The sequence below is a fragment of the Dendropsophus ebraccatus genome, chromosome 3 (assembly GCF_027789765.1).
Source record: "Dendropsophus ebraccatus isolate aDenEbr1 chromosome 3, aDenEbr1.pat, whole genome shotgun sequence".
Classification (NCBI taxonomy): Eukaryota; Metazoa; Chordata; class Amphibia; order Anura; family Hylidae; genus Dendropsophus; species Dendropsophus ebraccatus.
This window is the reverse complement of record NC_091456.1, coordinates 46,857,721-47,146,078: the sequence shown is the minus strand read 5'-3', so window position 1 is coordinate 47,146,078 and position 288,358 is coordinate 46,857,721. Positions and strand designations below refer to the sequence as shown.

The 288,358-nt window shown below is 42.1% G+C and overlaps 1 protein-coding gene and 1 pseudogene across 2 annotated transcripts; one reads left to right on the top strand and one right to left on the bottom strand.

The window, feature by feature from the left end:
• Positions 1 to 107,469: 107,469 nt before the first annotated feature.
• ROR2 (receptor tyrosine kinase like orphan receptor 2) lies at positions 107,470 to 226,715 on the bottom strand. Of its 2 annotated transcripts, XM_069961677.1 has the most exons (9): positions 226,234 to 226,715; positions 144,996 to 145,076; positions 131,739 to 132,026; positions 131,496 to 131,526; positions 114,587 to 114,714; positions 112,397 to 112,711; positions 110,993 to 111,238; positions 110,383 to 110,588; positions 107,470 to 109,937 (listed from the first exon to the last, which is right to left on the bottom strand). In XM_069961677.1, the coding sequence occupies exons 1-9, from the start codon at positions 226,319 to 226,321 to the stop codon at positions 108,519 to 108,521; spliced, it is 2,802 nt and encodes a 933-aa protein (XP_069817778.1). In that variant the 5' UTR covers positions 226,322 to 226,715; the 3' UTR covers positions 107,470 to 108,518. The 2 variants fall into 2 exon arrangements, with proteins under 2 accessions (XP_069817778.1, XP_069817779.1); XM_069961678.1 differs by lacking the exons at positions 144,996 to 145,076; positions 226,234 to 226,715 and adding an exon at positions 137,376 to 137,471.
• Positions 226,716 to 263,141: 36,426 nt separating this feature from the next.
• On the top strand, positions 263,142 to 263,343 carry LOC138787692 (U2 spliceosomal RNA; annotated as a pseudogene).
• Positions 263,344 to 288,358: the final 25,015 nt, after the last annotated feature.

Below are 288,358 nucleotides of genomic sequence, written 5' to 3'. Positions count from 1 at the left end.
GATTATCGTTCAGATTATCGTTAAATCGTTCGAATCTAAACGATAATCGTTCGGTTGAAATGCAGTAACGATTAACGACCGAACGAGAAATCGTTGATCGCTTTATAAGACCTGGACCTATTTTTATCGTTGCTCGTTCGCAAAACGTTCGCAAATCGTTCGCATTGAATAAGACATCGTTCGGTCGTTCGCAATAGATACGAACGCAATAGCGAATAAATACGGAAGAAGAAACGATCGCAATTACGATCATAAGTAACGATTATCGTTCCATGGAAATGAGTGAACGTTTTCAGGTCTTTCGCAATAGCGGTCGTTTGAGATCGTTAATCGTTAACGATTATGCTAACGATAATCGTCCGGTGGAATAGGGCCCTTAGGCTTCAAACGAATTCTGCAATTGGGGGGGAGGTACTGAATGAAGCTTAAAGGGGTTATCCAAGGCTACAAAAACATGGCCACTTTCCCCCTACTGTTGTCTCCAGTTTGGGTGTGGTTTTGAAGCTCAGTTCCATTGAAGTAAATGGAGCTTAATTGCAAACCGCACCTGAACTGGAGACAACAGTAGGGGGAAAAGTGGCCATGTTTTTGTAGCGCTGGATAACCCCTTTAAGAGTGAACCTAAAGGAGGGAATTTATCTATATATTTAGTGGTTGATCATGTTTTTCTGTATGTTAAAATTAAATGTACTGAAATGGATAGAAAACCCAGTGTGAGCCCAGCCTGATAGAGAGGTGTGCGCTTTCCGTAAAGGCATCGATCACGGTAGATAAGACGCACGGGGCGGCTATGCCCCCTCCACACCAGCTGTTTTACACAATTTGATTAACTCCTATTGACTTTCATGGCAGTTGTGTATATAGCATAGCATCACGAGTTACGCTGTTTACATAAGTACGCTGTATACATACTGATATATTACTACTCGTCATATGATGTATTTTCCCAAGAGGAATATAAATGTAACAGCACAACACGGAGTTCTATAAAAAGATGCTGCAGAATCATTGTTTTATGGAGAACAAGAAGGATTTAGTAAAGCAGACATGTCAGGTGAGCTGGCACATCCTCCTATGTATACAGTCTGCAACAGGGCTACAGCCAAGAGAAAGGAGATATACATACAACTACCCAGCTGTAGCGTCACTTCTGTGCAGAAAGAAGCTTTTCTGTTACTGAGATCTTACAGGATGATACAGATAATACCCTAGTAATAGCCTGGGAATCCTATATCCACCTGTCTACCCTTAACCTTGCCAAACACATCTCATAAATGTCAGCCAAACGCAATTTTTTTTTTACTTTCACATCAACTGGTTTCAGAAAGTTATACAGATTTGTAATTTACTTCTATTTAAAAATCTCAAGTCTTCCAGTACTTATCAGCTGCTGTATGTCCTGCAGGAGGTGGTGTGTTCTTTTCAGTCTGACACAGTGCTCTCTGCTGCCATCTCTGGCTGAGACAGGAACTGTCCAGAGCAGAAGAGGTTTTCTATGAGGATTTTCTACTGCTCTGGGCAGTTCCTGTCTTGGACAGAGGTGGCAGCAGAGAGGACTGAGTCAGACTGAAAAGAATACACCACTTCCTGCAGGACATACAGCAGCTGATAAGTGTGAAAAGAGTTGAGATTTTTAACTAGAAGTAACTTACAAATCAATATAACTTTCTGAAACCAGTTGATTTTCGCTGGATAACCCTTTAAACAAATTGATAACCAACATGGCAGAAAGCCTCAGGTGGCTGGTGAGAGTATATGGAAGGTCCTTAGCAAGTCCCTATCTATATTTAAAGGGCCACCGGTTTAGTCGTCCCTTTGGCCAGATGGGACCTACCCAGCAAACATTAGGACAGTCGTGTACAGGTGTGCTATTGTTAAATGTTACTCTGGAATCCTGTGTGTTGTGTCCTGTCGGGAATGTTCGAGGGGTGACATAGCTAAAAGTCCTTGCAGGCAATGTCGGGAGTGCTAGCCGTTCCATACATGCAGAGGTCAGGTGGACAATAAGTGAGGGAGTAGGAGGGTCTTGATTTGATTCTCTTCTGGAGTGGTTCCTTAGGGCTCAGAGAGGCAACGTTCAGCGATAGGGGTCAGTCACGTTATCCAAACCAGAATGGTCAATGCAGTGTCGGACTGGGGTACCTTGGGCTCACCAGGGAATTTAATTCTAGGGGCCCACACTACTTACACCAGATATAACCAGCGTCATACCTTTCACATTACTATAGCGACTTTGCACAGCACTGTGTATGTGACCAGTGTTGGACTGGGATACCTGGGGCCTGCCAGAGGAAATTATCCTGGGGCCCACTGATAAAGAACCAGTGAGAAATGACATGTCAGTCAGTGTTACTGCAAGTTCTGACCTGGGGGCCCACCCGAGGATCCTCTGGTCCTCTGGTGGGCCAGTCCGACACTGTATGTGACCAGCGATGCTAGCTCACTGCTAGTAACTTGTCACTCACTCTATGCAAACAGCATAATGTGCCACATAAGTATCTTGAAAGGAGAAGTCCCATGAAACTAACAAATCTCAGGCAGGCAGGGGGGTGTGGGAATATAACAACGAAAGTATACATACCCGTCCTCGTGCCCTCGTAGTGCTTCCTTAACCCCTTAAGGACCAAGCCCTCCTCATGTTTAAAAGGCCATAGCTCTTGCATTTTGTCACCTACATTTTTTCACCTATTTTTTACATAAAATATGCTGTGAAATCCGTCTGCGCCCGCATCCCAATTCACCATAGCACACAATGCAGAGTGTGGCCGGAGCTGCACTTTCCATTGTGTATCCTGTGGATTTTGCAGGGGGGGAGCTACCTAGGCCACACCTGGATGTATGGGTGTGCAGGTGCAATACTTTACCTTGCCCCTGATGCTGCCCACACACACAAGAGCCACTGGGTTGTGTATATACCCTATGATGTATATTTATGGTGGTGTCCATGTTGCAATAATGTGCTACCTTTTGACCTTGTAGCCTTGCAGACATAGGTATAAACCTTGCAATGCATGTTTTTTCTTCAAGATTTGAGTGCCCCTTTAATCCAGGGATACGCACATACATGCTCCATCCTACTTGCGCTTATTGTGCAGGTGATAGATCTGTGTAGCAGGCAGATGTCCAGCTCTATCACTTTGCAATATGTGACGGGTCCCCAACTCCCAAGAATAAGAAGTTCAACCAAAAACACAAAATAAAGACACACCACATTGTAATCAGGTGTCAAAGGGTGCCAATTTTATTTAAAATTACATGACACTGAAAATGGCAGACCCCCAACTCACGAAGAGTCACTCTCCAGCACTGAGGCGAGGAAAAACCCCCTGTGGGGGAAACCTCGAGGGAGCCATGGCTGGAGAGTTGCCCCTCCTCTGGGCTTAGAGGGTAATATCATACTATAAATATAATAAACTGGATGATCTCCTTATGTCACCTTATTGATGGCTAGGCTGGCGGATGTATCTCTTCTAGGTGTAGACTCGATGAAGGGGTAGTCTTAAGCAGACCACCCCTTTTCCCTCTTCTAGAACCTCCAAATTACATCAAGGGTAGGGGGCAGTAAAGTATACAAGCTCAAGGTCCTCTGGCGCATCCAAGATGGCACTGATCAGGGCGCGGTGCATTGCTTTATGGAACCTTCTTTATGACATAAGCGCTTGTCATCACAGTGCATGGTTGCCATGGTTACTGCAGGTAAACACATCTGAAGCATTAACCCATTAATGACTGGCAATGCACTTTACTGCAGAGGTCACTAAACACACTTGTGACCAAGCAAACAGCTTATGGTTAGGCCACACTAAGAACACTAAATAATATGGTTTGATGTGGCCCATAGCAACCAATCACAGCTCAGCTGTCGTTTCTCAAATTACTCTGGCAAAATAAAAGCTGAACTGTAATTGGTTGCCACGCGCAACTTAGACAGTCTGACTTACCCATAGCAACCAATCAAAGCTCGGCTTTAATTTTATAAGAGCTTGTTGAGATATGAAAGGTGAGCTGTGATTGGTTGCTATAGGCGAATCAGACTGTGTTTTTTCTCTGGCAGATTAATAAAGCTGCTCCATTACTGTAAAGCTTATGGTGATGATGATGATGAGGACTGAAAACACATGACATTAAGCTTCCCCATAATGCTCTGCAGTCAGCCCTTCCTCCATATCTCCCATCTTTTTGGAGGGATACTTGTGGTTCACAGAAATGTCTATACACTACAATTCCCAGCATTTCCTGTCACTTAGTTTAGAATCCACTGGTATACGGTTATATACGGCGGATTTGTTTACATGAAGCAGACTGCTGACAATCTGATGTAATTCTATGTGGGAAGGGCCGCCAAAGAGTATTATACATCAAGCTGCTGAAAAGAATAGAGAAGGAGGGGATCCCTACCTGGAAATCCTCCAGAGTAAAGACAGTATGGGTGCCATGTAAAAGTATATTATCCAGGCTTTCATAGGAAATCAGTGATCACCCGATTAGTTGATTACTGGAAAACTGAATTGATTGTACGAAAGGGATTGTCAAGTTGTTTAAAAGTAAAATAGTCCACAGTATTAATGGGTTACTCCACAAAAAAATTATTTAAAAAAAACCTGGTGCCAGAAATTTGTAATTTGAAGTGGTTTATTCTTTCCAGTCTGACACAGTGCTCTCTGCTGCCACCTCTGTCCATGTCAGGAACTGTTCAAAGTAAGTTCCTGACATAGACAAAGGTAGCAGCATAGAGCAATGTGTCACACTGGAAAGAATACACCACTTTCTGCAGGACATACAGCAGCTGATAAGTACTTTAAGGCTTGAGGGTTTTTAATAGAAGTAAATTACAAATCTATATAACTTTCTGACACCAGTTGATTTTAAAGACTTTTTTTTAGCTTGTTATCCCCTATCCTATGGATTTTAGGGGGAGCACCGGCCCAGCCAGTGTCAGACTGGGGTACCTTGGGCCCACCTGGGAATTAGATTTTTGGGCCCACCTTACTTACACCAGATATAACAAGCACCAAACCTTTCACATTACTATAGTGACTTTGCACAGAGCTGTGTATGTGACCAGCGATGCTCGCTCACTACTAGTAACTTGTCAGTCACTCTATTCAAACAGCATAATGTGCCACTTAGGTTTCTTGAAAGGAGAAGTCCCATGAAACTAACAAATCTCAGGCAGACAGGGCGGTGCAGGAACATAATAAAGAAAATATAGTTACCTGTCCCTGTGCCCCTCCCTTAATGATATCCAATAGCCACCGGCCTCCTGCAGTTCCTCCAGCTGCAATATCACATACTCGGCTGATGGATCCCTCGCTCAGCCAATCACTAACTGAATCTGGTTGAAAATTACTGAAAATGACTTTCAGCGGCTGTGGGAGAGAGAGCAGTGCAGGGGCACAGGGACTGGTGAGTATAGTTTCTTTATTATCTTCCCGCACTCCACTGCCTGCCTGTTATTTGTTACGAGATTTCTGTCAGCTGTAATGCGTGTTCCAAACTGCTGACACTGTTAGATGCTGTTAGGTCAAGAAGGCACATGGTACCTTAAATGTATTTGTCTGTGCTTGTATAGCATATAATATGTTCTTATTCTCTAGTGGAAAGAGTCAGACAGGGAGTCCCACCTCCTGCCAGGGGCCCACCAAGGGGTAGGGCCCACCGGGGGATTCCCCTGCTCCCCTGTGGGCCAGTACGAGCCTTGGTCAATGTTTCATTCTTTGCGGCTGTAGACAATGGATGCCTCCCTAGAGCTGCAAGGAAAACATGGATACAGCTTTTGGCTATTTTCCAGGACATCCAACTTCTGCAGCCGAGGGGAATCAGACGCCCAGTGTTTGTGTTAGGTTACCGTTGCCGAACCTGAACATTCGCTCAAGAATCAGGCTGTAGGATTTTATAAGCCGGATTCTTGTGTTCCCTAGAAGATACTCCTTTTTTCACAGTGTCTCTCCCATCTACCTGTCCACACCATATGCAGGCTCAGCCCAGTGTATGTGTATTGTGGCCATCAAGTAGGACACCTGTCTGTACCGCAAGCTACATAAAGTGTATGGCCAGGTTACATGAAGGTGCAGTAATATTCCATCAGAATTCCTGATGTAAGGGCAGATCCTCTATCCTAATAAGCTATGGTTGGAATAGTCCTGATATTTCAGGCCCTGATCTGATAAGGAAAAGTAAGAACATCAAACTTCTACTTTAGTCTTTATCTCAGTAAAAAGTGCCCCAGCCAGCTTCATTCCTGTATGGGGGGAAGGAAGGTCACAACCAAAGAACTTTTGTGAACACACGTCATGGTCATGTTAGCATTGTGCGGTGAGACAAGTTAGTGAAACCACAGGAGGTCAAGATGGAACATGGACCCTAAATTGTGCCTCCATTATGGATCTACAAGTGACTTTATGCAGTAAAATGTATTTAATCTGCCAACAACAGGGTCCGATATGTAATGGCTCACCCGGCCATCGCTCTGGCCCCCGCCACCTCCAAGAATTATTGACAGCAATTTTAAGATGAGCCAGCTGTCAGTCATTGTCGGAGAAGGTGGGGCAATGGCTGGAGAGTGGGGCAGGTGCAGACAGTGTTAGGGTCCTATTACACGGAGTAATTTTTAACGACTAACGATCGCAAATGAGATTGTTTATCGTTAACCTGAAAACATTCACCATATTACACAGAACTATGGTTGTTAGTTACGATCATTACTACGATCGTTATTGTGATCGTTACTATGATCGTTTATTCTTTCTGATCCCAGCAATACAATGGACAATGTGCAATTACACTGAAAGATTAGTAAAAAAAATGGCAAACTTGAGCGAACGAATGTGGAATTACAGCGAACGATTCACAATAATTTTAGGTTCAGATCTAAATCAACGATCAACGACACACGAATGATTTTTCAATCGTTGCCTGCAATTACACAGAACGATTATCGGTTAAATTCGAATGATATAACGATTTTTTCACACGATAATCGTCCCATGTAATAGGGCCCTTACAGACCTGCCTCTGTGACACTGTCATCCCAAAATGAAGATAATTTTTTTCTGAAAATGGCAAATCACATAGAGAACAGGAAGCTACCTATGGGATGCCTGCTTAGTAGGTAAATGGAAACTAGCAGCATGGATATATACATATATATGTTTCCCTAAATGTAATCTGTTTTTACTATTACACCATATCATTTACGCAGTATCTAAGTTTATAGTGTGTGCAGCAAACATATGGGCTGTAACCTGTATCACTGTCCAGAACTTAAGGAGATCTGTCAGTCCTCTGTGGTGTCGCTAAAAGGAGAGGAGAGCGTAGAGTAGAGACACGCGGACTACATTCCTACGTGGCTCAAAGGCCTCTTTCCCACATAAGGAAACAGCAGTATAACTAAGGTAAAGTGCAGAGTTCAGCTGGTGTTTAAGCCTATGGAAGTAGCAATGTAAGGCTATGTTCTCATGACGTACATGTTTAGTACATTGTGGGAGCATAGCCTAATAATGGTAGTAGTATACATATCTATTACCCATTGAACAATTACACCATATTCTAAGAGCTTTAGGTGGCAGCTACCTTGCCTGTATAGGTCCAGCCTACATGTTGCTAACCTTTACTTATGTTTAAAGGACAACTCCGGCTGGACCTTAAAAAAACCCAGAGACACACTTCATACTCACCATCCCTTTGGTGATGATCGCTACTTGAAACTCCCGCCGGCCGCGACTCTGTCACCTCCGGCCGGCGTCTTCTGAACTTCCTCACTTCTGGGTTCATGTGAAGTGAATGGGAGAGAAAAGGCTGCCGATGCGCATGGCTTCCAGCCAGCTCAGCCAATCAGGGCTGAGCAAGCTGGAAGCCATGTGATGCGCTCCAGCCAATGAAAAGGATACTGGTGCGCAAGTGCCCACCCACTGCTGTGACCTCATCACAAAATGGCGCCCAAGAGAAGAGAATGGGGTCGACTGAAATTGGGTATGTATGCTTTAGTTAACTTCCGGGGGGATGGGGACACGCAGCTTATTTATACACATTACAAAGTTATATAACTTTGTGTTAAATAAGCTAAAAAAGAAAATCGCTGGAGTTGTCCTTTAAAAGGAATGTGTCATAATATACTTGTTTTTATGTTAAAGGAATTTCTATACTATAAAATTATTCTAAAATTTTCACTACCAGGTCTAAAACTAAGCGGAGACTTCCTATTCTCTCTGAGGTGATAAGAGGAGGCTTCTATAAAGTGATCTGTACAGTATTACATAGTGACAGATTACCCCAGTTAACAACAGCAGCTCCCTGTGGAATGACATCTTCAAAGGTCACAGACTATGCTCAGAAAGGTTTCACATCTCAAGGGGTTGCAGGTGATTTATTTATTTTTTAATCAACTGGTTATAAAGTTATACACATTTGTAAATTACTTCTATTTAAAAAGAACACAAGTCTTCTAGTACTTATCAGCTGCTGTATGTCCTGCAGGAAGTGCTCTCTGCTGCCACCTCTGTTCATGTCAGGAACTGTCCAGAGCAGGAGAGGTTTTCTATAGGGATTTGCTGCTGCTCTAAACAGTTGAGGCTTGCCGTAAAGCAAAAACATGTCACTAAATACTGTAAAAAAAACAGCTTAGGCAAGATGGATTCCTCCATAACAATGTACAAAAAATGAAATTTAAACAACTCTGTACCCACAATCTGACCCCCCCCCCCCCCAAACTAGTTGTACCTTCGGATAGCGGCTTTTATTTCAAGATCTGTCCTGCGGTCCGTTCGGCAGGTGATGCAGTTATTGTCTTAAAAAAAATATTTTTAAACTTGAAGCCCTGTGCCAAACGGGAGTATCTGTGCCCTAACTTTGCACCACCCCTCCGTCCCTCCTCCCAACCCTCTTCATCATTAGGAATGCTCCAGGCAGATTGCCTCCTATTCCCCACCTGTGGCAGCCCAGCACATGGGCTGGATCGTTAAGGACCTGTGCAATGTTCAGCATGGAGAAAATGTTTCATTTGATAATAATGATGAAGAGGGTGGGGAGGAGGGACGGAGGGGTGGTGCAAAGTTAGGGCACAAATACTCCCGTTTGGCACTGGCTTCAAATTTAAATGTATTTTTTTAGGACAATAACTGCATCACCTGCCGAACGGACCCTAGGACAGATCTTGGATTAAAAGCAGCTATGCAAAGGTACAAGCGATTTGGGGGGGTCAGATTGTGGGTACAGAGTCACTTTAAAAAAACAAACAAACATAGGTGACACCCCTTTTTGTATCCTTTTTTACTAAATTAGTGTGTGGGATATATATATATATTTTATTATTTTTTTTACGCCACGTGTAAAGCTTCCCTTAGGTTGCGTTTACACACAGGGATTTATCTGACAGATTTTTGAAGCCAAACGCAGGAATGGATTTGAAAAAAAGATCCTAGTTTTTCCTTCATGACCTGTTCCCTGTTTAAAGTCTGTTCCTGGCTTTGGCTTCAAAGATCTGTCAGATAAATCTTTCTGTGTAAACGCACCATTACACTTTCCTAGAACATAGCAGCTGGAATGGCATCGCTGTACTTGCTTGCAAAACTCTTGTAGCATCCTGGCTACATACATTGTAATGTCAAGGGTGAACAGTAATGAGTCAATAAAAACAGGAAAGCAAAGTTTTGGGATGAGCGTGCCATCCTCTGTGTGGGGAGGTGGACGGCTTTTTGAAGTGTAGTAGATATTACTTAGTGTGGTCCCTCTTGTGGCTGATGGCAGAGCTGACATCCCAGCACATGAGAGCTTTCCGTCTGTTATCACAGATACAGTATACGCACTGTATTCTCAGTTCTAGTGACATCCTTACATATATTTACAGAGAACAATTAACAACGATTACAATCATTTCCATATGATATCATTCAAACTTTGTTTTCTAAGTACTATATATAGCACTGTATATGTTTACTATATATAGCACTTGTGAATGTGTTTTCCTATATATTTATCTGAGATCGTAGATAACCTAAATACCACGCAGAAGACTTTTATACATGTACAGTACCATATGAGAAGTTTAAAGGTGAAGCTGGCTTATCCTAAGTAATTATACATATAGCCTGCAGGAAGACTAATTTTATACTTGGTTAACTTTTTTAGATTACTTTTTATTGCGGTACTGTCTCTTTTAGGTTGACAGAAACAATTCTTAAAGGGGTTCTCTGGAGGAAAAAAATATGGCATCAGAAAGTTAAACAGATTTGTAAATGACATCTGTTTAAAAATCTTAAACCTTCTGGTACTTATCAGCTGCTGTATGTCCTGCAGGAATTGGTGTATTCTTTCCAGTCTGACACAGTGCTCTCTGCTGCCACCTCTGTCTGTGACAGTAATAGTTTAAAGCGGTAGCAAATCAGTGGCAAATCTTTACTACTCCTACAGGGCAGTTTCTAACACGGGCAGGGGTGGCAGCAGAGAGAACTGTGTCAGACTGGAAAGAATACTTCACTTATTTTGGGCATCTTGTCTGGGGTCTCAGGTTATTTTTTGATCTATGCTGGGTTCTTGATTTATCTTAGAGTCTGGACTGGGTCTTACTTGACTACGAGGTCTTGTCTGGGTCTGAATTAATTTTAGACTATAGATTAGTTTGGAGTCTAGATGGATTTAGGTGTCTGTGGGGTCTTTAGTTTTGCAAAAATCATGACCAAAAGGGCTAATTTTGGAACAATGGCAGAACTTCCTTGGTAATTTTAAAGGGGTACTCTGAATCATGAAAAAAATAGAAAAGCTACAGAAGCTAAAGGCATTTCTTACCTGTCTGCCCAGTTCCGAAACCACCAAAAGTCTATTAATTTATTTTGTGTGTGTATGGGGGGGGGGGTTAGTTGTCTATTTCGTGGTTGCACTTCCTGGTTTAGTGGTTGCTCAGTATTACAATTCCCAGAATGCATTGTTTTACCTCAGTGCTTCTTACTACCTTCCCCAACAGTCCTTTCAGTTCACCGCCCAAAGCTGTTGCAGAAAATATAATTTCACAATTAGTGAAGTTGCAGCACCTGCTGCATTATTCAGCACAAGGCGGCATGCTGTAATCACAACTCACACTCCCTAACTATCCCATGTGTGTGTGTCTATGACAGTGAGATGGTGATGTAGGCTGGAGGCACTGGTCAGAGTTGGTATAGAGTGGGAATAGAGCTCAAGATCCAGCCAAGCCTTCTGTTAAATCTGAGGATGATGCATTGTCTTAGGAGAAAGGGAGGAGAGGGAGAGCTGTAGACAATATACATTTTGTATTTCTATTTCCTCTCAGGGGTGAATCATGCAAAAACACACTGAAGCCAGCACTAACACTATGAGTTATACTGGTAAACCCCTTTAAATCTCTGGTACATAAGGTATTATATGACAGGGCTATCTCCCCTCTATAATATGGCAAGCAATAAATCTGCCATAACTTTTTATTAACATTTATATAGAATCCATCTGAAACAACTTTGTATGCCTACAATAGTACATAAAGTAATAGCTATATTTGAAGATTTTTTTTTATTATGAATAGTAAATAAACAAAATCCCCAAAATAATAATACAGTGGTATCTTGGTTTAAGAGTAACTTGGATTGAGAGCGTTTGCAAGAAGAGTTCACAGTTTTTCAAAATAGTAACTTGGTTTAAGAGCATTGCTTTGGTTTAAGGGCCAGTTCACACTGAGCAAATACCGCCTGCCTCAGTGTCATACAGCATGTCTACGGGAGGACTCGCATGCCTCTGCTCTCCGCGGCCCCCTGCTCAAAAAATCGACATGTCAATTCTTTGAGCAGTGTGAACTGGCCCTTAGGGTACTATTACACCAACAGATCTGACGACAGATTATCTGCCAAAGATTTGAAGCCAATCCCAGGAACAGACTATAATCAGAGAACAGGTCATAAAGGAAAGACTGGATTTCTTCTCTTTTCAGATCCACTCCTGGGTTTGGCTTCAAATCTTTGGCAGATAATCTGTCGTCAGATCTGTTGGTGTAATAGTACCCTAAGAGCTAACAGTACTGTCTGTCACTGTCCTCCTGCACAGCTCTGTAATCACTTCCTGATTGGTCCATGCTGAACACCCCCCCCCTTCCCTATTGCTGTCATGTGACCACACAGACCTCTGACAGCAGCCCTGCTTCTCTATTCTAGCCTGTTGTACTACACTACTGTATTATAGGGATCTGCAGTTCCGTCCTGTATCTACAAACTGCTGCTGTTTTTTCAGGTTTATGCAATTACTATACATTATACTCCACATGCTGCTTGCTATACTGTACAGTAACTTATAATATCACATATTCAGCTGTTTCTATATCTTTTTTTCATTTGTTTTACATGTTATTTAGAATATAAAATCATTATTTTTGGGGTGTGGAAATAATTGTATATCAATGATTTCTTATGGGAAAATTTGCTTTGGTGTAAGGATGATTTGGATTACAAGTACGGTCCTGAAACGAGTTATGCTTATAATCTAAGGCACCATTGTATATCTTCAGAATAAAAACCTGCTGTAAATAATACTGTATGTCATTTTCTGGTTATATATTCACTTTAAAAGGGGTTTAGGATTCCCACCAATCAGACTGTTAGGACATTTCAGATCTCATGGGAAATCCGAGTGGAAAAAAAAGCATTTCTAGGAAATGTTCCTAGAAATGTTTCTAGTACAAACATTTTCTATACCATGAAAAGCCTCCCTTAATCCCAATAGGGCATAAGGCATCCTTTGGTTTGAAAAAAAGAGAATGTGATTTTGAAACTTCCAGTTCCCTGATTTTAGTAATTCTATCTGTGAAATGCGTTTTTCCACATAAAACAACATTTTAACTTTTTTAATTTTTTTAAATTACAAAATCTAAAACTTTTGTTTTAGATTTCTGTATCAGTCTATCCACTGGATAAGAATTTGTCCTGTCATGTGATGAGCACTGGTGAAGGACTGATTATAGCTATGGTATATGTGTCAGATCTGAGAGCCCTATTAAACAGCCAGAGCCGCACTGTAAATAATCGCTGATCCCGCAGATCGGCATTTGTTTGTACAGCCTGTTTGCTGCGATTAACCAACAGCAGCACATCTCCAATTACATAGGAATGTACAGCTGATGTAGCAATGTTCTTAGCAATGTCCATGCAGCCCTTGCTGTGTATAGACAGTATAAAAAAAAGTATATACTTACCTCTTTTTGCTCCTTGGTGTTCTGCTGCCTTTCTTCACTCACTGCAGCTGTTGTTGAAGTTTCTGAACCTGTCTGTAAAGTGACACAATCACTGGCTGAGACGAGACAGCGCTGCAGCCAGTGCTTGGTTGAGCAGGCTGTCACTTCACAGACAGCTTCAGAGGCGGCTGTGATAAGCAGGAAAAAGCCAGGACATTGGGTAGCCTAGACAGGTAAGTTTAACGCTTACTATTTTACTTTTACTCAGTCACTTTGTCAGACTGTCAAGACTTTCAGGTCCTGGGTGCACAGCAGCAGCCAAGCCTGGACTGGCAAACTGCGGGGTCGGACAGATTACAGGTGGACCTTTTCTTAGTGCTCAGCCTCTTCTCTCCCTACACAATGAACTCTGCACGTAACACAGAGCATGCCTAGAAATTTCTCCTGTATTAGTGAATATGGTCCAATACAGATTATTGTCCCCATATCCACGGGGCTTGCTGTATAGTACAGTGGTGCCTTGAATTACAAGTATAATTCGTTCTGGGACCGTGCTTGTAATCCAAATCACTGTTAAACCAAAGCAAATGTTCCAATAAGAACCCCAAAAATAATGATTTTTTTATTCTGAATAACATGTAAAACTAATGAAACAAACATTTAGAAACATCCCGCATCCAAATTCAGCGGCGGTAAAGATACTCTTTTCTGACACCGGCCGTTCACGGAACGAAACGGCCTGTGTCATTCAGAGTGGGAACATGGCCTATATCTGTAAATACTTTAAAAAACGGCATAGGTGAGATGACTATGACTATAAGGCTTTGTTCCCACAATGTCTTAATAATTATAATCATTATTTCCAGCCACCAATAATTAAAAAACAACAACCTTTTTCTCACTTAAAAATGACGTCGTGGGAACATAAACAGCCTAATAAAATACTAAAATATACTTTAAAAAAATCCAATCAGAAAATAGAGACAAATATTTTTTTAAAAAGAATGTCTGTATACATTATGTAGGTACGAGCTTTGTAATGCCACATAAAAAATTTTAATGTCAGTATCGCTGAAGTATTATTACTATCTCATAACCTATAATCTGATTATTACAATACCCTGGTCTATGCATTATTTTCTTTTTATGCCCTGCACTTTTCTTTTTGCTTTTAAGGCACATTGGGTTTTTTAGATGAAGAAATGCAGTACCACATCCTTTGTTCATTATCATATAAATTGACTTTCCAGCAGTATTTTGTGGGAGCAGCCATGTGGAAGCCACTAAGCAAGTCTACATCATTGGCAGCAAGTCATACTGTAGTGAGTGCTAGCTGCTATGAATAAGCAGTACTCCAGAGTGCACTATTAAAAAGTTCTGGGAATTTAAAACAAATACACTAAATGGATGGCTAGGCTTTAAAGCCTACAGTATGTATGTGGTGTTGTTTTGGGAAACTGCTAAAACTTAATTTAGGGTCGATGAACAGACATTCATGTTATTGACACAGATGGTCAGTGAGATGTCGTATTCCCTTTGCACCATCTACGTGCCAGTGACGACATCTTTTACATCTCACGAGTAGTACATGAGCCATGAACAGCATCTTTTTCTATGTATGAATGTGGGTATAGTAAAATCAAAGGTAATGTAAAACACATCATTTTTCTACCTGTGGCATGTGCGCAAGGAGAAGTTCGGCAAATTTTTTTATTAAAGTATTGTATTGCCCCCCAAAAGTTATACAAATCCCCAATATACACTTATTATGGGATATGCTTATAAAGTGTTTTTTTCCCTGCACTTACTACTGCATCAAGGCTTCACTTCCCGGATAAAATGGTGATGTCACTTCCTGGATAACATGGTGATGTCACGACCCGGAGCTGTGCGGGCTGTGGCTGCTGGAGAGGATGATGGCAGGGGGACACTGAGGGACACAGAGCACTGGAGGGACACTAAGCATCCCTCTGTCATCATCCTCTCCAGCAGCCACAGCCCGCACAGCTCTGGGAGTCGGGTCATGACATCACCATTTTATCCAGGAAGTGACATCACCATGTTATCCAGGAAGTGAAGCCTTGATGCAATAGTAAGTGCGGGGAAAAAAACACTTTATATTTTATTTGTATAACTTTTGGGGGGCAATACAATACTTTAATAAAAATTTTCGCCGGATTTCTCCTTTAAGGTCATGCTTCTGTTAATAAAGTCTATTGCCTTAAAGGTGGCCATATACCTTTAATAACTGACAGCCAAACAATCATCAGTTATGTCTCCTGCCCACCGCCTGTCCTTCCCATACACAGAAACCTTTGGCACAGCTGGGCATTCCTGTACTCTCTATGGGGCATTTTATGCTTACCTGTCCACACTCCCCTAGTGTCCAGTTGCGGTGTCGTCAGTTCCCTATTGTGCAGGTGGCGCAGAGGATACAGGTATGTCTCTTACCTTCCTCCTCAGCGCCGTTCCCTTGCAGTTAGTAGTTTACTACTCAGTCCGGTAAGACCTTTTGGAGTACTGGGCCACGTTAGGAGCCGTGGCCCACCCCCATTACCTCAATCCACCGGTGGCCAGCCCATCCCTTCTAATGGTAATCAATTGAGTACGTTGGCCCGGGGTGGACCGGATTGGTGCTATGGGGGCAGGGCAGTGCTCCAAACGGTCTTACTTGCTGGGGAGTAAGCAGCTAACGGCATGGGAACTGGGCACCCCCCTATCAGCAGGGGCTGATAGTTCCTCTTTAACACTGGACAACCCCTTTAGGCTTTCATCTCTTATCAAGCTGATTGATATGTTACTTTTATAGGGTTTTGCCACTTTGTAGTAAATTTCACTCCATGCTCGGCCAACATTTGACCTGGATCGCTGTGCATAATACAGAGCAGGATAGCACAGCCTGGAGGCAGGCGGCTGATATCAGCACTATGGGCACACAGGGAGCCATAATTATACTGGAAGATGTGCAAGGACTACTGGTGACTTTAATGCCCACACAAAAAGATGCAGTCTGCCGACAAACTAGAGATCTCTCATTTGTCGGCTGATCACTGACCCTTTTATTGATTATGGGCCTGTGTGAAAGAACCCTAACCACTAGAAACTGAATAATTTTAATATAACTTGACCAACCATTTAAAAGATAGGCAAAGTTTATTAGTAATTCTTATTTGTAGAAAGTTCAAGTGGGTACACTCCTACCTAGAAGCCAAGATGAAGCATTGGCGCCAAGCAATTTTGTCAGGTCAAACTGTGCTACTTATTGACGTATGCCTAAATATTGGTATCAAATAGAACAATGATTATAGTTTTTAATTTTTTGCTAACAGCAGCATTACCCACTCAGCCCTATGACTCCTCCTTTAAATTGCTGCAATGCCTAATTCAGCCATGTCTCAGCTATGGTGATCCCAGTCTTGTTCAGTAGGATGGGCAGGTGTAATATGGATAGATGCAAAAACAATTAAAAGAGAAGTGTTTTAATAAGAAATGAAACACAAGAACAAGGGGTTCTCAGCTGGTGAAAGATAAGGAGCAACATTAAATTTTTTTTTACTGAAAGAGTAGTAGATGCTTGGTACAGACTTTCAACACATATGGTTGTTAAGTCCACAGTAAGAAAATGTGAGCATATACAGACATATATCTATACTATTATTATACATTCTGTGGACAATTTCCTATGCTTCTTTGTCTCTTCGTACACTTTTGATAATGTATTGAGATGGATCAATTTCTTAATAGTACAATATTTATTCTAAGAATATTGAAGAATACGGCGATTTACTGGTAATACTTATAAAAAACCTGTTAGTCCTAGGACCCCACATGTGAAAAACAAGGGATTGGGTAAATTCATCCATCTAAATTTGTCTAAGCATGTATATTAGTTCCGTCATGGTCCATTCCCTGTGTACGGATAGAGGTATTGCTAATGGAATGACACAACAACTACTTTCAACTTAAAGCTTTCACAGCCAAATGAGTATCAAAGGTCTGTGAGAAGCCCCCAGGCGAGTAGAAAATATAAAAAATCCTAAGAGTAGCATTATCCATGGCACGCTGTTATCTATTAGAGCCGTCTGATCATTAGCTGACCTCCAGAAACATGTCCTGATCCAATCACCATTAATGCAATGATCGTTCTGTGTATACAGCAGACCAGAAACCTCATTATGGAGAATAGAGACTTCTAGTGAAACTCCATTTGTGATTAACATTGGTAATGTTGTAAGCAAATGTAAAATCATGGGTTATTATTTATTTATCTTTATTTATTTTATAATTTATTTATTATATAATATATTTATTTATTTTACAATTTATTCATTATAGTATATATATAGGTAGAGGTTAAAAAAATGAAACTTCTGCAAAAGAGTATAGCATTACTTACCTGTCTATCCCAGTTTTGAAACTACCAAAAATCCATTTGTTTGGGGGTTTTTTGTTCTGTATTGTGTTTCTGTCCTTCCTGGTTGAGCAGTTCCCAGAATGCAATGTTTTCCCTCAGCTGATCATCACAGTCCCCCGCCCATCACAATCAGTAAAATTAGTGCTGCACCTGCTTCTGGGCATTCAGAGATGGTGGATCACTCCTGGGATTGGGGGATCCAGCCAAGCCTCCTGTGACATCACGCCCTGCCCCCTGTCTGCATCATCAGCCTGTCCTCAGCAAACACACACAATGTGAGACAGAGGCATGGAATATTTGTCTCCTAAGGGGGGATAGCATCGGGAGCAGGAGACAATGTGATTTGGCACAGGGGCCATTTTTTTTTCACTTCCTTGATTTCTATCCGCTACCAGTGTGGCAGAACCATATAGATACGGTAATACATTGTATAGACACATCTATATAACTTTTAATGTACTTTTAATAGAAAAAAAGTTTTTCTTATCCGGAGTTCCCCTTTAACGTTTTTAATTTTTTTTTTTCAGTTTGTACCTGTGGCACCTGTGTGGTGTCAGTATGATGTGGCAGACTTCATATGTAAACCAAGTGTAAAGAGCAATGACATCTTTTCCCTTTATGAGTACAAAAGGTAAAGCCATTGTTTGCCTTCTAGTTATCTTTTATGGTCTTGGTTGCTTACTTTGCATATCATGAGTTGTAATGTTTAACATCTCCTGTCATTTCCTGCCACATCCAAGTATTAGGTAAGAAGTTGGATTAATATTGTAGCCTAGTGACTCACTTTTTGTAACTGCACTTACAGAAGAGGAACACCTTTGATATACATGAGTTTATGGAGCGCTCATTGAAGGTCAGTAAGATGTCACATTGGGTAAGACAAACGGAGACATCAGATTGAGAGTTGTTCACTTTTTCCTATATACATCTATGTATTGGTGACATTACTTCAGCATAAGGGTCCTATTCCACAGGCCGAGGAAGGCCCGATCAACGATGTAAACGAGCGGCGTTCTGCTAGATCGCCGCTCGTTTACTGGGCCTATTCCACGGCCTGATGATCGTTGAGCGAGGGCTGAAAGGACATCGTTACTGATGTCCTTGCAGCCTTTGCAGCATCATACATTACCTGTCAGGTCTTCTCCATGCTGTCTTCATCCCCGGGTCCCGCGCGCTTTATCTCCAGAATGGCCGGTCAGCTGACCGGCCACACTCAGCCAATCACAGGCCGCGGCGGTCCCGGCCAGTGATTGGCTGAGCGCTCCGTCAGCTCACCGGCCATTCTGAAGATAGAGCGCGCAGGACCCCGGGGATGAAGACAGCGCGGAGAAGACCTGACAGGTAATGTATGCTGCTGCAGCCTGTCAAATCGTCGGTCGCACCGCTATTCAACCGTAGCGATGCGCAGTGGGGGAACGATGATTTTAGGTCTGGCCCTAAATGAACGATCAGCCGATGACACGATCATCGGCTGATCGTTCTCTCTATTTCACCAAACAATAATCGGTCGAATCGGGCCAAATGGGGCCGATCCGGCCGATTATCGTCACTGTGGAATAGGGCCCTAAGACTTGACTGAGAACTGACAATCTGTTATCTGCCGTGCTGTTTTTTTAGTATCTGGTCGTAATGTGAAGTATATAATACAAAGGCTGGAATGTTAAAGGGATTGTCCAGCAAAAACCTTTTCTTTCAAATCAACTGATTTCAGAAAGTTATATACATTTGTAATTTACTTCTATTTAAAAATCTTAAAGGGGAACTCCAGGTAGAGGTTAAAAAAATTAAACTTCTGCAGAAGCATAAACCATTACTTACCTATCTATTCCATTCTTGAAACTACCAAAAATGTATTTGTTTTGGGGGGTTTTGTTCTGTTTTGTGTTTCTGCACTTCCTGGTTTATCAGTTGTACACAGTACTACAGGTTCCAGAATGCAATGCTTTCCCTCAGCTGTTCATCACAGTCCCCCACCCTTCCCATTCCCCACCCAAATCTGTTGCAGAACATCATTCACACATTTCAGTTTCATTGTGTTACTGAATTATTTGCAGTAATTTATGATTAAATTGTGGTCCCACCCCCACAGCACGCTGTATTTTCTACCTGTAACACCACACAGCACACTGAATTCTTTACCTGTAACCCCACACAGCATGCTGCATTCTCTACCTGTAACACCACACAGCACACTGTATTCTCTACCTGTAACACCACACAGCACACTGTATTCTCTACCTGTAACACCACACAGCACGCTGTATTCTCTACCTGTAACACCACACAGCACACTGTATTCTCTACCTGTAACACCACACAGAACACTGTATTCTCTACCTGTAACACCACACAGCACGCTGTATTCTCTACCTGTAAGACCACACAGCACATTGTATTCTTTACCTGTAACATCACACAGCACACTGTATTCTCTACCTGTAACACCACACAGCACACTGTATTCTCTACCTGTAACATCACACAGCACGCTGTATTCTCTACCTGTAACACCACACAGCACACTGTATTCTCTACCTGTAACATCACACAGCACGCTGTATTCTCTACCTGTAACACCACACAGCACACTGTATTCTCTGCCTGTAACACCACACAGCACACTGTATTCTCTACCTGTAACACCACACAGCACCCTGTATTCTCTACCTGTAACACCACACCACACTGTATACTCTACCTGTAACACCACACCACACTGTATACTCTACCTGTAACACCACACAGCACATCAGCTGATGTATGTCCTGCAACATTGGGAATGGGAGGGGCTAGGGGGTAAATATGGGAGCTCTATTGGGGGGCCAAGTGGGTTCCACCCCGGGTGCGGGGCGACATGTTCCCTTTAATTTAAGGCCAGGTTTACACTCAATAAAAAAAAAAGAAGCTAACTACGGCTATAATTTTAATTGAAAATAAAACAATGTGCAGGCAGATATAAAAAATGGCCATATGCAAAAGCAGGCAAATAATGAGCATGTTTATTATTTAGATGATTGTTGATTGATGATTGTTGATTGATTATTACATGTGATTCTATATGGTGTGATGGCCAATTTCCCATTGACTTCAATGGAATACATTATTATATTGAAAATATGGCTATATCTTACTTTTATTTTATGGTGTGTGAACATAGCCTAATAGGGCAGTACCTGAACAATTGTTTTTACACAGGAAGTTAAATCTATGGCCTCTGCTCATATCTAAACCAGGAAATCAGAGGACTAATGCAGCTATCACACATCAAGCAAAGTGCAGAATTATTATTATTATTATTATTATTATTATTATTATTATTATTATTAATAACCTAAGGGCAAGTTGTCCGAAACATGTTGGCATTTTAAACAAGCACAAAAAGCATTAAAGTTTTAATTGAGCTGGAGAACATTGGGTTTTTTTTTCCTTGTAAAATAAATTGTATTTTATTAAATGGTCTGGCCACTTTATAGTAAAATAGATCAGTGTACAGTATTAGTGAGTGTATTGACAGCAGTTCCCTGTGTACCTCATAGAGCTCAAATAAGACTCCCCTCCTCCAGTTTGTGAATCCTGCTCTGTGGTGAGTCTTTCCACAAGATGGCCAAAATGAAGGAGCATGTGACCATGCCTTGCCTCTAGTGTCCTCCAATGAGCCTGTATATGCCAATAGGGGACACAAGGGGGGGCGTGTTCTGTCTATGGTCACATATCTCTCTTTGCTCAGCCATATTGTGGACAGACTTACTACAGAGCAGGACAGCTTAGCCTGGAGGAGGGGTCTAGCTCTATGAGGGAGCTCACAGGGAGCTGCTGTAAGTATATACAGTGAGTACAGTTACTAATACTGTACATTGAACTATTTTACTATAAAGTGGCCAACCCCTTTAAAATAAATTAGACAAAATTCACTGCTACAGTCTTATTATTCTGTAGTGATATTATAAAATCTCTTTTCAGGCATTACCAGATTAGCACAGGTTTATCACAACACTACTCACTTCTGTATGCACTAGAATACGAAAATTACAACATTTCGGGCTATACTTTTTAAAGAAGCCATTTTTAAAGCTTTTTTAAGCATTTTTTATCACTGGTGCATAGATTGAAGACAGTAGTTTAGAGTGTCATCGCCTTTTTTTTGGAAAGGGTCCAATCAATGGCATAAATATATAGGGCCCCATAGTAAAGTCATATAAGATCCTGAACACCTAGTCAAGAAACTGACTAGCATAGCAGTAGCATAAGTAGTAACAAATAAAGACTTGGATAGTAGGGTAATCTATCAGAGTGTCTTTATAGTAGTGGTAGAGAGCACAATGTGACAAGCTTGAACAATGGTTTTACATGCAATCACTGACTAATTCCAAGTAATAAAGTAAAATACAATTAAACTAAAAGCCAAAGTAGCCAATAAATAATGTCATATATGACTATGCACCACGCTTTTAAAAGCAAAATCACTGACTTAATGCCAGTAGTTAGACCTTCACCACTGACCATCGTCTCAGAACGTTTCCCCCTGATAATATGACACTCATCAGGAGACTGATACTGGGTTGACATATACAAGGCAAAAGTGCAACAGCAAAGGGATAAAAAAGCACATGGCTGCCATTCCCTTGCTAACCATTCACAGCAAAGATGTATAAACTATTATTTAGTACAATAACCTGGCTCCTGGTAAAGCCACTCACTTTTCCATGTGCCAGGGTAGAAAGGAGCCATGTTACCACACTGGGGCCGTATATTAAAGATGAATAAGCCTGCCAAACCCAAATTGTTGCATTTGCATACTTATCTCCAACACCAGGCGTGCACTTCCGGTTCAGGAAAGGAAGAACATAAGCAAGAACAATGGAACCCTTAACCTAGGCCTTTACCTTTTCCCCCTTCCTTCCCCCCTCCCTGCCCCTTCCCCAACCTTTTATCTCTCTATCTTCCTTCATTCTCTTCTTTCTTTCTATCTTTTTTTCCCAGGCCCCCTTGGTATGCCTTCATAACATGGCTGTAAGACCCATACTGGTTTCCTACACCACGTTCCACCCTATTTTGGCTGGGTCTTGTAGCCTCCCATGTGACATTTTATCATAACAACCTGCCACAGTTAGGGACCAATTTCCTGTATTGCTGTATTCCTATTATGATGTTTGTCACATGACCTTGTTATATGTTTGGCCCTGTGTGACCGCCTGTTTTTTGTTTCTTATTTTACATATTTGCATAACTGTTTTTTCTTCTCACCAAATCACCACTAACCTGCTTTTTGGAATAGTATAATCCACAATTTTTCTACCATATTTACTTCAGAAATTACTGGTCATGTGCCATGAGATGTTAATTTTGTCACAAAGGTAGGAGCATCCAGATGACATTTCTCAATTTCTATATTCAAAATTTACGGTCAATACTAGATCCAAGGCACCGGAAAAAGGCCCATATGGTCTTTGTGCTATGTGTGGTGGTACCTCTGAGCAAGCAGCCCTGAATCATGGCCTTCCTAATCATACAGACAACTATGTGGTCATTCACTTGCAATTGCAGAGTCCTCTCTATTTCCTCTAGGTCACAGGTGTCAAATTCAGACCCTTCAGCTGTTACAAAACTACAATGCCCATCATGCCTGGACAGCCAAAGCTAAAGCTTTGGCTGTCCGGGCATGATGGGAATTGTAGTTTTGCAACAGCTGGAGGGCCTGAGTTTGACACCCCTGCTCTATGTCCACATCTCTAAAATCAGGGCAAATGGGAGACAAAGCTGAACCATCAGTGTTCAGCCTCCTGTTACAGCCAGAGCTAGACAGGTGAGTAACCTGGACCCTAGGTATGCAGCATTAACCCTTTAACTAAGCATCTGACTGCCATTGATGATCTAGAAATCTTACACAAACTCTTTCACTCATCCATATTACTTCAGGGATGCTGGAATAAACTCTGTCATTGCTCTAAACCACTGGGGATATTGGTATTAACTCACTGTCTTAGGGCACCTGGCATACATTTACCTTCTCACTTTTATTATCCAATATACTGCTCAAGACCATAATTACTTATCATTTATGCTAAATAAGTGGCAGTCTATAGGATAGTCAATGTCAATGGTGGAATAACCAAATATATGCAGAATCTTAGTTGTCACCCAGTGTGTTTTTGGATTGCTACTATGCAATGGCCCAAGCACAATCTGCTTACTTTTTTAGCATTTAGAAACCCATATAGACAGCACTGGCATCATAAGTACAAATAAGACTTTACATGGGAAACTGCACTGTATTTTTATTTGGTAAAGTTCCCTGTAAAGTTTCTATCCATTTAATCATAATATAATGCATAGTGGGGGAGATTTATCAAACATGGTGTAAAGTGAAACTGGCTCAGTTGCCCCTAGCAACCAATCAGATTCCACCTTTCATTTCCTCACAGTCTCTTTGGAAAATGAACGGTGGAATCTGATTGGTTGCTAGGGGCAACTGGGCCAGTTTCACTTTACACCATGTTTGATTAATCTCCCCAAATATCTTTAAAATTTGTACTTAAGGCAGTAACATAACTGATTTGGAATAACTGTATAACACATTTGAATGTAATAATATAAGGGATCGTTTCACCAATAGGATAATGCTAGGTGTGACTGTTGTGATGAATTATCCTTTCACAATGACTCATAAACCCAGAAACACCCTAGGTGTGCCAAGTTCCCATGCACCAGAAGAAAGAGAGCCTGGTTCATGAGGTTACCAGGTTAAGAACATTACAGACATGTTTCTATATAAACACCCGTGCTCCGAGGAGGATGATAATGAACTATTGCTTAATTACATGGTAGAGGTATAGAACAATCAGCACGTTGTAATTATAGGCGTTTTATTGACAGGCTGCCAGATATCAAAGCTTGTTTGAGTTAAGTAACAATGTTTGTATTAAGTTTAAAGGATTTTGTCTTTTTGAGGATTCGCTAAGCTAAACCTAAACAATAAAAGGACATGAAGAACAGTGTGTGAGGATGATGTGTGACATGGTGGGTGCAGTCTATCCAGTCTAGGCAATTCTTCATTACCAAATGGTTGCGTTTGACCCTATTGTGGTTCAAGTCCAGTTCTGTAGAAGCACAGGAGGGCATTTAGCAAATTCTGAAAATGGATACTACATTCACACATCTGCAATTTTTGTCCGTAATTGCAGATTCGCAATGAAGCTATGTAAACAAAACAACATCTGTTTTGTGTGAATGACCGTGGTTTATTGATATCTAACGCCAGAATTTATGAGCATGTAATTTTGGCCATAGGTAGCATTTAACAACAGCCGTACATGCGGAGCGGCCATTGTTTTTACAGTGTGTGAACATAGCCTAATGGACAGACTACAGTCCTATTGTTTTCTATAGAGCCGTAATTTTAGATTCAGATTCAGATTCAGGATTTGGCTATGCTAGTAATGTACATAAGGTCCACAAATTATGGATTCGTTCCCCTTTTTTTTCAATCTACTTTACTTTTTGCAATTGGATGGATGGGTGAGTGGTATTACGGTCTATGATTACTTGTGTGGGTCCTTAGCCATACGATTGCTGGAATAGCAGGTTTACTTTAAGGGAGGACACACTAGTGTGGTTTATCATCTTTTATTTTTGATCACCCATCTATCCTATGTTGTTGTCTATTTTACATATATGGTACCTGGTTGTTTTTTAAATACTTTTTAATGATATTTTATATGAAATCTCTATCATGTTATTATTATAATTATGATAAATAAATTTTGCAGTGATTCAGAATCTATGCCCATGGTTGTTTTTGTATTCATCTTTATGGTGGGTTTTTCTGGTATTTGAGTAGAGTGACACCCATAGCTATAATTAATTAGTAAGCTATACTGTGAATTAGGGTGATTAAGTCCCTCTGCCGTGAACCTTTGTGTATATATTTACTTTTTGCAATTGTGCCTGATTATACGGTCTGCAAAAAAATTTTGGACATGTGACTGTGGCCTTAGTCATTTTTCTTTTATTTGTAGACGCGAGTCAAAATGGGAAAGCGAAGTGTGTAAAACACAATATGGCTATGTTCCCACAATGTAAAAATAAGTGCAAATAACGGCTGTTGTTGCAAAAAAACATCCAATATTAATAAACATGAAGATTAATAACGTCCCTTATTTGCACTTATTTTTACATTGTAGGAACATAACTTAAAGGTTTGGAACAGAGCACAGAATGTACTTCACTTTTTTGGCACAGTTTTCTCCAGAACTCTGGCACATCTTGCTTCCCTATAGTATTTTTTTCTAGAATTATTGTTTGAAATAAAAAAAATAAAATAATAATTTATTTCAAGTTTAAACCATATGAACACATGAGGGTCATAGTGGTAAGCCATCTATATGTATACTGTTGTCGACTGTTATTATTCATCTTGGTACATAATATTTTATTATTAGTTATATTTTTTATTTTTTACTTTTTTTTATTACAAAATGGGTGTAAAAATGCACCCATATTATGCTCATTTGGGAAAATGTTAAACCATATTAGATGGTCATGTTGTAAACAATTTGAAACTGCTGGAAATGATTTACCAGATACCAAATAAATTATAGTGTGCAAACTTTTTCAAATATTGAGCTGCTGGAAACAGGAAAAAAAAAACACGAACAGACTGTACTGGACTTTTCATTTATTCCCCCCAATGTATAATTGATTATGACCATCAAATAATAAACATACTTAATATTTGCCACCTGTACATTTTATTTTTACTTAGAATTACAGCTGTATTTTGGAGTTTTTTTAGGCTATGTTCACACTACGTAAGTTTCCGGCCGTAGCGCGTTCCTTGAATAAGCGGCCGGAGGTTTACGTAGTTTGCGTACAATGGAAAGTATACGATCTACGGCCGCACAGTTCACACTACGTAAGAACTTACGCCCGGATCGTATGCGGCGCCCTAAAAAATGAACCAGACCATTGTTTCAGAACGGAAATGCTGTAACTGACGCCCGTAGCGTAACATGCGGTCCCATACGTAGTGGTGATTTCTTCATTTTTGCACTTTGATTTGCCGATCCAAAAGGTTCTGTGGGGTGTCCGGGGCTAGCCGAAGATTTCCAAGTAAAAGACCGCTGTCAGATCGCTACGTACGCCGCTCGGAAAGCGTAAGTAGACTACGGGCGTAAGTTCGCGGACCGTGCGTAGCCGGCCACAACTTGCGTAAATCCCCGGCCGGAGTTTCACATGTTTATGTCCGGCCGCGTAAAATATGCGGCCGGACATATACGTAGTGTGAACATAGCCTAAGAGTGTGAACATAACCTTACACTGCTTTTTAGGCTACAGGAAGTGCTTTCATTGCTTTAAAGGGAATCTGTCAGCACCCAGGCCCTACCCGAGGTGCTGCCAATGTAGTATAGGTGGCAGGCTCCTTGTGAGCATGATAGCTTTAGTTAATGCTTCTGTGAAGTAGATTCTATATAATCTAGGGTCCCGTACTGTATTGAAGAGTCAAAGAGGAGAAGTGGTTTACAGGGGCATAACTAGAAATGGCTGGGCTCCTTACCTTTTGATTGGGCACGTCCCCCTTCCCCACGACTGACCTCAAACTCTTTAAGTGTAGCCATAACCTTTAACACTTTACTGCAAGAGCGCTTGCAGTTAAAGGGACATTTGCAGCACCCTGAAGGCCCGCTCAGCTGTCGGGTGCTGCAAATGATGACACACTCAGGGGGTCCAGTGTATTGAAGGAGTGGGCAACACAGTCACAAAAGGTACCATGCTGACAAGGGGACTGCCACCTACACAACACTGTCGGCACCCCAGGTAGGTGCCGGGTGCGGACTAATTCCCTGTAACTAAACTGATGAAGTATAAATTGAATGTCCATTTATTCCACTCGTGAGAACTAAATGTGCTAATTACAAAATAATGATTCAATTATCAGAATTACATCATCTATGTATAGTATGCAGCAATCGTTCTACACCTCTGATATGTCGTAACAGAGAGTATTAGGAATACACAACAAGCTTGTTTCAATTCTGGATGTAATATTAGGAGATTATTTTAAACTTTGATGTAATCCCAGAAAATGAGGAGTATGCAGTAGCTTTAGCAAAGACTTCTGGTGCACAATAACAGATTTAGTGCTATTATTGTTAATATTAAATCTCATGTTCGAGGTGCCAGCTCAAAGTAGATTGAAAAAAGGGGAACAGATCCATAATTTGTGGACCTTATGGACAGTACCAGCATGGCCAAATCCTGGGTCTGTAAAATTGTGTGAACATGGCTTTACTGTATGATCCTCAGTTAGATCCCCCCATCAAGCTTGCTGGATCTCAAATCCAATAATAAAACATATTAGGGAACTGAAAATAATGTAAATATCTATAATTGTCACAAAATGACACTATGTTATTGTGATTTTCTGTAATTTCAGTAAAAATAAATAAATTAAGAATTTTTTGCTGTTTGCCAAAATCATTGCTGAGATTCTTATTTTGTAATGGTATTTAGAATGGCTGCCTTCATGTTACCTCCATAAATAGCAGTGATACTTGAAGCGTAACTGTCATGTTTTTTTTTATTGCAGAAATCAGTAGTATAAGCGATTTTAAGAAACTCTGTAATAGGTTTCATCAGCCAAAAAATCCTCCTTCTGTACTCAAGAAGCAATCTCCCAGCCTCCCCCCCTGACTTCTTATCTGTGCATTATCAGGCAAACACGTCTTCATTACAGAGAAGCCAGTGAAGACGGGTTCTGCTCTCTCCATTCTATCCTTATGGAGGGGGGAGGGGCTGGGGAGATGAGGGAGCAGGAAGAGGTGACATGAAGGTCAGCTGTTTGTAGACTCTCTGGGCACCTAAACCGCAGGATTCTGGGGTCATAAAGGTCAGTGCTTATCTATGAACTTACTGAGAGAAGATTGCAGGGTGTTGTGCTGTGCAGGACTGCTCCGTGCTCAGTCACTCCTAACAGCCCCTCCCCTCTCCATAGCCACATAATGGACAGAGAAATCCTGCTTCATTTGATGTGAGGGGGGAGGCTGGGAGATTGCTTTTTCTCTACAGAAGGAAACTCTTTTAGTACATAAAACCTATTACAGAGTTTCTTAAAATCGCTTGTACTGTTGATATTTAATGTTTTCAGAAAAATGACCCTGAAATGACAGTTACGCTTTAAGCTTGGCCAGTAATAATGATCTGACCTCATTTGCCTAATAATAACACTGTATTATCATATAGATTAAAACATGTTTTATTTGCTGTTTTGGTTCTATACAGGTAACACACCTTGGTTTCTTTGCCAAAAGCAAGATTACATCCACAATAGTAAACAAAAAGTATGAAAGAACTGGTGTATGTGAACCCAGGCCGAATCTCATGTTCTTGTCTGGGTAAACTAAGTACACATAGAAAAGATTTGGGGGCAGATTTGCCCCTTCTCTTTGGTTTACACCAGCCGTATCTCCCACTCCCCTGTATGCCAAGCATAAAACATGGCAGAAATCTAGGTGTAGATCACTGTGTCCGCTGTATGGCAGGGCAGGTCAGGTTGGTTTTACTAATGCTGCATTTACACGGAACGATAATTCGCCCGATCGTACGATTAACGATGTCGGAGTAACCTTTTTTTTTTTTTTTCATAACGACCAGCATTTAGACGGTACAATATATCGTACGGAAAATTCGTTTTACAATTGTTTTACAATCGCTTAAGCCTATCTCGCACATAGGAAAAATCGGTAAACGACTGTTTACACGGAAAGATATGCGAATTTTTTGCGAACGACGAACGATGATTTTAGAACATGTTGTAAGATCAAAATGAACAATTTCTCGTTCGTCGTTTGATCGTTCGCATCGTTTACACGTACGATTATCGTTCAAATTCGATCGTTATTGTGCGAATTCGCACAATAATTGTTCCGTGTAAACGCAGCATAAGAGGCGTGTGCCTCTTAGTGAACCCAGGAGGGCAATTAGGGGTGGGGCCTAATTTAAGACCACTGTATGTGAATGCCGGTTTTCATAAATGTCCCCTTTTGTCATTTCTTTGCAATTCCAAATCAAATAAAACATGTATCTATCCTGTTTCAAGTGACCCATTCATTATATGAAAAACATGTCTTTTATCTGTAACTACACTAACAATGCATGCAGTTTTCTCTTGTGTTTTTGTGGCACATCAGTAGTACACACTGACGGGTGAAATAAATCCTCAGGCTATGTTCATTAATGATAAAATAACACCAAACTATGGCCATAAATTAGGGGGGAAAAGAATATGTTAATTGTTTAAACATTTTTTTTTTGCAAAAGCAAGTCGTAAATAATGAGCATGCGCATTACTTTGACAGCCGTAACCAAAAATTTAGCAAAAATAAAAAATAGGAGGACATTAATTTAAGCTATAAGGCTTACAAAAGTTGCAAGTTATTGTACAGACCTAATTTGCATGAGAATATGTGATTTTTCTGCATTTTTAGGCTACGTTCACATATAGTATTTCTGTCAATCTTTTATCAACCAAAATCAGAAGAGGAACTGACAGGGCAAAACTATAACGGAACAATCTGCACAGTTTCTGGGTTTTAAGTCCAGTCCTGGTTTTGGTTAAAGAAAAAGACTGATGGGAATACTGTATGTGAACATAGACTAATTTTAATTTATGGCAGAAATGACAAGAGAAGTCTCTGCCAGTTTGCAGCTGGTATAGATTTCTGAACAGGTTCTACCATGTTTCACACATAGAAAGCATACATTTGCAAAATGGAGTCACAATTAAACAACGTTCAATCCATTAACGTCAATGGGTTCTAGGTTGTTCCTTTTTGACAGCTTGCAGCCATGAACGGAGCTGTACACTGTTGGCATGTGTTATTTTGTACTCTACTGTACCTGGCTTGAGCAGGAGTGGTGCAGTTAAATATATCAGGCTGCATTGTGTTCATTTCCCTAATCCACAGGCAGATTATTCAGGGTTTATACATATGTCATTCTATTACAAAAAGCCCACATCCTGCTACAAATGTAATCAAAGTTCTATTTTTTTTCTTTTATTATTAGCCAGATGTATTTGTAAATGTTGGCACTTCCATTGAAGAATCTCGGTTTTCAGACATAAAACGAATAATTGATTTATTCAACAAGACGGCAGCCTATGAATCAAGAACCAATTTGTGTTTATGCAATATGTCAGGAGCCAATAATAACAGCTGAGGTGCTTGATCAGCCCGGAGCAGAGGAATTGGAGCATGGCCACAATTAACAAATGTTACAAAGGCCCTGATCTCATTCATGGGCGAAGCCTCATCAGCTATTCACAATGTTCCTCAAAAAGATTTTTCCATAGCAATTAGTTTACATTCAAACATAAGACACTGCAGATTGCATGTTTTATGGTCATATATGTTTAGAGGCATTGTATTACATTATACGGTACTGGAGATGCAGATGCCGGCACTGTCTGAACACTGGCTCTACTGAAACCGCGCACAGGTGCTATACATAAGATGTCCTGACCACACGGATCAATAATAGTGGTGCTCTGACAGAACAGAGTGGGTACAATACGCTAGTAAAGAAAAAAGTCCAAGCACTCACCGATGGATGATCTTTGGTGGATTTATTCAGACATCACAGGAGGGAGGGAACGGTGGTAGGGGGTGCAGGAGTGTGTAGCAGACAACATTGCGCGAAACAGTTGTCTGCTGCACGCTCCCGCACCCCCAACCACCATTCCCTCCCTCCTGTGATGTCTGAATAAATCCACCAAAGATCATCCATCGGTGAGTGCTTGGACTTTATGCTTTACTACCGTATTATATTACATTATACTCTTTCATTGCCGCCATATTGTTCATAATGCATGTCGCTGTTTTTTTTCTGTGATATCTAGAAGAAGGGACAGATATTGAACGGCCCAAATATAGGCTATTTGTTCCCACGTCTTTATTTACAAAGATTACGGACGTGTTATGCAAAAAGGACGTGTTATGCCAAAATACAGCCAAGAAAGAAGTTGTGTGAACACAGCCTTAGGCTATGTTCACACAACATATTTTTTCGTATTTATACGGCCGTTGTTTCTGATTGCAACAACGGCCGTATAAATACGAAAAAATACGTTGTCCGGGTGTCTATGGGATCCCGGCCAGAGCATATACACATAGTTTACGCTGCGGCCAGGACCCCTAGCGGCGCCGCAAACAACTGACATGTCAGTTTTCTGTGGCCGCTATTCATTGAATAGCGGCCATAGGAAACCATGTCAGTGCACACTATGAAGCGAGCGGCTCTGGCTGCAAGCTTCATAGTGTGCTGTGGTGAGTTCTGATGCAGGCGTGAGCTGATGCGCCCGCATCAGAACTCTGCAGCGGGAAAGATCATCCGGTCGGTACTACAGTACTGGCCGGGATGATCTTTGCAGATACCAACCACTCTGTGACCCGGCCAGGTCACAGAATGGCCGGTCTCTTACGCCATGTGAACGAGTTTTCCATTTCATTTTTTTTTTCACCCCACTCTCTTGCTGTTCACTTTACCTCATTTGCTAATTTGATGCTGGTTCTTTAATTCATTTTTATAATTAAAGGAAAACTATCAGCAGGTTCAAGTATACCAATCACCTCCAATGTTCACACCTACTTTTGCTTATTTAAGAATACATAAGCAGGCAGACTGGAATATGCATTAGTAGGCTTGAGCATTTGAGGTGTCGGATGGGCGAACAGTGCACTGAGTGCCCCCTGAGCTCCAAAGGACCTAATTTACATATTTTTATAACATTTCATTTCTTCAAAATGGTGGGAGAAGGTAAACGGCTATCGCAAACCATCAGCAGGTTAATATACACAAACTTGCTGATAAATTTTCCTTTAATAAATAGAGATGAGCAAACTTTGAGCATGCTTGGGTTCATCCAAACCAGTGTGCGGCACTTGATTACCGATAGTTAAAGAAACTGGAAGCAGCCCTAAGGCTGCTTGGAAAACATGGATACATCCATCGGCCATAGGCCATATCCATGTTTTCCAGCACTACCTAGGGCTTCTCCAGCCACCGGAAATGAAATGCAGATTGTTGGAGTTTGGAGGAACCAAAGCGTGCTCGAGGTTCGATCTTCTCCACTTATAAATCTTCAATTATATTCCTTTCTTTTGGAAATGTTTTGTTTTATTTTAAATATATTTTTATTTGGTTTTAAGCAAAATTAAACAAAAACAGAAAGGGAGAAGAACTGGTTCGGTTTTCTCGGAACAATACAACCAGGACCACAACAACGGCCCCAACTTCAGTGAGAACATAACAGATAGTTTTTTGGGGTTTTTTTAAATATTTTTATTTTTATTTTCCAAAAATTAACAATAACCAATTTTTCACATATACATAACACAATAATTTAGAACCAACAACATAAATATCTTCCTACAAAAAGAAACCCCCACAACCCTGTCCCACCCCCCACCCCCCTCCCAAACCCTGCTCAGGAAGCGAAAAGAAGAAAAAAAAAAATAATAATCATATATGAACTTATTTAGCACAGTCATACCATTTAATACATCTCTCCCACTCCACAAGGGAGGGCTCAAGGGGAGATATCCATCTTCTCATTATTACCAGTTTAGCACAAAAAAAAAACATTTTTAACAAAACCTTCCTTTGTTTTACTGAAACATTATTAGGCAACCGAGAGGTATCCCCCAATATCACCAAAGCAAACTCTTCCTCTACTGACCATCCCATTACACAAAAAAAAACAAAACACAAAATGTATCTGCCTAGTCCAGACATCTGCCTCCATTGGCCGTCCATAATACATATCCCGCAACTATGAGCCGCAATAATCGCCCCCGTCTCGGAGATGCGTGAGATGTGGAGAAAGGACCCCCCAAGAAACATCATGAATGTTAGAAACACATAGGGGTCACCCCTCTTGTCTTACAGCTCTGCGTCCTACAGTAGGAAGACGAAGGGGTCCCAGAGTCTCTGCTAAGTCATTCTTACAATACCAGTCTGTGCAGCGAAATGGAAAAACAATGTCAACAATTTCCTGTGATTGGTAGTGAGAGGTCAAAAAAGATTTCCATCTACAAAAGAAGCGTTTCGTTCCTTGGGACTTTTGTCGTTCAGCATAGATTCTGTCAATCCCAAAGAGTAGTTTTAGTTGGGACACCACCATTCTGTTGGAAATGTTATGTGCACCATCATTTTGAGCCAAAGTTTAGTTTTGCAAGTAAGTAAATGTAATGAAAACTTCTCTTTGACCAAGAACATCCCAGCCTCCCATTCAGGTACAAAAAGGCAAATTGGTAAATCACATAAAAAGTTTATGCCACAATATTTGTTCATAAGGTGCACCAAAATTTATAATAGGGAATCTGGGCTGATGGCTATGTTGCTCTTTCCAAAACCTACATTTAAAGGGGTTATCCAATGTTTAAAAACATGGCCACTTTCTTCCAAAGAGAACACGACTCTCCAGTTCTGGTGTGGTTTGCAATTAAGCTCCCTTCACTTCAATGGAACTTAGTTGCAGAAACCCAGCCAAACTGGAGACAAGAGTGGTGCTGTCTCTAGAAGGAAATTCTCATGTTGTTTTTTTAACGCTGGATAACCCTTTAAAGTGAATGTACCATCAGGAACATCGCTTTGGGATTTTTACCTTAATGGATTGGCGCCTGTCCCCAGTGTGACGATCTCCTCTCCCCTCTGTGATGCAGCTCCATTAAAATCAATAGGGCCACGTCACATAAGAAAGGGGATATTGCCACACTGGGGGGCGGCATCTCCAGTGCTCCATTGTGTGCCAGGGCTCAGGAATAGCCAGCACCTTGCGTGAGAACTGGGGAGTGGTTCAAAAAAGGACCCTGCCACCGATATCTCTAATCCGTTAAGGTAAAAAAAAAAGACAAAACAATGTACTTAATGGTACATTTGCTTTAAAGTGTCACTGTCGATATAACTTTCAAAATCTAAATCAGCAGTAGATGTGATATAAAGCAAGTTTGCAATTTACTTTCACTATTTTTTGTTGTTATCATGCTGTAAAACAAAGCTATACTTACCAGAAATGCAGGTCCAGTCTCCTGAAGGCCGATTTTCTGACTTGTGCTGGTTTTAAAAAAGAGATTAAACACAGGAAATCCGGACAGTACAGAGAGTCACAGCTCAATGTGTCCATGAATCACATGACTGCCTTCTCTCAGATGGCCTGGGATACACAGGACTTCCTGTTTTCTGACTGTTTCCTGTTTTTGAGAAAATAAAGAGTCAGAAAACAAGAAGTGCCGTGTTTTCCATGATAACTAAAAAATAAATAATGAATGTAAATTGCAAACTTGCTCTATATCATGCTCTATATCCACTGTTGATCTATATTTTGAAAGTTATAACAACAGTGACACTTTAAGGCTAAGTTTACACACAGTACAATAAAAGCTAAATATGACCCTAGGCCTGTGTGGAAAACATGAATACAGCTATAGGAGATCTTTGGCTGTATCCATGTTTTCTAAGCTCTTTTAGGGCTTCCTCTAACTTTTTCAGACACCAGTAATCAGATGCAGAGCATTGAGTTTTGTGCAAACCTAAAGTTACTGGAAGTTTGCTTATCTCTGGTGCAATACCAGCCCCATGGGTGCTGTAAATAAACTAAGCGAGTATCATTTGGTTACATTAACCACTCGCCTATATAATAGGGATAAATATAAAATTTTACTGATTGCAAAACAGAAAACTTTACAAAATACAGATCATTAAAAAAATTTTACATTGTCTTTAAATCACTCTTGTCTGATTTGTAATCTTTTTTTTTTTTTATCTTTGGGTACCCATGTTACTGGGGCTGCATCCTAGTATGAAGACAGAGCAGCAGTAGGTAAATTTTGGTCATGGTAATGAGGTTACTTTATTACAAGAGTACGTACTTACCTAAATGGTAACTACAATAAACAGTAATTATTAACCAGTTCCAGGAAGCTGTTTGGAGAACAGGGCACTGATAGGCACACTGAATTATTTTCAGAAAGGGCAGCTGGCATCTGCATATTTACCACTCCTGGGTGATTATATTGTAACCAGAATAGTTATGTAAGTAGGTCAACTGCTCTTAATTGTTTTTATGTAATGCCAGAAATGCTTCCCGTTTTAAAGTCTATGTGCAGGTGGAAGCACCATTCAACTTTATGACAACACTCTTTTAAGACTGCACAGATGACTAACATATTAATCTATTGTAAGGCTATGTTCACACGACGTCAAAAATAGAGAAAAGCCATTCACTCTTTCTGTCTAAAAAGATATCTGTTATTGCCGCGATTTAAGCAATGCATAGAAGTCAATAGGATGAGGGCCATCCAATGCACACACTGTATAAAATGATGGACGTTATCTGCACGGACGTCAAAATAATTATCATGACAATTATTTTCGGACGTCTTTTGCAAACAGCAGACGTCATTTTTAGTTGTTCACACACAGGTTTTCTTTTTTTACTGTCCTGTCTCCGTTTTTACTATTAAATTCAATGGACTTTTCAATTAAAGACCCACCAAAGGCAAATTAGTAACCCAAACTAGATTAATGTACCAACAGCTGTTATTGCTCTGACGGGCGGCCTATCAATAAAAAAAAAGACATCATTATGGACTCAGAATGATGGATGTGATGTTAAAAATTATAAACTGCAATTTTTTCCACGTGACTTTTACCGTTTTTATGTTTTTATGTTCCACACAGTATTTTTTATGACAAGAATGGCTGTTGTTTGCAATTAAAACAATGTTCCTTGTCATAGAAAAATTTATTGCATTCAATCCAATGCAAACAATTGCCATTTTTTAGTACTACAGTGCAAATAATTGACGTGTCAGTTATTTCCGACTGTTGTGCATTGAAATCAATACAATTTTCAGTGCAACAACTCACTACTACGGTCGTGCTAAACAAGGGGCCACTGGTTGTACATTGTGTGAACATAGCCTAAGGCTACATTTACACGTTGAGTAGTTTTTCAGGACTGTATGTGATGTCTGCAAAAATTTGTTTGTAATGCATCTTTTTAGGGACAGTCCTAGTTAAACAAGTGGGAATGGTTTAAGATAATTACTCATCAGTATTTTTTTTTTACAGATTTGCGGACATTATAGACGTTTTTTTCCATAAAAAATTGCAGATCTGCAAAAATTACGGACGCTTTCATAGACTTTTATAGTACAATCTGTGCTGTAATTACAGTACTTACTAGAGCTTGTCTGCCATTTTTGCGTATTGCAAATCCGTAAAAGTAAGGACAGTGTAAACAGCCTAATTGAAATCAATGGGTGCAGAATTACGGAATGCGTGAATGTAGCCTAACAGTATCGGGTAACAGCTTTATAGAAGGGTTTTATTCATGTAAGATTTAAAAAGTTCATACAATGCAGCTGTAATGGAGAAACGGATGTGGACCTGCTGTGTTACCTAATTGGTTTAGCTTTGGGCCACATTCAAAATCTGAGTACCCTCAAAATGTTTTCTCTTTTGCCCAATAAAAAATGTGGAAGCTGAACTGAGCTGCCAGAAGGTACCTGGTCCCCTCTCAAGGTTCATGCCCCATTTGGTAAATCTGCCTCTTTCTGATCCCTGTCCCCGTTTGCCACCAGATGGCTCCTTCATCCATACATTGCATCTTATGGAGGAGCATGTGACCAATGCACACTACCCATCTCATGGAGGAGCATGTGACCAATGCACACTACCCATCTCATGGAGGAGCAAGTGACCAATGCACACTACCGTGCCTCCAAAATAGCAATACCCCACCCCATTTAAGAAAGGGGCTCAGGTTCATTGGAGGACACACAATGACGTGTAGACAAGGAGAGAAGGACTGAAGAGTTGCAGAGCTATTGAATAGAGCAACAGAGGAGAATAAAGTGACTTATTATTTAAATAAATAAGATAAAAGGTGGTCAACCCCTTTAGCTGCCAGGACGCTCAGCAAACATTATAACCTTGTATATTGGTCTTGAGTTAAACAAACCCAATGTAGCATCATAATCTCCAGCTGCTTAATTCCTGGTTATGTCAAGCAAAGCAGTTATAATATACAGGATTAACACCTTGCCTGAAGACTAGAACTAGGAAGCCAGCTGTCCAAAATGTGCCCGCGTTTTCTCTGCCTTTTAGTTGGAAGCACAAAAGCTAATGTGAATATTTTACGAACAATGTCATATGTTATGTAATTTCTGTCTGACACGATTCCCATGAAGTCTTTGGCAAACCTTCAAAAAAAATATTAATAAAAACATATGGCAGGCCAACACCACCCAATAAATAAAACTAATTTATTTAGACATGAAATATCATCTAGACTCAGTCTGTCAAATATTACCAACTGTTCCCATAGCAAAGAAATACAGCGGGACAGGAACATATGACAGTAAACTGTGCACGACTTAGAGCCTAATCATCTGCCGCTTTCCTTTTCTTTAGCGCGCAGCGTTTGTCATTTAGATAATTCTGTTTATAAAGAAGCATGGACGTTGAGCCGATTACCTGCAGTAGTAAGGGAAATTTTACGAGATAATGGTGAAGCATAACACATTAACATTTCTGCTTTACTTAAAGGTAACCAATCAGCCCAATTGGTGCGCAGCTCCGGCACGTACCGGCCGTGGCTGCAGCTGAAGCTTTATACCAGAGAAAATTAAGTTTTAATCTGGTAAAATACGTGTTCGGAGGGGATGATTGACAGGGAGAGGGGCCAGTAACGGGCCTCTCTGCCTGTCAATCATCCCCTCCGTGCACACTAGAAGGGAGAGAGCTGTGACTACACATGTGCAGAGAGCCGTCCAGGTGACTACCTGCCCACCTCTCCCTGCCAGGCGCCAGTGGATTAAAACTTTTTTTTTCTCTGGTATAAAGCTTCTGCTGAAGCTGCGCCCGGTAGGTGCCGCACAGGTGCTTTATACTGTGCACCAGGGAACCAAATCAGCCCACTTGGGCTGAATGGTTCCCTTTAAAGCAAGTGTACCACTATGTACATCGCCTGGTGTTTTTTACAGGAACAGACTGGCACCAGCGCAGGGATGCCAGTGCCATGGTCCTTTTTCTGAACCGGTGCATGATTTCTGCACACAGCACTGGTCTATCACCGAGCGCTGAAGCACTGGAGGCCGGTCCCACGGCTACCAGTGTGACGCTCTCCATTGATTCTAAAAGAGCTACGTCACAGAGGAGAAGTGGTTTTGTCACACTGGGGGCTGGCGGGCCTGCCCCCAGTTATTTAGTGCTTAGGAATAGGTGCTGGTCTGTTCATGTAAAAAACACTAAAGGATATACCTAGTGGTACATTCCCTTTAATATTTACTTCATTAGACTGGAAAGCTGCTTTGATTCCACTTAGAACGTTCTAACGTAATGAAACAGGAAATCGACTTCTAAAGACAAGTTTCGCTTTTCCCTTTAGGACGAAGTTAAAAGTTTTCTTCATCAGTGAGTGAGAAAGTAAAAGACAACATGTATATGCATTCATCTAATAGACCACAAAGCGGAGATCAAAGAGGCCTGATACTTGATATTTCTGTAAAAGCAGCCGCAGCTGGTGTCATTTGCAGCAAAATGATATATGCACAAGTATCACTTCTAATATGACGACTTACAGTGATGATTCAGGGCAGATTTCTAGGAACTGGATAAAGGAGGCAACTAGGATGTAGTAAGTGGTGACAGAAATGGTAATAAAGCTAGTGAAAGGAATAAAAGAAGAACTAACCTTCTCCCTATGTCTGCAAAGTATGGCTGAATCCCTGTCTTTTACATTTTCTTTAATGTTCTGTGGGATTTGAGGGGTGGCAACACTCCCCCCAGCCCCCCCCCCCCCACCCCACACACACATACACACATATACAGTTATGGCATTGGGTATTTTTTGTTTACGGGCGTTCACACAGCTTTTCTCTTGTTTCGATTAATCTCCTGTATGTTTTTAATTCTAGGTTGTAATCTATTGTAATGTTGTCACAACAGTCTGTGTAATGAATGTATTAATACGTCAGTCTGGTGCATCGAAAGCCAACCTTCTTTTACTTCTTTTAAATCTGACAGCCAGCAGGGGGGATATTGATTACAAGTACTAACTTACTTCTCTACACAACGTGAAATTGCCTGTCCTTGCTGATGGACTGGCTGATCTGCCAATCAGTGACTGGAGCAGTGTCCCGCCTTAGTCACTGACAGGCTGAGCGGCCTGTCCATCAGCTGGGTAGTGACATCTCAGCTCTGGAGATGCCGGAGCCTGGCAGGGGTCCCGTGGCTGGTCCCACCGAGGGCACAGGAAGAGGTAAGTTAGTACTTGTAATCAATTCCCCCCCCCCCTTCCCCCCTGCCAGATTTTATAATCTGTCAGACTTTTCCTTTAACCCTTTAAGGACAGAGCCAATTTCGATTTTTGCGTTTTCGGTTTTTCCTCCTTGTGCTTAAAGGTCATAGCAGTTGCATTTTTCCACCTAGCAACCCACATGAGCCCTTATTTTTTGCATCACTAATTGTACTTTGCAATGACAGGCTGAATTTTTGCATAAAGTACACTGCGAAACCAGAAAAAAATTCAAAGTGTGGGGAAATTGAAAAAAAAAACGCATTTTGTTTATTTGGGGGAAATGTGTTTTTACGCCATTCGCCCTGGGGTAAAACTGACTTGTTATATATGTTCCTCAAGTCGTTACGATTAAAACGATATGTAACATGTATAACTTTTATTGTATCGGATGGCCTGTAAAAAATTTAAACCATTGTCAACAAATATACGTCACTTAAAATCGCTCCATTCCCAGGCTTATAACGCTTTTATCCTTTGGTCTATGGGGCTGTGTGAGGTGTCATTTTTTGCGCCATGATGTTTACTTTCTATCGGTACCTTGATTGCGCATATACGACTTTTTGATCGCTTTTTATTACAATTTTTCTAGATTTGATGCGACCAAAAATGCGCAATTTTGCACTTTGGGATTTTTTTTGCGCTGACGCCGTTTACCGTGTGAGATCAGGAATGTGATTAATTAATAGTTCGGGCGATTACGCACGTGGCGATACTAAACATGTTTATTTATGTATTTATTTATTTACTTTTATTTATAACCTGGGAAAAGGGGGGTGATTCAGACTTTTATTAGGGGAGGGGATTTTTTACTATTAACAACACTTTTTTTTTTACTTTTACACTTATACTAGAAGCCCCCCTGGGGGACTTCTAATATAAGTGCTTTGATCTCTCATTGAGATCTCTGCAGCATAGATATGCTGCAGAGATCCAAGAGATCGGCACTCGTTTGCTTTCGGCTGCTGCAGCCGGAAACAAACGAGTGCCGAGCCGAGGACGGCGCCATCTTGGACGCGTCCCCGGCCGGCTTCAGTTACGGAGATCGCTCCTCCGGGATAACATCCCGAAGGAGCGATCTCCTCCACTAGACCCCAGGGAACGGCTGAATCCGGTAGTCGGATGCAGCTGTCATGTTTGACAGCTGCATCTGATTACTGTATTAGCGGGCACGGCGATCGGACCGTGCCCGCTAATACCTACGGTCCCGGGCTACTCGCGGCACCCGGGACCGGCGCGGTTCAGAGCGGGGTCACCGCGCGGCCCCGCTCTGAACTTCCTTACCGGCATCAGGGCGTAAATTTATGCCCGATGTCGTTAAGGGGTTAAAGGAGAGGTCCAGACAATTTAAAAATCTAGCACCCGGCAGGGGGGGAATTCGATTAGAAGTAGGAACTTATGTCTCTCTGTGCCTGCAGTGAGTGGCGGGACTGGCCTCGGAACCCTCGCCAGGCTCCGGGATCTCCTGCACAACCCGGCTGAGGACAGACGTCACCACAACTTGGGGAAAAATGATTTCCAGCAGGGATCCCGAGGCTGGTCGCGCCGCTCACTGCGAGCACGAGGAGAGGTAAGTTCCTACTCCTGATCAAAGTCCCCCCTGGTTGCTGCCAGATTTTAAAATTTGCCTGATTTCTCCTTTAGGCCATGTTTACACTATGTATAACACTGGCCATTCTGTGATCCGGCCTTCACAGATCAGCCAGTGTTACTGAAGATCATCCCAGCCGGAATTGCATCCTGGCCGGTACTTCTGCTGAATTCTCCGAATTCACCACTGCACACAATAGAGTGTGCGGCCGGAGCCGCACGCTCCATTGTGTGAACTGACAGGTTCTCTGTGTTTGCTGTTCAATGAATAGCAGCCACAGAAAACTAACATGTCAGTTTTTTGCGTGGCCGCTAGCGATCCCGGCCGGAGTCTATACTATGTGTATACAGTGTAAGTTTCATAATAATCATGGCCGTTGTTGCAAATCGGCAACAACTGCCGTGATTAATACGAAACTTACGTAGTGTGAACTTAGCCTTAAAGCATATCCGCTTCTGGATCAGCAGAGAGTTCCTCCATTGATCTATAAGTTAGGGTCTCTTTGGATACCAACACGCAATGAGACTATAATGTACACAACCCCCATTGGATCCTTTTTTGATGCCAGAAAACTCGCATACCATATTAATTAATTATCCTTTATGGGGAGAATTTATTAACCCCTTAGTCTTCAAATTTTTGTACACGCTCCCCTGATGTGCTTGATGTGAACAGGGCATGGTCTAAGCACGGCTGGATTTTCTAAAATACATGCTAGAGAGCTATTGTATATTGTAACTGAAATTTACACATATCAAAGTGGTGGGCAGGATAGACGCTGCAGTGGCTAATTCTTTCAGGGTGTACACCTCTTAAAGGGATTATCCAGTGAAAATCTTTTTCTTTCAAATAACTGGTGTCAGAAAGTTATATAGATTTATACTTTACTTCTATTAAAAAATCTCCAGTCTTCCGATACTTATTAGCTGCTGTATGCCCTGCAGGAAAGGTTGTTTTACCCAAACGCCCTATGACAGCACCCCTGGAGAGGACCTCCCACCGCATGACAGGAAACCTGAGAAGATAAAAGTTGACACACCTCTCCACACCTTCAGTTCAGGTTTCCTGTCCTGCAGCTAGGAGGCTTCAGAAGAGCCCATCCTGGGTGAAGATTGATACAACTCCATACCTTCGGCTGCAGGTCCCCCTGTCGCTGAGGCAGGTTGTGGGGCTCCCTGGAGGCAGAAGTCTGTCTGCGGACAGCAGCCTGGAAGTCTGGGATTGCAGTCCCTGGAGAGGTGCGGGAGCTCCTGCGGTTCCCGGGAGCCTCACCTATGTGGTGGGGGTTCCGGGGGCTGTGGTCTGGGTAGGCCGTGTTCATCCCACCAGCCATCTCACGAGTTGTGCGGCCGCCATGTTTCTGGGGCGCACGGCCGGCATGTTCCGGAACACTTCCGGGTCACGTGACAGCGTGCGTACGCACGCGGGATGACGTCAGACGCCGCGTCGCTCCGCTAGGCCAATGGGAGCGCGGCGTCGCTATGTGATGTCACACGCCGGGCCGCCGCATCCAACACCTGTGGAGGAGGCGGATCCAGGTGTTAAAAGGCCAGGAGCCTGCCAGCACCTCGTCCATGCTCCTAAGCGTCCAGGAGGAGGACTCACCCAGCCAGCCACTGTTATCCCTTGGTAACAGCCTGCCTTATCCGACACCATGTCTGACAGTTCGGGCAGGAGAGAGTGAGGACACAATGAGAGATCATCCAGATGTTCCAGGGAAAACCCGGACAGCCCAGTACCTGAGGGAAGAAGGGCCATGTTGGTGAGAGTATCCCCCCTTTTTTCCTCTTTACTAATTTTGCTGTATGAATTGTAACTTTGTAGGTGTCTGATAGATCCCATAGGAAAAGGCCATCTAAACGCCACCATAAAGAGTGTGGGGAATGTGGGAATATGCTACCAGACGATTACACTTGATCACTTTGCCAATATTGTGTGGATAAGTTAGTGGCTCAGGAAGCTTCTTCCCTGGCTGATAATTTGAAACAGGTGGTCAGGGATTAAGTGCAGCTCTCCTTAAGAAATCTAGGGTTGGATAAACCAGCTGCAGAGCCCCGACTCATTGCACCTGTGTTGTCACTATCCTCTGAACCTGTTATGGCACCGAATGAGGATCAGGAGGAAGGAGAAGTGCAGCTTATTTCTTCTAATGATGATGATCAGGAGCAACCTTCTACTTCTAAAGCCCTCTGTCCCACAGAAGACACTGAACAACTGATAAAAGCAATCAGATTCTCTATGAATATAGTAGAAGAGGAAGTGTCTGTGTCACCGGAGGATGCTTTATTTGAAGGGTTAGCACCCAAGAAGGTGTGTACTTTCTCAATACATAAAAGTATAAAGGCCTTAATTGACAATGAATGGCAAAACCCAGATCGCAAATTTTTCATCCCCCGCTATTATAAAGGAAAATATCCTTTTGAAGAAGGGGAATGTAGCTCGTGGAATAAGGCCCCAGCTATTGATGCACCCGTAGCTAAAATAGCAAAAAAGAATAGCCTTCCCTTCGACGATCTTGGAACCCTTTCTAATCCCATGGACAGAAGGTCTGACTACTTTTCAAAAAGAACCTGGGAGGCAGCTACAGGTGCATTAAGAACCAGTGTCGCAGCAACCTGCGTGGCAAGATCTCTGCGAATGTGGTTAACTAGTCTAAAAACTCAACTAATTAAAAAACAGGATACCACTAAAGTGTTTGAGGATTTGCCAGTCATGTCAAAAGCCGCGGACTTCCTAGCAGATGCTTCTACAGATGCCATTAAAATGTCAGCAAGAGCGGCAGCACTACCTAACTCTGCGAGAAGAGCTCTTTGGTTCAAGTCATGGAAGGGGGATGTAGCTGCAAAAGGGAAACTATGCGGTATTCCATGTAATGGTGAATTGTTGTTTGGTCCTGTCTTATGCCCCTATTCCACAGGTCGTTTAGAGGAGCAAACGAGCGCTCTCAGCGCTCGTTTGCTCCTCGTTCCCCGCTCGCTGCCGCCGCTATTCAGCGCGGCGTCAGCGAGCGGGTGAGTGCGGGAGGGGCGGCGGGGAGCTGCGGGGGGGCTGCCCGGGGGATCGCTGATCGTCCGGCCAGCCCATAGGATATAGCAGCGTCTGCTGCCGATGCTCCTATTCAACGGAGCGACGGCAGCAGATCGCTGCTATATCAGTCGCTTGTTTTTCAACATGTTGAAAAACAAGCGACTGCAACGATCAGCCGACATGAACGATGTCGGCTGATCGTTGCACTCTATTCCACCGGACGATTATCGTCCGTAGCGGCCAATATCGGCTGAATACGAACGATAATCGTTCCGTGGAATAGGGCCTTTAGACTCTCTCCTACAGAAGGCTTCAGACAAGAAGAAATTCCCAGCTCCCCCCAACCAACAGGAGTCCTTTCGTGGGAGAAGACAATTCAGAAGGTCCTTTCGTTCAAACCAAGACAACAGGAAGTTCAAGGTCCCAGGGAAAGGCAGAGGATTCCTGTTTAATTCAAAGGATGATAAGTCTAAACCCCCTCAACAATGACGAGATGCAGGTGGGGGGGCGCCTGTCTTTTTTTGCCCAGGCCTGGAGGGACATATCTCCCACTGCTTGGGTCCTCAATTCAATTTCCTCTGGTCTGCTTCTGGAGTTCAGGAGTATACCAGCAAACAGGTTCCTCCCCACCAGAATTTTGTCAGATCAGACAAAACAAGCAATTATAGAGAGGGAAGTTTTGTCTATGATCGGAAAGAACGTTCAAAACCCAGTCCCTCCATCACAACATCAACAGGGATTTTATTTACTCCCGTTGTTCCTAATAAGAAAACCAAACATCTCTTACAGAGTCACAATAAATCTGAAGGGTCTCAACAAATTCTTACTATTACAAAAGGTTCCGTATGGAGACCTTGAGGTCCACAATAAATCTGTTGTCTCCACATTGCGTCATGGCGTCCATAGACCTGGAGGACGCATATAATCACGTTCCCATCCATCCGATACATCAGAAATTCCTCAGAGTAGCAGTGTGTATAGCAGGAAAATGGCCTCATCTACAATACAGGGCCCTGCCCTTGGGAGTCTCTCAGGCGCCGAGAGCCTTCACCAAGATTGTGGCAGACATGGCATCTTACATCCGAAAACAGGACATCCTCTTGGTGCCATACCTGGACGACTTCCTGCTTACTCGTCTTCAATCACAGATCCAACTAGTGTCCGACATTGTCAGGAAGTTAGGGTGGAACATAAATCTAAAGACGTCAAACTTATGCCCCTCCAGGCAATGTGTGTTCTTGGGCACTCTGTTGGACTCGTAAAGACAACTATCCCTCCTGCCTCCCCCAAAGAGAGAAGTTGTTATCATAAGAGAAGAGGAGCTCTTTCTATGCCACAGACCGGTGTTAAGACAAGCAATGTCGGTGTTGGGTCTTCTTACTTCAAGTATCCAATCAGTTCTCTGGGCCCAGTCCAGAACCAGAGCCTTGCAGTGGGACATTCTTCAGACTTGGAACGGAAATCAGCAAACATTAAACCAGACCTTCCACTTATCTTCAAAAGCAAGGATAAGTCTTCTTTGGTGGATGGACCCCAAAAATCTAGAGAAGGGAGTAAGATGGTCTCCTACACAACAACTAAAGTTAACAACGGATGCCAGCCCTTTGGGGTGGGGAGCGCATCTGGACAATACCTTTACCTCCAGGGCAGTTGGCCTCCTCATCTCAGACACCAGACTTCCAATTACATAGACTTGTACGCAATTTTTCAAGCCCTACAAGACTTAGTCCATTTAGTGTCCTTAAGAGATGTATTAGTATACTCAGACAACACCACGGGCAGTCTCTTATATAAACAAACAGGGGGGGACACGCTGCTAGACCCTCCTGCAACTATCATCTCATTTTTCTTTTAAATCAACTGATTTCAGAAAGTTATATAGATTTGTCATTTACTTCTATTTAAAAGTCTCCAGATTTCCAATACTTATTAGCTTCTGTATGTCCTACAGGAAGTGGTGGATTCGTTCCAGTCTGACACAGTGCTCTCTGCTGCCACCTCTGTGTCAGGTACTGTCCAGAGCATCAGCTAATCCCTATAGAAAACCTCTCCTGCTCTGGACAGTTCTTGTTACAGACAGAGGTTTGTTTTCATGGCCTGCTTTTTTACTTGCTTCTTTCTTCTCCATCTGTAAATTTCTTGGGGGTATGTTGGTGAGATATAAAAAAGATCATGATTATGGATATGAATTACTATAAGGATGTAATTTCTATTTTGTATTATGCTGTCTTTTTTTTTTTTTTAGATGAACATTTTAGGTCAAAAATCAAAGCAAGGTCTCCTGGACTACTGGAGACTGAATATTGATCACAGCATTATCCTTGTAATTTGACTTTCAGAAATACAATATATGAGCCATAATAACACTGAAAACGTCAAACCTCCTGCCTTGTTGACATTATTGAACGGTATATATAGTAGGGTTAAAAATGGTCTGCTGTGGTTTGTCTGCATGATGTTTACCACAAGAACAGGAATGATAACATACCTCCCCTGGAAAGGCGCTGAGCCTATGATTCTTGTTCCGTCCCTGACCTGCTCATGAGTGTTTTCATACAAATAACATGAATCACGAATTGATTTTATTTTTCATTAGCTTCACAGACAGTTCTTTTCCCTCCCACAATGCTTTTAGAAGGAAACATTGAACATTCCTCTGGTGAAGGTGTGAATGTCAAAGTACTGTCAGTACTATATTATTTCCATTGTAAGGGGACAGTACTGCGGCTTGCTGCTAGAGAGGCACCCTCTGTACTAATTCATGGCTGTTCTCTAAAGAGACAAAACATTTCATTGAAAAGCTCAGGCGCTCTTATTATATTCTCTCTAAATATATCTCTACAGTGTGACTATAGAACCGACTTTATAGGCAATTTTTCATAACAGAGATGACTAGTACATGTGTGTATGCATTCACCAATTAGCAACAAAATAGTAAAAAACAAACAAACATAATAACCATAAAACCAATAATTGGTGAAGTGAATATCATTGATCGTCTATGGCCCCTGTCAAGGACTGGTATATAGATAGATAGATAGATAGATAGATAGATAGATAGATAGAGAGATATATATATAGATATAAAATGTTAGGCAGCATTTCTACAGCCAGCTATTATAACTGATGTGTACGTACAAAAACAGGAAAACTGAGCAACTTTGGCTCAGCTATATCTATAAACATATACATACTATGAATTTAGAGAGTATTCAGACCTTTCCCCCCATATTGCAATTTGTTATGTTGCTGCATTGTGGTAAAATTAAAGAAAATTCAAATTTTCCTCCACCATTCTGCACTTAATACCCTATAATGTAAATACAGAATGTTAGAAATGTTTGCTATTTTATTAAAATGGAAAAAAAAACTTATGATATGATACCACAGGGTTGGCACTCCTGGAGTGGGGAATTTTCTACCATTCTTCTTTATACATCCTCTCAAACTCTGTCAGGTTTGATGGGAACTGCTAGTGGAAGACTTTTTAAGGTCTCTTCAGAGATGTTCAATTAGGTTCAAGTCAGGGCTGTTGCTGTCCCCAAGTCACCCCTATATTGTCTTGGCTGTGTGCTAATGATAATTGTCTTCTTGGAAGGCAAATTCCTATACAGTCTGATGCCCAAACCACTCTGGATCAGGTTTTCAGTAAAAAAAAAAAATATCTCTGTACTTTGCTCCATTCAGACTTCCCTCGAACTTGACCGAAAAACAACCCCACAGCATGATGCTGCTGCCACCATGCCACCATTGGACAATTGAAGAGCATTAACTGGTTGCCTTCAGACATGAAGTTTAGAATTAAAGCTGAAAAGTTCACTCTTGGTTTTCTACGACTAGAGAATCTTGATTGTCCTTGAGAGTCCTTTAGGTGCTTTTCTGAAAACTCCAGGTGGCTTTCAGGTGTTTTTATTGAGGAGAGGCTTCTTTCTGGCCAATGAGCCATAAAGCCCAGATTGGTAGAGTGTTGCAGTCATGATTGACCTTTTGGAAGTTTCTCCCATCTGTACACAGGATCTTAGGAGCTCAGCCAGAGTGACCATTTGGTTTCTGGTCACCTCTCTTACCAAGACCTTTCTCTCCTGATTACTTAGTTGGATGGAGTGGCCAGCTCTAAGAAGAGTCCAGGTTGTTTCAAGCGTCTTCCATTTTAGAATTCTGAAGGCCATTGTGCTCTTGTGCAGCAGATATGTTTTATTTTTACCCTTCTCCAGATCTGTGCTGCCACCCAATCCTTTCTCTGATCTATACAGGCAGTTCTTTCCTCCTCATGGCTTGGGTTCTGCTCTGATACACATTGTCAGCTCTGAGACCTTATATAGACAGGACTGTGTCCCTTGTCCAATCATCTAAATTTACCACAGGTGACTACAATCAGAGTGTAGAAACATCTCAGAGATGATCAAGTTTCCTACTAAAGAGTCTGAATATTTATGTTCATGCAAACTTTTATTTTTTTCCTTTTTTAAAGTCTGAAGAATTTCTGAATGCATTGTGTTGGGATTGGGTAGCAGTTTGAAAGATGTTGGGCAGCCCCCCTAATCAAATAGTATGGGTGTTACTAATAGGCATCTATGGCTATGTTCACACAACGTCAAAAATAGAGAAAAGGCGGCCAATTTTGAAATTTAAAATAACGTCTGTTTTTGCCACAATTTAACTGACTGCAACGGCAATGCATTGAAGTCAATGGGTAGATGGACGTACAATGCACACAATGCATTGAATAAGGGACGTTTTTACCGCCAACGTCAAAATAATGAACATTATTATTTTTGGACGTCTTTTGCAAACAGCGGACGTTTTTTACAGTTTTTCTTTTGTCACCGTTCTTTCTCCATTTTTACTATAAAATTTTATGGACTTTTCAATTAAGCCAAAGGCCAATTAGTAATCCCAAACTAGAATAATGTACAGACACCAGTCATTGCACTAAGGTAAGGCCAGGCAACTAAATGACGTCCGCTATTTTAGACTGAAAATAACGGACGTCATTTTAAAGCTGAAAAAATATTGTGTGAACCAGGAGCGTAGCTAATGTCTCTTGGGCCCTGGTGCAAGAGGTCAACTTAGGCCCCCCTTACTCGACGCTATTGGTGTATATATATATATCTCAAGACCGATATTACCAATAATACCAGTATATAGGAAATATCACCATACATATTACCGCCATACTGTTACTAACCAAATCCTGTATACTGAGACCAATATTGCCAATAATACCAGTATACAAGGGGCAAATATTATATAGTCATATAGAGGTAGCCCCACCTCTACACTGGCTCTATACACCATATACATTACCGTGTAGTTATATCAAGTGACTCACAGGGGACGTCTTCTCTGATCGGAGTTCTTCCCTTTTCATCTTCTTCTTCATCTGCCCTGGGCCGTTATGAGAACTTCTCTGAGCCACGAATCCACAGAATCTGCCAGACAGACATATTAGGCTCCTCACTCTGGCACCATCCTCATCTCTATAGTAACTGCACATCTGTATTGGCCTCTTTACACCTTCATTTAGTGGGTAGGCTGACTCCATGTGACCCCCTTATAGTATATGCCCCCCTCTGTGTGGTCCACTATAGTACATGCCCTATTGTATATACCCCCCCTGTAATCCCCCTTATAGATGCCCCCCCCCCCCCCCCCTGTGTTTTACTACTACCCCTTTCATCCTCCTGCCCCTCATCATCATACTACAACCACCTTCATCATAATACTAATACCCCTTCATCCTCCTGCCCCTCCATCATCATACTACTACCCATTTCATCCTCCCACTCCTCCATTTTTATATTACTACCCCCTTCATCCTCCTCCAACATCATACTAATACCCCATCATCATACCACTACACTCTTCATCATCCTCTTGTTCCTTCATCATCATCATACCACTAAACCCCTCATCATCCTCTTGTTCCTTCATCATACCACTACACCCCTCATCATCCTCTTGTTCCTTCATCATCATACCACTACACACTTCACCATCCTCTTGTTCCATCATACCACTACACCCCTCATCATCCTTTTGTTCCTTCATCATACCACTACACCCCTCATCATCCTCTTGTCCTTTATCATACCACTACACCCCTCATCATCCTCTTGTTCCTTCATACAACTACCCCCCTCATCATCCTCTTGTTCCTTTATCATCATACCACTGCACCCATCATCTGTATTTAAAACAAAAACGCTATACTCACCTGTATGGTTTTCCAGCACTCTTGTCTCTGCTTGCATGAACAATGCCACCCGCACTGACGGGGGCGGGGCCTCCCCGGACATGGTTTTGCCGGGGCTGTCTCCTCAGAAGCAGGATAGTCATGGCAAAACTATGCAGCACACACATCAGTGAGACGCTCCCTGCTCCGGAAATACTTCCCCGATGCACACAGAGCTCACTGGTGTGTGTGCTGCCGGGGACAGAGCCAGGGAGCTGCAAGTCAGCCGGGGCCCGTCCCAGCCTCCCTCTTGTGATCGCAAGCAAAACATTGCTTGCGGTCACAAGAGGGAGTGGGAGGACGACAGTGCAGTGGCAAGGGGGGGCCTCGCGGGCCCCCCCTTGGTAGCGGCCGGGTCGCAGCGGCGACCGCGGTAGCTGCGCCACTGGTGTAAACATAGCCTATAACTGTGCATTCTCCCCATATAGCACTGTGATTTGTCTACATCCTGTTCAGGATTAGTTAACCCGCCCATGTGTTAGTATGTGTGGCCCCTTTTAAGCCAATGTTCCCCTATTCTATGTTATATGTGGATACGTAATAATTGCCTTAGATGGAGATAAATGAGTGTTCCTATCTCATCTAACATAGTTAAACTGGCAGCACAGTGGCACAGGGGTTAAAGGGGTTATCCAGTGCTACAGAAACATGGCCACTTTCTTTCTGAGACAACACAACTCTTGTCTCCAGTTCAGGTGCGGTTTGCAATTAAGCTCCATTCATTTCAATGGAACTGAGCAGCAAGCTGGAGACAAGAGTGGTGCTGTCTCTGGAAGAAAGTGGCCATGTTTTTGTAGCGCTTTAATTCTCCCTGTGTGTTGGCATGGGATTCCTCCAGGCAGTCTAGTTCCCGCTTTCATGCTCCACAAATTTACTGATGGGAGTGGTGACAATTTCTGTACAGCTCTATGGAGTATGCTGGTGCTATATAAGCAACAGAAAATAAGTGACAACATGCAAGATGCTTCAACATTCGCTGCTTGGAGGAGAAGGAAAAGAGACCATGCATTAAATGAAGTGCGAGCTAATCTGTTGATATGTAATTACAGCTCACATATTATATAATGCAGCTTCTTTATGGTCGGTGATTATGGATCTGACAAGATAATATTTTATGGTTCTTACTCCTACTTTGTGGTCTGTTTATTTCTGGATTAAACTTACAGAATGCATTAATGTTCCTAGTAGAGAGTCATATTTATAGTGTTCGAGCAAATATCTCCTCTATGCTGCTCTAATTTTCCAGACTTGTCTACATGTATACGGCGTTTAATAAATGCTCATTTCACAGGAAGCGGAGACAGCAGGAAGTAATCAGCATCCATTATGGCTCCAGTACAGCAAGGCATTCATCAAGTCCTCTCAGTCACACAATGAAGTTAGACCTGTCAAATTGGCAGTGTTGCAGTACAAATCCTTATATTTTTCCTGCTAATTGTTTTCCTCTGTATATCATTATAGCCCTGTAGGTTCTGTACTACTTTACGGTTGTGTGATGATTATTAGGGATGGTGCAAACCTGCCGAGGTTTGGGTTCGTACGAACCCGGACTCTTGGCAATGATTCCCGCTGTCTTAAACCTCCGTGGAGAGGGTGGATAAAGCGGGAAGACCGCCTGGAAAACTGGGATACAGCCTATGGCTATGTTCACACTGCATATATGTCTGGCCGCATATTTTCGCGGCCGGACATATACACGGAAAACTCCGGCCGTATATTTACGCTACTTGCGGCCGGCTACGTACGGACCGCGAACTTACGCCTGTAGCTTACTTACGCTTCCCGAGCGCCCTACGTAGCGATCTGACAGCGGTCTTTTAATGGGAAAGCTTCGCCTAGCCCCGGACACCCCACAGAACCTTTTGGATCGGCACAAAAAGCTGCAAAAATGAAGAAATCACCACTACGTACGGGACCGCATGTGACGCTACGGGCGTAAGTTACGGCATTTTCGTCCGCAAACAATGGTCTGGTTAATTTTTTACGCCGGCACGTACGATCTGGCCGTAAGTTCGTACGTAGTGTGAACTGTGCAGCCGTACTTTGTATACTTTCCATTGTACGCATACGCAAACTACGTAAGTCTCCGGCCGCTTATTCACGGAACGCGCTACGGCCGGAAACTTACGTAGTGTGAACATAGCCTATGGCTGGAGCTGTATCACGGTTTTCCAGGCGGTTCTCCCGCTGTATCCACCCTCTGCACGGAGGATTAAGACAGCGGGAATCATTGCCGAGAGTCCAGGTTCGTACAATCTAATCTAATGATTATATAAGGAGATTATAAATATGCCACATATAGTCATACGTGACCGAACTGGAGGTCCCCTTTTATATCTCTCGTATTGAAATGGGATGGGATGCCCCCTTTTCTTTGTTTTTGTTTTATTTTACACTAAAAATTTATATATAACTCTGAGGCTATGTTCACACAACGTACTATTTTTGAAAAGCACGGCCATTGTTTTCCATTAAAACAATGGCCGTTCTTTTCATCCTGCTACTGCAATGATATGCATTGAAGTTAATAGAACAATGATTGTTGTTTTCACACAATGTATTGAACAACGGCCGTTGTTTTATTGACTTCAATGTTTATCATTGCAGTATGAAAAAAATATCCATTGTTTTAATGGAAAACAGTGGCCATTTTTTTAAAAAATAGTAAGTCGTGACTTTAATGCATATTATTGCAGTGTGAATAAAACTGCCAAAAGAACATAGCCCAAGGCTATGATCACACATAGTATTTCTGTCAGTCTTTTGGTCTATATTTGTAGCCAAAATCAGGAGTGGAACTAACAGGGCAAAATCATAATGTATAGATTTGCCCAGTATCTGTGTTTTTAACCCACTCCTCATTTTTGTTGAAAAAAGACTGACCAAAAGACTGATAGAAATATTATGTGTGAACATAGCCTAATGTAGTACCAATTATTGAAAAGGGGTCAAAAACTCAAGAGTCAACCTTTTTTTTTTTTTTCTTACAAGGTTTTTAAAAGCATATGTAAATCTGGGTTCACTCTACTTTTTTTTTAACTTACAAAAAAAACGTGGTTGATGTTTTTGTGTATGCTAAAAAATGGAGGCGCTTTCATTTGTTTTTTTATCCTTTTGTTTTATAATGGAAGTCAATGAAAAAACGGATTCAATTTTTTTGTGGATGTAAAAAATTGTAGTCTGAACCCAGCCTAACTGGAACAGTGCCGCATAATATGATTGCTGTCTTGAAGATGATGTGTTACTTTACTCTGTAATGCGGTCACATCCCCAGTATGTTTCCACAGAATTAGGGACATTCCATATTCTGATCATGGGCAGCTTTTCCAACACGACCAGCTCTGGGAATAGAAAATGTCGCTGAAGCTGTGACCTTTCCTTGCAGCAGCCCATGTAAGCCCATGTATGCACAGCTTATAGTAGATGTGATGAATTCTCCCACCTTCCCTTTTATACAAACCTTTTCTATAGGTGCCACATTGCATATTTTACACAAACTGATTTGAATGGTATTTCTGGTGTTATCAATAATGGTGTTTAAAGGTGATATACCCTATATCTGTAATGGTCTTGTGCTGTAATGTGGTTATAGCTAAAGGGCCAGTGCAGGTTCTGTTCACTCCCAGCTATTACCATTGTGCAATGCTCTGCTCACTCTTTTAATAGCTTTAGTTTCTCAGTTTAATCCCATTCCAGTTCCATTGCTAGTCCATGTGACTGTCTGGGCCCTATTACACAGAGCTATCATTGGCTGATTCAGCAGATTATTGCTCTGTGTAATAAAGGCAACGATCAGCCGAAGAGCCGATCATTGGCTGATTGTTGTCTTTTAGCAAGTTTAAAAATCATTGGCTGCCAATCGCACATTGCTATGTGTAACAACGATGCGTGGCTGACGGCTGATGACACTACAAGGAAAACAATAAAGCATATATTTATGTGTCCAGGCTCTATGGGTATCCTGCAGCCTGTATCCCGTTTTACTGCCCCCTGCAGCCACCTCTGACACTTCTGGCCCCGTATCTGGACTGACAGGCCACTCTGCCAATCACTGGCTGTGGGTCTGTCCTTTTTAAGGGCCCTATTACACGGGACGATTATTGTGTAAAAAAATCATTAAATTTAAACGATAATCGTTCTGTGTAATTGCAGGCAACGATCGAAAAATCGTTCATATGTCGTCGATTTAGATCTGAAGCAAAAATTATCAATGATCTTTTGCTAATCGTTCGCTGTAATTCCACATTCGTTCGCTCAAGTTCCGCATTTGTTCATTTATCGTTTAGTGTAATTGCACATTGTCCATTGTTTTGCTGGGATAAGAAGGAGTAAACGATCATAGTAACGATCGCAACGATCATAGTAACGATTATCGCTCTGTGTAATATGGTAAACGATTTTAGGCTAACGATAAACAATCTTGTTTGCGATCATTTATCGTTAGTCGTTAATCATTAAAAAGCGCTCCGTGTTATAGGACCCTTAGGGCCCTATTCCACGGGACGATTATCGTTCAGATAATTGCTAAATTGTTTGAACGAAGCGATAATCGTTCGGTTCAATAGAAGTTAACAATTAAATGACGAACGAGAAATCTGACCTGGACCTATTTTTATCGTTGCTTATTCGCAAATCGTTCCCATGGAAAAAGACTTTGTTCGCAGTAGCGAGGAACGCAATAGTGTCGACAAGACGACCGCAAGAATGATCATAAATAACGATCATTGTTCCATGTAAATGGGTGAACGATTTCAGGTCGTTCACAATAGCAGTCAGTTGAGATCGTTTATTGTTAACGATTATGCGAACAATAATTGTCCTGTGAAATAGGGCCCTTAGTCAGTGATTGGCTGAGTAGCTTGTCACTGAAGAGACGGGGCCAGAAGTGTCAGAGGTGGCTGCAGGGAGCAGGAAACACAGGGAAAAGGCACCAGGACCCCAAAGAAACATGGATTAGTATAAACATTATTATTTTTTATGTGAAAGTAAGTGCTGCACGGCCATCGCTGCTGTTGTCTGCGCAGCCCTTGCTACACGATCATCGAGCCGTCTAATATGCTCAGAAAACAAGTGCTGATCTAGCAGATCGGCGTTCCCTTAGGCTGGGTTCACGCACTCCGTTTTTTTCATCCGTTTTATGCAAAAAACAAATGAAAAAAACTGATGTATTTGTGTGCATCCTTTTTCATACATTTTTCCTTGACTTCCATTATAAAACGGCTCATCGGCCCATGGAATATTGCCCTCAGAATCCCTCATTGACTGCTGTGTGGGGCGGAAGTCACTTTCTGTATGCTTCTCGAGGAGATTTGCACCTGTCTCATAGAGATACAAAGGGAATTTAAAGGAGAAGTCTGGAGACATTTTTATTGAAGTATTGTATTGCTCCCCAAAAGTTATACAAATCCCCAATATACACTTATTATGGGAAATGCTTATAAAGAGCTTTTTCCCTGCACTTACTACTGCATCAAGGCTTCACTTCCTGGATAACATGGTGATGTCACTTCCTGGATAAAATGGTGAGGTCACGCCCGACTCCCAGGGCTGTGCGGGCTGTGGCTGCTGGAGAGGATGATGGCAGAGGGATGCTCAGTGTCCCTTTAGTGCCCTGTGTCCCTCTGCCATCATCCTCTACAGCAGCCACAGCCCGCACAGCTCTGGGAGTCAGGTCGTGACATCACCATTTTATCCAGGAAGTGACATCACCATGTTATCAGGAAGTGACATCACCATGTTATCCAGAAAGTGAAGCCTTGATGCAGTAATAAGTGCAGGAAAAAAAAAAGCACTTTATAAGCATTTCCCATAATAAGTGTATATTGGTGATTTGTATAACTTTTGGGGGGCAATAAAATACTTTCATAAAAATTTTCGCCGGACTTCTCCTTTAACTTACAGTCCACACATTACACACATATTTGTGCAAAAAAGGCAGTCACACTGGTGAGCAGCGGGACTGGAATGGCTTAGTATTGTGGAATTAAAACTGTCTGGTAAGAGAAGGGATCAGGCAGCTGCTTAACTGCACAATGGTGATGTCAGGGAGTGAAAAGAGTCTTGTATTACTCTTGGAAGTTCAAGATGATTTACAGATTTTTATCTAATGTCTGTGGAAGTTTAGAAAATTAAAGGGGCTAACAAAAATAGGTACCTTAAAGTGATATTGTCAACCAGTTTTACATTCACAGAAGCAGCCGCAACAATGATTGCTGCACATTGTAGATTTACTTCTTGCACTCCCCTCTCCCCACCTCGGTCTGGTGCTTGTTTTACATGAATTGCCCCCCCCCATTGTGACGTCACAGGGGGTGTGTGGATTACAGCAGACTCATCAGCAGAGAAGCCCCGCCTCAGTGTCACTGTCATCCTTGGGGATGCCCCGGACCTCCCCAACAGAGGTAAATATACAGTGACAGTATCACTTTAAAAAGGTCGACAATTCAAAGTCAGTTCACTTCATAAGTATCATCTTTAGGCTGGGTTCACACTATGTATATTTCAGTCAGTATTGTGGTCCTCAATTCTGTCACAGAGCCCTAAATCCCCTGCATCTCACCCAGTTTTTTCAATTTTACATCATTAAACATTTGTAAAGGGTTAATTTTGGATTTTCCATACCTTATTTTATATATTGTGTAATGGTGCTACTTGAGGTAAAAAGTAATCTTTTATCTTGTCCTAACTGCGCCACCTGGGCGGGGCTTGTCCTCCCAAGCGACACTTATTTCCGCCCACTTTGCCATCGTAGTCTCCGCCCCCACGTGACGTCATATCTTGCTGCCGCATCGCGGGCTGTGCGAGCGCAAGGCACAGCCTTCCTGGGACAGCCCTCCATCATAGATCGGGTGCGCCTGCGCCAGCAATGAGGAGGACGCAGGCGCAGTATGCAGGGAGCAATGTGTCCGCTCTGAGGCCCGACTTGGCAAACGGCAGAGCGACAGCAAGATATGACGTCACGATGGGGGCGGGGTCTACGGCGGCAAAGTGGACGGAGATTAGTGGCGCTTGGGAGGACAAGCCCCGCCCAGGTGGCGCAGTTAGGACGAGATAAAAAATTACTTTTTACCTCAAGTAGCACCATTACACAATATATAAAATAAGGTATGGAAAATCCAAAACTAACCCTTTACAAATGTTTAATGATGTAAAATTGAAAAAACGGGGTGACAGCGTCACTTTAAAGAGGACCTGTGGTCAGTATAAAGCACATACCATTTTCTAGCCTTGGGTGTCCACCAAGTGAGCCTCTGAGTTTCAGATTCACTTGCCCTAAATTTCCTCCATTGCCATTACCCCCCCATTTAATTAACCATGGTTGTATTGTCTTAATTTAGTTGAAAATTAGAGATGAGCGAATTTACAGTAATAACAAATTGAATTGTTTTGTTAGATTGGCACTCGACTTATCAGCCAGCTGCCTTTTAACTAACTGCCGCTCCTCCCTGGGTGCCTGAAAAGCTGGATCCAGTCCTTGAAAACGTCCCCATTTTTCCAGGACTGAGTCCAGCTTTTCCCTGCACCCACAGAGGAGCAGCAGGGAGCCACACTGAGTTTAAAGGCAGCAGGCCGATAAGCCGACTGCTGATCTGACAAAACAATTCACTTTGTAATTATTGTAAATTCACTAATCTCTATTGAAAATGTATTGACAGTAACCATGAACCCAATTTATATAAAGAAAACTTTTTTAAATTTAACGTCTACTGCTTTTTCCTCTATAGATGACACAATAAGCAATGGAACAAACTTTTTTAAAAACAGCACAAAAAGTTTATATCTGAATTTGTTTTGCATACCCTGCTTTGCCTTTGCTGAAAGGATTGCTAGATCACCAGAAGCAGCATCTTCAAATCTACTCACTAGAGATGCTTGAATGCACTTAGCTACTCTTACAACACCTTCTGGCATTACTCCCACAACACCTACTGGCATTACTGCTGCAACACCTCCTGGCATTACTCCTGCAACACCTCCTGGCATTTCTCCCGCAACACCTACTGGCATTACTCCTGCAACACCTCCTGGCATTACTCCTGCAACACCTCCTGGCATTACTCCCGCAACACCTACTGGCATTACTGCTGCAACACCTCCTGGCATTACTCCTGCAACACCTCCTGGCATTACTCCTGCAACACCTCCTGGCATTACTCCTGCAACACCTCCTGGCATTACTCCTGCAACACCTCCTGGCATTACTCCTGCAACACCTCCTGGCATTACTCCCGCAACACCTACTGGCATTACTGCTGCAACACCTCCTGGCATTACTCCTGCAACACCTCCTGGCATTACTCCTGCAACACCTCCTGGCATTACTCCTGCAACACCTCCTGGCATTACTCCTGCAACAGCTACTGGCATTACTCCTGCAACAGCTACTGGCATTACCCTTACAACAACTCCTAGATTTATTTCTGCAACAGCTCCTGGTTGTACTCTTGCAACACCTCCTGGCGTTACTCCTGCCACTTATCCTGGCATTATTCCTGCAACACCTCCTGATATTACTTCTGCAACACATCCTGGCATTACTTCTGCAACACCCCCTGGCATTAATACTACAACACATCCTGGCATTAGTCCTACAATACCTCCTGGTTATACTACTGAACAGCTCCTGGTATTACTCCTGCAACACCCCCTGGTATTACTCCTACAACACCTCCTGGCATTACTCCTACAACACCTCCTGGCTTGGCTTCTGCTATACACTAAAGATATGGCACATACTATATGTTGGAATCTCTGTTTATACCACTGTTTTCCATAAATCCTAATAAAACGGGAGGGGGGGACTCTGATTTAGACCCTTGTTTATTAGCTCAGAAACATACATGCAGTATTTGAGCCAAGCACAGGAGAGGACTGCATGACTATAACTAGCTGTATACTAGTATCACTATTCTGTATAATAATGGTATATTGTATGAAATGTTTGCTTTTTTTGGTCACACTAACAGACTTCTAGTCCTGAAAAGGACTGTTGGTTATTGTTGTTGGGTATTTTTAAGCTGATCACCTATATAACTAACCACACTAAGCCCTACACGTGCACTGTCCCTGTCAGCTAACAGACAGCAAGTGAATCGAGCATCAGGAGATCTGGGTCCATATAGACCCAGGTCACCTGATGCAGCCGGCAAATCACTGCTATGCTTGCAGCCTGATTGCAGATTAGTCCTCTGTAGGCATGTTATATCTAAAAGAAACACTCAGATATAGTTGAATCTCTGACCTCTTTCATGTTTTGGTTCAAATCCCTGTTGAAATTGAGTGGATAGCCGACATTTAATGGCAAATAATTGCTGTTATTTTAAAACAATGGCCGCTGTTGTGAAATAATGGCCGTAATATGCCATTAAATGACAGCCATTCACTAAACTGCTTACCCCCTAGACCACAGCCCCAACACATTTGGGTTCAGAGATTCAACTATTTCTGAGTGTTTCTTTCAGACATAACCAGCCTACAGAGGACTGATCTGCAATCAGAGACACTGGCTGACAGCGGAGCGAGCAGGAGGCCGGGCAGCATTGATTATTCATGAAGAAGAGGGAGGAGGAAGGAGTGGTGAGGTTTGCCAGAGTGCGGCACAAACAACACTCTGATGAACCACGCATGCGCGTGAAATTGCTGTCATGTTTGCACTGTTGTAAGTATTGGCGTCTCTGCCCGTGAATACATGTCCTGCTGGATTTTCATGACATCCCACCATCTTTTGGAATGAACAATACTTATGAGTACTGGTGAGTACTGGTCAGCTTTTATCCTTATTTTCTGATGTTCATTATGTGGCTTTAATGAGGAGCACCTCCACTGCAGTTAAGATACAGTCCATCCGTATGGTGTGTCCCTATTTACCATATTCACTTTGCCTCTGAAAAGTCTCTACAGACTCTATCTCTACAGACTTTGTTACATGGTATTATATGCTTTTCTTCGATGAGTGAGTAATACTGCACCACATACTATAGCATTGGTACAAGCTGTTCCCAGCAATCAGGGACAGTCCCAGATTTTTAGCAATTCAAAAAATACAAGAGAGATCATTTATTAACTATGAACATATGACAAAGCATATGGGCTCGTAGTCAGTGATATGTGTTTGTCTTTCAAGTGATAACTACACAGAGTGTGGCAGGAATGGTCTATGTACTTTCATTCTATAAATTGGTGTGATTGTTCTTCAGAATAACAAGTAATGAGTCACCTTCCCCATGACTCACATACTGCAGCACAGACAACACAAAAATATGGTTCAGAGCTTTTACTGTTTAAAGCACAGGCGCTTTTATTAGACATGAGATTAGTAAATGTTAGTTGCTCTGGACACATAGCAGTATAGATAGCATGTATAGATTTCAACATTTTCACTTTTTCCTACAAATGGTATATATTTTGAACATGGTTTTATAAGGTACAAGGTAAACTGGACAGGGGGGGGGGCTATACAACTTCTCAGTTTATATTTTTAAAGGGGGGTTTCCAAGTACACCACTGTCCGTGATCGAGGCAGCAAAATTCCCCTCCCCCTCCTATGGTCTGTAGGAGTTAGTGATAATATTCCTGTGGGCTTAGTGGTTAATCTTTGATGGTGTGAGATAATGAAGGTGTTTGTACTGACCTGTTGGTCTATGATTTCATTGAGTTAAAGGGAATATATCGCTCTATATCATGCTCAGAGCTCAAATGTCAAAAAGGCTGTGCTGAGCCGCAGGGTGCAGCCTCCACACTCCTCCACCTTCCTGGCCTTGCTTGATTGACGTGCACAGCTCTGTGCTGGAATATGAGCTCCGTATGTCAATCAATCAAGGAAGGGGGGCTGCATCCTGTGGCTCAGCACAGCCTTTTTGACCCTTAAGCATCTAAACATAATATAGAGCTGACAGATTCCCTTTAATACCTATGGATGTCTACGGTGGGGAAGTGGCTCTACTTAGAAAATTGCAAAATATCTGCAGACTGGGATCGGCTGAGGTCAAAAGTAGAGGTTTGAAGCAAGGGACACAAGAGCACTGTCAAAGTGTAGCCAAAAACCACAAAACTATTGAGTTGAATAAAAGTTTTAGGGCATTCTGCTGCTAGAGCCGCATTAAGACTTAAAGGGGTACTAATAAAAAAAAAAGCTTTTAAATCAACTGGTGTTACCAAGTTATATGAAGTTGTAATTGACTTCTATTTAAAAGTCTCATGTCCTTCAATAGTTATCAGCTGCTGTATGTCCTGCAGGAAGTAGTGGCAGTGCTCTCTGCTGCCACTTCAGTCTTTAAAAATCTCATCCATCACTGAAGAAAATAATAATAGTCTGGATGGAATCTGAGCATAAACTGTGGTGCAAACTTTAAATGATATACTTCATTTGATTTTTTACATGATAAAGCGCATATATCAATTTGTTACCTAAATTATTTTTCTACACAATCTGGTCAGCGCAGGCATAGAGATCCCGGTGGCGTGGTCCATTTTGCAAATCCACCTATGGTTCCCAACATCTGTGTGGTTTTGTAACATATATATATACTAAAGATAGATCAATATCAGCCAGACCAGTGCTTTTAGAGCAGAGTGGTGGTTGGTAATCTAGACAAAGAGCTTTCAACAATGGGAGGGAAAGAGTAGCAGACGAGTTAATGTATATGCAAAAAAGTGTAACGACCATGCTTCAAGTTCAACTATTTTACATGAGATGGGAATACCCCTTTAATTCTGGTCAGACAATGTCCTTATTGCCCTGATATGTATTTCAGGCTTTTGTAACCGGCGCTATTGGTCAGTCACAAACTGTTTTCAGATTACCATGCCTTGATTATTATAATTTCTAAAATAGATTTCTTGGAATTGTTGATTTTCCTGATTTTAACAGCCAATCCTTGCTTATCTTACCGCTAGAGTGAATGTTAATGGAAAAAAAAAAAAGAACTAGATATTTCCATGGAAGATGACACTCAGTTCTAAGTATTGCTCATGATTTAGATTGGCTTTCCAAATGCAGTTTGTTGAAAATTTTGTGCTTGGCAACTAATCTAGCTCATATAATAAGCAGACTGTGTTGGTAAACAATGGCTTCTATCTGCCAAGAAGAAGCAGTAGCGCAGGATTTATTATAGTCAAACTGTTCTGGTATTAATGTACCAATCATTCTGACAAGCTATGACCAGGCAGGTACACAGACCTCTTCTTGGCTTCCCACCTAAACCAAGCACTCCCTGCTGTGCGGTAGAGAAGTATAATTCAAAGAGATCAGTCACAAGAGCGACACCTGCAGGTGATGAGTGTCAATACAGGTGATGAGCGTCAGTACAAAATCAGTCAGTAAGATAAAAAAAAAAAAAAATATTGTACTTTTATATGTATACTAATTAATATGTGAAAATTGATTTACCCTAAACACATACACACAAGTTTAGTGATATAATAACATTAAAACATTCAACATCCTATTGAATAATGCAACAACCATCATATAAAATACTTTAATTTTAGCTTCATGACTTTAGAGGTATTGCTATTTGTGCAATCTACCAGAAACGGTGATCCAAATGATTTTTCACCTTTACTTGTCAGTAATATATTGTGTTAATAAACAGGAGACAACGGTATAGATTTTACCATGGAGGCTGTAGGAAATGTATACGATTTTTCCGGGTTGGACTGCCTTTTCTAATATCAGTGCCAGGCACGTATCCCATGAGTTCATGTGAGGAATGTTGAACCTGATGTCTGTAAAGACCTATTTTTATCTAACTACTATTTATATGATTCCAGGAATACCATTATGAGCATGTTCAATTCTTGGAAAGTGGCAGCCCACACTCCTATTTTATAGATGCACATCAACTCCGGCAGCAGAAACAAGGTCTTGTAGCCAAGGAAACTGGACACTTTCAATGAGAGGCTAAATAGGAGAAAAACATCAATTTATAAAGATTCACTGACAGTGTCCATGAACCTATTAGCAACAGAAGAACGTGGGGTAAATTGTTCACTAATAGCTTATAAAGTAATGAGCGAGACCCCATCTCACACCTTATTCATACATAGGATGCAATGTCATGCAGTATCTTATTTTGTCCTGTAGGTGTCACTGTTTGCAGGTAATGCTACGAAACTAATCAGTGCATGGTTATTTATTTCCATTTGTCCAGATAGGAATTCTGCAATCTATTATGCCTGTCCAGATCTGTATACTTTATAAGAAAGCTAAACTACATAGGTATGGCAAGGCATTCTAAGGTGATTCTTCCAACAAGTTGCTATTTCCCGCACGTGTATCCAGTCTCCCTAACAACCCCTGAAATGCCAGCGATAAATTGTAAGTTCCATTTTCTCATGTTGTTTTTGGTGAATGCTGAAAGAACAGCGTGACATCTTATGAATTCTTTTTTGTAACATTACTGAATAGGTGAGTCAGGCATTTATCTTTTGTGGGCTTATAATAGTCTCAAATGATCTTTTCCATTTATATACGCAATGTGAGTCATCTGGTAAGATTTACTATGTCATTAAAGTTAAAACAAACATATGATTAAATAGTACAGTGAAACAAATTCTCCCAAAGTGAAGAATTGAATTCTATCATCTGTGCTATTATATTGTATTATAATAAGATATGGATAATAATAACACTGCCTGCTTGACAGCCGAGATACAAGCATTATACATATTGCCGAGAAATGTCAAGCTGAATGTGTGGAACCATTATTCACACAAGTGGCCATGTTAAAAGTTCAAAAAGTATAATAAATGGGAGCTGATAACACAAAAAAAAACTGCTAAATTGTGGTGGGCTACAGGAACAATACTTCTGGCCATTGCACCAACCATTGTCCCCAGTCTCAGTAATAAGCTTTTAACACTAGGGGAGACAGCTACACCATTGTTGCCTCAAGAGTAATACTGCAGTTCATGGTGCGCATTAAAAGGAAAGCGATGGTCATGTAATTCACAGATGCATAGGTCCTCAGAGGGAGAGACACTCACTGTAGTAGCAAAGACAAAAGAAAGTAAGAACCCGGATCTACATCTGAAATTGTAGGACTGCAAGCATATCTACAATCAGCATCACAAACAGCATCCAATGGTGGTGCTCAGTGATGAGACAGCCACAGCCACTAACCGCTAGCAGTCCGGTAAGAAAAATAAATTGTGGCACTCACCCAGATGCTTCTCACTTTACTACAGGTGATGCAAACAGGAGGGAGGAAGATGCCACAGAGCCTCCCGGCGAGGGGGGGTGAGTGCCTGGATTTATCTCTGCTCTGGCAGATAGAAGGGAGTTCTGATTAGGGCACATGAATGGGTTAAAAAAACTCCAAAACCTCTAATGTTATATCTAGTTATAGGTGACCCTCCAATTCACTGTAAAAATTTTGGGGGACATTTATGAAGACCAGCGTACTCTTGCCCCCAAGTGCCTTGGGGGATTCAATAAGAGGTGCATGCCTCTTAATGAAACTGGCCTGACCTGCGCCAACCGCATGGCGCTCAAGGAAATCTGCACCTGCTCCTGAGCAGGCGTAGATTTCTGCCATGATTTGGTAAATTTGGCACGTGAGGAGACCACTCCTCCTCCCCGCCTTGACGCCCCCCCCCCCCCTCCAGCCTGCCCATTCGGTAAGCAGGGGATAATGTGGGCAGATTTCATAAATGTCCCCCTTTGTGTATAGTGTATTGTTACCATACGTGTCTCTTTTTAGATCTTGTTGCCCTAGATCATCCTATTCCCATTCCATATATTAAGTCCGAGACAATCTCCCTGATCTGAGATGGACCAGCACTGATATGAGTTGGCCCACCTAAGAATGGTGGCCCAGTTTGCAGAAAAAGCAGAGTTCACTGTGCTAGACTGTTGTTATGACCAGCATTGTGCATCACCTGCATCTCTTAAATATTTGTGATATATCCTGATATCCAATATAGTGAAAAAAAATAGATGGCACCAGAACCACCTAGTCAAACATGGATGCACCAGATACACAAAATGGAGACATCCCAGCTGCAGCATACACAATCCAGCATCCATTTAAAAGGCTCTTGCTTTTAATGTAATTGTTTGTGTATGAACATTTCGCACACAATATACACCAGGGGGGAATTTATGAAGACCGGGGTACAAGTACGCCGGTCTTATATTAGGTCCCGCCCCCTTTTCCCCGACAGGATTCACTAAGAGGTGCACGCCTCTTAGTAAATCCGGCCAGCTGGGCGAACCTGCGCTTGGTGTACTAAATCTACACCTGTTTCCAGCAGGTGTAGATTTGGATCATGATTTACGCCTGCGAGCATGCCCCCCCAAGCTCCCCGAGCCCGCCTATCGAGTGAGCGGGGCGTACGAGAGGCGTACGCCAGGGAAAAGGGGCGAATCTGCACAAATGTCCCCCCACATCTTCATCAAACCATTATCAGGTATATGTAGGTTTTGGCATAAACCTTTCATATATTCTTCAGCAATCTCAAACAATATTTAGTAGTGGGAGAAAGCTGTGGTGGTGCAGTGGTGCTAAACTGAATGAGCTCGGCATCACTGTGACTCCATTTGACATTATCCATAAACAACAAACACTGCACTTAAAAAAAAATACTATGCCACACTATCCAGACTCCACTGGATCAGAAAAAGAGTATTGCTACAGGCAATGGTAATTCCATCATACGAGTCGTACCTTTTATCTTCGCAGCTTTTCATTGGAGGCGTATAGCTCTATATAGATAAAACGCATACTCACTAAATTTCATATTGCTGTATTTTATTTACATCATGGCACCTTGTAACATTCTGCTCACAGGCTGATGTGTAATCAAGCCACACTCCGACCACTCTGGCCTCCCGCTGCGACGTTTCGGAGGATGGGACTCCTCCTTCCTCATGGGCTGAACTTTAAGTTTTCTGTATCAGTATTCACTGTTTAGTGCTGTCTTTGAACAGCTGATCAGCTGTGGTTCCGGACACCTGCTCATTATGGACGGATGACCTATTGTGAGGATAGCTCATCAGTCTGTTTTGCCTGGTGTAACAGGCCAGAGTATATCCTAAGTCCTGACTATACTCAGGGCCTAGGCTAGATTATACCCAGTGTAGCTGGCCAAATTAACTCCTGTCCAGATGAAACCCAGGTAAAGTTTGGCCCAGGCCAGAGTATACCCTGAGGTATAAAATAGCCTAGGCCAAACTATACCCCTCCAGGCCAGAATATACCCTGGGGTGTAAAATAGCCTAGGCCAAACTATACCCATCAAGGCCAGAATATACCCTGGGGTGTAAAATAGCCTAGGAAAAACTATACCCCGGGGTGTAAAATAACCTAGGCCAAACTATATACCTCCAGACCAGAATATACCTAATGTCGAACCAGGGTATACTTTGACCCAGGCCACAGTATACCCTGGGGGATAAACTCTATACTTGGGGGTGTAAAACAGCCTAGGCCAGACTATATGCTTATTGGTACATAATGTTATCACTACATTGGTTTTTCTCACCTCTGGCTCAGACCACAATATACCCCAGGAGATATATTCTATACATGGACCTGGTTTTTGCTGCACTCTTCTTCATGAATAATTAATACTGCCCAGCCTCCTGCTCGCTCAGCTGCCAGGTAGTATCTGCCAAGAGAGGAGTGATCTGCAATCATACAGTATATGGTTGAACCTACTAACCTGTGTTGGATCTACAACTGGGGTTTAATTCCCCTGATGGAAATAAAAGTTTTTTTTTTTGTTTTTTTTTTTAAACTTTTTCTCATTTATGTGCCCAGGTATGCCCTGCTCATTCCTTCACGCTCCCTGCAGTCTCTGCAGTTTTTGTGTTTCCCATCCTCTCCATTACTGTACAGTAACTTATAATATGACACATTAAGCTGTTTCTAAATGTCTGTTTCAATTGTTTTACATGTTATTCAGAATTTAAAAAATCATTATTTTTAAAGGTGTGGAACCAATTGTCTGCATTTCAATAATTTCTTACGGGAAAATTTGCTTTGGTTTAAGAGTGATTTGGATTACAAGTAGGGATGGTCCGAACCGAGTTCGGTTCGGGTTCGTACGATAGGCTGTATCCCAGTTTTCCAGGCATTCCTCCCACTGTATCCGGCCACTCCACAGAGCGGGCAGAGAGCATGAATCAGGGAATCAGGGTTCGGACCATCCCTAATTACAAGCATGGTCCCGAAAGGTATTATGCTCATAATCCAAGGCACTGCTGTATTTTATTTCCATCAGGGGAATTGAACCAAAGAAAACAAACTGTTGCTGGTCTCTAGACGTCTCTAGTTGATTTACACCTAGACTACAAATGTATCACAGGCTAGGAGGTTCAACTATATATGATTGCAGATCAGTCCTTTGTTGGGAGATACTGACTGACAGCTGAGTGAGCAGGAGGCCGGGCAGCATTGATTATTCATGAAGAAGAGTGAGGAGGAAGCAGTGGTGGGTGTGCTAGAGTGAGCCACAACTCCTCTTTGATTCTTCATTACAGTAAGTGCATAATCCAGTCCACAGATAAATAAGGGAAACATGATCACTATGGGATTGCTAATTACAGGACTCTGTCAGCACCTCAGGTAGGGCCGGGTGCTGACAGATTCTCTTTAAAGTTTCAGGATGTTATGACTTCCTTATATCATGAAGAGTCGAGTTTTTGCAAAATTTTACAGTCGTTACACAAAAATCATTAGGCGAAAGTGCCTTGATAGATCTTGTACAATTTATTGCACAATTTTTACCTAAAGCAGAATGGAAATACAAATAAAGTAACTAACATAAAACCACGCCCCCTCCCAGCGCAAAATTTGAAAAAAGGCGTAGGCAGTGGAAACTGATGGAAAATAGTTATGCTCAGCCAATCGCAGCTGGGCAGCTAATGAGGCGCTGGGGGGGCAGGTGTCCTGAAGATGACGTGATCGTCCCAGGATGGCGGCCGGGGTCGACAGTGATTCTGTAAGTATACAGCATCACACTTCCGGGTCTAGCGTGGGGGGGGGAACATGGAGAAGAGGGACATTCACTTAAGTAACACACATTACAATATTGTATAACTTTGTAATGTGTGTTACTTAGTGAAATAATGATTTATACCGCACTACCCCTTTAATTAATCTTAACCCAGATTTTTTATTATAACATGCCCCAGTTGTGAGAATGAAAACTGCAAGATTTCAGGATTATTTTATAATATTGATAGTAAAAAATAATATCTAAAAATGTTTAACATAAAAAAATTATTTATACAACAGAATATTTTCTGATTACACATTCCCTTTAAGCTAAATTAAACATTTTTTAAAAGTACAATGTTCTGTTTAAGAGATATAAACTTACTATATCCCCATGTGTCTGCTCTGTTTTGATAACCTGCAGCCTTTGGTTATGACCCTTTAGGTGAGCCAATCATGCTCAGTTCCACATAGATATATTTAAAGGAGTACTTTTTTTTTTTTGTAAAGTAACTTACATAACTGCACTGTTTTTGTTGTTCTGCGGACCTGCTGGAGAGGGTATTGGAGGGACACTAAGCCTCCCTCTACCATCATCCTCTCCAGCAGCCACAGCACGCACAGCTCTTGGAGTCGGGTCGTGACATCACCATTTTATCCAGGAAGTGAAGCCTTGATGCAGTAGTAAGTGCAGGGAAAAAGCACTTTATAAGCATTTCCCGTAATAAGTGTATATTGGTGATTTGAAGAACTTTTGGGGGGCAATACAATTTTTTGCCAGAGTTCTCCTTTAGCTCTAGTACATACCTGATTTCACTAACTTCATGGCAATTTAAGGCCTGACTCCAAAAAGAAGAAAACTTAAAATACCTGTCATTCATTCACAGAGAAGAATAAGGCCATGAAATGCATATGTGTAACAAGGGATTCGATCGCCATCTTGTGGAACTAAATTACATTACAGCACAATGAAAGAAACTTGCCAGTGCTCTTTGTTTTCGACAATAAAGTCTGAGGAATAATTTACAATTTCTGGGTCTCTCTAGGTGGGTGATATGTAAGGGCTTTAAATGGCAAAATATAGTTCAGTGCCTAAATCTGAAAGGATGAAATTTCTTATTTGTTAAATTGGTTACAGTTAAACTCTGAAGAACGAACATGCATTTAATGCACTCTCTCCTGGCTCCGTGTCATGTGATCAAGGCGATTAATATAAATGAAATCGCAGGATAGGGAAAAAATAGGAGATCGCAGGGGGTCCGACCTCTGTACTAGGGATGAGCGAACTGGCTGAGGTTTGGGTTCGTATGAACCTGAACTCTCAGCTTCTGATTCCCGCTGTCTGCCCGCTCCGTGGCTGTATCCCAGTTTTCCAGGAGGTCCTCAAGGTTGTATCCACCCTCTCCACGGAGCGGGCAGACAACGGGAATCAGAAGACGAGAGTTCAGGTTCATACGAACCTGAACCTTGGCCGGTTCCCTCATCTCTACTCTGTACCTCCCGCGGGTCTCCGTATCGCCCCCCGTCTGCCATCTTGGGACAATGACATTGTCGCGTCACCAGCTGCTCAGCCGCAATTGGCTGAGCACAGAGGGGGGCCGGCATGAGGGACGGATGGAGCGGTTCATCCGGCCTCCCGAAGACGTCATTGTCCCAAGATGGCGGACAGGGGTCGACACGAATGCGGTAAGTATAATGCACCGACACTTCCGGGTCTAGTGTGGGTGGGGGGGAACACGGGGAAGGGGGCCATTCACATACATAACACACATTACAAAGTTGTATAACTTTGTAATGTGTGTTATATTGTGAATAAATGATTAGCGTCGCACTACCCCTTTAATAGAGCCACTGTAAGCAATGTGACTGATCTGTAAGTCCCAGTAATAATGCTCAAGTAATGTCAACTAAGAATGCCCCCCACAGTCAGTATTAATATCCCCTTCCCCAATAATAAATCCCCCTTCCCTAGTAATAATGCCCCCTGTAGCCATTATTAATGCCCTCATTAACAGTCCCTCTTCCCAGTAATAATGCCCACCCTGTAGATAGATGCAATGCTTCCTGTAGCCAGATATGCCCCCTTTAGACAGAAAGGCCCCATGTAGCCAGGTATGCCTCTTGCAGCCAGATATGCCCCCTCCAGCCAGGTATGACACATACAACCAAGTATGCCCACTGCAGCCAGATATGCCCCTTTCGACTAGGTATGCCCCTGCCGTCACATATGCCCCTTGCAGCCAGATATGCCCTAGCCAGGCATGCCCCCTGGAGCCAAATGTCCCCTGCAGCCACATATGCCCCTTTCTGCTAGGTATGTCTCTTGCAGTCAGATATGTGCCATGGAGCCAAATATGCATCTTGCAGTAGGATATGTCCCCTGCAGCCAGATGTCACCCAGACAGGTATGCCCCCAGAAACTGGATATGCTCTAAGCCAGGTATGCTCCTTTGCAGTCAGATATGTCGCCTGTAGATGGACATGCCGCTTCCTACAGTCAGTTGTCTCTTGATGCCAGGTACGCTTCCTGCAGCCAGATGTACCTCTAGCCAGTTATGCCCACTACAGCCAAATGTTCTCTTGTAGCCAGACATATGTCCCCTTGCAGCCATATACCTTCTCCTTGCAGCCAGATACATGTCTCCTTGCGGTCAGATATCCTCCCTATGTACCCCCCCTTACAGCTAGACACTTCCCTCCTTGTAGGCAGATAAATGTCCCCTTGCAGCTATATACCTTCCTTTTGTGGCCAAATACATGTCCCTTTACAGCTATATACTTCCCCCCTTATAGATAGATACACGTCCCCTTGCAGTCACGGTTGTGAAGGGCAATTAAAGCACAAAATTATATAAATTTGTAATGTGTTTTAATTATCAGTGTGTGTGTGGGGGGGGGAATCGCCGGAGTTGTCAGTAAATTATGTGTCAATGTTTATATAAGCACTGATGTGTATATATGTGTGTGTGTAGGTAACTTCTATGCACTGTTAGCACTTAATACATTTATTCACTCATGAATATGGATGTATGTTAGGTAGTTTACAGCCTATAAATATGGACCATTACCCATCATGCATTGCTGGAAAATGGCTGAAACGTTGTTTCCTTTGGATGAAATAAATCACTTGGGGGAGATTTATGTCCCAGTCTTACAGTAGGAACGTCCTTTGTTGCCCATAGCAACCAATCACAGCTGGGCACTTATCACTGATTGTAAGCTTGATACATAAACAGCAGCGGCAGTTATGATGACATCATAAGCACAAGGCTCATGATGTCACACATGGTGCGGAGTATACAGGTGTAGCTGAGGCTTCTGCTGTTAGTTACAGGTTGGCAGCTTGGAGAAGACGCATCCAGGTAGGGAGCTCTTCGCTGAGGCCTCGTTCACACATGGAGAGTTTAGTAAACACATCTGGGCACATGTGTGAACCTGGCCTTAAAGGGGTTTTCCAAGGAAAGTTGAGTTATGGTCTATGCACAGGATTGGTCATCTTTCCCTGGAAAACCCTTTTAAAATATCTGTTCTTATGTAGACAGACGCCTCTCTGTTGTATGTCTGCTGTGTGGCAGAATGTAGGTTGTGTATTAGATTGTAAGCTCCTGCGTGGAGCAGGGCCTCTACACATGTAGCTTGTGTTACCATGAAATGCTTTGTCGTGTTCATGTTAACACTGGCGACATCTGTATGGTACATTGCAGTGCAAGTTCTTAGGAGTGGGGTATTGTAGTGTACATTAGATTGTAAGCTCTTCAGGGCAGACATGTAGTCATGTAGTCAGGTCTCCTGAACCAGATAGATTGTAATCTCCTAGGAGCAGGACATGTACTGTATATAGGATGGATGTATATGTAATAATAGTAGTTACTTCTATAGATACAACATATTGTGCAGGATTACTGACTCTCTCTTCTGTTACAGAATGACGTCTCCTGATCCTATATGATCTATACAGCTGTATGCAGCAGGTTAGTTGTGATCCAGGGAGATCAGATCCGATTGCCACTTGTGGGGTCAGGAAGGAATTTTTTCCCCCTGATGTAGAATCTCCGGGGGGTTTCTTCGCCTTCCTCTGGATCTTTAGGTCCGGTGACTCTCAGATCAGGATAATAGTGGACGGGTAGGAATGACTGCGGCACATTCTGTGGTCTCCACCAGGCCTGACCTGAGAGTCATCGGATCAACTGGTTATTAAAGGGCCGGTAATATTTCATTACAATGTTGATATTGCTATTTTTTAAGAATAAAGAATTTGAATTGATGTTGTTGTTGTTGCTTCGTTCTTGTCTGCATTACTATTCACTATACTGACCATGATCAGAGCGATCGCTGCCTCTCAGCTTAAGAATAAGTACAAGGATTTGGATTTGGATTATTAATAAGAATGATAATATTAATAATAAGGAATATTTTTAAGGTATTTAGGGTTTTTACTTATGAATATTCTCATGAACAGATTAATACTATTAGAAAAAAAACCTATAATATGAGAAAACCATCAGACTACACACAGGTGGTTATATGATTCCATGTTAGATTCCTTTAGAGGTGCACGTCTTTCAGTATATTTGGTGAAATATACAATAGGTCTAAGCTGGTATAGATTTTTACCATGGTAAATCAGGCACAAGATGAGGCAATGTTCCCTCTGCCCTTGCCATGCCCCCACGCTCGCACATATGGTAAGCAGGGTGCACATCGCCAAAAAAGTCTCAGATTTTTGTGCAAACTGACTGGTCTGCGCATAAATCTGCTACTTTCTGATGCTTTATGCCAGGCTTGTGGTAGTGCACTGGGGAAACACAAGGGGTGGAAGGGATGGCAAGTATAAACCTTGTACAAAACTTTTGGGAACACTTACAGTGGTGGAGGGCTGGGCTTGCCTGAACTTGTGGTGCATGTAGGTAGATACATGGCCCCTTGTAGGTAGATACAATTCCCTTTGTAGGTAGATACATGTCCCCTTGCAGTCAGGGTTGCGCAGCAGGTGGTGAGGCTGGTGTGAGAAACTGTGACCACTCTGAGTCTGCCCACCCCTAGTTTCTCACACCTGCACCACTTAAACAACACAATGTAACTCCCTGTCAGTCACACTTCTGAGATATCAACCTGTCCGGTTATGAAGTAACACTAATTGTGAATCAGTTTCTCCTGCTGTGAAAATGGAACAGACAACAGGTAGAAATGATCGGCAATTAGCAAGACACCCCCTATAAAGGAGCAGTTCTGCAGGTTGTTACCACAGACCATTTCTCTCATCCTTTTTAGCTTTTTTGGTCACTTTTGCATTTTGTCATTGCCTTCACTAGGGTTTTGCTACCAGCTAAGAGAACAGGGCCGGCGTCAGCACCCGGCATACTCAGGCAAGTGCCGGGGCCCACGGCCGCTCAGGGGGCCCCCGACACCTGCCCGAGCAGTGAGCCAGACGCCCGCCTCATCACCGACCTCCGGACACCTGGGGGGGAGGGTGCTGCCGACCCTGAGTCCGGGTGTGTGTGTGTGTGGGGGGGGGGGGGGGGGGGGGGGTTGCTAGAAGGACCTGCTGTGTTTGCTGCAAAGCAATGGGGAAGGACCTGTGGTGATGTCATAAGGGGGCGGGGCTGGAACAGGAGAGGCTGCATATGGATGAAGGACCTGTGATCATTGTCATGTGACATGAGGGGCCGGGGCTCACTTATACCTTCTTTCTGTATACTGTGAGTTGTAGTCCTCCTCTTATACCTCCTCCTGTAATGGCCTCTGATCTCCCATAATAACAGGCTGTGCATGCTGGGAGTTGTAGTCCTCCTCTTATACCTCCTCTTGTGATGTCCTCTGATCTCCCATAATAACAGGCTGTCCATGCTGGGAGTTGTAATCCTCCTCTTATACCTCCTCTTGTGATGTCCTCTGATCTCCCATAATAACAGGCTGTCCATGCTGGGAGTTGTAGTCCTCCTCTTATACCTCCTCTTGTGATGTCCTCTGATCTCCCATAATAACAGGCTGTCCATGCTGGGAGTTGTAGTCCTTCTCTTATACCTCCTCCTGTAATGTCCTCTAATCTCCCATAATAACAGGCTGGACATGCTGGGAGTTGTAGTTCCCCCCGTATACCTCATGTAATGAGGACCCGTCCCCCGCCCAGATTAGTGAGTATGGTTTTATTTTTTTATTTTCTTGTGTTGAGGGAGAGCAGGGGGCATTTCTATGGGGGCAGGGGACATTACTATGGGGAGCAGGGGACATTACTATGGGGAGCAGGGGACATTACTATGGGGGCAGAGGACATTACTATGGGGGCAAAGCATGGGACATTACTATAGGGGCTGAGCAGGGGACATTACTATGGGGGCAGAGGACATTGCTATCGGGGCAGGGGACATTACTATGGGGGCAGAGGACATTACTATGGGGGCAGAGGACATTACTATGGGACAGGGGACATTACTATGGGGCAGGGGACATTACTATGGGGGCAGGGGACATTACTATGGAAGCAGGGGACATTACTATGGGGGCAGAGCAGGGGCATTACTATGGGGACAGAGCAGGGGACATTACTATGGGGAGCAGGGGACATTACTATGGGGAGCAGGGGACATTACTATGGAGGCAGGGGACATTACTATGGGGAGCAGGGGATATTACTATTGGGGCAGGGGACATTACTATGGGGAGCAGGGGACATTACTATGGGGGCATGGCAGGGTACATTACTATGGGGACAAAGGGCATCTTTACTATATGGAGGGCACAGCATTGGGACATTATTACTATATGGGGGGCACAGCACGGGACCTACAAACCTCCTTACTTTACTGCACATGACACCAAACAGTGGAGTTACTACTGTATGGGAGTCTATGGGTGGTAAAAAGGGAAGGAAGTTGCTGGAAATGTGCTAACATGTTTGTCTGACAGGTCCCGAAGAGATGAATTGTAGCTTGAAAATATCATCATGGAGGTCTGGGCCAGATGGAGAGGAAACGGAGAGCGCCTCAGATCAAAGAAGACGTTACCTGTGAGTTACTGGATTACGTTTTTTTTCAGTATTTTGACAAACTTTATTTGGTAGGTGTGCCCCGAGGTGTGCTATACAAAGGGGCCCGCTGAGGCTCTCTCGCCCAAGGGCCCACAAAAACCTGGAGCCGGCCCTGTAAGAGAAGCACTTCGCTAGGCTTGCCCTCGGCCTGTCAGACGGCAGTCTTTGAACTCTGTGCCACACCGGGTGCCTGGAAAAGCTGAGAAGTTCTTCAGGACCTGATCCAGCTTTTTCAGGCACCCAGAGCAGCATGGAGTTCAAAGACTGCAGAATGACAAGGCGACGGCCTTTGCTAGTTCTGTAAATTTGCTTTTCCCTAGCTCTCACCCATAGAGGTAGCATGAGACTATTTACCACCCACAGAAGTTGCCCAGGTAGTGCAGCTCATCCAGGATGGCACATCAATGTGAACTGTGGCAAGAAGGTTTGCTGTTTCTGTCAGCACAGTGTCCAGAGCATGGAGCAGATACCAGGAGACAGGCAAGTACACCAGGAGACATGAAGGGGGCCGTAGGAGGATCACAACTAAGCAACAGGACCACTACCTCCTCCTTTGTGCAAGGAGGAACAGAAGGAACAGTGCAAGAGCCCTGCAAATGACCACCAGCCACTAGTATCCATGTGGCTGCTTAAACTGTCAGAAGCAGACTCCATGAGGATGGTATTGGGATCCCACATATACAAAGCTTAGAGCCAAACACCACTTAGAGAATTTGTTGTTTGCCAGAGAACAACCAAGAACAACCAAGATTGGCAAATTTACAGATGAGAGCAGTCTGGAGAGTCCGGAGACACCATGGAGAATGTTCTGCTGCCTGCACCATCCTCCACAACCGGTTTGGCAGTGGGTCAGTAATGATGTGGGGTGGCATTTCTTTGGAGGACCGCACAGACTCCCATGTGCTCGCCAGAGGTAGCCTGACTGCCACTAGGTACCGAGATGAGATGCTCAGACCCCTTGTGAGACCATATTCTGGTGCAGTTGGCCCTGGGTTCCTTCTGATGCATGAGAATGCTAGACCTCATGTGGCTGGAGTTTGTCAGCAGTTCTGGCATGGTAAAGCATTGATGCTATGGACTGGCCTGCCTGTACCCCAAACCTGAATCCAATCGAGTTGACTGGAGCTTTAATCCAGGTCTAAGAGGAGATCCTTCAGGAGAACATCTGCCACCTCACCAGGATCATGCCCAGGCGTTGTACTTTCAATAAATTAGCATAGATTTCTAACATTCTGTTTTTGACTTTGTCATTATATTGTACTTAGAATCATGGGGGGAAATTCGATTTTTAAAAAAAATCATTTTACCGCAAGGCCTGAACATAACAAAATGCAAAAAACTGAAAGAGTCTGAAGACTTTCCAAATGCACTGTATGTACTATCGGTAGTGGAAAGGGGTCCGCATGACACTGTGAATAGTTTGTGTGAACAGATGAAGAAAAAAAAAAACGCTTTATTTTGCGAAAGCAGGTTGTAAATAATGTGCTTTGTGTATTATTTAGATTAAGTATGTTATTCTATACTGTGTGTGCACTGCTGGACAATTTCCCGTTGACTTCAATGGAGCGCATTATAACTAGAGATGAGCAAATTTGCCGAAGTTCGGGTTCGTATGAACCTGAACTATCAGCTTCTGATTCCCGCTGTCTGCAGCCTCCGTGAACAGGGTGGATACAGCCTTACGGATCGCCCGGAAAACTGGGATACAGACCTTGGCATAGGCTGTATCCCAGTTTTCCAGGCGGTCCTCAGGCTGTATCCACCCTGTTTACGGAGGTGGCAGACAGCGGGAATCAGAAGCCGATAGTTCAGGTTCATACGAACCCGAACTTCGGCAAATTCGCTCATCTCTAATTATAACATTGAAAGTATGAACATATTTTTACCTTAAAATTACAGCTGCATTTTATCTTTATTTTATGGTGTGTGACCATAACCTTAAATAATAGTATTTATTTGTATAGCGCCAACAGATTCCACAGCGATTAAAGGGAACCAATCAGCATGATTGTGCTGATATGGTTTCCAGAATCATAATATAGAGTTACTGTGTAGCTCGCAGCACGTAGCAGCCATGGCTGCAGCAGTAGCTTTAATATGGAGAAAAATAATTTTTAGTCTGCCGCACGAGGCAGGGAGAGGGGCGGCAACTAGTCATCTGGGCATGGAGCCGTCTGTGACTAGTCACCACTCTCTACCTGTCAATTTTTCATTTTTGTGTTTTCCTTTTTTCCTTCTTGCCTTCTAAGAGCCATATTGCTTTTGTTTTTTCCACCGAAAGGGCTGGTTGGGGCGTCATTTTTTGCACCACAATCTCTACTTTTAATTAGTATCACATCATATTTGTTAATATTTTGTAATTGTTTTTCTTTTTATTAATCTTTTCCTTTTTTAGTTTATGCCATTCCCCATACAGGAATACTATCTTAATATATCAGACAATTGCAGGTGCTACAATATATAAGTTTATTTATTTTTACCTGTTTTATTTGTAAATTAGGTTTCATCTGTAGTATAGTGACAGCAGCTGTATTGGCCAAAGTATACAATAATCCCTAGACTTTTTTAAAAAAAGTACTTTGTAAAATCTTTATTTTAGCATATAGTAATGTATTTTATATTATGTAATTGTTTCAATTTCCCATAGGATACCTTTAGCTGCCATGTACAGTGGTGCCTTGGATTACGAGCATAATTCGTTCCGGGACTGTGCTTGTAATCCAAATCCACTCTTAAACCAAACCGAATTGTCCAATAACAAATCACTGATATGTAGACAATTGCTCCGTACCCCAAAATAATGATTTTTTTTTTATTCTGAATAACATGTAGAACAGATGAAACAAACAATAAGACAGTATAGCAATCAGCATGTAGAGTGTACAGAATGGAACTGCAGATCCCCATAATGGAGTAGCATAGTACAACAGGCTAGAATAGAGAAGCAGGGCTGCTGTCAGAGGTCTGTGTGGTCACATGAGAGCAATGGGGATGGGGTGTGTGTTCAGTACAGACCAATCAGTAAGTTAGAATCACAGAGCTGTTCAGGAGGACAGTAATAGACACTTTATATACAGCAGTTTGAATGGCTGGGTGTAAGTGCAGGCACATTATAGCAGCAGTGTGTATAGCTGAGTGTGAGTGCAGGCACATTATAGCAGGAATGGAGAGGATGGGATAAACAAGGGCTGACAAAGACTGCAGAGAGCATGAAGGAATGAGCAGGGCATACGTGGGCATAAGGGGTTACAGCTATGGAGAGATTACCTCCACAGTCCTGTCCCCTGATGTGAGCCCCAGCCTGAAGTGGATGTGCCATGATTTGGAAGTTGAGGGAGACTTCCTGGGTCAGAGTACAGTGCTGTAGGTCACCCTGGGCAGGCCATGCCCCTCCCCCACTCCTGCTTCCACCCAGTACAGGGAGCTCTTAAACCAAAGCAATGCTCTTAAACCAAGTTACCATTTTGAAAAACTGTGCGCTCTTCTTGCAAAACACTCTTAAACCAAGTTACTTCTAAACCAAGGTACCACTGTATGTCTATGTTGTCAAGGTGCTTTGCCCAGCTATATCTATGTCACTTTAAGGAGGCAGTGGGATCACATGAAGATCAGAATTCAGGGATCTGGATTAGAATAATGGCTGTGGTAAGAAAAATAAAAGGTTCAGGACAGTATGTTAGGAAATTTCAGACCATAGGTATTCTACCGCAACTTGAAAAGAAGAATATCTGCACGGTAGACAGGCCTAAAAACCCTCATAACACTGCACATCCTCCTTCACACCTTAGAGGTGACAGACCAAATTGTGAACCCAATGTTTAAAGCTAACCTGGCGTGATGAGATTTTTTTTGATTAGCAGTTAAAGGTGTGATCACCAGGGTCTAAACCTCACTGTGTGCATAGCCATCCATTATTATTTATTTATTTTTGAAGCTCCCTTACTTCCAGAGCTCTATATTAAGGATGAGCGAACCGGCGGAGGTTCGAGTTCGTATGAACCTGAACTATCGGCTTCTGATTCCTGCTGTCTGTCCGCTCCGTGGAGAGGGTGGATACAGCCTGAGGCCTATGGCTATGGCTGTATCCCAGTTTTCCAGGCGGTCCTCAAGGTTGTATCCACCCTCTCCACGGAGCGGGCAGACAGCGGGAATCAGAAGCCGATAGTTCAGGATCATACGAACCCAAACCTCAGTCGGTTCGCTCATCCGTACTCTATACAAGCTATGGGGGTTAAAAAACAGAAACATTACAAGATCAAAAACACATTACATGAATAAGATAAATGGCAGACTGGTACATGGGAGAGAGAATCTGCCCGCTAGGGTTTATAATCTATGAGGCAAGGGAAGAGACAGAAGCTAAAGTGCAGCCAGTCAAAGTATGGAGCAGAATTATTATAGGTTGTAGCCTAGTTTAAAGAGATGGGATTTCAGGTTGCTTTTTAGGTCCTGATGGTGGATGAGAGCTGGATGTGTTGGTGTAGTGAGTATGAGGTAGGCTCGGACAAAATCTTGAAGGTGGCTGTGTGAGGTATAACCAAGGGGGGAGCACAAAAGGAGGTCATTGGAGGATAGAAGGTTACGTGAGGGATGGTAACGGGATATAAGGTCAGAGATATACAGAGGGGACAGGTTGGGGGCGGCCTTGTATATCATGGTCAACAATTTAAAATAAATATGTTAGGCAATGGGGAGCCAGTGAAGGGATTGACAGAAGGGAGAGGCCATGCACACTTTTCCATTTTTTTGTGTGTATGCAGACATTTTTCCATAGATTGTAATGTAGTATATAATTAGATAAGAGAAAAAGCTGTATTTTTCCTTTCCATGTCAGCAAACATAAGAGGGGTGAATAACCCAAAGGTCAGGCCTCCCTTCTCTCCTAGGCCTTTATGCTTTTTTTCTGGTTTATTAGTCCTTAGAAGGAACATTCCCCATCACTCCTCATAAAGCTGTCCTCCATCACAACACAACATTTTGTGTTAAGTCCATTCACTGTAGTGGTTTGGACTTATCGTTTGCATTTTACTTTGATTCTTTGTTTATTTTCTCAGTTATTATGAACTATGTATTTAGTCTCCACTGCTTCAAAGATAAAAGGATAGAACAATCTCCTCGAGATCTAAGTAACATATATTTTGTCTCTGCAGACATCTGGCATTGTTATGTGCTTGCAAACAGCCAGCATAAAAATGTGGATAAACGGACCTCATTATTTAGCTATATTGAACACAATAAGCATTAACGTGTTTTGTTCCAAGAATCATCTGGTGTCCAGACTATGCTCAGTCAAACTAGATATCTGGAAGAGAAGTGGATTGTAAAAACCATCAAATGGCTTGTGTAGTTTCTTTACAATAACCTTTCCAACACTGCATATGTACCATGCTCATTACTGTAACCTCCTGAGTACATATATCTCATATGAAAGTTGCCCCTTCATTTGTATTTAGGAGACTATGCATCACAGTAGGCATCAGCTCAACTCTATTCTAATATAGTAGACATGAACTACACAAATGAACTGTGGTATCAGTTACTCATTAATTTACTTTTAAAGGGGTAACATAGTTAATCTTGTAGGGCTCCTCAAATAAAGGGGCACTCCAGCCAAAAAAGTTCCTCCAAATCAACTGGTGTCAGAAAGTTATATATTTTTGGTATTGACTTCTATTTAAAAATATCACATCTTCCAGTACTTATCTGCTGTATTAGTTTCTAGTCTGACAGTGTTCTCTGCTGCCACCTCTGTCTGTGACCGGAACTGTCCTAAGAAGTAGCAGATCTCATAAAAAAAACCTTTCCTACTTTGGACAGTTCCTGACACGGACAGAGGCGGCAGCAGAGGGCAAGGTGTCAGACTGGAAAGAAACCACCACTTCCTGCAGGACATAGAGTAGCTGATAAGTTCTGGAAGACTTGAGATTTTTAAAAGAAGCAAATTACAAATTTATAGAACTTTCTGACACCAGTTGATTTGAAAGAATTTTTTTCTTTTTTTTTGCTGGAGTACCCCTTTAATATTTTACAGATACATTCATTTAGCAAACTTGCCTCCTGCCTCCTCCTCTTTCCCTTCCATTGTTGACAGCTCACTGCCTACATTACTGACCACAACTCTGTTCTAAAAGCAATGGTCTGGCTGATTTGTATATGTAGCTATATTTAGATGAATATATATATATATATATATATATATATATATATATACACACATACATACACACGGCAAGGTATGGGTCAGTAATGTAGACAGTGAGCTGTCAAAAATTGAAGGGAAAGAGCGGCATATGGGGAATGGAAACCAGTGCCTGAGGAAGCTGCCTTGTATGATCCGTTTTCTATGCTGTACCGCACATTGATATTGCTCTAGTCAGGTTTCCTCTATGTGGCCTATATTATATACCCTTGTTTTTTAGCACTTTATAAGGATCTGAGCAATTTCTTAGGTTTATTAGCTATTAGTACATTTAGATACATTTAGTATTTATTATACAAAGTAAAGGATTATTCAGCTCACCACACCCACAGTATTTCACGTGCCCGATGCACGGCAGAGCAAGCTTCACCAAAGAACAATAAGATAAAAGCCGGCAATCCCGGGATACTTTTTCCAGGATTGCCGGCTTTTATCCTATTGTTTTGTATATTTATTCTCTTCATCATCTACATTGTATCTTGCCCTTGAGGATCCTTATTTATACCAGGCCTTGTGTATAATGTTTTTTTTTTTCTTCCATTTCTTTATCCTCTGTATGTGTGCACGTACCTTCAGCCTCATTTCGGCTTTGTGCTGCATGTGTGGGGTTGACTGAGGATTATGCTAGCCCCCAACGTCTATATGTGTTTTTAGTGTTTAATTTTGTGGCACATTCACCTAATATTTTCTTTACATTATTTCTGGATATGCACTAGTTAAGTGCTATGATTTATTCCCTATGTTTCATAATATATAAGAGAATACATGACCAAAATCCAGCATTTATTAATACATGTAGCACTGTAAAGCATGACCACATCACTTAAACAATATGGTATGTATGTATTTACACCTGTGCACAACTTCATGTTCAGCTATATCCATTTACACATAGTGATCCATTGAGGATCTGATACCTATGAACCCCCAGGAACCCCACTGTATATACAGTTTTGAGAGCTCTAAATTAGAACAGTCAACAATATTCACCTGAAGCTCATAACACACTATAGAACACAAGGTATGGAAGAGAGAACATTTTATTATGTACATTTATAGAAAGGTCATAAAACATAAGGGCAAAAACAAATATACTACAGTCAGATTGTGAAGATCCAGAACCAGAGAAAGCGGACAGCAGATCTATACAATTTATCTGGATAGATTTAAACTGTACAATGTTATTACTGACACTACTATGGTAACAAAATAGTAACATACCAAACAGCTCCATAGACCTGGGCTCCATCACATCACAGCAATCATAGATTCAGTGACTTTGGCCACTTACACAAGGCAGTTCTGTTAATGACTTCACATTTTTTGGATAATAACAACAACAAAAAAAATCACAGTATAGCTAGTCTACACCTACAACAGTAGAGAAAACTAAAGCACTTTGCGGCAATGCCACTTAACCACAGGATCAAAAGCATGGAAGCAGATCGTGTATGTAGAGCTGCAATAGGGATGAAGTCAGGTCATTCTTCCTTGTAAAGGTTCTCTGGGGATCACACAGCAGGTAATATAGGGAGTTCTAGGTTAACGTGTATAAAGATTGAACTTTCTATACTGTAAACTTTGCCTACTAGGAATTCAGTCCATGCCATTTTGAAGACCTCTGCTTGGAATCTGTGGCCAATCTGCGGCTCTCTAGCTGCTGCAAAATGTAGGCACACTGGGGGTTGTAGTTCTGCAAGGGACACTGAGGGCTTATTCTCACATCGCGTAATGCACAGAGGCTATGGAGTGTGATGCTGCGCAGTGGACTCGCAGCTGTCCTGGCGTCATGTAACAGTACAATGCCGGAAAAGCTGAATGTATTTGTCCAGCAAAGATTTAAATACATTTAGCTCTCCCGGCATCATGCTGATACATGACACCATTAAGGGTGCCTTCACACGTACCGTATCGCTGCTTTGTTAACGCTGCGTTTTTTACATGCGCTTTTTGATTTTCACATGATTTTCATGTGAAAATCAAAACGCACATGTAAAAATCGCACCAAAAACGCAGCGATAAGAACGCAGCGATACGGTACGTGTGAAGGCACCCTAGAGCTGTAAGTTCACTGCGCAGCTTCAAGCTCCGAAGCCTTTGTGCATTGTGAAACGTGAGAATAAGCCCTTAGGGGGAGATTTATCAAACATGGTGTAAAGTGAAACTGGCTCAGTTGCCCCTAGCAACCAATCAGATTCCATTTTTCATTCCTCACAGATTCTTTGGAAAATGAAAGGTGGAATCTGATTGGTTGCTAGGGGCAACTGAGCCCAGTTTCACTTTACACCATGTTTGATAAATCTCCCCCTAAGTGTCTATTTACATGTCAGTATTTAGCATCACTATTTTTGTGTATATGCTGTGTATATGCTTATGGAGTGTGCCGCTCATCCCCGCCGTCTTCATTATATGCTCCGGCTGATTCTGCTGTCCGCCCAAAGAATTGTCTTGTCAATTCTTTGGGCGGACGATGGAATCCGCCCAAGCATATAATGGAGCTGGCAAAGAGGGAAGCAGAAGCGCACGGGGACGAGCGGTGGATTCCGCACAGAGTTTTCTGCGACAATTTCTCCGTGTGCATATACCCTTTATCATGAATAGATCCAATACACAGAAAAGAGTGCAATACTTTTCTCTATACAATTTTGCTCCACGTGTTCCACCCCTGGTTGTCACTTACATATACCAGTGTGAAATACTGATCACATGACCTGAGGACTCATTTACCAGACAATTAGAGGCCAGGTCAGAAAGATAAAACTAGATGGAGAGTAAAATGGTGTTTTTCTAACCAATCACAGCGCAGCTCTTATGGCTCCTCCGCAGTCTGAGATGAAAGCTGCGCTGTGATTGGCCGGTTTGTTGCAGAACTTTCCGAGCTCCTCATAGTCCCCTGTGGTGATTGTCTCTTCCCGCCAGTCAGTGAGCGCTGTCTGTAACGCTGCCTCGTGTAAGGGAGGATGGCTCCTGGTCGTGACCTCCGCGCTGTGTCTCCCCGGGGCCGGCGTCCTCCGCCCAGCTCAGCCCCCGGGATCCCTTCAGCCTCAGTTTATGGGGCAGGTTACAAGGTGTCCGGCTGGAAGACTCGTCCGCTCCCCGTCCGCTAGGACACCCCATAGTCTGTGAGGCGGGCGGCATCACCCGTATCGGGTGTACCAGATGGCAGGGCAGAGGCTGGGTACTGGTGGCCGGCGGCTGACACACCGGAGTCGCTGTCCAGCCTGTGTAAGTGGCTCCGGGATGTCCCGGGAAACTCTTCTCCGGGCAGATGAGCGGCCAGTCAGGTATTGGCGGTCCCGGGTAGAGCGCGCAGAGCGCCGCCCTCAGGCGCTGGTTCTCGTGCAGCAGCTCCAGGGCGCGCACCTCCAGCAGCAGCTCCTCCATGCGGCGCCGCTCCCTGCACCGCCGCGCCGCCTCGTTATTGCGCCGTCTGCGGGCCAGGTAAGCGCTGCTGTCCTCAGGACGGGGCTCCTGGGGTCTCATGGCCGCTTCTCACTGACGTCTGCCCGAGGAGAACAGAGGAGCGGCGGGCTCAGTGGGTGCCGGGGTTCTCTGCCGGTAGGTACCAGTCATAGAGAGGTTCCTTATGAGGTAAAGAGGTGACACCATGGCCACTGTATAAATACACACAGGCGCCCCTCCCCCACCTGTCATGTCCTTCTAGGTTCTAGGGGAAGCTAAGTGCACAGCTCCTAAAGGTCCTATTAGATGAAGTGATTTTTCATTTTCGCCGATTAGGATAAACGATCGCAAACAAGCTTTTTGGAAACAACCTGAAATTGTTCACCATAATGCTGTGTTTACACAGAACCATTATCGTTTAAATTTTCGCAATAACGATCACATTTCAGCGATAATCGGCTCGTGTAAACCCAGTGAACGTTCAAGCAACTAGCGAAAAATCGTTTATTGTGATCTTTCAACATGTTCTCAAATCGTCGTTGGTCGTTCGCTAAAAATTCGCAGATCGCTTTGTGTCAACAGTGTTTCAAAGATTCACCCTATGTGAATGGGCTTAAGCGATCTTAAAAACGACCGCAATAATGATTTTTCTAGCGATTTATTTGTCTAAACGCTGATCATTATAAAAACCAAATCGTTGCTTCAAAATCGTTAAAACAATCGATTGGGCGAATTATCGCTTCATGTAAATGGACCATTACACACAAAACGATAGTTGTTAGTTATGGTCTGTTTAGACTGAGCGATTACCTTTTAAATCTGCGTGATAACAATTGCGAGCGAGAAATCGTTCATCGTGGTCTTTTAACATGTTCTCAAATCATCGCTGGGCGTTCACTGATAATTTGCAGATCGCTTTGTCTAAACAGTCTTTCACAGATTCGTCCTAGTGTGTGAGATGGCCTAAAGCGATCGTAAAAATGTTTTTTATCTCTGTCTGAAAGCTGATCAGCATAAAAACCAAATCATTGCCAACAAATCGTTAAACAATCAATTGAGCAAATTACCCCTCTGTGTAATGGTGCATTTACACGAAACGATAATTGGCCCGATCGTACGTTTAACGATGTCGGAGTAACGATTTTTTTTTTTTTAACGATCAGCGTTTAGGCGGTACGATATATTGTACGGAAAAATCGTTTTGTGATCATGCGCCCGCAGCCCACCCCCCTGCTCGCAGCCCGGCCCCCCGCTCATCCGCAGCCCAGCCCCACGGTCAACCACAGCCCCCTGCGCCGCTCCGATCGCCACCCCTCCGCCGCCCCGTCCAGGAGCATACGTTACCTTCTCCGCGTAGCATGTCTTCGAAATCCCCGACTCCCCTCTTCAGTGCATTGATTGGCTGAAGAGGTGAGCCGGGAATTTCAACGGCTCCTCTTTAGCCAATCAGTGCTCCTCTTCAGCACTGATTGGCTGAAGAGGAGCCGTTTGAAATTCCCAACTCCCCTCTTCAGCCAATCAATGCAAGGCAGCACTGATTGGCTGAAGAGGGGAGTCGGGAATTTCAAACGGCTCCTCTTCAGCCAATCAGTGCTGCCATGCATTGATTGGCTAAAGAGGGGAGTCGGGAATTTCAAACGGCTCCTCTTCAGCCAATCAGTGCTGAAGAGGAGCACTGATTGGCTGAAGAGGAGCCGTTTGAAATTCCCGGCTCACCTCTTCAGCCAATCAATGCACTGAAGAGGGGATTCGGGGATTTCGAAGACCTGCTACGCGGAGAAGGTAACGTATGCTCGCGGCGGGGGCGATCGGAGCGGCGGGGGTGGCGATCGAGCCGGCGCAGGGGGCTGCAGATGGGCGGGGGGCCAGGCAGCCAGACTATCGCGCGACGAGTGTTTACACAGAACGATCTGCAAATTTTTTGCGAACGACGATTTGATACCACGTTGAAAGATCAAAATGAACAATTTCGTTTGTCGTTTGATCGTTCGCTGCGTTTACACGTACGATTATCGTTCGAATTCGATCGTTATCGCGCAAATTCGCACGATAATCGTTACGTGTAAATGCACCTTAAAAGGACCATTACTATTGTAATTATAAGTGTTACTATGATCGTTTACTCATTCAGATTCCTGGAAAAAAAACAGCGATGTGTACATACGGTACATACACTGATTAGCGAACGATTACCAATCATTTTATGGTCAGTTCAAAAGATGTGATCAATGACTCGCGAACAACTTTTCGTTAGTCATTCGATCGTTGACTAAATACACGCGTAAAGATTATTATTTAAATTTAAACGATAAAAAATTTTTGGCACGATAATCGCCCTATGCAATAGAGCCCTAACACTGCTTCTGTGACCTTAGGGGAGGTTCACACTGTGTCAGAGAATCTTTTTTAAAATATTGGACACACACATTTTGCTGTCAGTTTACACTCCTGTAAAATAAAGTACACGAGCGGAAAACTTAACAGACCCCAATAAAGTCAGTGGGGTCTGTCGGGCTGAGTTTGTGTACACAGTGTCTGATCGGAGACGCTTGGCGGCTGGGAGAGCTTCAGGAGAATGACAGAGGCCCCGGAAGTACCTGAAGCCTCTGTCATTCTTTCGAAGCTCTCCCGCCACACTGCCTGTGCCAGAAGCAGGACAGAAGACGTGCAGAGGCCGGGCCTCAGGTAAGTTAACTGTTTGGGTCAGGCAGGGGTTAACATATTCCAGCGTATAAGGCGAACTCCTGACAATCTTCTTAAAAGTCAGGGGTCGTCTTATATGCCTAGTCGCCTTATACGCCGGAAAATATTGTATTTTTTCTACAATTTGGTTGTGCAGTCTATACATACCTGCTTGTCTTTTTTTGGGTTTGGCTTATATTCTTAGGCGTCTCCATGATGGAGCTGTTTTTTTGTCTTTGGGTGCCCTTAGGGGTGCCTCAAGGTTAAAAGGGTTGGAAACCATATCCTAAGGCAGTGATGGGCAACCTTTTGAGCTTGGTGTGTCTGCATTAGCCAAAAAACAAGTATAACTCAAATGGCGTATCACTTCGAGAAAAAACACCATAATTTTGCGTTATTTGTAGTTTAAATAACAAAAATATGTAACTGTAATACATAACTGTACTTAATAAACCAAAAAATAATTGTGTGAAGTAAACTAAAAACCACACACACACACTACCCCACCTGACCCACATCCCTCCCCATACACTACCCTACCTGACCGTTCCACACACACACATTACCCCACCTGACCCCCATCCTTCCGAATACACTACCCTACCTGACCCTTCCACACACACACTACCCTACCTGACCCCCATCCCTCCCCATACACTACCCTACCTGACCCTTCCACACACACACTACCCCACCTGACCCTTATCACTCCTAATACACTGACCCACCTAACCCCCATCCCTCCTCATAGACTACCCTATCTGACCCTTCCACACACAAACACACCTGCCCCCATCCCCCTCACAACCTTACCTGTCCCCCATCCCCCACACAACCTTACCTGAACCCCATCCCCACACACACACACTACCCCACCTGACCCTACCACATACACTACCCCACCTGACCCCCATCCCCCCCACACTACCTTACCTGACTCCCATCACCACCCACACTATCACACCTGACCCCCATCCCCCACACAACCTTACCTGACCCCCATCACCACACACATTACCCCACCTTACCTCCTCACCCACATACACACTAACCAACCTAGCCCCATCCCTCCCCACACACACACACACACGATACCCCACCTAACCCATCCCCGACCCCCATCCCTCCCCACACACACTTACAATACTACTGTGGTCCAGGATGCGGGCTGTGGCACCAGGAGACAACGCTGGAGGCAGGAGGAAGACAGGGCTGGAGTGCAGCACCACTGTGGCCGTCCGTACGCAGCTACAGTTCCAGGTGACGTCCCAGTTGCTGCGTCCTGGCGGTACGTGGGGCAGGGAATACGTGGGGTCGGGCTACACTGTAAGAGCACGGTGCTGTCTTGGAGCTTACATGCGGCTGCAGACTTTTCTGTATGCGGCCAAGTGTCAGCAACTATGGCTATGCGTGTCAGTGCTGACACGCGTGACTTAGTTCGCCATCACGGTCCTAAGGTAATGTGCTATGAATGCAGCTACTTTCACATGCGTAAATAAATGCTATCGCTGTATAGTGATTTAATTATACCACCATACAGTAACAAAACAAACCACTTTACATTGCCTGAATATAAAAGTGTTTTCTGAGTGAAGTAGAAGCCTATGTGCAGCCTAGGGTATTGGAGTCACTGTACATGTTCTCTCAGCTCCCCTGCGTCACTGATGTCTTTTAGTAACAGTTATAGTGGTTTTATTACAGACCTAATAACACTCATCCAAATTCTTCTCAGTCCAGATCACTTTTGCTAATGTAATCTAGTTGCATGTGTATGATCACATATCTTACGCGGTGAAAAGAGTATTTAATCCTGAATCTATTTTCAAGAACAGTTAAACCATCAGGCTTTTCTTCTACAGATAAAGCAAAGTTCCGCTTTCAGAGGGATGGAAATGGGAAGTAACGCTGTCAGCCCAGCCATTTCCTTTAAATAATGCAGTAATTAAACACAGACAGTCTTGGAGATTTACAGCCATTCTTACTTCTCCATACATCTGTACATAGATCATTTCCGTTCACGTCAAGAAACAACCCACTAAGCTTTGAAGTGGACCTTAAGTCTCAGCAGAGCTTTTTAACAAATAATGTTATTTTTCCTTATTGTATCTAAAGACATATTTTACTATATGCCCTATACCTACTGTTTAAACCTTTTTGTGTACAAACTACAATACAGAGAAAACAGAGAAACCATGTTCATCTTTTCCACTGGAATTAAGATATGGATGTTGGACTAATTGCTATGGACAACAAGATGACTAAGGGCCCTATTCCACAGTAACGATAATCGGCCGGATCGGGCCCATTTGGCCCGATTCGTCCGATTATCGTTCGGTGAAATAGAGAGAACGATCAGCCGATGATCGTGTCATCGGCTGATCGTTCATTTAGGGCCAGACCTAAAATCATCGTTCCCCCACCGCGCATCGCTACGGTTGAATAGCGGTGCGTGGCGGGCGACCGACGATTTGAGAAGAAACAGCAGCAGCATCATCATACATTACCTGGCTGCAGGGCTTCTTCTCTGCGCTGTCTTCATCCCCGGGTCCTGCGCGCTCTATCTTCTGAATGGCCGGTCAGCTGACAAAGCGCTCAGCCAATCACATGCCGGGACCGCCGTGGCCTGTGATTGGCTGAGTGTGGCCTGTCAGCTGATCGGCCATTCAGAAGATAGAGCGTGGGGGACCCGGGGAGGAGACGGAGCGGAGGACAAGCCCTGCAGCCAGGTAATGTATGATGCTGCAAGGGCTGCAAGGACATCAGTAACGATGTCCTTGCAGCCCTTGCTCAACGATCATCGGGCCGTGGAATAGGCCCAGTAAACGAGCAGATCACCGCTCGTTCACATCGTTGATCGGGCCCTTCTCGGCCCGTGGAATAGGACCCTTACTGAGGGTAGAGATTTTGGGCCCTTGTCCCTTGAAGCCCCCAAGAACAAGGATCCTTAGTTGGAAAAATTAAAGCTCCAATGTCTGCAGAGCACCAGTCATTGGACAGAAAGTTCATGTAAGGCACTGTTCACATACATTATGACTTTTCAATTATAGCAGAATCCACAGTTATCTAAGTACAGTGAAATCTATGATTATGAACCTAAAACAATGTGAATGGGGCCTTAACTGGATGCTCCTATTGAAAATACGCTGAAGAGGTTAATAAGTAAATTGAAAAGAGTTTATATCGCTTAAAAGAAACCTTTCACTATGAAAATTCTACCGAAGCCATTAGCAACATGTTATAAAGCAGAAGGAGCTGAGCAGATTGATATATATCTTAATGGAAAAAGATTCAGTATAACTTGTAATTTATTGATTGAAATCTCTAATGTTTCCATGCGAAGGAGTCCAGTCCATTGAGTTACACCGCCCACTGGACTTCTTAACACAGAATGATCAGGGATTTCAACCAACAAGTTACAAGTTACACTGAATCGTTGCCCATAAAGGTCTATATCAATCTGCTCAGCTCCTCCTGCTCTATAACATGATTTCTATAGATTATATAGCATTGTCTTGGTGACAGGTTCCCTTTAACCCTTAAAGGACCGGGCCAATTAAAATTTTTGCGTTTTCATTTGTTCCTTCTTGTGCTCAAAAGGCCATAGCACATTGCAATGACAGGCATTTTTGCATAAAGTACTCTGCAAAACCAGGAAAAAAATTCAATGTGGTGACATTTTTTCTTTTTTTACGTCATTCGCCCTGGGGTACAACTGTCTTGTCATATATGTTCCTCAAGTCATTACGATTACAACGATATGTAGCATGTATAACTTTTATTTTATTTGATGGCTTTCAAAAAATTCTAACCATTTATAGCAAATATATGTTCCTTAAAATCGCTCTATTACCATGCTTATAGCGCTTTTATCCTTTGGTCTATGGGGCTGTGTGAGGCGCGGCCCCGCTCTGAACACCCTTAGCGACAGCTGGATGTACGGGTACGCCCAGGGTCGTCTAGGGGTTAAGCAATATGAACTCTTTTCAATTTACTTTATTAACGGCCGTAGTTTTGCAAGGTGGAACATAGTCTTATTTTCAATGGGATCCCGGCCAGAGCGTACACACATCGTACACGCTCCGGCCGGGATCCCATGCAGCGCCGGAAAAAACTGACAGGTCAGTTTTCTGCGTCCGGAATTCAGTGAATTCCGGCCGCAGAAAGCCCTGTCAGTTCACACAGTGAAGCGAGCGGCTCTTGCCTCACTGTGTGCTATAGGAAGCTCTGATGCGGACGCACGCTGATGCACCCGCATCAGAACTCTTTGGCCGGAAAGATCATCCGGCCGGTACTTAAGTACCAGCTGAGATGATCGGGCCAGAGACCGTCCATTTCGTGACCCGGCCGGGGTCACGTAACGGCCGGTCTCTTACCTAGTGGGAACATAGCCTTACAGTGGTTTGCAATAAATTAGAATATCAACAATTTTTTTTTCAGTAATTCAATTCAAAAAGTGACCTCATATATTCTATAGAGTCATTACATACAGAGTAAACTTTTTCAAGAGTTTATTTCTGTTAAAGTTAATGATTATGGATTACAGCCAAGAAAAACCCAAAAGTCAGTATTTCAGAAAATTTGAATATTATATAAAACCAACTGAAAAAAAAAATGTTTTTAACACAGAAATGTCGACCAAATGAAAAGTCTGTACAGTAAATGCCCTCGATACCTGGTCGGGGCACCTTTTGCATGAATGACGGCATCAATGTGGCGTGGCATGGAGGCGATTAGCTGATGGCACTGCAGAGGTGTTATTGAAGCCCAGGTTGCTTTGATAGCGGCCTTAAGCTCATCTGCACTGTTGGGTCTGGTGTCTTTCATCTTCCTCTTGACAATACCCCATAAATTCTCTATGGGGTTAAGGTCTGGCGAGTTTCAAGTCAATCAAGCACAGTAATGGTATGGTTAGTAAACCAGGTATTGGTACTTTTGGCAGTGTGGACAGGTGCCAAATCCTGCTGGAAGATGAAAATTCCATCTCCAAAAATCTTTTAAGCACAGGGAAGCATGAAGTGCTCTACAATTTCCTGGTAGACGGCAGCGTTGATGAGTACTGATGAAAAACAGTGAACCTACACCAGCAGATGACATGGCTCCCCAAACCATCACTGATTTAGGAAACTTCACCAGACCTCAAGCAGCTTGGATTGTGTGCCTCTCCACTGAATTCCAAATGAAATGCAAAGTTTACTTTCATCTGAAATAAGCACCTTGGGTCACTGATCAACAGTCCAGTTCTTCTTTTCCTTGGCCCAGATAAGACGCTTTTGAAGTTGTTTCTTGGTCATAGGAGGCTTGACACATGGAATGCAACACTTGTAGCCCATGTCCTGCAGATGTCTGGATGTGGTGGCTTTTAAAGCACTGACTCCAGCAGCAGTCCACTCTTTGTGAATCTCTCCCAAATTTTAGAATGGAATTTTCGTTACAATCCTCTTAAGACTGTGGTTCTCCCAGTTGCTTGTGCACCTTTTTCTACCACACTTTTTCCTTCCACTCAACTTTCCATTAATATGCTTTGATACAGCACTCTGAGAACAGCCAGCTTCTTTAGCAATGAACTTTTGTGGCTTACCCTCCTTGTGGAGTGTGTGAACGACTGCCTTCTGGACATGTGTGTAGTCAGTAGTCTTCCCCATGATTGTGTTGCATACTGGACTAGACTAAAGGCCCTATTCCACAGGAACGATAATCGGCCCCATTCGGCCGATTATCGCTCGGTGGAATAGGGCCAGACCTAAAATCATCATTCCCCCACCGCGCATCGCTACAGTGGAATAGCGGTGTGCGGCGACGGCAATACATTACCTGCAGGGCTTCTCCTCCGCTCTGTCTTCCTCCCCGGATCCCGCACGCTCTAGCTTCAGAGTGGCCTGTTAGCTGACGGAGCGCTCAGCCAATCACAGGCCGGGACCGCCACGGCCTGTGATTGGCTGAGTGGCCTGCCAGCTAACAGGCCACTCTGAAGCTAGAGCGTGCGGGATCCGGGGAGGAAGACAGAGCGGAGGAGAAGCCCTGCAGGTAATGTGGGCTGCAAGGACATTGGTAACGATGTCCCTGCAGCTAGGGCTGGGCGATATTGGCCTAAATCAATATCGCGGTTTATCGCACATGTAGTTGCGGTAACGATAATTGGACGATAAATATGACACGCCCCTTTGCAAGCCACACCCACTTAAGGTTAAAAAAAATGGAACTCACTGAGCAGCAACTCAAGGCAGTGAATTTAGTCTATTATTATTATTATTTGTCCTTATTAGGGGGTCTCAGCAGAGTTATACAGCTACATACACACAGGAGGGGGACAGATCTCTATATATACACACACACACACACACAGGAGGGGGGCAGGTCTCTGTATATACACACAGGAGGGGACAGGTCCCTATATATATATATATATATATATATACACACACACACACACAGGAGGAAGAGGGACAGGCTGCTATATATACACACACAGAGGGGGACAGGTCGCTATATATACACACAGGAGAAAGGGGGACAGGTTGCTATATATACACTATGTACACACAGGATGGGACAGGTCCCCCTTCCTCCTGTGTGTACATAGTATATATATATATATATATATATAGGGACCTGTCCTCCTTCCTCCTGTGTGTATAGGGACCTGTCCCCCTTCCCCCTGTGTGTATAAGGACCTGTCCCCCTTCCCCCTGTGTGTATAGGGACCTGTCCCCCTTCCTCCTGTGTGTATAGGGACCTGTCCCCTTCCTCCTGTGTGACAGCTCTGCTATTCCAGGTACTGACAGCCTGTGTGCACATGGGGAAACCACTTTCTCCTTTAGCCTCTGCCTGTCAGTGATAAGATCTGGAGCAGCAGAGAGGAGTAAGCGGCTCCTCCGTGCAGTAGCTGCCACTAGTCAGACACTGTCTCTTCCTCTGGCCAGTACACAACGGGAGGAGCTACAATGCTGCGGCTGCAGTGTGTTATCTCCTGGAGACCGGTGCCGGCTAGTTACGGGGAGGGCTGTGTGGACGGCAGAAGCAGACAGTAGTAGGTTACCTCCTGAAGGCTGCTGCTGTTACACGGAGGGGGATATCTGTGGCAACGTGACAGTGACTGGGGCATGGGAACCGCTCTGGCTCCAGGTCACTGCTCTGCGCGGCAATTGCCCTGTTTGAATGGATGGCCCGGCAGTGACTGGAGGGGGAGGGGCAAAGCGGTCACCCCAGCAGAAGCTGTCCGGTCTGTGCTGCGCGCGCTGCCCGGGTAGGGGAGAGCAGGACACCCCGAGGCTGCGGGGCTCAGTGTCTGCCTCTTGGGGGGTCCTGAGAGAGATCAGCCAGATCCCTGGACTGTAGTGTCGGAGCTCAGTGATCCCCCTCCTGTCTGGGGCCTGGGATAAGACTCCTCTCTTCCGCTGCAGCCACGTCCTACCTGGCTCTGGCATCCCTGCATCTCTGCACATAAAGCACCCAAAACTGTGAAATACCGCAGATACCATCCTGGCAAAGTTGAGGTCGGTTAACCGACGCCAGAGACGGTATCGGTATTTTCACGGTATACCGCCCAGCCCTACCTGCAGCCCTCGCTCAACGATCATCGGGCCGTGGAATAGGCCCAGTAAACGAGTGGCGATCTAGCAGATTGGCGCTCGTTTACATAGTTGATCGGGCCCTACTAGGCCCGTGGAATAGGACCCTAAGGGACCTTTTATATCACTTAGGAAGCCACTGCAGGTGTTTTGGGATTAATTATTCTAATTTTCTGAAATATCGACTTTTGTTTTTTTCTTGGCTGTAATCCATAATCATTAACTTTAACAGAAATAAACGCTTAAAAAAGTTCACTCTGTATGTAATGACTCTATAGAATATGTGAGGTCACATTCTAAATTAAAATACTGAAAAAAAAATTTGGTTGATATTCTAATTTATTGCAAACCACTGTATATGCAAGATCAAATCTGCTGCGAAACCAGATTGGAGTGCAATGTGCCTCTTTTTTTTGGGATGTGGCACAGTTTTCCAGAGACATGCACCAGATTAGTAAATAAGTAAAAAAAAACCTGCTTAATAAAATCCTTACAGTAGGAAAAAAACTACAACAATAATAAATCTAAAGCTTTGTCATGAGTGATAGCGCATTAAACCACTGGCAACTAAGCAGATGCCAAACCCTTTAAAATCAAGTATAAACCACTTGAAACTTATAATGCAAGAAAAGAGATAACATAATTTTTATTTTCTAGGTTCAATTGAAAATATGATTATTATATTAAAAAAAAACTTAATATGTGTGGTGCCTTGTGACACCTAGTGGAAAACAGTATAATTACAAACATTAAAAAATGACAGCAGTATTTCTGTCTTGTTCCTCCAGTTTTAGCTTGCTGAACACTGCGTGTTACCTCTCCAGTATGCGATGTAAGCCTGAGAACCTTTTTATCAATTTGTACTCAGTAAAAAGAGTTGTAAAAGAAAAAAAATGACAGCGGTATTAAAGATGTAGTCAGGCACACTGACCACTTTTTATTATATGATTTTCTTAAGGTCTTGCAAAGAAAAATAACAGAACAGATGTGCTGTCTTAAGACTTTCATTACTTCCACTCTCTATCTAAAAATGCAACACACATTATTGATCCTACCTTTCTTGTTACATCTGAAATGTCCACAGTAAATCTTCTGAGAGGATAGTCTCCTGCTTAGTGTCATGAAGCTTTTTGTGTATAGTATGTGTCTGACATAAACCCTCCAGACAGCCAGGTGTTTTACAGCTACTACTGAAAAATAATCTCTTTGTTGAGGGTTTACCTTTATTTCGTGAATCCATTCTCTAAAATGACTCAATTTGTTTTATTGCCAGATTGCCCAGATTAGATATTCTTTTAGGAGCGCTTTCTATTTAGTCTACCCAACAAATTATCACTGATCAGTGAGTAGAGTTTGTTCTGTAGAGCATTAGGGAAGGATAAAACAGGGTATTCTTGATCTAGGAGTAAATATGATACCGAGTGTATCAGTCAGGCCCATGAACAACTTTTAAAATGCACATAACAATAATTTGATGGGCCTAAAATAATTATATCTGAAACCTCTGCTTTATCTTCCTTTGAAACACATATTAATGTTTCCTGTAATTACAGTGGCTGGTCACAAGATGGCAGCACTGGACTTTACCTATAACAGACACCTTTCCTGGGCTGTAACAGTAGCTCCCAGAACTGAAAGGCACCAAGAACATTTATAATAGTAAGGCTGAAGAACAAATATAGATCACAAGAAAAAATATATGAAAGCATGACCCAAGCAGGTAAGACTAGAAATTTGCTAATAGATGACAGAAACCTAATGATGATGCAAATAGTTCATGGCATAAACGAAGAATGAAGATTGCAGTCTGGATTTCCCTGAAGTTTCTCCCCTCGATTTATACCTGACAACTGACCCTTACACTGAACAAGACTGACCCTTACTGCCCCTTAAAGCAGCAGGAGACCTCTAGGACCAATAAACAAGACTAAGGCTAAGCAGAACTAATCTAAGGAATAACGCAAGAAGAACAAAACTGGGAGGGACGGCAGCAACGACATGATACAGAAACAAGAACTACCCATGAAAGAAACAAAAACCAACATGACTGACAAGGAACAAATCTTGGCTAGGCAAGTTATTAGCAAAATACAAAGAATACCTTTTAAAAATAGAACATGCACTTGTAATGTGCACTGTATCACTGTAATCACTGTGCACTGTAATCACTGTAATGTGAAACAGAATGTACATGCCATGGATATTTAAAGACAGGCTAACCAGTCAGTAAGGCTAGGTTCACACTGCGTTTTCAGCATCCGTTTAACGCATCAGTTTTTTGCAAAAACGGATTCATTTGTGTGCATACGTTTTTCCATTGACTTCCATTATAAAAAAAAAACGGATCCGTTTTTTTTTGGCCGACCAAAACGGACCAAAAAACGTTGCTGACCCTATTTTTCTGGATGTTAAAAAAAAACGGATCCGTTAAACGGATGCTGAAAACGCAGTGTGAACCTAGCCTAAGCCTTACGCTAATGATCTACTTCTTCACATTAAGTATCAGTAGACATATCCCTAATAGGAAGGAAAAGATGAAGAGCCCTGCTATCTGTAACAGTCCCATCAACTTCCGTAAATAGGCAGTGTATCAAGTAGTTATTTTCCCCACTGTATGTCAGGGCAATATTTAGTTTTTTTTTCTTTTTAAAAACTTAGCAAAGATTTCTAACTTTCTTGTTTCATTATGAGATAATAATGGGTGGACAAACTTCTGTTTTTATTTTAGCACAAGGCCACATAACAAAATGTTAAAAAGGGAAAGGCTAAAGACTTTCCAAATGCATTGTAATCTGTCTCTGGATCTTGCCTTTGTGTTGCTCATTAGATTTGTCGCCTAGTACTTATAGTGTGACCTCCTGGCTTTGACCGACCATTTGTTCCTGATTTTGCCTCTTCTTCTGTTCCACACATGCCTGCTTATCGGTGACTAGTCTGAGGGTGTGGCCTGGGAATCCCATCGGAAAAGCCCATACCACCTTGTGGGGGTGTAGACTGAAGAACCTTTAGATTCCTTACACTCTACACCTCAGTATAGCCAGTAGAAACTAATTGCAATTTAAGGCTATGTTCCCACACAGTGTTTTGCTCAGTATTTTGGTTAGTATTTTGCAACCAAAACCAGGAGTGGATTGAAAACACAGAAATGCTATGTTCACATACTGTTGAAATTGAGTGGATGGCTGCTATTTAATGGTAAATAATAGCCATTATCTTTAAAGCAACAGCCGTTATTTGCCATTAAATGGCGGCCATCCACTCAATTACAACAGTGTGTGAACAGATCCTTTCTGTGTTTTTAATTCACTTCTGCTTTTGGTTTCAAAATACTGAGCGGGAACACAGCCCAAGGATGCATTTCTCCTGTGAGAATTGTAACAAGTAAACATTGTAAACACAGTATTTTGTAATTTGCTCTGCTTTGGCATTAGTTTCCCATTCCATAGACATCCTACAGCTGTAAATGTTTTGGCCAATATATGGACACAAAACAGGTTCAGGGTTAATATGAGTCTTAGAGAACAAGTCTTAATCACCATGGTTCATCACTGTGCCAACTGGTTCACAACAATAAGCCTGATATGTTTGCTTTGCAACTAGGAAATAATCATAATTGAGATGAGATCCTACAGTCTGTTCAAATTATGTCACTTGTTAAATTTTTTGAAAACAATAATAAGGTTGGTATTTTTACAATGGAAACCACATGTTATTGGCGCAACTTTCATGTTTTTCTGCAAACAACTTTGTATTCCACTTCCATGTCCTTTAATGTTACTCTGCTATAAAAAAAATTGTTTCCAAAGAGTACTTTGTAATTTGTAATGTCTTGGCCATCTGTCCAATTTGCAAAGTAATTTCAAAGATAAACTACCAGAAATGTTACATAAAAGGCTCTATACCAGGCATGTCCAAACTTTTTTCGAAGAGTGCCAAATTTGATGAAGTGAACATGTGCGAGGGCCGACCATTTTATATGCTACATGCTATATGCTTTATAACACAGGCAGATAATAGCAAGCTGGATACCTGGGGGGCCGTAAAAGTTCGGAACGCGGGCCGCAAATGGCCCTCCGGACGGACTTTGGACATGCCTGCTCTATACCATACATTAACCCCCTTCAGGACTGGGCTAATTTTGGCCTAGAACCAAGGTCCATTTTGCAAATCTGACCCATCTCAATTAATGTGGCAATAAGTCTGCAATTGTGATTCACAGATTTTTTTTAAGGATGTTATGAGGCATAGAAATTTAGCAGAAAATATGTTTCCATAAAAATTTCCTAAATACATTTTTTAAGGGACCAGTAGTGCATTTGGCAGACCTGTGTGTTAGAAATCCCCATACATCACCCCATTTTAAAAACTGCACTACTCAAAGAATTTGTAACATTTGTTAACCCCTTAGTAAGAGGAGGTGAAATTTAAAGGGAACCAATCAGCCCAATCAAGCTGATGTGGTTCCCTGAACTGCTGTATACAGCTCCTGCAGCAGCCGCGGGAAGAAGTCATCTTGGCAGCTCCCCGCCCATATCTAGTCACTGCGCTCTGCCTGTCAGCGCACTCCGAGAGGAAGAATGACAGGCAGAGAGGTCCTTTACTGGCCTCTCTGCCTGTCAATCATCCCTCCAAGTGCGCTGACAGGCAGAGCGCAATGACTAGATACAGGTGGGGAGCCGCCCAGATGACTACTTCCTCGCCGCTGCCTGTCACGCACCCGGGGGATTAAAATCCTTTTTTTAGGGTATACAGCTACTGCTGCAGCCGCGCCTGCTGCAGGTGCTGTATACAGCAGTTCAGGGATTGGGCAGATTGGTTCCCTTTAAACAGTTAAATTATTATGAAAATGTTCAATTGTAATCTATTTTTTCTGAAACACAGCTAACTAAATAATTCTACTCAATATATATCTGGCCCTAGTGCACTTCTTGAAACACACAGGCCTCAGAAGGCTTTTTATTTGTTACAGTGTTTTTCTGGCACCATATTGGGTTTGCAAAAGAATAGGGACAAGTACTGCAAGAAATGCACCTGCACCTAGACAGCAGTCAGGCACTTTTTGGGTGATGTGAACTACAAATTACTCGGAACAAGGTGGTCACTGGCAGAAGGAGGCACCAATCACAGACACCAGGAACAGGGGGACAGTGACTAAGGGCCCTATTCCACCGGACGATTATCGTTCGCATAATCGTTAACGATTAACAATCTCAAATGACCGCTATTGCGAAAGACCTGAAAACGTTCACTCATTTCTATGGAACGATAATCGTTACTTATGATCATATTTGCAATAGTTTTTTCTTCACTATTTCTTTGCTATTGCGTTCGTATCTACTGCGAACGACCGAACGACGTCTTATTCAATGCGAACGAGCAACAATAAAAATAGGTCCAGGTCTTATAAAGCGATCAACGATTTCTCGTTCGGTCGTTAATCTTTAACTGCACTTCAACCGAACGATTATCGTTTAGATTCGAACGATTTAACGATAATCTGAACTATAATCGTCCGGTGGAATAGGGCCCTAAGGGAGGCATATTTTATGGCAAATAGAAAAAATTAATTAAGGACACTACCTGGGAAGGGGAACCAGGAGAGATATTGGAGAAGACTGGAGATGATTGCATCAGGAGAACAGCAGGGGACCAGCACACTGCAGGAGATCACACCTGCACTGAAGACAGTAGAAGGACACTCAACAGGACAACAACAGGGGACTTTTAGGCAACCTAGTCCCCAGATCGCTCAGGAGAGACATTAGAGGACGGAGGCAACAATAAGTGGTGGCAAAAATCACTGCAAACTCAGAGACAGTCACCTGACAGGAGGGACAGTCACTAAGGGAAATGACAAATCCGAGGGGGAAGATCACTGCTTATTTTTTAATCTTTCCTCTCTCTCACAGGAACAACTGGCTCATATTGCTGAATAGCAGAAATGACAATCACAGCACTATCACCATGTACAGAGCGCAGTGATGGATCATGTTACAGACATTGCTGTACATCCATGAGTATTAACTCACTCAAAAAAATGGATGTACAGTTACATCTGTCTGTCAAGAGGTTAAAAAATATTTTTACAGATCTCCTAATCCTCCATTTCGAACGGCTCCTGAGCTGGAAGTGTGTACATGAAGTCATAGAGGTAGAGCAGCCTAAAGATACCCATAGAACTTTGTCAGCTGTCAGTTGAAGGATTCTTCGGCAAACAGCTATCTCTGCCATTCATTGAATACTGTTGTGCTCAAAAGTTTACATACCCTTGCAGAATTTTTGCTTTCTTTTTTTTCTTTCTTTCTAGAGAATATGAGTGATAAGACAAAAAATTTTTTTACACTCATGGTTAGTGGTTGGGTGAATCCATTTATTCTGTTTTCTCTTTTAAAATCATAATGACAACCAAAAACATCCAAATGAGCCTGATTAAAAGTTTACATACCCCAGTTCTTAAAGGAGAAGTCCGGCCAGAACTATTTTTTAATATGTTATTACTTACGGAAAGTTAGACAAATTTCTAATGTACATTAATTATGGGAAATGCACATAAGGACACTTGCTCCCCAAAGTATTCCATAAATGTATTCAATCAAAAACACTGTATACTGTATTACATGTACATACTGTACACATCCATTGTAATTTTAATGGAGTGTCCAGCAGGGGCGCACTATATATAGAAGTCAATGGTACTCATTGACTTCTATATATATAGTGCGCCCCTGCAGGCGATCCATTGTAATTACACCCCCGGTTCGTGACGTCATCTCTTTTTAGAGAATCTGAAGTCTCCCTGATCTACTAAATAATGGGAAATAGCCATATATGTGCATTTCCCATAATTAATGTACATTAGAAATTTGTCTAACTTTCCGTAAGTAATAACATATTAAAAAATAGTTTTGGCCGGAGTTGTCCTTTAATACCGTGTATTGGCCCTTCAACATCAATGACAGCTTGAAGTCTTTTGTGGTAGTTGTGGATGCGGTTCTTTATTTTCACAGATGATAAAGCTGCCCATTCTTGACAAAAAGCCTCCAGATTTCCCCAAAGTGGCTCAATGAGCCTGAGGTCAGGGGAATAAGTGACCACTCCTGAACCTTCACTTTGTTCTGCTGTAGCCAATGACAGGTCAACTTGGCCTTGTGTTTTAGATCGTTGTCATGTTGAAACATCCAAGTACATCCCATGCTTTCTTGCATACACGGCGTGTTTGAGATCTTCCCAGTGGCTCAATAATATTGAGGTCAGGAGACTCTACCACTCTAACCTTCACTTTCTTATGATATACAGGGAATTGATTATGCCAGTCATCAGTGTTCAAACTGTGATTAACAAATAGAGAATCTGGGACTCTTTAAAAACCAAACCTCAGTCGGGTCGACCCAAAAAAATTTCAGCCACACCTGCCAGAAAAAATGTTCAGGATGCAAAGAAAAACCCACAAATAACATCAGTTGAAATACAGGAGGCACTTGAAGAACAATGGGCTGCATGGTCGAGTCACCAGAAGAAAGCCATTACTGCGCGTATGCCACAAAGTATTCTGCCTCCAATTCGTCAAACAGCACAGAGACAAGACTGAAAACTTCTGGAACAAGGTCATTTGGATTGATGAGACCAAAATCAAACTTTTTGGGCTCAATAAAGCCTATGGTGAAAGGAACACCATTCCTACTGTAAAACATGGGAGTAGATCACTGATGTTTTGTGGATGTGTGAACTCTAAAGGCACAGGAAACTTGGTCAAAGTTGAAGCAAACATGAATGAAGCACGTTATCAGCAAATACTGAAGGCAAATTTGCACTCATCAGCTGTGCATGGGATGTACTTGGACGTTTCAACATGACAACGTTCTAAAACACAAGGCCAACTTGACCTGTCATTGGCTACAGCAGAACAAAGTGAAGGATCAGGAGTGGTCCCCTCATTCTCCTGACCTTGAGCCACTCTGGGGAAATCTCAAGGGCACAGTTCATGCAAGACAGCCCAGGAATTTACAGGAACTTGAGGCTTTTTGACAAGAATAATGGGTAGCTTTAACATCTGAAAAAATAAAGAGCCTCATCCACAACTACCATAAAAGACTTTAACCGCTTAAAAACGTCAGGCGTACATGTACGCCCCCGCCGCCTGGGACTTAGCGCATCAGGGCATACATGTACACCCTGCTGGGGGGCGCGCTCTGAAGCTAGCTCAGGAGCTCAGCTCGCTTCAGAACAGGTGAGAACCAGCTGCTATCAGCAGCTGGGCCCTCAACGTCAATGGCAGCCCGCCATTAACCCCCTAAATGCTGCGATCATGCCGCATCTTTTAAGTGTAAGTGACAGCCCCAACGCTGGCAATGTGGTGAAGTCATTGTGCGCATCCTCAGAAGGGCGCCTCCTGCAGCCTTTGGAGACGCAGGAAGAGTGTGTCCAAGCTAAGGGGGCAATCATGAACAACTACAGTAGGGGTGAGGTCGATAATCATCCCGTGGAATAGAGGGCAACGATCAGCTGACATCGTTCATGTCGGCTGATCGTTGCAGTCGTTTGTTTTTCAATATGTTTAAAAACAAGCGACTGATATAGCAGCGATCTGCTGCTGTCGCTCCGTGGAATAGGAGCAGTGGCAGCAGATGGCCACTATCCTTTATGGGCTGCGTGTAATAGCTAATAGCGCTCGTTTGCTCCTCATAGTTGCAACGTGGAATAGGGGCTTAAGACACTATTGGGGAGGGCTGGCTTCTACATAAGAGACTATTGGGGAGGGCTGGCTTCTACACAAGAGACTATTGGGGAGGGCTGGCTACTATACAAAACACTATTGGGAGGGCTGGCTACTTCATAAAAGACTTTTGTGGGCTAGCCACTATATAAGACACTATTGGGAGGACTGGCTACTATATAAGACACTATTGGGAGGACTGACTACTATATAAGACACTATTGGGAGGGCTGGCTACTATATAAGACACTATTGGGAGGGCTGGCTACTTCATAAAAGACTATTTTGTGGGCTAGCCACTATATAAGACACTATTGGGAGGACTGGCTATTATATAAGACACTATTGGGAGGACTGACTACTATATAATACACTATTGGGAGGGCTAGCTACTATGTAAGACACTATTGGGAGGACTGGCTACTATATAAGACACTATTGGGAGGACTGGCTACTATATAAGACACTATTGGGAGGACTGACTACTATATAATACACTATTGGGAGGGCTAGCTACTATGTAAGACACTATTGGGAGGACTGGCTACTATATAAGACACTATTGGAAGGACAGGCTACTATATAAGACACTATAGGGAGGGCTGGCTACTATATTGGGCACTTAGGGGGGCTGGCTACTATATAAGACACTATTGGGAGGGCTGGCTACTATATTGGGCACTTAGGAGGACTGGCTACTATATAAAACACTATTGGGGGCTGGTTACTATATGGGACACTATCGGGAGGGCTGGCTACTATGTAGGTCTCTAATAGTAGGACTGGCTAGTATGTGGGGCACTATTTGGGGTGGCTACTACATGGGGCACAATTATGGGATTACCTACTGCTTGAGGGATATAATGGGTAACTTTCATGTAGGGAAAATTACTTTAGGATAGGCAAGGCCAGGAACGCTGCACACTGCTCTAACAGTGCCAGAAATGCTGCATGCAATCTTCATTAAATATCATGGTTGGCCTGCGACTTTGTCCAATTTTTAAGATCACAGATTACACTGATCCCTGCTATGCTATGGCATAGCAGAGATCAGTGTATTAAATCTAATGTATTGATGTAAAAGTCCCCTAAGGGGACTTAAAAAGTTATACATATAGCATACCATAGCATGGGTAATCATCCGATCTATTAAAATAAAACTATTCCCGCACGGCGAACAGCGTAAACAAAAAGTGGTAAAAAAAGTAGGGATTGCTTTTTTTAATGACGCCCCATACGCAAAAAATGACGCCCCATACGCCCCCGTAGGTGAAAAAGTAAAAGCGCTATAAGAGTCACAATAGGGCCATTTTAAATATACCTATTTACCTAATAGTAAAACGTTAGCAAAGCTATGTAAATATGCTTATCACTGTATTCAGTTTGACCTATAGAATAAAGAAAAAATGCCAGTTTTACTGTAAAGTGTATTACGTAAACATGGACAACCCCCTCCCAAAAAAAATAAAAATTGCGGAATTGCATTTTTTAACCCAAATTCACCCCATAAATGATATATTGGGGGTTCCGCGCTGTGGAGATAGGTCCGGCGTCCATTGAGAATGGATGGAGCCGGACTCATCTCTGCAGCGTGCGCACGGCTCCATTCATTCTCTATGGACGCCGGACCTATCTCCACAGCGCGCACGCTGGCTTCTGACCAGGATATTTCCGTCCCGGGAGCGGCTCCGGGAGCAGGATGAGGTCAGTATAAGGGGATCTAGCTTGGGGTCGGGAGCCTGTCACCCCGGCACGGGGGGTGACAGGTCTCCTTTAACTATCGATGGTCTGTGTAGTTTGAGTAAATATATATACGTTCCTGCCGTGGAAGAATTTTAATGTGTGCGGCACTGCTTTAGTGTGAACAGCGCCACACACATTGAAGCGGAAGAAGTCACTGCAATTATAGACAGTAGCAATCATTCTTCTGTCAGCCATTAACCACTTAAACGCTGCGATCTATAGAAATCATGGCATTTCAGGGTGTCAGTGATGGGTGCCGTACCTGTCACTAGCCAACTGGAATCCCTGCAGTTTAGCCAATCACTGGTGCTGTGCTGTCCCGTCTCAGACAGTGATTGGCTAAACTGAGCGTGCTGTCAATGCAGAGATGGGTCTGGAAGTGTCCATGTGGTCAGCAGTGGATTTCAGAAACAATACAGAAGGATACCAGGGAACGCGGACAGGTAGGCTTTATTATTTTCTATTGTACAAGTTAATCCGTCTGCATCTCTTGTCACCCGTCCCCCCACCTTACCCTTTTACCTCAAATGATTCTCTAACCTATGTTTGTGGTGTCACTGTCTGAAAATTCCTTCCATTTTAAATTTGGTTATAGATTGTGTAGATCCATACACACACATTTTTGACACGACAGACAAGCTTGTACGAAATAATTGAGAGAAGTTTATGCTTTTTTTCACAGTTCAGTTATTTAGTAAAAAGACAGGCATGTGAGATGCCAGTCTTAGGGCCTATTACATGCCCCAATGACTTTTTGTAAGCGAGCGCTGATCTCCTAGATTGACGCTTGTTTACTTAGCCCATACACTGCCCGATAATCAGGCAGGATGGGCTACTCAGACATTGTTAGTAATGTCCGTGCAGCCCTTGTAAAAAAATTAACTCCTTCATACCCATCCAATCCTGCGGCCGAAGCTAGGAAGACGTCAGGTAGCATACACATTTTTTTTTTTTACACACCAGCCGTCTGCCACGCATTGTTATTACATGTATTGATGCACACCCGATGCCTGATGATTTTACGTCTGGACCTAAATAAACGATCAGCTGATCTTTTCATCAGCTGATCGTTGTCTCTATTACACGGAGCGATAGTCGAGCGATAGCCGATTATAACTCTCTCTAATAGGGCTCTTAGTAAATCTTCCTAATATGTAGGCAGCACAGAAGCAAATGAAACAGCCCTTCCTTTAGCAGCTTATTGCCTGTCTGTATCTGACTGAGAGTGTGACATGTATTACTTATTATTAAGAGAAGATATCAAAACATAACATATACAGAAAGCCTCTCTGTGAGAGCCTCATGTATCCCTTTATTCGCAGTGAATGCTATAAAAATAAATGTATTAAACATTTTATGCAAAAACTTTATTAAAAACGTTTCTGAATTTACAGAACTCAAATAACAGGACGCACTGGGGAACAAAAAGGGCCGTGCAGTTTGTGAGTTTAACAGAAACCAAGGTATGAAATGAATTGACCTGTTTACACATTTATAGGTAAAAACACGGATATTATACAATAAACTGACTCCTAGGATGACACTGTAAACAGTTAAATTATAAAGGACTTCTGATCAAAACACTTCCATTATTTAAAAAAAAGTATATAAAAAAGTGATAGAACATAAATTACATTTAAATGACTGTACATGATTTATTATGCAAAAAGCAAGAACCAAAACAGCACCCTAAACAATGCTGCCGCCTTCTACTTTCACACTTATGTTCCTTTTTGGCTTGAAAGGGAGCTAATTTCATTGTAGTTGGCTTCAAAGCGCCTACTTTTTTATAGGTGTTTTAGCAGTATCTGATATCTGTTTTCAAGTCTAGTTAAACGCCAAACTAAAACGGAAAAATAAAACTCAAATAGATCCTCAGTCTTGATAAATCTAGAAAAAAAATGTCAAGTTAGTGCAGTGTACACTGTTTCAATGTTTGGCTCCTTACTAACGTATAGAGAAGGTGAATTAATAAGTGGTGTAAATTAACCAAGAGAAATATAATTTCTGAAATGTACAGCTCTGGGATACACACAACCCATCTGTTAGATTTCACAACCCTGTAGGAAATTATCATTGGTGTGGCTCACATGTGCAAGAAAATCCTGGGAAAGGTCTCATCATTAAAAGAAAAGGCTTTTGTGGCAAGTCCATTATTGGTTCTCTCCTCTGTTCCCTAAAATTGGCATAGGCACTTTTCACTAAAGTTACAGTCACAGTCTGTATTACACATGTCTCTGGTACTCAGCCGTACGTTGCACAGCAACAGTACATTACAGTTCCTTTTATAATAGTGTTGCTTTCCAAAATCCTGTGTGTTCTTTTTGTCAACACTAAGATAACTAAACAAACCTTTATGTCTCTAGCTTGGAATATAGGCACCATGTGATTAATCTCAGTCTATTGTACTATTCAAGTCTTGAAGAAATGTTCCTTTACGTGAAAAGGAGTATTTAAGCTTCTGACTGAATATCTGTTTCATCTAATGGAGATGTATCATTATCACCTAGTAATTCCGTCTCGGGTACCGAGCCTTCTTCCTCCTCTTGAACAGGATTTTGCGACACGTCCTCTCCTGTTACATGTGCTTCGTCACTTCCATCTGCAAGAAGGGCAACTCTGTCGGCCATGGAATTATTTGATGGGGCAGTTGTTACATACCCTGTGCTGGTGGAGCCGCTCCCGCTATGATGAGATCCAGGTTTTGGGATGATCTGTGGAGGCATTTGCTGGGGAGCCATTTGCATTGGTATTTGAACTGGATAAAAATAAGCTGCCATCTGCTGATATCCATTGACAGGAATGTAGAGCTGTGGAGGTGGCACCATAGGCCTTATCTGTCCCTTCATTGGTAAAAACTGTGGCTGTGGAAATGGCCGTCCTTTGGGCTTCAGGTCAACATATCTAGTATTGCTGACATTACTAACCGGGCTTGTACTAAGTGAACTTGTCTGTGTGGTATTACTTGCACCAGATGTTTGTGCAGAACTGTTGTAGTTAGACATATTTTCCCATGTTCTTAGCCTGGTGTGAATGTCTTTAAATCTAGGTCTTCTTGCCGGAAACTCATTCCAGCACTCAAGCATGAGGGTATAAATCCAGGCTGGGCAGTCATCGGGGCACAGCAGCAGCTGACGATTCCTTATCATTTCAATCACATCTTGATTGGAATAGCCACAATACGGTTGTAGACCATAGCTGAAGATTTCCCACAGCACTACTCCATAGGACCAAATATCAGAATCAATGGTACACTTGCCATATGCCACCGCTTCTGGAGACATCCATCTTATAGGAAGAAGTGAATTCCCAGCTAATTTATAGTAATCTGCAGCATACACTTCTCGGAAGAGACCAAGATCAGAAATTTTTACTGACAGTTTATCAAACACTAAGATATTTCTGGCAGCCAGATCTTTGTGCACAACATGATGACTTGAGAGATATTCCATCCCTGCAGCTATCTGAGTTACAATGTGGAGAAAATCTGCTGGTTCTAAAGTGGATTTCACAGTCTTGTCGTCATCTGTGCTGCCTACATCAGAGTGTGGCGATCTCATGACAAGGAACTCATGCAAGTCACTGAGTGGGGAATAGCTAAAGATCATGCTCATGGGTTGCTCTTTGGTTACAGTACCAAGAAGGCAAACAACATTTGGGTGTTGTAGCCTTGACCTCATCATAGCTTCATGTTTAAACTCCTCTCGAAGAGCCACTTCAACCTTGTCTTTTAATGTCTTTATAGCCACAGTCTGTGTCTGTTCTCCAGGAGCGGTTCCAAAGAGATGTCCCTTGTATACTTTTCCAAAACGATCCTCTCCCAATTCTTCCATAAACCGTACAGTGGACAGGTTTATCTCTTTTACTTTAACCTAAGGAACAACAACAAATATTTCTTAGGAATCTGAAGTAATATGCTTACACATAGGACCTATGATAATTATATTAATCAATGATGTACAGTCACGGATGTGACGTTCGTAAAAACAATGGATCCCATAGACTTTTATTGGTAATCAGTACCGCAATCACAATCCGCACTAGGACATGTCCTTTTTTTTACGGAGTGGATTACGGATCAGAATTAAAATGGACTGTGTGAATAGCCCAATAGAAATCAATATGCACTAAGTTGAACTGTGATTACAGATCCGCAATTACGGACAATTTTACTGAATGTGTGAATAAGGCCTTAGGCTTTAGATAATTCTGCAGGAAAGGAATGAGCTGTATTCCTGTACTGGATAGTAAAATGGAATGTTTCATTTACTCCTCTTCAGCCCATATGAGAATGTAAAACAAAACATGCAAGCCTACCTGTTGCTTGTGCTGGTTCATAAGGGGCATCTCCATATCTTGGCTAGGTGATGCCATCAGCTGACGTCTCTGGGGGGTAGCAGCTGATGCTTTCTGTTTGTTTCTACACATGCAAACTAAGAAGAAGAGGCAAGCAATGACCAATGGAATCGCTATGCTGGGGACCAAGATATAAAGGATTTCCATCTTAGTGTTTTCTCTGGTACCTACAGACAAAAAAATAATAAAGACCATAATTTAATATGCATTTCTGGTTCATCTTTTTATTGACATAACACTGAATTTTAAGTACTAGAAACATAGATGGCTGTCGGCAGAAAAAGACCTGTTCACTATTTTTTTTGTCTTTACAGAAAAAGACTCTGTGGACTCTATGAATATATAACTGATCAAAACAGAGCTTAATACTATGTGGAATTATTTTTCTGAACAATACATGGTTGCTCCCATTTACACTCTTCTTGTGTACATACGGAAAATGTACACTTCAAATGTAGTGTGAGTGTAGCCAAAAGAAATCATGTCAGCAGGCAGGCCTAAAAAAAAGAAGTAACTATCCTAGCCAAATGTACATTGTTTAGACAGGGACATGTTATGGTGAGATACATACGGCAAGCAGGCACATCACACAGCTCAACGCGCACGTTCTTGTTGAGGGTGAAGCACCAGGGACCTTCCATCTGGCCACCAGGATTGCGGCAGTATGCATGCCCTCCGCCAATTTCTGGATATTCAGCAGGTGACAGCTGGTGGGTGTGTGGAAACTGGTTACTCCATGGCTGGCACTGGTGTCCGGACTTGGTGACACTGACTGACCCACGATAATCAGTCCCAGTACCATTGTAACATTGCTGATCTGTAGAAGGAACACAAAGAATGTACATGTAAAAGATAAACACAATACACTAGTTTGTTGTACTTTGGATCTTTGTTATTGAGACAGTATACAGGCAATAAGAACCCCACTCTGCTGTGGGGTGTATAGGATTAAAAATAGTTACTAGTTGTTTGGCAAACCAAATGTTTTCTACTCATTTTTTATTTCACATTGGGCTTTTTCATAGACATGTGGCTGGAAATCTTTTTTTTCAGTAACATAACACAACTATCATTGTGTCTACCCAACACAGCTAACAGGATGGGAAGCAGTTGGCTCCTGAGGGAGCTGAGCTGCAGTTACGCGTCGCCACCACTACAAAGTGAATGGAGCCAACTGCTTCCGCCCCCGTTCAATGTGTGGTGCGTGCGCTGAACAGCTAATCAGCATGGGTGTCGTGCGTTGGAACCCTGCTAATCTGAATAATGGGCTATCCTATGGATATTTTTTTTTCTTTTTTGACTGGAAAACCCCCTTTACATTTATTTGGTTTCATAATATGTATAGATAGTGATTTATTTTACAGTTTTCTACTGTATTTATGTGAATAATCTGCCTGGCCTGGTCTGCCTTATGTAACAAGACATTTTGTATACTTACACTTAATGTCAACTACATCCTTCTGCTCTGTATAAAGAATGGCAAAACTACAAAACAATCCCTGTATGGGACCCCTGGTAGGCATTGGGTGATACTTTGAACTAGCAAGTTTTATTCTGTCATTTGTATCTAGTTTTAGCCCTGGATTCTGTACTAACCCACACATCTGGTGTGAATGTCACGGCATTTACACGCACTAAACATGAGGGCTAACCACAGAACAAAAATAGACAATCTTATACATCAGCCGAGCTGTCTTTGAAGGCTGTTTACAAACAAGATGCAGACATGTGTCTCTTGCTGTATTATCTCATACTAATCAGGGAAAATATTCCTAGGTGGGCCTCACTCACAGGCCCAAAGCCTGCCGGGAGAGGAGGGCACATTCACGGACACCTATGACCTTTCTCCAAGACACAACACCAACAAAAAAGGCAGATGGAAACCAGGCTGCAGAACTCTACTAGTCTTAAGATGGGTTACTTCCTAATCAAAGAAAGATGTCTGACAGCCACACACGCTGAGTTGCAAACTTACATCTGTTCATTCTCTCCATTGGGATTCCAATCCTCATGCAGTTTGCAGCCTCGGGGCTCTCAGGCAGAGGAAGCTCCTCGCAGTTTGGGAGGTGAAGCTGCATCAGTATGGCAGGATTTGAACGGGCAATGTTATATTCCTCATGGCACAGGTCATTTTCCAGTACTTCACACTCATCTCTACACAGCTCTCTAGGTTTCGGAGTGCGGGAGCGGTCATCGCACAATGGAAACACAAAATGACAAAAGGATGGGATTGCAAACAGGGAACACTGGTCCGAGAGGTGGGTTGATGTTCCAATCATAGTGAATGCAGCTAAAAAGGAACATAAAAATAATTCATATCAACTTGAAGAAGAACAAAAAAAATAGCACTAATAACATTCATTTCAGCGCACATCCAAAGTCCTATGGTACATGTTGGTATATGGATTCTTATATTAGGAGTAGAATCTCAGGTTTTGTTAACTGTCGTACAGAGATCTATGTGAAGTAACAATAGCATTTTAAAAAGCAATTACTGGTGTCCACTTGTGCTGAGCTGTGAACAGTTACTATGGGCAAATGGTACCTTAGCTTTACATGGATCTTAGTTTGTATACAAAGCACACGTGTCAGAATAAGTGATATTTCAACAAAATGACCACGCACTATAATGCTCATGAGCACCCTCCACACTCCCGAACTCCACCAGTCCGGTCAAGCAATCCAATATATACAATAAATGTGAAGGAATGATTCGACCGTTGCGAGACATTTTTCTGAAAATCGACATAATATCTGTGATTTACGATGGCAAATAGTGGAGCAGGTTGAGCTGTGTGCAGACAGAGAGGAGAACCGCAAGAGGTTACTCCGTTGTGAGACGTAATGGATTTCCAAATTAGAAACACTGAGTCCTAATGGACTCAACGAAGTGTGCAGTTTTAGTGCATTTTTGTAAGCATCAAGCACGTATAGTTATTACCTTCTGTTTCACCCAATTATCATGCGTATTATAATGAATTTGTAGCATTGTGTTAAATTGTATGTCATACTGCTGATGAGTTATATTTACAGGGTTAAATGCTGATTCGTTATAATCCCGCCCTGTCTCTTACGTCCTCGCGCATGAGGAAGGAGGAGTCTGTATCCTCCGAAACGTCCGTGAGGAGGACGTACTTGGGCATCTGGATGTGAGAGTCACATCAGCTGTGAGCATGTAACTTTTTGGTATGCTGCATCTATCTACATAAGAAAATAAAAAAAGATTTCTGAAGTCATATCGACTCTGTGAGTATAGTGCTCCACACAGTTGGAGTATATTGGGTTTCATTACCCGAAGATTGCGGCTACGTGGTGAGCGAATCACTTTCCTTCACATTTATTGTATATATTAGAATAAGTGATATTTAAATTATTCTGAGTGTATGCCGGAAAAAGCCCTAGCAAAACATGGCTAATCTTCATCCAAACATGCAGTTTAAGGCCATGTTCACAAAACATATATTTTCGTAAAAGTATGTCTGTTGTTGCCGATTGCAATAACAGCCATGATTAATACGAAAATATATGTTACCTGGCCTCTATGGAATCCCGGCCAGAGTGTATACACATAGTATACGCTCCAGCTGGGATCTCTTGCGACGCCGTAGAAAACTGACAAGCTCCAGCTGCTCGCTCCATAGTGTGCATTGGGGAGTTCTGATGCGGGCGCCCACGGATGCGCCCGCATCAGAACTCTGTGGCTCTAAAGATTATCCGGCCGGTGTGTGTGAACATAGCCTAAAGTGTTAAAATACACTGTAAAATCCAGGGCTGCCCCTGAGTTTCTGCAGTGTATTTTGTGGCCTATTTTGTTCTGTGTGGACAAACCTAAGGCTGGGTTCAAACAAGCATAATACAGCATCAATCTACAGCTGCTGGCACATGCAACCTAATGTACTGTAATGGACTGCAACATATTTTCATGGTTAAAATGTGAAAGTGAAAGTGAAAAACTGTCACCCGAGACTGAAAATCCACTTTTTATATATTCTTAACATAAGAGGGCGCCAAACTTTGTGTTAAAATATTTGTTGTGAAAAAGATAGTAAGGACACAAAACTGTCTTTATAGACTTCCACACAAATAAATGTATATTTATGTTGTTACAGAAAAGGAAATTTATGTATTAAAAAAATAGATATGCCTAGGGTTCAGTGACACCTACCAGTGATTCGGTTTTCAATCTCCCCCTGCATCTGGAGGGAATCCACATAAATGCTTCTGTTTCCAATGAACCTGGCACAAGCAAAGCCCCTATAGGGCTGACAAAATCCATCTTCCTGGTAGTCATATCTGGAGGGGGAGAGTAAACATATCACAGTTTAGATGTCAGACCGCTATAACAACTCCCAGGAAATATGAATGCATTCACACAACCATACAATGAAGCCTACTAACTACACAATAAAGGAAGACCATTTGAATATATATATATATATATATTGTATATATATATATATATATATATGTTATTTGATATTGCTGTTCGCACATTCACTAATTGTGAATTTCCTGACACAAGTGACATGTAAACTACCCATAAACACTACAGAAGCCCACGAACATTAGCAGTAGTTTGCCTACAATATAAAGAATAAGGGGCATGCGGGCCAGCAATCAGTCAACGACCACTAGTAGGTTGATTCAATCTATTAATGTGCGCTGTGTCCAGTGAAGTATACAGCAATTATCTGCTGAAGAATTACCTAAAGCCCCTATTTCATGAAGCGACTATGAGGAGCAAACGAGAGCTATTAGCGCCCGTTTGCTCTTCGTTCCCCGCTCGCTGCCGCCGCTCTTATACGCGGCAGCAGCGAGCAGGTGAGTGCGGGGGGGGGCTGCCCGGGTGCTCGCTTGATTGTCCGGGCAGCCCATAGAGATAGTGGCGGTCTTCTGCCATCACTCCTATTCCACGGAGCGACGGCAGCAGATCGCTGCTATCACAGTCGTTTGGTTTTCAACATGCTTGAAAGACAGACGACGCAACGATCAGCCGACATGAACGATGTCGGCTGATCGTTGCCTTCTATTCCACGGGAATATTGGATGAATATGGCCGATATTCGTTCTGTGGAATAGGGCCTGCGTTTACCCGAAGCGATAATTCGCCCAATCAATCGTCTAACGATTTTGAAGCAACGATTTAGTTTTTATAGCGATCAGGGTTTAAACAAATAAATTGTTGTGGCTGGGATTCCATTAAAAGAACATGTGGCGTGTTCACCCTTACAAAGTACGGCCGTTGTTGCCTATGGCAACAAGGACCGTACTTTTACGTAGTGTGAACATAGCCTAAGACTGCATGAGAAGAACCCCCAACACATCAGTCTGGTGTAAAATCACCTTCTTTATTTCTATACATCCACAGGCAGGTACATCAGCAATAAAGTGCAAAGTGACTGCTACTTGTAAGACTGCATTCACACCACGTTTTCTGGCTCCTGCCAGCAGGGCCGGCCTTAGGGTAAATGGCGCCCTGTGCGAACCTTTTTTTCGGCGCCCCCCCCAAACACACACACCTTTAAAGGTAACATAAAGCTCCTTCAGCCTCCAAGCCCTCCAGACAACACCCATGACCCGACCATACACACAACTACCCCCAGCCATTCACACAACTACCCCCGCCAAACACACAACTACCTTACCCCTCAGCCATAAACACAACTACCCTACCCCCCCGGCCATACATGCAACTACCCCTCCACCATTCACACATCTACAACAACCAACCCCCCTGGCCATACACACAATTACCCCCAGATCCATTCACCAAACTACCCCCCAGCCATACACACAACTACCCCCAGATCCATTCACCAAACTACCCCCCAGCCATACACACAACTACCCCCAGATCCATTCACCAAACTACCCCCCAGCCATACACACAACTACCACCCCCAGCCCTCTACACAACTACCACACCCAGCTCCCCAAACTCAGACACTCAGACAGACACACACACACACACGACAGAGCTATGTACACACACAGACACATGACAGAGCTATGTACACACACACAGACACATGACAGAGCTATGTACACACACACAGACACATGACAGAGCTATGTACACACACACAGACACATGACAGAGCTATGTACACACACACACACACAGACACATGACAGAGCTATGTACACACACACAGACACATGACAGAGCTATGTACACACACACAGACACACGACAGAGCTATGTACACAAACTCAGACAGACACATGACAGAGCTATGTACACACACACACATGACAGAGCTATGTACACACACACATGACAGAGCTATGTACACACTAGGGCTCCTCATCACACACTATGGCAGCCTCCAGTGTATACAGGGCTCCTCATCACACACTACGGCAGCCTCCTCAGTGTATACAGGGCTCCTCGTCACACACTATGGCTGCCCCCTCAGTGTATACAGGGCTCCTCATCACACACTACGGCAGCCTCCTCAGTGTATACAGGGCTCCTCGTCACACACTATGGCTGCCCCCTCAGTGTATACAGGACTCCTCATCACACACTATGGCTGCCCCCTCAGTGTATACAGGGCTCCTCATCATACACTATGGCAGCCTCCTCAGTGTATACAGGGCTCCTCATCACACACTATGGCAGCCTCCAGTGTATACAGGGCTCCTCATCACACACTACGGCAGCCTCCTCAGTGTATACAGGGCTCCTCATCATACACTATGGCAGCCTCCTTAGTATATACAGGGCTCCTCATCACACACTATGGCTGCCCCCTCAGTGTATACAGGGCTCCTCATCACACACTATGGCTGCCCCCTCAGTGTATACAGGGCTCCTCATCACACACTATGGCAGCCTCCAGTGTATACAGGGCTCCTCATCACACACTATGGCAGCCTCCAGTGTATACAGGGCTCCTCATCACACACTATGACAGCCTCCTCAGTGTATACAGGGCTCCTCATCACACACTATAGCAGCCTCCAGTGTATACAGGGCTCCTCATCACACACTATGGCTGCCTCCTCAGTGTACACAGGGCTCCTCATCACACACTATGGCTGCCTCCTCAGTGTATACAGGGCTCCTCATCACACACTACGGCAGCCTCCTCAGTGTATACAGGGCTCCTCATCACACACTATGGCAGCCTCCTTAGTGTATACAGGGCTCCTCATCACACACTATGGCTGCCTCCTCAGTGTATACAGGGCTCCTCATCACACACTACGGCAGCCTCCTCAGTGTATACAGGGCTCCTCATCACACACTATGGCTGCCCCCTCAGTGTATACAGGGCTCCTCATCACACACTATGGCTGCCCCCTCAGTGTATACAGGGCTCCTCATCACACACTATGGCAGCCTCCAGTGTATACAGGGCTCCTCATCACACACTACGGCAGCCTCCTCAGTGTATACAGGGCTCCTCATCACACACTATGGCTGCCCCCTCAGTGTATACAGGGCTCCTCATTACACACTATGGCAGCCTCCTCAGTGTATACAGGGCTCCTCATCACACACTATGGCTGCCCCCTCAGTGCATACATGCCAGTGTGTGGTGTGTACAGCTGCAGTCATTCTTTATGTACAGGAAGCACATCGGTCACCTTTCCCCCCAGCTAAGAGCAGCATTCCCGGGTGACAGCCCTTCTCCTCTCCTCAGTGCTGGTGATTGTGTTCTGTACCAGCGGCACAACAGCTCTCACCTGCCTGTTCCCGGGAGGGCCGTGTCTCCTGCAGCACTTCCTGTGTGTCTCCTGCAGCACTTCCTGTGTGTCTGCCCTCCCCCGTGCAGCTGCTGTCTCTCCCACCTTCTGTCTGTGCCTCCTCCTCGGTCCCAGTTCTCCCTCTCTGCTTCTCTCTCCTCGGCACACAGGCAGCACATCTAACTTCCATAGATGTGCAGAGCAGCTCTCTGTCTGCCAGAGCGCCCCCTAGCTGGCCGGGAGTGAGGCGCCCTGTGCAAGCGCACAGGTCGCACACCCCAAAGGCCGGCCCTGCCTGCCAGGCCCTATATTGTCTACCTGTCAGAATGCTGACACAACCTGAAGTGTTCATTGACTTTAAGGGGCTGAACACAGTACTGTGACTACATTCAGTACAGATTGTATCCGCTGTCTGTGCAGGACAAAATAATGCTGCATTGAAATTAGGATGGTGGTGATAACAGTATTAGGATTATATATTTAATATGTACCAACTGATACTGCATTTGGCATCCTTTTCTATATATGTTCCTTATGTAGCTCTTTGTTGTAAAACTGACTTTCAGTACATATTTAAAATAAGACTGACTTGCCTATACTCTCCACTGGCAAAGAATTGGTTAAAGTATACGGTTTCACATAGACTGTTGTACAACAGCCTTAAAAGTGCTGGGGTCATGACTACCTCATTTATAGCACAGCTGCAGAATGGTAGGACACAATGCACATCCTGGGGCCATGCAAGTGTTCATTGAGTCCAGGAATGCTGGATGGCTGTAGGGCATTCCACACACACTAATCACAGGTTGTTAACGTGCTCCACATTCTCCTTTACCGTTAGCTGCTCTTTTGTCACAATTGATAGAGAATTAGCTATGCATGCATTAATTGTACATTATAAAGGATCCCCCCCCCCAAAACAGCCCCTTACAGGGTCTGGGGCTTGCTGAGGCCTTGTGCTAATATGCAAATTGCACCATTAATAGACTACATAAGGCTAATGAATGACTTATTCTGCAGAGTTTTATAAGATTAACACTCTGTTCAACATACCGTCCCATTAAGGAAGCATTATTTTCTGAAAGAAACTTTATCACTAAAATAAATGTCTACTGGACATTGGGGTACCGCTAATCATATGATTGCAGCAATTGATTTCTATGGGTTTCATAGATTCATTTACTTTCAAGAACAAGTCATATTTTTTTACAGACAACCAGGTTTTTCTGTAGGAAATAACGATATGTCAGATGGCAGAGAAGTGGAAATTATGTTAACTTGCAGGTAACTCCTTGCATGGTGTGAGGGTTGAAATCAGTCGGGTATATTGGTGGCATGACCAACAGGAAATGTATGAAGTGCCACAGTAATACATGACCCCCTTCACAAGAGCAAAGGAATAAGCGTACTCGGCAACCTATCCCACTCATGGTTTCATTTAAAAAAAAATAATCTTGGAAGGTCAATAACATTAATGGTGACTTCAAAGATTGTTTTAAGCATGTTTAAGAATTAGTTCAATTCATGTGAATGTGTTTTGGCAGTAAGAACATAGATTCATACAAGTTCCATTCAGATGACTAGGTCAGTCTTAGAAATTTCAGGACAAAATCTTAGTGAATGACCTGCCTCCACTTAGAAATCAACTATATTTGGGATAAATTAAAGAAGACATCTAAACCATTGTATAGATAGCAGGGATCACAAGAAGTGGTGTGCAAATACATGAAATAGTTAAAGACTCTAACCTGCTGTTATGATTCCATAGCACATGGAACACTGAGGATGAAAGTAATTTTCTTACCTTCATCCTCAGCACCATTTTCGGTAAATCTTCATTTCATCCTATATGCAAATTGGTCTCAGTGCACCAATCTGCACACCCCTTCTCTTGAATATCCATTTGGCGCTTTGCAGTGATGAGCACCGGGGTGACATCACTGCATAGCGTCGCTTCTCTACTCATGAGGAGGGTCCGGCTGGATCAGTGCACTAAGGGCGGCAGACCATCCCCCAGTGCACCAATTTGCATATTAAATAAAGTGATGATTTACCAAAATCGCTGATGAGGATGAAGGTAAGAAAATTACCTTCATCCTTAGCATTCCATGCACTTTAGTTTCAGTTTTAACAGCTGAGCTGGTTCTTGTCCTACCCATTGACTTTATTTTTTTCAATTCAATCATGTTTCAGTTCCACTGCTCACCCCCCTGGTGCGACTGATAGCGTGTGTGGACTGGAAGTCACTTTCTCTGTGTATCTCTGTGAGTACTGCTTTAAGGGTGGAATATACAATGCCAACGTTCCCCCAAAAGCCTTTGCCCAATTGACATTCCAAACAAACAGAAGCAACACATATGCAGCTAGTCAATACAGGTAAATAATATTGCCAGTGTGACATCATGCCATGATAAATCCATAAGGCTAGTTTATGAAGTCAATGGAGAAAGGCAGACAACACAGGGCATATGAACAAAAATATGTTCTCTTCTGTAAAACATAGTGCAAAGTGAGCAGACACGCTTTACTGGAGAATTAACTGTGCTGAAAGTGTGGTTATTTGTTAAAATGGAATATAAATGCTTTCAGCTGTTGGTAAAGGATATTGAAAAGGAGGGCTAGAGTTTGACTTGATTTCTGATTCATAGCCCCACAGCAACATTTAAAAGTTAACAATGACTAGTAAATAAACCTCAAGCGCAGAGAAAAAGTAGACACTTCCCCTTCTGTAAAGCAGGCCCTTGGCTGCCCTGTAGACACGTTTTCGGAGATGCAGGACAAAAGCTGTGACTGAAGGACCTTCAGTCTGTCAGACACGGGTCTTACAAATATGCATCCTTCAACACCTATTCAATTTACTAAGCAGCTGCTGTCATGAAGTCGCTTGGAGAACACTGTATGCTAGCGAAGCACATGGCCGATCAGATCTATGTCCAGTTCTATGTAGACTGAAAAGGCATCACAGAAGTCCTATTGTTATGGTGACTTCAAAGTTTTTGATCTTAAATAGTTCCCTAAAATGCTTCCACTTTCAAAATGACATCTTAAAGAGTCACTGTTGTGATAACTTTTAAAATTTAAATCAACAGTAGATGTGATATAAAGCAAGTTTGCAATTTACATTCATTTTTTTTTTTTTTTAGTAATCATGGAAAACACGGCACTGTTTTCTGACTCTTTTTTTTCCTCAATGTCAGAAAACAGGAAGTCCTGTGTATCCCAGGCCATCTGAGCGCTCAGAGAGAAGGCAGTCATGTGACTGATGGACACATTGAGCCGTGACTCTCTGTACTGGACAGAATTCCTGTGTTTAGTCTCTTTCTTTTTTTTTTTTTTGTAAGCAGCACAAAACTAAAAATCTGCCTTCTGGTAAAATCAGCTTTGTTTTACAGGATGATAACAACAACAAAAAATAATGAATGTAAATTGAAAACTTGCTTTATTTCCCATCTAATGTTGATTTAGATTTTGAAAGTTATAACGACAGGTACACTTGAAAGCTCCGATACACCTTTAATAACTAATGGCCAAATGATTGTTATATCTACTGCCCCATGCACAGGAACATTCCGCACGGCCAAGAGTTCCTCTCTCACTATGGCTCTCGCTGAGGCTGATCTCTGACTGAACAAAGGAGTCGGACGTGATTTTCTATCATGGCTAACCCCTATCACCACCGACATGATCTTTCAGTGGTGGTTCTAGATGGCCCTATACACCTTATATTGACGGCCGAATCTGTTTCAACCGTCTAAAGTGCATGCAGACCTTTAGTATCATTCATGTCATTTAATAACCGGTGAGGTAAGAGGTTTACTTCTATCTGTCCTGATTGGGAACTTCAATCATTAGACTGAATAATGTATAGTGCATACACACTAGCGTACACAAAATATACACACAGTATCGTACACAAATGCACAGTAAATCAGCCAATCTATGGCAGCAACAAAGTAAGTCAAGGTCAGAGCACAGCAGAACGTTCTCACCATACTGCTATCAAAATGTGTTTCCAAGTTGAAATAAATATAAAAAAAGAAACAGATCCACTCTCATGCTGTGTGATATTGTGTCGCTCTCTATGTTACTATGGCTATGTTCTTGGTAATTTGATCATTGTGTAATACTGGATTTCATTACATATTGACTTTGCATTCACTAAGCTTTGCAAATGCAGACCAGACATTTTCTTGGTACAGAACATGTTATCCTAAGGATTTATAGAATAATAAAGTAGCAATAAATCCTACTCATCATATACATAAAAATGAGCTCATGGTCATATTTATCCATCAAAAAGACTTAGAGACAAATGGATACAGTTATGTCTCGCTTTATTTTATATATGGGATTTAGAGGTTGTTGTTACTAATATGACATGCTTGTCAGTTCCAAAACTTTATATAAAATAGAATTTCATATAATTAAAAGTCTGGATTATATTACTATTATTTTAAGCATAAAACAGAGGGACCTCCATGGCATGGTGGGATGGTCTACTCAGCATCAAGAAATACTTTCATTGTTAAATCTTCAGTATCTAGTAGAGGGAATTTTTAGCTATAGATGGACCATGACGCCATCCTACGCCAGACCCTCAATTTTCATGACCCAGAAAAAGCAGTTCAGTAAAAATTTAGTTGGTGGGAGATCAAGCATAAACCATAACACTTGGATTTTCACAACAGCCTTCGGATATACGTTTCTGGCTACTAACCAAAGAAGATGCTATTATTTTGCCAATATAGGACCATTACCATATATTCTTAAACAGGGCTAAAAGATAAGTGTCTTCATTTCACTGTACTAGACTGAATTCTACCAATCAACTTTTTATATAAACTACATGCATTATTTACATAGGAGCATGCATGTTACACAACAGCCTGTTATATGCTACACAGTGGAGATCAAAGTGGCATGTAAATGCACAGTTCATATAGGGATTACATTTGTTCCTGAGGATTTTTGCATTAATGTAGGCACAAAACTATTAAACATCCACATGACGTGAAATAATAATACTAAAATCTACAGTATAGAGTAGAGTTCAAAAGGAGACAATACTGACAAAGCTTCCTTGTAGTCAAGGCAAGAGATGGAAAATTCCTAACAGTAGTCTTGTTCACTACAATATTTTATAGAATTTTTTTTTTAAACTTTTATACAATTTAAGGATTTGGAAAGAAAACAGATTGTAAAAACAACCTGTCATAAGATATTGCTTATATTCATTTTGTTTCCCCATGGCCATGTTGCAGTTATTGTCTTCAGGGTAAAATCTGTAATGTTAAAACCATTTTGCTATGGTATGCGAAAGGTCAGAACTACAAGGTCGTCTTGCACGATGTTCTGCTGAGCTGGTAATTGGAAACAGTTGTTTGGTCCTTTGCACATATTAAACAAAAGGTTAAACAGTACTTCAGTATTTTAATAGTTCATATATGCGAGGATTATCAAATGACAACTGGTATTAATTAAAGTGGAAGATACTTTGTACCTATGGATAGCGGAATCTTATGGAATATATTATCTCCATACTGCTTCCTAGTCTGGTATAAAACACGTTTCCTTTGCCTATTTTTCTTGACTACCCTTTCATCCGTCTACACTTCATAGGGGACCTGTCACAATTACAAGCAAGAGCATACCTATCATGCAGCTATGGGGCCCAAGGAGAGAGGGGGCCCAGCCCTGGTTGATCCTGTTTCTGTTGCAACTGGTAGGGATTTGTAGAAATGCAAGAAATAAACACTGGCTCTTTTTACCATGGGGGCAAAATCAAATGCTACCAATGGGGGCAAAGTCTTCTATGTATGTCTTTCTATTCATTATGTTAAAAATAGCTTAATGCTATGTTCCCACTTTAGGAACAAAACAGGGAAAGGCGGCCATCTCGTTTTAATCACGGCCGTGAATAATTATCACCTTTCCCGCTTTGTTCCCGAAGTGGGAACATAGCCTTAAAAGAAAAAGTGTGAGAATTCTTAGTTGGACAAATTAAATAATGGCTCCTAAATTACAGAAAAATGTTTTCAGCTCTGTAAACAGACACAATAAATGGAATGGAATAGTCAGGTCCATGATGCAATGCCAGGCCTGCTATTCTTATTGAAAGCAGCCCTCTTCAAACTAACAGAAAATTAAAGATGCATTCTGGTGACTTTCTACAGATTGGTGACTTTCTACTGTTACAGTATTAGTTATGTAACTAGTTTTGTAGGATTTGTCTATATGAAGAAATATGACCCCATCAGCACCAATCTTCACATTACTCAAATGTTCACAAGCCATGTTATTCTGCTTATAAGAATAATGTATTACTTACATCTTTCTGTTCAGCTGTTCTCCTAACATGCAGGAGAATGGGCTTCGTGCCACACCACTCCAAACTGCCAAGTAGTGGGCAGAGGGTGCTGGTGCTCATGAATATTGAGGTTTACTAAGCCCACACAATGGATAGGACTAGTGTGCAGACATCTCAGAATCAGCTACACAGAACAAAGTAAGTGATACATTATTCTATTCAGCTTCTCGGTCGCTAGTTTATGCTACTTTAGATAGGGCAGCATAAACCTACTGACAAAGTCTATTTTAGTGTTTTAATCACAGACTTTTATCGGTATTATTAAAACCTCCCAGGAATTATTAGACTGGTTAGATGTCAACGGGGATATCCAGGATTAGAAAAACATAGCTGCTTTCTTCACAGTACCACACCGGTGCTCAGGTTACAACTCTGTTCCATTAATTTCAATGGAGCTGAGCTGCAACACCACACATAAGCCGAGGACAAGATTGGTACTGTAGAAGAAAGCAGCTATGTTTTTCAAATCCAGGATAGCGCCTTTAAATAATTTAAGTGAATTATCATATATTATTCTATAATGTGGAATATACACCCAGCACTATCATTAAATTATATAGACAATGACGCACTAGAGAATACCACTCAATGACCAGAGAACAAATGAAGTCAATATCTTGGTAAAAGGGCAAATATTTTCCTCCTAAATGCAATTAAGATTTCCGAGGCTTAAAATTCTATGGGGAAAAAAGTAATTTGTTTTAAATGCTTTTCCTCTGAACCTGCCAAAGCATGCATGAAAGACTACTAAAACCCTTCCTAAAACTAACAGACATTACTGAAAGTTTCAACAAAGAAAAAACTTGGAGGCCATTAAATTCTTCTGTATCCAAATAGGCACAGATGAGGTCAAGATCAGTGGAAGGGAAACATCCCAACAGTCTTTTACTTGTAATTACTTACTGTATTACAAACTAAAACTGAAAGGTATTACTCAACGTCCCTGGTCATCATAGCCATTAAAAGGGTGCTCCGGTAAAAAATTATTTCCATATCAACTGGTGTCAAAAAGTTATATAGATTTGTAATTTACTTCTATTTAAATGTCTCACGTTTCCCATTACTCATCAGCTACTGAATGTTCTGCAGGAAGTGGTGTATTCTTTTCAGTCTGACATGGTGCTCTCTGCTGCCACCTCTTTCTGTGGCAGGAACTGTCTAGAGAAGTAGCAAGACCCATAGAAAACCTCTCCTGCTCTGGATAGTTCCTGTCACAGAAACAGGTGGCAGCAGAGAGCACCATGTCAGAGAGAAAAGAATGCACCACTTCCTGCAGGACATACAGCAGCTGATAAGTACTGGAAGGCTTCAGATTTTTAAATAGAAGTAATTTACAAATCTATATAACTTTCTAAACCAGTTGATATGATTTTGTTTCACACATGAATTTTTTTTTCATACAGCCTACACAAACTAGGCTAATGTACATTATTACAGCCATGAGTGTGAGCCCATCATTTTTGGGGGGAAGCACAAGACACATTAGGTCTTATTTACTAACAATGCCTCAATTTCAATTCTGTCGTTTGTGTCTCTTTTTCTGCTTCAAATTCATTAATGTGGCTCATGCCTTATGTCAATTCGGAAGGTTTTTCACAGGACAAAACTAAAACCCGACCATCCCACCACACTAGAAGTGGCCGGTTTTTAGAATAAAAAAAACATTAAATATTTGCTTAATAATTTTTTTTGTTGTGGCGGGTTGTAAAGGACACACCCATGACACGCCCACTTGACAGGTTTTTGCACAAAAATTACCTTAAATTTGCTGCCAGGAGCACATTAGTAAATCAGCACCATTAACACGCTTCCTTTTAGAAAACATTAACAATTTGTGTTCCTGAAGCCACAACAAATATTAGGTCCTTTAATATCATATTCATCCCTAGTGTTTCCTATGGATCCCTAATGATCCTAAAATCACTGCTAGGAGAAGCACCTTAATGGCCGGTCTACACTTTGTTCCCATGACATACAATGCTACAGTACAGACAAATAATGTATGTGTACTTTGTAAAAAAAAAAAAAAAATGCTATGCCACAACTCTTTTTCTATACTTTAGGGCCATTATATCCTATCGACTGCATGCACCTTATAACTATTAGCATATTTTCTCTATCCACTAATTTTTTTGTCTGGTTATAGATCCCAACAGAGGGAAATATTGAAAACGTTCCTCCACTGATAACTGAAAGCCGGCTGCTCTATTAGAAAATGTGCTCACCACAGAATCCTCCATAATGGGCATGACATATAGTACGGCCCTATAAACACAATAACCACTGACCTTTACAGCTCATTCCTGTTACCAGCTCACTATTAAACCACACAATGTTAGCAGTGACTAAGAACTACAGACCATGACATTTCCCATGATAGTCTAGTGAAATACAGCTACCTTTTTTTACAGCATATAACAATGTGTAAGGTACTTTGCAGAGCGAGTCAGGTTACAAGTATGTAAAAGCAATGTTAATGTATAGACCCCTTTAGCAGAAGATGGATTTACACCTCTGAAAAGAATTCTGTAGATACACCAACAAAATCTAATTGGAGACATTTTATGACCTCCCCGACAAAAGGCAGAATGCGAATGAATATCACTAATACGTTTTAGCCTAGTCAAAGAGAATTCACAAAAGTGCGATTAACGCTAATCTGCAAGAAAAGTTCAATCCCCTTTTTATGCAGAAACTTGATAGTAACAGACAGGTATTAACTGTACAGAAATCTCAGGCCCACCTCAGCATCCTTCCAGACCACACAGAACAAGCTAATATATCTCATGTGGGCTTACAAAGCTATAGCTTGGAATATCTACAGCACAACTATAGTGAAAAGTGAGAGTTTTCTGTGTTTATTTCCCGATTATTCTAAGTGTTCTTAACTAGAGATGAGCAAGCATGCTCGTCCGAGCTTGGTACTTGTTCGAGTATTAGGTACTCGATGGTACTCGTTACTTGGACAAGCATCTTGCGATACTCGAGACAATGGCATCTTCCTCTTCCTGCATGTTTGGCGGCTTTTTTTCAGCCAATCATCATGCAGGAGAGTCTTTGGGAGCTCGTAGCATCACGTGGGAACCCTACATGTCAATAGCAGTTATTGGCTGGCCAGATCAGATGACCTGGGCATATAAGAATCAGGTCCCGCGATGCTCGCTGGATGAGATTAGGGAGAGAGCTGTTGTCTGTCAGGGAGAGCGTTAGGCAGGGAATTAGTGTGCGGTTAGGCAGGAATCCAACATGAAGAACCCAACAGTCCTAAGGCTTAACATTTTTAAAACATATTTTTTTTGCTGCTCTTGGCTGCTGGCTTGGACTTGTAGTGCAGCTGTCAGTAGTCAATTTGTCCTGTTGCTGACATTCTCTTGGCTGTCTGGGATCTGTAGTTTAGCTATACCTATCCTCACTGTGCTGTGTCCTGTGCATGTGGTGCCTTTAAAAAAAATTGTATTGAGGGCCACCACCCGGCTGTTGCCCATAATTTGGCGTAATGTTGCGATTAGCCAGCCTCAGAGGCATCCATGCATGCTGCCCCTGCTGTTTCCTGTCCATTTCTGTGTTGTTTCCATCATTTTCTGAGGTTTACAGGTTTTCAGGCAACCTTCCCTGTGCAGAGCTTTGGTCCCCTGCAAAAATGTTCGAGTTTCCCATTGACTTCAATGGGGTTCATTACTCGAAATGAGCACCCGAGCATCGGGAAATATTCGTCACGAGTATCGAGCACCTGAGCATTTTAGTACTCGCTCATCTCTATTCTTAACCCTTGAAGTAATATGAAAAAGAACTATGCAGATAAAGAATAACTCTCATTCTGTACAAAGAATAACTTTCATTCTGTATAAAGCATAGCTCTCATTCTGTCTAAAGTAATAGTAGCCAATAAGCCCAATAAAGTACAATCCCCAAATCTAAATTATTTAGCACATGTCCCATTTAGGTTGAATCCAGGACTATTAAGGCAATTGACATTCTTGAGAGCATTAAACATTAGTGGCATTCCCAACCATTTGCTTCTTAGCAATTAATCCACATGCTTATAGTTTCACTCAAACTACTAGATTACTTCCCCTTGGCAAAAATCCACTTCACTCTTATTGTTGCCTCAGTTAGCACCACTTGAGTTCATAAATCATTTCAATTGTTGCTTCTTCCAGAGTTTTCAAGCTTTATATGCATTTTGTATTGAAGTATATCAAGTGGGTTAAGCGGCCCTATACCATAGATGAGTTCAGAGGTAGTCGGTGAACTGAGTTACACAACTACTAGCTCGGTCCACATGGTGAAATTTACTATACTTTGTTTACTGAAAATAAAAAAACCATTTAGTCCTTGCTTAGACTGCCCTAGGCTTTTTGTATATCCGCTATACTGAACAGTGTGTTTGCTTCTTGTATACGTTGTACGCAGAGCTTAGAGTAAGGGCTTTTATAAGGACTACTTTCAATTTGTTTTTTATTAAAAGTACATTGTACATCTGGACAATGAAAAGAGAATGAATATGAGCCACGGAAGATCTAAAGCACTTTCCAGATTTTATTTCCGCTAAAGAAAAGAACTCTAAATCTGCCCATAAACATTAAAGGGAACCTGTCACATTGAGAATGCAGCCCAATCTACTGTTTACAATGTTATGGAGCAGGAGAAGCTGAGTGGACTGATATATGGTTTTGTGTAATATGTTTAGTATGTTGCTTTATATAGATTTATAACTCATTGAGTTAAATCTATAAAAGCATAGAAGATTGTTGGCAGAAAAAGACCACCTGGTCCATTTAGTCTGCCCTTATATTATTTCCTTTCTTATTATGGAAGGGTAGATATATGTTTATATCAGGCAGGTTTAAATTAAGTTGTTATAAACTCACAAACCACATCGGCTGGAAGTTTGTTCTAAGCAGCTACTACTCTTTCAGTAAAGTAATTTCTTTCCCCCAACTAACCTCTGACTATGTCCCCTTGTTCTTTAGCTGTTTTTTATTTATTAAAAACACTTCACTCTTGAACCTTATTTAGTCCTTTAAAATATTTAAATGTCCCTACCATGTCCCCCCTTTCCCTTCTTTTTCTCAGATTATACCAATTTAGATCCTTGAATATTTCCTGATTTTATGCTTCAGATGGTCCACCATACAGCTCAGCATTCAATTAGCTTTCACTACTGTATGGCTGCACTGGTGACTAAATCCTTCTCTTCTGAAGTCTTTGCAAACAAAAAAACGGCCAATCTGATACTCAGATAGAGGACTCTTTCTCCCCAAGAGCATTAGTTTACCCTTGTAAACACTGAACTTCAGTTTCCATCATTTTAACCAATTATAAAGTAAAGCTAAATAATTTTACATATTACTGACACCTCCAGGAATATCAACCCTATTGCACACTTTTGTGTCATCCGCAAACAGGCAAACCTTACCTACCAAACCTTCTCCTATGTCACTTACAAACATATAAAAAGGAACAGGATCCAGAACAGACCCTTGGGGCACACAACCCATCACTGCTCAGAATATGCACCATTACCAACAACCCTCTGATACCTATCCTTCAGCCAACCACAGATCCACAGAACTATCCAGGGATTAAGTCCAATTTTCACCAACTTACTGTATCTATCCCTTTATGTCCAGATAGGTGATATCCACAATAGTACCTTTACCAAACACTTTTGTGTAGTCAAAGAGATTAGGTTTGACATGATCTGGCCTCAGTAAAGCCATGATGGTTTGGATCTATCAGGTCGTTGTTGTTGTTTTTTTTGGAAGCCAATTGTCTTCTTTTTTTGAAAGAGTTTATGTCATTTCCACTACTACATATGTCACGCTAACTGGCCTGTAGTCACTGGCCTCTTGAGGATGGGTACAACATACATTATTCAGGGGGCAACAATCACTGATAGCATTAACCCTGGGGTGGATGCCATCTGAACCCATTGCCTTATTCACCTTAAACAGACTAGTTCCTCTAAAACATTGACTGCTCCCTGTAGAAATCCTTGTTTATTCTAGACTTAGGAGTCTGGTGGGTACTCTCACTCAATGATTGATAACCTTCCATGTTTATTCTAAAATAAGTTGTGATATAAATAAATAAAATACAAGTTATCCTGAATCTTTTCAAATTACACATCAATTTTTAAATCCTGGTCTATTAACAAGATGCTGGCAGATCAGACTGCTGGTTCGACATTACAGGTTCCCTTTAATTTACTGTTGAAAGACACAATTGTCTACATGTACATGTTTATTTCAGTAAGGAGAAGGGGGAAAAGATACTGCCAGACTCCTCTGCCAGATGCCAATCTCCCTTGGGATGAGGATGGGGAAAGTTGAAATCCAGCAATGGGACAGCCTTTCATCAGTTAATTTCTGCTGGATCCTTTTATCAACAATGAATTTATAAACATTAATTTTTTTAAGACATGGTGTGGGAAAACTTTTTAACAAAATAATGGTCTGAATTTGATCTTGTGCCTATGAAATTATTAGTTAAGATTATATATAACTACTACTTTTAGACTGTCACTCTCTGCATCTATCTATCTATCTATCTATCTATCTATCTCAAGTAATGTTTGCAGTGCAAAATGACATTTTAAAGGTAATGGGGATTTTTTATGACTGCAATCAGGGACGGATTAACTTTACCATAGGCCCGAGCTGTTCACCAAGCCTGGGCCCCCCCACCCCACTGTAACTATGGCAGCACTAGCATAGTGTTCATAGTACAGGATAGATAATGTCATGATTCCCCGATTTGTGCAAAATTGCTGTAAAAAAAAGCAGAAATCGTTTGCAAATCATGGCAGAACTGTAGTCAGAAGACAAGACTGCACTGAAAATATAAGTCTATTTGGGTGGCCATGGGCCCCCCAGGAGCTCAGGGCCCCGGGCTACCGCCCGAAACAGACCTGTTATGATCCACTTCTAAACCGCAATATCTGTATGCTGGTTTACATAGGTAAAATATTTATTCAAAACAAAGTTAAAGCTGCATAAATAATACTTACTGGATGTTGGGGTTCGGGCTGTGGGTAGGACCTGTTTAAGAAAAACAAGATAGATTTTTTTTTAATGAAAAGTTAGTATGACCCTCTAAAAACTAATAGGCAATATTGTGCAATAAAGTTTACATATAGCGTGAAACATTCTATACTGAATGATGTAATTTTAATTTTTCCCATAAATTCTTTCCAATGAAATGTTTTGCTGCACAACATGTATATTAGCCAAACCCCATATCACAAGCTTACCAAGCCTCACAAAAAGAACACCCGTTGCAGTAATAGTCTTTATCCCATTGGTGGCAACACACTGATAGTAGCCTGTGTCTGTGGTGTCAAGGTCTTGTATCCTTAGCCGTGAACCATAGTCTGTTTTTCTTATGGTGATTCTCTTGGGTTCCTGCACTACTGGAGCATCATTCTTCAGCCACTTGACATTGGGTAGGGGATTTCCTGCCACTTTGCAATGAAGGGTGGCTGCCTGACCCTGGACAATAGTGATGTTGTTTACAGGCTCCAGAAATGTCAGAAAGTGTCCTGGAGGGATGAAGAGATATGATATATAAGACATACATAGTTATAACTGTATACAACCAAATGCATTTGTTATTAGTAATTGAAGCTAATGTTAAAGATTATCTTGAATATTAAATACTTATATGTCATGTTACGCCAGATTTCTCAGTTTCAGATACAAGGGGTTAGTGGAAAACTTGTGTAATGCTTGGTGTATGGTGAAATCATTTTTTACAAAGTGCCTCAGATTCCTGTAGTCTCAAGAGATTGTGAACTATTCGACCCATCAATCATAGTCATGTTTCCTGCTTCTCCATACCTGGGGGGACAAGTGTCTCGTAGATAAAATGTGTGCATGTATCATTCTGGGCCTGTTTGTGTGTGCGTACGTAAGAATTTATAAGGGAGGTGTGTAACACTGAAAGGGAATACATCTGAGTGCTAACACAGATGTGTCTGGCGTGGACATTACCAGCTGGAAAGAGCAATTATTCGGTTGTTACAGATTCGACAGCAGAACAAAAACACAGCCCCATTCCTCACAAACTCAAGAAACTTCAAAGTCTTGGGAATTTGGCCCTGTAGGTTTTGCCACTTATTCCTCCCTTTTTAAGAATAAATTACAAGCTGTATAAATAAGATCAGAGCAGAATGCTTATGTAACTAACATGTCTTGCCTCCATAATTGCTCATTTGCCAGCAATGTCCGTGCGTCAATAAGCTGCAAATATTTAGCCTGAAATAACACATTACAGACTCTTAATTGTGGAATACGACATCCAGTAATATACACTTATATATGCTGACTGCCTCATGGGAATACCAGGACTGGTAATAATGGACTATTAGAGTCTTATGTGCATGTTATATCATGGTAAACATCCCACATAATACTCCATACCTTTATGGCTATGTTTCCGCAATGTTTTTTCTCGTCTGTTTTTTTTTTTAAGTGACGTCCGTTATTTTGCTGTTTGGCCACCCGTTTAGGTGGACTGATTGGCTTTTGGGGGTGTCTAATTGTCCAATTGAATTAAAAGGCAACTAAAAGTGTGAACAACTAAAAAATGACATCCGAAAAGAATTGTTATGATCATTATTTTGACATCTGCACAGACAACGTCCGTTATTTCATACACTGTGTGCATTGGACGTCCGTCATCTATTGACTTCAGTGCATTCCATTGATACCAATTAAAATGCGGCAATAACAGACGTCTTTTTAAATAGAAAAAGCGGACGCCTTTTCACTTGGTTTTTTACTTAGTGTGAACATAGCCTATACGTGCTAAATAAATTAATTCAATTACATCTACAAATGGTGTCATTGGTGGTCAAATAGACTGATGGGCACCCTAGTGATCTAATTGTGGGTTATCCACTGGCTGTCACAGTAGTCCAAGGCCTTTGCTAGGCCTCAAGGCTTTTCGTAACATCTCTGTACTGTGAAAAGAAAAAATCCTTTCCCTATTAGGCTAGGTTCACACTGCGTTTTTGCAATTCGTTTTTCCATCCTTTTTTTTTGCTAAAAAACTGATGTATTTGTGTGCATCCGTTTTGATCCGTTTTTCCATCGACTTCCATTGTAAAAAAAATAGATCAAAACGGATCAGTTTTTTTTTACGGACACAAAAGTAGTGTCAGCTACGTTTTTGTGTCCTTCAAAAAAACCTGATCCGTTTTGATCCATTCTTTTTTACAATGGAAGTCAATGGAAAAACGGATCAAAACGGATGCACACAAATGCATCCGTTCTTTTTTTTTTTTTTTTTTAAACGGATTGCAAAAACGCAGTGTGAACCTAGCCTTAGAAATTTGAATCACTCTTTTTTTTTCCATTTTCCAAATAAAAAGAATGTAAGAAAAAATAAACAGTTTTGCTATGACCACATGCGGAATTGTCTAAACTATTCAATAAGGACATTCCTGATTTGGCATGGTCAATATTATAAACACGGTACAAAAAAAAAAAAGTCCAGAATTGCTTATTTTTGGTCACATCACATTAACCAGGGGGGCAGAACAGTAAAACTTTTTACAGTAAAAGAAAAACAAACAAAAGCTACCCAAGTCTGGTATCATTGGATTCGCACTGATATGTAGAATATTAGTATCTCCATTATACTGTGTGGTGAACATTGCCCCACAGATAATAATTGAATTCTTAAATTTTTTTCCTACAAAAAATTTATTTTCAAGGCGCTGTATATTATATGGTAAAACTGGTAAAATAAAAGTTACAATGCATCCAACTTTTGCTTTCGGGAGTTCCGTACCCCTCTCACGTCATAAGAGGACTGCCCACCTACAGGATTTTTTTCAGTGTAGCCTGCCACAGTCCTAAAATTATAGGTACACTGAACAGCCACTGGAGAATGCAAGGGGGGGGGGTTGTTGGTTTAATACACATGCATTTGTATGCACGTGTCCAACTAAATAATCTAAATAACTAATATAAAATAGAAGTCAATAGGATAGTAAATAGGATTAGTGTATTACTATAGATGAGCAAATCGTCTGAACCTAAGCATGCAGCATTTGATTACCAGTGGCTGCAGAAGTTGAATGCAGCCCTAGGGAGTTCTGGAAAACATGGATACTGCCTATGGCCCAGGCTGTATCCAACTTCTTCAGGCACCAGTATTTAAATGCTGCACACTCAGGTTCGGACAAATCTGAGCATGCTTGAGGTTCACTCATCTCTATATAATACCAATCCATAATGCTATTGTGCCCACAGCATAGCGGCTAACCACACAAATCAGAAAATGAATGACATACAAAGAAACTGCCTTGAAACCAAAGCAATAAAACAGCAGTTCAGACACGTAACACAACATGTATTGCTCAAGCTTTGCCCTTTGTAGGCCTGTCCAGGCCCGTAGGAGCCAACTACCCTCATTTCTTTACTCTGCAGATTTATTGGTCTGCAACAGGAACTATATAAGTAAAGCCTAAACTAGATAGAAGACCACAACATTAACAATACTCTATGAATGTGTCATCCATCAGTGATGGTATGGAGGAAACACGACATAATAAAAAAAAAGGGGGGGGGGGGTAGATCATTCCTTGAAGCTAATTGGAAACAACATTATCTGCATGAACTCTTAAGAATAGACAGATTTCCCAGCTGCTTTTATGGTGTAGAATGAGGCCATATCTAATTGTTGAAATAAAGATGAGACTATTTATCCTGCCAGGAGACTGAAGCTTACAGGCTGGTCATAAAACCAACTAACCACAGCGGTAATGAAAGTGCTTTCCTTACAAGGTCACGGCTAGGAGAAGACGCTCAGACGTTGGTAAGCAGAAGAGCTCATTTAGGAACATTTGTTCTCGGCTTTTGTTTGTAATGATCGCTTATAAGCTGTGTGCCAGTATTGTTTTACTGTACGTTACAGCAGTGAAGAGCACAATGTATCCTGCTTACACGTAGGGGGTCTGAGGTAACGCAAGGCAAATCTTACTTTTATTTCATAGTAACATTTCACACTTGCATATCATTAAGGTATTTATGAGCTTATCCGGATATAGACATGAAGAAAGCAAGAATGTCCCTTCACAGCCAAACAAATATCTAGTATTTTTGCTTCCATATTTGCAGTTTTTCATTCTACATTCACCCAATTAGGGTGTTAAAGGGGTAGTCCGGCATCGGGAACCTGTAAGTAGCTGAGAGGATAAGGGGGGCATTTCCATAGCAGCTGTATAGTGGTAACAAACCAACAATCACAGAAGATATCTCCTGTATGCAGCTTTCCTAAAGGACAATAACACAAAGTGCTCATATATGACGAAATCTTTGCAGCCCTCTTCAGTATAGGAGGTTTAAAGGGAACCAATCACTCCAAACATGCCCAGGAAGGTATACGTAGGGTGTAATGAAGTCCGCTGCATTGTTACAGCCAACTCTAACGTGTCATCAGTGACTAGTTCGCACTGAGGAACAACTGGTTTCCTTTAGTTACTAGAGATGAGCGAACCTCTGGCATATTCAGATTTGTCCAAACTGGCTAAAGCAGCTGGAATCAGCCCCATGGAGCCATAGGCTGTGTCTATGTTTTCCAGGCAGCCTTGGGGCTGCATCCAAATTCTTCAGCCACCGATAATCAATGCTAAGCGTTTGGGTTCCAACAAACCCAAACATACCCTCGAGGTTCGTTCATAATATTACACAGGTTGTTGTACGGCCAAAGTACATGGGTGTATTACAATCCTGTACAAGAGCCGTACACTTAGGGGCACATTTATCAAATGCGTCCCAGGTGTACAGACCGTAGACAGAGTGGTAAATATGCACCTATGCACTTTTTCCATGGTGTAAGCCCTGCTGGGCTGAAAGGCAGGCAGGGGGGAGACAATGCGCAGGCCCAGGCCCCACCGGATTAGCTAACAGACGTAACAGGCCGGTGAACTGCATGGGGGCAGGGTTTTATACTAAGAAACCAGTAATAATACATGTCCCCCTTAGTGCTAAGGACAGGATCAGAAAAGTTGTTACCAAAACCTTTTTCGGAAAAATGTTTGCCAGATCTTCCAAGACGGGATTTGATTATATAATAATAATTTAATAAGAATTTTTATTTATATAGCGCCAACAGATTCCGCAGCACTTTACAATTCTATACTTTACAATATCCTCGCCTATATATATATATATAATAGATATTTCTTAGCTCCTTCACACAGCCATAAGCAAACATTAGCCAATGCCAGTTCCTCCTCGCGCCAAAGCAACTAAAATGAGGCAGGATTAGAAAAGCATAGGCAGCATAGAAGAAGCTATAAGATTGCTGACTGCATTAACGTTGACATCTTCCTTAAGGTTAAGATAAGGATCGCACATAATATTATACTCAGAAGTAAACCTGTATTAACTTGCCAAAGAAAGGATCATCCCCTTGACCCTTCATGAGTCAAGGCCAGACGTCTGCAACATTCAATGCTGCTGTGCGCCACTGTACTGTCACAGGACAGAAGCTATTTGCTCAGGGATAAAGCCTTGATTTGTGGCTCTACTACAGGGCATGCTGAATGGCTCCTTCAAATTCCTAAGAAGCTACTTACAACGGGCTGTCTGACTGCGATATCCGGATCTTCCAGATGTGCAACTCACATGAATCACACATGTAACTCTTTCCTGGTCTCTGATGCTTTTTTCCTATTTCCGATCCTCTAATCTCATATTCTCACCTGTCATGCCCCATCTCTACAACAAAACAGGGTTTATAAAGCAGGAGCTTCACAGTGTTATTACTATATCATTCTACATTTGTGAGGGGATAACCTAGAATCTAAATAATCATACTTAAATATACTCAATAATATTTAATACGACAAAGACATAAAGCTATAACCATTGCTGACCAGTGTTAGTTGTCTCATTCCTGCCTTCCATCCCTTTGAAGGATAGCATGGTGGTTTGCAGTGTGTTAGTTTCTTCTTTTGCTAGTTGTGAATATTGCTGTCTCTTTGTTGAAACTGATGTCTTATTCATGCTTTCCATAAGGGAGCAGGATAAAAAAAAAATCATAAATGTTATAATACAAATGCCCCAGGAAAATGTAAAAAATCCACAAAAACGTTATATAATGCAATAAAAAAAGGCACTCACTAGGAAAATAATTAAAGGGGTTGTCAGTGGGATTCTCTTTACAGTTTAAGTTACTTAGACTGGGGTAAAAACAATAAAAAGTGTACTCACCTGCCCTGATCTCTAACCACTGCAGTTCTGACAATGCCTGATCCCCTCGCACAGCACTTCCTGGTCTTCATTTTGACATTAAGAAGTGTCTGCCTATCCACCTGCCTGGATCATGGCAGGTGAGAACATTTTTTGTTTGTATCCCAGTCTGAGCACATTTGAAGGAGAAGTCCGTTGCTGACAGGAATTTTTTTAAGGGGCAGGGGAGGGACATCATAATCTATCATAGATCACCTGTCCCTGGCGCTGGATCGTGGCCCTGGGACCCTCGCTGGGCTCCAGGATCTCTTTTGAGCCGACATCACGACCCGGCTAATGGATTGGGGCGGGGCACCTCTCCAGTCAGTGGTTGGCTGAACAGCCATTCCATGCCTTCCGGCATCGGGGCCCAGGGCCGGTCAAGTGGCGCCTCGCGTGCACGGGGAGAGGTAAGTAAGGATTGGTTATTACATTCCCTCCTGCCGACTGCCAGCTTTTGAAAATGGCTGGACTTCTCCCTTATCTGTAAAAGAATTCCCCTGATAACCCCTTTAATATACATGTGTATCATTTTTTACTGTTAATAGATCAGTAACAAAAATGTTACAGCAAGATGCTATTTAAATTCTATACAAAAACCACACCACAAACAAATTGTTTTGCATTTTTGGGGTCTGTGGAATTTTTTCAAATTCTGCCATGCTCAGGGTATATAGGATTATTTGTACAGTTTTGCTCCTAGGTTTTTATCCTGTGTGTAAAAATATATTGGGTTAAACCACAATGTGTATGTTTAATTTTGTGAATAACCCCACAAAAGTTTGCTAAAAAGAAAGCCTCTAAAAAAACTCAATTCAAACAAAATGCCTACATTTTCAAATGCATTTAAATGAAGAAGTCCATAATGTACTCCATATAATACTTTCCCTTTGCAATAAAATCCAGCTTTCCTATAACCTGTTACATGACATAGAGGAGGCAAGCCCAGACAAGCGGACTTATTATACATGAATAACTCTGATGCCATTAACTAAAAAGTATTAACTATGTCAGCCTTTGGCCAGTATCCAGCCACGTGTGCCCTCCTGTCCTATTAGGGGTACGTCAGCAAAAAAATAAATCTTTAAAATAAACTTGTTCCAGAGATTTGTAATTTACTTCTATTTAAAAAATTTCCAGTCTTCCAGTACTTTTTAGCTGCTGTATATCCTGCAGGAAGTGATGAATTTTTTCCAGTCTGGAAATCAGGAGAGGTTTTCTATGGGGATTTGCTACTGCTCTCGACATTTCCTGACATGAACAGAGGTGGCAGCAGAGAGCACTGTGTCAGACTGGAAAGAATACACCACTAAGCCCACTGCAAAATTTTATGTGTGTCTGGAAGATAACCACTGCGGTCAATGGAGATTGACGGTTCTATATTTGTGCAGTATTACGTTAGTATTTTGTCCCAGTTGCACCCATTTCGAAGTGGTTGCCTTACTGATCAGAAATATTGATGACATACTGGCATATCATATGTAATACTATGTTTACCAATACCATTGTTGGAAATAGTAATTCTGGGGTGCATGGCTCTTATTGTGGCTGTGGACAGTGGTGCTTGTACTGCTGGGAGCAGGGGGCCATTCTGGGTCACCATTAGCGGAGAAACACGGAGAGTGTGACTTCTATCAAACAGATAGAAGGCAGGACTTGGCCGATTCCATAGTGTGAACGGGCCCTTTATGTGGAATACTGAACCACTGATTATTTACTTACTGCATTTGCACTTTAAAGTTATGGTTGCTTTTCCTCAGTAATATATGGGAGTCTATGTTTTGATCATGGTACATACTATTTCCCTTGAGCAATTACCATTTTGATTTGTGTAACTATTTTCTGCTTAGGCCGCTCCACCTTGGTTTTAAATGTTTATTTGTGTACATGTTTTTTTATGGGACTACTTGGGAATTATAGTTCAATAAAAAAAAATAAAAAAAATTGGTACTGAAGTGGTTGTTATTTGGTCTAATAAGGGTTAGCTTTTGTGATGTCATTGTGTGAAATACACTAGGCCTGTATTCAATCTGTTGTTCTAAATCTTGGTTTAATACTGAGCCAACAGTTAGAATAGGAAATTTCACTTCTGTAGAAACACTTAAAATTCGTCTTTGAAAATCTAACCTGTCGCGCTGGTGTAAAGACACAAAAGCAGCTGATTGTAATGTGTTGTGTTAATGGAATAAGTGTGGGCTCCACACAGCAGGTCACCTCAAAGCAAAGAGGACGCTCAGGAGGGTGACAGCAACCAGGAGGCTTTGAAGGTTATTTTCAATGGTAGAAGAGCAAAGTGTGAAGTGCTAATAGATGAGCGATCTGAAGTTATTCTATGAGCAGGGCTTGGGATCTGGCTGTGAGAGGGCCCCAGATGTAGCTTAGATTTCTCTCATGAGATTCAAGTCTTCAGTAACCGTGTCTTCCATCAAGTGTCTTTTCCAAACACTCCTGAGCTTTTCCATTCAGCCGATGACGTTTTATGTGGGCATCGAAATCACTGTGTAAAATGGGATATGCTGCCAGCAATAATGCCAGTGACACAGATCATCATAAAGTGATCATTCCTGCAGCTGTTCACTACAGACAAATGCCCTATGGAAACTATCCTTTCATCAAGGCTCCATGGACACGTGTATGAGCCAATTGTCTTCATGTCTACAGGAAGGCTTCATTTGTCATTTAGTTTTTTTTGGAGAGCCCGGATCATTACATTGCATAGTGACAGGAACAAAGTAAGGCCTTATGCACATTTTCAGTATTATTTTCAAATCTGTAGATTCCTCCCACAAATCCACCAGTACAATCCGCTAAAAATTACGGATTCTGCTAATGTTTCCTCCCGTATTTTTTTAAACCTTTTTTTTTTTAACTCCCCAACATGTCAATTATAACCCATTCATATATATATTTTTTTTACATAAATACGGATGCCAAACAGGTTACAATCCATAAAAAATAGCGGATCCCATTTATTTCTATGAAAGGATCCGTAAAAAATCTGGGTCCGCACTTAAAGTTATCCTTTTTTTTTTCAGCATTGGTTTGCTTCCTTGTAGTAGTGCGGATCCAGATTATTGGGATCCGCTGTTTTCTGCAGATTGTAACTTTTTGGCATCCGTATTTGCGTAAAAAAATAAGGATGAGTCGTTTGTCACATGTTAAAAGGTTGTATTTCTAAAAAACAGATTTACAGGAATACAGATACACTATGGATGCCCAATTCGTAATTTTTAGCGGATTGTATGGGTGGATAGTGAGAACAAAAAAAAAAAAAACTATACGTGTGCTGAAGGCCTAAATGTGTCAGGATTAGCAATTGTCAGAATAAAGCTAAGTTCACACAACGTATTTATTTGTTCAATTAATAACGTCAGTGTCACAGAATGTCTGGTGTCATACATAGTGTGAACCCGGACTAATATTGCATATGGAAAGTTCTAGAATTAAAATTTTCATGCTCAATTTTGTTTTGGTAGTGGAATGCTTGCTTTATTTCTGGAATATACAATATTCCCTAGTGTCTTTGTAAGAGTTATCGCTAGGGAAGTATAGGGTCCCCCACTGGGTCTGAGAGGAAACTGCACCCTGCTTGTGTGTTCTAATAGGAAAGTGCAAAAAGGTTCCATGGAGCCTCAGTTACGAGTGTTAAAACTCGGGAATAGCTAGATATCCCTCCAGGGGAGGAAAGCTTATTGCCAAGGGGGTGACCCCCAGTGGGGAGATCACCAAACCACCCTGATACGTAGCCCCTTAAGTCCTACTCGGTTGCGAGTATTGGAACATAAATAGGAAAATACCAGGGTGGACCCTTTTGTGTCAAAGTTTAACTCTTTGGCGAGTATTGCGACACGACAAGGGTTACCAAGGCCAGGCATCTATCTACAGACATCTGTTTCGGGGCATCTGCCCCTCGTCAGTGTGGAGCGGGATTCTGGCTATCAGGGGCAATGAAAAGAAGACCAACAAAACACAGCAATCACTGAGCTCAAGGAGATCAGCGACAAAAAATCCAATGGAGTACTTACTCAAGGGTCTCCATTGTTACATTGCCCCCTTTGAATCCCTTTGAATATTCATTGTTTTGTCATATAGTTCAATGGAACCACTGGTCTAGTATTAAATGATTGCAAACTATAACTGTATATGTAAAAAGCAGGGGGGGTTCTGCCTGGGACTCATAAGCATAGGTTGCATCAGCAGCTGTAAACTTTTTACCAGATCCAATCTCATCTATCGAGCTGTTTATAAAATGTATTGTACACAGTTAATGCCTATCTTCATAGGACACTGTCTTCTCAGTGGGGAATAAAATCAATGAATAGATAAATACATGCTTGTGAATTAAGATCACTAGATTAGAGCTAAGTACACCATTGAAAGTTGCATTAGAGGTTCCTATGTGTCGCTTTCCAAAATGTTCAGATAATATCACAACTAAAAGCTTACATCTATAGTAAAACAATATAAACAGTGTAGTGAGGGCTTGAAGCACAGCATTAATGCATACACCCATATTACAACTCACAGTGGTGCCTGCAAAGTATGTGGTCTCCGCCATACAAAGAAGTGAATGTTTGTTTGTTTACTTAGCAAGAAGAAAAAAAATATTAATCCCAACCCAGGTCAAAATATGCCAAGAGCAGAAGCAAGAAATCTCCTTCCAGAGGATAAACAACATTCTCCAGGAACACAGTCCTGACTAATTGCTTCCTTACCCAGCCATGTCCTGGCCGGACTGCCGCATAGGCTCTGGTTTGTGGCTACAGAGTTAGACAGGGCTATTAAAGGGCCAGACTGATCCAGGACCAACCATCAGTCTAATGTCACTGCTTGACAGCTTCTATTAGAGTCATCTAAAATAATTTCAGATTGATCATACCTTTCCCAAGACGCCTATTGTCTTGAAAGTTAAAGGGTATTTATAACACGTTCAGAACTTAATTATCAAGAAAGTGTTTCCGAGCCACGGCGTGCATACTGAAGTATTATGCAGGACATTCTAAGGTACATTTGCAATAAAGCAAAGATCAGTTCGGAGCTACTTTAAAGATCATATTATGGCACTGTATAACTAAGAATAAAAAAATATAAGAACTGTGTTAATAGCTGTAATACAGGTGATGGCGTCCCTGTTATATTCTGTTGTAGTTAGTATTGGATGCAGTCGACTTTTATATAATACCAGACACACAGAGCACAGAAAAAGAATCTTCTAAAACCTATGCCTCTGCTAACTGTCGGCCTGGAAATTTGTTCCACAACATTTTTAAGAGACTGCAGCCAATGCAAGCATTATTGGACAATGGCTGCAACTTTAGGGTGTTCAGAGGTCACACCCGAGCTCTGGAGCCTAAAGCCCCTATTACACGGGACGACTGGAAGAGAAAACGAGCAATGTCAGCAGTTGTTTGCTCCTCGTTCCCCGCTTGCTGCGGACACTATTTCACGCGGCGGAAGCGAGCAGGTGATTGCAGGGGGGGCTGCCTGTGTGATCGCTAGATCGTCCGGGCAGCCCACGTCAGATATCAACAGTCTTCTGCCGCCACTTCTATTCCACGAAGCAGCGGCAGCAGATCGCTGCTAGATTAGTCATTTGTCTTTCAATATGTTGAAAGACACAACAGCAACGATCAGCCGACATCATTCATGTCAGCTGATCGTTGCCTTCTATTACACAAGACGATTATCAGCTGGAGACGGACGATAATCGTATCGTGTAAGAGGGCCCAAAAAAGATCCTATTTCCTTTGCGTCCTTTCTAGTACTGTACATGAGCTATGCAATAGGAGACGTTGTGTTTATGTGTTTATTTTGCTGTATACCTGTGTTATACTTGTCTCCAATCCATAACTGGAGTATTGTTTATATGATACGTTATGAAAAAGAACATCAATAAAATATGTTTTGAAAAAAGGTGTGTGTGGGGGGGTATAATCTCACTACCCCATAGGAGATAGGACTATAAATAACATAGCTGGGGAGCCATGTTACATATTTTTCATTGGTGCCTAGGTAAATCTAGTTCCACTTCTTAGTTTTTCACTCCTTGGTCCAGTAAGACCGTCTGGGGCACTGTGAGGTGCACTGCCCCGCCCCTATGTCACTGCTCCACCAGCTGGCCTATCCCTTCTGATTGTCAATGGGGCGATCCAGATCTGCGCTATAGGGGCGGAGCAGTGCTCCTAAAGAACTAAAGGGCCGAGGAGTAAACGACTAACTGCAACAAGGAGGAAGGAACATACCTTCATCCTCGGCACCTTCTGTGCTATAGGGACATATCAGCAGGTTCAATTTGTCTAACCTGCTCATTGTTCCCCTTTAAGTCGGCCGAACCCATCAATCTAAGGTGCATGGGACTCTCTCGACCATCCATTGACAGATGATGTCTGTGGAGAGAGGAGTCTGGCATGATGGAAAATTTGTTCAGAGAGAGATGAGATGCAGCGACAGCGCTCGGCTGTGCCAAACATTCCTGTATATGGGCGGAAAATATAACCATTGTTTGACCATCAGGTATTGAAAGTGTATGGCCAGCTATAGTTTTTCTGATATCACCATATATCAGCATATCCAACAACAGTGTATTTGTCGGTGCTTTGTTGTAGTTGCAAGGCAGCATAGGCATAGGGGAGTATATAAAATGATGTATATTCTCTATGAGTCAGTATATATTCACTACTGAAAAATTCAACAAGAATATGAACTTTTTGGTTCCCACTTCTTTTCTACATTTTTTTTTTCTGTTCATTCTGTCCTTTGCTTTATTTAGTTCACTCCTAGTTAGTACATGTAGAAACATATTCGGGTTTAGTAGTTTGGTTTCCAGAACACTGTGGTTATGGGTGTGAAAATGTTGGACTGCGCTCGTCTGCAGCCGAGATAATGATGCCGAGGCCTCCTCACTGTGAATGTGGTCTGCAGCAGGATTTATTCAGTAGCCGGGTTACTCTCCGGTACACCACGAAGTGTAAAGAAATGAAAGCTCCAATCCCCCACCATGGCTATGTGCATATTGTTAGACTCTGACTCAGCAATCGACCCTCTAACCAATTACTTTACTACAAGTCTGTGGATTAAACCTGTGTTACTATGTGCACACTATCGTGTTCCCACCGATTCAGATAAGGTGCAAATGTAATGTGACAGCGCTCACGAACGACATGATATTTTAATATATGAGGTTTATTCAGATATGTTCCTACTGAATGAGCAGGTGGTGTATAGTATACAATGAATTATTCACATCACTAAACTGTCTCACTTACCCCGAGGAGTTGGTATGAGTCTATCATGACTGTCCAGTTGCCCCAAAGGCTCGTTGGAATCTGAAAAATCACCTGTTTCTCCTGTAACATAAAAGATAATATAGGTCAATAGAAATACCTTCAAAGTCCCCTATAGGCAAACATGCTGTTTAACCAACTATAGTTATAGGGGCCTCCCATCTACTCAATAGATGATGTCAGGCGGGGAAAGAAGGAGCAGAATGTTGAATTTCAACACCACTGGATATAAGGGGTCACAAAGGTATCTGGAAGCAGCTTACTGCTCCCTCCCTATAAGAAACATAGGCAATGTCAGCCTAGTATGCATACGTATAGGGGGTCAGGAGAAACAGCTTTGATGGTTAATTAAGGTGTATAGTATAAACTAGCACCTCGCATACTGTGTTACATAGTTAACCCTGCAAGAAACTCTTTCCTTTAAATTACTAAATCAGCTAGTGTCAGAAAGTTATATAGATTTGTAATTTACTTCTATTTAAAAATCTCCAGTCTTCCAGTACTTATAAGCTGCTGTATGTCCTGCAGGAAGTGGTGTATTCTTTCCTGTCTGACATAGTGCTCTCTGCTGCCACCTCAGTCCCTGACAGGAACTGTTCAGAGCAGTAGCAAATCCCCATAGAAAACCTCTCCACTTTGGACAGTTCCTGTCATGGACAGAGGTGGCAGCAGAGAGCACTGTGTTAGGCCAGGTTCTAACTAACGACAATTGTTAGCAAAACCATGGTCGTTGTTATGAAATATGGTTGTTGTTTTTACATAGTGTGAACGTGGCCTAATACTGGAAAGAATACACCACTTCCTGTAGGACATACAGCAGCTGATAAGTACTAGAAGCCTTGACCTTTTTAAATAGAATTAAATTACAAATCTATATAACTTTCTGACACCAGTTGATTTTTTCTGACACCAGTTGATTTAAATGATTTTTTTTTTCTGGATAACCCCTTTAACACATGAAGTAACGGTCACAGGAAGCTTTGACATACTTTTAAATAGAACTTTCCTTAAAGTGCCCAGGATGAAATGCCAAATAAGACATGTTAATAGTGGGAAGTCCTTTCCATTCATAGTAAATGCTGTGAGGGATCTGAATAAATGCAGATTTCATGCTGAGGAGTCCTGACCATTAGCGAGCTGCGGCACATTATCCGGCCTGGAATACTCGCTCAGGCTCATTAAAACCAATCTGGCCTGTTAAATACACCTCCATTCACATTCTAATTTCATTCTGTGCATCTACTAATTTCCGTATTGCTATAGAGCATTCAGGCTCAGGCTTAGCCCCTGGCCAGGCCAAAGGCTTCTACTGTTACATAAAAACATTTGTAATCAATTTCAGGATTGCTTTCTTTGGCGAGCTGCAAAATGTTTATTTTCACAATGTAATGGCACAGTACTTAGGAAAAATTGACTTGCTCCAGCATAACTACAATGGGCACATTGTGCGCTCAGGCGAATATTTGTAAGTGGTGGTTTAAAAATATATTTTGTGTACCCAGGGGTAGGCTCACGAGAATTTTCTGGCTATAGCTAAGAAACAATTGATGCATGCAAGACGGGCTTTATTGAATGACGGTGAATGGTTTAATCATTACAACATATCGGAATTTCCAATGCATGACCGCCAGTAAGAAATCCGTTTTAGATAATGAGGGTGTAATACACATTTATGTTCCCCGTTAACCACGTGATGTCCCCATAGTGTAAGGATACTGGAATATATATATATATATATATATATATATATATATATATATACATACACAGTGTATGAACATCGGCCGTTGTTTGACACTGCCGGGTCAAACAATGGCCAATGTCTGAGATATTGTAGTATTGGTTGGATGAACATCACTTTATTTTAGTTGGAATGCGGACACATTATCCAAAACTTATAGACCTGTCAAATTTGGTGCAGCCTCAGAGAACCACGGCCGTAGTGTATACAGGGTGTATGCACTACGGACGTGGTTCCATAGACTGCTATGCAATTAGGCAGTGCTGTTAAAGCAGTTCCGTTGTTTAATGGCTTAATACAGTGTGTGAACATGGCCTAAAAGTAATATCTACAGGCCTGGAGTGGGGTAAAATAAAGAAAAAAAAAACAACTTTTACTCACCCCTAAATTTGGGGGCAAGCCATCGTTGCCATCATTCTGGTGTGCCTAGCCCTCAGTGCAGATGACACTGCTGTCAATAACTGGCCTTAGTGGTCATGTGAAATACACGCCACAATGTTATCACAGCAATTCTAGAGGGGTACACTAGCAATTTTAAGGATAAGTAAATTTTCTTTTTACATTTTTAACCTGGTCCCGGCCTATACAAACATGTTTAGAACTAACGGACAACTTTTTTAACTAATGGATAAGGAGACTTAAACTTCCATTCTAAAAATGGTTTACATTTAATTAGCTTTCCCAGGGAGAATTAATCAATGGCCTATTCTTAACTCCTGCCACCTCTGCCAATTTGCTGTTCTGCATAGCTGGGCCACCCAGATATGAACAATATACAGGAAGTCTCAGCTCTATAAATTGTGTAAGTGGTAGTGCTGGGTTACTGCAGAGCAGCTCCTATTAAACTGAATGGGAGGTGCACTGCTGTAACCCTTCACTGCTACAGTACAGAGCAAATTGCCAGATGTCTGCACCACACAAGCCAGTGATTAATGGCTTATACTGTGCATAGGCCATCAATTAATTTTCCCCTTTTAATATTAGTATTATGAAATATGGTAAATTTAGGCACCACAGAAGTATCAATTATCATTAATGATTATTAAATTTTTTAACAATGAATTTTGTGTCTGTGACCTACTAAAGGGAACCTGTCAGCTGTAGATAATGCTCATAGTGTGCTAAACCACTGTATTCATGCATCCTCCTCTCCCTCACCCCTCCGTGCCTTGACTGATAGTTGTGCACAGCTCAGTGCTGGAAGTCAAGCCCTATACATCAGTCAACAGAGGGGTGGGGGAGGGAGGAGGCGTGCATCCCACAGCTTAGCACAGCCTCTTTGACACTAAGTGTAAGCTAAAGCTGTTACTCTTTATGTATACCTTATATATCTACATACTGCACTGCTGGAAGGTCTTAGATATTTCACCCTCTCGTCTACGGACGGCAGAATGGTAGATGCTTTTTGTATATACCGGTCATTCGTGTTAGAGTACCGTCTGCAGCACCATATGAGCCACCTTTTACAACCATCCTCTAACCACTTGTTTGAACAGTCCCTCACACATTATTGCTCTTTGCACCATTGTGTTAAATGGTCCTGTTCTTACGGTAAACCTTCTAGATTTGCATGACTCTAGATCGCGTTGACTAAGAAAACAAAAACAACTGGAGGAAGATAACCAGACACCCTCATACAGATATTAGTAAGCCATTTTATTTGCCATACCTGGGTTATCAGAGAAGCTACTTGCTTTGAAGACAAATCACCCCAGCAGCGGCACTTTATCTAGTTGACCCTTTAACATTTACAAGAACACTGACAATCCCCTGGCATAAATCTTCACTTCTCAGAACACTCGAGTCCAGGTCATGTTATTCATTTCAACTCCCTCCGACTGCCAATGTCTGCAGCTGTCTTACAGCCGCAGTGTTAACAAGCCGCTTCCACAAAAGACAGGCCTAACTAATTGTATCTGTGCTTCTGATTAAGCTCTCCTGGCATTCATAGGATCAGGCAATTCAACCTCCTTCTATTCAGTGGACTTGATGCGTCTTCACAACACGCGGCTCAATTCCTCTACATTGTGGAGTAAATTGGCCTGGTAATTTGCCTTTTTACTATACTAGACATCATACAGAATAGTTATCTTATACAGAATACCTTTAGGGTATGGAGCACAATATGTCATAAAGTTTACCAATATAGCACTTCTATAAAAGGAGATGAAAAAAGTAGGTTATTATTCTGAAATTATTCCAATTTTTTTCATCATTACTGTAATAATTCACCATAAAAAGGAAACTCAATGTATATGAAGAGTCATTGCTTTCTAACTACGATTATCACTAGGTTGGCCAAAGTACGCTGAACCTTCCCTCTTTGCCGACTTCTAAAAATCCTAAAATTAGGGCGACCATGCTGAGGATAATGAAGCCCAATTACAGCTGAATAAAAAACATATATTTTTGGATAGACTAGGCAAGCCAGATGTTAAGACGTAAAGCCACTCTTCAGATACATAAATACACCAAATGAACACATTCTTTATTTCAGTTCCTTCTTATTTTTTTTTTTTATTTTTTTTTCGTAAAAATTAACTTTTTTGACCTTCTAAGAAAATCCAACCTTTGGTGCTCGGTAGACAATGAGCCTAGTGTACACTTTGATTCAGCTGCCAAGCTGATTACTTTGGCTGTGAGAGAAACCGGCTACTTAGCTTTCTGAATCAAGTCCTTTCATTGAAATCTGGCCTTTCTTCCCCCTGCTGTAGCCTCAGTATTCCTGGCAAATGACTGCACAGCGGTTTTGGCAACTATGTCAAGGTGGTGACCGGCTTACAAAACTGACGACAGGACCGTATGAACTGTACGATAATTGAATCCAAGTCATTGTTATGGTAAATGTTCTACGTTCCTATATGTTGTTTCTTTTATATCTTTATTCTATTATTTTCTCATTTCTTTTACATTTGTGCAATGCGTTTGGCGAATTAAGATAAACTGTTACAGAGATTGCTCAAATCATCTTGAGGACAGAATATTGGAGCCATCTCTTGACGGTTTCTGCAAGTTATACTGGAAATAATACCTTGTTTTGAATTCCTTTTACAATATATCTTCTACAGAAACTTCTGCTCACTTGCTCAAGTACATTAGGTAATGTATTTTTACTATGAGAATGCATATAACTTTATAGAACACCGGTGAGATGTGCCAGTGATGGTGCCATCCTACTGCTTAAAGGAGAAGTCTGGAGATTGCTAAAAGCTGGCAGGGGGAAATTGATGATAACTAGGCACTTACCTCTCCTCTTGCCCACCGGGAGTGGCTGTGGGCCCTGGGATCTCCACGTCACGACCTGGCTGATGGACAGGCCAGTCTGCCAGTCAGTGACTGGGGCGGGATACCGCTCCAGTAACTCATTGGCTGAGCGGCCAGTTCAGCAGCCAGGACAGGCATTTTCCCCCGTCATCACAACTCGGGGGAAATGACTTCCAGTGGGGGAGAGGTAAATGCCTGCTTGTCTTTAATCCCCCCCCCCTCTCCCTGCAGGCTGCTGACTTTTAGCAATTGCCGGACATCTCCTATAATCACCCAATCACCTACTGGATATGTCTACCGTGGGTTCAGCATAGATGCTACCTACATATCAAGTAATGTTCCATAGCATTATTCCATTATTTGGTAATGCCCCTGCAATATTTACATGACTACACATGACAGTTCCATGTAACATATAGATAACATTGCCCGACAATTCACCTCTGTCAGTTTGCTGATCTCTTCTGTACACAGCTCACGTTGTTTAGTTAATCTGCTAAATGCCTCAAATTCTTGTTCCAAAAAAAACAATATATACACTTAACTTGTACACATATGTAAAGGTCCTCCATATACCGAGTCTCATTTCCAGCTGATAAACACATGGTCCTGGCAATGTGCGGCCACCATAAACATGATAATCTGGCTTTGACCTGCACCCTCAGCCAGAATGAAACACGGTCAGGTTTTGTAAAGCCATGCTTATCAGTAAAAGGAATTGCAACTGCTAGAGGTCTTTATCTAGTGCTTTCTTTATACATTTTTTGTACAATTTTTGTATTGAATATTGGGTAAAATTTACAGCAAACATTTCCAGTTGGCTTAAAGGGTATTCCGCCCAAACATGACTTTTTATATGTTGCTGCCCGTGGTGAGGCTGTAATGCTGGGAGGATTAATCACAGTGAGTTCATTAGCAACTTGACCTCAGATTAACCCTCCCAGCATTAAAAAGAAGCTACAAAGTTGCAGATAAAGCCAGTCAGGGATTTGTCTACATTAGCCGTCTCAGATGGGAGGGGGAGGAGGGGCAAACAGAGAGAAAAGCTCACACACAGTTTTTTGTATTTTCAGCAGAAAGCAGCAGTTGAGAACTGGGGGAAGGAGCCTGAATAGATAACAACAAGTATGGAATGAATTGTTACTCTCACCATGGGCAGCAACATATGAAAAGTTATGTTTGGGTGAAATACCCCTTTAAAGTGAGGTGCAGTGGAAGAATGGTTTACATATATAATTAAGCAACATACAAAGTTAAAATCTTTGTACAATGCATTATTTATTTTGTATAGATTCTAAGTTACAGTTTGTATTGTAATTCAGAGCTGAATTTGAAATTGTCTGGCTTCAGAGCTAAAATCTCCAAGTATTCTTTGCTGACTAAGTGTCTCTGCTTATGGCTTACATATGAACTCATCAGCTATTCTACATGTATAGCTACCTGTACTACTCTACTATAGGGGCTCAGCTGAGCTGTTAGAGGGGAAGTCTTATGAAAACCTTACTTACTGTTTCCAATAGTACCAGCAAAACAACAGTAACGTAGTTTTACTCTTTGGAGAATTTATTTGACAAGTAATGTAAACACACAAAAGTTTTTGGAGACTGAACTTCCGATACGTATTTACATTGTGCCAGTAGTTCATATTAGAGATCAAGAGAATTTTACGAGAATATCAGGACAAGATAACGTAACAAACAAGGATAAATGACTGTGGCCACACTGGCACTGATATTTTACTTCTTTCCATTGTGGACACTCAGTCCCCATAGGATTTGCGCAGAATAATGCGACATTCCCATAAAAGGCCAGCATGATTTAACGTATGCCACTTTGTGATGTAAGGATTTGTTTAGATAACATTAGATATTTGCCAGCCAGTCTTGAGCGCAGGTTTTGTTATGACATGTATCGAGTCTCACACCTTTTTCTTAGGGCACTTTAACCGATGAGGAATTTAGATCTTCCGTCAAGCAGTGTAAATATTAGGAATGTCTTGCTTGGCTGGTGAGAATGTCAATTATCTGTGTTGGTGTAAATCCTCTTTATAACATCTAGCTGCAAAGGCAGATTGACTGTGAGTATAACACAATGAGGGACGCTGAGTCCGAGGTGTGCTTTGAGACAGAAAAACTCCAGTGAACACACTGACAATGCTCTGCCTCTTTTTTGCTCCCATGAAGGTTTACACACGACGCATATTAGTATTATCTATACACATCTGGTGACAGAAAGGGTTGGACCAACACTGATCAATTCTGTAGAAATGAGAGATATCACTGAAGCCCTTAGAACTTCAGGCTCTATTACAGTAAATGATTATCGGCCTTACTTAGCCAACTACTGGTCGTTCAGGCCGATAATCATTTAGAGTAATAGTGCATGTTGAAAGGCAACGATCAGCCGACATGCACAATGCTGAAAGATCCCAACTTGTGCACCGACGGTCTGCTGTGCATCACTCCATGTAATAAGTGTGGCAGCAGCAGACTGCTGCTGAATTCAATAGGCAGTCCAAACAATTTAAAGATTGTTCGGGTGGCTCTTCCCACTGCTCCCCGCTCGCTGTCTGTGCGTGTAATAGTACAGGCAGTGAACGGGAACAAGGGGAAAGCAGGCGCTGACCTGAAAGGCTGGCGCTCGATTTCCCTGGATTATTGGGCTGTGTAATGGCACTAAATAATTGTTACCTATGGCTTTAACCATTATTGTTATAAATCAATGTATTGTGACAAGCTGTTTAATAAGAAGTGATTATACAGTCGTGATCAAAGACTTTGTAAAAGAGACATACAAAAAAACAACACTAAAGGGATGGACTTAATGTCACTCATTGTTGGAAACAGTAAATATGATGTATGGACCTTCCTCGGTAAGAGAAACAATATGCAACATTATTGACAATTTTTACATCTATAGCTGAAAATACACAATAGATGTGACAGCCAAAGCCACAGACCATGCCAGGACCAACAGACCATGTAATGTGTATGGTGACAGATGTTGGGGGCAGAGAAGGATTGGGCATGGCAGGTTTTCATTGACATAGTTCTCAGGAGGTGACTGACATGAGATTTCTACCCTTTGCCTACTGAAGGTACCAGCAAGCTAGGCCAAGCTCATAGTGCATGTATATCTGGGGGATCAGAAGATACAGAAATCACATGGGACAGGCGGACTCCGCTTGAAATTTCTTGCTTTATTCCATAGTGTGCACATATCCTAAGAGGGAGACCATTGCAGCTGTTTAAATGTATAATGTTACTGGCAGCTAGCTAAATTAGAATTTTACTCGCAGTCCTGTTTTAAGATCCCCAAGTAACAAAATATGAGTACATCTTATGATAGAACAAAACGTCTATTTCAATATTTGGGTATATTTGCATTCACTGGTCAATGACTTTTCTGAATACTTAATTTATTAATGCATTCATTGGAAAGTTTCATGGTTAGTCATGATTTTCCACTGTTTATATGAATGTGCACGATTTCCCTTTTGATCAAAGAAAATTTAATATAGGAGCTTCTCTTCTCAATCCAAAAAGCTTATACTGCATCAACGTTGGGTTATAGAAGGATAAACTGCATGAAAGCAACAAAGGAACTAACAAAATTGCAACTACTCTCAACCAAAGGACTATAAATTACTATCGTTCTAAAAGACCAAATTATCCAGTGTTATGACAACCCGCTACTGGGGATAACAACCGCCGCTGTTATAGAACTCGGCAGCCCATAATCTCCAGTACATGGTCACTTCAGTTCAATATAAAACTGGTCATAGACAAACAATGGCTGGATGTGCTGACTGATGAAAGGATGAAATTCTATTTTTTCTACCAAGATCAGTTGCTATATGGCCTCTTTGATCAGCTGTTTTTGCCAAAATTATGATAGCTATGTAAAACGTTTTGGTGTCCCACGCATAGTCAGACACAGACCATTTTCTAATAAAAAGGAAAAAAAAGACATTTGATAGACCTTAAAAATAGTAGTTTAATTAGATACAGTAATGAAAAAAATATCTGCTGTTTCAAGACATCAAGTGTTAACCTTTGTGTCTACGCTAAACCTCGGATCACCAAACATAATGGCATTTTGCATGCATGTCTGTCTTCACTAACTTTGGGAAGATAATGTTACAGTAAACTAATGTTATATGATAAGTATTACGGAGCTGTGTGTTCTGATTTCTACACTGTAATCCTTTATTTGATCATCCATAAAGCAAACATCAGAATGTCACTTGAATTAAAAGTACCTGTTTAAACAAGCTAAACCCACACAACCTGCAAAAGAACAGCCACTTGTCAGCGCGGCTTGGGAATTTACCATGTTTAGCTTCAAGGCCAAAACTAACAACATCTATATCCTTTAAATACAATGCTGTGGATGTGCGAGCATATGTACAACCATCTCTGCTGCCATGTATGTACACATTGGGGGGATATCTAGATGAAAACAGCAGAAAGTTGCAAAACTTTGGAACCATGTCTTTCTAAGGCTGCATTCACACGTCCGCAATTTTGCGGACCTTACAGACAGTGAATGCCTGTCCTGGATTGTTTCCTCGGTGGGCATGATGTATCAATATCATGTCGGCAGTGGGGGAAACTGTTTGGATCTCCCTGGCACTGTAATGACCCCGATGTCCGCGAAGAGCGGCGGGACCGGCCTCGGGACCACTCTGGGATCTCCGATGCAGCACACGTCCTGACTGGGCTAATGGACTGGCTGCTTAGCCAGTCAGTGACTGGAGCAGGATGCCACTGCAGTCGCTCATTGGCTTAGCAGGCAGTCCTTCAGCCGGGACAGGTATTTTCCCCTGAGTCATGACATCTTCATAATGGGGGTCCCGAGGCCAATCCCACCGTTTAACATGGACACGGGGAGAGATAAGTTCATACTCAAATTCCCCCTATCCCTGCCAGATTTTAAAAATAACTTGACTTTTCCTTTAACTATGTTGACAATGATATAATGAAATGATAAACCTTTATGCCAATCACCCTCAACTTACCAGAAAAATAATCTGTTCTGTCTGTACTACATCTGATTTCTGGCTAAAAAGTGTAATATGTACTTTGAAAAAATGCATTTTTCCAACTTTGAAACTTTTTTGCTTATACAGAAAGTGGTTATACCACATAAATTATATATTAAATAGCATTAGCAACATGTCTACTTTATGTTGGCGGCATTTATTAAACGATATTTCATTTTTTTTAGACAACAGAAAGCTTAAAACATAAGCAGCAAATTTCCAAATTTTCTGTAAAATTTCAAAATCAGATATTTTTAGGGACCTGTTCAGGTTTAAAGTGTATTTGAGGGGCCTGTATGTTAGAAAGCCCCACAAAGCACCCCATTTCAGAAACTGCACCCCCCAAACTCTGCAAAAGCACATCCAGAAAGTGTTTTAACCCTTTAGGGGAGTCATAGAAATAAAAGCTAAGTGTGTAAGAAATTTGAAAATTGTAATTTTCTGTGCAGAGATTTTATTGTAATCCAATATTTTTCATATTTATAAACTTATTACTAGAGAAATTCACCCCAATTGGTATTGATTGCCCCATTTCTGCAGTTTATAGAAATACCCCATATGTGGCCCTAATGCATTGTTTGACGGAACCACAAGCCTCAGATACAAAGGAGCGCCTAGTGAATTTCAATGGCTCGGTTATATTTGGTCATTTCTGACTGTACCACTTCAGGTTGGCAGAGGCTCTGGGGTGCCAAAACCTAAAAAACACCCCTAAAGGGACACCATTTAGAAAACTAGATCCCTCAAGGAATGTAACAAGGGGTGCAGTGAGCATCTGGACCCCACAGGTGCTTCACAGATTTTCAGAACAATGTGGCGTGAAAAAAGAAAAATGTATTTTTTACACTATAACGTTGTTCTAGCCTTCAATTTTTCATTTTCACAATGGGATAAAAGGAAAAAAAAAACACAAAGCGTGTAGCGCAGTTTCTCCCGAGTACAGAAATACCCCACATGTGGACATAAAGTGCCAAGCGGGCGCAGCACGAGCGTCCAAAGGGAAGGAGCGCCAATTGGCCTTTGCAAGCTGGATTTTACTGGAATGGATTTCAAGGGTCATGTTGCATTTACAGAGCCCTCGTGCTGCCAAAACAATGGAAACCCCCCACAAGTGACCCCATTCTGGAAACTACACCCCTCAAGGAATCTAACAAGGGGTGCAGTGAGCATATGGACCCCACTGGTGACGGGCACAAATGTGGAACAATGTGACGTGAAAGGGAAAATTTTCATTTTTTCACTTTCACGGCACAAATGTGGCCGTCATCAAGGGGTCCATATCCTCACTGCACCCCTTGTTAGATTCCTTGAGGGGTGTAGTTTCCAGAAAGGGGTCACTTGTGGGGGGTTTCCAGTGTTTTGGCAGCACGAGGGCTCTGTAAATGCGACATGGCGTTCATCATCCATTCTGGCCACATCCAGCCTCCAAAATCCAAATGTCGCTCCTTCCCTTTGGAGGCTTGCTCTGCGCCCACATGGCGCTTTATGTCCACATGTGGGGTATTTACGGACTCGGGGGAAATTGCTCTACACATTTTGTATGTTTTTTTCTCATTTAACCTCTTGTGAAAATGAAAAATTTAAGGCTAAACCAACATTATAGTGTAAAAAATGTAATATTTCATTTTCACGCCATATTGTTCCATATTTGTGCCCGTCACCAGTGGGGTCCATATGCTACACCCCTTGTTACATTCCCTGAGGGGTGTAGTTTCCATAATGGGGTCACTTGTGGGGGGGTTCAACTGTCTTGGCAACACAGGGGCCTTTTAAATGCAACATGGCCCCTCGAAATCCATTCCAGCCAAATCCAGCCTCCAAAAACCACATGGCGCTGCTTCCCTTTGGAGGCTTACCCTGCACCCGCATGGCGCTTTATGTCCACATGTGGGGTATTTCCATACTCAGGAGAAATTGCTCTACACATTTAGTGTTTTTTTTTTTATCTTTTAACCCCTTGTGAAAATGAAAAAATCAAGACAAGATCAATGATTTAGTGTAAAAATTAAACATTTTTTACACTAAATGTTGGTCTAGCCTTGATTTTTTCCTTTTCCACAAGGGGTTAAAAAAGAAAGTGAACACAAAACATGTAGGGTAATTTCCCCTGAGTACGAAAATACCCTACATGTGGACATAATGTGCCATATGGGCACAGGGCAAGCCACCAAAGGGACAGAGCGCCATTTAGAGGCTGGAATGGAGGATGGAGACCATGTCGCAATTAAAAAGCTCCTGTGCTGCCAGGGCAGTAGAAACCCCCCACAAGTGACCCTATTCTGGAAACTACACCGCATAAGGAATCTAACAAGGGGTGAAGTGACCATATGGACCCGACTGGTGACGGGCACATATGTGGAACATGTGCCGTGAAAATAAAAAATACAATATTTTCATTTTCACGGCCCAAATGTGGCCGTCACCAGGGGGCCATATCCCCACTGCTCCCCTCGTTAGATTCCTTATGGGGTGTAGTTTCCAGAATGGGGTCACTTGTGGGGGGTTTCTACTGTCCTGCCCGCACGGAGGCTTTGTAATTGCATCATGGCATCCTCTAATGGGAATGGCGGCCATATCTATTTAGCTGGGGAAAAGGGACAATTCTAATTTATTTGGGGGTATTAGGCCAATTATTAGTTTATAAGGTTGAAAATGACAGGTGTCCATCAAATTCAACCTGTGTTGATCCAGAGGAAGGCAAAAAAAAACCTCGTGAGGCAGACGACAGTAGCCTCATCACAGGGGAAAAATTCCTTCCTGACTCCATATTGGCGATCAGAATAATCCCTGGACCAACGTGACCCCTGAAATAGGAATAAGGGACAGAATTTAGATAATGTAGAAACCCAATGACGTGTGGTACGCCTTGAAGCGATCCAGTATGCAGAGGCCGGGGTGATCAGGACAGGTGTCACACTGGAAAATGGTGTCCTTCCTGATCCCCCTGTTACGCCACACTCTACACTTCTTCTGGGGTCTCCCTTTCTCCAGTGTGGGGGACGTCACCTGGAAAATGTTGTCCTGGTGCGATACGGGGTCCTTCATATCCAGAAGCGCTGGGTCTGCTCCATGGCTGCTAAATATTAGGGCTCTATTACTGCCTCTGATATGTTTGGATCGCGCCGCAAGCTACAGTAGCTCGGGCAGCGAGGGACCGGAAGGGGGGGTGCCGGTATAAAAGTTATCCCCGTACAGGTGGTAACTTTTATCCAGCAGTGGGAAGATCAGTTCCTGAATGATCTCCCCACTAACTCCGAGGATGGGGGGGGGTTCATCTGGGGGCTGGATTTGGGTGTCCCTTCCTTCATACACTGTAATGGTACGTGCACACTGCGGAATGGCGAAGGATAACCCTTTGTGCATTCCGCAGCTGGCACCCACCGGCGGACTGATGCAGGCGCGCGTCTCCGTCCGTGTCATAGACTACATTCTATGCACGGGCGGATTCTGCCCTCTGTCCAAAGAATGAACGTGTTCATTCTTTGGACGGACAACGGAATCCGCCCGTGCATAGACGGGTGGAGACGCGCGCCCACATCAGTCCGCCGGCGGGTGCCAGCTGGGGAATGCACAAAGGGTTATCCTTCGCCATTCCGCAGTGTGCACGTACCCTAAGGCTGGGTTCACACTATGTATATTTGAGGCTGTATTTGTGAGGCTGTATAGCAACCAAAACCAGGAGTGGATTGAAAACACAGAAAGGCTATGTTCACATAATGTTGTAATTGAGTGGATGGCCATCATTTAATGGCAAATATTTGCTGTTATTTTAAAACAACGGCTGTGGTATTGAAATAATGGCCGTTATTTACTGTTATATGGCGGCCATCCACTCAATTTCAACATTGTGTGAACAGAGCCTTTCTGTGTTTTCAATCCACTCCTGGTTTTGGTTGCTATGAGGACCTGACATGAGGACCAAATACTGCCTGAAATATACATAGTGTGAACCCAGCCTTAATCTGTAAGTGTACCCTGAGGTATTCTCACAGAGTTTGGAGAATTTCACGCCATACCGTGATCTCTTATTGGGACGGTACTGGCGGAAAAGACGTGTCTGGGGGGCAGCGTACGCTACGCTACCCCCAGACACGTCACTGGATGATGAGGATGAATAGAGGAACGAAGGATCTCCCCATTCATCCTCACTGGCTGCTTCGGTGTCAGAGGCAATAAGAACGTATGCGTCCGACACCGAAAACACCCTGGGGGCCATCTTTATACGGGGATTGGTATATGGGGTATGTAAATGTGTAGTGGTGTAGTGTAAAACTTTATTCCATGTAGTGTGGTGTAGTGTAGTGTTTTTTACGTGTTTTTTTTGACAGTAAGAAAAAATATCCCTACACCAAGAAAGGAGCTGCTGATAAATGCCGCACTTATGTGCGGCACTTATCAGCAGACAGTGGCGGTAGGATATAGGGGGGAAAAAACGCCCCTACGCCAAAAAGGAGGAGTAGCTGATCAGTGGCGCACTTATGTGCGATGCTGATCAGCACTCAGCAGCGTTAGGGCGCAAAAAAAGAAGAAAAAAAAATTGGGGGGGGGGGGAAATCTTTTTAACCCAAAGCAACTGATCAGTGAATGATATTCACTGATCAGCTGCTAGGGGGCAGTAGAGCGACGCTGCCGGAGATTGCCGAGGCCTGCCAAACCCGAGGACCCGAGCGATTACGAAGATTTCCGACGCTGGATGACCGAACCCGGAAGTGACCCGAAGAAGACGCGAGGACGGCGCGGACCGCAGATCTTCGCTCCGGACGCCCAGATCAGGTGAGTATGGTACACCTGCACTACACACACCTGTTCTGCACCCCTCAGCTACCTAGCTGAGGGGTGCAGAACCCGACAAAACAGTTTTTTTACAGTTTGATCGCTATGATGGGCCGGCCGGTACTGGCCGGCCTATCACGGCGATCGTGGGGGTGGCATCGGCGCCATCTTTACACAGTACACTAATGGCGATTGGTGCTATCTCGGACAGCACCAATCGCCATTGCTTTCCGGGTCACCGATGACCCGGAAAGCTGTTTTCAGCTGCTATATGCTGATCTGTATTGATCAGCATATAGCAGCGATCGTCGGCACGGGAGGGGTTAATCCCCCCCCCCCCCCGTACGCCCGTTTGCGTTAAAGCCCACCCTGCGGGGGCGTATACTTACGCCCGATGTCGTTAAGGGGTTAATGGGGTCCATCAAGTTTTTGTCTTCCATCATGGTATCAAAACAGTGCTGCATGTTGTGCTATGTTGTCCTGTATATTTGATGTGATCTACAACAGAGACTCGTAAAGCAACCTCTGACGCAGATATGAATAGAGCCCCGGTTGAACCTCTAACCCTCTATGGAATGCTGTTTATATTTTGCAGATCTCAAATTGAAAAGATGAGTGCCATCACGTTTTATATGAGAGAAGGATATACCCACAGTACACGCTAAAGAATATAAACTCTCATACGTATACAACTCCCATTATTAAAAAGCAAGTTATATATGGTCAGCCTAGGTCCTAACTGGCCCCATACTAGCCGTATCCAACCAGCCACAAGTTCTGTACAGAACAAGATTCATTCAATGGCAAGAAACACCTCATTAGTAGAACAACAAAAAATGAAATTGTTCCATTGAGTTCCCAGGATAATAATTCATATAAGACAATATATTGCTAAAGCCATAAAACCACTGCAAACGCGTTTTTGTCAAATAAATTCTATTTTTAATTAAGCGACTTACAGTTCTCACTTTCAAGGCCGGAGTAACCGAGCCCGAGACCTCTATATTCCAAACATCTGTTTCTGATGGTAATAAAAAACACAGTATATTTAAAGTATGTCTATTTAAGTCCATATGTTGATTTGTAGGAGTGCTAAAACTCTTTTACATAAAGTGCTAGCAGAGAAACGCTGCCACCTCATAAATAAAAGCACTTAGAAAGCAAGAATTACTCAACCTACACAAACCAAAGATTTCCCCGACCTCAAATTAATAATGTAATAGCAAACAAATCATTTAGGCTCGAATGCATTTATCGGGGGCCTATTTAAAGTACATTAGACTAATGAATGTGTTATGCCAAGGCAATGGAATTGTTCAATCATGACGGCGGCCTATCCAGAACACTGTATGGTGGGGGGGATAGTGGCTGAAATAGCTATATAGTAAGTGGTATATGCAAGAAAGGAATAAAAACAAAAATGTTAGGCATTATGGGAGACACACAGCACAACATGACATAGGAATGAATTGAATAGAGTAAGATCAGAAGCAATGAGAGAAAATATTACGTTACTGAATGAGTAGTAGATGCTTGGAACAAACTTACAGCAGAGGTGGTTGGTAAATCTACAATAACAGAATATAAACCTGCCTGGGATAAACATATATCTATCCTAAGATAATAAGAAGGGAAATACTAAAAGGGCAGACTAGATGGACCTAGTGGTCTTTTTCTGCCGACAATCTTCTATGTTTCTATAAGGTAGGTCATTGTCAGAGGAGCATTTAGCCAACAGTATATATGCTAAATGGTTATAAGATAAATATAATGCCTTCATAACAGGATTTTTTTTTCATTATTCATTATCTAGTGCAGTGATCTTAAAGGGGGAAATCCAGTGCCTTTTTTTCTCTTTCAAATAAACTGGTGTCAGAAAGTTATATAGATTTTTAAATTATTTAAATTACTTAGTATATTCTTTCTTCTTTTCTTTCTTTCTATAGGGATTTACTACTGCCATGGACAGTTCCTGTCACTGACAGAAGTGGCAGCAGAGAGCACTGTGTCAGACTGGAAAAAATACACCACTTCCTGCAGGCCATACAGCAGCTGATAAGTACTGGAAGACTTGAGTTTTTTTATAGAAGTAAATACAAATCTATATAACTTTCTGACACCATTTGATTTAAAAGACAACATTGTTTTGCCGGACATGCCCTTTAAATGTGATCCTCCAGCTGTAGTAGGAATACACCTTTTACCACACCCCAGCATGCATTGTTATGGCATATAGATTCAGTAAGGGCTGCTGGGACCAGCTCTATTACATGGTCGCCCATTCATTTTATTGGGTGCCGCAGCTTCCCCCAGAAAAAAAGCTGGAGGTTTCAGATGCTGAACCAGAATCAACCAGCTGTTTGACTATCATTACTGAACACAAATAGAAACTATAAGGTCGCTTTCTATTATTACTATGATAATAATTTACAATGGTGCACAATGAGAGCCCACAGGAGAGTCTCACAGGCAGCCCACAGAGTGGAAAAAAGAATAGCGTAATGTAAGCACATATACATTACCACAATATATATGAATCCACAAATCCCTTATGTCATTATATAGAGTCAGGGTCTGTTTTCTTTGCATTTACCCTCTCCCAAAAATAATAAAATTCATGGAAAGAAACATCACTGATGCGTAGATGGATCTTTATTAATAGACTTCCCCAGAATGGCGCGCATCTTAAACGCCAAGAATTGGAAAGTAACAATATAGTCACATTTTCTCTTGGCAAAGGGACAAAATAAGCAAAGCCACAATGGTGATTTATTGTATTTCCTATCACATGATTCTCTTCACCAAATTTAACCCCCAAATTTATACCCAAACTTTTAAAATAATTTAGTAGCAGTAGTGAAAAGTAGTTTTTCTTTTTGTATTTTGGTTTCTATAATTTACGCTTCCTTTGCACCTGATTTACCATGATTTTAATCATGGGGTAAATCTACACTTCTGAGTCTGCTGCACAGCAGCCTTAGATTTACTGAATGGTGTGCGTATCCAACAGGGGACATGGTAAGACTGGCATACATCTGCGCCACATCACCAGGCTCCCATACCCTGCCAGATGTCATTTTCTCCCAGCTTTGCGGTACGTCACAAATTGGCTGCAACATCATGAAAGGGTGGGATTTAGCCCACTCAGCCAATCAGTGACCTCAGTGGTATCCCGACCCAGTCACTGATTGGCTCAGTGGGGCATCCATTAGCTAGGTTGGGATGTAGCAGGAGAGGAGATATGAAGACTGTCGGTGGGTGTCCAGGAGCAGGATGCGGCTCTGCACGGGCAGCAGGGCATGGTAAAAATACATTATTATGTTCCCCCCATCCCCGTCGGACTTGTCCTTTAAGTATATATTACGTGGTCACCCATTCAATTGAGAGTAGCCTTTGCAGAACAAGGCTATGTTCACACTTTGTATGACACCGGCCGTTCCGTGACCCGTCTGGGTCACGGAATGGCCTGTGTCAGAAAAGATCATCCTGGTCGGTACTGCAGTACCAGCCAGATAATCTTTACTGCTGCTGAATTCTGATGCTTGCCCGCATCCCAATTCCCCACTGCTCACAATGGAGCGTGCGGCCGGAGTCACACACTCCATTGTGTAAACTGACATGTCAGTTTCTTGCGGCGCCACTAGGGATCCCGGCTGGAGTGTATACCATGTGTATACACTCCGGCCAGGATTCCATTGAAGGCAGCACTACGTGAGCTACGTTGTAATCACGGCCGTTGTTGCAAATCGCCAACAACGGCCGTGATTATTATGTAGCTTACGTAGTGTGAACATAGCCTAAATGTGCATCCACCCACAACTTCCGCTGCCCATAAGAGCTGATAGCTGCCAAGCCCTTGTTTATCAGCCAACTCTTGCGGGTCTTCAATTATAAGATGGGATAACACCTACAGGATGTGTCAGATGGACAGGGGGATCAGTAAAGTATACAGTCTTCTCGAGCAAAAAAGTAAGCAGAAAGGAATGAATTGAAAAAGATTTTTGCAGCAATGGCATATTACGAAAGCACTCATCCATTTATACATGGCTAGTGGCCGCTTATTGAGCATACAGGACACAGGCTGCCACCACACACTGCCCCATTAGATTACACCATTCCTTCTATTACCAGATGTGCAATGTGTAAAAAGCAGATGACTGATCAAATATTCACATCCTGTGATCCAGGTGGATGGTTGGATTTTCACTTTTCGCATCAGCCCAAATAGGCCTCACTTTGTTATCATAACTATGATGTCTAGTAAATACACCGGGTACAGGCACCGTGCGTTCCTGCGGTTAAATGTTCCAGTGTGCACCATCGCTGTATACATTAGACGGCAAGTAACGTGTAGAGAAAAGAACATGTGTCATTTGTCATTTACCGACATTAAAACATTTCAAGGATAATTAAAAATCCCAGTTTCTCACATTGCAGTACAGCTGTGCCAGATAATACAAACTATTAGCCGAGGTCAAAGCCTGAACTCTGCAGCCTATGCGAGTTATTAAGCATTTCCTTTCCGCCTCAGCCAAATTTGAGATCACTCTATCCTTTAACCTTTTTTAATTCATGTTTGTTTTTGTAGTCTCTGCCAAACTAAATCAGTTTAATTCATGGTAGTATTAAGGATTTCATTTACTCGGGTGAGCTCGATCCCTGACACAGATCCAATGGGAGGCCATGAAATGAACCTATGAAATCTGTCTCTTTGGCGCACAAAGACAGAACTAGCTAAATTAACACTGGCCGAAGGGAAAGCATATATTTCTGAAATCTATCCCAACTCTTACCTTAACAGGCAGGGTCACAGCGGAAAAAAGAACAAGGGCCACAGGCTGTCAAACATCCCTGGACCTCTATGAATCATCACTCATACTGTATGAGGTTACAACTGTAACTATTACCAGATCTGAATCACCACTCAGGCCAAGTAACTGGACTGTCCCAGCTCCATACATAATACTATCCAAATCCACAATCTACTAAGTCTTTATGATGTGGCAAACTTACCATTTCTAATAGTTTGGTCCAAAACCAGTGAGAGAGGAGTATTACAAGTCTAAAAGTGGCCGTTCACCTTGGATGAAAGTTGATAACACTGTTCACCAGAATAAATTTAACAATGAACAATCATTTTAGCCAATCGATGATACACTGTAATAAGGCTATATTCACACTACGTAAAACTACGGCCGTTGTTGCCGATGGCAACAACGGCCATAGTTTTTGTGCAGTAGAACACAGCCTATTAAGCAATGGGATCCCGGCCGGAGCGTACACACATCGTACACGCTCTGGCCGGGATCCCATACGGGGCCGCAAATAACTGACATGTCAGCTTTCTGCGGCCGGAATTCAGTGAATTCCGGCCGCATAAAGCCCTGTCAGTTGACACAGTGAAGCGAGCGACTCCGGCCGCTCGCTTCACTGTGTGCTATGGGAAGCTCTGATGCGGGCGCGTGCTGATGCGCCCGCATCAGAGCTTTGCGGCCAGAAAGATCACCCAGCCGGTACCTAAGTACCGGCCGAGATGATCCGGCCAGAGACCGGCCGTTCCGTGACCTGGCCAGGGTCACGGAACGGCCGGTCTCTTACGTAGTGTGAACATAGCCTAAAGGTGGGGATACAACTTCAATAGCTCCCATCCTCCCCATACACAGGAATGTCCAACGTGGTAGTTCCTGTGTTATCTATGGGGAGGTGGGGGAATAAGCCACAGCCAGACTGCTCTGGTGGCAGCTTATCTTTTTGAGAACAAAGAGTTGGGCAGTGACTCTTATCTCCACCCTTCTCATCTGTCGGTGAAGACTCAGATGAGCAAATGGCGGGTCGGCCAAGTAGATGGGGACCTTTATCGTCTCAAAAGAAGTTGGCGATTTTTAGACGATAGGCTGGTGAAAGATTATTTGATAAAGATTAAGTCTATGAAAAGATTGATCATCAACAGCTGTTCATATTGGCTACTATTACAGTTGTCCACATTAATCCATAGTCTATACTGGCTGTTAAAGTTGTTCAAACTAGCTATACATGATCAGATGTCGGCTGATCCTTGTCTTTCAACATGTTGAAAAATTTTACATTGATAACGATGGTCTGCTGGCCATTACTCCTATGGGCTTCCTATGAGCCCCTTCCACGGCTCCCCACGGCCCCCTGCTCTTACCCACTCGCTGTTAGTGCGTGTAATAGCGCCGTCAAAGAGTGGGGAACAAGAAGCAATTAAGCTCTGATCTGACAGGTTGGCGCTCGCTTGCTCCTCCAGATCGGCCTGTGTAATAGAGACTTAAGACGATTGTTTGTTGTTTTCATCTGGCAAGCTATGAAAAGGATACGGTAGGCCATATACTTACTAGTTGTGCAACTTAACCCTTCTTCTCTATTCAAAATACATAAATACTTGATATGTGTCGAGATATCTATTTGGCCAACATGATATAACTGTGGCGTTATCAGCTTGTCATCTATCGGTCACATAGATTGTTAATTGTTTAATTTTAAAAGATGAATGATTATTTTAGTCCAAACTGTCCGTCATCATCAACTTTAATGTAACATGTAAACGTCCCAGTAATACGGGTTATCTATAAATCTTCCTGGGAAAGCTATAGTTTGAACGAAGCCAAGTACATCCTGTGATCATGTTATTTGAGTTATTTGTATGCTTGTCATATTAACTCTGTATATTTTTATTAGTGGGTCTAAAATGTTCTAACCCTTTTTTGGCCATTATCCCATCGAAAATGAATGAGTCCAGTGTGCGCTCCACATGCCTGCCATACCATGCAGATGTTTATGTTGTCATGAATCACAGTGTTTCCTTCATGCCACCGACTTCAACGCTGACCGGCATTATAACATTTAATGAAATCATTCCATGTAAGATCAACATTCATGTCACTCAAGTTGTTTTTGTAAGATAACTTATATTTGAGTCTATTCTTAGATGTCATTTTGATACATTCCACATAAATTAACTATGTCGAGTCTGGTTAAACTGTTCACAGTACTGCAGGGAAATTGTTACTGCGGACACCCTGTGCAATACCTTGTAGCACAACTAAGACCTGCTAGTCTATGTTAGTAAGCTGACAGGGAGTCACATTTCCACAGCAGCTATTCCCACATCACTGCGGTATTGTCACTCCTCGAAACATAGAAGATTGTCACCTGGTCCATCTAGTCTTTACTTTAAGTCGGCCGTTCTTCAACATTTCCCAGATGTGACATTTATTGGTGTATAAATACAAAATACAAAACAAATACAAAGAGTTATACTGCATGGTTTCATTGGCGTCAGATGATCGCCTATTACAATAGTCACCATCTATATCACTGTATACGTAGAAATTCTCATTCACACAACTATACCCCAGCATCTCACAAGTCGATTCCTTTTAAAATGAATGACTATGACCTCACTACTGTAGTAGCAGCACTGGTGCAGTTTCTTGTGTTCTTACAACTACATACAACACGTGTATTTCATTTAGATTTGGGGAAACGGTTATGGCAGATTGTAATGTGCATTGACAATATTGCAAGCTCGACCAACAGCTTGTACAGATCACATTTGTTCAGCCAACAGCTCTTCCCCCCAACCTCTCCATACACATGCATGCAAAGCCAAGCATATGTTCCCTACCTCTGCTAGCTGTTTATGTCCCTGAGGCCTCATGCAGTGTTGGACTGGCCCACCAGAGGACCGGAGAATCCGGGCCCCAAGTTATAGAACCTGCACTAACACTGACTGACATGTTGTTTCTCACTGGTTCTTCACTGGTGGGCCCCCAGGATCATTTCCTCTGGTGGGCCTCAGATACCCCAGTCCGACACTGGCCTCATGCACACGTCTGCAAAAAGTGTCCACATTTGCGGACCCGCAATTTTTGGTAAAGATAGATCACATGCTTTCAATAGGGTTCTTCACGTTTGCATTACTTGTCTCCGCATATGCTTTCAGCAAAAAAAAATGGACATGTTGTAGTGCGGACCACAATTGCGGCACATTTCCCCATAGAAATCTATTGGGGCCTCCAGTATCTGCAAACCGTCCGCACTATGCACTTTGCACTTCGGATGGTTTTTAGCAGATTGCGGATGCCAAAATGCGGACACAAGTTTCAGTCAGCAAAAATATACTGACGTGTAAATAAGGCCTAACTTCAAATTGCTTGATTTTTGTTGAAAGGACCCTGTAGACCTGGTGCGGCTGGCCTGAAAAATCACCGGGATGCCATTATTGTTGCTCCTCCAATAGGGGAATACACTAGCTTTTGTGAGGATGATAAACAGACTTTCATTTGGGAACAAAGTCCTTCAGTGTAAACATTACTTGGGCATTCATTACCTGTAAATGCTCTGGTGCCCCTTCAGCGGGTACACAACACCAGATAAAGCCCTGGTTCTGTTACCAGTACCATGACTTTGAAAGTGCACACTGGATCATTCCTTGCACTAACCCAAACCCATCCCTAGCACTGCCTGCCACGTGTCTTCAATTAGTTTAGTCAGATGTCCAGCCTGGCAGGAGAAAAATGACCGTCTGCCCGGTTCCGCCTTCCAGACAGCATTCTTCAGGGCCAAATTAAGCACCAATTTCAGAAGGTTAATAACATAGTTGCTGAACACTAGACTAATATATCATCCATGAAGTTAGACTTCAGCTGCTTTCTATTTTGGGACCTAAATACTCACGATTATGAGAAAGTGATTTCTTGGGCCTGATGCTACTAGTAGGTTATGAAAAATGCCAGATTATAGGAGAATGGTGAAAATACAAAGCAGCCACACCTAATTCTAACACACTGAGAGTATATGGAAGACTGGGAGTTTAAAAAAGAAGCCACCATTATAATTGTGCTCCACATTACCTCAATGTCACAAACAGAATCCTTCATGGATTGCCAAGCTTGTATATGTATGGGGAAAGAAGGTAACATAGTCGTTGGTTATCCCATTGAAGTGTATGGTCAGGCTGATTGGTTATACACAATAGTTTTATTGTTGATCTGAATGGACTATAAAGCCCCTATTACATGGGGCGACGAGAGTGGAGCAAGCAAGTGCCGACCTGTCAGGTCAGCACTTGCTTACTCCTTGTTTCCCGCTCGCTTCCAGTGCTATTACATGTGTCAGCAGCGAGCGGGCGAGCGAGCGCGGAGAGCTGTGGGGAGGCTGCCCGGGTGATCGCTAAATCGTCTGGGCAGCCCACAGAAGATAGTGGTGTTCTGCGTTATGCGCAATCAAGGTACCAATAGAAAGTACAGATCATGGCGCAAAAAATGACACCTCACACAGCCCCATAGACCAAAGGATAAAAGCGCTATAAGCCTGGCAATAGAGCGATTTTAAGCAACATATATTTTATAAAAAAGGTTTTAATTTTTTAAAAGTTATCAAATAAAGTTACACAAGTAAGTCAGTTTTACCCTAGGGCAAACGGCATAAACACAAAACCTCCCCAAATTAAAAAAAATGCATTTTTGTTTTCAATTTCACCACACATTTCATTTTTTTCTTGTTTCGCAGTATACTTTATGCAAAACTTCAGCCTGTCATTGCAAAGTACAATTAGTGGTGCAGAAAATAAGGGCTCATGTGGGTCTCTAGGTGCAAAAATGCAAGTGCAATGGCCTTTTAAGCACAAGGAGGAAAAACGAAAGCGCAAAAATGCAAATTGGCCCGGTCCTTAAGGGGTTAAAGGAAGGCAACAACAACAATAAAGTATATATGGCATGACTCTTCATTTTCTCTGATCAGATATTCAGTATAGGGGACATGGTATCCCTGTATATCCCTGCTCTTACGTGTTCTCATGATAAGAAAAATTGCATATAAAGTGTTCATATTTTAGGGTAAATAATAGGTTTTGACAATATTCAGTAGCCGTACTTGATGTCCGGACTAAAGTGATGGAGAGTTAAGAGCCAAGTTATAAACAGTTTCTTTTTAAAGTAAATTGCCCCACGCAGGGTCAGGTTACATGTCTCATTTGTCTCTTGGGCGTCGTAATAGCCATATAAAATAGCCTAAAGCACTATTTAAATAGAAGATAATGAAGCACTGCTGCAGCAAATGACATCTGATATACTAATGGTGGTTTAGAATCCTGAACCCAGAGGAATATAGTAGAATTACCCTGTATGTGTCATAAATGCCAAGGTACTACTAGACCTTAAAAGCAATAAAACTACCACAACCAAAAATAAAAAGTCATAGGCAGACTATTATATTAGTCCCACAATATGCTATGCCATAGTAATGCAGTTGTGTACTGAGCTACTGCTCACTTTGGTGATGTGTATACCTAGCTGCCATACATGACAGTATACAGTAGATTAGGCGAATATCACACTCCTGTCCTCAGATGGCAGCTCAGTTAGCAGTTTGTGGTGCGCTTCAGATGATGCTACATATACTGTACATGAATGAGTAAGAAGGCTGAATACATTGTGGCAGCGCCATAACATGGGGATACCTTCCTTTGTATACTGATCCCCATGCTAACAGAGTATTGTTAGTGCAGACATTCTCCATGCCCATGGAATCTGATAGCAGAAATCCTTCCTGTGTACGCATCTGTGCCACCTGTAATTCATACATCAAGTTTGTTTAATATCTGGTCTTCTGCCTTTCATCAGCTATGATCGGCTGTTGAAAGGTTCCTTGTTTATGTTCTCTGGGCTGCAGGTTCCCTTTCTGCAATCCGCAGCCCCCTCTGTCCTGCCGTATTCCCAGCTGAGCTCAGTGTGTATGTGCTAGTATGTATGTATGTATGGTATGGAGTCCAGGGCTGCATGCATTGTGGTCATAGCTTTGGAACACATACTAATACTTTATTTTGGTGGTGAATTTTAGTTGCTGATGTTTTGTATTTATTTATAGAAAAAAAAATCTAGTCAAAATTCTACTAGATAATCTGCTTGTAAGAAAGACAGATATAGCACACAAATTAGTTTACCTAATATTAGTATACTTAAAAAATCCTTTAACTTTTTTTTAGGATATTAGAAGTCCTATAGGTTTTGCAGCAGTTGTTCCAATTTTCAAGAATTTGTTTCAAAACCTATACTTTTAGGGACCCATTCAGTTCTGACGTAGCTTTAATGGGGGGCCCTAAATATAAAAAAAAAACCATAAATTTACTCATTTCAAAAACTGTGTCTAAGTATTCAAAACAGCATTATGAAGTTTGTTAACCTCACAGGTACGCCATTTCAGTGCTTAAAATGTTATGTCACCATTAACTGACCAGTAAAAGTAATTGCTAGGGTGGGGCCGCTGTAAATGGACATCTAATGGCCCTATTCCACGGGCCGCTGTCAGCGCTCATTTGCTCCTCGTTCCCCGCTCGCTGCCGCCGCTATTCAGCGCAGCTGCAGCGGGAGGGGCGGCGGGGAGCTGCAGGGGGGGGGGGGCTGCCCAGGTGATCGCTGATCGTCCGGGCAGCCCATAGGATACAGCAGCGTCTGCTGCCGATGCTCCTATTCAACGGAGCAACAGCAGCAGATAGTTGCTGATTCAGTCGCTTGTTTTTCAACATGTTGAAAAACAAGCGACTGCAACGATCAGCCGATATGAACGTCGTTACACTCTATTCCATGGGACGATTATCGTCCATAGCGGCCGATATCGTCCGAATACGGACGATAATCTTTCCCTGGAATAGGGCCTTAAGTTGCTGACAATAAGGTCTAGATCCAAGATATATGGTCAGGTTTTTCCCCCTTAGGAACAATGATTTATGTGACTTCCCGCTGAGTTTACATCACAGTAAACTACATATGATCAAACTCAATTGTATATACATGAAAACCAAAGTAGTAGCCTAAAGGCCCTATTCCACGGAACGATTATTGGCCAATATCGGTCGCTACGGCTGATAATCATCCCGTGGAGTAGAAGGTAACGATCAGCCAACATCGTTCATGTCGGCTGATTGTTGCAATTGTTTGTCTTTCAACCATGTTGAAAAACCAACGACTGTGATAGCAGCGATCTGCTGCCGTCCCTCCATGGAATAGGACCGGCAGCAGACGGCCACTATCCTCTATAGGCTGCCCGGACAATCTAGCGATCACCCGGGCAGCCCCCCCCACAGCTCACCGCAGCCCCTCCCGCACTCACCTGCTCACTGCCGCCACGTGTAATAGTGGTGGCAGCGAGCGGGGAACGAGGAGCAAATGAGCGATGACAGCACTCGTTTGCTTCTCACAGTCGGCCCGTGGAATAGGGCCTTAAGGGTCCTTTTACACACACAGATATCTGACACCTTATCTGACAAATTATTTTTGAAACCAAAGCCAGGAACAGATTATAAACAGAGAAAAGGTCATAAAGGAAAGACTGAGATATCTCCACTTCAAATCCATTCCTGGCTTTGGCTTCAGATATCTGCGTGTGTAAAAGGACCCTAAGATGAGTGAAAAAATGCTAAGGAAAATTATCACTTCTATAGTTATAAGGCCACAGAAAACTTTCTTTGTTAAAAGTGTTGTTTAGTGTTCCTACAACAGGGAAATGACGGACGTTTTTCTGGATGGCTGTCATTTTAGCACTAAAAGATGGCCGTCTATTGGAAATGATGGCTGAAAATAATAATTATGAATACTATTTGCGGCCATCATTATCAGCAGACGGATGCCTTTTGGTGCTAAAATAATGGCTGTCCAGAAAGATCTGGGTTATTTTCCCATTGAGGGAACATAGCCTTTTTACTGTTTTTAGTCCTTTTTCTTGTGTGTTGTTCATTCATGGGAACAAATGAAAACCACCATATCATTTTGAAGGGCCCATTACTTCATCTGAAACATCTCTAAATCTACATTTACAGAATAAAATATCTAATTTTGAGGACATGGTACTCAATTATTAAACCACAAACCTGCTCATATTTTTTCATTGACAATAGCAGAAGAATGTAGAGAGCCGTCTGCCCACACAATCCCATCACTGAGATATGTGATCTATGATATAGAAATGAGGGTTCAGCTGTTAAAAGCCGGACGAAAAAGACAGATTTATACGAGAAATATGAAGAGGTGTCTCTTACTATCTGACTTAGATCTGGTTCAAAACCAGATGTTCAACATCAGTCAAAAATAAATCAGAGAGGGATAGAAAGATTTTCGTACAGTGCAGAATTTTTCCACAGCGGATACAGTAAGATTGACTCGTCTACAAACCTCAAGGTATTTCATCTACACTCTCATACATGAAACCTTCTAAAAAAAAAGGTCATCAAAGTAAAAGGTCAAAAACTGAGGTTATAAACTAGCATGGATGGCAGTGAAAAAAAATCACATACCTATAAACATCTTAGTGGTGAGTGGTTGTTGTCTTTTAACATGTTATAAAATCATCTGGCACTGACCGTGCATCACGTCTTGTAATAGGAGGTGCCTGATTAAAGTATATAAACAATAATAAAGTTTTATACTTACCTGTCCACACTCCCCAATGTCCTGCTGCCTGTTTACCACAGACTGGAGCTGCCGCTGAAGCTTCTACAGCCGTCTCTGAAGTGACAGGTTGCTTATCCAATCACTGGCCACAGCACTGTCCCAGTCAGTGATTGGCTAGGTCGGCTATCCCTTCAAGATAAGGGTAAAAGCTTCAGCGGCAGCTCCAGTCAGCAGGAAACAGGCAGGTGACACTGGGGAGCATGGACAGGTAAGTATAAAATTTTAGTATCTACTATATGAAGCAAAGTCTGCATGGACCTAGCCTCTGTAAGCGAGCGCCGATCTAGCATTGGCTCTTAGGGTACTATTACACCAAGCAATTTTTCAACGACTAACGATTAACGATAAACTATCTTAAACGACCGCTAAGGCAAACGACCCGAAATCGTTCGCCCAATTACATCGAACGATGATCGTTATTTATGATCGTTCTTGCGGTCGTTCAGTCGTCGGCATTGCGTACATTTCAGCTGCGAATTCTTATTCCACCGAACGATGTGCGAGCGATGTGCGAACGATCAAACAATAAAAATAGGTCCGGAACCTATTAAACGATCAACGATTTCTCGTTGGTCGTTTAATCGTTGCCTGCTATTACATGAAACGATTATAGTTCAAATCCGAACGATTTAACGATTTTTCGAACAATAACCGCTCCGTGTAATACCAGCCTTACAGTTACTAGTGACACATCCAAAAATTGAAAATCCCATGTTATAATGTTATAATGTATGATAGCTTAAATGCCATCACATACATCAAGGACATAATGGTGCAGCCAATTACCAGCATCAGTGATGCATAAACCACCGATCACCCATCAGTCACCGATCCACTACCGATAGTTTGCTATTTTTTCCGCTTGTCTACACCTCTCCTAGCACCAGATTCAAACTTTTACAAATGATCCCAGTTTTACATTATGGCACCCAGCCAGGAAACTACATTACCCACCATGTATTGCACCTCAGAGCCAGCTGCCTGGTACCCACTCACCACATGTCCTCTGTCTCAGAAGGGGGGAGGGCAGAGGAGGAGAGAGAGTGGACCAGGAGGTGAAGATTCAGTCAGATTGTCAACATGTGATACAGACAAGTGGCCCAATTCATGAAACAGAAGACAATTACAAGCAACCTTAGATTATGGGTAAGGATTCTGCAGGGTTACCTGTTTCCTAACTGGAGTGCCCCTTTAAAAGCCCATTTATATAAACATTTGCTTACTACAGCCTGAAGTGTTCTTGACCCCATACTTCTAGTGCAGCTCATGTAAAGTAACAAATGGGTTCAAGAGTATCTTATAACCAGTTATGATAGATTTCTTCTTTTATGTTCCCTATAAATTCTTACCCAGATGTTATACATGAAGCCATCACTGAGTCAGCCATTCTTTACGAGACATGCTGATTAATATCTTTGTACATAATAACCGGCCAATAGAAAATAAATCATACTTCCTCAAATACATTTTCACAATAGTCGCTCTACAAGTATGCCTTTTTTTAATCTTATAAAAAAGCTTGTTCTGCAAGATGATCCTGCTGGATAGTCACTTGCATTTAAAGGGGCACTCCTGTGGGGAAACAATATTGTTTCCAAATCATCTGGTGTCAGAAAGTGATACAGATTTGTAAATCACTTCCATTTAAAACCTCAAGCCTTCCAGTACTTATCAGCTGCTGTATGTCCTAAAGGAAGTGGGGTTTTATTTTAAGTCTGACACAGTGCTCTCTGCTGCCACCTGTGTCCCTGAAAGGAATTGTCCAGAGCAGGTTTTGCTATGGGGAGTTGCTTCTGTTCTGGGAAGTTCCTGGCATAAACAGAGGTGGCAGCAGAGAGCAGAGTGTCAGACTGAAATTAAAACACCACTTCCTACAGGACATACAGCAGCTGATACTGGAAGACTTGAGATTTTTAAATGTAAGTCATTTGCAAATATGTATAACCTTCTGACACCAGTTACATTAACTGGAGTACTACAGAACTCCTAGCTTCTACAGTACTTTACCAGCATATCCCCCTGTGTTCACCAAGACTAAATCAGATTATGACAAGGAATAAGAAAAATTGGGTTGATAAATCAGAATACCAAATAAAAAGAAAATGTAAGATATTAGGGAAATCTGCAAATGAAGTAACCTTATATAAAATAATATCAAATAAAGGAAATACGCTCCATCCTCTCCATGGGTGCACTTAAAATCCTTTAATAAGCATTATTTGGAACTACAGCACTCAAAGCCCTAATAACGTAACAAAATATTATGTACTTTGTGCAAGAAAAGTTGTCTGGACTCATTCCTGGCGCCGATGGTTGAGTAAAGGAACCACAAGTACAGTACTGACTGGAAGATTCCAGGTCCTGATGGCTGCAAGAGCCAAGAGTGCATATGTACTACAGGAAATGTTACTTTATCACCGCCGAGAGAGCCTGGTGCTATGCCTGGGAGACACATAGCCATTCGCTTTGGCTTGGGTTAGGAAAAAGAAATTCTTACATTAACTGTTTCATTGTCACAGACCCTGGGAGCTTGGCATTATTACTGGCCTCTACTTGTTAGGAACATTAGAAACCTGCCAATATGTATTCGGTTAGTGACATTATAAATAATCATAGGGTAGCAAGATTCCCCACATTTTTTCTAAAATGTTAGTGTAAAGGTTATGTCCTGCCAATCTCCATTAACCCTTCTCTACTTGCTGCTAAATGTGTCTTGAGCAACTAGTTATGTTCTCAAGGCTATTTGCCATCTAAGGGTACGTTCACACGTACTGTATCCGCAGCAGATTTCATCTAAATAACTGAACACAGCATCAAATCTGCACCATCAAATCTGCTGCGGATCCTGGACTTAATAAGCAAAAAGCCGTCAACAGTAATGCTTTAGTGATGTTCACACATATTCAGTATAATCAATACGATTGTGTGGATCCCTTATCAATTTCCATGTACAACATGTCAGGGTATGTCTACACGTGTCCGATTAAATTAAACCAACATGTCATACACAGCGGGCTACTCAGCTCCGCAACACATTTTTCTCTTGTGTGTCAACCGAGTTGCAAAAATTTACATGCATAGGATGAGTATTGTCATCTGACACCATGGGATCTGTGCTGAAATTCTCTGTGCTGACATGAGTGAACATACTAACATGAGAGCCATACTAACCTCGACAGACATCAATATATGTTTTTCATGCTAGCTCCTGGCCCTACAAATACTGTTCATCTAAAAGGCTTTTTATATTTTCTCTAGTAAATTACATCTGGTAGCTCTCCCTCAACTCTGAGACACTAGAACCTGACATTGTAGGAAGCCACGTGAAGTTCTAAGCTGCTGTCTCAGCGAAGGGAAAGTTTTTCTTAAAGTTGCTTACCACAGAGGAACCACCATTGACCACATCATGTTTCTAAATATGACTTAACAGAACCTCTCAATCGGGGCATGAGTAATATTTTCTTTAGTCTTCTCTTTATTATTTTCTATATAATTTGTAGGACTTAAAGGATATTTACGTATTGTGTTGGACATCAGCGGATGAAGTAAAAAAAGAAAAAAGGAAATAGGATAAATAACCACCTTTAAAGCAGAATATCTGCAATAAAGTTCACAACATGATATATTACATCAGAGAATCAACTAAACAGTTCCTTGTGCATATGAAGTTGATAGATACGTCAAGTTTGTTCAGATATTTTTCTTTGAAAGATTTATCTGATGATTTAACCCATTTTCAACTGTCCATTAAATTACTGATATATATATATATATATACACACACACAGGTACAGGTTTTTTTTACTACTGTCCTGTGGTCTTTCATGCATTTCTTCTGCTTCTAATGCAAACTGCTTTGTTGTCCTCATTAGAACAACTTCCTGTCTGGTGTACATCCTGTAACAGACTTCCTGTTCCTCAGTACACTATAGCTAGGATATCAGCCAACTATATATCCTTTCCATGTGGGAGGGGTTGTAGTCAAGAAGGTGTAGCAGAGGAGGGTGATAGCATTGGCTTTATTCCCAGCTAGAGTGTACACAGGAACAGGACGTCTGCCACAAGATTTACACCAGACAGGAAGCTGGGCTAAAAACCGAAGACCACCATTAACATTATTTACGAAAATGTTAATTTATTAGACAAGTAAAAATAGATTTCATCGCAATACCTCTTTAAATCAGGTATTGTACTAACTGCAGTGACCTCTTCACCTACGATTTGCTATGATGTGTGAACAGACTCCACCATATTTTTTTTTTTATAGAATTAAAAGCCTCATGAGTTGTTTTGAAAGCCTCTATAGCATGCAATCCCCAGACCATGGGAATGCATTATTTGGATAACATAGAACCCAGAGAAAAGGTCTGACCCAAATAACTCTATATAGTACTGGCCTTATATGACTACACATATTCAGAACCAAACATAGTATCTTTATATGTAATAAGTTCATATTACTGTTCTACCTGTTACAAATAACAAATACCCCTGCTGGGTGTGATCTGTACTTCTGGGTGTGATCATTCTTTATTTAAGAGGATATTTATACTGTAAATTATTTAATAAGGTAACGCTATTGTTGGTGTGACAAAGACGCAGCAAGTTCCAAAAGTGTGAGGTGTTATTTTTTAACAGTAAAATTTCAGTAACTGGAAATAAAAGGTCAGATTTCTTGTACATTTTCTGTTTTTATAAACACGGCCTATATCGTAGACACAGATTTGACTATTTTCTTGGCTGAACCTTCCAAAACTCTGGGATACATTACTACATGACTATTAGTCATAATATGATAAACTGGTTGGCTTATATCCCACATATATATAGTTTCAGCTTGCAAAATGGTAGCCTGATGTACAGAAAATAAAGTGGAGGTTTTTGCACCCCAATGTAAAATTTATAACTTTATTTAAGTCAGTGCCTGGGTGAGTGTGTAACCTCTGCCTCCTCTATAGCTATGCTCCCACTCCATTCCAGCAAGCGATGTTAAATCCTTTGCGTAACTATATACAGACAAATTTAAGAGTAGGAAAATATTTGCGTAAAGGGCATTTCAAGCCTCTTAATAAATAAATAACCAGCTCATAGAATGGCAGGACAAAAAACCCATACTCACCTTTCTCCTGGCTCCCAGTTGTGCCATGCTGCCGCTTCTAACTACCCATAAGGAGTAGCTGAAGAACTCTGTATACTGTGCTTGGCACACTGCAGCCAATCACTGGTCTCAGCAATCATATGCACAAGGAAGTGGCGCGTGATCAGGAGTGAGGGGTGAGTAAGGGTTACATTTTTAGCAAAGCACCCCTTATGATATATATATATATATATATATATATATATATATATATATATATATATATATTATTTCTAAATACTCGATTTGGCCTTTTTAAAGAGGGTTGTCTATACTTGACAATCTTTTTATACTAAATTTTTAGGTGGGCCTTTCCATTTAACATAAAATAGCAAGCCTAGTCATGACCGGGTTAACAAATGTCTTCACAATCTGTCTATGACTTTGTCTGTAGGTCATCCTTTGACAGATCTCTTCAGTTGTAACTGATAACAGGAAGCTTTCATGTTGTCTATGCTACAACATCTGCCGGCAGCTACATATGTTCAATTCTGTTTCTGTTATCGGGGCTATGAATTATTATGTGACGTGCGCTGGTTTAGACACATGGAACTCACACAGGATTCATATCTACAGAGTCTGATCTCACAGATGAGCTGTTTTCTTTAAAATAAAAAATCCCCAAGAGGGAAAACTGCACAGTATTGGGGCCATTTCTATAAACCGCCAATGTAAATTGTCATGTCAAACTAAAATCTCACTTGGAGAACCAAGAAAAGAAGGCGACACAAACTTTTATATGGAGACATTTAGTACAGGTTCACCTTTAAGTGACATGTAACCTAATGGCAGTGCATCTTTTCAAACATCCTTCTTCCACAGGCAAATCTATTGCCGAGTAAGCGGGCCATATCGAATAAGTTCCGTGCATTCCTCAAATGGATATACCAGCTCTCTAGCCACCACACCTACCATAAACTATGACTGTTAAACTTTATGTCAAACAGACTTTCCTCAAAAATGCAAGGTTACAGGATATCTGCTGGGACCAAACCTAGGGCCCGTTTTTTTCAATGTTGGCTAAAGAAAAACAGAGAAGCACATTATAGAATATCCTTTGGGACTCATTTGCTCTAACGTAGGTTGTCAGTCTGACCAGGAGAAATAAGGCAGCACTACAAATACAGCTATATTCCACTAAGGCTATGCAGACCATGCACAGCTATCCAAAATGTATAATAATAATATGATGGTGTCTGGAACATGTCTGCCTTGATTAAAGGAGACAATGGCTTCTTTAGAAAATTTGCGGTGCGTTTTAGAAATTATTCCTAAAAAATCATTTCAGCAAAGTCTGTTTATGAATCAATAGCCTGACAAAGCTCTATGAATGCATGGCCTATGTGATGGAGTATCAAGAAAAGAGCACATACAATAAGAAGACGCCCTATGGGTTGAACAGGAGGCCTCCTGGCATGGAGTACATTAACCTATAGGCCTATGATTTATAAATGACAACATTGATTTTATTAGTTCAAACCCAATATTTGTACAAATGTGACTCATACAGGCATTTAAGTAGATATTAAAAGTACATCATACGCTGAATGATGTAGAAAAGTAGTATTAGCCGCTAATTTTAGCATTATTTAAAGATTAGCCTTCCTAAATGTGTTCTAATGCAACAAAATGAGCGGCGATTAGCTTCTCATTATTTCTGATTGCTTTCATTCTCAGAACAGCCCAACCTGTTCTCACTCTTAGGGTTACTCACTGAGCGTTACAGAGAAAGACTCCTGAGACAGATCTATCGAATTATCTTAGTTGCTGGGTTCATGTCTTTTGTCGTTTGGTGTAATAGCTCAAGTTGAAAGACCACAATAAGCCAACATGCACAATGTCAGCTCATTGTGGTCTTTCAGCATGTTGAAACCATCCAATCATGACAGAGACAGTCTACTGCTCGTCACTTTGAGTAATAAGAACAGTGGTGCAGACCACCATTGACTTCAATGGGCCACCTAGACGATCTAAAGACTGTCCGGGAAGCCCCTCCTATAGCTCCCTGCTTCTCCCTGCTTGCTGTCGGTGAGTGTAATAGCACAGGCAGTGAGCGGGGAATGAGAAGGGAAGTGAGCGCTGACCTGACAATATTGTGTCGTGTAATACGGCCTTCACTCTTTTATGTCATTCCCTGGTCATAGGCTTTAGTTAGTTGTCCTACATCCCCATCTAATACACTGTTCTGTGTGATGGGGAGCATGTTATTTCTATTGCTGGGGTAAGCAACTAAACTTTTGCTTTGTTTAGTTATGTTATATTACAGTAATAAAAAAAAAAATAATGGTCTGTAACCTAGCCAACAAGCTGTCAACAAGGGGAGGAAAAGAGCAGCCCATCAGGAGAAGGAAGCAAGTTTGCTAAATGAATGTATTTTTCAAAAATATTTAACTTGATGAGCCCTTAAACCTTTGTTAGTTGAGATGGAAACAGCCCCTTAAAGGGGTTATCCGGGATTAGAAAAAAACACAGCTACTTTCTTGCAAAAACAGCACTTCCACTTTTTCCCGGGTTGTATATGGCACTACACTTCAGCTCTACACACTACACTTAAACTAAGGACAGGAATCGTGCTGTTATTGGAAGAAAGCAGCCATGTTTTTAAAGGCCTAGAGAACCTCTTCAGGCCCCTATTCCATAGGCTCATTGTCTACCAAATCAGGCAGATATGGCCCATGTAATAAGGCCAGTGATCAGCCGACAAACAAATAAATGCTTGCTAGTCAGCTGACCGCTCAATTCTAACCTGTGAAAATATTACCCCTGTCAACTACCCATCTCCCCTTACAATAGTGCCTCCAACAGATCAATGCTAGGGCCGCACCAACAATCCAGCTATGGCCCTGGCTGCATGATTATCGACATAGACCTTATGATATTAGGATTCTGTTTATCAAATGCAAATGTCATTGAGATATGTCTCCGACTGAAGCTCTAATCTGTTAGATATGGTCAGCAGACAGAAAGATCTTCAAGCTTTCAACCCCCCACTATTATCTATACATTGCATAAACCCATACCTATTCCAGATTCATCTCTTTCATTTTAAACATGCCAGATTTTTCTTTTGAAAATAGGAATATACAACAATGTGAAATGTTAATGATGTGGGGTTGTAAATCTGGAATAAATGATTTCCAGGTTGTAGAGGGATACGGTCCATCCTGATAGAAAACATCAGAGAGTCTCCGTGAGTAATACAATGTGCAAATGTCCAGTACAAATCAGACATTTGTAGAGAAAAAAAAATCACAATGATAATAAGTGCAAATTGTTTCCACACATATTTACAGGGGCCCTCTACTAAAAGGAAACATTGCCACATAGTATAACAGAATTTTCTGGAATGAACCCTCTCCCAAGCTTGGGGGAATGGATTAAGAAGTGGGCTGCATTGTGTCCCCAAGTGTTGTTTGGCTCCTTTGTGTCCCTGTACTGGAGACAGCTCATTGCCTAGGTTACCGACCACTGCTCTCTGCTATGAGAGCAGTGGCCAGGCTGTTACCTCACTAAGATTATTTGGAGCTTTTTACAAGCTTTGCTGTTGTCAGTCTTGGCTCTCTTGTGGCCTGTATACGGCTCCTCCCTAGCAGACATGTCAGAGCTGAGCAGCAGTAGATACCAGCAGGTATGGGTACGGAAGGCCGGGAGGTGGCTGGCTGGGCTCAGGGGGGATTAGCCATGTACTAGGCCCCGGTGCTGTAGTATCACAGCCTGACACCCGGAAACCAACGGGATGTGCTGTCTGTGTACTGCCAAGTGTTATTAGGTTCAGCAATATGTAGCATATGGTTCTTATATGCTGGGCTGTAGCAGGGACTGCGTATATGTGCTGTACAGTCACCTACAACACCCAACTGCACTGGGGACTTCTGTATTAGAGGTTGGGGCATTGAAGTGAATGGGACATATATAGAGCAGCGAGAAATGGCTGCAGATCTGGGCATTAAAGCAAATAACCCTTTAGTATATATATATATATATATATATATATATATATATATATATATATATACATATATATACATTTTTTATATATATACATATAGACATTTTTTTCCATAGATAAGAAAGGAACCTACCACCAGATTACTATATATATATATATATATATATATATATATATATATATATATATATATCGTAATCTGGTGGTAGGTTCCTTTCTTATCTATGGAAAAAAATGTCAGCGGGTAGGTCCACAGCCCAGAAACTCAACTTTTTAAAGCTGTCTAGTTTCTGTGGTAAAGTTTTACTGTTAGAAACCAACAGGGAAGTAACAGCTAATGCTGCAAATGGAAGTAATGCATGGGGTGTGGGGATGGGGGAGTAATGCTCACACTGGTATCTATCTATCTATCTATTGCAATTAACCCAAAAGTCTGTAGTTTGTCACGCCCAAATGGGTGTGGCCTGCAAAAAGGGGTGTGGCATATTACTCTTTCAGTAATCGTAATGGTAGTTACATGTTCAATTAATGGTGATGTAGATTTCGGCCATAATCGCCCAGCCCTAGTCCTCCTATACAAGTACATACCACAAAGCGGCTTTCAAATCCCAGTAGGCATGGGGGAAGAAAAGTCTTTGTTTGTACATGTGATATAAATTACAGGTTTTACAAACATAAATGTGAAACCTAAAACGAATCTGTGTATTCTTCAGGATGACTCGAAATCTTTTCCAAACAGTGCTATATATATGTAATTACCGTTAGCCTTTCTGCACGCTGGAGAACCCGAGACGTACGGAATGTTGACTAGGACTGGAGTTAAGTAAAAAGAATCTGTATAAGAAACCTGAGATATTATTCAGCCAGGACTACACCCCAAGTACTATGAGGCCAGCTGTCTGAACCGTTTAAAAGATGAGATGTTACCGATATTATTTCTGCGGTTTTCACGATTCCCTTTCTCCATCTGACATAAGCAATGCGAGCTGTAAGTAGTTTGTAATGTTCATTGATATATAAGTAGACCTTTCTTGGGTTTGAAGACACCTCATATATCTAAAATGATGCATGGATTCAAGCTGCATTTACAAAAGAGATCTATGGCGCTTTTATCCTTCAAGTAATGGTACAGATAATAAAGTCTGGCCAAAAATGGAGTATACTGCCAAAATGTGCCTGCTGTGCCCATTGAGTCACATGTGGCAGCTATTTGGTTGATAAATCTTCCAGTCCTGCATGTTCTATTCAGGTCTATAAAATTCCCATAATGCATGCTAAAAGTCTTAGAAACCCCCACATTATTCAAGCAACGGCCTTTGAACCAAGGAAATGGCTTCCTTTTTATGACTTCAAGGACTGCCATGTATGATTGCTAGCTACAAATAAACACTTTTACCAGAGATCCCAATATGGCAGTGAATGCTCTGCATCGCATTGATGTGATCAATCTGGAGTGCATTATGGTATGAAGCTCAGCCTCTAGCTTCACTCATGGTAAGAGTTAAATTAGCTTCAATACTCAGCACACCTGGAGGAAATATGGCCAAGTCACATTTCAGACAAGAAAATTGCTTATCACTTCCTGTTTACTGGTGATTAAGAATACGAATGAGGACATGGCGTTCGGCACTTTTTTTTTTATATAGGATATGCTGGTATCATACATTGCTTTATAATATGCTGGGCATACAGTAAAAATAAAAATAAGTGACACTCAGCTAGCCCAGTTAGTGATTGGGTGAGAGGGCAGGTCCTGCAGAGATATCTAGTCTCAGAAGCAGGAACAGGTAAGGAGAGCAGGAGGCCCAGGAACAGAATCCCCCTTTATTCTATTAAATACTCCTGCAAAATCATTAACCATTAACAATTAATAGAAAATTAATTGTTTTTCTCACAAGAACTTTGTTCTCCAAACTTTGGCATGTATTTTCTTTGTTATTCTACACAGCACTTTATTACAATCGCACTTATTATCACCTTATTTTTGTTTGGTAAATGCACAGAGGGGCAGAGGATGGTAGAAGAAATAAAAAAACAGGAAGTGCATCAGGCAGGGTAGACTGCATGAGTTTGTGTGGCCCTTTGCTGCCATCACTTGTGGCCGCAGATCAACCATTGCATTAGAAGATGTTTGGCCGACGAGCAACGGATTACTGGTTCAGCAGCATTTCAATGTTGGTGTTGGTCTAGTCGAATGTAATAATGTAATAATGCCCTACAGTGTCCATTTCCATTAGGCAGAAGTAGGCTGAAGGTTGATCAACTATTGGGCGAATGATTGTCTGATGAACAATCATTTCATGTATCCAACCACATATATTCTAGTCCACATTGGACATTAGAGTGTAAGGGAACCCAGGACTTGGATGGAAGACAGGGACAGACAAACAGTGTGAGCCCTAGAGCTAGGCCTCCCAAGACAACAGGGTGATATTTCCATCACTAGGTAAGTGAAACACAGAACAAGACAAAACAGGCAAACACAATAAAGAAAAGTCAGGCAGATACAGGTCAAACCAGAGATGATAGAATAGTAGAAGAACACCAGGAAAAAATGGAGGTCAGAAAGACAGACAAAGACGTCAGAATTCCAAGGAATTCAATTTAATATGAAACATGAAACAGTGACTCAAGCTGCAAGAGACTATCCCAAGCAATGTCTGAGAGCACAAGTGGCCTTCTTATAAAATGCCAAAGAGTGATTGGACCAGTTTTCTGACATCCAGACCACAGACTGGCTGGGAAAGGTGATAATTGTCCATCACTACTCTAAACCATTTGCAGTCCTGCTAGAAGAAGAAAACAGACGGGTGTGGTAGAACCTGACAGTCACCATATAGCAAGTGCTGGTTTAGACTGGTAGGAAACATGCACACTGAATCATGGCCAAAAGAGCAGTCACGGCCATACTTTACAGGCATAGGACAGCACTGAGGTCTGAACAGACAGGGACATAACATACAGCTGTTCAAACCGGCCATCAAGATGAATGTTACTGGATGAAGGACGAGCAATTTTCTGGCAAACTTTTGAGAACGTTTTGACAACATTCTTTTCTGAAAGGTCATTCAACGATGAAAGATTCCTTATTTAACTACTGGTCAAAATGTTCAAATGCAGCAGACTATTTTTTCAGCTGATGGCGGTCTGTCATCAGTTCAGTAAAAGCATTGTTCGTTGTTAAAGTTTTAGTGGACATTGTTCATTTTCATGAACTTTAATCTGATGTGTATAGAGAACGTTACAGACATGTCTGCTTCAAATAGGTGATTTAACCTAAATCTGGTCTTATTATCAGTCCAGATATATATCTTCAGCTCCATTTACAACTACAACAATGGTATTACCAGAGTTTTAAAGGATTTATGCAACATGGCCCCTTTCCCCCTACTGTTGTCTCCAGTTTGGGTGGGGTTTTGAAACTCAGTTCCATTGAAGTAAATGGAGCTTAATTGCAAACCACACCTGAACTGGAGACAACAGTAGGGGGAAAAGTGGCCATGTTTTTGTAGCGCTGGATAACCCCTTTAAGGGTCCTATTAGAGGACGTGATTTTTAACGATTAACAATAAACAATCTCATACTAGATTGTTTATCGTTAACCTTAAATCGTTTCTTGTATCACACAGAATGATGGTCGTTACAACGATCGTTACTACAATCGTTTACTCCATATGATCCCACTGAACAATTAGTGAACAATAGCAGAACTACAACGAAGGAATATGGAATTACAGCGAACTATTAGCCATGATTTTAGGGTCAGATCTACGATCAACGACACATGAGAGATTTTTCGATTGTTGCCTGCAATAACACGGAATGATTATCGTTAAATTCAAACGGTATAATGATTTCCCCCACGATAATCGTCCCGTGTAATAGGGCCCTTAGTATATTAGTTATTCATGTGCCGTAAATATCCCACACAGCTAAACATAAGCCAATGGATGTTTCCTAATCTAGTAATGTAACACTGAAGCATGTATGCTTGACACAATGACAAGCTTGACAGAAGCCTAATTTAAGACACTCCCTGCACCTCCAATGTGTTGTAACATGTCACTGCAGCAGGCAGCGAGCTTCTGTAGGTCTGAAGGGACACTAACATGGGACATGCACTAATTATTCCAACTACCACTATAATAACGGCTCATCTGCTGACAGATGGTATTTATGTAGCCAAGGACATCTGGACTGCTAAGTGTCAAGACATGTCTTTGGCACACCCGGAACCAGAGTCTCGCTATATTTGTGTAAGCGTTTCACAAGCTTAGGGTGGGAGGACTTCACACAGCATTTTTATTTTTTTAAACTACAAGTTTTTGTTGTAGTTTTATGGCTATTTTTGTATTTATTCATGCAACATGTCTGTAATGCAGTATAAACACACTACAAGCAGAGTGCATTTTGCTGCAGATTAGTAGCAGTTCTTGATTCAGTGGCGTCTATGGCATTTTTCCCACAGGCTACTATATAGGACATGAACAGTGGGCATTATAAGTGAAGTTCGGCAATTTTAAACATTTGGCAGCCAGAGTCAGGGGGCACTTAATGACAAGTACAAACTTACCTCTCCCTGTGGTTAATGTCGGGACCAGCCACAGGATCCCGGAAGGCATTTTCCCCCAAGATGTGATAACATCAGGACTCGGGGAAAATGCCTGTCTCGGCTGATGGACTGGCTGCTTAGTCAATCAGTGACTGGAGTGGCGTCCCACCCAGTCACTGACTGGCTGAGCGGCCAGTCCATCGGCCAGGTCGGGATGTGTCAGCGCCGGGGATGTCGGAGCTGTGGACAGTCCCTCCGCTCATCACAGACACGGGGAGAGTTAATCTTACTTGTCATCAAATTCCCCCTGACCCTATTGGCTGCAAAATTTTAAAAATGGCCAGACTTCTTTAATACACTGTGTGCAAATGGTGTCTGTTATTCCACAGAGTTCAATGCAATTCATTGAAGTCAATTAAAATAATGCAATAATAGACTTTTTTTTTTTTTACACATTCTATAGCAATAGAGTCCATAGATAAAGGATGAGTGTAATGTACATATATATAGTCATAGCATGGGGATGACGGTAAACACAAGTTTGGATTGTTCATAGAAAATTACTGTTACATGTTATATTTAGATTTTACATTCACATGTAAGTATGTTTGAATATTATTTGATTATTTGAGCGGCTTCCGTTGCAGCGTAGGTGAATATCACTTTTGTTATATGTTTATATATTTTTTTTATACCCCTTTAAATTTTGGAGTGTGCTTTTGAGTTACTATAGTGTCCTTAAATAAGGAACACAATGGCCTTCATTTAAAATTACTGCTCTGATACAAAATGTCAGCTTATAACAACCTGACAGATACACACTTTGTTTAATGATGGGAATGGAAATGAAGCAAGTCATCTGATTGATTGCTATGGGTAACAATGACATAATAGCTCTCATATGGAGGACATACAGAGTAGCCTTTGTATATATGGACATAGTCTATAGAATCTGGATAGTAATGAGGACAGCCATGAGCTTTTTATTATTATTGTAGCTCATGTAAATAATAAGGTATATGCTGACAACACATGTAGTCATAGAAATGTTTATGATAATTTGTGGTTTTTAGCTCGTTTCTATTTCATACAATAGGATTTCAAGCATTAATAAAGTCCATTTTCCAACATCCTATTTGATGTGGCTACTTTGAAAGACGCAGCGCAAACCTCGAAATAAAAGAAAAAGAATGGCTCTAAATAAATAAATATGTATAGACATAAATAAGAAGGGGGTAGATTTCCTGCCGGCTTAGGAGCATCTGGAGAGCTCTGCAGCCTGAAGCGTAAGCCTGCCTTTTCTAAGCTATTCTGAGGACATAGACAAAGCTACAAAGGGGCTCTCAGCTTTGTGTATATGCAGATCCTATTCACTTCCTGCTGCTAATCTCCACAATTATAACCTGTGAGGACTTTCTCTGCTTCATTCACTTACATTCTCATTGCTCCTCCGCAGCATAGTAGCCTTAAGTGGTTTTCCTTTAATTGGAGTCAATTACTTAGCATATTAAAAATTTGCATCTTTAAATATTTCCCCTGTAGGGTCCTAATATGCCACTTCCCTGCTTCTGCAAATGATACTTTACCATTTGTTGAAACATCTGTAACTAACAGACCAAGGTGCATGGCAGCAATACATTACCTGTATCTGTAGTCACCATAAACCTTAAGTGAATGTACCATCAGAACATTCGCTTTAAGTTTTGCATATCAATAGAAAGGTGTCGGCTCAGGGACGGCCACGGTCCCTTTTTTGAACCGCGGCCCGGATCCTGCACACAGCTATGGTCTATTACCAAGCACCGGCCTGGACTGAAGCACTGGGAGGAGACCCGGGCCCCTCTATGCATCGGTTCAATTGATTCTAATAGACGCCGACGCAGTTCTAGTCATGTGAAAAGCTTAAACCGAATGTACTGATGGTACATTCATTTTAAGACGGAGTTATTTTATTTATTTTATTATACATTACCTATCCATGGTCCAGGGCTCCTCTTGTGATCCGCTTCTTCCCAAGTCCCACGCACTGCAGCTTCAGAGCGGCCTGACCTGTGTGAGCTGAAAGGCCGCTCAGCCAATCATTGGCCGCGGTGGTCTCGGCCAGTGATTGGCTGAGCGGCCTGTCAGCTCACACAGGCTGCTCTGAAGTGACAGTGCGAGAGACCCGGGAAGAAGCGGATCACAAGAGGAGCCCTGGAGCATGGATAGGTAATGTATACAGTTTGCAAATCGTCAGCCGCCGGCATGTAGCGATGCACGGTCGGCCCCCGATGATTATAGGTCCTAACCTAAATTAACGTTTAGTTCATGATCGTTGTCATCGGCTGATTGTTGTGTTTATTACACAGCGCGATAATCGGTCAGAGAGGGACGATTATTGTTCTGGGTAATAGGGCTCTAAGACAAGGGAGGAAATGTAATTGTTGACCCATGTAAGAGACCCGGTGATCACCTGACGCAACAAGCAAAGGTTGGTTTGTGGTGGGATTGTGCGCCCTAACAATCATCATTGACATTTTCTGCTGAGGGACTGTAGGGAGACAACCATACCCAATTAAGGAATCAGCTAGTACTGTGAACATCAGCAGGGTCAGACAGCTTTGCACTAAAGTGTATAGGGTTACCTTAGGTGGTTTAGCTTGCAACAAGCTTACCGACTGTTTCCAATATCAGCCAGCAGAACTGCAACTGTTCTTTACCACCTTAAGGCCCCGTTCCCACTGAGCAAAACTAGCGGAATTCCGTGGCGGACATGTTCATTCTTCAGCGCGGACAGAGCAGGAGCGCGCACCTCCCATAGACTCCCATTATGAGCGGGAGGCTAACGGCATTCCGCGGCGGACAATTCCAAAGAGCTGTTGTGATTAAAAGGTACCCGAATGATTTATTGGTATACATTATTAAGGCCCCCATACAATCAGACATGTGTCAGACAACAATTTGGACAGGACCAAACGACCGTCTAATGTGAAGGAGGCCATTCGAATCTCAAATCCAGATTTTCTTTCCTTATGATGTAATGTAGACAACTAGTGACCATAGGAACCAACCAGATACTGTTCCTTTTCATTTCTTATCAGTTACTATTGATAACACCTACCCTTTTTATGCTTTTTATGCTACAAGGCCCAATGTGTTTGCTGTTAATAGGATAAAAGTGTCATAGCCATATTATTTGTGATGGCTGGCCAGGTATATACTCACAGGACATATGGAAGCCCCTTTTGTACATAATCGAGGAAAAGCGAACATGACATCACATGTGAACAGATGGAGGAGATGAAAAGAAAAGATGGGTCACAACCTGCAACTGACTACACCCGATCCACACAGACAGATGGATGTGACTCACTCATTTACTATATACTAACTTTCCACAGGCTATTTGAGATTATATAGATTTATTATTACACTGGGTGGCGAAGAATTTCATTTAAAACATAGACATATAGTTGGAAATATAAATACAAGATTGTACAGTCTTGATACAGTGATTCCACATGTGTCCTAGTCATGTACAGTATTCAGTCACCACTGCAATAATATATACATTCTAATTTTATGTCTGCTTTATGAAGGGCTGAAGAATGATGCTTTCCTATCTGCCTTATACTGCTGTCATTCATCGGTGGATTATGTGCCTGTATTCCTGAATTGGCTCGGTGACATACTGTAATGTATTTACACTGCCTGCCTGTATTGGTAACACCCAAGGAAATGTCTTCATTTTCCATACTGATCTTTAGCAGGGTCCTAAAGTAAAACTATCTGAGTGAAGGTCTTCTCTTAATGCTGGATTACACGGCACGATACTAGGGGGAAGGGAGCACCAACTGGTCAAGTCAGCTATACCTTGTCCCTCAATCCCAGATAGCTGCTTGTGCTATATTATGGCAGACCGGTAATTGGCCAAGTACGGCCAATAATGGTTTGGTGTAATACGGCCTTTAGTAAACTACTGGTCAGAATGTGTCAGCTCCTGCCTTTCTTCCATGCTCCCCAACCCAAGTATAGCTGCACTGGAGCTCTGTCATAGGGCTCTGTGCAGATAATTCTCTTTAGTTACGGTATTTTATAGAACTGTTATATTGAATGTTGTCCCGTGTAGTACTTTGTGTTGGCACTGCCCAGACTATAAATTGTACAAATAACAGAAGCAAACAGTATAGTGGCTATGTTCACACTAAGTTCTTTTTCAGTTAAGAACGGATGCTGACTGCAATGGAATCAGCATCCGTTCTTTACTGCAGGGGCGGCATTGCACTGAAGTCAATGCAATGCAATGCAATGCAGTATGCACACATCGATATTTAAACACCCATTCTTTAGAACAGGCGTTAAAATAATATACATGCCTATTATTTCCGGATGCTGCCCACTGACAAGTGTCCGGAAATAATAGCTGTTCACACAATGTAAAGTTGGCTGGTGGCCGTACTTTACATTGAAGTGAAAGGCTAATTGATTTGCGGGCACACCCAATGGTGCCTGCAAGTCAATTGTAAAAAAAAGAACGTTAACAGAGGTATCGGCTGCAGGAACGTCCTGAATGCAGCCCAGCCGCCGGTCGTTTAACAGCGTTTGTTGCTATGCAACGGATGCTGTTAAACGTTGTGTGAACATAGTCTAAAAACAGTGGCACGCACTGACCAAGTAACAATTCTATATAGAATAACAAGGTCTCCAAAAACATATAAAACATCACACTGTATACTGGCTCAAAAGCAAAGCCGTACGTATTAGATAGAAGGTTGGGGGTTAAGCACCTGCTGAATGGACAACTGTCTGATAAACAATCACTTCACATCCACGGCCATACACACATTACTCCGTACTGACCATTACATTACAGCTGTTCAAACTGTTACACATAATCAATGGCAAGAATATTCCTTACCAAAAGATCGATGAAAGCTCTTTCACCCATCTATCGGCCTGAACATTTCAAAGACGGACAATTTATTTTAATAGTCTGTCATTGGCTGGCTGGAACAATTGTGTGTTGTTGAATTTCAACCAACAAAAAGTAATTTTAATTGAAACTGACCAACTTTATTCTGAAATGAATCCTAGGTAGTAGCACCATCCAGTACTGAAATAAGACCAACCTAATGTGTCCACACCACTATGGCTAACACTAAGCTATGTCATAGCAAAGATAGTAAAGGCTTACACTTTATTTAATACTTTCAGTAATTGCTGTTATTGAATTATTGTATTTTTGTTTAATTACTTAAATTAAACAAACAATAATGAAAGGGGTATTCCGGTAAAAATCTTTTTCTTTCAAATCAACTGGATTCAGAAAGTTATATTAATTTGTAATTTACTGCTATTTAAAAATCTCCAGTCTACCCATACTTATCAGCTGTTGTATGTCCTGCAGGAAATAGTGTTTTCTTTTCAGTCTGACACACTGCTGTCTGCTGCCACCTTCAAGAAAAGAACTGTCCGGAGCAGGAGAGTTTTTTTTATGGTAGTAGCAAATCCCTCTCCTGCTCTGGACAGTTCCTGTCTCGGACAGAGGTGGCAGCAGAGAGCACTGTGTCAGACTGAAAAGAAAAAACACTTCCTGCAGGACATACAGCAGCTGATAAGTATAGGAAGACTTGAGATTTTTAAATAGAAGTAAATTACAAATCTATATAACTTTCTGATATCAGTTGAATGGAAAGAAAAAAGATTTTACCCTTTTGAAGGAAAATAATATTTTATTTACCCTACATGCGCAGTATTGTTCCATACATTTCAAGGACATAATAGAGAGAACATTCTTAAACTATGATCAGCCAATGAGCGAGCCTCCAGAGACCAGCTGGGTTTTATCTAGCCCTGTGCTAAAGCTGCTATTGTCACCAGATGTTGACGAAGCTTTGTACATCTTCCAGACTCCAGAAAGAAAAGTCCACAGGAACAACTTCATTATCAAACATGACGGCTGACGTCCTGGATTTCTTATTGCTCAAGAAGAAAAATAAGATATGTATCTTAGCTTTTCATTCCAATAGGAGAGTCACTTTCTACAGTTGTTGTCATGTACGGTGAACCTCCACAGGTCGGAGGATCCTGAGGATGTTTGAGGTATATAATAGAGGGAAAGGCAGGATTACATTACACATGGTCATTATCTCTGGTATTACTGTCGTCACCTATAAACATGGGTTGAAAAATGATGAAAAACCATGGGTCTGTTTTTGTAAGGCTATGGTAATTATCATGGTGCATTTACATTCACAGTCCATTACAGATAAAAATGACAGAACTTTCCGACTAAGCTGGTACAGTTTTCCCACCTCTCGGAACAAAGGTATCACCTTTCACACTGATCTTAGGCATCGTGGAACCTTCCTAAGAATTAAAGTATACCTTGTCATTCCTTTCAACTCTCATCCCATGCAGTAAGTATAAAAAGCCCCGAAGCCCCCTCCCCCCAATACTTCAGTCAGTCCAATGGTAACATTAATATTGGAGCAATCTGGATGAGACAGACTACTAGGTCTGACTTCCAGCTGCTGTACAATTATTTCATGCTGTTATCATCTATAAAAACCAGGAACATCCCAGCTTTCATGACAGTGGATTTATTGCAACATGAGTGCGTGCTCAGCTATAATTTCACAGACAACTTTATCTTGTACAAAGGATGGGAACTTTATCATGTACAAAGGATAATCCGGAAACCTATTACACAGAAAGTTTTAAAATCTAGAAATATTTTTTTTCTCTTCTGCTCAGTTATAATGTATTACACAGGCTCAAGGTTCTAAGAAGAAGGATTAAAGAGGTCCTCTGATTTAAAGGAGTCCGGTGAAAATTTTTATTTAAGTATTGTATTACCCCCAAAAGTTATACAAATCAGCAATATACACTTATTACGGGAAATGCTTATAAAATGCTTTTTTCCCTTGCACTTACTACTGCATCAAGGCTTCACTTCCTGGATAACATGGTAATGTCACTTCCTGGATAAAATGGTGATGTCACGACCCGACTCCCAGCGCTGTGCGGGCTGTGGCTGCTGGAGAGGATGATGGCAGGGGGACACTGAGGGACACAGGGCACTGGAGGGACACTGAGCATCCCCCTGCCATCATCCTCTCCAGTAGCCACAGCCTGCACAGCTCTGGGAGTCGGGTCGTGACATCACCATTTTATCCAGGAAGTGACATCACCATGTTATCCAGGAAGTGACATCACCATGTTATCCAGGAAGTGAAGCCTTGATGCAGTAGTAAGTGCAGGAAAAAAGCACTTTATAAGCATTTCCTGTAATAAGTGTATATTGGGGATTTGTATAACCTCTAGGGGGCAAAAAATAATGTCACTGGACTCCTCTAAATAAATAAATTGATTTTGGCCTGCTACATGTGTAAAATACTATACTTTCCTTGCCCCAGTCCACCCTGGTGCTTCTCTTTACCTCCACTATGAAGCGATCTCCCAGTTCCCCTGAGGGAAGGGACTTAAAAAGTGCAAAATTAAAGAGTAATAGATGATGTTCCTTCATTCTATTGTCATTGATTATGCATGTCCAGTCTGAACAACTGTAATCGCCAATATGGACTAAAATGCGTATAGCAGTGTATGTAACATTTATTGTTTATCACACAATTGTTTGTTCAACCATCAACCTGTTCATACACCCTAACGTGGCCATTCACCTTCAACAACTGATGGCCGTACAATCGTTCGCCTGTCAGTTAAATCTCCCACCTGCTGCCCATCCTCCCAATACACAGGAGTGCCGAGCACTCTTGCACTACTCTTGTCCTCTGGGTGTTTGTGGTATTACAACAAGTTATGGTTTTCTAATCTTAGAGAACCCCTTTAACACGTCACCATTCGGTGACCAGTACATACGCAATAATTAGAACACGAAGTAGAATTAGAAGTATACGCTTATTGTATGCGGATGACCTGTTCTAGTCTTTGGAAGGTTACTAGACCACTCTGGGAACCAGTTTGCTTTTGTAAGAACTCCCATGCACATTAATAGAAAACAAACCAAAAACCTAGGCACCAGCAGATAATTTCTAGGTGCCACATGTCTCCTAGGATCTGTCTAGCCCTGCTTTACAGGCATATTTTACGTAGGGTGTGACATATATATACATTGTTAAAGTGGTAAAACTTGTAAACATTACAAGATACCAAACACAAAGACAAATCTGGCAAGAATAAGGGTGAGATATTTAGTTGTACGCACCTTTGATCTACATATTAACACAGTGTGGAAAACATTCAATTTCTGCCCAGGCAAACGCTGCAGCTTATTACATCTTAATATTTGTGAGCTAGCATGAAGAGCAGCTTTGTTCCAGTGTAAGAATCCTTTAATCAGCCCTGACGTGTGCGCATTCTGGCCGGCTCCCAGCTCTTACAGTTCTATTTCATACCGCTGCTCTCCAAAACCTCATGTTCCTCTGGGTGCTATACCTCATTCAGTAACTCTCCCTAGCCACATGGTGGTTTGTAGACTGGTCAAGACAAAGTGAGATTTGATAAACTAACTTCAACGGCAGACCATCTAAATTTGTTTAAAAAAAATCATTCTGTGATATGCTGGCAAGGCTGGGTAACGCATTTAGACTTTTCTCCCAACCAAACTGTTACGCCAGTACATAGTAATTCAGATACGAGGGTAACACATTCTTCCCACTGCAGCAAAATAAGGGTGGTACTTCATGGGACGATTTTTTGGCCATTAACAATCTCAAACGACGGCTATGAAAAACAATTTTAAATCGTTCATCCTATTGCGCAGGACGATGATCGTTACTTACGGTTGTTTTTGCGCTCTCCTTTCCTGGCTGATAGACCAGGGAGCGACAGAAAGACGCGTTGTTACACCGAACGATTTGTGAACGATCAAGGATGAAAAAAGGTCCAGATTCTATCAAACGATTAACGATTTCTCGTTGGTCGTTTGTTACCTGCTATTACATAAAACGATTATCTTTTAAACTTGAATGATCTAACGATTTTTTGAACGATAATCGTCCGGTGTAGTACGGCTCTAAGTCTCCACTAACCTTAAAAATCAAAAGAAAACCTGATAAAATAAACACTGAGAACATCACACTGTCCAAATGAAGTCTGCGCAGGTTCAGCCTTCAAAAAATACGGGTCTATAGAGCTCAAAAGTTTAAGCAGAGAGAACAACTCTCATCAAAAGTCATGAAAACTTATGACTTTCAACCTCCTAGAAATATTTTTCCATGTAAGAAGTGTTTCCAACAATCTTTCCTTTACCACAATAGAAAACCAGTGACATGGATTGGAACGACAGTACAAGTGAGTAATGCAACCACTTTACGTACTACTCATTAAGATGCTGGATAGGCACAAATAAAGCCGCTCATATCATAGATACCAAATGGGGAACCAGACAGGACAAAGAAGAACTGGCCTGGCAACCCAAAAGAGAGAAAAGATTTGTTATATTTAAAGTGGCCTGACTAGCCTGTTAAGCTCAATTGTTGTTCCTCTTATTCCTCTTGGAAATATATATGTGGTTGTTATCATTACCCTTTGTTAGCAGGGCATGTGCCTGTGTTCTATCTATGACTAGTTGTAATTTAGGTACAGACACATGAATGCAGGTATCACCACGTAAAAGAAAAGGAACATCAGGATGTGGGATGGAGACAAGTCTATGAGTTGTCTGAGAAATGAGGAAATGGTCGAGAAAGCCCTGGAGGTGAGAAAGAATGTATGACAGGGTAATGGGAGTATTAAAGGGAAAGGCTGCACAATGAAGAGGTGAGACAGAGAGGACCGAGTGGGAAGAGATGAGGTGGGAAGTATGCAAGTGAAAGTGACACAAACAAAGCCTGACCCTCAGACGTAGACTATTCTTTATTTTATTTTTAACCCAAAGTTATTATTCTTCCAAACTGGAACATATCAGTTAGCACTTTCCATATAACTATATATAATTCTGCCTGATATGCCCTGTCCCTGCGTTACACTAAGACATAACACATATAGAAAACTAAACATCGCTGTGTGTAGCAAACCTTGGAATGGCAGGAACTGGTTACTGGTTGATAAACATTCAGTAAAATCCTTAAAGGGAAACTGGCCACAGCTTTGACCCCACCCAGCATAGCATAGCTAAAAAAAACTTCTAATCACTGATACAGCATGTAATAGGTTTGATCGGTCAAGGCCCTTTTACACAAAGCGATTATCAGCCATTACGGACGATAATCGTCTCGTGTAGTTGAAGACAACGATCAGCCAACATGCATGACGTCGGCTAATTGTTGTCTTTCAACATGTTGAAGGCTCAACGATCTGGATAGCAGCCATATGCTGCCGTCGCTCTGTGTCATAGCTGCCCGGACGATCTAGCTGAGTACATTGCTTTTCCGGCTTACTCGCCTATTTCTGGCACCTCCATTGGAATGAAGAGAGTCGTGGGTCATGGCTCTATTGACAACACAGATTGCGGGGTTGATATAAAGATTACCGAAGGGGGGGGGGGGGGGTTCGGCGGTCCCCTCTTACTTGTCCCTATCCTGAGCAAAGTGGACGAGTTAATTTTTCATGGAATACCCGAAAATGACAGCATTAATAAATCCTGGTAGGAGCCATCTCATGTTTCCTTCTGTAAGAACTGCCAGCGTCTCCGGCACACCCTTACTGCGGCAGCATTGGCACTTGAGGAAAGCCGTGTAAGACCGTTAACATTACACAGGCTTTCTGAGCAGCCTAAATAAAGCTGCCAGTGTCTGCTTTACACATGTACTTCTGGGCTTGCCTGAGTCTGACTTCTGCACAATTCAAATGCTTCTTTAGAATCTCCTGTATACAGTGTTAACATAAGCAGTGTCATCTATCATGGGTATGGCGCTGGCGCCACTCTGAGTATGGTCCAGCTGATTATTATGCCAGTTACTGTCTATCAAAGCATGAATGTGAAGCATGATGAACTATGTAATTCATAGCAGGACAACTCATGCATGCAACAGATGCCATGCTGTTCATTTGTTTCAATCTCAGAACAAAAAGTCCTAGACAGAAGGAATGATAAGTATTAAAGCTGACAGAAACTAGGCAATATTGTAAAGCCGAGAGTCAGAAATAATAAATCTAGCCATAGATATATATCTGCCTAAGCAACAAAATATGGTAACATGCACTTACAGCATAAACAGACACAATAACCTTCCATAGTAAGAAGAAAATTATTATTAACGGGAGGACATGAGGTCTCCAAACTCTCAACCGGTTTTGCTTCCACTTTGAAGTGTATGAAACACTCTTGAGACTTCACCAATAAATGATGTTGGTGTAAATAGCCGGGCGTGATGGAAAGTCAATACATGACCTCTTTGTTCTTGGAGAAATAAGCCACCAACAGAGCTGTCTGGCTCTGGATTACTCCTCCCCATAGAGAACACAGGAATGCTCGGCCATGCCAAACGTTTCTGTGTATGGCGAGGAGGAGAACTATCGACCGAACAGTTACTGAAAATGTATGGCCACCTATAAATATGTATTAGTCCCAAGCCTGGACCTTCTCCTAGGAACTAGACTTCTGTTTATACTTTCAGTGTGGGAGATGCTAAATGATTCTTTTTTGGAAAACTCCGAACAAGTTACTGGAGGAACAGGTCACTCTTAGGCTGGCCATTTACAGTACATCTGGTTTGACCAAACCTACTTACCATCTGATGTGTAGAGAAGTGGGTCAACTCTCCCCAAGGGCAAGAGAATGGTCCGGCTTCTTGGACCTCAATATGCCTTTCTTCTCGGCAATTGAGTCTCATCTCCCCATCCCGATGCCGCGCTGTAATCCACAACCTTCCAACCCCACTTGTGTGTGTGTGTGGGGGGCATCCTAATGTAGCATTTCCTATCCAGAGTTCTATGTGTGTTCCTACCTACTAGGCTACAGGGGTTAACAATGTATGTCTACTAAAACAATACAATTTCTTTACTTGGATACTGATCTGTAATATACTCCCGCTATCAAAAAATGTAAAATGTTGACTGATTCCAAGATTGCGTCTCTCAGCAGGCTGCCGAGCTGAAGGTAACTCATTACGCCCAGCCAGAGTGTTATGGTTTTTGATACCCAATGGAAATTCCTAGAGGTCAAACTCTGATGTTCCAAAGGATTCTTTTCTTCTAGATACCACATGAGAAAAAATGTGAACACATTCAACCTCTGGATGTGAAACCTTATACTACATCATTACATAATAAAAAGAAAACAGACTTTAAACCAATGGGTAAGAAAATTTGGCTCCTGATCACAGGTACTTGTGCAGACTGTTGTAGACTTTATACTAGCCATGTGCCTCAAATAAGTTAGGAAAGTTTGAGACAAAATTCTTCAAAAATCTCTACTTTTAAGCACCGTGGAAGTTTTAGGCCCAATATTCTCTGCTGATTAATGTCTTAATACAGCAGTTTATGGTCTGGTTTTCTGATATGAAGCTCAAAATTTCCTGTATAGACATATTGTAAATAATAAAATTTGGGCTGCTTGAAACTACCACAAGGGGGCTCTTGGTAGCTTACTGCATACTGTTTATATATTAAACTCTATGATAAAACAGTATGCAGAGGGAAGTTAAGCTCCCTTTAAGGGCCCGTTCACACTACGGAATCGTCTGGGAGATTCCGTTCGGAACCGCGCGAAGAGCGGAGGCGTGCAAGGCCTCCCATTGAAAGGCGGGATTCGGCTCAGAGTCTGCAGGAGGGGTTCTGAGTGGAATCTCTGCGTCGATTCCGTAGTGTGAACGGGCCCTAAAGGTGGCCATACACCTTTAATAACTAACAGTAAATAATAATAATAATAGTTATTTATTTGTATAGCACCAGCTGATTCCACAGCACTTCCGCAGCAGTTATCTCTCCCCATACACAGCTGAATGTTCCCTATGGGGAGAGAAGGGGAAGGCGCAGTCAGACAACTCTGGCAGTGGCTTATCTCTGGCAAAGGGGTTGAGTACAGAAATTCTATCAAGCCAACCCCTCTCTTCACCTACTTTATCTGTTAGTGGAGTGTTGTTTTCTTGCATGCCAAAGTTGCAAAGTTTTGCCCATAAATTTACAACTTTTCTGCTGTCTTACATCATGATCATAACTTTTTTTAAATGGGCAGGACTAAGCAGAAATGGGGTGTGGCTCCCCCCGACTCTGCACAATTATTTACTATCCATAATCCATATCCATAATCTATTCCAGCTCATAGCTGCAACGGATTCCAAAGTCTGACACAAGGAAAGTCATCTTCCTCTAGTGCCATCTCTTACCACTGGCATTTAAAATGCCAATGTTTAATACGTTCCCCACATTGAGTTGGCCACTTGGTTGATTTCATTTAAAGTGACAATAAAAGTATTGTCCGCATACTTGGAATCTTCCCAGGCTGGTCTGAATTTTAATAAAAAAAAAAAAAAGGATGGTAAAAAACTCTTAGGGGTAATAACTACTTAAACAGATCCCTCCAAAGTAGATAGGTTGTACACATGTCGTAAAGTGTTGGGATTGCCAGGTAGAATGGAAAATATTCAAAATATCAACAAAATTCCCCAGAAATCCTGGAAGCCAGAGGATTGACACTAAGGGAAGCAGGTGTTTCGGGGCATGAAGAACTCCACAACAGTGAGCGATCAGTAATTGTGCCTGGGTTATGAGATACATGGAGATGACATATTACACTGCAATACAGAGCCAGAACGTTTGTTAATTACAATTTGGCAGCCACCATTCTATTCATTGTAAAAATAGGAATCGCCTGAGTCAATATTTAAACATGATAATATTCTGTCATGAATCCTGGAAATCTGTAGAGCTGTCACATGTGTAATTTATGGCATCTGGTTTATTTAAAGTTCTGCAAACTTGGCATTTTGTCTGCATTTATAAGATAAATGGTGCGTACAATTAATAAAAGCGTGTTTTATCTAATGTCTTACAACGTGTGAGTACAGCACAACTAGGGATGAATCTCCAAACACCGTCTATACATGAATACGCTTATTCACAGGATGCCCAATGTATTACAGCTCAGAAAAAATGGCCGATGTCTGAAACGTGCATTGATTAGAAGCCTGCTTGTTCAATATTACCAATGCTTTTTTTGTAATCTTGCTTTATAAAGGGGTCTCTGTGTGCCGACAGCTTACATATATAATTGGTTTGGTATTACGCCTGTAACACTTTTAGGCTATGTTCACACTATGTATTAGACAATGGCCGTTGTCTGCACTCTAGCGGCTGGAAAGAAGTTTACATGTCAATTATTTCCACAACTGTATTTGAACAACGGCCTTGTTCAATACAGTGTGTGAACAATGGCCGTTGTTACCCATAGACTTCAATGCAGTGCATTATTTTAACGAGAACGGCCACCGTTTCAATCGCCAACAACGGATGATCTTGTCTTAAAAAATACACTGTGTGAACATAGACTTATCGTTTCACACACAAATGTATTAAATAACACATGGGCGGGAGGCCCAAGTACACCTTTAATAATTAAAGGCTGAACGATCGGCCGGCTGTGAGTTATGTCTCCCGCATGCCACCTGCCTTCCCCATACACAAGTGCGTTCGGCATGTCTGAGCATACCAGTGTTCTCTAAGGGGAGGGAAGGGGTAAGCTGCAGTAAGAGAGCTCTTGCTGCGACTTATCTCTCTCTGAACAAAGGGGTCGGCCATGATTTTCCATCACAGCCGACCCCCATTACCACCGACATAATCTGTCAGTCGTTGTTCAGGATGGCCCCATACACGCTCGCTACCACATGAGAGGCAGGTATTGTCGACAATAGTGTCATATGCTGGTCTGAAGTTAAAGAAACAGACCCACCTACACATAGTGCTTAGAAAATGCCCCCCAGTGTTTTACAAACCTCCAAAAATTAAAAACTATTGTATCCCCCTTATGGCTCCAGTAGTATATCAAATACAATGCTTCAATGGCAGAATTTGCAAGGCTTCTAATTCATTACTTATCCACCACATAGCACCGACATATTCCATGTTCATTCGTTCCTTACATTACACACATTGCAGCAATAGTCACAATTACACAAAGCTTTGCTGACTAGGGGACTTCTCACTCCAAAGATGTAACATGTTCCCTGCCTTGCGAGCTTCCTCCCCACCATCTGTGAGGCTTGTGCTGATGGAAATACCTGATCCTCGGCCACAATTTCTTGGATGGATCATTCATCACTAGTTTGAGATTTTGTGCTGTGTAAAAAGGCCTTGGGGTCAATTTTTCAAGTGAGACAATTATCCAATAAATAAAAGCATAGGTGAGAAACACCCTAAAGCTCTGTCTGCTATGTAAGAAAAGACCCTAAAGAAACCTAATGGATCTTCGTGCTCCGGCCTAAAGTGAACTTTTTGCCTGGTGTGTTTTTTATATTACTATTCCAGATTCCACAGATGAGCTTTAATTGTCAAATATAATTTTAAAAAAATCGCCATTCTGTATGATATAATTTCTTTAAAATTCAATTGCCGAAACCACAGTTACCACCTGACTTCTTTTAAGCCAGACCACTTAGATTGTGGTTTCACATTTACATTAAAAGCATTAGTGTCATATAATAGAAGGCCACAGCTAATACTGATAATTATACTCAATCTGGTCATCCTGCCATATTAACAACTAATGGCTCACTATGTATATAGCTCACGGTCCTGGCATCAAGTAACACAATTACGGAGGAAGGACTGCCTCATTACACATTATGGTAAATTATGCCATGAAATGAACCTTGTATCGAAAGGAATTGGTTACATTTCATACTATGTCCTCAGCCAGGAGTATATTAGAGACATTATGCAGAAATGTGACTGGGGCATACGCATTACTTCGCTCGTTTACTTTGGAACTCAACTAAATGTTAGATTTATAAAAGTCGCCATCTGTCCAACCTCTAGCTACATACGAAATGCATAAAAGATGCAAATGTACTCATCGTAGACCTACATAAGAAATGCATAAGAGATGCAAATGTACCCACCGTAGAACTACGTAAGGGTGGCTTTACACGTACCGTATCAGCAGCGGATTTCATGATACCTTCCCTGTCACTTCAATGAGATTACATACTCGCAGTGGGATTGTCATCCTGCTGCGAGTATGTAAATGCCGGCCCCCTTAACTTGCCTCCACCTGGAGAATAATTTAACTTGTCCACGCTTCGGCTGCATCTGAGGCTCCGGTTCCCGTAGGTCCTGCCCAGCCAATCAGTACAGTCACTGATTGGCTGGGCGGGCCCTCCAGGAGCAGGGAGTCTCAGATGCAGGTGAAGCGTGGGCAAGGTAAATTATGCTGCAGGCGGAGGCAGGTTAAGGGGGGCGGCATTTACATACTCGCAGCGGGATGACAATATTAGTATGTAATCTTATTGAAGTGACAGGGAAGGATTTTTATCATGCACAGTACCAGTTATATTTAATTAATATTGTTATATACCAGAGAGCTGCTTTGTATTTACAGGCTAGGGAGTAGGTTGTTGGTTATTTTCTTGACAACTCTTGTATTATGTGGGATGATTTTAATTGTTTTTGGGGGGATATAATCACGTATTGTTGCCGTATTATTGTATTTGTGATTTTCAATAAAGTATGAATTTTAGGTTATTTATCATGGTGTGCTTACCTCTGTTTCTATATACTTTGTTGTTGGTTGTTAAGGGAAGGTATCCGCTGCGGATTTCACTGCGAACTCGCAGCGTGAAATCCGTTGCGGATACAGTACGCGTGAACCCACCCTTAGAATATGTTTCTGGTGTATAAGTACTCAACGTAGAGCTTCATAAAAAATGCATATAAGATGCATATGTACTGGACGTAAACCTACATAAAAAAAAAAAATTCTGCTGCATCTGTACATAACAGCATTACATAAGAAATACATAAAAGATGCATATGTACTCAATGCAGAGCTACATACGAATATGTTTCTGGTGCATATGTACTTCTTGTAGAGGTACATAAAAATACAATTGTGGTGCACATGTACAGAGATTTACAACACTGAAGGAATAGAAGTATATATAGAATATTCTGAGTGATTACATTTGTTTCTTTTCTACATGCACAATGTACAAAAGATCAAAGGAAATGGTTCCTTTATGGAAATGGGGACTCCAGGGGAAAATGAAAAGACACAAGTGTGCTAAGAGATGGCCTAATGTAGGGAGTAGTCCTTCAACAACTGCTGATGAGCTGACAATGTGACATTCCAGCCGTCCTGCTCGCCACCTGGAGACTTGCAAGTGAAAAATGAAAAAACGCTCAATTTTTCTGAAGCCTCATCAGTATGTAATGATCATGACTTCCATTTGGTTTTCACTGAAACTATTTGCATCTGAATAGCAAGTAACTGTGAATGTATATCTCAGCTGTACTCACCTAGCCCCTGCACTATAATATATTTGGTCTGTTTGAAAATAACTGTTCACACAACTAAAGATTACTGCAGCCAACTCCACCAAAGACATAGCCCAACACACTAACTGATAAAGGGTCACATAGATATCCTCTACAACACATATACGGTAAATGTAAAAAAAAAAAAAAGTAAAGCGGAGGGAACTTTAGATGCTATGTTTTATAAGCAACCTGTGAATTTTGACGGAGGGAACCCTACATCTTTATGACACCTACAACAACTGACAGTGATTAACTGGAAATGGTTGGCTTCATAATATTTATAAACTAATGTGCTACCAAGCATTTGGGGCATTAGTTTTTGCCTTAAATTATTACTGAATTGTCATGTGTAAAGCTGGGCAGTAGAATCATCTGTAATTTTAACTGGTGGTTGGAGACTTGCTGCTACGATGTCTCATACACAATGCACAATCTAGCCACAAAAATCCCCATTCAACTGAAGTGGGGAAAGGGTACAGGCAATTGCTATTTCAGTCACAACCACCCCCCACCCCCCACCCCCCTGGGCTGAAGCCCTGACGTAAAAGTTGCCCCTTTATTACAAAATTGCGCTTATATAAATTAACTTTTATTAAACTATTAAAATTAGTATAAAAAAAGAAATAGTTAAAAATGTGGTTTCCTTGTGTTGTTTCTGTTAAGACTTCTAGCTAAGCCAAAGCCTATGCAAAATTTCCATTACTGTCCAGAGTCGTCAGAATTCTGGGCCAAATACTCCAAGGATAAGTACAAGTATTTAAAATCATAGAAGCACATCCCCAACATGTTTCAGTGCCACTGCGCTGTCATCAAGGAGACAGGCTGTCCAAGTACTTAGCTTGGTTAGATAAAAAACAGCATCAACACAAGGAAAACACATTTTTATCAATTTATTTTTTTCATCTTTTTATAGTTAATAAAAGTACCATTTTAGGAGTAGGATTTTGGTATAAAGGAGCAATTTTCTCCCCTCCTTCCCAGAGGTTTCAGCCCAACATAAGGGAGGGGATACTGTTCCCCTATGTTTCTACAGCACACCCTCAGAGGCAGCAGCATGGAAGACATTATAGAGCAGTGCTGCAGAGTGTACATTGTGATTCATGTTTTCAGTAAAAGCTGCTGCAGTGTTTCTACCTTACTGAGCCTATCTGTTAATTACAGTGAAAACCAGGATTAGGAGGGAGGGAGGGAAGGACATTTTCTCTAATAACCTATATTACAAAGTTTCTTATAGTCATTTGTACTATTGATGTATGCAAAGTGAAACAACAGTGCCAATTTAAGTATCTTTCCAACCCATTAACTATGAAGTGCAAAGAAGTCACTAGGGACCTTGTAATACATAAGTGGATTCTGATGGTGACTACAATATATAATTATACTGTAGTTTATAATACAGGACTCGGCACTGAAGATCACTGCATTTGCCAGTTTCAGTCTCATTTGCTGGTAGTTGATTCCTTTAATTCTACTTTTCCTTCTCCTTCATTCTTTCAGTGCAATGTAACCTCAAGACACCCAAGCAGTGCGTCTTCCTGATTTACACTGCCTAATATGGTAGGCTTTGTAGGTCTCTTAGTGCCCTTATATTCCATCCTATATTTATATACCACAAGTGGTTTTGAAGAAAATGTGAAATGACGATGGGTCATTTGTCAGGATGCCAAAATCTATTCTCCAGGGGGAACACACGGCATTTGCAGGCCTTTGGCAAGCATGCAATTAAATAAATAGTATAAAGTATGTAGCACGTACAGAAAATGACTTGATTTTACAAGTCCAATTTCATTTACGGTAGAGCGACTCCACTCTAGTTGGCTACACATCAAATTTATACTAACCTGAATCATTTACATTTTACGAAACTAAATACCTTGAGATGTGTATGTAATGTAGCATTAACCTTGCATCTTTTTGCAAGGTGAATTATTTACTCCTTTTTATATTAGTAAATTGACTGTAAACCATCGACTTGACTTCGATAATACAAATATTTTCAAATATAAGCGAATGAGGTATTTTTAACCATGTATGTCTATCTATTGTAATATAGTAAGTGGACTATGGGCTGACATCTGCATATGTGTGAGTGTCCCCATTGCTTTGTTCTTGCTTGGTACTTCTGACTCTTAACCCTTTAAAGTAGAAGTCCGAGGGGGGTAATTTGGGGCTGGGGGAACATAGAAAAGATTGTGATTGCAGTCACTGACTGGCTGGACTGCACTCACTGACCCTGGTGGTGACGTACCCAGAACAACCCAGGAGAAGATGACAGCTAGTGGGGTCTGGGAGCTCCGAGGTGTGATGCAGTATGGGCACTGGCGGCGGTAAGCATATTGTCTTTTTTATTTTCTCCTCACCCCCTTCCCAGAATTATTTTTTGACTTCTCCTTAAAGGTCCCATTCCCTTTCAATAACTGACAGCCAAATGATCATTCGGCTGTCAGTTATCTCTCCCGCTTGCCGCCAATCCTCCCCATACACCGGAGCTTTTGGCATGGCTGAGCATTGCTCTGTTCTTTATGGGGAGGGAAAGCTTACTTCTTGGGGCAAGCTTACTTCTTCACCCAAAACAAAGGGAAACTATCTCGTTGTTTGGGAGAGCCCCATATGCATTAGATTGGCTAGGTATATGGTGTATGGCAACCTTTACTGATCCTCTATAGTGTCCAGCCATTGCAGACGTGTTACATGACTTGAAACTCTTTATCTTTAATGCATACATTTTAATGCCACATATTAATAATGCTTACATTGTCTATACATGCATACATTGTCTATATTCACCATGTCAAACCTTAAATATGTGTACAGTATATGGATAAATAGGTATTCAGCCATTGTTTTCCATTACTCCTATAATCCCACTATAAAATAAATACAACTGCTATACTAATACCTAGAAGAGTCAATTGTGTCTTGGAAAATAATTACCCAAACAAGAAGGTATATATCCTCGGTAGAATTACAGCCAGGGATATTATTTTATTGTCATCCTACAAATGCTCAATGATCGTATACATGTCATTTACAGCTACTTCCCCGCTACAGTCCTGCGCACATTCCCTACTAATGCAGGTAACAGACTAATGCTGGGATCACTCTAATTTGTATTCCAGTCAGACACGGCGAAATGACGACTGCCAGATTTATCAGTCACTTTTGGCCGTAGGTGAACTTTCCTGAAAATCCTTCTGCAGAGGAAGACTCATCAGGTCTTAACCAAGTGTAAAATATACTTTAGTTTTCCACAGCTTTATTTTACACCAAAAATTATAAAGCCTTCTAACAGGCAAACTGGGTGGTCTGTTATCCCCGCTATACAGACTACTGGAGGGAAGTTTTAATATTCGGTCTATCTGCTGACATAATATGTGTGTGGCAAGCATACCAAAGGAGAATTTACTACTGAGTGTAAGATGAAATGGTGTTATTTTATAAAAATTCCATCCTTCTAGTCTATAAAGAGAAGAGAAAGCTCAGGGTCAGACCTTTGTCAGCAGTTTAAATAAGGATATGACACATAGAGTAAAAGAAAGACTAGCAATAGGCATTATTTGTGGATCCGCAATTACGGTCAAATTTAGGGCCCATTGAATTCTATTGGGCTATTGACACTGTGCATAGTTTTATGGATCCATAATCTGTGTTTTATGGATCTACAAAAATTACTGGCAAGTCCTAGTATTGGCCGTAATTGTGACAGAGATTCATCCATAGAAATCTATGGGAGTGTCCATAATTTGTAACGGAAATGTAACGGAAGTAACATCTGCAAACATTATGGATCCCTTTCATTTAATGTGTCCCTGTCGTTATAACTTTCAAAATCTAAATCAACAGTAGATGTGATATAAAGCAAGTTTGCAACATACATTCTTTTTTTATGTTGTAAAACAAAGCTGTACTTACCAGAAATCCAGGTCCAGTCTCCTGATGGCAGATTTTCTGACTTGTGCTGGTTGAAAAAAAAACAGACTAAACACAGGAATTCTGTCCAGTACAGAGAGTCATGGCTCAATATGTCCGACAATCACATGACTGCCTTCTCTCTTTGAGCGCTCAGATGGCCTGGTATACACAGGACTTCCTGTTTTCTGAGAAAATAACAGTCAGGAAACAGGAAGTGCTGTGTTTTCCATGATAACTAAAAACAGAAAAAATAATGAATGTAAATTGCAACTTGCTTTATATCACATCTACTGTTGATTTAGATTTTGAAAGTTTAATGACAGGTACAGTTTTCCTATAACCTTCCCATTTTTTGCAGAGCCACAAAAAATACAGATTACGGGCCGCGTTCGCACTACGTATATTTCAGTCAGTATTTTGGTCCTCATATTGCAACCAAAACCAGGAGTGGATTCAATACACCGAAAGGCTCTGTTCACACAATTTTGAAATTGAGTGGATGGCCGTCATTTAATGGCAAATATTTGCTGGTATTTTAAAACAACGGCTGTTGTATTGAAATAATGTCAGTTATTTACTGTTATATGGCGGCCATCCACTCAATTTCAAAATTGTATGAACAGAGCCTTTCTGTGTATTCAATCCCCTCTTGGTTTTGGTTGCAATATGAGGACCACAATACTGACTGAAATATACGTAGTGTGAACGCAGCCGTATACGGGTAGACTACAGATGCAGATCCACAGACAACGACTGCAGACATAATATATGGTCCTGAAAAACTACTGAACGTGTGAATGTAGCCTAAAAAGATATAGAGGGAATGATTTTTACTGTCGGCATGTACACATTCAGAAAGCCTCCGCAACATGATGGGCTAAAAAAAAAGAAAGCAACATGGATAAGCAGCCGCTAGGCATTGGGAGACAAGGGATAGGTCTTTTCCAGTTAGGCTGTCCCCATAGACAAGAGATTGGCAACGGCTCAGCTACCACTCACTTCAATGAGATCTAAGCTGAAGTAACCTGGCACAGCCACTACACAATGAACAGAGCTGAGGCTTCCAGCTCCATTTACTGTGTACGTCCAAGCACAGCAGCTCTGCCAAACATCTAACCGGCAGATATCAATCAGATATTTATAACCTCTCCTATGGATAGTCCATCAATAAAAAGCCCTGGAAAACGATTTCTAAGGAGTTTCGACATGAATGGACGGTCACTCAGTATACTGACCAAGCAGCTGGCAGAAGGCGATAAGAGCAAATATGTACAAAATAAGAGATAGTAAGAAATAAAATAACCAGTCAGATGCCAAACAGCTTACTGACCCATCCAGCAGCTTATAGACGTGTAAGAATTGGAGGTCTTTGTGGCACATTATAAATATATGGAATTATACACATACATATATGATGGATTTATCTAATTGATTTACCACTTATCCTCATGTATGATATATACCTGGTATACTACTATATTTATACATACCTATGCCACGAGTGTGATTGACAATAGATATTCATTTTTTCCTGTTTGCGCCTCCAATGACCTTAGGTATGAGATAACCAAAGGAAAACACATTGGACAATTTATATATACTGTCATCCTATCTTCATGTTAGTTGTAGGTGCCTGACAGATTTATCTTTTAGGACTTCTACTGTATGCAACTATTTGATGTCTGACTAGGCTGATAACATAAGTCACAAGCCATGGAATGTTCGACTTCTATCAAGACTTTGAGCCTTGTCAGGAATTTATTTGCCCCTGCACCCCTTTGCCTTGGCTTATTGTACCCATGTTTCTGTGTTATATCAAAAGTGGTGTGTTGTTACAGTATCCTTAGGGTGAAAGAGTTAACAATATCAAGTTGATTGCTCTTATGGAGGCACCTATCCCATTGTAGGAATTTGATAGAATACAATAATGGTATTTTGCGGTCTGTCTTGATCAAGTCTTCCTTCTGTCTCTGTTTACTGCGTGCATGATTTTAAGTGTCGTAGTGACAGATAGATAGATAGATAGATAGATAGATAGATAGATAGATAGATAGATAGTATATAGAAGATATAAGATAGTATATAGCCAAAGGATTCCAACAGCACTCTACAAGTAATTTCAATGTGCAGATTTATTCCATCAAAACGTAATGTACAGCACAGCAAAAAAAATAAAAAATAAAAGCTGTGCTGTGCTGCACATTAAGTTTTGATGGAATAAATCTGCACGTTGAAATTACTTGGAGAGTGCTGTTGTAGTCCTTTGGCTAGGTAGATCGATAGATAGGAGATAGATAGATAGATAGATAGATAGATAGATAGATAGATAGATAGATAAATGATAGATAATAGATAGATAGATAGATAGATAGATAGATAGATAGATAGAAAGATAGATAGATAGATAGATAATAGATAGGAGATAGATAGATAGATAGATAGATAGGAGATAGATAATAGATAGATAGATAGATAGATAGATAGATAGATAGATAGATAGATAGATAGATAGATAGATAATAGATAGGAGATAGATAGATAGATAGATAGATAGATAGATAGATAGATAGATAGATAGATAGATAGATACTGTAGATAGATAGATAGATAGATAGATAGATAGATAGATAGATAGATAGATAGAGTTTTATTTAGCAGTGAGGTCTGTGTCTCCTGAATGGCCGACTGAAGTGTTGCAGTATCGGCTTGCACTGCACTTTTCAAAGTTTATTGCTCAGTTTAAAGCCCGATTCCATTTTACAAGATAGCTGATCGCTTCTCAACCTTTTCTCTGAAACTGAAGACAAGCTCTTTGTTTTCTCTTTTAACCAGTGACTGACCTCCCATAAACCAGCAGATCACCTCCCTCTTCATCTCATACAAAGGACAAAGATGGGACAGGTAATCTACACCATTTCAACCCCTTTTGTTTCCCAGCTGGGCTTTACACAGTTAAATGTTGGTTTTAGAAAAAAAAAAAAAAGCCAGGATGGGATAACTTATTAACTATCATCCAGATATATGATGGTAATGAAACCACAACAGAAAGGGGAGATTATGGAGTAACCTCATATGGAGGAATTCCTAAGAGACGGACACCAACATGGGAGAGCTGGACAAATATTTTCATTTCTGTATTCCCATCTGTATGGATCAGTCTGGCTGCAGGATCTCACCTTAATGGCTAACTTTAAAATTCTTCTATTTCTTATACTGCATTTCTTTTAGAAAAATGAAGAGTTTACAGGGGGGGGGGGGGGAACTTTCCTATAATTTGCAATCCTTGTTTCTTTACTATTGGCATGATACCAACATATATGGCACAGATATAGATTGCCTCCATCTATTTTTTATTTTTATTTTTTTTATATTTTATCTAACTCTATTTTTAACCTAAAACCCTCCCTGGATGAAAATATTGCTTCTCCTAGTGCTTACGTACAGGCAAAGGGGGACTAGCACATGGCTGGCGTACCCAAAGTGCATTCTTGATCATGCTCCAACTATATACAAACACCTTTGTAAGATCCTGGATATAAACTCACTTAAAAGGAGCTTATCAAGTCAACAAACATAGCAAAGCACTAGAAGCGAAATCAAAGGATGCCTGAAAACAGTGTTAAGAGAGCAGGACGGATATATGTATGACCCCGTAATTATTTTTATACCGTTCATAGGCCAACATCAACAATTGTAATTTCAGATTCCTCCCTGCTTAGTTGATACATCTTAAGGTGCCCATACTCCTTATACTAAAGTTGACCTAACGGATGGCCACCATATACTGTATGTTGTGTATAAGGAGGCCTCCTGACGTCATCTGTTGGTGGAGAGAAGGAACGGGCATGATGGCTATTCACTGCCAGACCCTATTATTCTCGAATGATAAGCCGATGCCAGAGCAGTCTGGTTTAACCCTTCCCCCATAAGTAACACATAAACATTTGACTGTGCCAGGCATTTATGTGTATGGGGAAACCAGGAGAGAAACCTGTCGGCTGAAAAATCATTTGGCCAATGGTTATTGAAAATGTATGGACACTTTAAAGGGGTAGTTCAGCAAAATAAATTTCTTTTAAATCAACTGGTGGTTCTATTAAAAAAAACTTGTCTTCCAGTACTTATCGGCTGCTGTATGCCCTGCAGGAAGTGGAGTTTCCAGTCCAACACAGTGCTCTCTGCTGCCACCTTTCATAGTCATTACTATTCAATTCATATTGATACATACATGTTACAAACCGTAATATAGAACATGCCAGTATACCTTCCATGTGAAGTGGTCAATTGAAGAAAAATAAACAGCATTTTTATGTATGTTTTATTATTTTAACAAAATGTGCTTTATTATTCAAAGCCATAACTATTTAATATAGCGTCATACAAAAATTCTTATAGTGTAGTAAACATTTTTATTTCTATTTTATAGGAACAATGGTACTATATAGGTTGGCAATAGGAAAGACTATTAACATTATAAAATACAAATCTAAAAGCAGAAACTTACACAAATTCTTTGCTGAGAGTTTGTAAGCTGATTTTCTAGTTATTATCACATTGTTTCCTGTCTTCTAGTTCCTTTCTCCTGTACAATTCACAATAAACGCCATCTCAGTTTAGAAGAGAGCAGGAGAGGTTTTCTAGGGGATTTGCTACTGCTCTGGACAGTTCCTGTCACAGACAGAGGTGGCAGCAGAGAGCACTGTGTCAGACTGGAAAGAATTCACCACTTCCTGCAGGACATACAGCAGCTGATAAGTACTGGAAGACTTGAGCGTTTTAAATAGAAGTAATTTACAAATCTACAGTATATAACTTTCTGACACTAGTTGATTTGAAAGAAAAAAAATTCACCAAAGTGCCCCTTTATGTATTTTTTCCTGCCTTTTGGTGCTCATAGCTACGCAACTGTGCAGGAAATGTAGTGATATCCAGCACTTTCATTCTAAAGGACTGTAAAGGTTCCAGAACTTGGACACCACCAATGATGTAATATGCCAAGGATTGGAAACCTTTGGCCTTCCAGCTGTTGCAAAACTACAATTGACAACATGCCCGGACAACCAAAGGGAACACAATGAATGCATAGGTCATTTTTGCCACCCTTAGGCCATGTTCACACAACATAAGTTAAGTATTAATTACGGGCGTTGTTGCCCATTTGCAACACGGCCGTGATTAATACTTAACTTATGTTGTGCTGCAGCTGGTCGGAGTGTATACACATAGTATACACTCCGTCGGGAATCGCTGGAGACCGCACAAAAAACTGACATGTCAGTTTTCTGCGCCGATATTCATTGAATAGCGTCTGCAGAAGACATGTCAGTGCACACAATGTAGAGTGCGGCTCCAGTTGTGAGCAGCGGTGAATTGGGATGCACTGATGCACCCGCATGCCAATTCATGAGAAATTGAGATCATCCGGCTGGTACTGCAATTCGGCCGGGATGATCTTCTCAAATTCTCAGCTCTTCACTGTAGTTTATGGATCCTGAGTGGTTCCTTCAATACCATCCATAGGCCCCAATGGGACATCTGAATATTGGGTTGACCACTCAGACAATGGCTTTAGTAGTTGAATAAACAAAGTCTTCCTATCTTACTGCGTTTTATTCCTGTCTTTCTTGCCAGAAGACGGCTTAGTGAATACAACCTATGAAGAAAGATCAGCTGCCATTAAGAGGAATTCTGGCTTTTACTTATTTCTTTCCAAATTCTCTTTTAAGCCGTATCCCTTAAGTCTGCACCTCTTCATATCTAAACAGGCAGAACCACAAAAGTCAACAAAGTGTCCTTTATATTGAGGTAGCGGATTCAAATAGGATTCCCAACAATGAAGAAAAAGGCCGAGTCTGCTCTTGCGGAGAACATATGGAAAGGGTTTCTGGGAATGACATGAAGGTGTAATAAAAGCATACTTAAATATTTGTTCTTCAGACTGTTCCCTGATCGAGTTAAGAGACCCTGACTCACGGCAGAGGTAAGCAGGGGGGCATTAAAACACTGAATTTTTGTCTAGGTTTTTTATGTGAACTGTTAACTAGCACTATTTAAAGGAATGAGACGTGGCAATGAAAATATAATAACGTGACGTCAAGCTGAAAGAAAGAGTTGACATCTGTGATTAGTATTCTAATGTTAAGCCTGGGCCTGAAGCCTGACCCTTTTTTCTATGTTATATGACTATAAAGGCCCTATTACCCCAAGCGATTATTGTCCCTATTTGGCTGATTATCGGCCATTACGGACGATAATTGCTTGGTGTATTAGCTAGTGTTAAAAGGCAACAATCAGCCGACACAATGTCAAAATCTTCAATGATAATGACGGTCTGCTATCCGACGCTATCGCCCATAGGCTCCCCGACGATCTAAAGATCCTCCTCCACCACAGCTCCCCAGGGGTCCTTACTTTTACCCGCGTGCTGTCGGTGTGTAATAGCACCGGTAGCGAGCAGGAAATGAGGAGCAAGTGAGCGCGACCTGTCAAGATCGCTCCTGATTGGTAATAGGGGCTTAAGACTATGTTCCCACTACATGTAAACGATGTCCGTTATTTGGCACTCAAAACAACGATGTTCTTTCCATAAAAAGTACGGTGTGTGAACATAGCCTAAGGGTCTTATTCCACAGGCCGAGGAGGGCCCGATCAACGATGTAAATGAGCGGCGATCTGCTAGATCGCCGCTCGTTTACTGGGCCTATTCCACGGCCCGATGATCGTTGAGCGAGGGCTGTAAGGACATCGTTACCGATGTCCTTGCAGCATCATATATTACCTGTCAGGTCTTCTTCTCTGCGCTGTCTTCATCCCCGGGTCCCGCGCGCTCTATCTTCCGAATGGCCGGTCAGCTGACAGGTCACACGCGGCGGTCCCGACCTGTGATTGGCTGAGCGCTCCGTCAGCTGACCGGCCATTCTGAAGATAGAGCGCGCGGGACCCGGGGATGAAGAGAGCACAGAGAAGAAGACCTGACAGGTAATGTATGATGCTGCGCTTTTGAAATCGTCGGTCGCCCGCCGCGCACCGCTATTCCACCGTAGCGATGCGCGGTGGGGGAACGATGATTTTAGGTCTTGCCCTAAATGAATGATCAGCCGATGACACGATCATCGGCTAATCGTTCTCTCTATTTCACCGAACGATAATCGGCCGAATCAGGCCAAATGGGGCCAATTCGGCCGATTATCGTTACTGTGGAATAGGGCCCTAAGGGTATGCTCACACTATAGAATCCCAGCGGATCACCCGCCACGGATTCCGCAGCTCACGGCCTCATGCATCTCTGCTGTTCCCATAAGCTTTATTCTATGGTTTGGCAGATTCCGCCAACCACCAGAAGAATGAACCCGCTCATTCTTTGGGCGGACGACGGAATCATCCAAACCATAAACTGAAGCCTATGGGACCAGTGGAGATGCATGAGGCCACAGGCGAGGGCTGAATCCGCGGCGGGTGATCTGCCAAGGACATGGCCTTAATATGGAAAAACAAACTTTCTTTAATGACCACTATAAAACCATTTTTTCAGCCTTTGTGTTAACGTGGACAGGCCCCCATGACCTCTAGCTCACCTAAATGCAGATGTAGATCAAATAATCCAATGGTCAAAGAACAATATTGGCCTGGGCACCCTGGGGTGGCAGAATTACAGTGTATGTGAAGATTTAGGCTTATAAACAAAAAGAAGTGAGGCAAGGGGTGAAATCTCCCAATGTAACTAGACAATCCACCCTTAACACAGTCCACAGTGCACTGATTTGCAGTATAAATAAAACACTTAAGAGAGTGAATTGGAGAAGGAGGACTTCAAAGTTTTCAATGTTAAACTGAGGACCTGGGAAGGTGGGCCATTTTGTATTCATTGGCCTTTGTTCTCCTACTTATGCTGAAATAACTTGCAAATGGGCTAAAGAGGAGAAAGGTTTGGGATTGACAAACAATGCATCTTCTTTCAGTCTGCTAATTCCTCGCCGTTGTTTCCTTGAAAAGGTTTAACTGCTTGACTGAAAGCCCCGAGCCCTGCATAACCCTCAGACATACTTAGCCTAATAACAACTTCCTTTATTGAGTAACAACTCCAAAGGGACTAAACAACTTGAAATGTCTGTCTGTTTCCTGGTCAAGAGGGACGTAGAAAGGAAAGGACTGTGATCATAGACCCTAAACTCCCACGCAGCTAACACAAAGCTCTCTTTCCAGATATAAAGAACCGTATCAGCCACTTTAACCCAAGCCCTTACATATTGCAAACATGTGAGCAAACAAGCAGGAGACACGCTTCTCGAAATACAGACACAAGGCTCTCTTTAGGCTCGTCATATAAGGCAACGTTTTATGCGTTCACTACACTACTTTTCTGCAATCCGTTTTTTTTTTTTCATCAGTTTTGGCAAAAAAAAGTTGGAAAAACGGATGTATTTGTGTGCATCCGTTTTGATCCATGTTTCCATTGACTTCCATTATAAAAAAAATAAAACAGATTAAAACGCATTCCTTTTTTAGGCTATGTTCACATTACGTATGAGACCGGACGTTCCGTGACCCCGGCCGGATCATCTTGGCCGGATCTTTCCGGCCGCAGAGCTCTGATGCGGGCGCATCAGCGTGCGCCCGCATCAGAGCTTACCATAGCGCACATAGCGGAGCCGCTTGCTTCACTGTGTGAACTGACAGGTCTTTCTGCGGCCGGAATTCACTGAATTCCGGCCACAGAAAACTGACCTGTCAGTTTTTTCCGGCGCTGCATGGGATCCCGGCCGGAGCGTATACGATGTGTGTACGCTCCGGGCCGGGATCCCATTACAAATTAGGCTATGATACACATCGTCAAACTACGGCCGTAGTTCTGCGGCGAGAACTACGGCCGTAGTTTTACGTTGTGTGAACATAGCGTTAATGTACATAAAAATGTGGTCATACATTTTTGTGTGTGTTAAAAAACGGAGGCGTTTTGATCCTTTTTATATTGGAAGTCAATGGAGAAAAGGATCAAAATGGATGCACACAAATACATCAGTTTTTTCATCTGTTTCTTTGCAAAAAAAATTATGAAAAAGGGAATGCAAAAACTCTACACAGAGAGTGGTGGGAACGGAAGCGCGCAAGCCCTTCCATAGAGACAATATAAGACACTGAGGCAGGCAGGATTTCGCGGAAGAGAGATCCGCTGCGGAATTCCGTCGCTTTTGCTCAGTGTGTACATACCCTATTATATTACATACAGTTCATAACTAATAGAATTTACTATTACAGATGGATATCTTATAGTACAATGCCTTCCAGGACCTGAACATTGAGAACCTATCCTTACAATAGACTATCCATGTCTGATCAGTCACTACTAGACACCTCTGGTGACAGCTTATCTCTCCAAGAACAAAGATCCAACATGCCCCACCACCCAATCCTCCATCGGAGAGTTTGGAGACCCCCATACACAAAAGATGGTCAGCCAAGATGCCTACTAAGCAGCAAAAAAAAGTTGCTACATTCCCTTTTAGCATGTCCATCCAGGTGGCTGTTTCTGGAATTGTAGTTCATACGATTTCTGCCGATGACTGAATAGTAATGGCCTATCTTGAAGTTAGTTAAATCCAGAGAACTCCTTTACCAATCTTCTCGCCATAAATAAAGCTAGCAAATCTTATATTAGACATCTGCTCATTATGCAGTTACGTAGAAGGGGAAAGAAAGGGACGTTGGGTATTGCACCTCATCTCTATTCAAGCGAATTAAGCCGACCCATGGACAGACTTGATGCTGTTTTTTTAAATCATACAAGATTTTAATCCTGAAAAACCCTTTAAAAGGGAATTCTGAGAAAAAATTGAAAAAAAAAAGTTTAGGGAGGCGGTAAGCAAAAATATCAGGTTAGCACCAGCTGAGCGCATATCTCTCAAAAACATATTTGTTTTCACAGGCCCTTGTAATAATCCAATAATGACTAAGGTATAGAAACAGGAACTCACCCCTTCACACAATGCCAAGGGGAGGCCGGCTGGTTTTGTTACCAGTAATGAATCCCATTTCCATACAAATGACAATCCAGATTCCCAACACCACAGCATGAGAAAGGCAAGTTTCCTGCAAACAACTGAGCCCTAGTTAAATGTGATTAATTCTCACCTACAGTCCTCCCTTTCTTTACTGCCCTTCCCCCCACGTTACATTACTAGTAAGAAGAATGCCCTGCAGGTAGACTCTAGGGGGGAAAAAAATCAACATTTCAATCATTAAATACCAATTATTAGCCAATACACACAACTAGTCATGACATGCCATCAGGGCAATGGCAGCATCCAGTCTGCAAGGTCAGCCAATAGTTACCATGTACACTAGGCCAGTGGTGTGACCCAAATCTATGTGACCCCTTTGATCATAGTCAAAGCCAGTCAGCTGAATATTTTATCTGTTTGGATTCCAATATGTAGAGGTTGAGTATGGTTAGATATGTATCTGCAAATCCCACTAATTCTATTAGGATCTGCCCACAGCTGGGGGGCATCCCATTGTCTAGCAATGTCTACTGTTAAAAATAGTGGATTTAAAGGTGTCTGATCCTTTTAAGGATTAATAAAAGAGGTGTCTAGCAGCTAGCTCTTCCTGTCGTATGTTTAAAAGGAACATACGTTAGTTGTTGGTTGGCTGGGTTCACACTGCACTTTTGCTGTCCGTTTAATGGATCCATTTAGGGAAAAAAGCAGATTAAAAAAAAAAGGTCGACCACATTTCCTAAGCATATTTTTGTCCAATAAGTGAAAAACAATCATTTGGTTTTATAATCCTGAACGTTACTCTAAAATGAATGGTAGAAATCATTAAAGGAATCTTACACTTACCCATATCGATAACCTATCCTTCAGATATCCTTCAAAAAAGACACATGTCCATCAAGTTCAACCAAGGAGGGGATGGATACAGGGAAGGGGGAGGGATGATAAGTTCTATACATATGCATTTATATTATTTTGGTCTAAGAACTTGTCTAGCCCTGTTTTGAAGCCCTCTAGATAGGACATAAATATCTGATTGATAGGGTGCTAATACCAGACAACATGCTGATTAGCTCACCACAACTGCGGTAGCTGGATCGGCACGGTGAACAGAGCCAAATACAAAGGCTTCCATCACTAAGTAGTAGGGTTACTGCACCTCAGCTCCCACTGAAGTAAATGGGAGCTGTAACAGCCCGGCCACTATCAAATGAAGGTAGCCGTCTGCTTTCAGCTCTTTGTACAGTATAGATCCAGCTGCCATGGCTCTACAGAACAGCCAGAACATCGCTGAGCGGCCTTGAGACGTTACGTCTCAAACCGCAGCTCAGACCAGGAAGCGGATGCAGGACGGGAGAATGGGGCGGCGTGATCCGGGACCTGGAGCTGGAACCGAGGAGGTAAGTGACCGGCGGCTTCTATATCCACCCCCTCCCCGGCCATACACTAAAAATACACATAGCCCGGAGTACCCCTGTAAGGACCATTGGTTTCCCATCCCTGCCTTTACTAATACTGTATGTGCACAATATTGTATGTTCTTCAATACTGCTACTCTCTTCATTAGTTTGAAATATTCTTATTCCCTTTGATGATCACTTCATGTAAACTAACTTTCAGCTATCTAAACTTTCAGTTTTCCATTTCATTTGTGACAGTCCGAAAGAACCCAATGTCTACAAAGCATCTCCGTTCCAAGAACAAATAAATATAATAAATATACGCTGGTCCAAGTGATGAAGTTTTGGTTTCCTAGTAAAATGTGCAGGTCAAACATAAGAAGGAGAAGGAAACAAGAATAATTGGAACAGTTACAATCTCAATGTTATTATTGGGAACAAAGAAGAGATACAAGACCAAGACATGCATGCCAAGACACATGAATAGAGATTGCTGTGTAGATATCAGATCACTTCCAGTTGGAACAAAGGAGAAACTTAACCTCGACGGGGGGGAAAGTCAGTCTGCTACAGAATCCTCTATGTGCAAACCGAGTGGGACCAGTAAATGTATCTACACCTCCGAATAGACCATGATTAATAATAAAAACAAGGAATCTGCTATGAATTATAGATGGAACCTGGCTATTGTGGAAAAAACATATTCACAGGTATGTACTGTATGTGACTAGGCCCAATAATGATGGACTTCCAATCAGTGACCATCGCTGTACTGGAGGTGAATGAACGCAATGTTTATCATCTACCATATAGGCCACAACATCTGGTGTGTGTGGTTACAAATGAAGATCTCTTAGGGTCCTATTAGACAAAGCGATTTTTACTGATTAACGATAAACGATCGCAAACAAGATTGTTTATCCTTAACCTGAAATTGTTAACTATATTAAACAGAACGATGGTCGTTAGTTACAATCGTTATAACAATCGTTACTACGAGCGTTTACGCCATCTGACCCCAGCAAAAGAAGGAACAATGTGCAATTACACTGAACAATTAGTGAACAAATGCGGAGTTAGGCTACGTTCACACAATGTCAAAAATAGAGAAAAGGTGGCCGATTTTGAAATTTAAAATAACGTCCGTTATTGCTGCGATTTAACTGACTGCTATGGCAATGCACTGAAGTCAATGGAAAAACGGACGTCCAAAGCACAAAATGTACTAAATAACGGACGTTATCACCGCGGACGTCAACATAATGATCATAACAATTATTTTCGGACGTCTTTTGCAAGCAGCGGACGTTTTTTATTAGTTGTTCACACACAGTCTCTCTTTTTCCATCGTTCTTTCTCCGTTTTTACTATTAAAGGGGTTATCAGCGCTACAAAAACATGGCCACTTTCCCCCTACTGTTGTCTCCAGTTTGGGTGGGGTTTTAAAACTCAGTTCCATTGAAGTAAATGGAGCTTAATTGCAGACTGCACCTGAACTGGAGACAAGAGTAGGGGGAAAAGTGGCCATGTTTTTGTAGCGCTGGATAACCCCTTTAAATTCAATCGACTTTTCTATTAAGCTACACCCAAAGGCCCATTAGTAACCCCAAACTAGAATAATGTACAAACACCAGTCATTGCACTGCAAGAGAAGGCCAGACAGCCAAATGACGTCCGTTATTTTAGACTTAAAATTACGGACGTAATTTTAAACAGAGCTAAAAAAAAACGTTGCGTGAACATAGCCTTACAGCAAACGATTAACAATGATTGTAGGGTCAGATCTAAATCAACGATCGACAAACAAATTATTTTTGCAATTACACAGGGTGATTGTCATTTAAATTCAAACAATATAACGATTTTCCGCACGATAGTCGTCCCATGTAATAGGGCCCTTACACTAAAAATACACAATCAGTATGTGTGTACAAGTAAATTTAGAGCTAAAGATGAGCGAACCGGGTTCGGGTTCGAGTCGATCCGAACCCGAACGTTCGGCATATGATTAGCTGGGGCTGCTGAACTTGGATAAAGCTCTAAGGTTGTCTGGAAAACATGGATACAGCCAATGACTATGTTTTCCACATAGCCTTAGGGCTTTATCCAACTTCAGCAGCCACCGCTAATCAAATGCCGAAAGTTCGGATTCGGATCGACTCGAGCATGCTCCAGGTTCGCTCATCTCTATTTAGAGCCTTTTTTGTGTAGTTACAAGTTCTAGATAAATCAAAGTACATCTGTATAAAGTGATGGGTCTCTTTCTACTGTGCATGAACTCACACATGGAGGTAAATATCTCTGCAGTGATGTTATCCTTAAAGTAAAGTCATAAATAGCTTCAAAGTGAGGTCACCTAAAGTAAAGTACACAAAAGAGCGTCATGGTGCATAAACCCAAGGACCTTCTCTCCTTCAGGAGGAGCCACATAGGAACCCAGCAGATCATACAGTATTAGGTTATGTTCACACAACGTAAGCTCCGTGGGAATCCCGGCCGTAGTTACAACGGCCGTGAATCCCACGGATCTTGCGTAGTGCTGCCTTCTGAGGGAATCCCGGCCGGAGTGTATACACATAGTATACACTCCGGCCGGGATCCCTAGCGGCGTCGTAGAAAACTGACTTGTCAGTTTTCTGCAGCCACTATTCAATGAAAACCCTGTCAGTGCACACCACGGAGCGAGCGGCTGCGGCCGCACGCTCCATAGTGTTCTGTAGTAAGTTTTGATGCGGACGCGAACAGATGCGCTTATATCAGAACATCATCCGGAAAATCATCAGGTCATTCGGCCGGTAGTGCAGTACCTGCCAGGATGATCTTTTCTGAGACCAGCCGTTCCGTGACCCGTCTGGGTCACTGAACGGCCGGTCTCTTACGTAGTGTGAACATAGCCTTAGGATAGATCCAGTGTGCTAGTGGCTAGCCTAATACTAAATGAAATACAAGGCCTAGTGCCAGAGGCAGCCAGATTCTCAGACATGGCCTACAAGCACTTTAACTGTCAGGGCATGCTGGGAGTTGTAGTTTTGCAACAAGTTGGGTAGCACTGGTTTGGAGCTTTTCTCCATGTATTCTAGGAGACTATTATAGTGACATAGGTAACAAATTATAACAATACCTTACCTCCATGATGTAACAATGCACTGGGGTCTTAGGGTTCTATTAGACAAAGGGATTTTTTTATTTTCTCTGGTTAATGATAAATGATTTCGGATTGACCTGAAATCGGTCAGCATAATACATTAGTATTACAATCGCAATTATGATCATTCATACACTCTAATATCTGAACTATCGTAATTACGAACATTGGGTGAGATATATTAAACATGGTGTAAAGTAAAACTGGCTCAGTTGCCCCTAGCAACCAATCAGATTCCACCTTTCATTCCTCACAGACTCTTTGGAAAATGAAAGGTGGAATCTGATTGGTTGCTAGGGGCAACTGAGCCAGTTTTTTACTTTACACCATGTTTGATAAATCTCCCCCAATGTGTACATACACCGAAAGATAAATGAATGATTAACAATGATTTTATGGTCAGCTTAAAAGGTGGGATCAACAACATACGAAATAATTTTCGTGAGTGGTTTGGTCAATTCCCGTTGCCTGATATAACAATTTTTTGCACAATAATCTTTCTATGTAATAGGGCCCTGAAACTGTGGCTACACACTTATTAGCTGAAAGACGTGAAGATGGTCTTGCTGTCCCATTATAGACTGCCGGCAGGTCCACCATAACTGGCCGGATTTTACCACAAATACTTTTTGCCGCCAGTCTCTTTTTATCATATAAATAATTGAGTATAGTGTATAGTGAGGACATTGTACAGCGCTGTTACAATTTCTAGCTCTATGCAGTAGAAAACAACTGTTCTTGTTCAGAATAATATTAAATTATTTAGCTATCTAAGAATTACCTAAACCCTAAAGGTTACATCACCAGTAAAGCATCACCCCACTGAGCACTTTCAATGGGGGGTCATCATAAATCAACAAAGGATAAAGAGAAAACTGTCAGCAAAACGCAGATCAAATGTCTCAGATCACAGGAGAGGCAGCGAGACCTCCTCCCCCTCCCCCAGGTAACACAACAAATGGCAGTCAGGCTGAAAGTACAGGACCCTGGAGCTGAGCAACAGGAAGTCCACAATCCAAGCATCTGTCACCTCCTGGGGAGAGCTAAATGGATTAGAGTTGGACTAGGAGAAGAAAAGTTCTTTCACAACATGCATTTGATTAACATGTCCACTACAATGTCCCCCAGCCCCACTGCCCCCCTGAGCCATGCTCACACATCCCCGCTGCATTCTCAGCCCAGCTGGGTAAGGGGGCAGAAAAATGAGCAGCTACTCAATGGACTGACACTGGATTGACCCAACCTGAGACAAAAGGTGATAACCAGAGAGGGGCCTGGTATTGTTGGTGTCTGTAGATATCAGCAGGGGTATATGTGCTGTAGTCAGCGTTTATCCCCATTGTCCAGCAATACATTGTAAAGGCTGATAGGACATTGGTGATAAGATGATCCCTATCCACACTCCAGGGACTTCTCAGAAGTTATCTGCACTGATAAAGTCCATGCACTTATGACCTTCCTGTAATCTCCCAGGCAATCCAATGACCCCTACAAATAAAGAGTCAAGACCACTAGTACGCTTTATTCCATTGGTGGGTCCTAGGGTACTGTGCCCCCCAATGGCTAAGAAGATCACAATTACTTTCATTATTCTATTGTTATTTTATCACTTTGTAGGTTATAGATTTCACCCAGAGACTGTTGGCAAGCATCAGAAAAGTAATGGGGGTGATAACAAGGAGTCCATAGACATGATTAGAGCAGACACTACAAATTAAGGTGTCTATAAGAGGGAACACAAGGGATTCTACTTGTGCCAAGACTGAGGACTGGCTGCTCGCCCTATATACCAGTCAGAGGTGCCAGTGAGTGCACTCAGTCAGCGGGGTGAGGACATGCCCACATACAAGCAGCCTTGGCGCTTCTGATTGGCCTCAGGTATTTGGCAGAGACGGACGGTGGGTGTTTTTTGCATGTTGGGCAACTTTCCTTTTAACCCCATCACCCCCATTACCAATTTAGGAGGCCCCTTCGCAGTTGGACTAGGTCCTCTCCATTAAGGCCATTATACTATCTGAGGGATACCCCAAGATTTAACACCAGTGTAAATTCAGTCTACAATGGACATCTAGCAGGAATAAAAGTAACATTCATAAATTGACCAACACAGAAAAGTCTTCAGTGATTTTACAATAGTCACAGAAGGGTAGAGATGACCACTCCACCCATCATTCACATCCAGGACCACTCAATAGGATTAATGACTAATACCCCAATAAGTGAAGGTATTATTCAGGGAGATACCAGCTGAAGCCAACCATCACATCGCTTCCCACCCCAAGCTAAACACAAGGGGCCTGCAGAAAGTCCTGCTGTCTGGACTAACAAAGTACTAGAGAAAGGGCTCCGACTAGCTGCCCTGCAAACAGTGCCCAGATGCTACCCACATCATATACATCTCCATCATCGTAGCCTTCCTGGGCACAGAGTTGGGGGCACCATGCGTTTACACACAATACAACCAATAAACACTGCACAATAAAGCCATGATATATGATACATGCTCCCCTTACTGCCCTCTCACCGATGCCCATACATTGATACCCTGGCATATGGTACATGCCCCTCTTACTGCCCACTCACTGATGCCCACATACTGCCCTCACAATAAAGCCCTGATATATGATACATGCTCCCTTCACTGCCCAATCATTGATGCCCATATGCTGCCCATAAATTGATGCCCTGGCATGATACATGCTTCTCTTGCTGCCCACTTATTGATGCCCTGGCATTTGATAGATGCTCCTCTTGTGCCCCACTCATTGATACCCACATGTTGCCACACATTAATGCCCTGGCATATGATACATGCTCCTCTTGTTGCCCACACATTGATGCCCTGGCATATGATACATGCTCCTCATGTTGCCCATAGACTGATGCCCTGGCATATGATACATGCTCCTCTTGTTGCCCATAGACTGATGCCCTGGCATATGATACATGCTCCTCTTGTTGCCCATAGACTGATGCCCTGGCATATGATAGATGCTCCTCTTGTTGCCCATAGACTGATGCCCTGGCATATGATAGATGCTCCTCTTGTTGCCCATAGACTGATGCCCTGGCATATGATAGATGCTCCTTTTGTTGCCCATAGACTGATGCCCTGGCATATGATAGATGCTCCTCTTGTTGCCCATAGACTGATGCCCTGGCATATGATAGATGCTCCTTTTGTTGCCCATAGACTGATGCCCTGGCATATGATAGATGCTCCTCTTGTTGCCCATAGACTGATGCCCTGGCATATGATAGATGCTCCTCTTGTTGCCCATAGACTGGTGCCCTGGCATATGATAGATGCTCCTCTTGTTGCCCATAGACTGATGCCCTGGCATATGATAGATGCTCCTCTTGTTGCCCATAGACTGATGCCCTGGTATACCTGCCCACACTCCATTGTGCCCCCTCTTACCTGCAGCCTGATGCAGCAGCGCAGAGTACACTGCCAGCAGCCCCAGTAAGACAGCTCCGAGCCCCTCAGCGCCCCTGCTCCTGGACATCCTGGCAGCTTCTAGTACAATCCTTACAGAATCCAAAGTTCCTCAGAAAAGTGAGCCTGGCAAATGTGGCAGAGGTAGGGGGCTGCCTGGCATCCCCTGTGCCGCCCGCTGCTCGTCCTCCAGCCCCCGTACAATGGGCTCTTTGTTAGCCCTGCTGCGCCGCTCTGCTCCTTCACCTTCTCCCTCTACCTATGCAGCAGGCTGGTGGGCGCACCGTGTGGCACTGCCGGGCGATGGGGCACAGGATTCCGCACTTAGGTCACCAGTGTAACCATCCTTGTAAGCTCCAGACGGGACATGGACAGAACAAAAAAAAACTAGACTTCAGGAATAAAAAAAAAAACTTTGGAGCAGTGCTTGCAGAGAGTGTCAGACCTGCCCCCTTGTGAGTCCCACACAGTGTGAGGGGAGGTAGAGGGGGCAGGCTCTTTTCCCTGCACCCCCTGCCAACAGCATCCTGACGTCACGGCCAGGGAACCACTGTCAGCAACTAGAGATGTATAGATACCGTCTGCTGCAGCGCCATCTGCTGGCCGCTACACCAGGTGACCACGTGTGACCAGGTTACAGCAACCTGAGGCTGCTGGAGAACTACACATGTCAGCATGTCCTGCTCACATCACTGAATGCTCCATTGTACAGTCTACTGTTCTGTGCACAACATTCTGTATGTTACTGTACTGGGAGGAAAGTGGATCTATAAGAGATTTATAAGTTAAACTAATATATATATATATATATATATATATATATATATATATATATATATATATATTTATTAATTTTTATATTTACCATAATATTACCATCATCATCTTATATGTTCAAGATGCGATATACACTATATTGCCCTATATACTACATATAGTGTACTATATACACCTATGCTTACACAAGAGGTGGTCTTCTCACAGAAGACAGGCAGTATGTGTAATATGTGGTGGAACTCAGACTCTGTCGCTTGAAATCTGGTCTGAAACAGGCGATGATCAGAGGGGTGGTCTTCTGGAGAGGTTTCTTTCTATTACTACTTAATCATATGGATCCACGCAAGATGGGCACTTAGTGGAGATGCAGGAGAAGTTTATTCAAAGATAAATATTTATTTTTTTATCATTTCCCTTTTTTTTTCCATTTATTATTTATTTGTTATTTATTTATTTATTGTATTGTCGTCTGTGTGTTATTATTTCTGTTTTGTTTGAGATTAATTGATAGTAGTGGTAGTGTGATGTCACCCAGCCAAATATGCATGGCCATTAGTCTATTAATTTTCTATGGAATGTTCTAGGTTTGACAGTCTCAGTGTTTGGCAATGTTCATATGCCCTCAAGAGAATGAGCTAAGAGTTAGCTGTGCATCCATTCCTTCATGGGGGACATGTCACCTTGATTCTCGGCCCCCCACTGATCGGCTTGTCCCCTATAGATAGAGGATAACTTCTTAAGGCGGGAATACCTCTTTAGGCTGGGGTTCACACATAGTATGACACCAGCCGTTCTGTGACACTGCTGTGTCACAAAACAACCAGTGTCAATGAAGTTCATCCCGGCCGAAACTTCAATTCTTTAGAATTGGCATGAAGGCACATGCGGGTGTGCCAGCATTACAATTAACCATAGCAAAAAAAGCAAAGTGCGGCTGGGGCCACACTTTACATTGTCTGCTCTGTTAGTCTTATTCTATGAATAGCGGCCGCACAAGACTGACATGTCAGTTTTCGATGCGGCCACAAGGAATTCTGGCCAGAGTGTATATAGAATGTATACACCTCGGCTGGGATTCCATTACAATCAATGTAATGTATTTTTTCATTTAATCACGGACGGTGTTACAACGGCCATTATTAAGTGAAGAAATATGTTGTGTGAACTCAGATAATCACTGGCTGCAACGGGACAGCTCAGTGATTGGCTGAGCAGGCTGTCAGTGAGCTTGGACCCGGAGACTGAAGCAGGAGTCTGTCGGAGAACCTAACTATGTGGCTTAATGGCCTAGAACAGGGGTAGGGAACCTTGGCTCTCCAGCTCTTACAAAACTACAACTCCCATCATGCCATCACTGTCCAGGCATGATGGGAGTTGTAGTTTTGCAAAAGCTAGAGAGCCAAGGTTCCCTACCTTGTTATACCAGATACCTGGTTATCCGATAACAAACCGTTAAATCCTACAGACCCATCCATTTGCACATACCAATTTTCACAGACAATCCGTGTTTTTAAAATTTGACGTTTTTGAAATTTGACTTAGCGCTGCGGAATCTGTTGACGCTATACAAATAAATATTATTATTATTATTTTCCCATCACTTTTTTGTACATGTGCCACCATTTTTACTAGTTGTCAGGCAAGTAGCTTGAAGGGAGTTTTACAGAGCGTTTTATGACAGTTTTTTTATTCAGTTTTTGGAGGAATGGATTTAAACTAAAGAGAATGGCAAATATAAAGGTATCAGAAATTAATTGGAGAAATTAACACAAAAGGCTAAACCCCACCTTACAGTTACTTATACCACTATAATGAATCACTGTATATGTATGCCATAATCTAATTGTTAGGACCATTGTGATCCCCAACCATCTGGGAGTGACCTATGTGCTACGTAAATCCCAAGCTTTTAGGCTGTAGAATGACATACTGTACATTCCTATTAGCAAAATGTTACTTCTATTGTATTTTTTTTCACAGTTTCACAGTTTAGAAGAGCAGTCTGTTACTGGCTGCTAAATATGAGACATCTAATTGGCTAGTGATCAGTTATGGTAATTTATTATTTATGCCCCGACACACACACACACACTCCATATCCAGATCCATATGAAATAACATAAGCCTGACAGCATGGAAATACTAAATAGATTAATAATTCATGATGCCCTCGTGCTTCTAAACAGGGAAGGGAATCCCAACTTTGCATAGCTTTGTTTCCAAAAATACAATTTATGGAAAACTATAAGGTTTAAAAAAGCCAATCAAACCAAACTGAAAAATTCAAGTAGGAACATGTGCATTATTATATGAATGCAGTAACTTGTTATTATGTACTGTATAAATACATATCACAACTAGGTTTAGTTTCTTTAGACTGTTATCAATACAACTGCTCTTTCATAGGAAACCAGCTGATATAGATAGGACAAGCTTTGGCCACTAGTGATGAGCTAATAGTATTACTCGATTGCGTTAGAATATTCGAATGATAATGCAGTAAAAATTCAATTCACCCTCCCACATCACTTGGCGCTTTTTTCCAGCCAATAAACATGTGTGTGGGGGGAGGGGGGGGGGACAGGCACTAGGAATAAGCAGGACTTTAAAAAAAAAAATCTATCTGTGATTGGCTGGCTAAACCATGTGACTTTATGAATATAAGAATAGGAGATTTCAGATTCGTGTCACTTGCTGGTTGGAGCTAGAGAGGGACAGGCTGTTAACCAAGGAAAGAAAGCTTTTAGGTGTGGTTAAGTAGGAAGGGACCCTCAAAAGTATAAAAACCAGAGACTTAGAAGCTATTGTGAGACAGGCAGTGTGTTCAGACATCTACTGATAGTGTATACGGCTGTATACTGTGATTGCGGGATAATACCTGTTATCTTGCTACTACTGATTTGCGCACTCTGTGTCCTGTATAGGAGTTGAATGGCTCTTTCATTTTATTATTGTAAAAAACAAATATATATCCGGTATACGGCTGTATACTGTGATTGCGGGATTATACATGTTATCTTGCTACTACTGATTTGTAGTTAGCAATAATTTTCATTATTAAGTATTTTACACTGCACCTGATACATACGCAAGTGTGTACCGCTAGACCGAAACGTACGCTTCTACTTAACGTTCATAATTTGTTTGTGAATGTTTGGCAAACGTGAACACGAACGAACATCTTTTTTTTTATTCGAGTTCGGGACCTGAACCGAAAATTGGGATGTTGGGATTGGGATCACTAGTGTTAGATGCACCCAGGCATGCTTCCCCTGCTGTCCCATATGCATTCCAGAGGTGTTGGCTTCATTTCCTGAGGTGTCATTGTGCACTTGGTGACCGCCTAGTGATCAAATGTGATCAAATAGATTTCCAGGTCCCAAGGATTTTTCTCCCATAGATAATAATTCAATATTCATTCGAAAATATACAAATATCGAGAGCTATTCGAATCGAATTTCGAATTATCGAATATTTCACTATTTGCTCATCTCTAATGGCCACCTGTAGGGGAAATTTAGCATTATATTTTAGCTATTCAAAAGTCTGGCCAAATGTATACTTCATGGTTGAGTTTGCTAGAGTAAGGGCCCTATTACACGGGGCGATCTTCGGAAGCAAGCAACCGTGACCTTTCAGGCATCGCTTGCTTGCTCCTCATTCCCTGCTCACTGCCGGCCCTATTACACATGCCGACAGCGAGGGGGTAAGTGCAGAGGGGCCACGGGGAGCTGCAGGGGGGCTCCCCGCATGATCTTTAGATCGTCCAGGGATTTCATAGGAGATAGCGGTGGTCTGCAGGTTGTTGCTTTTGTAGTTGTTTGTGTTTCAACACATTGAAACACAACAATTAATCGGCCAACGTTAATCGGCCAAATACAGCCAATAATTGCTTTGTGAAATAGGGCCTTAAAGGTCCTTATACTTTTAGCAGCTATACCCGCTGCTCGTGCACTGATTGATAATGTCGGTGGAGATAGGGGTCAGACTCAGGCATGATGGAAAATCACTGCCCAACCCCTTTTTTATGAGAGAGATAGTTGGCTGCGGCTTAACCCTTGCCTCTCCATAGAGGACACAGGATTGCTTAGCCATGCCGAATCTTTCTGTGCATGGAGATGATAAGAGATAACTGACGGCTGAACGATTTGTTTGGTTGTCAGTTATTGAAGGGGTATGGCTACCTTTACAATGGCTTTCCACTCAGGCTAATAGTGTGAGTCCAGAGCATGGTTCTAAGGCTTTTATGTCCATGGCCGGCTGAAGATTTTCCTAGTGCTTTACATACAAGGTATTTATCACTCCATATCAGTTAAGATACTTAACCCTTAGACGACAAAGGACGTACCGGTAAGTCCTGAGCTAGGAAGTGCGCACCGTTAATGACAGGCTACAGCGATCGCGCTGCAGTGTGTCATTAACTCCTTAAACGCCCCATGACTGCGGGGGTTGTGATCGTTAAAACGGACCGCCGGAGGTCTCTCACCTGCCTCTGTGCAGTCCGATCGGTGATCTGTTCACTGAGCCCCGTAGGTGAAAAAATAAAACCGTTATAAGCGTCACAATAGGCCCATTTTATTAATAATTAATTGCCAAAAAAAGGATTTTATAAAAAATATATATATATAACATAACCTGCATATGGTTGTGTTCAGGCTGACCTATAGAGTAATAGTATCATGTCACTTTTACCGTATAGTGCAATACGTAGACACAGGAACCCCCCAAACCAGGGGCGTAGCTAAAGGCTGATGGGCCCTGGTGCAAAATGTTAGCTTGGGGCCCCCCATCTCACCCTATCAGGCAAAGTCATATCTAACGTTATATCCAATTAGTCTAATGTGCCACCATGTTCTAATGAACTACCACTGCCTCCACGATTTTGCGTACTCATTATAGAACCAGACAAGGGAAGGAGAACTGATTTATCCCAATTTATTGCTAGTCCAGACTTACTCCCATATTTCTCTATTACTCGTCTCCTTTCTGTGCCAGTCACTGCACTGGTTACCCATTAAATATAGAACACAGTTCAAACTCCTCACCCTCACCCATAAAGCTCTCCACAACTCTGCCCCTCCATACATCTCCTCCCTCATCTCCACCTATCATCCTTCCCGTGCTCTGCGCTCTGCAAATGACCTCACACTAACCTCTTCTTTAATCAGAACTTCTCATTCCCGCCTCCAAGACTTCTCTCGTGCTGCACCAGTTCTCTGGAACTCTTTACCCAAAGACCTCAGACTTATTTCCAACATCCCCAGTTTTAAGCGTGCCCTAAAGACCCATCTCTTCAGGCGTGCTTATAACATTTCGTAATCTCGTCTCCCTTTGCTATCCCTTCTCCATCCTCTCTATAACTTCTTCGGTGCTAGTTACACTGTCCTTGTCATCTGAGCTTAGAAAATGGCTTGTGACTGGCTTGCCCAGCCGCCTATAGGCACTTAGAGAATCCATGTACAATGACTGGAACATTGACAAATAAAGCACTTGTTGCCTCTCGTGTTACTCCCAGTCATCCTAGCCTGTAAGCTCTTGAGAGCAGGTCTCTAATTTGTTGTTGTAATTTATTCATTGTATAATTTAATATATAACCTGTAATGTATTTATATATATTTAAATAAGCGCTGCGGAATCTGTTGGCGCTATACAAATAAATAAATATTATTATTATTATATATTACTTCCATAACATATTTCAGGGAAGCTTCCAAATATAGGAGCATGTCATCAGCATAGAGACTGATCTTATCCTCTATGCCCTTTACCCCAAACCCCCGTGTCCTATTATCTTTTCTTATAGTCATAGCAAGTGGTTCTATTGCAAGGAGAAATAACATTGGCGACAATGGGCATCCCTGTCTGGTCCCCCTTTTAAGCTCAAAACTGTCTGATAGTTCATCATTTACTGTTACCCTAGCTTTTGACTGGGAGTATAATAGTTTTACCATGTCAATAAATGAATCCCCCAAACCAAATCTACTCATTACCTCCCAAAGAAAATCCCACTCCACCCTGTCAAACGCCTTCGCCGCGTCCAAAGACAGGATGGAGTGGGACCCCCCCCCAGAAACCACCTGCATATTGTGGTACAACCTAGTAAGGTTCTGTTTTATATATCTACCAGGGACAAACCCCTTCTGGTCTGGATGAATCAGCTCCTCTATTACAAAATTATAATACTGACTCTTATTCCTGAAGACTAAATATAGAAATACAAGGATTCTCAACTTTTATTATCAATTCCTATAAATCACTTTCCAGGTAAGGCCACGTTCACACAACATATTTTATCATTTAACTACGGCAATTGTTGCAGGTTGCAATAACGGCCGTTGTTTAATGACAGCGGGCGATTACATTGCAGCCTATGGAACCCCAGCCATAGTGTATACACACAGGGTTCTCTGCGGCTGCACAAAAGTCTATTTTGTCCGGCTGCTTTTCATTGAACAGCGGCCGCACAAGATAGCCTGTGCACTTAATGTAAAGTACGGCTGCCGGTCGTACTTTACATTGTGCTCTATGGCTAATTGGTGTGTGGGCACACCGGAATGTGCCCGCCTTCCAATTAGATTGAAGTGATGTTCGCCTGGCTGATACTGCAGTATTGGCTGGGTGAACATCTGAGAAATTGGACGTTGTTTGACACGTCAAACACCTGCTGTGTCAGACAGCGGCCGATGTTCTCACTAAGTGTGAACATGGCTTAATATGGTAAAGATAAATTTCAACATTGAAAGTATATTTCCTATTTGGAGGTACCTGAGGTACAGTAACATATAAGGCCTCTTGTACAAGTCATAACACAGTCAGCAAAACCACAGGTCAGTAGGGCTTATTGTGTAATCGAACCGATGCATATGCATATGTAAAGTAGGCCTAAGCTCTATCCTAGACCTTATAGGTGTATGTCCTGGACAACCTATCGTGTATTAGGGACGTGTCAGCATCAGCGACAAAGATGTCAGCAGAGAGCACTGTGTCAGACTGAAAAGAAAACAACATTTCCTGCAGGACATACAGCAGCTGATAAGTATGGGAAGACTTGAGATTTTTTAAATAGAAGTAAATTACAAATCTATATAACTTTCTGAAACCAGTTGATTCGAAAGAAAAATATTTTCGCTGTCTAACCCCTTTAACAGCCTTTTAGGACTATTGAAGTGAAAATGTGATAATCCTTTTAACCCTTTAAGGACGTGGCCCATTTTCGTTTTTACGTTTTCGGTTTTTCCTCCTTGTGTTTAAAAGGTCATAGCACTTGCATTTTTCCACCTAGAAACCCACATGACCCCTTATTTTTTGCATCACTAATTGTACTTTGCAATGACAGGCTGAATTTTTGCATAAAGTACACCGCGAAACCAGAAAAAAATTCAAAGTGTGGTGAAATTGAAAAAAAAAACGCATTTCTTTTATTTGGGGGAAATGTGTTTTTACGCCATTCGCCCTGGGGTAAAACTGACTTGTTATGCATGTTCCTCAAGTTGTTACGATTAAAACGATATATAACATGTATAACTTATATTGTATCTGATGGCCTGTAAAAAATTCAAACCGTTGTTAACCAATATACGTTCCTTAAAATCGCTCCATTCCCAGGCTTATAGCGCTTTTATCCTTTGGTCTATGGGGCTGTGCGAGGTGTCATTTTTTGCGCCATGATGTGTTCTTTCTATCGGTACCTTGATTGCCCATATACGACTTTTTGATCGCTTTTTATTACATTTTTTCTGGATTTGATGCGACCAAAAATGCGCAATTTTGCACTTTGGGATTTTTTTGCGCTGACGCCGTTTACTGTACGAGATCAGGAATGTGATTAATTAATAGTTCGGGCGATTACGCACGCGGCGATACCAAACATGTTTATTTATTTATTTATTTGTTTACTTTTATTTAAAACCTGGGAAAAGGGGGGTGATTCAGACTTTTATTAGGGGAGGGGGCTTTTTACTATTAACAACACTTTATTTATTTTTTTTACACATATACTAGAAGCCCCCCTGGGGGACTTCTAGTATATACACTTGGATCTCTCATTGAGATCTCTGCAGCATAGATATGCTGCAGAGATCCATGAGATCGGCACTCGTTTGCTTTCGGCTGCTGCAGCCGAAAACGAACGAGTGCCGAGCCGAGGACGGCGCCATCTTGGACGCGTCCCCGGCCGGCATCAGTAACGGCGATCTCCCCCACTAGACCCCAGGGAAACGTTGCCTCAACTTTGACAGCTGCCTCCGATTAGCTAATTAGCAGCGGTCCCGGGCTACTCGCGGCACCCGGGATCACGGCACTTCAAAGCGGGGCCGCCGCGCGGCCCTGCTTTGAAGTGCAAGTGCGGACATATGACGTACCGGTACGTCATATGTCCTTAAGAGGTTAAATGTAAGAAACGTGACTTTACTTTTTACTAATACGAAATCTGGAAATCATATCTTTACAATATTTTTATGTTGGTGTTATTGTTATTTAAATGTTTTGCGAGACTGTTGCAAATGACGCAATAGTGTTTTTCAAATGCTGCCAGTTCTCAGGCAAAGTATGTTATGATCTCATCCATGTTGTAGTGAGCTTTAGGTGAAAATTAAAGGGGTATTTCCATTTTGCTAGGAAGGCTTCCCAACCCCCTCCATCCTGACTGTGGCTAATAAAGGGGGTTGGAAGCCAAAAAAAGCTGAATTATGGCTCTGTGCGAGAGTCGTATATTTGCAGTCAAGGATGGGACTGGATCCCAAGATATTATTAGATAATACATCTGGAATATCATCCTTGTTTTTGAGGCCTGTGTCTTTTTGCTGTATGAAAGATCCAAAATAAACTTCCTCTTAAAATGTTCTCCAAACATTCTCCCCAACTGCTTTCCATTAGTTTAATGTCTTTAATAAATGCAGGACACAATGGCAGTAATTATCTTACATAAACTCCACTAGTCACTTCAGGAGCTACTAGGGAATCCAGACAAGTCACTCACAACCATATGGGTTTAACATGACCAAATTAAAAAAGAAAAGCATGCACGTTTTTTTTTTTTGGGACAAAAATGGTCCTTCAACAGAAATGCATTGTCCATTTTCTTTAATGAAAAGTATACCTTGGTGAGTGGTGCTTACATACACAGCAGTCTAACCCTATTTTAGACCACTATATCAGGTTTTGGCATTAGGCATGGCACAATACCTAGTACTAGGTTATATTGCCTCCTTTAGATCACACAAAACATGACAAATCTTTAATTGGAATAATTTAAAAGATACTTCTCACTTGGCGAGTACGGCAGGACTCTCCAAAAAAATCCTACAGGTGGGCGGCCCTGTTCAGATACGAACTATGGTGTGGAACTCCCGGAAGTGCAATAGACTGCATTGTTAGGGTGCTATAATGCAGTCTATGGCACCTTTAGGAGATCCGTACCATGGCTCGTGTCAGATGAGGACCACCCTCCTGCAGGATTTATTGGAGGATCCTGCTGCACTCGACAAGTGAGAAGTATCTTTTAAAGGGAAACTTCTAACCTGATGATATGTCCCTATAGTGCATGGAGTGCTTAGGATGAAGGTAATTCTCTTACCTTGATCTTCAGCAATGTTTCTGGGAACTTTGCAGTTTATTAGATATGTAAATGGGGTGGTTTGGTGCACTGGTCTACTGGACTGGCCCTCAGCGCACCAATCCGCTCTGGCTGGCCTATTCACTTCTAATCAATACCAGGTTGGCGCTTTGCAGTGACATCACTGTAGTGCTGCAGAGTGGCATGAAAAATTACTAGGCGAGGCAGGCAGGCCGGGCGGATCTGTACACTGAGGGCGATAGTCCCACCCCTAGTTCAACAAACGTCCTAATTTACATGTATAATAAACTACAAATTTCCTGCAAATGCCGTTGAGGATCAAGGTAAGTAAATTACCTTTACCCTAAGTGACCTGTGCATTATCGATGCCTCTAACCTGCAGTTTCCCATTAAACAACAATCCTATTTCTAGGTATTGATAGTTTTTTCAGAATATAGAGCAGTAATAGCAAAAAAAAAAAAATAGCAATAAAAAGAAACCATGGTCAGAATAGCAAAAGCTAGAACACAGTAAGAGACTGTACATGACTTCATTCAGAAAGTAATCCTGGGATGAGAAAGAAGCTGTTGGAATGACATACATTGGCAATAAACTTTTAATATGTTGCTGAACCTAAACATTCAGCAGAGTTGGCTGTGTCTGTGTTCCCAATACACAAAAGCCTGCTCTGTCCTCATCATACTGAGCTGTCTATCCCAACCAAAGTATCCCGCTAAGGTGCAGGGTTAGGATCCTGTTAAATTGGGGAATAAGCATCTGTCTGTGGACAGGAGAAGCTTCACTGCAGTTGACCTAAATACCGGAGAGCTCTAATTTCAAGTTCAGCTTTTTTTTATATAGTTTATGAGAAGATGCAGAAACTGGCTAACAGCATTGTAATCTGAACATGTCTTCATTTATATAGCCACTCATTATACATGTTATATACGCAAACCGTATGTGTGACAACATGTCACTGTGATGGGAAATTTATTTTACAATGTTAATTTCTCAGAGATAGGTGAAGCATACGAAAGAGTTCTCATGGGACTTTCAGCGGGAAAAAAGGAAGTGGGAAAAAAAATGAAAATAATATGATTAGGTTCTTACCCACTATCCTCCTCTTGTAAACTATAAAGGCCCCCCATAAACATTAGAGAAAGATAGAGCCAAACATGCCAATTTCAGTCAATAGACCAACTGTCTAATGTGTATGGGGATCTTCCGACTTCCCCATGACAGATGATGTCAGGGGAAAGAAGGATTTTAAATGCCCGTTCCTTTTATCCTCAGGGAGATAAGCCGCCAGCAGAGGAGTCTGACCGTAGCCTGCCTCTGCTCTCATATGAATTCTCACCTATTCTAGCACCACCATACAGAGACACCATATAGCTCCCTAAAAGTTGGTAGAAGTCGAGTGATATATGTATATAATGTATAGAAAAGCTGAAAAAGGAAGGATTCAAAGCATTGCAGAAAAATAAATGAGACTGTATAATAACATAGTGATACTAATAAAACATCTGTGAAGAGTTGTGATCATATGCAAACCTCTGATTCTACTTTTCTAGTTTTATGTGAATAAAATTTATAATGGTCTATCCATGTATGCTTTTGGATGTGGGAGGGAATCGGAGTATTCAGTGGAAACCCATACTTACTAAAGAGAACATACAAACCCCAATGCTTACTAATACTGTTGAGTGAACGTTCATGTGTGGTCATACCCAAACACTCAGCATTTGGCTCCCACTGCCTGGAGAAGATGTAGGCAACCCTAGGACTGCCAGGAAAACATCCTATGGCTGTAGACAAGTTTTCCAGGATTTCTTATAGCTGCATCCAACTTCTACAGCCAACGGGAGTCAATTGTTCGGCATATTCGCTCAACACTACCTACAAACTATACATTTTTCATTTGTAGAGGCCATATAGGTATGTTCAGTGGGAGCCTGCAGCCTCTTTGTCCTAGAACAGGTCATCAATTAAAAAGGCAAGAAAAACCCCTTGTAATCATTGTAAGTTGCAACTGCCTAATATTTCCTAAAGTATTTTTAGAAAGTTGTACATAGTAATTAATCAGTCATGCTATTTTGCAAAGCTACTTGTGACCCTCCATGTTCACATAATAATAATAATAATATTTATTTGTATAACGCCAACAGATTCCGCAGCGAACATGTTGTCCAAAATGAACATATGTTATGTGTCCACTGTGTACACATTCAACGTCAATTACTTGTGTGTTGTCCTACCACGGGTGTTGCTAGTCTATACACCCTTTGCAAAAGTCTGTTCTTCAAGTAAAGTGGTAATGAAGTAATGCCTAAGTTTTGCCCCTAGATGTCGCTATTATTTCTCTATGCACTTGTATATTGCACAGCTATAGTGAACAAGCGGTTATTGTTTGTTTGTAATCTGTGTACTAATAAGAGCTCTTTTCTTTTCTCTACCTATCTTTATTCTCCTTTCTTTTCTCTGCACTTTCTTCTCCCCAACTCAAAGAAGTATTAAATAACCTGTATGAAGTTGTCACATGGGAAGAGGAAGTACACACCCACACTTAGGGATTCTTATCCAAGTCTTGGTAGAGAGAGGACACAAGACAAGACGGTCCCTGCTGTAGTTCAGCTGGGCCCCGGCTCGGCCAGGTCCCCTGTCAGGGACGAAAGAACAAGTCCAGTGTAGTCTAGTCTGGAGTGTGGTAGTGGACGGACACACATAGGAGACGCAGAGACTTTCTTTCTAAAAGCAACTCTTATTCTAGTTATGCAGTGCTAAACTACGAGAGAGAGAGGACATGTCAGAGATCACCCCAACTCACACCGTGAACATCTCTAAAACTGCAGGACAGTATCCTGAATCAAGAGGAACTGATCCGGATACAGCAAAGTTGCTACAAGCCTACATATGTTATCTCGCAGCGCGGGTGTAACCAGGTAATTTTGGTTTGGGGCTTGTGTCACCCTAGGAGCACAGGTCCCCTGACACTGTAGGGCAATAGGTGGTATCATGACAAAGGTTGAAACACGGGCACAAGTAGTCTTCTACTTTCAAGTATTCTTAAGTATTCTACTTGCTTCTAAAGTTCGGGCAGAGCACACTTCTACCCTGGGTTGGGACTCAGCACGCAGCCAAGCCAGCACAGCTCTTTTGCCCCTAAAGCTCAAATTGTGTCTAGTCAAGACAGAAGCCTATTGTCAGCTGGTGTACTAAGTATTCACAATTGCTACACTATCCTTGGGTCCTCTGCCCTCTCTGTGGGTGGCGGTATCGATAGTCCGGGTGGGTCACAACTCCACTCCGGACCACCATGATAAGCACCCAAGGGACCCCCTCACAGCCCGGCAGGTCACCGACCACAGGGGAAAGGGTATAGCCAGCAACCCTTAAATAAAAGCAGATGTGCTCCCACACCTGTGTGCCCAAACGGCACTGCCGTCACGACAACCTACCATCTGGCTGAGCTATTCTCTGACCAACCACCACAGTAGTGGCCTAACACAGTGCCATCTAGCAAGTAACCGGTCGAGCACACACCACACTTGCATCTGAACTTACAATGTAGAGAGTAAATACAAACAAATAACGAAATCTGACGTGTATATATATGTCATATACATCATGGGAAATATACTTTACATTAGTTGATTGTACAGCCAATGACAATTAAAGCCTAGGTATCTGTACTATTAATTCATACTATCAATGGTTTATGCAGATCAAGTAACCACGTAAGTTCTCAGACAGGATCTCCTGCTCTTTACTGTCCTCAATGGACCCACAGCAGTAGCATGGTTCCCCTCCACAGCTAAATGCTAAAATGATCTGGTATTGGCCCTTCTCTCTACTCTTATACTCTTAGCTGTGCAAATGTCATGCTGGTGAAATTAAGCATTTCAGCAGAAGAAACCAATGAGCTGCAGGTCAGTCGTTTTGCAAATTGTTATTCAGGGTTAATAAAAATACATCTCCTTGAACTCTCGGGAAATTTTCATTTCCAGCCCATAGGATATGTACAACCAGGCCTGGAATTCACTCATTTGTGTATGATCTCTATGTGGATTATAATTAGATTAATGTAGACAACATAGTCCATGTATGATATTCATTTCCTGCGCACATTATACAGACATATGTAATGATTCTGGGTTTACGTAACTTTCCAAGAATTATTAACAACAAAATAACATGTAATAGAGTTTCATATAGACAATACAGTAGGGGGAAAAATGGGATAGATTCACACCTCAGCCTATTAACAGATAAGAGTCATTAAAATGTTTGTCTAACTTTTTATTGCTCCAATGCATCTAGATTAAAAATGAAAAAGGCTTTCTAGTGTATGAAGATCCAATGTCTCCTCCCACATCTGTCCCTGCCTTGACTGATTGACAAACACAGATGGAGGCCTGTACATGAATCAGTCAAGACAGTGAGGGTGTGTGAGGGAGGAGGCGTGCATGCTGTGGCTCAGCATACTTTCTGTAACATTTCAGCCTCCAGGGAAATATGCAATTTTATAACTCTGCAAACGACCGTGGGCAAAAACAAAGGCATCATTTGTTTTATATCCCTACTACCTATTTGCCTGTGTCTGCAGCTCAGTACATGGTTCAGACCTGACAGATTCCCTTTAATATGTAACTAAGGCTCAGAAGCTCAAGGGGTGTTTCCCAGGATGGCATAAGCCAAGGTAAGTTCAGCCCATGTCCTCCCTTTCTAATGGGCATCAGTTAAAATAATATTGTCTCCCCCTTTCCATATGAGGAGTTCTCAGCACCCTTCTTAAGCTTATAATCTGGACATTTCATATCTTACCGTATAAAGGATTTCTTGGTGGTCTCTCCCCTCAAAAACGCATACTATTGTTGGTGGACAGTGCTGTATGGACAGGGCTTCACGCCCACGGTTCCACATATCCCCGCCTACAACGGCGCCGTAGACTCCCCTCTGAACCAGCCACCACAGATGGGTAGGGCCTATGCCTCTTGGTTGGCCTGTTCTGATTATTCCGGGGAGGGGGGGCTTAGGTACCAATTATGCCATAGAGGGGGCGGGGCCTATGGCACAAATATAGGTGGAGATATGGGGCATCAAGGCGGTGGGGACCCCCCGCCCATACAGCACTGTCAAATAACAATATATAACATAAGCTTAAGGATAGTGCTGAGAACTTATATAAAAAGGGGATAGGTGGACAACAAAGGAGAACTACAAAGCAAACTGGGCCAAAATTATTTCTTAAATTGCTGCAAAAAAAATAAATAATATTATGTATTTTTTTATGTCAACCTACACAGTTTCAAAAATGTCTAGTAAAAAGGGACATAGTGACATGCTGCGCTATATACGGCTGTATAGGTGCAGAAGCCATGAGCTGGCTATCAGGCATGTTGTATAGAATGTATCATGCCACATGCACTCTCCGGAAAACTTTGGTCTAATAATCTTCATTTACGCTGCCTTGTTTATACATGCAAACTACAATAGCGTTGATAAATGTGTTTCTACACTGAAGTATAGCCCCATAGAGTCTGGTAATGTTCTCTGGAAGCCATATCCAGCTTACTATACCCATTATTTATTGTAATGTTTGGCTAAAATGCCTTTAGCAGGATACTGCATCCTATGTGTATTGTATATATCTTATAAAACACACTGCTGTTAAGTACGTCTTTATCCAGGAAGATTTGTGTTCTACGTCAGGCGCACATTTTGGTAATGTGAGGGTTGCAGGATGTTGCCTGAAGGAAAGTGAATATTATTGTGCACATTTGATCTTGCGTGACAGGGATATTCACTCAATTAGGAGTTAGACTAGATGAGAAAATCAGGCTATATTTCCCCTCTAAGAGGTATTTTATATATGCAACACCAATGTAAAACATATGTGCATACTTTCCTCCTTGCAAGTCCATATACACATTATAGAATAAAGTTTAACCCGTTGAGCACTACTACAAGTTACAAAACCTTATAACCCAATCGTACTCTCAGCCCTAGAATGTAAAAGTCACGGTGGGGTGGTGACTGTGTACAACGCATCCGAATGTTCTGTAGGTTTCCTTCCAATGCTTATTGATTTAAAGCAAAACTTGCAGGCCACTAGCTATTAACTTGGTAAAATAAAATTTACAACCCCAATAAAATGGCTTGTTCTGCTTTCAAAGACATGGCAGATAAAACAGGCAATTATGCAATACAATTTGTTGATGGCATGGCTCATCTTCAAAGGAGACGCTAATGAGAAAAACATGGAGCTAGAAGGTGATGTGGCTTTATAATATACCATTATTTCTGGTAACGTGTAGGTATGTATGAAACCCCAGACGTATTGTACTGGGTAGTAGTTTTGTTAATACATTTGGATATAGAAAAAAAGTATAAAAGAAAGAGTACAATAACAAATAAGACTGTATTTGTATTTGGCATACTTTTAAAAAACTTCTCTTTTTTTTCTTTACACTTTTTAAATCCTCTTTAGGGGCAGTCAAGCAATCGATCACCCCCCCCCCCCCCCCCCCCAACACACTGCAGGGGTCCCAACTGGTAAGTGACAGGAGCAGCTCCTGTCACTTACACTTAAACAGTCGCATCAGCCCGTCATTAACGGTGAGCTCGCTTTATAGCTCTATACCCCAGGAGGACGTACATGTACACCCATTTGAGTTAAAGGCCAGGCACCAAGGATGTACATGTACAACCCTCTGGCGGTAAGAGTTTAAAGGGAACCAGTCACCTGGAAAACCTTGTATAGCCTATGAATATAGCATAATATAGTCTGTCGGACTCTTTCCAGCCATATAAGTAATGTTTATCAGTGTTCTTGCACTACACCATAAAAATAGAATTTGCTAAGCTCCTGCGCCGTATGCATATTTCCTTTAAGTAGGCATCAGGGCGGTCATCATGTAGGTGTGACTTTCGGCGTGATTCAGGCCCTATTCCACCAACAGATCTGACGACAGATTATCTGCCAAAGATTTGAAGCCAAACCCAGGAGTGGATTTGAAAAGAGAAGAAATCCAGTCTTTCCTTTATGACCTGTTCTCTGATTATAGTCCGTTCCTGGGTTTGGCTTCAAATCTTTGGCAGATAATCTGTCGTCAGATCTGTTGGTGGAATAGGGCCTTTAATGATGTCGGCTCTCAAGGAACATTATGGGATGGCTCCTCTGAGGCTGCAGGTTCCTGGACAGACAATTTTTTGCGCCCTGATGTCTACATAAAGGCAGTCTGCATACAGTGTGGGAGCTTTGCAAACTTCATATTCAAAAACACTGATAAATATTACTTATATGGCTGGAAAGAGTACTACAGGCTATATTATGCTATACTGATAGGGTATACAATGTTTTCCAGGTGATTGATTCTATTTTACCATAAGGAATATATTAGCTTGGCACTTTAGCACGCTGAAAATGCACTTTTACCACCATTATTTCTCCAACATATTAAAAAAATAAATGAAACAGTCTGCAGATATATTTTTCCCTTTAGGTTTGCACTGACCATTTACCCTACTTGACCATACTCTGGTTTCTTGTCCCACCACTGTTCTATTCTATGCAAGGTAGAAGAGCCACAACACTCAAGGAAAGTCTGTTCCTGAGCAGGTTCCCTGGAGTCATTTAGCAGGTTGGTAGCAAAGCACTCTGTCCAGTGTGACAGTACTCTCTACTCTTCCCTGCACTCCTGTGTGATATGTGCTGGGGGGAACAAGACGGGGAGCAATCAGGGCTTGGCTTCCATCTACTGACTGGAAGTTGTAGTCTTTTAAAGGTCATAGAGGGCAGTCTGTGTGAAGGGGGTATAGGGAAATGTCTATGTGAGAGAAGGACATGGAGCCATGGGAGCAATCTGTGGGAGAAAGGATGTTAGGCCCCTATGCTGTAGTTACAGGGGAAGACTTCATGGTGGCAAAAAACCCTCTAGAATATAAAGAAATGTCCTCCATGTTATAAATTTTTATTTTCAGGTTGACAGCAACAATAAAGTAAACTAATAAACTCTCAATGGCCAATTGTATAATCAGCGTATTAGCATGAAGGAGCCAATAAATATTTCTGCCCAGGAAACATATGGGTGACAACATGTAACTAAACATGGTGAGCATAAGGAAAGTAGTAGGAAGACTCTGAGGTCACACTGTGTGATCAGTTTACTGGAGACAAATATTTATTTTTATTTCCACGATTCTGGAAGTCATTTGCGGATCATTGAAAGTTAATGACCTGGAGCTTTCACAAGTCATTTTCAGGGAATGCAGATGGTGAAAAGATGCTTTCCCATGGGTAACACTTTCTGAGTGTAAAGTGAGTGTCATAATAGTGTTCTTGCTGTAAGACTGATGAGCCTGGTGAGAAGGAGAATAGTGACATTTTCTTGTTTGGACTTATGGTATGTAATTCATCACACTATATGTGCAGTAGGAACCAACCAAATGGGAGCTTTTGAAGGATAGGGACACCCCATGTAAAGGTTCTTTTATAATATATTTGGGTTTATCTATATTTTATCTTCATATACACAGAATTTAAAGCGTAAATGTCATTTTTTTAAAGGGGTAGTGCGGCGCTAAGAAATTATTCACAGAATAACACACATTACATAGTTATACAATTTTGTAATGTATGTTATGTCTGTGAATCGCCCCCTTCCCGTGTCGCCCCATTACCTGATCCGTGTCACGCATGTCCGCCATCTTGTGCCAAACGTCATCTTCGGACGGACGGCCGAATCGCTGCCGCCGTCCCTTATCTGCCACGTCATCAGCCGCTCAATCGCGGCTGAGCACAGTTATGACGCAGCAGAGGAGGGACGGCGGCAGCGAGTCGGACGGCCGAAGATGACGTTTGGCACAAGATGGCAGACATGCCATACAGACATACGGACATGATACGGATCAGGTAATGTATAATGGAGCACACTTCCGGGTACACGTGCGGGGGTGGTGGGACACGGGAAGGGGGCGATTCACAGACATAACATACATTACAAAGTTGTATAACTATGTAATGTGTGTTATTCTGTGAATAATTTCTTAGCGCCGCACTACCCCTTTAAGAAACTTTTTATCAGCCAAAAAGCCTCCTTCTGTACTCAAGAAGCAATCTCCCAGCCTCCCCCCCTGACTTCTTATCTGTGCATTATTAGGCAAACACGTCTTCATTACAGAGAAGCCAGTGAAGACGGGTTCTGCTCTCTCCATTGTAAGCCTATGAAGGGGGGGAGGGGCTGAGGGAGATGAGGGAGCAGGAAGAGGTGACATGAAGGTCAGCTGTTTGTAGACTCTCTGGGCACCTAAACCGCAGGATTCTCGGGTCAGAAAGGTCAGTGCTTATCTATGAACTTACTGAGAGAAGATTGCAGGGTGTTGTGCTGTGCAGGACTGCTCCGTGCTCAGTCACTCCTAACAGCCCCTCCCCTCTCCATAGCCACATAATGGAGACAGAAATCCTGCTTCATCTGATGTGAGGGGGGAGGCTGGGAGATTGCTTTTTCAGTCCAGAAGGAAACTCTTTTGGTTTATAAAACCTATTACAGAGTTTCTTAAAATCGCTTGTTCTGTTGATATTTAATGTTTTTTAAAAAAAAAAAATGAACCTGAAATGACAGTTACGCTTTAAAGAGAAATGTGATAAAAAAATTTTTTTAAATCCCTAGTTTTGCCACTTTGGTAGAAACCACATTCCGTAGATGTCTCTTAGGGCCGTATGAGAGAGCATGATATTACAGAGTAATGCTGGGTTTATACGGAGTGATAATTCGCCCAATCGTACGATTAACGATTTCTAAGTAACGATTTTTCTTTTATAATGATCATTGTTTAGATGGAACGATATATCGTACAGAAAATTCCTTTTCCGACGAATGATGATTTAAGAACAAGTTAAAAGATCAAAATGAATGATTTCTCGCTCAACGTTCGATCGTTCGTTGCGTTTACACATACGATTATCGTTCGAATTCGATCGCTATCGTGCAAATTTGCACGATAATTGTTCAGTGTAAACCCAGCATAAGCCTGTCAGGTTGACGCTCTCTTGTGCCTCCTTCCCAGCTCGCTCTCTGTGTTATACATGCACCGATAGTGAGCAGGGAGGGGTAAATGCTGCAGGGAGCTGCAGCGAAGGTAGGCTGCCGGGACAATCCTTAGAACATCCGGGTGGCCCATAAAAGAGAGCTGTGGTCTGCTGCCGCACTCCTATTACATGGAGCAACAGCCAGCAGACCGCTGCTATTGTTATTGGGATTTAAGGTCATGCTTTATATCTACAATCACCTGACATCATGCGTGTTGGAACGGCCCATAATCGCCCAAGCATGGCCGATAATCGCTTTGTGCAATAGTCCCCTTAATGCTGTATATTCATCGATTCTCTGTTTCTATAGACTTGAATGGAGAGAACAATTCACTTGCGTAGCCACCTATTTGATGTACACCTACATGCAGCAATTGGTGGCCTGGCAGACTGGGAATAAGAGAAATCTATTTCCCCAATAAGTGGGAATTCAAGAGACGTATAACGTGGATATCCATGAATGGTCCTAATTTTACAAAATTAAATAAAGCATAGCTGCTTCTTCTATTCAAAATCCATGTCTGTCCATAGGGTGTCTGTCTGTGGGATTGTAGCACAAACCTATTTACATATAAAGAGGTTGTCTGGAGATCCGAAATTTTTTATTTTACAGATGCCTGGGAGATGTGTAAAAAATAAAAAAAATGAGTTATACCCACCTTTCCTATTTCCTAAGTGGTGGCCTGCCACACGATGTGAGTTTCACATTAAAATCTGCTGCGAGACTTAGTATTACTGTAGTATGGGCCATTGCCAGAATGTAGTGGCAGCCATGTTTAACTATTTAGCTGCCATGTCAGTAAGAATAATAATTAGCCGATGCTTACCCGCCTGTGTTCCTCCAGCGCGCTCCTGTTTGTGTAAATAGGGGATGTGCAGCCAATAGCAATACATTTAAATGATTGCAGGAATTATACAGTAACTGTTTTTGCAGCCAAACTGAGCAATTAATTGTGTCTTCTAAAGGCACTGCAAATGTGCAATGATATTGCTGATCATTGGGTAAAGATTGGGTAATGTAAAAGGACCCTAAGGACCCTATTACACAGGATGATTATCGTGCAAAAAATTGTTACATTGTTCAAATTTAAAAGATAATCGTTCCATGTGTATTCAGGCAACAATCGAAAAAAAAAATTGTTTGTGCGTTGTTGATCGCATCTTTTAAGGTGACCATAAAATTATTGGTAATCGTTCGCTAAATATTGTCTACATCATTCTTTCTTTTGCTGAGATCAGAAGGAGTAAACATTGGTAGTAATGATTGTAACTAGCGACTATCGTTCTGTGTACTATGCATTTGTTAAATTAATTCATTAAATTGTTCATTAAAAAACACTTTGTCTATTAGGACCCTCAGTCAGCCACTTCCTCCTGCTAACTATCAGTGGGGTCTGAAAACCCAGACCCCAACCAGTCATGACTAGAGATGTTCAAACATCTGGATTTTGCAGGTTCACGCGAACTCGAACATTCTTGAACCTGCATCATTTGATTCCCGATGCCTTCCTGTTCCGCGGGGAAGGAGGAGACAGCCCGGGTACCGCCTGGAATTCCGGGATACAGCCTATTACCTAGGCTGTATCCCGGATTTCCAGGCGGTACCCGGGCTGTCTCCTCCTTCCCCGCGGAACGGGAAGGCATCGGGAATCAAATGTTGCAGGTTTAAGAATGTTTGCGTTCGCTCGAACCTGCAAAATCCCGATGTTCCAACATCTCTTGTCATAACCAATGTCTCTAGGATATGTTGAAAGTTTTTTTTTTAAAGTGTTAGGGACACTTTAGTCCTTTGGGATATGACTGTAGGACCTAACTTACAGTATATTTTCATTCGTCTGTGGATTAAACACATTTTAGAGCCTTACATTTGTGCTTGGAAGGAGAACCTCATTGTGAATGTGTTCCATTACAGAAAACATTGCAATCATTACTGGCAATCATACTACAGAATGTATGATACGCTCAAGGCTGAGCAGAGCCAGGGCCTTCTCTAGTCTTTCATGAAATACAAAACTTCACACAATGCATTGCCATACATGGTGTAATAGCAGGAAAATATGCCACATGTGTACCAGGCTTTTATGTGAAATCTTCCCATTGGATTCAGTATTAGTTCCTTATTTGGAGTGTTTAGTTACGTGATGTGTTCCCCAGCCACGTGTCAGGGCTTCGGCTGATGAAGAGCTCCATAGTATTCTGCTTTAGGGTGACACAGAGTCTGTAAATATGAAAATCTGTATCACTAGACACAGGAAAATTAACTTCATGAGTACTCCAATCCTTATGTGTTTGCCTGTATTAAAATATACTATGGGAGGCATTTATTAAGTCCGGCGTTTTTTACGCCGGACGTAAAAATGCCCCCGCAGCTCCGGCGCTACGGAGATTTATGTAGAGGCGGACTGCCTCTACATAAATCCCGTGCGCGACGTTGCGCACCGCCGAAAACCTACGCCAGCTGAGGACTGGAGTAGGTTTTCGGCGTACATTTTGGCGGAACGGATGATAAATCGCGCGGACTCTGAGTCCGCGCCCTCCGTTCCGCCCACTCTCCGCCCCTTTTCCGCCCCCTTTCCGCCCCCTGGCGTACTCGGCGGAAAGTGCCGATTTGCGAATATTTTATTCGCAAATCCGCCATTTTTGCTTAAAAAAATACGCAAATCGGCACTTTCCGCCGAAAATCAGCCAGTCGCCGGATGATACATGTGGCCCTATATGTTTTCTGACAACATGATATGTACATGTAAGGCTCTGTTTACACCAGTATCACTCACCAACATCGTAAGTGCAGAGCTGGTTCTGTTGTGGTGCTATTCATGCTGACAAATGGAATTGCAGATGGAGCCTCCAGTGCAAATATGAACAGTCTAGAAGTCCTTTGTATTATTACAAAATAAAGCAGATGGTGGATATTATTCTCTTTTCAGGTTCTATTCCAATTTGTAAATTTTAACCCATTAAGGACAGGGCCTAGTTTTGGGTCTTAAAGGGGTTGTCCATGTTAAACAAAAATTTGGTCCACGGTCTAAAAATAATAAACATACTGGCCCATATGTGTCAATATATGTAAAACAGAAAATGGTGTAATTTGCCCATAGTAACCAATCACAGCTCAGCTTTTATAAACAAAACCTGAGCTGTGATTGGTTGCTGTGGGCAAATTACCCCAGTTTTTGTTGTACACGCTTTGATAAATTTAGGCCACTATGCTCACCTCCTCTGACCCTTCACACCAGGGTGGTGTGGGCACAGGTGTGATTACAGAATAGAGTGAGGGAGACTGGTATGATGGTCTTATCCATTCACAATATGGCAGTATTGGTCAGGTCTGGTATGGCGGTGTTAAATGTGATGCCTGGAGCTATTACCTACCAATCTACCAATCCTGAGCTGTTAATACGGCCCTGCCTATACATATACAGTAGGTCCATGTATGACAATTATTACTGCAGGTCCAGTTAGGTAGACTGTACCCAGCATATATATATTGCTGAATGCTTATAATATACAGTTCTGGGAATAAACTGCACTTAAAAACTTTTTAAATAGGTCATCCAGATACCAAATCGGCATGGAAATTAAAAAAAAGGAAGAAGGACCAGATGACCTCATGGGAGAGCTGTGGAAGACCCAGGTAAATGAGTATAACTTTTTTCATTTTATGCCATTGCCACACAGTCAAAAAAAAAAAAAAGGTTAACAATCCCAAAAACTGTTCTAAAACTGCCTGTCAGGTATCTCCTTACTCTGTATTCTGCTGCCCGCTGCCTGTAGTCAGGGGAAATCCTTCTCTAGTAACAGCCTAAGCAAGATGGATTGCAGGAAGTGGTGGTGTGGTGGGCCGCCTGTGGCAGCTGCTACCGCTCACTTGCTAGATGATACTGTGTGACTCCACTACTGTGGTGGTTAGCCTGTGTAGTATAGCTCAGCCAGGTGGTAGGTTGTCGTGACGCCAGTGCGAACTCAGCACACAGGTATGAAGGCACACCTGCTTTTAGTTTTTTGTGGCTGGCTATACTTTTCCCCAATGGTCAATGAGCTGCCGGGATGTGATTGGTCCCTTGGGCACTTATCACAGTTGCCCAGAGTGGAGTTATGACCCACCCAGACTGTCGGTAACGCCGCCCACAGAAAGGGAAATGACCCAAGGACGGTGTAGCTTGTGTGTAGGTGCTGGTGCATTAATCCCTGAGTCCCAGTAAAATAAATAAACTTTCTTTTTTTTACTGATGAATCTTGTGAAACGTTTATACGTACCTGATACAGACTTGACTTCACTAGATCACTAGAGCGGTTGAGGTAGAGAGGAGAATACCAGTGCTGACTTGGTTGCGTGCTGAAAAGAGTAGAGTGTTAGAGTGAAGAGGAGTAGGTCATGAGAGTCCCAAACCAATGTAGTACTGTGCTCTGTTGGAACTCCAGAAGAAGAAAAATACTCGAAAAAAACACTTGAAAGGAGAAGAATACTTGTGCCTATGTTTCAACCTTTTTCGCTATACCACCTTTTACCCTGCAGTGTTGCGGGCCCCGTCCTATCAAGGTGACACAAGCCCCAGTCCTAGTTACCTGACTTGAGCGAAGCTTATCAGGGTGTCCCGGTGTCACCTGCGTTGTGAGATAGAGTACTTAGGCTTTTAGCTGCTTTGCTCTATCCGGATCAGTTCCTCTACTTTTAGGATATTGTCCTGCACTGTGTTAATTTTCCTGTGTCTAGTGATACAGATTTCCATATTTACAGACTCTGTGTCACCCTAAAGCAGAAAATTATGGAGCTCTTCATCAGCCGAAGCCCTGACATGTGGCTGGGGAACACATCACGTAACTAAACACACCATATAAGGAACTAATACTGGGGGTGATCCCTGACTTGTCCTCTCTTTAGGTGTTTAGCACTGCATCTTGAGGATAAGTGTTGGTTTAAAGAAAGTCTCTGTGTTCTCTATAGGGATACACTTCAGCTGGTCTGTCCAGGACAGGGAACCTGGCAGAGCCAGGCTCCTGGCTAAGCTCAGCAGGGATGCCTGATCTGTGTGTCTTGCTTCACTGAGAAACAGAAAGGAACTGAAGTGTGGGTCTTCCCTTTCTCTCCCCATGTGTATGCAACAGCTCCTGTTAATGGTGGAGAAGAGAGTGCGAAAAGAAAGGAGGATAGAGATAGGTGGAAAGGAAGTGTAACTCTCATTGGTGTCCAGATCACAAACAAAACAATAACCCTTACATGACTGCAGCTGTGCAACATTTACAAATATACAGACAGTGACCTCTTGTGGCAAAACTCAAATATACACCTTCATTACCACATTGTTTCTTACAATACAAGGCTTTTGCGAGGGGTGTTCAAAGTAGCAACACCCGTGGTGGGACACCGCGGGTGGTGGAGCATAACCTGCCCTATGCTGCAGAGGGGATGCCTTAGGGCCCTATTACACGCAGAGATAATTGACAAAATCGGACAGGTTTTTATGTTCTCCCATGCCCCTGACGCCTATAAAATTTTAGCCAGGGCCGGACATCTCCATTAACGGGGTTATTCAGGATTTTAAAAACACAGCTACTTCCTTGCAAAAACAGCATCACCCCTGTCCTCAGGTCGTGTGTGATATTACAATTCAACTCTATTTACGTCAGTGGAACTGAACTGCAAAATCCCCACCCTAAGTAAGGACAAGAGTGCCAATGTTTCTGGAAGAAAAAGATAACCCTTTAATCAGATAAAACTGGAGATTTAAAACTCCAAGAACATGTGATTTCTGAGGTACAATTACACTCGGAGTATAAGATGCTTCAGTAACCTATTACATGTACTAGTTAATGTTTAATCGGCTTTAGTTTTTGTGCCATTTTCTGACCCATGTCAGTGATTGTGACCCTAAAATTTCCCAGAAAACTCTAGTCATCTTTTCTGGAATGATCCACACAGTGTAGGTCAGACTTAGTGTGTATGCAGCGTGATATCCTCCACATGTATAACACATTACTTGTAACTGCAATTTTTTACTTTTATTTTTCTTTCCCCATACACTTACTTGCTATGAAAAGTTCTAATTTGTTTGTTTCTTCTTGTTGCTTGTCATCACCTGCTTTCATCTCTATGTACACGTCATCTAATAAAGTCAGGGGCCACAGTGAGTGGCTCTACAGCCACATGTGGCATTTTGAACCCCGGCTTATGGCTCCGAAATCATTGGCAGTTGTATTTACAGGCATCAAAGAAGTTATTCAGTTAGGTCAAATATATGTTGAATCATCCCTCCTCCTGGAGACTAACAATTCATTCCATACTTGTTTTTATCTATTCAGTCTCCTTCCCCCAATTTTAAGGTGCTGCTTTCTGTGATTCTTCTTCATGTGATTATCCTTCTCAACATTACAAAGTTGCAGATAGGGACTTGTCTGCAGTTTTGGGATGGAGGAAGGAGAATGGGGTTGAGAGCACAGATGAAGTGAACAGCTCAGATACAGTTTTCAGTGTCTTAGTAGAAAGCAGCAGCTCAAAACGGAGGGTAGGAGACAGAAAAGGTAATGATATGTATAGAATGAATTGTTAGTCTTGAGGACGGGGGATGATTCAACATATATTTTACCTAACCAGAAAATTTTTTAAGCATTAATTCTTAGTTCTGTACTATGTAAATTATCAGTATGTCATGACATAGCAGAGAACAGTATGTACTGGGTATGATTTGCCAGAGAAATAAAGGGGTTCTTTGGAGAGCAGAAAGGTCCTACCTGTTCTGCTCCCTGGCAATCCACTTCCCCTTTGGAAGGTATTCTTCAAAGATGAGTGGGCGGGTGCATGTCAGGAGCATGTCAGGAACACACAGGCACACAATGTTCAATAGCTGTCCTCGGGCAGCTATTAGACATAGCTAGCAACTTGTACCAGTCCCCAGTATACCGTCTGAGCTGACTAGAAAGAGGTCTTTGGTTTTGCCCCCTGAAATATAGAGAATGAGAAATACCTGTGCACCAGGGACTCAGTAACAGCAGCGAGAGCACCAAAATCACCTTATAACCACTCTTAAGGGATACTCTAACAAAAACTATAGTCAGGCTATATCGAGTACTGACAGACAAAGAATCTGGTTCTCATTAGAGATGAGTTCGATGAGTCGGATAATTTGGCATTTGAATACCAGTGGCTGACAAAGTTAGATGAAGCCCTAGGGAGTCCAGAAAAACACAGATACACCCTAAGGCTGGGTTCACACTATGTATATTTGAGGCTGTATTTGGTCCTCATGTCAGGTCCTCATAGCAACCAAAACCAGGAGTGGATTAAAAACACAGAAAGGATCTGTTCACATAATGTTGAAATTGAGTGGATGGCCGCCATATAACGGTAAATAACTTCCATTATTTCAATACAACAGCCGTTGTTTTAAAATAACAGCACATATTTGCCATTAAATGGCGGCCATCCACTCAATTACAACATTATGTGAACAGAGCCTTTCTGTGTTTTCAATCCACTCCTTGTTTTGGTTGCTATACAGCCTCAAAAATACAGCCTCAAATATACGTAGTGTGAACCCAGCCATAGGTTGTATCCATGTTTTCCTGGACTCCCTAGCACTGCATCCTACTACTTCAGCCACCGGTATTCAAATGGTAAACAATCAGACTTGGGCTCTTCTTTTCTATCCTATCCTATCCTTACTTTTTCTCATACACACTCAGCCCCACCACTCACAGGAGGGTTATGATTTACCCCTGTAGGAGGAGTTAACCTGGTGTAGGAAGTGAGTGAGTCTCAAGTTAGTAGTAGTTAGTTCGAGAGGATAGATGTGTAAGAAGCTGTCTCTTAGAGAGACCTTCCTTATGCAAGCAACTACCACAGTTATGCAGTGCTAAGCTCACCTTAGGGGAGAGAAGCCACCTAGGATAACCCTAACCCACGCCAGGAACCCTTCTAAAATGTGCAGGGCAGTTTGCTGACACTAAAGGAACTGACCCCAGTAGGACAAAGCTACCAAGAATAGGTCTACTATCCCACTGCGCAGCGCAGGACGACTGGGTAATCTCGGAAGTCTGCTACACCCAGATAACCTATGACTGGTGCTTGTGTTACCCACCTTGGATGGGTTCTACGCAACTAGGGGGCAGAAGGTGGTAAGACTATAGTCTACACGTGAGTACGAGTATGACTTATTTCTTCTTATCTATACTCCTGTTCCGGCAGAGTACATATTCTACATTGGGCAGGGCTCCTCTGGCAACTCCTCTCCTCTTCCTTCTCTTCACAAAGCACTTACTACAAGCACCTACTTCTACAAAGCACTAGTCTTACTCTACTGTCAGCAACTACGTTTGTCAAGATTTGCACTACCTGTATTTAGTGTACTGCTCATTTTCCACATTGTTCATTAAGTGTTCTATTTTTCTACTAAAGGCACGGGACTCTGCCTTTTCTGTCTGTCCTTGCATCCACACACACCACTGTTTACCTTGTGTTATTTTTACCCTTTGTGTTGGTGGTGTTACCGACATCCCGGGTGGATCTACTACCATTCCAGGTTACTGCCTAAGGCACCCTCAGCACTACAAGAGGTTACAGACCATTTGGGGACAACAAACCGCCAAAACAGGTACCAACATCACACCTGTATGATATCACAGAACTGGCATCTCGAGTAACATTGCAGCACTGGCCGTGTGCCACATTGTCAATACATATCCTATGAGATAGCTCGCAATAGACAAGCCCTATTTATCTACCACAGTATAAAGGTTATTCTATCAGTGTTATCTGTAGTTTTTTACCATGTTTGCCTGCTGGACATCCTCATAACAGCCATGGATGAGAAGTTAGATTTTGTGATTTTGTAATGGACTGGTTACTGTTCAGTCCACTTAACAATGTGTGACATATCCTCCAGTAATCTGGGTTCTGGAATCTGCAATAGCCGTTCATTGCATTGTTCTACCAAGATTCCAAGAATGTAGCCCCTTTTTGTACAGTATTTCGACATCTGAGATTGAATATTTGACTCAGACCTCAGCTGAAACAATAAAATGGCCAGGAGTAAACAAAGCATTTTAGTACCGAGGATCTCAAGTGTGATGTAAATTGCACAATGTTGTAATCTGTTAGGAAACTGAAGAAGGAAATAGCAGTTAAAGCAGCGTTACTGTCTAGAGACACATATGTCAGACATATTGTAAATCAGCTAGGCCGACGTTAAAATCAAGTTACTGTGTTTCTTGGCTGTAACAGGATGTACAAAAACACATCTTACTTTTAATCTTACACGATGAAAACATTTTGGAGGGGAGCTTAAAGTGGAAATATACATTAAGATACCAAGGAACGCATAGGTTACATTCCTGACATGCTCCAGTATGTAGAGAGCTGATCAAATGGAAAGCCATAGGCCTAAATACAGCAGCCTTATTATATAAATATATATCTACCATATGTTTTAGTGAATGTGTGCTTAAAAAGCAGGTCCTGCTAATATAATAAATAGCCTGTAAAAATATGTCCTTGAGTTCACGCTATAAATTCTATTCCATTACCTAGCAGTATATGTTTCTGGAAAAGCTGAGACAATAACATGACCACTATTAGAGTTCCCCCAGGGGTTGTCACCATGCTTTCCCAGACTCCTGAAATGCTAATTTCCTTCTGCAAGTCCATCGACATACAATCGGTAGACGTGAGACAGATATAAAATATTAAGGGGACTTTGGAGATCACTGCTTTATGTGAAAATGTACATTTGTCTGACCTATACAAAAATAAGGAATATGAATAAATGAAGGATTGGAATGAGTACGGTAAGCAGGACTGCACTTTTTTTTTAGTAATGGGGTGTTTAAACATATGGGGATTTGCAGAAAGAATATAGGCTTCCACACCACTAGAGTCATACGCAATTAAAACAGGCAGTAGATGACAAAAACACAAGTTAGAAACACTTAAAGGGGGTCTAGATTTAAACATTGTCTGCTGGGGTAAAAAAAATGACACCATGGTAAAAGAAAAGTTTACTCACCCGTACCCACTTAAAGTTGTCCCTTTCCTGCCCTTCCTCTGATGTGCCCTACTAGAAGTGTAGTGACACTGCATATATTGAGCACATGAAGGTGAGCTGCCTGAGTGGTCATGTGACATAAGTGCAGAAAAGGAGTATTGAGGCCAGTGAATGGCTGTCGTATCTTTTTCAGTGCAGATAATATGATTGCAGCTTTTTAGGTGAGGAACACCAGAGTGGTGATTGCACTTTAAGGCTATGTTCCCCCAATGTGTTTTCCTCTCTGTTTTTGAAAAGAAAAAATTCCGTCTGTTATTTTGCTGGCATTCTGCTCTTTCGCCGCCCGTCGACGGCTGTTGGTCCGTTATTCTAGTCTAGGTGGACTAATTGACCTTTGGATGTGTCTTAAATTGAAATGTTTATTGAATTTAATAGTAAAAACGGTGAAAGGATGGTAAAAAAAAAAAAACTGTGTGTGAACAACTAGAAAATAACGTCCAGTGTTTGCAAAGGACGTCCGGAAATAATTGATCATTATTTTGACATCTGTGCAGACAACGTCCATTATTTAATACACTGTGTACATTGGATGTCCGTCATTCCATTCCAGTTCAAATGGCGGCGAAAACTGATGACTTTTTTTTGTAGTGTGAACATAGCCAAACTGTCGAGAATTTAGAGGTAAATACATTTATATTTCTGCCCTGGAACCTGCCTGTAAACTACCAGAAAACCTTTTACGTTAGTTGAAATATTGTCTAAACATGATATTAGAGGATTAAAGGGCAATAGGGTATGCCATGACTTTATGATCAGTAAGGGGTGGACTTATGGGTCTCCCCCCCCCCCCACCCCAAGATCCTAAGAATGAGGGAGCTACAGCCCTGACTTGCAGTGCACTATGGGGCTTCCAGACACCCAGAGCTACTATACAATGTAAACAATCAAGAGGTCGCAGCACTCGCTGAGCGACTTGCCACTTCAGAAGCCCCAGTCTGATATTGATGCCCTCTAAAGAGATAAATCATCAGTATTGTGATCCTGGAAAGCCCCTTTAAATAGTTCTGTGATAGACAGTTGATTTTACTCAAGTTAAAACTAAAATGGCAACATGTCCTAATTTCATTGTAACTGAATGATACTGTGTCCAATATAATAAGTGTGGAACCCAGTCTTCAGGTCTGACCGGTTGGCATGGGGGTAACCTTAGTTCCTGCAAGCTGGTAAACCTAAATGAAGTTAGACGTTAAGGTATACGTATGTAAAGGCTTGTAACCTGAGCTCCTTGTGATCAGTAAAACATTAACATATCTTCCTAATATCCTCTGGTAAAACATCTCTGAAGCTTGTATGGAATGGCCGGACAGTTTATTTAGGTATGTCAACAGGCAGCGGTTCAGTTACCTCCATTAAAGTGAGGGATGATTTGTTAACACGTTGCTGAGTTTAAACAAATATGACTAATTGTCTATAAATCTATTTTGTTAAGACTGAAGACGGCTTGCTGGACATGAAAATATTTCACAGGTCATTTCTCAGCATATTTCAGCATCAGATTGTCCTTTGTCACAGATGCAAACAGACAGGGAGCGGGGAAATCCGAGCGCTAACCAAACCAAAAAGAATAGAGTTCTAAAAATAATCTGACTTTCTCAATTAGTTGAGTTATGTTAAATTATTAAAACTTTCCATTTCAATCATGTTTTTTTTGACATGTCAGTGTTACTACTGGGACCTCAAACAGTTAGACCAGTTTGTACCAAACGTACTAGACACAAATCCATTCATACGATGTATAGATTGGTACTGCCATTATATCAATGATTTACTGCTTGTCTGGTCAGGAAGTGAAGAACAAGCTGGAATTCATCCAATATATTAACCATAATCATCATAATCTTGCCTTTACTTACCACTTTCCCAAAACTTGTATATCTTTCTTAGACATTAATTTAGTTACATCCGCCACCACCAGTTCCATTATAACATCTGTTTTCCGTAAATCCACGGCAGGTAACACTACAATGCCTCTAGAGAACATATCCCCCATACCATATGAGCCATCCCGGTAGGGGAATTCACACGTTATAAATGTATATGCTAAGACAATGCGAATTATGACATCCAATGTGCAGAGGCATCTGAACGCCTAGTGCTCAGGGGTTATACCAGACGCAACAGAGCTCGTAACATAGTTTCCAAAAAAAGTTGTGATTCTCTATTAGCTAGGTCCAGCAATAAGGCGCCTTGTGTACCTGGACTTTCAATCCAGTAACCTTTTCTACTGCCTACTCATCTGAGTATGATCAAATTATCCTGATTCTACATAAGAACTTACCGATACTTAGGCAGGACAGCATTTTAGCTGAAATACTTGACCAAGGTTACAGATGCGTTCCACATAGGGGTAAATCCCTGGGAGGCAAATATGTTACCCCCCCCCCCCCCCCCAAAAAAAAAAAAAATTTGAAACAGCACTCATGATAAGAATTACAAAATACAGTACATGATTTTATTAATTCTAATAGTGATCATACCATTTACATCATTGAGTGCACTTCGCAGCTCAAATATTTGGGCTGCACCATAAGAAAGTTTAAACAGCTAATCAGAGAGCACTTACATAACATATGGAAACAACATGAAACCAATGCTTCGGGGGTAGCCAAGCACTTCATAGAGATCCATAAAGGGAACACAAGCACCCTTATTGTCTATGGCATTGTTAAAGTTAATAGGCCACAATTTTACACAAGGAGGCAGAAATGATTTATCCCCTAGACACAAGGGGGGAGATTTATCAAACATGGTGTAAAGTGAAACTGGCTCAGTGCTAGGGCCACGGCGGCGTCCCGCGCTCCGGACCGCCGCCGTGACTCCTCACCCAGTTCCGCAGCAGCCGGGGTCCACAGGCAGGGACCCAGCGCTGCAGCTACTTCAGCCCAGGGGGGCGCCTCACCTTGCCTCTTTCCTGCCCGTCACTGTGCCGGCCGGCACGCGCGTCCCCGCCTCCTAGGGCGCGCACGCCGGCTGTCTCAGATTTAAAGGGGCAGTGCGCTCCTAATTGGTTTAGTGCCTATCACTCCCCTATAAGTTCCAGCCCTGCCCCCTCCCAGGTGTTGGAGCCTCTACATGCTTCCCATAGCATTTGGCACAGCTCCCTGTTGTTCCTGACCTCAGTCCTTGTTCCCAGTCCCTGTCCGCAGTCCTTGTCCCTAGTCCTTGCCCGCTGTTTTCCCATTGTTCCTGAGTCCTGTCCGCCACCTGCGATCACGCCTACAGACCTCTGCCTGCACTATCTCCTGCCTACTGCTCCTGCCACGCCTCGCCTGCCGTCACTAGCAACCAAGCCAGGGGTAGCGACCTGGGGGTCGCCTGCCGCAGCAAGTCCATCCCGCCTTGCGGCGGGCTCTGGTGAAAACCAGCGGTCCCTTAGACTCCGCTCCCTGGTGAGGTTAGTGCCATTGCTAGTGACGGTCCAGTGGATCCACTACTCCAGGCGTTACACTCACTTGCCCCTAGCAACCAATCAGATTCCACCTTTCATTTTCCAAAGAGTGTCTGAGGAATGAAAAGTGGAATCTGATTGGTTGCTAGGGGCAACTGAGCAAGTTTCACTTTACACCATGTTTGATAAATCTCCTGCAAATTATTGAAAAAGTCTTAATTTTAAAAATGATCTTCTCTTTCATTATTTTTAACACATCTATGCCTTGCAGCTTCACATACTTTGTAACGAACTGGTTAACCATACGGGCTCTAGATGTGTAGTGGAAACACGTTCTTTATATTTTTCTATATTTTCCTCCATTAACTGCTAATGTGAACAGTAGCTATTAAGTTCTTTATTATACATATATACCATAGGGTTAATACTACACCTGTTTTTCCTGCTAATCATGTGACTTTGGACGTAGCAACTTTCTATTGGCTGGTCTCTCTGTTTTATTCGTTTACCACACTATTGTTTTTAGACCATGAGTAAGCACATCCGCGCGAAACACATAGGTCCTGCTATGGATTATTGTTTTTAATGCACAAATAAAAGTTATGTTTTAACTGCTAAGGTCCCTGAGTGCCAGCTACACCTCCCAGTATTCCAAGCTTCTTCCTGCTCATTAGCGTCTGGTCAACGCCTAGGAGCTCGTGCCCCAACTACCTGGTTCAACTGTTGCTGTGGATCTACTCCTAGGGTGAGCTTTATCTTGCACTCTCTTAATTCCACTAGAGACTATGTTTGGTCCATTTCCTGAACATCTGGGACTCAAAAGCGTGGTCTTAAGTGACCAGATATAGTGTGGCCAGGCAGAAGTAAAGAACCATACATACTATTGAAAGTCAAGTTTTTATTACACCGCAGCATTCAGATATAATAAAGGTATACTCAGCCTCTTTGTCCCCTGCCCTTTTAGAATCTCTTAGCAGGTTAGGATAATCTAACCTGCTGATAGATGCTCTTTGACCCCTTCACAATGGAGCCAATTTTTGTTTTGTTTCCCCCCCCCCCCTATATCTATGCTTCTCAAGTGAGTGCGATTACATTACCCAAGTTATATAACTTTTATTTTATTTTACTACTTAAAAAAATTTAAGCTTAAAAAAAAATGTGCTTATCATTGCTCTGTTCTGATTCCTATAGTCTTTTAATCTTTCAGTCTGTAGTGCTAAGTGAGGGTTAATTTTTTTTTCTTTTTCAATAAATCAAAAATCAGACATAAAGGACTTTTCAGCGTTGTGTTTGCCTAATGTCAAAATGTTGCACATTATGGAGCAAATATATACATGACTTAAAGGGGTTTTTGGACCAAAATAGACTGATGAGCTATCCACAGGATAGCTGATCAGTTACTGATCGGCAAGGTGCTGACACCCAGCTCTTGCACCAATTAGCTGTTCAGATCCCATCTGCAGCTCAGAAGAAAAAAGTTGCTAAGTGGACACTAAACGGCTAAGGGGTGCGGGAGCTGGATATTGTTATGGAAACAGATTAAATATCTGAGTAAAAACACAGTAAAGTCAATGGGTAAACTGCATGAAACACCCTGTTCACCTGTTTTTGGCTCCTCAACCAGCCTGGTCAGTTATGGCATTTCTTGTGGAGGTGACATATCTGTCTGCCATTAATGGATTATACATCCTTTTTTTTTCTTTAAAGAAGGTCTATAGTATCTAAGTAATATATTAAGATATTCTGCAGCAGCTGGGACCTAAAACTGTATAACAAATGCTTCTGCAAGAAGAGGAGCACTACATGTCATTCAATCAAGGTTGGACACAGTAGCAAGAACACTGACAGACTTCTCCAGGAAAGTGATGCCTATATCCTATATCACACCACTAATCTCTCTATAAACATTAGGCTCAAAATATTTCAAATATTTCAATTTACAATGTCAATAAAAAATATTTATTGGCGTGAATAATAAATCAGCCAATGACTGGAACGTACTGAGCTACAAGGTTTTTGCACCTTATTAGACATTGGGTGCGTAAGAAAAGTGACCAGTCTTGGGAACAGCTCATCCAGGAAAGAAAGAAGTCAGTATTTTGCCCTATGAGAAGTCAAAGGACATCTCACATGAGTTAGCCTAAAATGTTTTGAACATCTGCAATCTGCAAATAATTCCTTCCCTGAAATCTGGTCCACCCACTGTGTCCCATTTACATGCTGAAGATATCAGAAGATGAGCAGCCTCGTGAATCACTCGATGAAGTAAGACAAGGGAGTTTTAGCGGACAGGTCTCTGTAAGAAGGACTTGTTAGATCTGGTCCAAATTAGAGGAATCTTTTAGCTGCAGGCATATACAGCAAAAAACTGATTGGCCTCCTCCGATTACTGCCTTACCAGAAAATATTACCTGCAGAGAAGGACCAACACTGACTGAGAATTATCTGCTTTGGCCTGGCCCCAGCTCCCTAATGAAATCCTTCTGCATCATTCCCGAGTACTGAATGAAGTGTGTGCCAAAGTGAAGCCTTGTCCTCATATATATCATTCCTACAGAACACTGCTCTTTGTATATTAGATGTTAGACACACTGATTATGTCATTTATACAAGCACAGCTCTTACGCCTACATGTGTCATGCAGCTTTATGTTTAGCAAGTTGCATATCATACTTGTATTGTTCCCTTGTCTGTATAGTTAGTCTGGTTACAAGAATCCTCGAAAAACGTTCTCCTGCCTTATGTTTATCATTATGTGACATTTTTATATCTCTCCTGTCATCCTGGCACGTGATGGTGCTGTATTATCCTTAATTACTCCCAGAATTAAAGGATATATATATATATATATATATATATATATATATATATATATATATATATATATATCCAATGGACAATTGGATAAAGTCACCTATGCCCTGTGTTTTATTTGTAGCATCTACACTGTGTGCCATGAAACTCATTGGGGGGAGTTTAAAAATGCTTTCACCAGAAAAATTTTTTTAGCAATTGTGCTAACATTTTTGATAATTTTGCACCAAGACATCCCTTCTTGGCCTTTAGGCTAAGATCATGTGTAGTATCTGTTCTTTTAAAGGGGTATTCCAGGGAAAATCAATAATTTAGCAAAGGAAAGGGTTAACCAAGGTTAACACTTTCCTAATATACTTACCTGTTGTTTTTTGGCCCCCCAAGGAGATCTCCGGTCCGGTCACGTGATCTTGCAGCTTGTGGCTCGGATCCTCTTCTCCTTCCGGTTCGGTGACGTCACCACCCGGCCGGCGCCGCTCTCCGTCTCATTAGCAGCAGAGCACTGAACCCTGACTGGCTTGGTAGCGTGCAGCCAATCAGGGTTCAGTGCTCTGCATCCCCACCACGCTTCAGAGTGGGGGTCCCCTGAGGCTGCAGTAAATTATCAGGGGTCGTCGGGCTCAGTGCCGGTCACCAGTTACATGGGCCGGCACTGCACTACAGCAGGTGATCACTCCGCAACCCCCCCCCCACCTTGTCAGCGATGCCGACCGAGTCCCGGGAGGGGATGCGGCGGGCGGCATTACTTCATTCATAGCTACCAGACACCCGGCTGCCCGCCGCATCCCCTCCCCCCAGGGACTCAGGGTCAGCATCGGTGGGGAAGTAATGTGTATCGGCTGCTGATCCCCCCCGGTCCCCCCTCCCTGTGTCCCTGTCAGAGATCACTCACCCCCACCCCCGGAGCGTGCTGCTGGCCCCAATCTCTGCACTGGGCTGAAGCACTTGTACTCAGCTGACAGGCGCTGTGTACGGAGCAAGAAATCTCTCCTGCCTCACTCACACAGAGCCCGTCAGCTGAGTACAGGTGCCTGAGACCAGTGCAGAGATCGGGGCCAGCAGCACGCTCCGGGGGTGAGCGATCTCTGACAGGGACACAGGGAGGGGGGGCGGGGGGGGGGGGGGAAGTCCTGCAAAGTAATGTGTATTTGCTGCTGATCCCCCCCGGCCCCCCCTCCCTGTGTCCCTGTCAGAGATCACTCACCCCCACCCCCGAAGCGTGCTGCTGGCCCCGATCTCTGCACTGGTCTCAGGCACCTGTACTCAGCTGACAGGCTCTGTGTGAGTGAGGCAGGAGAGATTTCTCGCTCCGTACACAGCGCCTGTCAGCTGAGTACAAGTGCTTCAGACCAGTGCCGAGATTGGGGCCAGCAGCACGCTCCGGGGGTGGGGGTGAGTGATCTCTGACAGGGACACAGGGAGGGGGGGCCGGGGGGGATCAGCAGAAAATACACATTACTTCCCCACCGATGCCGACCCTGAGTCCCTGGGGGGAAGGGATGCGGCAGGCAGCCGGGTGTCTGGTAGCTATGAATGAAGTAATGCCGCCCGCCGCATCCCCTCCCGGGACTCGGTCGGCATAGCTGACAAGGTGGGGGGGGGGTTGCGGAGTGATCACCTGCTGTAGTGCAGTGCCGGCCCATGTAACTGGTGACCGGCACTGAGCCCGACGACCCCTGATAATTTACTGCAGCCTCAGGGGACCCCCACTCTGAAGCGTGTGGGGATGCGGAGCACTGAGCCCTGATTGGCTGCACGCTACCAAGCCAGTCAGGGTTCAGTGCTCTGCTGCTAATGAGACGGAGAGCGGCGCCGGCCGGGTGGTGACGTCACCGAACCGGAAGGAGAAGAGGATCCGAGCCACAAGCTGCAAGATCACGTGACCGGACCGGAGATCTCCTTGGGGGGCCAAAAAACAACAGGTAAGTATATTAGGAAAGTGTTAACCTTGGTTAACCCTTTCCTTTGCTAAATTATTGATTTTCCCTGGAATACCCCTTTAAGTTTAATACCTGATATGTCCGATATCTGGGGACCATATATTGAATTGATTTTTAGAACAGGGAGATGGAAAAGTGTTTTCTCTGTCCTCTCCAGGCATTGACCTGGTATTGCAGTGCCATTCTATGGTTTTTCAGATTCCGCGTCCGCCCGAAGGAGGAACCTGCTCATTCTTCAGACGGACGGTGGAATATGGAAAACCATAGAATGAAGCCTATGGGACTGTCAGAGATGCTTGCATCCGCTAGCGAGGGTGAGCTACAGAATCTGCGGCGGGTGATCCGCCGGGATTCTGTAGTGTGCACATGCCCTTAATCCCTTCATTTTTGCACTTTTGTTCTTTCCTCCTATTGTTTAAAAAACTTTCATTTTATCTACAGAAACACATAAGCCCTTATTTTTTTAGCAACATTAATTGTAGTTTGTAATGACATGTTGAAATTTAAAAATTTAATAACTTATTTAATTTAACCACTTTAAAACAATTAAAACCTTAACAAAATGTAATGGGTTCTATTAATACCCTTTTATAACGCTTTTATTTTTGGTCTATGGGGCTATTTGAGGTGTCATTTTTTTTGTGCCATGATCTGTACTTTCAATTGGTAGCTTGCTTGCGTATGTGACCTTTTCTTTTCACTTTTACCGTTTACCATGCGAGATCAGGAATGCGATAATTTAATAGTTTGGGTGATTTCCCACTTGGCTATAGCAAATACGTTTTTTTTGTTTTTTTTTTATTCAATTATTTATTTTTCAAAATAGGAAAGGGGGTTAATTGTAACTTTTATTATGAATTGGAATTTTTTTTTATTAATGAAAACCCTTTTTGTTTTTTTACTGTAACTTGAAGTCCCCCTTTGAGACTATTATTACAACTGCACTGATCTTTATTAGAGATCAATGTAGTACTCGATTACTATGGGCTACTGGAGCCCATAATAAACGATTGCCGAGCCGGGATCAGTGTCATTGCAGGGCATACACCACTCACACACACATTTACACTGGAATGGAGGGCCAAACTGGGACTGAAATTCAGCCCTGGGATTGGAGGACACAGAGACCCAAGAGCTGTCTGGTATATGTTGAACATTTTTTAAAGGGTACTCAGGCACTTAAAAACTTTTTATATATTGCTGCCTTTCTAGAAAACATAATACACACTTTATTCTTACCTCACCACACTCCCCCAGTGTCCTCCTGCAGCATCTACGAGTCACCTGCTGAAGGCTGCTGATGCCACCTATGAGAGAAACACGTCCCAGCAGTGATGGCCTGCTTAGCCAATCAGTGACTGAGGCTGAATAGGCTGTCATTACCAAGTTCATTCCAGAATTGGCAGTAGCAGCGTTCAGTAGGGGACCCAAAGATGCCAGACACTGGGAAGCGTGGTGAGGTAAGGATAAGATGTTTACTATGTTTTATAGAAGGGCAGCAACATATAAAAAAAGTTTTTAAGTGCTGGAGTACCCCTTTATTTTATTTTTTCACAAGAACAAAATACAAAAATGTATTTCAAAAAGTCAAATGACTGCATAAAGATAAACACCCCCACACCACTCCTCTCCACTACCGGACCATGTAACACGGAGCACGATGTGATCGCCGCTGCTGGAGGGCATTCACAGGCTGAGAATAGAAGGCAGTTCTCTAGGCATCCAACATAAGAAAGGAAGGCGAAGCACTGGCCAATTGCAGCAGAAGTGTACTTTATACAGCAAACAAACAGGTCATCTGATGCAGACACTGAACAGGCAACAGCTGTTTCACTCGACAGCGTGCTTCTTCACAACCCTGACTATTACAAAAAGTGATAGCATATCACTGGGAAATATACATGCCCTTATCAGTAGCGAAATTTGATGGGGGGCAGGGGGGGCGGCCGCCCCCGGGCCCACTCTGGCAGGGGCCCACTCAGATCGCTATTGAATTTTTGCTCCCTAAGTCTATTCCTGAAGATACAGACTGCCTGTGCAGTCTGTATCTTATGCTTTTACCTAATCCTGTATAGCGGAGAAGTACGGCCGGGGGCGGCCATCTTGATGACGTCACAGTGGTGCGTTCCAACGCTGGAACGCAAGGGACGTCATCAAGATGGCGCCCGGCTTTACTGCACCGCTACAGAGGACTGGGTAAAGTATAAGATACAGACTGCAAAGGCAGTCTGTATCTTCATGAAGTTTATTTCTGAAGATACAGACTGCCTGTGCAGTCTGTATCTTATACTTTACCCAGTCCTCTGTAGCGGTGCAGTAAAGCCGGGCGCCATGTTGATGACGTCCCTTGCGTTCCAGCGCTGGAACGCACCACTGACGTCATCAAGATGGCCGCCCCCGCCCTTACTGCTCCGCTATACAGCTATAGGTAAAAGCATAAGATACAGACTGCACAGGCAGTCTGTATCTTTAGGAATAGACTAGAGCTGGACATGTGGACACAGGGGGAGGTGGACACGGGGGGAGCTGGACATGTGGACACGGGGGGAGCTGGACATGTGGACACAGGGGGAGCTGGACATGTGGACATAGGGGGAGCTGGACATGTGGACACAGGGGGAGCTGGTAAAGAGGGGGAGCTGGACATGTGGACGCAGGGGGAGCTGGACATGTGGAAACAGGGGGAGCTGGACATGTGGACATAGGGGGAGCTGGACATGTGGACGCAGGGGGAGCTGGACATGTGGACATAGGGGGAGCTGGACATGTGGAAGCAGGGGGAGCTGGACATGTGGACATAGGGGGAGCTGGACATGTGGACGCAGGGGGAGCTGGACATGTGGAAGCAGGGGGAGCTGGACATGTGGAAGCAGGGGGAGCTGGACATGTGGACATAGGGGGAGCTGGACATGTGGACACAGGGGGAGCTGGACATGTAGAAACGGGGAGCTGGACATGTGGACACAGGGGGAGCTGGACATGTAGAAACAGGGGGAGCTGGACATGTGGAAACAGGGGGAGCTGGACATGTGGACACAGGGGGAGCTGGACATGTGGACACAGGGGGAGCTGGACATGTGGACACAGGGGGAGCTGGACATGTGGACACAGGGGGAGCTGGACATGTGGACACAGGGGGAGCTGGACATGTGGACACAGGGGGAGCTGGACATGTGGAAACCAGGGGGAGCTGGACATGTGGAAACCAGGGGGAGCTGGACATGTGGAAACCAGGGGGAGCTGGACATGTGGAAACCAGGGGGAGCTGGACATGTGGAAACCAGGGGGAGCTGGACATGTGGAAACCAGGGGGAGCTGGACATGTGGAAACCAGGGGGAGCTGGACATGTGGAAACCAGGGGGAGCTGGACATGTGGAAACCAGGGGGAGCTGGACATGTGGAAACCAGGGGGAGCTGGACATGTGGAAACCAGGGGGAGCTGGACATGTGGAAACCAGGGGGAGCTGGACATGTGGAAACAGAGGGAGCTGGTAAACAGGGGGAGCTGGACATGTGGAAACAGGGGGAGCTGGTAAACAGGGGGAGCTGGACATGTTGGAAACAAGGGGGAGCTGGACATGTGGAAACCAGGGGGAGCTGGACATGTGGAAACCAGGGGGAGCTGGACATGTGGAAACAGGGGGAGCTGGTAAACAGGGGGAGCTGGACATGTGGAAACAGGGGGAGCTGGTAAACAGGGGGAGCTGGACATGTTGGAAACAAGGGGGAGCTGGACATGTGGAAACCAGGGGGAGCTGGACATGTTGGAAACAAGGGGGAGCTGGACATGTGGAAACCAGGGGGAGCTGGACATGTGGAAACCAGGGGGAGCTGGACATGTGGAAACCAGGGGGAGCTGGACATGTGGAAACCAGGGGGAGCTGGACATGTGGAAACCAGGGGGAGCTGGACATGTGGAAACAGAGGGAGCTGGTAAACAGGGGGAGCTGGACATGTGGAAACAGGGGGAGCTGGTAAACAGGGGGAGCTGGACATGTTGGAAACAAGGGGGAGCTGGACATGTGGAAACCAGGGGGAGCTGGACATGTGGAAACCAGGGGGAGCTGGACATGTGGAAACAGAGGGAGCTGGTAAACAGGGGGAGCTGGACATGTGGAAACAGGGGGAGCTGGTAAACAGGGGGAGCTGGACATGTTGGAAACAAGGGGGAGCTGGACATGTGGAAACCAGGGGGAGCTGGACATGTGGAAACCAGGGGGAGCTGGACATGTGGAAACCAGGGGGAGCTGGACATGTGGAAACAGAGGGAGCTGGTAAACAGGGGGAGCTGGACATGTTGGAAACAAGGGGGAGCTGGACATGTGGAAACCAGGGGGAGCTGGACATGTTGGAAACAAGGGGGAGCTGGACATGTGGAAACCAGGGGGAGCTGGACATGTGGAAACCAGGGGGAGCTGGACATGTGGAAACCAGGGGGAGCTGGACATGTGGAAACCAGGGGGAGCTGGACATGTGGAAACCAGGGGGAGCTGGACATGTGGAAACAGAGGGAGCTGGTAAACAGGGGGAGCTGGACATGTGGAAACAGGGGGAGCTGGTAAACAGGGGGAGCTGGACATGTTGGAAACAAGGGGGAGCTGGACATGTGGAAACCAGGGGGAGCTGGACATGTGGAAACCAGGGGGAGCTGGACATGTGGAAACAGAGGGAGCTGGTAAACAGGGGGAGCTGGACATGTGGAAACAGGGGGAGCTGGTAAACAGGGGGAGCTGGACATGTTGGAAACAAGGGGGAGCTGGACATGTGGAAACCAGGGGGAGCTGGACATGTGGAAACCAGGGGGAGCTGGACATGTGGAAACAGAGGGAGCTGGTAAACAGGGGGAGCTGGACATGTGGAAACCAGGGGGAGCTGGACATGTGGAAACCAGGGGGAGCTGGACATGTGGAAACAGAGGGAGCTGGTAAACAGGGGGAGCTGGACATGTGGAAACAGGGGGAGCTGGTAAACAGGGGGAGCTGGACATGTTGGAAACAAGGGGGAGCTGGACATGTGGAAACCAGGGGGAGCTGGACATGTGGAAACCAGGGGGAGCTGGACATGTGGAAACAGAGGGAGCTGGTAAACAGGGGGAGCTGGACATGTGGAAACAGGGGGAGCTGGTAAACAGGGGGAGCTGGACATGTTGGAAACAAGGGGGAGCTGGACATGTGGAAACCAGGGGGAGCTGGACATGTTGGAAACAAGGGGGAGCTGGACATGTGGAAACCAGGGGGAGCTGGACATGTGGAAACCAGGGGGAGCTGGACATGTGGAAACCAGGGGGAGCTGGACATGTGGAAACCAGGGGGAGCTGGACATGTGGAAACCAGGGGGAGCTGGACATGTGGAAACCAGGGGGAGCTGGACATGTGGAAACCAGGGGGAGCTGGACATGTGGAAAACAGTGGTTTTCTGATTTAACCCTATTTGGCCCAGTTCTCTCTGGCAGCTTCATAGAGGAGCTGGGGGCTGATCTGGAGATCCTGGGGGAATGGGGGCAGAGGTCCGACCCCTCCACCCCAGTCTCTTACAGGATAAGGGACAAGTATGTTTAAATCAGAAAGCTGTGATTCGGATCACAGAGAGCAGGGTGCAGCAGCCTGTAGTGGCTGCCCGAGTTAGCTAGTGATTGAGCCTGCGGTACCTCCCTGTGAGTGATGCACCTGTCTTAGGCAGAATGCAAATTATCTACCTCTATGGTATATGGGTCAGTCAGTGTATAGGGAAAATAATAGTCTTTGCATAATGGATTTAACTTTTTTTTACAGTTTTAACTACAGATCTCAGGTGAACCTGTTATACTGCCCATACATCCATGACATTGGGATAGTGAGCGACTCCGATGAGAAGACACCCCTTGTAAGTCACTGTTTCATTTTATGTGTCTATATATGTAAATGTAGAAGCCTCTAACACTGCTCTTAATTCACTATGAGTAATGGAGCAGAATATACCCTTTATTATTTAGAAAGCATTGTTGTCAAGCGAGGTTCCCTTTGAGTAACATAATCGGTTGGGGGCCCACTCAGACTTGCTCGCCCCCCCTAGGCTGAACCCCTAGCTACGCCCCTGGCCCTTATACAACGCAGTAGAAATTGATCACAGTACTAGTACCATGGAAACATACCATCAAATAGCAGGCATCCTCAATTCACACAATGGACGTTTTTTCCATGTGCCACTAACATACCTGCCACATACCATATGTGCCAAAAACATTCCCACTTCATACGGCATGTGCCCCTAGCATACCCACTACAAACCATATGTGCCACTAACACAGCCACTATATACCACATGCTGCTAAAATCCCCACTACATACCGTGTGTACCACTAGCATAATCACCACATACTATATGTGCCACTAACATACATACTACATACCCACATGTGGCACTAACATACCTACCACATAACATGTGCCACAAACCTACCACCTAAATACCATATGTGCTACTGACATACCCACTACACACCGCATGTGCCACCAGCATATCCAGCATGGAGGTTGTGCAGGGGAAGAGGAGACTGGCCCACATAGCAGAACGGCTCCTCTGGCACTTGCCCGAACAGCCAGATGCCCAGTCTGGCTCTGCTGGAATTACTAGTGCTTACCTCTACACCATGAATAGACTGTGCACAGGGAAATCATCTCCCAAGTGTAATAAGAACTATTGAACCAGAAACCTGTTATCTTACTCTGGAATCTGCTGGGGTCCTTATTCTGGGGTATGTAATATCCAGAGGTGGGGGGGTTATGTTGGGAGAGGGATGATTCTGGGGTCTTTATTATGCTGGTGCTTAATAATGGGGTCAGTGATATGCTTGGGGCCCGATACTGGGGTCTTTGATGTGCTGGGGGCCTGATACTGGGGGTCTGTAATATGCAGGGACCTGATTCTGGGGTCTGTATTATGCTGGGGGCCAAATACTGGGATCTGTGATGTGCTGGGGGCCTGATACTGGGGTCTGTAATATGCTGGAGCCTGATACTGGGGTCTGTATTAAGCTGGGGGCCTGATACTGGGGTCTGTATTATGCTGGGGGCCTGATACTGGGGACGGTATTATGCTGGGGGCCTGATGCTGGGGCCCTATTCTAGGGTATGTATTATGCTGAGTGACTTATAGCGGGGCACTCACACAACAAAAGCACATAGAACAATATACAAGCAGGACCATTAATGTTGGAAACATGTAGGTATAGCCTTAATCTGACATCCTCAATATAAAGATGTGATTATGTGCTACTATTAAATAGCTTAGCCCTAGCTATAGCCATTACTGGTAACTCCCCACATACAAGGGAAGCATTGTGTGCACGATGAGAACCACAAGAATGTGCAATTTTCCTAAGCAATAGGTATTATGTGATCATTTTAAGTATTTGATAGATAAAATCCATCCCTAGATCTTGTGGTTAATATTCTGCTTTCTCATCTGTTTCCTAAGAGGTAAAAGAAAGAACGTTAATGCTTTAAATATTTACTTCTGGAACATAAATGATCTCCGCATTCCTGTGAAATTGACAAAATGGTTCTGGTTATCTTCACTTTACAGCATTTCAGCAAAATTTGTATCTTGATTAAACTGAGTTTCCCCTAACTTCTCAACGAACCTGACACACAGCACCGGCCATTACCCGATGCTAAAGCGATGTTTCTCTAAAATGTGCCAGAGCTTTAGAGTTAATTCTTACAGGTGACAGAAGGGGCATAACTAGAAACACACTAGCCCCATAGTGAATTTTTCAGTAGGCTTTTTCCATATGAACATTTACCAGTTCTGTGTAACCTGACAATAGCCCCCAGATAGGGACATGTTTATCCACCCTTTAAGGCAGTGGTGGCACTTTAGGTGGGTAAATGCTATTGTGAAGCTCCTAAATCATATCTTGCATTTCAATAGTTATTCCATGACATGCTAGAGGAAGAACACAGAACAGCAGTCTGCTAGGATGTTGGTTTACACACTACACTAGCATGTGGAGGAAGAAGGAGTTACTGATGCTCTGGCTTTATAAGGTGCTATGTGAGCAGAAATGGAAGAAGGTGCAGAGATGAGGCTTAGGTGGGGGAAGGGGTCTCGAGTGAGTCTGAGTGGGCCATAATTATATTACCCATAGGAAACCTCAGCAGGCAACAATGCTTACTGAATAAAGAAGGGAATATTCTGCTTTTAATGAAAAAGGATTGAGAGCAGTGTAAATTTCATATCTATAATCCTGTTAAAATTAATGGGGTTGACAAAGATTAGAAAACTATATCTGCCTTCTTCCAGATACAGCACCACTATTGTTCTCAGTCTGTGTGTGGTATGGCAGCTCAGTTCCACCAAAATCATTGGAGCTGATTGGTAATGTCACACACAACCAGTGTGGCCTCCGTCTCTATCGCTCATCTTTCTCTTTATTACTTCTATCTATCTATCTATCTATCTACCTATCTATCTATCTATCTATCTATCTATCTAGCGTCATTAGGGTCATACTGTAGCTGGTGGGCCCAGTATGTAGTAAATAAAAAATAAATAAATGAATAAACATATTTGTCATATTGACATATTTCATTTTTTTAAAGGTTTTCATTCTTTAAAAGCAGTCAAATAAAATAAAAAATGTATAAGTTACCTATCCTACGCGTACTGACTTGCAGGACATAGATGACATGTTTGCCCCCCGGAAATGTTTATTGACTGCAGAAATAAATTTTCTTTTCCAGTTTTGAAGCATATTTTATGGGGAAATAAAATCTGTCATTTAATTGCAAAAAAATAAGGGTTCATATTGGTCTGTAGGTGAAAAAATACAAGCACTATGGTAGACAAGACAAAGGTGCAAAAGCGAAAGGTGGCTTAGAAGGGTAGGGATTAATACTATATAGGGGCGGCACAGAGGGGCCTAATACTACACTGAATACAGAGATGCCTAATACTATACAGGGGCTGCACAGAGGATGTTTAACACCATATACAAAACACAGAGAATCACAATTGCAAGTCATGTAAAGAATAATGTATACTGTACATTTAGGTGTTTTGTTTTAATAATTGTGCACTTTTTACTGATTATCAATTGTAGTGACACTAGTGTTCATTGGGCACTGTTGATGTAAATACTGTAGATAGTTCTGCGAAAGTGTTACCTACTTACTCTAGTGTCCATGATGCTTAGCTGAATACAGTATCTTGCCTGGCTTACTGCATAGCCGGATTGCTTGCAATGCTTGAAGTCTCAGGATATCTGGCCTTTTCTCGGACTACTTATTTGCCACCTTCATCACACTTTTATACTTTCTCTCTGCCTACCAGGCACTTATCTCTTCCTTCTTCTCAGCCCTGTGTCTTTCTGATTGATCGCTGCCTTCTGTGCCAGCTGGAGAAGTGGTCCACAGGCACTTGGGCACCTCTGGAAATGCAAGCCTTGTACAGTGGTAGCTGGCTGTTACAGTAGTAGTTCTGCCAGTTTCATCTCCTGACAAATGAGTAAATATAATAATTATTATTATTATTATTATTATTATTATTATTATTATTAATTGATTTTCAGTTTTTGTAATGCCTCTAAATTGTTTCGGAATTATTTGGGCAGTGACACAATTGTAGCTAGCACAGTAGCACAGTTTAGCCTCTGTATTTCACTATAATATGGAATTGCAGAGGGGTTTAACAAATCTATTGCATTCATAATTTACATTTAACATTTTTTTACATAGTTTCTCCATTTTACAGGCTGAAAAGGAATTAGACCACTGACTGGTAACTAGTTTCATGGCCCAGTGCAGTCTGTTACCTCATAACTTCATGATATATTAAGGAGATAAAAGGTTTGGAACTGACCCCAAGTGTAAAATTTGCATTTGGTAGCTGTTCATGGAAACTCTCAATTATGTGGTTCAAAGAGATGTCAAGTGATGGAAGCCATCAATAGGCTGATTCCCCCCCCCCCTGAGAAATAGCAGAAACTTTAGTGGGCAAAACAAGAATGTGGTTTATTCTAAAATCGACAGAAAACCCCTGTGAGCTCATTGATACCAAAAGACATGGACGAACGTGGAAGACAACTAAAGTGGATGATTGAAGAATTCGTTCATTGTTAAACCCCTTCACAACACCTACCGACATAAAGAAGAAGCTCAAGGGGATGGACATATCACTGACAAAGTCTACAATCAAAATACGTCTTCATGAATGAAAATACACAAAGTTTATCTGAAGATGCAAACTACTGGTACCATTCAAGAATAGAAACACTTTGCTAGAGAACATGTAAAGATTAGCCACCCAGTTCTGGAACAATTAGGGTATATGCACACAGAGTAAATGTCACAAATAACTCCCTGAGGGTTCCGCCGCTCATCCCAACCAGTTCCCGCTCGGCCATCTGTCTGTCCCTTAGACGCCATTCTATGGTCAGGCAAATTCCACTGTCCGCCCGAAAAATTACCATGTAAATTCTTTGGGCGAACAACGGAATCCTCCTAAGCATAGAATGGAGTCTATGTGACAGGCAGAACTTTAAGTGGAGGGGTGAGCGACGGAATCTCCATGGAGTTATCCACCACATTTACTCAATGTGCATATATCCTTACCTTGTACTGGAAGGTTGGGAAGAGAATATCTGTTAAATATGGTGAAGGCAGTAGCATGTATCACCAATGAAATTTGGTCAATGATATTTATGGATGGCTGTAATGGTATTTCTAAAGAGCTGCTGCTACAAGTCAGTTAATGAAATTTCTATCCTCCTTGGTCAACTGCAAGTCATATAATTGAAAAGTAGAAGCATTTAGGGACCACAGCAAGTCGTCCACAAAGTTGACCATGTAAAGTTACAAAGTGGGGTCACGGGTTGCTGAGACACAGTGCTGAGTTTTACACCTCATCTGGCACTAAAATCAGAACATGGGCCACGAGCTTCATGGTAACAAAGCTTCCTAAGGATTTGGAATGCAATATCTTAAAAGCTGCTGTTCTTGGTGTCCCAATATTTATGTCCATATGTACATGGCCAGCTTAACTTTTTCTTGACCTGTGACAGATGTATCACCATGTGGTAATGGTGTAGGGGAGTGAAACCACTTCTCAGTGAAAGCCTATAAATGTATAATGTGTTGTTGCACTTGAAGCTTTTAGGTGGAATACAGGGAAACACAACTTAATAAACATGCTACTTTAGTAAATGTTGGTTGGTTAATTGGTGCCTGTTCCCCACATAAGCGCCCTTTTAGACGGCCGATATTTGGCTTTACACAGAGAGATGAGTGGCTGATAACAATGATTTTACCACACAAAAGATTAAATCAGCCAACAAGCAGACATTTGCTCACTCGCTGGCTAACGGCACCTTTACATAGGCTGAATGTTCCTAGGAATGTTTGTTGGCGATAATCGGCCCATGTAAAAGAGCTTTTAAGGGGTTATCCAGTATTAGAAAAACATGGCCACGGCGTTACTCTTGTCTCCAGTTTGGGTGGGTCTTTGCTAATCAGTTCCATTGAAGTGAATGGAGCTTGATTGCAAACCACACCTGAACTGGAGACAGGAGTTATATTGTCTCTGAAAGAAAGTGGCCATGATTTTCTAACACCTTTAAGAGTAAGTTTAGCCGCTGAGAGAAAGGAAGACATACATTAGGTTTCATGTATCAAACTTACTGGAAAAAATGGGGCCTTTAGACTTCGTATGCATACTTCATTGCACTATACATGGAACACTATGCTACAAAGCTGTAGGCATGCCCAGCGTCTTACTATTCCACCTTTGTATATTGTAATATAAAATTGGGGAAAATAGACCCCATAGACTTTCATGGTTTTTGTACACATCTATACTACTTATATGAAGCCGTAATACAGCTGTGTGTAAGAGCCCCTAAGCTCTCGTGAGTACTCAATATGAAGTCAGGTAGCCAACAACTATTATATACATTATCATTATGTTTTGTTTCCATGGTGGAACAAGCCCACTTCTGAGATCAAGTAACAGGTGTAAATAAATCATCTCCTCTACTTGCTGCCAAAACTAAAGAAAGCTAAAAATAAAATGACTTCACTGTATTCTGGAGAAAAGTTGCTTGGCTACTATATTGTAGTCTAAAATGGCTGTAGAGTCAGTAAGCCAAACTTCACTTTGACTCCTCAGTTTTTCCACAGTCTACTCTGACTACTTTATAAATGGTTCATGAATTAATGATAGGAAATTCACGAAATACTAACTTCAGATGTTGCTTTGCCATTGTATGGCTTTTTTCACACAAAGTTAACAAAAAAAGATAGAAAAGTCGTCCGCTTTTTCTTTTTAAAATGAGGTCCATTATTACCACATTTTAATTGACCTCAATAGAATGCATTGAAGTCAATGAAATGACAGCTGCCCAAAGTGCACAGTGTATTAAATAACAGACATTATTTGCGCGGACATCAAAAACTTATCGTCATTTACGGACAAAAAAACAGAAAAGAGCAAGAGAAACCTGCAAGTGCCAGGACTTACCGCACATATTCCCTCCAGTGTAAACACAATAAAAACCTATTCTAAAGATTTTTTTAAATTAGGTTCTTAGCAAACTATTTGATGAAACAGAATGTACCAGATCACCATGCCAAGGTGACCTCAGAGAGATGGTTCCTACACTAACAATGGCCTTCTTGGGCTCACATTATGCCTACAAACAGGGCATGAAGGATCTAACTAATCTCTGTTAAAAACACCCAAAGGAGATGGATGGAGTGCGAGCCAACAGGAGGCAGCCACACACCCCACATGTAACACAAAATGCATGTTTGTAGCCCTAATGTGAGCCCAAGAGAGGCCATTGCTAGAGTGGGACCATCTCTCTGCGGTTTACCTTGGCATGGTGCGATGGCAAACTGCATAGTGTAAATTGAAGTGTTGGAGTGCTGGCCATTTTTTGCATTTTAATTATTCACAGACGACATTTGCAAACAACAGACATTATCTTTTAGTTGTTCAGACACAGTTTTTCTTTTTTCATTGTCCTTTCACCCCCCTTTTTACTATTAACCCTTAGAGGAGCGGGCCAATTTAAATTTTTGCGTTTTCTTTTTTTTCATCTTTGTGCTAAAAAGGCCATAGCACTTGCCTTTTTTCACATAGAAACCCACATGAGCCCTTATTTTTTGTGCCACTAATTGTACTTTGCAATGACAGGCTGTGAAAAATTAAATGTGTGGTGAAATTGGCGATTTGCTTTTACGTCGTAAAACTGACTTGTTATATATGTTCCTCAAGTAGTTACGATTACAACAATATGTAACATGTATAACTTTTATTTTATTTGAGGTTTGTAAAAAATTCAAACCATTGTTAACAAATATATGTTCCTTAAAATCGCTCTGTTACCAGGCTTATAGCGCTTTTATCCTTTGGTCTATGGGGCTGTGTTAGGTGTCATTTTTTGCGCCATGATGATTACTTTCTATCGGTACCTTGATAGCGCATATGCGACTTTTTGATCGCTTTTTAATACAATTTTTCTGGATTTGATGCTACGAAACATGGGCAATTTTGCACTTTGGGATTTTTCTGCGCTTACGCCGTTTGCTGTGCGAGATCAGGAATGTGATAAATTAATATTTTGGGCGATTACGCACGCGGCGATACCAAACATATTTATTTATTTGTTTATTTATTTTTATTTATAACATTTGAAAAGGGGGGTGATTCACACTTTTATTAGGGGAGGGGGCTTTTTATTCACAATCCTTTTTTTTTTTTTTTTTTTACACTTATAATAGAAGCTCCCCTGGGGGACTTCTAGTATATGCACACTGATCTCTCATTGAGATCTATGCAGTATAGGTATACAGCATAGATCAATGAGATAGGCACTGGATTGCTTTCAGCTGCTGCAGCCGAAAGCAATCGAGTGCCGAGCTGGGGGGGGGGGGGGGTGCAATCCACCCCACTAGACACCAGAGATGCCTTACTGCAAGTAATCAGATGCAGCTGTCAAGTTTGACAGCTGCTTCTGATTACTTAATTAGCGGGCACGGCGATCGGATGGCCCCGCTCTAAACACCTGTAGACAATCCTGGACGTATGAGTACGCCCAGGGTCGTCTAGGGGTTAAATTCAATGGACTTTTTAAATAAAGAGACACACAAAGGGCAATCAGTCCACCTGAACTAGAATAATGTACCAAATGCCGTCATTGTAATGACAAGGGCCCAAAACGCGAAATGAATGAAATAAAGCAAAAAAAAAAAAACATCATGTGAACATAGCCTATGACTAATCCCATTACTTAGACATAAAATATACATATAGTAATTTCAATAATAATAATTTATATTTTAATTGGGAAGTCTATAGTCCTCAACAGATTTTTCATCAATATTTCAGACCTTAAAAATAATCGTGATATAGCTGACATGTTACAAGGAAATTAAAATAATTTCAAATTGTATATTAGAATAAAAGGTATAGGCAGATAGCACTCTCCATCCAGATTGTCCAGAGAAAGGGGCAGTATGAGCAGCAGGCATTCAGGACACCAGACAATGTATATATTTCTCTGCCTGTTGGGTCTGGGTAAAGCAGGATTGTATTACCAAACAGATGGAAGAAACCTTTTATACATATGGTGAGGTGCTATTGGAAATTGAATGTGAATTGTGAAACTAAAATGGATTGCAATGGATGAATAAGAGAGGTTGCAGGAAACGTCATATAGAATATCACTAAGAACTAAACCCACTTTGTCAGTTCCAGAGGTAACAGATGGTGAAGATGATAAGAACCGTACTAACCAGTAACTAACAGGGAAAGACTAAACAGAAAAAAAGCAGTTGTATATGTGATTGCGCCGTCGAGGTCAGGTCTGTATTTACAGTAAGTGTCATATTAACATTTGTGCCCCTAAACATGTTTTCGCTCTTTAGCTAATACCAAAATTAAATATCCCTGACATTAAAATAAAATTAATTCATTAAAAAAAATTGCACAAAAAATCTATATCTATATCATAACAATGAAAGTCTGTCTGTCTGTCCTCTATAGACTTCCAAACGCCTGAACCGTTTGACCCAAAATTTGGCCCACAGATACATAGGGGGATGCAGAAGAGCGCCCCATAGAGATAAATGGGAAAATCTCCACACTGCACACACAGGTGACATAATTAGCTGCAGCTGCCCAGCAGTAAACGGCAGTTGGGTGCCTTAGCAACCAATAGGATTACTACTTTCATTTTCATGCCTCACAACATCCACAGAAATAACTGGTAGACCCCCTACTCAATCTATACAGTAGATGTATACAGGACCCCCTACTCCATCTATACAGGACCCCCTACTCTATCTATACAGTACATGTATACAGGGCCCCCTACTCAATCTATACAGTACATGTATACAGAGCCCCCTACTCCATCTATACAGTACATGTATACAGGACCCCCTACTCCATCTATACAGTACATGTATACAGGACCCCCTACTCCATCTATACAGAACATGTATACAGGACCCCCTATTACATCTATACAGTACATGTATACAGGACCCCCTACTCCATCTACACAGTACATGTATACAGGACCCCCTACTCCATCTATACAGTACATGTATACAGGACCTCCTACTTCATCTATACAGAACATGAATACAGGACCCCCTACTCCATCTACACAATACATGTATACAGGACCCCCTACTCCCTCTATACAGTACATGTATACAGGACCTCCTACTCCATCTATACAGTACATATATACAGGACCCCCTACTCCATCTATACAGTACATGTATACAGGACCCCCTACTCCATCTATACAGTACATGTATACAGGGCAGTATTACCAGCTGCTGCCCTAAGCAATAAACCTGAGGACGCCCCATCTTCACTCACTAATTAGCATCATGATAGATTGGTAGATAGTAGCTCCAGAGGTCACATTTAACACCGCCATACCAGACCTGACCAATACTGCCATACTGTGACTGGATAACACTGCCATACAAGACCTAACCAATACCGCCACACTGTGACTGGATAACACTACCATACCAGACCTGACCAATACCGCCATACTGTGACTGGATAACACTGCCATACCAGACCTGACCAATACCGCCATACTGTGACTGGATAACACTGCCATACCAGACCTGACCAATACCACCATACTGTGACTGGATAACACCGCCATACCAGACCTGACCAATACCGCCATACTGTGACTGGATAACACCGCCATACTAGACCTGACCAATACCACCACACTGACTGGATAACACTGCTATACCAGACCTGACCAATACTGCCATACTGTGACTGGATAACACCGCCATACCAGACCTGACCAATACCTCCATACTGTGACTGGATAACACTGCCATACCAGACCTGACCAATACCGCCATACTGTGACTGGATAACACCGCCATACCACACCTGACCAATACAACCATACCGTGACTAGATAACACTGCCACACCAGACCTGACAAATACTACCATACCCCCCTTCGAAAAGACTAGATTTTCTGGCAAGTCTGAACAGGAGGTGGAAGGAAAAGTTGTTTCCTTCCACCTGCTTCCTGGTGCTGGTAAATACGACCATGCAGGTATACAGGACACTACAGGTATACAGGACCCCAAAACTATACACTACAGGTGCACGGGACCTCCACCAACTATATACGACAGGTATACAGGACCCCAAACTATACACTACAGGTATACAGTACCTCCACCAACTCTATATGACAGGTATACAGGACCCCAAACTATACACTACAGGTATACAGGACCTCCACCAACTCTATACTACAGGTATACAGGACCTCCACCGACTATATACTACAGGTATACAGGACCCCAAACTATACACTACAGGTATACAGAACCTCAACCAACTATATACTATAGGTATAGAGCACCCCCACCAACTCTATAACACAGGTATACAGGACCCAAAACTATACACTACAGGTATACAGGAACTTCACCATCTATTTACGACAGGTATACCTGACCCCAAACTATACATTAGAGGTATACAGCACCTCCACCAACTCTATACTAAAGGTATACAGGACCGTCAAACTATACACTACAGGTATACAGGACCCCCGAACTATATACTACAGAACACTAAAGGTATATAGGACCCAAAAAACTATACACTACAGGTATACAAGACCTCCACCAACTATACACTACAGGTATACAGGACCCCAAAAGTATACACTACAGGTATACAGGACCTCCATCAACTATATACTACAGGTATACAGGACCCCAAACTATACACTACAGGTATACAGGAACCCCAAACTATACACTACAGGTATATAGCACCCCCACCAACTCTATACTACAGGTATACAGGACCCCAAACTATACACTACAGGTATACAGGACCCCAAAACTATACACTACAGGTATACAGGAACTCCACCAACTATATACTACAGGTATACAGGACCCTCAAACTATACACAACAGGTATACAGGACCCCCAAACTATATACTTCAGGTATATAAGATCTCCACCAACTCTATACTACAGATATACAGCACCTCCACCAACTCTATACTACAGGTATACAGGACCCCCACCAACTCTATACTACAGGTTTAAAGTATCCCAAAGTATACACTACAGGTATACAGGACCTCCATCAACTATATACTACAGGTATACAGGACCCCAAAACTATACACTACAGGTATACAGGACCCCTAAACTTTACACTACAGGTATACAAGACCTCTACCAACCATAAACTACAGGTACACAGGACCCCCAAACTATACACTACAGGTATACAGGACCCCCAAACTATATACTACAGGTATACAAGACCTCCACCAACTATACACTACAGGTATCCAGGACCCTCAAACTATAAACTGCAGGTATAAAAGACCTCCACCAACTATACATTACAGGTATACAGCACCTTCACCAACTATATATTACAGGTATACATGACCCCCAACTATACAGTACAGGTATACAGGACCTCTACCAGCTATACACTGCAGGTATACAGTACTTCCCAAACTATACAGTACAGGTACACAGCCCCCCCCCCCAATTATACACTACAGGTATACAGGACCCCCTCAACTATACACTACAGATATACAGCCCCCCCACCCCCACCCCAACTATACACTACAGGTTTACAGGATGGATGTTTGAAGTTTTTAGTTTATTTCTAATGTGCATAAGCTACAATTTACATAAACAGTGCAGAATTGTCGGGTATATAGGGGCATATAGGGCTACTGGCGATCTCCTCTTAAACAAAAAAAAAAACAAGGACATAGATTGGCCTCCTGGGCACCTTAGAATAAATCTAATTAACACACTGAAACTTTATACCCGGGCAGCGCCGGGTACATGTTCTAGTTATTAAATATAAGTCCCAAAACAATGAATAATAAAAACAAAGACAAGTAGTTGCTTTTTTTTTTTTTACTAAAATAAAAATAATTTAAATGAAAGGAGAAGTCTGCCCAAAATGATAAAAATAGGAACATAAAACATAAGGAATCAATACTTATCTGTCCCGTCACCAGGCTCCAGCTTCTTCTGGGTTTCAACACTATCACGACTAGAGATGATGGAACAGCGTGAATTTTCAGCCTATTACCTAGGCTGTATCCACGGAACGGGAAGGCAGCAGGAATCAAATGCCGATGGTTCGAGTTCGAACGAACCTGAAAATTCACGCTGTTCGATCATCTCTAATCACGACTCGCAGCAGTGTCCCGCCCTAGTCCCTGACTGGCTGACCGGGCATTCCTAACCACGGGTTCTAGTTCCCCCCCCCCGGCGGACCTGCAGTTATCGTTTTGTTCAGACGTCTCCTTTCATTTATATTAGTAAAACAACTCAGCCTCAGTTTTTGTTTTTATTATTCATTGTTCTGGGATTTATATTAATTAAAAACTTTCCTGTAAAAAAAAAAAAAAAGTCATGTTTCAGTGATTTTCAAGGTTTGTGGATGAACTCCGCTATCTGCCTCCGTGATCCATGAAAAACCAACCATGACTGCATCCAGTTTGCACGCGTGTCCGCGATTTTCACACATCTGTTAAACACAAACTGACTTCATCACATCCGTGTTTTTTACTGATGGCACGGATGTCAGATCTGTGCAATCCGTGGAAAACAGGCATCTCATAGACTTGGGGACTATAGGGAAATCAATGCTGTGATCACCCTCAGAGACACAGAACAAATTGCAATCCGTGAAAGAACAGAACGTTTAAAGAGCCCAATTGAAAGCAATGGACTATAAAATTTACAGGACGTGTGATTAAGGCCTTATAGAATGTGCCAAGAGTACCAACAACCAGCACGGCAAGCTGGAGTTTCTCTCCAGTCGGACTTGTCGTCATCTCTGGGATTGCGTTCATGGGATAATGTCTTGAACTTCCAAAACACACCCAATATTAAGTAGTAGATGAATCCGAGAAATGCTGTAGAATTATATAATTAAAAGTAGAGTTTACCTTTAAGCCTCTGAAAATAAAATACGACGCTACTCTAACAAGCTGCCCACTTATATTAAGCCCTAGTGAGGAGAATGCACTGAACATTGAGTAATCCTCGAAAGCTACAAATGATACAATTATGAAACAGATTATAAGATAAAGGACAGATTTGCTGAAAATGTCTTCTTCCCGTCTGTAATAACTTATAACTCATGTGCTAACCCCCCCCCCCCCTTCATCCTGTATTGCTCCGCAGAGCTGAACTCTCGTATGTTGCCAGGTCTCGCCAGGGCAGTCCATGTTTTTGTTAGTTACAGGAGAATGCCTTTTTAGTAATTTTATGGTCCTCTAATAATTGCTATTTATAAATTTCCTTTTCCAATTCCTCGGGGAAACTCCCATTTTCAGTTATTGTTCTTTATTCTTGTTTTCATCGTTTTTTTGTTTTTTTTTTGCTGACAACTGTTTTCTATTTTCAATTTATTTTGTGCCGACTAAGAATGTAAATTGAACTTTAATGCTATTGTCCTTTGTTCTTTTGCTGTGGAAATATGTTCTGCATTAAAGAGCACATATAAAGCAAAACAGTCCTGCGTATCACCCTTCAGCTTCTTGTGTAGCAAAAGAGCCAAAGAAAGATAATGTACAAGGTTTTATGACCAACAGATGGTATAATTGGTATCATAGATGTTTTTTATGCACAGAGGTCATGGGTTCAGTCTCCATATGGAGGCCTCTTAGAATACATGGTATTTTGATTGTCCTTTTCAGCACTGTAGTATAACTGTAAGGTTAAACGTAATTATATTTTATTTATCTTAGTCACAGACTACCATGGCTCCTCGGGGTGCCATATGTTCATTACAAAATATCTTGGGTTTGCAAAGTCTGTTTATCATCCACAGAATATATATAGTACTAGGGTTACCTAGTGAAGGACCATCTGACCTGCAAAACTACCAAAAGTGACAATTACACTTCAGTACATAGACTATTACAAATAGATTTCCATTTACTGAAATCTGTACATTAGGTAGAATTGTTACCATTAAATGTTTTTTAAAGAAAAAAATCCATGCTGGTGGTGTGAAAGTAAAAAACTAGCTATACTCACCTCCGTCAGCCCAGCACATGTGGTTCTGGTCCTCTACCGGTCTTCACTTTTTTCAGGTTTTGTGTCATCCCAGACCTGCAGGACCTGCCGGTGAACCAGTGAGAGTCAGGATGACACAAAGAAGAAGAAAAGAGCAGCAGAGGACAGGGGGAGGTAAGTATATCTTCTTTATTATTTTAAAACCAACCCCAGTTCTGTGGAAAGTGTTTCTCTTACCCAGACAACACCTTTATGTATGCTGCCCCATTCAGTAGCTCTCCCTTTATTATGTGGAATTTCTTCCCATAGTTTATATATAACTGGAGAAGAAAATCCAGCACTCACAGCTGTAGTAGATAGGGTCAAGCTTTATTTGTCATATTGACTTTATGTAGGGAGGGGATAACGGAGACGCGTCCTGCACCCTATGCCATCCCCTCCCTGCATGAAGTCGATAGGGTCAATAGGGTTTATTTGTCATATCAACTATAGCGGTGAGTGCTGGATTTTCTTCTCTTCCAGTTATACATATTTGTGCCCTATTTGTATCAGATCTAGCACCCTGCTAAGGCTACTTTGCTACATGTGGGCTTGTGCAGTGCACTGTGTCTGCTATAACTACATGGCTTTTTATTTATATCCAAATGGTTACTAGAATTGTTACCTACTGAAAAATATACAGTACTGTTTTTTTTTTGTGTAACATGACTAAGATTCAGAGTATTTGTTACAGCCACCAAACATAGTGATACTACTGAACAGGCATAGCTAGGGGGTTATCATGGGAAAGGGGCAAAATACCTGTGTGTCTAAGGGTTTGCATGTTTATCTGTGAAAGCAGGAATGAGCAAATTTAAAGTAGTAGCGAAGAGCTTCGCTGGGCTTGGCGTTTGGTGTGTTAGCCGGCTGCCTTTGAACTCTGTGCTGCTTCTTTTCGGGTGCCTGGAAAAGCTGGATCCAGTCCTAGAAAACTTCTCCCAGTTTCTCGGGACTGGATCTAGCTTTTCCAGGCATTCGGAAAGGAGCGGCATGGAGCGGCATAGAGTTCAAAGGCAGCAGACTGACAAGCCAACTTTTGAGCCTAGTGAAGCGCTTTGCTACTACTGTAAATTCACTCATCCCCATGTAGAATAGTCACACAGCTACCAAATAATACTGCTACAAGTAACATACATTATCACTATATTGCTACTGAATAAAACTAGACCACTACCAAACCACTACATGCTACTAGTTGAGTCAGTGGAAAACTTTGTCACTCACACAGCAGAACATGCATGATGATAGTACATGGACTGCTGGTGAGAACATTTAGAAACCCCTTCATTGTGTGCTGCAAACTGACTTTTTTTAGTGCCTATTGACTTCAATGGAGCACATTATTACATTAAAAATACTTCTGTTTTTTTACCTCATAATTATGGCTGTAATTTGGAACAATTTTACTATGTGTGTATGTGAACATAGCCTTAAAGTTAAAAAGTGCTATGGTCACCAATCAAATATTCACCGCTGCTTTTAATATAATTTTTTTAATTTTAAAAGTCTTAAAACAGAAGGCAACATCTTCATTTTTTATATGTTGTATAAAAAATGAAGATGTTACCATCTCATGCACATTATGTTCTGGAAAACACCTGAGGACGTGGGATCAAAATGCTCACTATACCCCATAATACATTCCTTGAGGGGTTTAATTTATAAAATTGATTTATTTGTCAGGGGGACCCGCTGTACTGGTACCTCAGGGGCACTAACTACCTACCCGCTGTGCTGTAGATGTGCGCTGCAGAGTGGGAAGGGGTTAATCTTGACCACCTTTTAAAGCACAGAATTACCCTAACCAATGTATTTTTTGTGCACAACTGTTGGAATCCATTATCAAAAATTATTGAATCCCTAGACATGTTCTAAGGCTTCCTAAAGGAGCCAAACATTGGCTTTAAAGGAAATCTACCTCCAACACTAAAGGGGTAGTGCGTTCTAAGACATTTTTTCACTAAATAACACACATTACAAAGTGGACCCGGAAGTGTGATACACTATACTTACAGAATCGCTGTCAACCCTGGCCGCCATCTTGGGACGATCACGTCATCTTCAGGAGGCCGGCCTGACTGCTCCAGACCTCCCTCACCCGGGCCACCCTCCAGCGTGGCATCAGCTGCTCAGCCACAATTGGCTGAGCACTGTTATGCTCAGCCAATCGCGACTGAGCAGTTGATCATTCTTTATTGAAGGAATACAAGAGAGAAAAAAATATATACATTAACAATATAAACCAGAGCCCTTGACTATATAATGCCATACCATTTTCACCATAACTTTTCATATCTTTTCTTCCCTCTGGAATTTCGTGCATAGAATTTTTTTTCAAAGGTTTACCCATTCTTGTACAGGAGGCGCTTCCGCTTTAATCCAATATCTCATTACAACTACCCTTGCAATCAAGTATCTGAAAATCTAATACCTGCATTGTACACCCTAAAATAATACACAGTGGGTTGTATGGGATTACTACCTTAAGACAATATTCTATATTGTGCAATATCTTCCTCCAATATTCTTGGTTTAGATTACATGATACAACTTCAATGTTAACATGTATGCATACCTCTCTGTCATTTTCAAGAGGATAAAAACAAATGTAAACACAAAGGCCCAGATTTATCCAACTGTATAAGGCTGGATTTACACTACGTTTTTGCAATCGGTTTTTTCCATCCGTTTTTTGCATAAAACTGATGAAAAAAAAAACTGATGCAACTGTGTGCATCTGTTTTAAACCACTTTTCCATTGACTTCCATTATAAAAAAAAGGGGTTCAAAACAGATCAGTTTTTTTTAACTTACACAAAAACGTAGCTGACCTTACTTTTGTGTCTGTTAAAGAAAACTGATCCATTTTGATCCTTTTTTTTATAATGGAAGTCAATGG

What these genes read in the sequence shown, in the direction of transcription:
- ROR2 (XM_069961677.1), bottom strand. Translation starts at nt 226,321, where the DNA reads ATGTCCAGGAGCAGGGGCGCTGAGGGGCTCGGAGCTGTCTTACTGGGG. An exon ending in AATGGAGAGAATGAACAGAT is followed by an intron (nt 111,239 to 112,396) that starts GTAAGTTTGCAA and finishes TTCCTTCTACAG; the next exon opens with ATCAGCAATGTTACAATGGT. An exon ending in GTGTGATGTGCCTGCTTGCC is followed by an intron (nt 110,589 to 110,992) that starts GTATGTATCTCA and finishes TTTTGTCTGTAG; the next exon opens with GTACCAGAGAAAACACTAAG.